General features: G+C 42.0%; 2 protein-coding genes, 1 long non-coding RNA gene and 1 pseudogene across 5 annotated transcripts; 2 read left to right on the forward strand and 2 right to left on the reverse strand.

Annotated features, from left to right (window-relative positions):
* Positions 1–69,255: 69,255 nt before the first annotated feature.
* On the reverse strand, positions 69,256–74,266 carry LOC103000778 (uncharacterized). The gene is made up of 4 exons (XR_449921.2): positions 74,208–74,266; positions 70,969–71,069; positions 70,325–70,390; positions 69,256–69,495 (listed from the first exon to the last, which is right to left on the reverse strand). It is a non-coding gene; the product is annotated as an uncharacterized LOC103000778 (long non-coding RNA).
* Positions 73,977–172,324, forward strand: SLC22A15 (solute carrier family 22 member 15). Of its 3 annotated transcripts, none has more exons than XR_009008560.1 (12): positions 73,977–74,237; positions 87,196–87,408; positions 124,431–124,563; positions 125,201–125,365; positions 132,147–132,276; positions 136,529–136,744; positions 142,107–142,247; positions 145,080–145,165; positions 158,990–159,110; positions 161,289–161,365; positions 163,458–163,646; positions 163,974–164,104. XR_009008560.1 is itself a non-coding variant. In XM_007169337.2 (12 exons), the coding sequence occupies exons 1-12, from the start codon at positions 74,151–74,153 to the stop codon at positions 164,061–164,063; spliced, it is 1,644 nt and encodes a 547-aa protein (XP_007169399.2). In that variant the 5' UTR covers positions 73,977–74,150; the 3' UTR covers positions 164,064–167,930. The 3 variants fall into 3 exon arrangements, 2 of the variants coding, with proteins under 2 accessions (XP_007169399.2, XP_057403831.1); XM_007169337.2 differs by having other exon boundaries at positions 161,289–161,361; positions 163,974–167,930; XM_057547848.1 differs by lacking the exons at positions 161,289–161,365; positions 163,458–163,646; positions 163,974–164,104 and adding an exon at positions 172,239–172,324.
* On the reverse strand, positions 75,067–78,247 carry LOC114236217 (KH domain-containing, RNA-binding, signal transduction-associated protein 3-like; annotated as a pseudogene).
* A 35,587-nt stretch (positions 172,325–207,911) lies between the features above and the next one.
* MAB21L3 (mab-21 like 3) lies at positions 207,912–232,603 on the forward strand. Its single transcript, XM_007169329.3, has 6 exons — positions 207,912–208,030; positions 216,604–216,744; positions 219,940–220,231; positions 224,066–224,244; positions 224,712–224,906; positions 229,282–232,603. The coding sequence occupies exons 1-6, from the start codon at positions 207,983–207,985 to the stop codon at positions 229,513–229,515; spliced, it is 1,089 nt and encodes a 362-aa protein (XP_007169391.1). The 5' UTR covers positions 207,912–207,982; the 3' UTR covers positions 229,516–232,603.
* The last annotated feature ends 55,755 nt before the right edge of the window (positions 232,604–288,358 follow it).

The following is a 288,358-nucleotide window of genomic DNA, read 5'->3' on the forward strand; positions in this document are numbered from 1 at the left end:
GCACATTTGAGAGACAGATACATATACTAGGGTATTAAATTCAATAATGAGGCTATTACTCAGTTCTTTTACATCCGTTGTCTTATTCTCTTACAGCTGGTCAATACCACCCATTTTCCCCCTTTGGTCATTTTAGACAGGAAGAACTTTTATTGTTTTTACTTGACATATTTGAATATAAATTTTTATTCCCACCATCCCCCCTCCCCCCCCCCCAAATAAAAGGCCAGCTGGAACTACGCACGGTGAGGGTTAAGCAACCACAGGATTAGCTGAAACTCTGTCCCTATTGCTCTGGGCAAGACGGCGCTTGGACCCCGGCTGTTCCCAGTCACAGCATCTGCTCAGTGGTTTCAAGTTACTTGTCAACACCAACCATGATTGAAAAGAGAAATTTTTAAATGTTCTAATCAGAGACCTTTTCTTACTTCCATTACCATCACCAGTTGCAGCCTTCTTTCCCCTTGCCCACTATAGGCCAGCAGATATAGAAAGTCCCAGAATACATGAAATTGATTAGAATGCAAGGTGATTTTGGAATGAAAACTAGACTCATGGAAATCACAGAAGTTACATTTTCATGTTATGCAGTTTAATTTCCCTTTCAAAAGGTTAAATCATCCTCCTACTGTTAGAGATTATAGTACACAGTAGAAATTCTGCAAACTTTTCTTTAATTCTAAAAATTCTGTAGAGTAAAATACACATTTTGGTGTACAAGTCTATACATTTTTACATGTGTGTCAGCTCTTATAACCGGCATTACAGCCAGGATATAGCACAATTTGAATTTCCTAAAGAATTCCCTCCTGCTACCTCTTTTTAGTTAGACCCTCTCTCCTCTCATAACCCCTAGAAACCTCTGATCTGTACTCTCTTCCAACATGTTTGCCTTTTCCAGAATGTCATAAAAATAGAATCATATAGTATGTTATCTTTCGATACTGAGATCTTTCACTTAGCATAGCGCATTTGAATTCACCTATGTCATTCATTTTTATTGCTGAGCAGTATTCCATTGTGTGGATGGATCACAGTTTGTTTATCCATTCAACCATTGAAGTTAATTTGGTTGTTTCTAGTTTTTGGAGATTATGAATAATGCTACTATGAACATTTATGTACAGATTTTTGTGTGAATATAAGCTTATTTAATTTTTATAACCACACTAGAGAGAAAATATTATCCCCATTCTACAGATGTGGAAACCAAGGCACAAAGAGACTGGGGCAGACCCTAAGACACCTATAATTTAATCTGTGATATGCAGACATTTTTTCATCCATCAATAGATAAATCACTATTGTACTATTGTGCAGAATGGTAGAGAAAATGGGACAATATTTTTGGTCCTACGGTCATAGACTTAGATCAATCATAATTCTTTTTTCATGAAATATTCTCACTTTTGGTCAATGCATAGCCTTCTTTGTTTATATAATATATGTATGCTTGTGCATATTTATTGACCCATTTTTCTTGAATAGCATAATTAAAACAGGAGTCCTCTACCAATATGAGAACTAAAATATTGACAATAGCTTCCATCCACTTACATACTCCTCTTGTACCCTGTCATTTTGCCACTCCCACCCACTCTCCTGATTCCTGTGTATATCATTCTCTTGCTTTTTTTTATCATGTACTTTTATTATATATATTCCTAAAAGACATTTGCTGTTTTAATTTTTAAATTTTTGTTTTAGCTATTTTTAATTTTATAGAAAGGGTATTATCCTGAATGCAATCTTATTATTTCTCCCCCAATCCATATTATATTGCTAAGGCATCTGTGGTAGTCATGAGAATGCGAGTATACTTGCCCAAGGGCCCAGCTCCTGTGCTTGTCACCCATTGCTGAGCTGCACCAAGGCCACACTTTCTGCTGCTCCCTGGGACGCTGCTCCCAGCCAGTGACTGCATGTGGCAGGGACACCATGGCAGCCTCATTCCTGAGAGACACAGGGCTCCCCTGACAGCTGACTTGGCTGGAGGATCCCTAGGTGACCTTGCCAACTCTCCCTTAGACCTATCAGCAGTCTAGTTCACATCAATCCAACCTTCCTTTCTTCTTCTTTCTTTACTCGGTGGGACTTGCATCACGGTCTGATGGCTCTCCCAGCCTTCCCAGGCTTCCTTCACATTTTTTTCTCATAAGCATTTCCCCTAAGAAAACCTTCCCACATTGAATCCAACCTTGGCATCATCTACTCAGAGGACCCAGTCAAACAAAATATTCACACAATTGTATATAACTGAAAGTCATTGTTTTGACTATTCAATTATGTGAGTTCAATTATATGAGTATCATGTCCAATGATAGGTGAATAGTGAATAAATACATTGTGGTATATTCATGACTGCATATTCCCATTGTTTCCAGATTTTACCATTATGAAGAATGCTGCTATTAACATCCCTGTATATGTTCAGTAATTTGTCTTGGATATTTATCTAGAAATGAAATTGCTGGCTCATAGGATAGGTACATGACTAACATTTAAGATAATGTCGAATTGCTTTGTAAAGAATTTGCATACATTTACATTCCTACCAGCAAAGTATAGAAGGTCTTGTGGATTCATATCCTCCAATACTTAGTACAGTTGGGATTCTTAATTTTTGCCAATTAAATGTCTATAAAACATATCTCATTGTGAACTTTATTGGCAATTTCCTCAGGCTGAACATCTTTTTATATTTATTTCCTCTTCTGTGAACTACCTATTTATGTCTTTGCCATTTTTTGCGGGGGGCAAGAGGGGAGAATGTTTGTTCTTCTCTGACTCAATTATGGAAGTTCTTTATATGCTCCTGATGTTAATCCACAGTCAGTTACATGTATTGAAATTTTCTCTTCCCAATCCATTTGTAAATTGTCTTTCACATTCTTTAAGGTGTCTGTTGATGAACAGAAGTTCTTAATTTTAATATAAAAATGTTACTAATTTAAAATTGTATGGTTAACATTTTTGTTTAAAAATTTCTCCCTACCCCAAGATTAGAAAGATATTCACCTATATTTTTTTCTACAGTGTGAATGCCTGATTACAATAATACTTGAAATGCTAAGTCACCACCTCCACCTTACAAACATACTCACACAGACCTGACACTATTTATATGGAAGTATTTTTAATTTTCAAAGATAATATAAAAACCTGAAATTATAAACAATTTAATAGCTGTCTCTATGTTCTAAGACCACATGAGTAAAAATTTCCCTTCCAGCCAGTATCTTCTTATTTTTTTTAATTTTTAAAAATTTTTATGTATTTTTAAAGGTTATTTTCCATTTACAGTTATTACAAGGTATTAGCTATATTCCCCTTGTTATACAATACATCCTTGAGCCTATTTTACAACCAATAGTTTGTACCTCCCACTCTCCCACTCTTATATTGCCCCTCTGCCCCTCCCCACTGGTAACCCCTAGTTTGTTCTCTATATCTGTGAGTCTGTTCTTTTTTGTTGTATTCACTAGTTTATTGTATTTTTTAGATTCCATATATAAGTGATATCACACAGTATTTGTCTTTCTCTGTCTGACTTACTTCACTTAGCATAATGTCCTCCAAGTCTGTCCATTTTGCTGCAAATGGCAAAATCTCTTTCTTTTTATGGCTGCATAGTATCCTATTGCATATATGTACCACATCTTCTTTATCCATTCATGGATAAAGTTGATGGATGCTTGGGTTGCTTCCATATCTTGGCTATTGTAAATAATGCTGCTATGAACACTGGGGTGAACATATATTTTTGAATTACTGTTTTTGTTTTTTCAGATATATACCAAAAAGTGGAATTCCTGGATCATATGGTAGCTCTATTTTTAGTTTTTTGAGAAACCTCCATAATGTTTTCCACAGTGGCTACACCAATTTACATTCTTACCAATAGTGTACAAGAGTTCTCCTTTCTCCACATCCTTGCCGACATTTGTTATTTGTGTTCTTTTTGATGATATCCATTCTGACAGGTATGAGGTGATATCTCATTGTGGTTTTGATTTGCATTCCCCTGATGATTAGCAATGTTGAGCATCTATTCATGTGCCTATTGGCCATCAGCATTTCCTCTTTGGAAAAATGTCTATTCCGTTCTTATGCCCTTTTTTCAATACAGTCGTTTGTTTTTTTGATGTTGAGTTGTATATATGTTGGATATTAACCCCATCCGTCATATCATTTGCAAATATGTTATCCCATTCAGTAGGTTGTCTTTTCATTTCATCAATAGTTTCCTTTGCTGTGCAAAAGCTTTTAGGTTTAATTAGGTCCCATTTGTTTATTTTTGCTTTTATTTCCTTTACTTTAGGAGATGGATCCAAAAAATATTGTTGTGATTTATGTCAAAGAGTGTTCTGCCTATGTTTTCCTCTAGGAGTTTTATGGTGCATGGTCTTACATTTAGATCTTTAATCCATTTTGAGTTTATTTTTGTATTTTGTATTTACAAAAATACATTTTGTATTTATTTGTGTTAGAGAATGTTCTAATTTCATTCTTTTACACATAGCTGTCCAGTTTTCCCAGCACCACTTATTGAAGAGACTATCTTTCCTCCCTTGTATATTCTTGCCTCCTTTGTTGTAGGTTAACTGACCAGCAGTGCATGGATTTACTCCTGGCCTTTCTATCTTGTTCCACTGATATATGTGTTTGTTTTTGTTCCAGTACCATACTGTTTTGATTACTGTAGTTTTGTAGTATAGATATTCACCTATATTTTATCCTAAAAGTATACGTTTTCTTTTGTCATTTAAGCCTTTGAGTTATCTGGAGTTATTTTAATAAATAATTTCACTTTTTTTCCTCCCATATTGGTATACCCCCTGACCAGGTTAATTTATTAAATAGCCTTTTTTCCCCTACTGACCTTCCATGCCATCTTTCTCAGATATAAAATTCAATCAATTCAAGAGTCTATTTCTGGAATCTCTATTCCATTTCACTGGACAGTTTGTCTACCCTAGAAACATAGCATCTTAATACAGCTACTTGTAAGTCCTGATATTTGGTAGTGAAGTCTCTCTTCCCTATTCTTTGAAACATCTTGGCTAATCTTGATCCCTTTCTTCTTCCACATAACTTTTATTAAAAAAAATTTTTTTGTTGTCAATGTAAGTTTATTGTAAATTTATTTTCACTGACTGATATATATGTTGACATTTCATAAATCATAGCTTTCTTATGCACTGTGGTGTTTTCAAGGAAGTTCCACATTACTTTTAAAATCAGCTTTTCAAATTCCATGAAATATGTTGAGACTTTAATTAGAATTGTCTTGAATCAATAGACTTATTTTGTGAGAAAATACGTCTTCACATTATTGAGGCTTCTAACCTACAAACATGATATATCTCTTCATTTATTTAGGTGTTCCTTTTGTATCTTAGTAACATTTTGTAATTCTTCTCAGGGAGGTATTGCAGATATTTTGTTCAATTTATTGCTAGTCAAATAAAGTGTGTGTATATGTGTGTGTTGCTATTGTTGTAAATGGTATCTTTTTTTAGCTTACATTTTCTAGTTTTTAACTGTTACTGTATTTAGGTATTAAGTAATCATACCATATTGTAAGAATGCAATTGACTTCTGTATTAGAAAAAATACTCTGAAAATAATGATCACGATAGCTAAAAATACTGAATGGTAATTGTTATCATTTGCTGAGCACATACTCTGTGCTGGCCATGATGCTAAGTGCTTACATACATTTTCCTCTTTTATTCTCAATGCAGACCTATGAGTCTGAAGATAACTCTAACAGATTCAAAAACCAAGGTGTAGGGAGATTAAAGTACTTATTCAAAGTCACACAGCAAGACAATTGAGTAACTAGGGTTCAATTCCAAATTATTCTGACTCTAAAGCATACACTCTTTAACTATTATACCAGTTATGGCCATCCCCTGAGTTTTAAGGGGAAACAACAACAATAACAAAACAAACATCAACCACTCTATCACTTTGCTGCATTTCCTGCTTTCCTAGTTAGGATATCCATATACAGATGGTACCTTAATGTTGTTTATATTGACCATCTACAGAAGATGTGACAAACTTATTCTACAAGAGTATGATTGCCAGTTTCTGTTTAATAGATCTGTCATTACATTCTTTACTGGCTACACCCTCTACCTACTGTATCTGTCCCTGTTATAATGAATATCCCATGGTTCAAGAAAGGTTAAGGAGAAGGCTGTGACTCTCAGATTCTGATTTTTCTCAGAGAGAGAGGGTTGTTCTCCTCTGTTTATTTTTATGTAGCTCTACCGATCATGTGTTAAGCGTGGCACACACCATTCAGCCAGGTTCGTGATGAGCAAAGAAGTGCTTTCATTTGTGAGCATGATATGCCCTATACCCCAAAATCACACAGCAGAGGAAATACAAGGACACACAAGATCTAAATTCTTACATAACAAGCCAGTGTATACCAGATACATAATCATTTCTTAGATTTGCATTGCAAAACAATTTCACAGTGCATATCCAGCTAATTCAATCTTCCCCAACTCGGGAAGTAAGCTGGGTAGGTGCCACTATGCCCAATTTGTACATGAGGAAGGTGAGGCTCCGAGGAAATAATTCTCCCAGGTCACAGTGCAGTTGAGAAACAAAAGCTACAACTAGACTTATGGGGACTGGTTTCCAGTCTGGTGTTCTCTTCACCTCTCCACAAGTCCTCCCCTTGGGGTTCTGCTTTCCAAAGCCCCCAGGGAAAGACACTCCCTTGTGACCCCATCTCAGATTTTCTGCTCTAAAAGAGGGTTAATATCCTACTAAAGCAGAGAAGCACTGAGCAGGAGAGACAGCCCCAAACATCAGAGTCCTGTAACCATCAGAGTCCTTTTTTTGCTCAATGTAAATTCAGATTCCTACTTAACAGGCATTACTTGAACTTAACAGCTCTAAAGAGGCAGAATTAAACTTGGCTTTTCTCCAATAGCAGAGCTCCTTTCACTGTATGTTGAAAGAGGAGAGTCATATGTAGGAATGCCTTTAGGACCCTCTGTCCCTAGGGAGAAGTCGGGAAGAGCACTTGGTGTCCCTGAGTGATCCTAAGTGCTTTTTGGATATGTGAGTGGAGGACTCCCCTTTCCCCCATTTTTCTACCTTCCATACTCCACAGTGAGAAACTGTCTTCCCTTCTACATAAACCCATGGCAGGATAGAACCAGCTTCCCAGACGGGCTAGAGTCCTAAATCAGGAACTCCATCTTTCTCTTGAGTAAAGATTCAGTAAATATGTGTATTTTCTACCAGTATTTTTCTAGGTATACGTGTATATTTTGTCTTATTACATTATGACATTATAGAGTATAAAGATGCGTATCCTTTTTAATTAACATGTTTTGGGTGTCTTTGAGGTCTTCAAACCTTTTTCAAAAACTAACTTCTAAAGCTTGCAAAATATTCCATCATTTTGATATACAGCAATTTATTCAATCAATTACACATCATTAATTAGTCACTTAGGTAGTTTTCCTTTTTTGTTAAACATCTTTGGGCATAAAGATTTGTGCACACTTCTGACTGTTTTAGGATAGACTCACACACATGGAATTCTTAATAGAAGGTTAAGAACATTTTAAAGATTTTTGATACAAAATTGCCTAACTGCCTTCCAGAAAGACTGCACCAATTTGCACTCCTTCCACAGTGGGGGAAAAAAATGCTGACCTTACCAGATTTTGAGTGTTGTCATTTTTCAAACTCTTTGTTATTTTGATAGGTTTTAAAATGGCATCTCAAGGTTATTTGTTTGAATACTTCTGAGGGTGACATTTTTTTTCAGCTTTGTTAGTCATTTATATTGTCCTTTGCTTACTTAAAAAAATTGTAGTCATAGTGTTCCTCTTTACTGTTTTAGTTATTAAGGATATAAATCCTCTTTCAGAAATATTTGTAGCAAATTCTTTCTGTCAGATTGTTGTAAAGTTTTTAAATATTGTAATGACTTCTTGACATATGTCAGTTTTATATCTTCATTGAGGAATCTATTGCTCTTTTCTGACTCCCTCTGAAAATCCTTTTCCACCCAGAGCACTGACAAATATTCATCTTAATAGTCTCAAAATTTGGTTTCACTTAAAATTTTCTCTTTTATCCATCTGGATTTATTTGGATATATGGCTTGTGAGGCAACACATTGTCTTCCTTGTTTGCAAATAGCCAGATTTTTCAACAGATTTGGATGGACTGAATCTTGATGTTAAATCGGACCAAACACACACACACACGCACGCACGCACGCACGCACACACGAAACAAAGCAAAACAAAACAAAAGGGCAATGACAGGATTTGGTGCTGGAGGGATACATAAAGCTGGGGTGTTCAGAACCCTGATGGATTTTTCAGTAAGCACTGGGAAAATTGTCAGATAAAACAAGTATCTATCAGCAACTGAGTGGGTTCTGGGTTGTCCCTCTTTTTCTTTTCCTCCACAAGTGAGGGATCTCCCTTTACCACAATGAACTGTCCTAGGTTCAAGTAAGCAGGAGTAGGGGCAGACCAGAATTGGTGCATGATGTTAAGACCTCCATCAACCTCTGGAAAGTGAGATGCTCCTGATAGCAAGTTGACAAGGGATCCTAGAATGGGTAGAGAAATATACCTCTCATAGATCTAGGCTGAATGCTTGTGAACAATCAAGCTGTTTGTCCTCCTTCCACGTTCTCCCATTAAATTCCGCATGTCTCTACCATTACACTTACAACATCGTATTATAATTTATCTTCATGTGTCTTTTTCTTCCCCTTTATCCTGCTCCTAGTTTGTGTGTGTGATATTTGCTTATGGATGTAAAATGACACCCAGTAAAGTACATAGATTTTTTTGATGAGTTTTGATAAATGTAAAAACCCACTTAACACACCAACAAGACATAAAACATTGCCATTTTACTAGAGAATTCTTCTGTATCCCTTCCTAGTTATCACCCCCCTCCATCCTGAAGCAACCACTATTCTGATTTCTGTCCCCACAGACTAGTTTTGCCTGTTCTTGGGTTCTATACGAATTGAATTTTTAAGCATGTATTCCTGTGTGTCTGGCTCCTTTCAGTCTAATACACAATATTTCAGAGATTCCTCCATGTTGGTTCAAATATGTGTAGTACATTTCTTTTTGTGGCTGAATGGATGCCAACACCATTTGTTGAAAAGCCTGTCCCTTCCCCATTGATTTGCCTTAGCACCTTTGGGAAAGGTCATTAGGTTGTAATCATGGGTTTGTTTTTTTTGTTCTGTTGATCTATTTGTCTATCTTTACACCAATACCATACTGTCTTAGAAATTGACAAGTTAATACTAACATTTACATGGAAATGTAAAAGACTAAAACAGTCATTTAAAAAATACTAAAAACTTTATAGGGAGACTTAAAATCAAGTTGTGTAAATTCTCCAACAATTTTATTTTACCAGCTCATCAATTTCTACATAAAACTGGCTGGAAATTTGATTGGACTTGCATTGAATCTATAGATCCATTCTGTGAGAATCAACATCTTTACAATTTTGTAAAGATGGCCTATCTCTCTCCACTTATTAGATTTTCTTAATTTCCCTCAGCAAGCTTTTATATTTTTAAGCATAGAGGTCTTGTACATCTCTTAAAAATTATTTGTAGGTATTTTATAATATTGATTCTGTTATAAATGGTATTGACTTTTAATTTCCTTTTCTAATTGTTTGTTGATAGTGTGTAGACATATAAGTTTTCCATACTGACCTTGTATCTTTGAACCTTGCTGAATGTAATTCTTAGATTTAGTAGGATATGAAGGGTAGATTCCTTTGAATTTTCTGTATATAAAATCATGCCATTATAAATGAAGGTAACTTTACTTCTTCTTTCCTAGTCTTTACAATTTCTATTTCTTTTTCTGCCTACTGGAAAGACCTCACATAAAATGTTGAATAGAAGCAAGGAGAGTAGACATCCTTACCTTGTTTCTGACCTGAGGGAAAGTGTTCCATCATTAATTATGATGTTACGTGTAGGGTTTTTTATAGATGCCTTTTATCAGATTGAGAAGGTTCTGTTTTATTCCTGGTTTGCTACAGGTTTTATCACAGAATGATGCTGTAGTTTGTCAGTTATTTTCCTGGATTTACTCTGATGTTAATATGATTTTTTTCCTTTATTCTTTTAATGAGGTGGATTACATTATTGTTTTTCTTATATTTTAACCAAGCTTGCATTTATCTGTGATAAACCCCACTTGGTCATGGTACGTTATTCTTTTCATATATTGATGGATTTGATTTGCTAATGTTTTGTTAAGGATTTTTGCATCTCTGTTCATGAGGAATATTGGTTTGCAATTTTCTTTTCTTGTGGTGTTTTTGTCAGGCTTTGGTATTATGAACACATTGGCTTCCTAGAAAGTGTTGAGACGTGGCCCTTCCTCCTCTGTTTCTGTAAGGGACTATTTAAGACTGGTATGATTTCTTAAGTGTTTGACAGAATTCGCCATTAGCACTATCTGGGCCAGAAGTGTTCTTTGTGGAAAACATTTAATTATGAATTCAATTTCTTTAACAGATACTCAGGTCATTTATTTCTTCTGGTGTCATTTTTGAAAAATTCTGTTTTTCAAGGGATTTATCCATTTCGTTTACATTGCCAACCTTTTGGCATAAAGTTGTTTAAAATATCCCCTTATTATTCCTTTAATGTGTGTAGGATTTGTGGGAATATCCTGGGAACATCCTTTCTTTCATTCTTCATATTCGTCACTTGCACTTTCTCTTTATTGTTTTCCTTGTTCAGTCTAACTAAGGGCTTATCAATTTTATTGGTCTTTTCAAAAAATCGTTTATGGGGCTGTGTTTATTTTCTCTATTGTTTGTTTGTTTTCTATTTCATTTATTTCCACTCTTTATTATTCCTTCTTTCTATTTACTTTGTTTACTGTTCTTTTACTAGCTTCTTAAGGTAGAAGCTAGGATCATTGATTTTAGCCCTTCCTCATTTTCTAATATAAGCATTTAAAACTCTAAATTTTATTCTTAGTATCACTTTAGTTGCATCCCAGAAATTTAGATATTGTGTGCTTTTATTGTCATTTATTTTAAAATATTATCTAATTTTCCCTGAGATTTTCTCTTTAGAAGTGTATTACTTAATTTCCCAATATTTTAATATTTTCTAGAGATCTTCTGGTTTATAATTAAAGTCTAGTGTGGCCAGAATCTGGATAAATTTCATTTGATTCTTAAACCAAATTTTTCTTGGTGCTACTGTGGGAATGAAGTTCTACTACAATCTTTCACATGCTAACCAGAAACAGAACTCTCCCCCAGCTAACTTAGCTTCTGGAAGGCAGGAATTATAGCTTACTGTTTCCATAATGGCAGTACTTGCCACATAACAGAAATCTGATAAACATAAGAATTAATTTATTTCATGAATGCTAAAGATCGAAAAAAAAGGAGAGTTATGACTTAAACACTGACTTGCCCTCAGGTAACTCATAGTGTAATATGTAAACACACGGCTCCATACAGCTTTTAAAAGAACTCTAGGAAGACAGAAGGATGGGTGTGAACTCTAAAATGGAATATGAACCATGTGATTGAAATTTATGTCAATTTATAGTGATACAGTAACTACCACTTTCACTCTGCTTTACAGTGTATAGTTTCTATGCGTTTTCTCAAAGAAGGGAAGGCGTGATGTAGAATGATCCACGTGGTTTCTAGAGCCCCTCGCTGTTGAGTTCAGAAATTTAATGGACATAAACAGAAGAAGGAAAGACGGGTGCATGCCCAAGAACAAATGTAAAAGAGCAAATATAACAATCTATTAAGAAGATGGATACTCTTCCGGAAATGGAAAGGAAGGAAGGATGATGGCAGTGATGCTGATCATAACAGCTAACATTTATTGAGCATTTACTCTGTGGAGGTGTGATGCTAAACAGTTTATGCTCCCCAAACCCTGTACCGTTATGCCCACCTTGCAGACACTGAGACTTACAGAGGATAGCCGCCTGCCCAAGACCATACAGTTAAAAATGAAGAAGCCAGGACTGGATCCCAAACACTGTGGCTTTTGAGATTTGTGAAAAAATTCTGAGAGCTGTTATCCCTTATTCAGTGGGACTTGTCATAAATGGGGACCTCCAGGAAAGGGATAGGATTTTCACACACATTTGGTCTGTATTTCTAGAACTAAAGTCAGCAAGGGATTGTCAATGTACACACAGTATTTTCCAAGCCAGTACGTGGGGGGAAAAGCCAGTCTATGAAAGACAAGCAAAAATTTAAAGTTTCGAGCAGAGCTAACATGAACTGAGAGGAGGTAGACAAGGAACTGGTGACAAGAGAGGAACCAAAGGGGGACAAGACCTAGGTAGAAGTCAGATGGCGATAGTGGGCCACCACTGTTCACGCCAGGCACTGTGCGTGGCTCTTTAGAGTGACTTTCACAACCACGCTATGAGGTAAGCGCTCTTGTCCCTCCCTTACAAATTGGCCCAAGGCCACATGTATAATATATGGACTTAAGATTACCAAAATCTTAACCATTGTTTCTCTCCAGTAGTGGTGGGATGTGAGGATCTGAGGGCTTGGGGGACAGTCAGGACCCCGGTGACTGGGACAGATTCCCCTTGGTAAGCCACTGCCACTGCAAGCTGTCTTGTAGTGGTCGGGCTAGCTTTCCATTGATACTGATCCCAGGGCTTCTAAGAGGCACCCAGACTTTTAAGACAAAGAAAACAAAAAGAGGGTTTTATTTTTGGCCACGCTGCGCAGCTTGCGGGATCTTGGTTCCCCGACCAGGGATCGAGCCTGGGGCCCATTAGCAGTGAAAGCGCCGAGTCTTAACTACTAGACAACCAGGGAATTCCCAAAAAAGAGTTTTTAATTATGTTTGGCAAAGGACGAAAATATCTCCTTTGCTTGAGATCAATATTGTTATCAGCATAACAGGAACAGATGACAGAAAGGAAACACATCCTTTCAGCATTTATGTTCCTTCCATTTTTCCTACCTAAGAAAGTAACTTTGAGTTGGAAAAGGTAAGGTTCCCACAGGTATTGGTGGCAGAAAATGGAATCCCAATGCAAGAGAGAAGGTTCTAAAAGGAGCCCTTGGGGACTTCCTGGTGGTCCAGTGGTTAAGACTTTGCCTTCCAATGCAGGGGGTACGGGTTCGATCCCTGGTCGGGAAGCTAAGATCCCATATACCTTGTGGCCAAAAAACCAAAACATGAAACAGAAGCAATATTGTAACAAATTCAATAAAGAATTTAAAACTGGTTTTCCACATCAGAAAAAAAATCTTTAAATAAATAAATAAATGGAGCCCTTGGGGTCCAGGGGCCTGACCAGATAAATTATATTCTAGAAGACCCGCTGTCTCCTTCAAGGGGCTGGGGCTTTTTGGAAAGGTGCTAGAAGCCCAGCCATGAGAAGATTTTGATCTTTTAAATAAAGGGCAGACAGTTTGGATGACTTTTTGTCTGGCGAGCTGGATGTTGTTACCAGGCGATAAGCAAAGTGTCTGCATTTTCCCAGACTTGCCAGTTTCTTTCTGAGAGAGTTGCCAGACTGGATTTCCAGGTATTGTGCAAAAAGAATGCTTTTGGGTTGCAGCGCTACATTTGACAGATAAAGTCTCTGTCCTTGAAGATAAGATGTACCTCTGGGTCAGGGCTGATGGTAGCCAGGTCGGGTATGTGAGTAGCTGACTGGATGCAGAGTACTAATTAATGGACTGACCTTGATCTAGAGAATGGATCTTTCACACTACAGATTTCTGGACTCCATCTTGCCTTGGTAAGTGTTTTTATTAATGACTTGGATAGAGACATTGATGGCCTGGTGATAAAATTTGTCGGTGACACAAAGCTGGAAGAGACAGCTAATACACTGGACGGCAGAACTGCGATGCAAAAAAGATTTGACAGGCTGAAACAATGGGCCAGATCTAATAAGATTATGTTTAATGGGGATAAATGTAAAGTCCTACACTTGGTTAAAATAAACAAGCAAATAAGACGGAATAAGTAGCAGATGGGAGAGATGTGCTTTGATAGTAGCCTGTGTGGAAATGATAGAGATGTTTCAATTGATTGTAAGCTCAGAATGAATCACTAGTGCACTGTAAACTTAGACTATAATGGAAGTGTGGGTAGAATATAACGGAGGCAATATCCTTTGTTACTCCAAATTGATGGCTCCTATTTGCAGAGTGCTCATTGTATGGTAAACATCTTTACATGGATTCTCTCATTTATTCTCACTACTGGCCTTTGAGGGGCTATTATAACCCCATTTTATAGATAAGGAAACCAAAGCTGAGATTAAGTGATATGTCCAAAGTCACATACGAGAGCCAGGATGGGGATGTGGGTGTTGTGACCCCACAGAGTGTGCTAAACCACTACGCCAGGCTGCCTTTAGTCCCTTTAGCTAGACACTAGTGCTAGGTTTTGGTATATCAGTTCACCTTATAAAAGTGAACATTTATAAGCTGAAGGAGTTGAGGACTTGAAATCATATCACATACAAAATGGGAAAAGACTTGGGGCTGGGCCATGACCCTTGTCCTCCCATGTGTAATAGGTTTAGATTGTCCCTCCCTCAGGTCCTGGAGGACACAGCCATGGCCAAGGGGGTGCAGATACAAAGGCGCATATTCAGGTGCAAACGAGCATGAACTTTCTAATAATGACAGCGCTCTGACAATGGACTGACATCTAACGAGGGAGTGTCACTAGATGTCATCAAGCACAGGCCGATTGATCACTTGCCAGGAGCCATCACGGGACCAGGTGACTTTTGAATTCTCGTCCCACTGAGGGTTCTGTGCTTTTAGACAAGTCCTAACATCTGGACTGAAGAGCCTGGGCATTTTCAGGCACAGGGGAATGTCCTGCGGTTTTCAATTTCTTGCATTTCAACCATGAACACCGATAAAATGATAAACACTCCCCTCCAGGGAGCTACCTTATTTTTTTTTAACTTTTATTCCTCAAGGATTTTTGACGTATGTGCTACTCTTTACCTATATAACAAAAGTCCCTAGACAGCTGCCTCAGATCCATTGTGGAAGGTATAAGAACAACTAAGGAGACCAAAAAGAGTATATAATACTCTGTACTCTCTCTACTTCATTGTGGTATTTGTGCCCTTTTACTACTGTCAACTTATCAGATACATTTTGATACTGTCAGAATTTTATACATACCTAACAGCCTTTCACTTCCTCATCCCTATCCCAAAGTCAGCCTTTGTAAATGATGTTCTTTTTTTTTTTTTTAAGAATTATATTTTATTTGGTGGACAAAACTGAGGACTTAAGCCTAAGAGACAGCCTCTCAGATAGCTCTGAGATGTTCTCTATTCTGCCATGGTCTGGTGAAACGGAACTATTACATTAATGGTTATAATTATAAATCGAAGATGAGTAAATAGGTTCAGAGCAAGGAACTGAAGATATATTCAATCAGTAAATTACTTTATATGATCTATAGTTCATGGACTTTGGAGCAACTGTTTGATTACTGAGAGATTTCCCTCTCCAAGACATCCAAAAATCTAGAGTATTTTTCATCTTTGTCCTGGATAATTAAGATTTGTGGACCGGTGGCCCCATATATAAAATGTTTTTAAAAGTATAGCCTCCCGTACTAAGAGAAGAAACAATGGTCCAGCAGTGAGGCTGACATTTTGTCAAGCCCCTAGCCAGCTAATCTATCAGAGCAGCTCCTATCGCTTACCTGCTGGTGGAGAAAGCAGTCACTGCCCCGTGTAATGAGACGATGTCAGGCATTGTAGGTAAATACACTTGGGCTTGCACTGGTCTCGTGCTCCAGTCGCATTTTCGTAGGATGCCCACACCATCTTAATCATGCCTGGCAGGGAAGAAATTCTCTTTTCTCCCTTTTTTCCCCCGAGACGTATTTCTGTATTTCTCCTGTATCATTTAAACATATTAAATCACTCTTAGTACGCAGAGTGGGCATCATGTTAGCATAAGATCTAATCAGAGCGAGTCTGCTGGTCTCTGAAGGCTTTATTCTTTTTGTCTCTTTCCTCTGTTTTCTTGTTAGACTGAAGAGCCTTTTTTGACATCCTCATTTGTTCTGCTATGTAATAGCATGGGATCTTTCGGAGCTGTTGACATCTGCTCCACTCTAGAGAGCTGCAGAACTGAGCCAGCAAAGCAATAATAATTATGCCCGAATGGACTGCAAAGGATGCAGGAGATGAGAAGGAAGACGAGAAAAAACACGTCCAGTGTGCTGGTGTTCTAACCTGGAGTGGAGGTGTGTGTGTGTGTACACACACTGAGTCCGTTCCTATATGTGCATTGTAAACAGAAATCATTTTCCTGATGGTAATGGACTGGGAATCAGTCAGGTTCGGAGTTCTCCAAATTCCCCTGTCCTTGCTCCTTCCCCCAGAAGGCCACACTCGATGTGGGTGTTGCTTTCTCCATGTTCACTGGAGGTTTGCAGGACCCAGAGGAGAGGGGCCTTTTTCTTCCTGCCCCTACCCTTATACACAGCTGGGTGAGGAAGGCTGCAGATGTGTCTTCTTCCCTGGATACTACTCTCTGGGGATAAATTAGGTTCTTTGGGAAGAAGCTGTAAGTCTTCCTGATTGTCAAGATATTAGTTATTAAGTAACTGGTCTGCTGGCCCTATACTACTATCAAAAATAGCAGCTGGTGTCTATTGAACGCTTAGTATTTGCCAGGCACTGTGACAGTCCTTCATGTCCTTAAAGAAACCCATAAGATAGGTGTAACTATTACCCACATTTGCAGATGAAAAGATTAGGGCACAGAGTTCCCTCACAGCTAATGAAGGGTGGCTTCAGGAATTGGACCCAGGCCTCTGTGACCCCAGAAACTGCATTCTTAGCTCCTAGGCCATATTCCCAGAGACCTTGCTTGTACCTGAAGAGAGACTGGTTTTTAAAGGCTGTGGTTACACAAGAACAAAAGAACCGGTCATGGCGTTCATTTGTGATTCTTCAGCAAAGCAGCAGGCTGCTCAGTGACACACGTGGTCAGTTCCAAGAACAACCGATCGGTTTAATAAAGAGAACTGAAGTAAAATCAACCCCCAAGACCAGAGAGCCCACTTTCTTTTATTGGGTTAACTGGTTATTTTGTAGAATCCAGGAATCCTCCCGAAGCCCCAGTGTCTTGAGGCCAATCAGGGCCCAGGGCTCGCTCACCCTGCACTGAGTCTTGAGACCCTGCTCCATCCTGGCAGCTGATGCACCAAGGCTGGACTGGCCCTGACCAAAGCGGGGAGGCAGATGAGACTCATGGGTGGGGAACATCTGCTTCCTGCCTATGCCATCCGTCTCCCCCAGCCTCATTCCCACCCTGCCCCACTCCAGAACTTAAACCATAAAGTTCCTCTGACATCTTTTACCTCTTCGGAACCCTCTCCTGAGGAGGCCCAGACGACTCATTTACACTGAGTGACCCCTCTTAGGAAGATTTATTTTAACCAGGAAAAAATGCCTTAATCAGGCCAAAGCAGTATATCTCCAGCAGTGGCATCTTAGGCCTCCCCAAGCTAATAAGACAGCCGGGGGCTTGGAGAGTGGCTGCGTGTCACACACCTTATCACGCTCCTTGGGAGGAGGCAGGGCCTTCTTGCATCTACTCATGGCTGGATGGTGGCAGGGATGGAGCAGAGCCAAGGGCACAGGACCTCACAGGGGTCCAGCTCAAGACATGGGAGTCATGAGGCTTTGTGTAGGAAAGCACTTTGCAAAAGGAACTTTGGAAAGGGTGAATCACAGCACTGAGGGACATTCTAGGGAGGAAAGGGAGAAAAAGAATGACCTAAGCAATTGAAAGCTTGGGCAGAAAAAAGGCAAGCTGGGATTACTCTTGGGAGATAAAAACCTAGAGCTAGAGAGAAAAAAATGTCATGTGCGACACAATGTCTGTCAGCAGCTGTGCCGCTGAAAATTACCCAACAGGAAGAGCAGGCAGCCAGCAAGATGGAAACTGCCAGTGCAATAACGCATCAAGGAATGCCAGGGTCGGTTTGGGCCGTGGATAAAACTGAGCACGTCTGGGGCCAGGAAAGAGCAGGGTCCCTCACGGCATGTGCCCAGCATCGGCACACGTGCTGTGAGGCCCAACTTGGGCCAGAATTAGCATTAATTGCCCAATAATAGCAATGGCCACGCCATATTTATAGATGATAGCTCCTATGACCACAGCAGTCAGTAGGTGAAATGCACTCAACCAACCAAGACTTCGGGTATAGGACAGCATATCATCCCTTTGGCTTTCGGTGATTTGGTTTTTTTGTTTTGTTGTTTTTTGTTTTTTTACTTTAAAAAAAAATTAATCTTTTAAATTTATTTTTATACAATTTTTAAAGTTTACTTTCCACTTACAGTTATTAAAAAATATTGGCTATATTCCCCGTGTTGTACAATACATCCTTGAGCCTATCTTATGCCCAATAGTTTGTACCTTCACTCCCCCACTCCTATGTTGCCACTTCCCCCTCCCCACTAGTTTGTTTTTTGTAACCACTGGTAACCACTAGTTTGTTTTTTGTATCTGTGAGTCTGCTTCTTTTATGTTATATTCACTAGTTTGTCATATTTTTTAGATTCCACATATATCGCTTTTGGGTTTTAATGCAATAAAATGTCTTCCACCACTGTAGAGAGTTGTAAGCCACACAGGAACTCTAACAATTTAGGAATCCATAGAGTCTCTGGAAAATTCTATTTTGCCTTCCTGAGTCCCTGTATTTAGTCACTAGGATCTGTAGTTGCTCTTCCCAGGTGAGTTGGAGCAATATGTCCAGAGTGCTCAAGGGAGGGAGCTCTGAGGTCCCCAAGGGCTGAGTGGACACCAGGCCCCTGTAATCCTTCCTGGAAGTGCACAAATGCACAGAGAGCTGGCCCCTGGGAGCATCTCTGCAGCAAAGGCCACTGCCTGCATCAAGTCCATCCAGATCAGCAAATCTGCATAGTGTAGTTCTATGGGGACCGCTGCTCTTGATTTAATTAATGGTTTGTTTGTTTGCATAATTCTCCTCAGGAAGGACTATTAGCACCTCAAAAGGATGTTAAAAGTATCCTTAGTAATAACAGAGTAAATACAAACCTGGTTTATCACTTTGTCATTTTCAACAAACACCACTCTGAAGTACTAACCTTTCCCAGGGAGGAGTCCTATTTAAGTCAACAGCCAGCCAAATAGGAAAAGTGAATGCAGGCCAGTCTGTGAACTAGTTCATGGTGATAAGCCAAAATAATTTCTATAATGATATATATTTCTTTAATTCCCAAAAATCTGAAAAAATACCAGAGGCATGTGTATGACTTTTCCTTCCTCCCTCCTTCCACTTAAAAGCTTTTGTAGAGAACCTGCTGGGCTGATAGTACGTTCTTTGCATCTCAAGGGAGCACTTTGTAAAAATGTTTTTAGAACACTAATTTTTATAACACCCCAAGGAAAGATGGAAAGGTAGGCCATTTACATAAAATTAAGGATTTCTGCATATCCCATTTCTGCCCTACCTCTTAAAGAAAACAGAGGGAGAACAGCAAATCTCCTTGAAATTTTAGGAGGCAGCTGAGATTTGATTCAGAAAGAAAATGCCTTTGAAGGAGGAAAGCAGGGACCAGAGAGTATGACCTAGCCCTTCAGTGGTTCAAGACATGCCAAGATGCAGGTGAAACCAGTGACCTCATTATGTACATGCTGGGGTGGGATTGGGGGAGTTTCTTTCTATGTGGCAAGATTACTCAGTAAAAGCTCTCCAAACTTTCCATAGAAACTTTGGCAGTTAAGGCCTATGGACTATTTTCAAAAACTGAAATTTAACTCTTTAGCTAAAAAAAACTATTTATTTTAGTTATGTACTATATCTATCATTGGTTTTTAAATTAATTAATTAATTTTTATTGAAGTATAGTTGATTTACAATGTTGTATTAGTTTTAGGTGTACAGCAAAGTGATTCAGTTATATATATATATGTATATATATTATATACATATTCTTTTTCAGATTCTTTTTCGTTATAGCTTATTACAAAATATTGAGTAGAGTTCCCTGTGCTATAAGTAGGTCCTTCTTTATCTATTTTGTATATAGTAGTGTGTATATGTTAATCCCAAACTCCCAATTTATCCACCCCCTTCCCCTTTGGTAACCATAAGTTTGTTTTCTACATCCTTTTGTTTTTTGTTTTTTTTTTTAAAAGATATTCGCCATGTATTTCTTCTTTAGGTCTTTTTTTTTTTTAATATTTATTTTTGGCTGTGTTGGGTTTTTGTTTCTGTGCAAGGGCTTTCTCCAGTTGCGGCAAGCGGGGGCCACTCTTCATCGCGGTGCGCAGGCCTCTCGCTATCGCGGCCTCTCGTTGCGGAGCACAGGCTCCAGACGCGCAGGCTCAGTAGTTGTGGCTCACGGGGCCAGTTGCTCCGTGGCATGTGGGATCTTCCCAGACCAGGGCTCGAACCCGTGTCCCCTGCACTGGCAGGCAGACTCTCAACCACTGCGCCACCAGGGAAGCCCATCCTTGTTTTTTTTAAACAAAAGATAATGGACATAATCTTAACTTTTTTAACGGTCATCACCTGTCATGGATGAGCCTGGTCTTATTACCTGGAAGCTGGAGAAATAAGTTCAGAAATCAAAATATAACTGGGGCAACTAGAATTACTTGCAAAGTAGAAGAGTGATATTGCCCTTCGCCTACCCAGCATCTGTTCCTATTTCCTCCTGCCTGTTAGGTTCTGTCTCCCAGGGAAGCCCAGGGGCCTCAGGGGAAGCTAATCAAAACCCAGCTTCTCACCACCACTTACTCCTGGGCATGGCTAATCTCAACCCCTTGCCAGGGGTTGGTTCAGAAATGATCGTATGATTGAGCCAACAAGGCAAAAGGAGAGACTTTCTGAGAGCCTCTGGGGAAAATATCCTTGTTCTTTAGAGACTGCCATGGGAAGTCTCTCCAGACATTACTATTCCTGGATGTGAGGCAAACTGCTACAGCTGTCTTGCTACCAGGCTGAGGATGAGGTTACGAGGGGAAGAGGACAGAGCTAAGAGAATTGCAGGGAAATCCAGCCAGAGCCAAAAGACCCCATCAACCTCAAAGCCTCAAGTACCTCTGGAATTCAGTTATATGAGCTATACTTGTTTTATAAGCTGGCTGGAGTTTTCTGTTGCACATAAGTAAATCTAAGCTAATACAAGTTGTCAAAAACTAGAAACTTCCAAACAGTACTAATGACAAAGACAAAGCATTTGCCTGTATAAAGAATGTAATATTGACTAACAGATAAAAAGAAGAGAAACTGCATTGAAATATAACAAAATGGCTTTCTCCACAGTGAAAATGATTAATTTATGAAGTAATTTACCACTGAATTTAAAGCCTTGTCACCACTCAGGACAGTATGAATACGACCAGGTAAAATGATCCAAAGTCTTAGAAACAGATATCTATCACGGCCATACTCAACCTTAGCACAGGACTTGTTGAAGAGGATAAAGCAGTACATCCTACTGTACAGTTTAAAATGGCCCTCAAGATGCCCTGGTCGAGAGACCAGAGACTGTTCTAGAGTCTCTGAAAATAAAAATACAGTTCCTAGTGGATGGGGCATGGGCTGGAAGAGGGTCAATCAAATTTATGGAGGCCAAGGCCCATTTTGGGCATAAATAAAAGTGGAAGGCTTTAAGGAATTGAAAAGTGTTCCCTTCCCATCTAAAATACCTCCCTGAAATCTCTGATGTTTGAAATTATGTTAACTTAGGAATAAAGACAGTCCCTTAACAACGAGATAAAAGGCCTCAGATGGAAATTTCCATAAGAGTACTAATATGGTACTAAAAACTAGGCTGCTCTGAAGTGGACTTTAGTTTACTTTCTATTCCACTGGCTCTAAAGTATAAGCTTTGTGAGGCCAGGTATATTTTTGTCTTGTTCATTGCTTTGTCCCTTGTAACTAAAATGGTCCCCAATCCATAGTACGTGTAACAAAAATGTTTGTGAGTGAATGAATGAATGAATGAGATAGCCAAATCCTTACCAGAAACAAACTTTTATAGGAGAGAAGAAATTTTTAGAGGAGACTCTATGGCTGAACAAGATAAAGGAAAAGTGAACTATGCAGAAGCTAAAGGTGGGGGGTTGGGGGGAAGGATGAAAGATGGGAAAGGCAATTTTTTCTTACTTTATTTAGTCAAGGGCAGCTTCTGATTGGATTCTCACACTAGACCCATGTCACGGAGCTGGAAAACCTGACATCCTCAGGCTAGAGAATCACGAAGAGTATTTGAGCCAAGTAGCAGAACCACAATTGCACCTGCGCTTTCCACAGGCCTGTCCTCGTTCTCCAAATAGCAATGCCCCCAAATCCCCTCCCCAAAGTCCACAGGTGGATTTATCATGAAGTTGATAAAAGTTAAGCTTTGGTGCCCCCATTTGTTAGGAGGAACCCTAGCAATGCTTTCACTTGTCATATGTTTTGACAAAATTTGTAAAAGTCAGATATTTTAGTCATAATAGGTCAGACTGCCCTCTCTTTCTACTCTGACTTGCCCTCTTATCAGGTGGCATCAGGGTGGCTGCAAGCATTTTGGGGGGCCCAGCTAAGGCAAGTGCAGTTGGAAATATATTGGTTTGTGTTTAACGGGATGTATTGATGTGATTCCCGGTCACTTTATGTATAAATATTTGTAGCCATCCTTTTGTAGGAGTGGCTTTCAGGAACATTCCCACAGCCCATTGTGGAAGCTCATCTGGTTGTCATCACATAAAGTGGCAGACCTAAATGTTGTATCACAATATGCATGTGTTCTATGACCTTAGTGGAGGAAAATAAAGGTTTGAAATGGAGCCAGAAGATTGTAGAAGATTCTTTCCAATCAATTTTTTTTTAACTTCTTTATTGGAGTATAATTGCTTTACAATGGTGTGTTAGTTTCTGCTTCATAACAAAGTGAATCAGCTATATGTATACATATATCCCCATATCCCCTCCCTCTTCCTTCTCCCTCCCACCCTCCCTATCCCACCCCTCTAGGTGGACACAAAGCACCGAGCTGATCTCCCTGTGCTATGCGGCTGCTTCCCACTAGCTATCTATTTTACATTTGGTAGTGTATATATGTCCATGCCACTTTCTCACTTTGTCCCAGCTTAGCCTTCCCCCTCCCCGTGTCCTCAGGTCCATTCTCTACAAACAAAGGATTCAGTATTCATTAACACCTACTCAAAATGAAGTTCTTTCCTATTGGGAATACACATGAAGATGCAATGTATACGATTGTGGTTTTGTACTACACAATAAAATTATTTTTCATATATTTGTATATGAAGTCCATGGAAATTATTCTGACATCTAAAGTGAATTGTAATGAAAAAAAGAAAATTATTCCAAAGGTATAAATCATTAACAGGAAGAGATTAATTACTAATAGAAATAATACATAGGCTCTTGGATTATTTAATGATCCAATTAATGAGGAAGAGTGAGTTATCTGAACATATTTGAAAAAATATTTGTATTTCTTTATGATTTGACAGGAATATGCATATTGACAAAGATGTACTTCATAATACACCACTACAACGAGGACATTGCCAACAAAATAGTTAACAGTAAGCACCATCAATTCAAAACCTTTAAGACTAGGCACTAAACAACAAAAAAACTGGAAAAGGTCTGAAATCGTATAGATGACAAAAATTTGGGTGAAGTTTCCAAAATTTGACTATAATCCCAAATATCCATGTGATGGTACCAATAATGAGCTGTGAAGCACACAGAAACTCTTCTAAATTATTAATAAACAAATTTGATCAACCATGTTACAGGAAAGAATGATTTATCTGGTTTTTTTTTTTTTTTTCAGTGTATACATGTCAATCCCAATCTCCCAATTCATCACACCACCACTCCCACCCACCGGCGCTTTCCCCCCTTGGTGTCCATAAGTTTGTTCTCTACATCTGTGTCTCAATTTCTGCCCTGCAAACCGGTTCATCTGTACCATTTTTTCTAGGTTCCACATATATGCATTAATATACGATATTTGTTTTTCTCTTTCTGATTTACTTCATTCTGTATGACAGTCTCTAGATCCATCCACGTCTCTACAAATGACCCAATTTCGTTCCTTTTTATGGCTGAGTAATATTCCATGTATATATGTACCACATCTTCCTTATCCATTCGTCTGTCAATGGGCATTTAGGTTGCTTCCATGACCTGGCTATTGTAAATAGTGCTGCAATGAACATTGGGGTGCATGTGTCTTTTTGAATTATGGTTTTCTCTGGGTATATGTCCAGTAGTGGGATTGCTGGGTCATATGGTAATTCTATTTTTAGTTTTTTAAGGAACCTCCATACTATTCTCCATAGTGGCTGTATCAATTTACATTCCCACCAACAGTACAAGAGGGTTCCCTTTTCTCCACACCCCCTTCAGCATTTGTTGTTTGTAGATTTTCTGATGCAGCCCATTCTAACTGGTGTGAGGTGATACCTCATTGTAGTTTTGATTTGCATTTCTCTAATAATTAGGGATGTTGAGCAGTTTTTCATGTGCTTCGTGGCCATCTGTATGTCTTCTTTGGAGAAATGTCTATTTAGGTCTTCTGCCCATTTTTGGATTCGGTTGTTTGTTTTTTTAATAATGAGCTGCATGAGCTGTTTATATATTTTGGAGATCAATCCTTTGTCCGTTGATTCGTTTGCAAATATATTCCCCCATTCTGAGGGTTGTCTTTTTGTCTTGGTTGTAGTTTCCTTTGTTTTGCAAAAGCTTTTAAGTTTCATTAGGTGCCATTTGTTTATTTTTGTTTTTATTTCCATTACTCTAGGAGGTGGATCAAAAAAGATCTTGCTGTGATTTATGTCAAAGAGTGTTCTTCCTATGTTTTCCTCTAAGAGTTTTATAGTGTCTAGTCTTACATTTAGGTCTCTAATCTATTTTGAGTTTATTTTTGTGTATGGTGTTAGGGAGTGTTCTAATTTCATTCTTTTACATGTAGCTGTCCAGTTTTCCCAGCACCACTTATTGAAGAGACTGTCTTTTCTCTGTTGTATATCCTTGCCTTCTTTGTCATAGATTAGTTGACCATAGGGGCGTGGGTTTATCTCTGGGTTTTCTATCCTATTCCATTGATCTATATTTCTGCTGTTGTGGCAGTACCATATTGTCTTGATTACTGTAGCTTTGTAGTATAGTCTGAAGTCAGGGAGTCTGATTCCTCCAGCTCCGTTTTTTTCCCTCAAGACTGCTTTGGCTATTTGGGGTCTTTTGTGTCTCCATACAAATTTTAGATTTTTTGTTCTAGTTCCGTAAAAAATGCCATTGGTAATTTGATAGGGATTGCATTGAATCTGTAGATTGCTTTGGGTAGTATACTCATTTTCACAATATTGATTCTTCCAATCCAAGAACATGGTATATCTCTCCATCTGTTTGTATCATCTTTAATTTCTTTCATAAGTGTCTTATAGTTTTCTGTATACAGGCCTTTTTTCTCCCTTGGTAGGTTTATTCCTAGGTATTTTATTCTTTTTGTTGCAATGGTAAATGGGAGTGTTTCCTTAATTTCTCTTTCAGATTTTTCATCATTAGTGTATAGGAATGCAAGAGATTTCTGTGCATTAATTTTGTATCCTGCAACTTTACCAAATTCATTGATTAGCTCTAGTAGTTTTCTGGTAGCATCTTTAGGATTCACTATGTATAGTATCATGTCATCTGCAAACAGTGACAGTTTTACTTCTTCTTTTCCAATTTGTATTCCTTTTACTTCTTTTTCTTCCCTGATTGCCATGGCTAGGACTTCCAAAACTATGTTGAATAATAGTGGTGAGAGTGGACATCCTTGTCTTGTTCCTGATCTTAGAGGAAATGCTTTCAGTTTTTCACCATTGAGAATGATGTTTGCTGTGGGTTTGTCGTATATGGCCTTTATTATGTTGAAGTAGGTTCCCTCTATGCCCGCTTTCTGGAGAGTTTTTATCATAAATAGGTGTTGAATTTTGTCAAAAGCCTTTTCTGCATCTATTGAGATGATCATAAGGTTTTTATCCTTCTATTTGTTAATATGGTGTATCACATTGATTGATTTGCGTATATGGAAGAATCCTTGCATCTCTGGGATAAATCCCACTTGATCATGGTGTATGATCCTTTTAATGTGTTGTTGGATTCTGTTTGCTAGTATTTTGTTGAGGATTTTTGCATCTATATTCATCAGTGATATTGGTCTGTAATTTTCTTTTTTTGTAGTATCTTTGTCTGGTTTTGGTATAAGGGTGATGGTGGCCTCATAGAATGAATTTGAGAGTTTTCCTTCCTCTGCAATTTTTTGGAAGAGTTTGAGAAGGGTGGGTGTTAGCTCTTCTCTAAATGTTTGTTAGAATTTACCTGTGAAGCCATCTGGTCCTGGACTTTTGTTTGTTGGAAGATTTTTAATCATAGTTTCAATTTCATTACTTGTGATTGGTCTGTTCATATTTTCTATTTCTTCCTGGTTCAGTCTTGGAAGCTTATACCTTTCTGAGAATTTGTCCGTTTCTTCCAGGTTGTCCATTTTGTTGGCATAGAGTTGCTTGTAGTAGTCTCTTAGGATGCTTTGTATTTCTGCGGTGTCTGTTGTAACTTCTCCTTTTTCATTTCTAATTTTACTGATTTGAGTCCTCTCCCTCTTTTTCTTGATGAGTCTGGCTAATGGTTTATCAATTTCGTTTATCTTCTCAAAGAACCAGGTTTTGGTTTTATTGATCTTTGCTATTGTTTTCTTTGTTTCTATTTCATTTATTTCTGCTCTGATCTTTATGATTTCTTTCCTTCTGCTGACTTTGGGTTTTGTTTGTTCTTCTTTCTCTAGTTCCTTTAGATGTAAGGTTAGATTGTTAACTTGAGATTTTTCTTGTTTATTGAGGTAGGCTTGTATAGCTATAAACTTCCCTCTTAGAACTGCTTTTGCTGCATTCCCATAGGTTTTGGATCATCGTGTTTTCATTGTCATTTGTCTCTAGGTATTTTTTGATTTCCTCTTTGATTTCTTCAGTGATCTCTTGGCTGTTTAGTAATGTATTGTTTAGCCTCCATGTGTTTGTGTTTTTTACGTTTTTTCCCCTGTAACTGATTTCTAATCTCATAGCGTTGTGGTCAGAAAAGATGCTTGATATGATTTCAATTTTCTTAAATTTACTGAGGCTTGATTTGTGACCCCAGATGTGATCTATCCTGGAGAATATTCTGTGCACACTTGAGAAGAAAGTGTAATCTGCTGGTTTTGGGTGGAATGTCCTATAAATGTCAATTAAATCTATCTGGTCTATTGTGTCATTTAAAGCTTGTGTTTCCTTATTAATTTTCTGTTTGGATGACCTGTCCTTTGGTGTAAGTGAGGTGGTAAAGTCCCCCAGTATTACTGTGTTACTGTCGATTTCCTCTTTTATAGTTGTTAGCAGTTGCCTTATGTATTGAGGTGCTCCTATGTCGGGTGCATATATATTTATAATTGTTATATCTTCTTCTTGGATTGATCCCTTGATCATTATGTAGTGTCCTTCCTTGTCTCTTGTAACATTCTTTATTTTAAAGTCTATTTTATCTGATATGAGTATTGCTACTCCAGCTTTCTTTTGATTCCCATTTTCATGGAATATCTTTTTCCATCCCCTCACTTTCAGTCTGTATGTGTCCCTAGGTCTGAAGTGGGTGTCTTGTAGACAGCATATATGAGTCTTGTTTTTGTATCCATTCAGCGAACCTGTGTCTTTTGGTTGGAGCATTTAATCCACTAACGTTTAAGGTAATTATCGAAATGCATATTCCTATTACCATTTTCTTAATTGCTTTGGGTTTGTTTTTGTAGGTCCTTTTCTTCTCTTGTGTTTCCCACTTAGAGAAGTTCTTTCAGCATTTGTTGTAGAGCTGGTTTAGTGGTGCTGAATTCTCTTAGCTTTTGCTTGTCTGTAAAGCTTTTGATTTCTCCATTGAATCTGAATGAGATCCTTGCCGGGTAGAGTAATCTTGGTTGTAGGTTCTTCCCTTTCATCACTTTAAGTATATCATGCCACTCCCTTCTGGCTTATAGAGTTTCTGCTGAGAAATCAGCTGTTAACCTTATGGGAGTTCCCTTGTATATTATTTGTCATTTTTCTCTTGCTGCTTTCAATAATTTTTCTTTGTCTTTAATTTTTGCCAGTTTGATTACTGTGTGTCTCGACGTGTTTCTCCTTGGGTTTATCCTGTGTGGGACTCTCTGCGCTTCCTGGACTTGGGTGGCTATTTCCTTTCCCATTTTAGGGAAGTTTTCGACTATAATCTCTTCAAATATTTTCTCTGGTCCTTTCTCTCTCTCTTCTCCTTCTGGGACCCCTATAATGCGAATGTTGTTGCGTTTAATGTTGTCCCAGAGGTCTCTTACGCTGTCTTCATTTCTTTTCATTCTTTTTTCTTTAGTCTGTTCCGCAGCAGTGAATCCCACCATTCTGTCTTCCAGGTCACTTATCCGTTCTTCTGCCTCAGTTATTCTGCTATTGATTCCTTCTAGTGTAGTTTTCATTTCAGTTATTGTATTGGTCATCTCTGTTTGTTTGTTTTTTAATTCTTCTAGATCTTTGTTAAACATTTCTTGCATCTTCTCCATCTTTGCCTCCATTCTTTTTCCGAGGTCCTGGATCATCTTCACTATCATTATTCTGAATTCTTTTTCTGGAAGGTTGCCTATCTCCACTTCATTTAGTTGTTTCTCTGGAGTTTTATCTTGTTCCTTCATCTGGTACATAGCCCTCTGCCTTTTCATCTTGTCTATCTTTCTGTGAATGTGGTTTTTGTTCCACAGGCTGCAGGATTGTAACTCTTCTTGCTTCTGCTGTCTGCCCTCTGGTGGATGAGGCTATCTAAGAGGCTTGTGCCAGTTTCTTCAAGAATGATTTATCTTTATACTCTCTAGAGAGAAACTATTACAAGACCTCTGTCATTTGAAGAGGTAATCCAAAAGCATGGAGCTCCCACAAATTAAGTAAAAATCTACAGAGTTATCAGACAGGTAGGGAACAAAAATATTGTGGATTTTTTTGGATTTTGTGATGCTTGTGGCATTTAAATATTTTTATTTTAATTTTTTAAAATTATTGATTCATTTATTTGGCTGCACCAGGTGTTAGTTGCAGCACTTGGGATCTTTTAGTTGCAGCATGCAGAATCTTTAGTTGTGGCATGCAAACTCTCAGTTGCGGCATGTGGGATCAAGTTCCCTGACCAGGGATTGAACCTGGGCCCCCTGCATTGGGAGCGTGGCATCTTAGCCACTGGACCACAAGGGAAGTCCCTTTACATATTTTTAAAATGTGTAATTTATGGTGATTTCTGTTATCATTTTAAGTAAATACTCAGTCTTGAGCTTAATTTTGTATTAGTAATCTTTTTCTTTTAAAAGCCCTGTTAAATGATAGAAGCTTCAGATCCCCAAAGCAATAATGATGTTGAGAGGAAGAGATCCTGGATCCACCTATGCTTCTATTCATTTCAACTCTGAATTGATTAAACCATTACTCAGATTTTAAACACGCACAACACACACACAAATAAAAGAAAAATTTATAAAATGGGTGAAATGATCTAACATGAATTTTTCCATATCATCAGTCTTTACTTAATAGCACAGCCATCCTGACCATCCTGGTGGTAGGATGGCATATGTGTGTTGGTGATACAAGGAAATTAATAGGGTTCTGGAATTCAGGAGCCCTCGTAGGGTTTGTAAAGTGAAGAAAAAAAAAAAAAAAGAGGATCACTGCCTTAGACAATTGTATCTAGAGAACAGAGAAAAGAAAATTTACTTTGGACTTGAAGTGTCTTGGGTTTAAATCCCAGTCCCGCTGCTTAAATGGTTGTGTGACTGTGAGACTTGATTTCTACATTTGTAAAAATAGGCAGAATATTAAGTGCCTTTTAGAGCTTTTGTGAAAATTAAATGCTACTACTGAAATTAAATGAAGCTATAAGGATTAAGTGAATAGGGCTGTTCTAAAGAGTAAATGTTCTCAGTAATAGGTGTTCTGTAAATGTTAGCTTCCTTCTGAAATACATAGAGCAGGACGTCAGCTTATGCAAAGAATGTAAATTTGTTCTGGTCATAAATGTCAATGCATTTTCTGACAATGCCAGTAAATTTGTACAGACTATATGGATTATATTTCACCTTTTTGCTTTATCCTGAGGTTAATACCAAATAGGGCAATGACGTGTGGGCAATTTTTGAAAGAAGAAATAAGAATGTCTGGTGACACAGAAAGAATTGTTTAACATACCTGGTCATCAAACACGATGTAAACAATTAGATACCATTTCATCTCTCAGACAGGCAAAGATAGAGAAGGATGAGATGCCTGCCTGCCATTGGCAAGGGTGTGAGGGAGGGGGCAGGCTCATAACATTGGATGGTGGGAGTTCAAATTGGAACAACTGTTTGGAGGCCAATTTAAAAGTGGACAAAAAAAAAAAAACCCTATAAAAAAGCTTTTAAAAATGTTTACCCTGCATTTAAACATATGCCTCTCTATGGCCTAGTAATTCCACTTCCAGTTTACATTTTAAAAATGCGTAGTTACGTCCTCCAAGAAAATGTATGAGAATGTTCACAGCAGCTTTATTCATATAGTCTAAACGTCTGATAACAGTAAATGAATCAATAAATTGTATATTCAAAAAATAGAATACCACACATCAATATAAAGAATGAATTACTGCAATACACTACAGCATGGATGAATCTCACAGATATTATGTTGAGTGGAAGGAGCCAGAAGCAAAACATTCCACACCCTGTGACTCCATTTATATGAAGTTCAAGAACATGGGGTAGGTATTGACTGGGAAGGGGCATGAAGGAGCATTCTGGGGTGCTGTGAGTGTTTAACACGTGATGTGGGTAGTGGTTACATAGTTGTACATACGTAGGTAAAATTCAACTAGCTGTACACTTGATGTATATATGTTATACATGAATTAAAAAGCTTTAAGGAAGCATATCCTTTGATTTAGCAGTTATGTTTTCATCCTAAAGGAAAAATCAGAGGAGGTTTACATACAAGAACCATCACCACGGGGTTATTTATTGTAGCAAAAATCTAGAAATAAATTAGTTCAATAATAAGGAAGTAGTTAAATTATGATACCTTCAAACAATAGAATGCTATATAGTCTTTAAATAAGATTAAATAGAATAGTTAAAAACATGGAAAGTTGTTCATAATGTATTGTTGAGAAAAGGCAAGTTAACCACAGGGTTAATACTGTATTTGGTAGAAATATGGGTGGGTAGATAGATAGATAAACAAATATATTTTAACCAAATATAGTATGTATATTTTATGTATACCTTCTAGGTGTGCTCTCCAAACTCAGTTTCTGGCTGTAAAATGGGGATAATAATAGCACCTATCTTATAGCAATGTTACCTGGATTAAATTAAATAATCTGTATAAATCTGTACACAGTGTTTAACAGTGTCTGGCACAAAGCACTTTATAAATATTAGCCGTTACCTTACTCTGGGATGCTGGCCAAGACTCCTGTTACCAGCACTAACTTAACTGTTCTTCTTTTCACCTTGGGTATCCGCTGACCTGGTTATGACTTGTTCCTTTAAGGGGTAACTAGAACTTTGCTGGAGACGGGCGGGCGGCAAGATTATCAGGTACTGGCGCATCCAGTCATCTGAAGACCATGGGACAACCCCGTCTGATCAGGGACATTCCTTCTGAAAGCCGGGTCTCAGGGTTCTTCTGCAGACACATCCAATTCCAACTGATACGAGAGCCACAAGGACAACCTTGTGAATACCCCTCAGAGAACCTTGGGGCCCAGGTTCCAGAGCATTCTGAGACCTACAAACCCAAGGAGAAAGTTCGGAAAGAGCTGGTTTGCTTTCTTTGTGCTTTTCCTCCTCCCACTCACTACAGAAGGGTTTGCGCAGCTGGTTTTAGTTTCATTTTTGCATTGTGTCTCCTCTTTCCCGATTCCTGCCTGCCTTGTTTTCCGTTTCTGTTTCCACGCTTTTCCAAAATGTTCGTTTTCAGAGCTGCTTCTGTGCTTTCTTCTCCCGGCACCAATCTGCCTGCCCCAGTGTCTCCTTTCTCCCCTCCTTCCTTCCTTTTCTCTCCCTTCCTTTGCGTCTCTCTTGAGACAGGTCTAGTGGCCTGGTTGCCATCTGCTGTCTTTTTTTTTTTTTTTTTTATGAGGTTGAGATCAGATGGCATCTAATCGATCGTCATGGTCTCCATGGTTACCAGGGTGACAGAGCACTTGGGAGAGACACATTCTCCAGCCTGGGGCTGTCAGACCACTCCTGAGAGGGAGAAAGAAAATAAAACCTCTTCCCTCATATTTACACATTTACATCTCTCTCAAATGCAGTAGAACATAGACCCTGTTTATGTTTTACATAGCCACCTAGTGGCTTGGGGCCAGGGAATGAAGAGTGACTTTTTCTATGAAAAAAAAAAAAAAATGCACAAGAACGAAAGTAAAGATTTTTTTTTTTTTTGAACCTCTGAATACCCCCATCCTCACCCCATACAGACAGACTATCACCTTTTTAAATTTTCTTTCCCCTTTTAATGTTTGGGCATTAATTTAGTAATTCTAACGAAGTGTTATCCTTCCAATAAATCACAGAGTAGTTCTAAAACTGACAATTGACAATTCTCTGCTTCAGAAAAAGCCACTCATAAAATTACGAACACTTTAACCTTTGATTAGGATTAGTGGTAACTTTAGTTGTAACGTGTTCTTTGGCTGAGAATTATTTGTAGTACAGGAAACCATTCTTCCCACGAAGAGCAGTCACATATGATGAAATGTAAGCAAAATAACCCTTCTTAATGCAAAAAGGTGTCGGGGCATGACTGGTCTGTAACACTTTAATGCACAGGTGTTGGCCAATCCCGGTCTTATTATAATAGAATATGGTGGTGTTGATGGCCCAGGTCTGGTTGAAAGAGACATGAGAAAGGTCTTGGTAATAAGGATGTGTAACTAATGGGACAAAGGCTAGAGTTTTGAAGAAATTCAAAAGAAAACAACCAATCTTCATATCATTAAATAATGTTAAAACTGCAAATGGTATGCTGTCTTTGATTTATTCACACACCTTTAATCCTAGGCACAGATGGCTTGGGGCTATAGGCTGTTTTACTTCCTCTCCTGGTAATATTTTACGTTTCATAACACTTATTAGAAATTCTGCTCTTTTTTACCTTTGTCAGAGAAAACTAAACTTAAAATTATGACACAGGTCCAAGGTCCGTAAGTAATTATTTTTCATTGAAAGTAAAAACATCACCTCAAACGATGGGCAGTGCCTCCTTTCTTCTTTCCTTTGTCTCTGATGTCACTTCAGACCTCCTCCATCCCCTCTGTACAGTATCTTAGTAAGATTCAGATATATTCATCTGCAGTGCCTTTGGCTGTTAAGCAAATATCACACTGATATTTGAAATAGAAATGATGCCATCAGTTGGAGGAGAGACTTTAATATAAAGGGAAAGTAATTTCTTGTGAACACAACCCCTCTTACTCACTTTGCACCTCTGTGTCTTTGTAAATACCTGCCCCCTCTTCCCTCTCCACAGTTCTTCCCACCCTCCATCTCTTTCCTGGTGACCTCTATAGGATGGCCAAGGGACCTGCTTGTACTTTAAGTCCCACATCCTCAGAAAAGCCCTCCCGACACCCTATGGTTCAGAGACCTGAACTCCTCATTTCTTATGGTCTACACTTCTCATTGGGGACTTAGCCTGTGGTGCCTTATATCAGCGGTCCCCAACATTTTTGGCACCAGGGCACAGTTTTGTGGAAGACAATTTTTCCACGGTTGGGGTGGGGGGAGCAGGGGATGGTTCAGGCGGTAATGCGAGCAATGGGGAGTGATGGGGAGCGGCAGATGAAGCTTTGCTCGCTCTCCTGCTGTGCAGCCCGATTCCTATCAGGCCGCGGACCCGGTACCAGTCCAATGCCCGGGAATTGGGGACCCCTGCCTTATATTCTCGTTGATGTATTTGTTTCGTATATTTCTGGTCTCTCAGTTGTAAACTCCAGAGGGGAGAGACTATGTCCCCTGCTTCTGGGCTCTTCCCTTGCTTTCTACCGAGTTAGCCCTAACTAAGTTTTTTTTTTTTTTTTTTTTAATTTATTTATGACTGTGTTGGGTCTTTGTTTCTGTGCGAGGGCTTTCTCTAGTTGCGGCAAGCGGGGGCCACTCTTCATCGCGGTGCGCGGGCCTCTCACTATCGCGGCCTCTCTTGTTGCGGAGCACAGGCTCCAGACGCGCAGGCTCAGTAGTTGTGGTTCACAGGCCCAGTTGCTCCGCGGCATGTGGGATCTTCCCAGACCAGGGCTCGAACCCGTGTCCCCTGCATTGGCAGGCAGATTCTCAACCACTGCGCCACCAGGGAAGCCCCCCTCACTAAGTTTTGATGAAGATGATCACAGCCTGTTGTGTCTCCCATAGCTGGCTTTCCACTGTAAGGCCTTGGATCTTAGCATTCTCGATCTGCAGTGATTTTATTTTGTGTCAGCCAGGAAGCTATCCTTGCTTCCTTGCCTCCCATACTCTGGTGCACAAGCGTGCTGCTCAGAGAAGGTGGGTTCCACCTCGGAATGAAATGAGTCATTTGTTCCCATCAGGATGACTGCCACAGCATGGTGTCAACTCACTCCTGCCTTTGGTAAATTGAGTTTGTCAGTGCTCAGACACACAGCTGAGTGAAATGTTGTGTGATGTGGGCTGCCTCCTGGGAGAGAGAAACTGGCATAAACCACATCCTAATGGGATCCAGAAACAAAGAAGCGTGAATGAAGTGTTAATTGCATTCATAAAGACATTAACAAAGGAATTAAAATGGCAGGGGCTTCCATCCCCCACTCAAGATCCACAGGAAAACATGTGACCCCAAAGAATGTTTTAACAATAATCATCAAAGTTTATTGCTCGCCCACTGCAGAGATGACTGTCAATAAATATTAGCTTTTCAAAGAACAAACATTTTTTGTTCATTATCTTGAGTACATTAACTAGCAGACAGTTTAGTCTACCCCACCTCCAGTTCTCTTCTTGCTCCTTGCTGCCTTTGTATGATTTAAGTTCCCAAAGAATCAAGAGGCATTTTCAATGCTGCTTCATTAACCACAAGGATGTCTGCTAACAGTTTGAACCTAATCAATCCTACAGCTCTTATTAGAGCAAAATGTTTATTATCTGGGAGATTTTTTTGCCTTTTGAAGTAGAATGATAAGACTGGGGGTTTGTTTTACAGTCCTTCTTGAATATTCCTGAGATCATCTGCAGCGTGGGCAACCTGAGGCTCCCTCCCCCTGCCCTTTGGCAGGGCCCCCAGCTGCTGACAGCAGGGCTAAGCTGGCAAAAGGGCAGAAGGCTGGATTTGGCTGAAGATGGATCACACTGATGAATACTGTGCCTGGTTAATGAAGTCAGGGCCACAGATCTGGGGCCTTTTATGGTTCTCCTCACTCAATTTCACCCTCACAGACCACACCACTAATCCCAGCCGGTCATTCTGTGTATGTATGCAACAGGTGACTCAGGGACTAGAGAGAAGTAAATGAATCTCATCTAGAAGATCAGAAATCTCTGTCTACAAAGGAAGCAGAACTAAAAAGCGTGTTTACATAGAGTCTCAGGTAGCACATGCAGCAACTCCGGAAGATACATAATGCAGGTATTCCTACCCTCATCCTGCAGATAAGAAAACAAAAAACCCAAAGAAATTAAGTCAAGTCCTGGCATTAGAATTCAGGTATTTTTGATCATCTGACTGCTCTTTCTACCACAGGAGTCTGACTCTCTTGGGATCTCATTTGATTCTCACAAGAATCCTGTGAAGTAAAGCAGGCCGTATAAACAAGGGAGTCGATTTGCCAGGAGCCATATTAATGCAACCCGAGGAGCAGGTGCTCTTAAGCCCATGCCTAGAATTTGGCTGAACAACGGTATTTTTCAGTCTAGCCTAAATTGACCTTATTCATGGATGGTGGCAGATTTAAAAGTGACAATATTCTAGCCTGTTGTATGTGTCCAGGCTGATCAACATGGGTCAGTCAGAGGAAGCAGTCTCGGAAGTGCAGACAGCATCTTAGGAGAGCTCACCTTCCAGTCGTCAGAATCAGGACCCACTGAGTCTCTTGTTCCTTCTAATTCTGCTGAAGATATTAGGGGCATTTCCTTTTGTATATGACCTGTACATTAAATTTAGGGATATCACAAAATTCCTAAACTAAAAAATTTTGGATTATTTGTTGCTTTGTATTAGTGGTTCTTAGTTTCATATCTATATTACCAAACACTCAAAAGATGATTGTCTTTATTTCTCATTAGAGCACATCATTTATCATCCTTGAGGCCATAATCTTCAAGCAAATTTAGCTCCAGTGTAGACATGCCGTCAAGTTGTTCAGGAGTCTGATCAAACAGCACTTTGAATTAATTATCTAGAAGTTATTAATATTATTATTTGCACTTATTTTACTTGTATTTTTGTAATTTTTGTCTTGATTAGAGGGTCCTATTATACCTTTATGTTGCTCCTAAGATAAAAGACTAGCCAATTGTAATCTTACTTGTCTAAGGCTAGGAGTAGGATGCAAAGATTTATAATAAATGGGAAAAAATCAAGGTGAGCAGTTGGTCAGTCATGTATTCAATTGAGGTTACAGCCTTAGTTTTTTGGTTTTATTTATTTATTTATTTATTTATTTATTTATTTATTTATTTATGGCTGTGTTGGGTCTTCCGTTTCTGTGCGAGGGCTTTCTCTAGCCGCGGCGAGCAGGGGCCACTCTTCATCGCGGTGCGCGGGCCTCTCACCATCGTGGCCTCTCTTGTTGCGGAGCAAAGGCTCCAGACGCGCAAGCTCAGCAGTCGCGGCTCACAGGCCCAGTCGCTCCGCGGCATGTGGGATCTTCCCAGACCAGGGCTCGAACCCGTGTCCCCTGCATTGGCAGGCGGACTCTCAACCACTGCGCCACCAGGGAAGCCCCCAGCCTTAGTTTTTTAGCAATAGCAGAAGGGCTGAATATTTTTCCTTGGGATTTCTTGTATCAGAATGCATCACTTTCACTTGCCTAAAAATGTTGACTGAGGATATGAAGGAGTTTGACACTATAATTATCTACTGATATTCAAAACACCCAGGTAATCATCCGGTAAAATATCTAGTTTTTGTAAATTATTTTCTTTTCATCTTGTCATTTGGATAGTGAGGAGATGCACCCTGAGATGCCATCTAAATCCTGGAGGGGAGGGGGAGTTTCAGGCTTTTATTCATTCTATTTATGTCAAAATTAAGAGAATTAATTCATGCTCCTAAGCCAAAATTGTGTCATTATTGTAGAGTGATCATTCTGATCATTCATTCTTTCCCATTCATGGAAATCCAAATGGTTGAAGTCATTTTACAGGGCTGTACTGTACATTATGGGTAGCTACTAGCCAAATGTGGCTATTTAAATTAAAATTAATTAAAATTAAAAATTAAGTTCCATATTCCAAGTGCTCAATAGCCACATGTAGTTAGTGGCTACTGTATTGGACAGTGCAGATTTATAGAACATTTTTGTCACCATAGAAGGTTCTATTGGACAAAGTTGTTCTAGAGCAAAAGATTGAAATCCACACAGGCTGCAGAAATACACCTTATATCCAATCATCTATTTGTAGAACAATATAGTTTCACTGAGAGTGACTTGTGGGACCAGGCTGCTGGGCCTGGGCATCAAGGAGGAGGTGGGCTGCAGCTTTCTCAGAGTGAGAATTGGCCCTGAGTGTCATGGGAGAGGATGAGTCAAATCTCTGGAGAAAGGGCAGGTGCGGGTGAGCCATTTCCATTTTCCACTCCTGCAACTCTCAGAACCTTGAGCCCTGACCTGCCACCAAGTCATGCTTGCACAGAAGCCCAAACCAAAGAGCATTTTGGATTAATTTTCTGGCCGTTACTTCTTTACAAAATCTATCTTGTGCCTTTGATTAAGGACTTTCTTTCTTTGTGCCATGAATTTAAATGAATCTGAACCTAGCAGGGTTTTCCACCAGCCATGACATTTAGCATGGGCATTGACCAAAAGAAAGAAGGCTTCAGACAAGCCAGGATTACAACAGAGACTGAACAGTACAGGCCGGTATTCCTGGACTGGACATCTTTAAGTGAATGCCATTCATTGGCTCCTCATCATTAAACCTATCCATAGACTGAAGTTCTTCCTCTAAGATGGAAAAGGTGGGAACAATTTCCAGTGCTTGCTGCATTAGCCACTTAAACTTGTAAAAACTTGAAAGTAATACATCACCAATCATATCCTTTTCTCCGATGTATCTCACTAGGACTATCTCTACTATATCAAGAAAGAGAGGTGGGATGTTTCCGTAAGATTGTTCAGTCATTTGCAAAAAGCACATGAGGTAGGCAATTCTCATTACTTTTATCACGTACTTCAAAGTGGGCTTATTGGGAACATGTTTTATATTCTTAGTAGACTGTAAGTCTACTAATAATACATGTTTGCATCCCACAAGTACCTGATACAGTAGGAGGTGCTCAGCACCTTGGTTCAACTCCATCAGCAAATGTTAATTGAACAAACTAATGAATGAATAAGGAGATTATGGGTGACAAATTTGTCTAGCCTGGTAATTTTTAGCTGATAGTTATGGGAAGTTGGAGGACAGGGGGAAAAGGTTCAAATTTTGAGAAGAAACAGATTGTGAGCTAATTGAAAGTGTATCCCTTCAAAGCTTCCTTTGAATTTCCAGAGGGTTATAATGGGAGAGAAAACTTTTTTGAAGGGCAACTGTGTGTTTCAATTGATGGAATTGGTGATTGATTCGGTGATGTGCATCCAGCCTATTCTCTCCTTTACAGAATTTCCTTTCTGACATTCTTCCTGGAAGTAGGGAACCTAAAGTAATGTATGAATTTGTTTTGTATTGTTTTGTGTTGATGGCTGAATGGCAGAATAATGGAGTTAGCTGACAATGAAAATGATTTACACGACTGAGCCCAAGCCCATACACTTTTTTACAAACTGAATGAAAACAAATCCAAAAATTAAAGTGACCACAGGAGAACCTTGAAATCCATCCCCATACTTCCAATCATCCCTGATAAATCAAGGTCCAACCCCATCTTCAATATTTGCAAGAAAAGAGAACCATAGGTGTATGCTAAAGGCCATAGAAGGGACTTTAAAAAATGCAATAACCTCTTTCGGGTTTTAACAATGCCGGTCATCTACGTAAACACGTTCTGTGATGTAGCTTTCTAGGTCGTGTATCTTTAAATAACCATGACTTAGTCTCTTGTTCCAACTGTTTTTCTAGTATCTCTCTTGCTGAAATGGTTTCAATTAGAGCCTGGAAAGGGTTGATACAGAATTCTTTCTCGGTGCTTGCCAACATGGGATTTGGTTTTAAACATGGCTGTTTTTCATCCAAAAAAAAAAAAAAAATCCCCCCTTCCTGCCCTGGAGTTAGAAGAGATTATTCTCAGACAGGCATTTAGCTGATTTTTAATGTCAAAGAAACTTAATTTGCAAACTCGTTAGAAACTCTTTAGTAAAAGCCGCCTAGTAAAACAAATGATTAATATTGGTAAGCTCCTCATTTGCATATTAATTAGTCTCCATACTCAACTAATTAAAACTGCACTGCCTGTTTGAGGACTTCTAGACTGCTAGTCTTGTTTCTATGTACAAGCATGTATTTTAATGAAAATAAGGGTTAGTGATTATGTCTGTATTTTCCTAATGTACTAGTTTTTTCCATCTATGACACTTAGGACTCCTTGAGAGGTCATAGAACCATCTCTAAGAAGCCATTTCATTGGCCCAAAGATCACTTTTGTCCTAGGATTTGTGTGCTCCTTCAGGTTTTGATGGGAAGAAAATGGTTGGATTATTCATGACTGCTAATAATTGAAAATAAGTAAGAAAGGCATCAAATTGTATCTCAGTATTTGTTTTCCTGAAGTCTTGCTCTGTAAATGTATCTCTCCAGTACAGTATTTTTTGGTATTTACTTAACTACTCTAATAATTTATTCTATTTTTTAACTTTTAATCAAGAATTATTGGGTGTGAAAGTAGGCTAATCTGTTTTAGAAAATTGTGCTTTCAGAAAGCCTAGTTATTTGGACACAAGACCCTTGCTCTCATTGGTGAAAATGTATTTCCACTGTAGGCAAAACAAAACCAACTAGACAAACAAAAATGCCTATGAAAATAAACAAAATACCTATGAAAATAAACAACCTCTGAGTACAGTGCCCTCAAATGAGATTCATGAGAAGTTATATTAGTCCCAATAATCAAGTGACATTGGCCAAATTGCTGAACTTTTCTCTCATCTACAAGAACTAAAAATAAATAGGCAATGAGTGTTTGCTTCAGGCATTTTCTTATGACACCCAGTCCCCAAATTGAGTTAGGTGCCACTGCTAGGTTCTTCCATAGCACTCAGTGTTTACCCTTCTAAAAGACCACATCTCTTAGTACGGTAATCATATCTTTATTTATTTATACTCTTTACTGGATGATTCTCCATAGCAAGGCCTCTGTCTTTTTCATTATTATATTCCCCCCCTACTTATCACAGTGCCTGTGGTAATAGTACATGCTGATTAAATAACTGCCAAATAAATGGATAAACCAATAATAGATGGATACAACAATAAATACATAGTGTGTTTCAATTATCTATTACTGCATAACAAATAGCCCCCAAACTTAGAAGCAAAACCAATAATCATTTCTCATGATTCTGTGAGTTGGCTGGACAATTCTTCTGCTCTTTCACCTGGGCTTCCTCATGGTCCTGCATTAAGTTGGGGGTCTTCAGGAGTTGGACTCAGCTGGGACAGCTGAGGATCTGGAATTCTCTCTCTATATGTCTTTCACCCTCAAGTTGGCTACTTGGACCTCCCATTATGGTAGTAGTAGTGTTTTAATGCATCCAGTGTATTATGCCTCCTTTACAGAATTTCCTTTCTGACATTCTTCCTGGAAGTAGGAAACCTAAAAGTATCATATGAATTTGCTTTATATTTGTTGCAACCTCCTTCTAACATGACTTCCTATTCTGCAGAAGCTTAAAAAGATAAAAACTATTTATTAGACTCCCTTGCAGCTAAGGTTCATGATGACATACCTTCAACCAATCAGATGAACACTGTGAGAACTGACTTTGAAACTAAATCAAATGGGAAAATAGGCAGTAGCTGGAAGGGCATCAAAGGATATCAACTTTTGCTGGTGTGGATAATAGCAGCTGTAGCATAGCTCCAGGGACAATAGCCCTGGTTGGAGTCATGTCCTGGATGAATGACTTTGATGGTACGATCTCAGAGTCTGCAGTAGGTGTGGCATATTCTGGACTCTTAGCATGTAATCTGCAGCAGAGGGAGCAGTTCCCTTGGCAGGGTCCTTTGAAGGTGATGTTTGGGAGCCATTTTTCCTGAAGGTCTTATCTAATGCTTGCCTATCTAGCCCTTTCAGTACTTTTGTAGGCACCAAATTCCTTTTCTTTTAAAAATAGCCAGCATAGGGGCTTCCCTGGTGGCGCAGTGGTTGAGAATCTGCCTGCTAATGCAGGGGACACGGGTTCGAGCCCTGGTCTGGGAAGATCCCACATGCCGCGGAGCAACTAAGCCCGTGTGCCACAACTACTGAGCCTGCGCGTCTGGAGCCTGTGCTCCGCAACAAGAGAGGCCGCGATAGTGAGAGGCCCGCGCACCGTGATGAAGAGTGGCCCCCGCTTGCCGCAACTGGAGAAAGCCCTCGCACAGAAACGAAGACCCAACACAGCCAAAAATAAATATAGAAAAATAAATAAATAAAATATTTAAAAAGAAAAATAGCCAGCATAGTTTCTGTTTTTTGCACTGAACCCTGATGGGTTGATTTCCTTCCTGGATTATTATGGAGTTTCTGTGAGACATTTTATGTAAAAGTGACTGGCACTTAATGAGTACTTAGAAAGAATTAATTTTCCTTCTCTTATAATTTGTATATACAAAGTCACAGATGAAACATCCAGGTGTTCTGAAAGATTCTGATAACTGACTGTCTCTCCCTCTGTCTCTTTCCCTAAGTTTTCAGTTGACCTGTAAACACAATCTTTAATCAAAAACTTAGAGTTACACCAATACACAAACATAGAAATATACAGATGCAAAATACATCTTTCTCTTATTTATTCTTTTAACAAAGCCTTATTGACTATGCATTAAGATTCAGTGCCTGATCCTGACCTTGGCCAAATCATTTAATCTCCCTGAGCCTCGGTTTTCTCATTTAAAAAATGAAAGAGTTGGACTACATCATTTCTAAGTTTTCTTTCTTCCTTGCTTCAAAACTGTGTGTTCTTTATATCACTAAACAATTAACTCCCAATTTTGATCTATGCATATGCAGTCTCAGTTTGCCTCAGGGTTCCAGGCTTCTCTAGTGATTTGGAATTGTGTGAGAAGAGTTGACCATGTGTTTTTATGTACTTGTTATTACTCAAATCAGCTAGGAGAACCACCTTTTTACCAATAATAATATATTTTCTTGACCCAATGAATCATAGATCTAACACTCCTAAACATAATTCTTCCCTCCCTTTCACATTTAAGAAAGCACTATCACCACCATTGCTAACATTTATTGAACAACTACTATTTATTGTATACTTTGTATTTTCTTATGCACATGACTTAGTGCCCATCTAACATCTACAATGCTCTATGTACTTTTTTGATATGATGAAACCGAGGCTGAGAGAAGTACAGCAAGTTGCCTAAGATCACAGAACTAGTAAGGGGCAGAGCTAGATCTTGACTAGATTTATTTGAACCGAAGTCCTCTTTCTTAACCACTGCGGTAGACGGCCTCCCAATAATAATAGTGATGATGATGATAATAATAATAATAATAATTAGTAGTAGTAGTAGTTTTGAAAACACTGTTATTTTAGCTAACCATTATTGAGTACTTACCCTAAATGCCAAATACTCTGTTCTTTTATTCATATTCTGAATTCATTCTTATAATTTACAACCTAAATCCTATTATAACCTCCATTTTATAGATGAAGAAATGGAAGCTTATTGGTTTTAAGCATCTTGACCAAAGTTGTTCAGTTAATCACTGGTGGAGCTGGGCTGTGAGCTTAGGCACTATGGAACCAGAGTGGTCCTACATGTCATGCATTACGGTCTCCTGTTTCCTGTAGCGATGGGGTTGACTCTGCCTTAATTTATGGAAGAAGTAAATTGTTTGCATAATTAAAAGTCATGTAAGTAACAAGTACATATGGCGCTTCCCACAACTGATTCTGCCCATCAGTGTGCCCTGACCAGGACTGGGAACAACTAACAGAGGCTTGTGAGCACAGAGGGAATGGATCAAGTGGTCTTTGTGTGCAAGAAGAGCTGTGCTGTGAACACAGGTTCCTTCTTCTCAAGTGGGTGTGTGAGGACCTTAACAACCCTTTTTATTATCTTCCCAGAGCTATAGAGTTTCTGACCCTGTTTCTATCAAGGTGATGGTGATTATGGGAAACCACTTTATATTTCTGTTTTAAACGTCATTTTTAATGTTATATAGATATGTGTTTAAAATGTATGTTTTTGGGGGGAGAAAGTATGGCCATTTAAAAATCTGAATCAATCTTACAAGTGACCTAGATGCTGGCTAGAATTAATAAAGAGAAAAATTGTATATCCAAGCAATTAATTATTAAACACCTAACAGCCAAGTATAGTACCTGTGGGCAGAAGGCCCTTTCCTTTGAGGAGGCAAAAACTAATTGCAAACACAGAGCTGCTGAGAAGTCACGCTGGGAAGCATGGGGTGCACATAGCAGTTGTCATTTTCTGTTGGCTGAGCCACATTAAAAGAAAGGTGGAGATCTAAGAAAAAAAGTATTTAAAACCCCTTGGGAAATGTATTCAATAACTACGCATGAAAAAGAATAGGTGATAATGAGAGCTAGGAAGAAAGGTAGTCAGGGGATGTTTACTCTGGGTTGCAGGGAGCTCTGTGAGTCCCGAGGCTTCCGAACCCTGAAAGAGCACAGATCTGGCACATAGTAGGTGCTCAAAAATTATTAAAATAACTAGAAGAAACTTTATAAACATTATTGAAAAGAGTACCTGTGATGGATTGAATGTTTATGCCCCCCCACCATTCATATGTTGAAGTCCTACCCTTCAACGTGTTGGTATTGAGAGATGTGATCTTTGAGAGGTAATTAGGGTTAGATGACATCATAGGTGTGGAGCCCTGGTCCGATGGGATTAGTGCCCTTATAAGAAGAGACACTGGAGAGCTGGGCTGTCTCTCTCTCTCCCCAGCAGCACAAAGAAGAGGTCATGTGAGGACACAGATTGAAGGGGGCCATCTGCAAGCCAAGAAAAGAGTCCTTCCCAGGAACCAAAAAGGCTGGCACCTTGATTTGGGACTTCTCAGCCTCCAGATCTGTTAGAAATAAATGTCTGTGGTATTTTGTTATGGCAACCTGAACAGACTAAGACAACACCTATACCCAAGCCCTTATATATCTTTAATTCTTGTCCTACTTGGGAACATGTATAATTATACAATAGTATATATGTTATACATTATATGTACATTTATGTGTATATATTGGTCATTTTAATGTTTTGTTTTTTAATAAGTAGTTAACTTTGAATGTGAAATAACTTCCCAATTGAATGAAAATCATACTATTTTCTATGACTCAGAGGTCCATGTCCAAGGAGAAATTGGTATTCAAATCTTAGGGCTATGACCAGGGCCCTACAGTCAATGCAGTGGCATGACACCAACACATAGGCAGATACCAAAGAAGAAATTTTGGTTTCTACACTATGGGTAAGGCATAAACTCACAATTTGCAGTCACTTTCTCTTCTTTTCCCTCTCTTTCTTTCTTCCTTGTATCGGGCCTTTGGGACACATAATAGATAGAAAATCAAACACAGGCCATGTGGCCTCTAGATGGGGTGTGCAGGATACACTATGGGACTGCCATAATAAGAGCTTTCAGAGGAGGTTCAAATCCCTCAGGGCCTGCTTCCTGAGGTTGAGTTTCTGGGGCAGCTGATTGTCAGCAGACATATTTCTCTGTCTCACAGTCCTCCTCACAGTGAATACAAACCATTCCTGAACATCAGATAGAGAAAGTACTAGCAAATCCCAGTTACGAGAGCTCTTGCTTCACCTGTGACAGCAGTCCCTTCCTTGGGTATACATAGCCAAGAGCTGATAGCTTTTTATACAATTTGTCATAAAGGTGAGTGTCTCCTTGGGAGAAAGGTATAGTAAAAGAGGAGCTGAATTCTGGAGACTAGGGTTAGATCTAATCTCTATTTCTTATTAACTGTGATCCTTAGTACCTTGCTTACTCCTTCTGAGACCTTCCCCTTCTGTATAAAATGGGGCTAATAGCTTCTTCCCTACCTTCTTCGGTGAGTTGATCTCAGAAACAAATGAGGCAAATTTGAACATACAAAATCCTTTTGTAAAATATAATATTCTATACCAGTGGTGGGGAAACTTTGGTCCACAGGCCAAATCTACCCCTCTGCTTGTTTTGTACTGCCCGCAAGCTAAGAATGGTTTTAACATTTTTAAATGGTTGAGAAGAAGGTTTCGTGACATGAAAATTATATGAGATTCACATTTCAGTGTCCATATGAATGAGTGTAAATGATCATTTGTTTATGCATTATCGATGGCTACTGTAACACTTACCATGTCAAACTTGAGTATGACCCACAAAGCCCAAAATATTTACTATCTAGCCCTTTACAGGAAAAGTTTGCCAACACCTGCTCTACACAATTCAAGGGATTATTCTCTTTTTATTAAATGGATGCACCTTACTTACATGGTTTTGGCAAACAACTGGGCCTGCCATTGAGGTTGAGAAGGCTGAGAGCTGCCCCTCCCCTAGCCATAGTGCTGGGAATGCCCAGCAGCTCCGTATCATCAGGGAGAAGTGGTGTAATATATAGGGCAGGCTGAACAGGCCCTAAAGATATAAAAGTCATATGAGCAGACCCTTCTCCATGGCTGATCTTCCTCAATCCATTCCTATGATCTTGGATACAGAGGGGGAAAAAAAGCAAGCCTTGCTTAGAGATGGCCCTGCGTGATTCGGTGATACCAGTGGAAGTGGATGGCGCAGCGTTACAGCCCTGTTCAGTGTGGCCCTGAAGGACACAGTCAGGAAAGAGAATGCCTCCAGAAGGCAGAACTTTAAGAGGAACACCAGTGTACTTTTCTCAGGAGAGATGGCCTGAGGTCAGAATCTATTCTGCTTCATAAGCAGTAGCCAATAATTTGGTTGGATGGGTAGGGACCAGGAAGGCACAAGATTGGAGAATTGATGGCAAGGTTTGGAGAAGTACGTGGTGGATCCCTGAGAATGGTCCAGAAATGTGAGACTATCAGTGTCTCCGGTAAATATTTACCCAAAAGTCCCCTCCAAAGAGAAAGATTTTAATCAGGTAAAGGAGATTACCTGCTCTGTGGGTTGTCACCCTCCTCCCAGGGCTTGCTCAACAGGCTCGTGAACAGCAATCACTGGCTGTAATGGTAGAGTTAGAACTTTTGCTAGGCTTAACATTATGGACTTCCCATCTGTCCTGCTGTTGGCTTTTGCCATTTCTGAGAGCCTGACTTGCTCTCAGTGTTAACTAACCCAGGATTCTAATGTGGTACCACAGTCCCCAGGGACCCAGCCAAACCCTGGTAACACTGGACTCTTGCCTTCAAGTGGGAAGGCAGAAATTTGTCCTCCCTGGAGTGGGTCCCTGCCCACCATGCTTCTACCCTCCTTGTTTTCTGTAGAAGGAATGGTGCTCAATACACTGCCATGGCATCCCACACGGCGTTGGTTCTGACCAAGAAACTCACTGTGCTCTGAAAGAAGGAAAGCAATGGGATTCACAGGACTTACACCTTATCACCCAGAAGCAGCTGGCTTTATAGAATAGTAATGACAACTGACATTTACATGCCAGGCACTATTCTAAGAACCTCACATATGCCAGCTCATTTAACCCTTATAACAGCCCTCTGATATAATTATCATTATTATACCAATTTCTAACAAGAGGACATTGAAGCAAGAATGGTAAATAAACTGCCTCTGGTCACTCGGTTAGGAAGGGGGGACTGAGATTTGAATCCAGGCAGTCCAGCTGCAGAGGTTATACTTGTAACCACCGATGTGCACTGCCTACGACAGAGGAGTAGAACAGTCCATCAAAGGCTCAGCATGGAGTCTCGCTAGAAGCAAAAGCAGGTGAGGTTGCAGCATGGTTCTAGGAAGTGAAGTTTATTTTCTGAACCAGTGGCCAACATAGGGTGCCATTTCTGCCATAGCAAGAATCTACCTCGGGGAACTATATTCAGTAGCTTGTGATAACCTACAATGGAAAAGAATCTGAAAAAGAAGATATATATATATATATATATATATATATATATATATATATGTATGTATGTATAACTGAATCACTTTGCTGTACACCTGAAACATTGTAAATCAATTATACTTCAATTTAAAAACATTTTTTACATTAAAAAAAGAAAGGGGGCTTCCCTGGTGGCGCAGTGGTTGAGACTCTGCCTGCCAATGCAGGGCACACGGGTTCGAGCCCTGGTCTGGGAGGATCCCACATGCCGTGGAGCAACTAGGCCCGTGAGCCACAATTACTGAGCCTGCGCGTCTGGAGCCTGTGCTCCGCAACAAGAGAGGCCGCGATAGTGAGAGGCCCGCGCACCGCGATGAAGAGTGGCCCCCGCTTGCCACAACTAGAGGAAGCCCTCGCACAGAAACTAAGACCCACCACAGCCATAATAAATAAATAAATAAATAAATAAATTTAAAAAAAAAAGAAAAAAAAAAAAAGAAAGAATCTACCTACTTGGGAATCAAGAAGGTAGAAGTGGGTGGTATGCCTCACTCCCACTTGGGAAACTGCTTTTGTTCCCCATAACTCAGGGCCCTGCTGACATAGAGGATTTATAATCTAAAGGAGGAACCGTCCAGGGGGAAAAAGCAGTAGCCCCACTGAATTAAAAGCTGAGACTGTCACCTGGCCATTTTAAACTCCTAATGCCAAGGGAATAGGCAAAAGGGGGTGGGGAGGGGCTCTGATGTAGGTCAGGGCTTTTGAGCCCAACTGTTTAAGGGAATATATCAGTTAGGGTGCACTGCCTTTAAATATCTACTATAGCAATACATTTAAAAGTGACCTAAATCATGGGAAGTCTGGAGGAAGGCTGTCTAAGGGTGGATTCAGTGGCTCAACAACATCATCCAAGAACCGGGCTCTTCCAGCCTCTCATCCCTCCATCCTCAGCTGCTTGGTAATGTCTCCCCTCATGGTGCCAATATGGCTGCCACAGAGCCTGGAGTGAGGGAATGAGCGAGGCAAAGAACCAGGGATGAGTGGGCAGAGCACAGAGAATTCTTAGGGTAGTGAAAATACTCTGCATGATACTATAATGGGGTCATTTTACATTTGTCCAAACCCATAGAATGTACAGCACAAGAATGACCCCTAAGGCGTAGGCAGTTCCATTGGTGTGATCTTGGTGTGGCTCTCTCTCTTTCTCACCTCCATTTGTTCCTGGTCATTTTCTGACCCTGATTTTCCAGCTTTCCCAGTGAGTTGATAAGCTTCAAAATATCTCTTCAGTATATCTTTTTTCCACTTATATCTGCAAGAATTGATTTTTGTTGTTTGTAGCTAAGAAGTCTGGCTGATAACTTGGCTCTTTCGTTGGTTCTTTGAAAATGAGGTTTTCTGTCTTTCTGTTGTTGTTCTTTTTGGTGTTCTCAGAGGGTTTCAAAAGATGGCCAGTGAGTAAATATACCATCACTAGAATGTAGCTCATATTTATCGTCTCCATGTTATTTTAATACCCCTCCCCCCAACCTCAATAAAATTCAGGCCATACAAGTCCTGAAAGGTGTCCTGGGAAAGGGGATATAGCTGCTCACAAATAACATTTATCGAGAGCTTAATAGGTGCCAGGTGCTTCAAAAGTACTTTAGTATGGATTCAATTCTCACATCTTCCTATGAGGAAGATATTACTGGGTTGTCTATGTTTTGCAGATAAGGAAGCTGGTTTGAAGATTGGTCACACATGGTACGAGTGACAAATGACCCAAGTCTGCTTGACTAGATCTTCCCAGTGTACCAGGTCATTATTTTCATTTACTTATGCTATCAGAAATTAAAGTGACAGATTTGACCCAACCAAACCTCCATAATACAACTCAGCCATTGTTGAAGTTAATATCAAAAACATCTATCTTGGAGTCCATCCCAAGGATTTTGTTCTGAAGGACCATAAAGACATTGATCACTTTTTAATGTAGAGTAAGGTCAGTGGCACAAACGCTGAGATGACCTTTAAATTATGTCTCCAGGCAATGTACTCCTTTTAACTGAGCTTCACCTGCCTTGCACTGGACTCGTTTATGGAGCTTGTCCACCCACATGCCCTCGAAGAGAAAGTCCCACCTCCATCCAGTCCCTGTAGCTGAAGCAGACACTTATTATACTAATTGCCACTGCTGATGAGCCATGGACAACTTGCCCAAGGCCACTGGTTTAGAGACTAGCCTGTGGCTTCTGCAGCCTGTCTTGAAAAGATGGGTCATTCAGATAGCGCTCATGGGAACCAGGAACTGGGAAACTGAGAGACTGAGCAAGTTAGCGATGGAGCTGAAGGGAGAGGGATGCTCTGATGTCAAACTGATTTTAAAAATCACACTGGGCTTCCCTGGTGGCGCAGTGGTTGAGAATCTGCCTGCCGATGCAGGGGACACGGGTTCGAGCCCTGGTCTGGGAAGATCCCACATGCCGCGGAGCAACTAGGCCCGTGAGCCACAATTACTGAGCCTGCGCGTCTGAAGCCTGTGCTCCCAACAAGAGAGGCCGCGACAGTGAGAGGCCAGCGCACTGCGATGAAGAGTGGCCCCCGCTTGCCGCAACTAGAGAAAAAGCCCTCGCACAGAAACAAAGACCCAACACAGCCAAAAATAAAAATTAATTAAAAAAAAAATCACACTAAAGCTAATAGTATGAGGAGGTAAAGCCTATCCTCTGTAAAACAGAGGACAAGGAAGTTGGTTGGTGGGGAGAAGTGGACAGAGTATATGGACGGAGAGACACAGAGGTACTCAGAGAGAGAGGAAAATAAAGGGGAGGGGCTGAGGGGAGAGCCCCATGCCTTCTAGGGTTTTCTGAATTTCCCAGGAAACTTTGGTGGATCTCTGTTCCTTACAGCTACCTGATCCTGTTTGAAACTCTCTTTCTCATCAACCTTTAAAAAGGAAACTTGTGAACTAATTGGTCCTTCATCTTTTTAGTTTTACCCCATTCTTCCTCTTGTGACCTAACTAATCCAAATTCTGGAACCAAGAGAAAAGTGAAATGGGAAGCAAGAAGTCAGGATATTCCACAAACATAAGAAACAGACTCTGAATGGTAGAACTTGACTACATTGTGCTGAGACCTGGGCTTTTATCACCTCTCTGCTCCCCTCTGTGGATAAAGGCAGAATTGAGAGTATTTTTCATCCTATAAACTGTAAAACCAGAAGCAAAATGAATTTCTTTCTTTCCTCCTTCTATTTCATGACCATGAACCAAACACATCAATCCACTTCCTTACAAAAGATATATTTTTTTCTGATTCAACAACCTGCTCTACTTAAGTCTAAGGTGTTCTAAACACCTGGATCCTTCCTGTAAAATGCCAGGCAGGTGGTTTGAGTGAGAAAAGCCAGAGTGGGCAGTCATTTTGCTATAGGTTACCTAAAAGACTACCACGTTTCTCCTTCACACTAATTTGCTTCAGACCAAAGCAGTATCAGTTAACAAAGACTGAGGGCCCCTCCTCCCTTTCTGAGCCCACGGTAATGATCCCCTGGAACAGCACAGCTGATGGAGGCACTGAGGATAGTTTCACCTTAGGCTGTTTGGCTTTCAAAGCTCCTTCAACCATCCACAGAGAAGGGTCCCCAGGGCTCCTCCCTGAGTTCTCTTGCCTTCTACATGCTGTTGTTCTACTTTGCTTGGCAAAGCACGGAACGTGAGTTAGCAAAGAAGGACCGTGGTGCAGTGCTTACGGCCCTGGACTCTAGACACAAACTTCTATGGTTCAAGTCTTGCCTGTGTCACTTACAAATAGATAGAACTCTCTGACCCTCAGTCTCCTCATTTGTAAGATGTGGATGGTATTATTAGTTTCAACTGTAGGACTGAGTGAGTTAACATCTACGAAAGTTCCAGGATAGTGCCGAGTACATAACGCACCATGTGTTTGCTAAATCAATAAACAAATGTGCTCCAAGCAAAGGGGACTCCTCCTCCTGACAGAACAGCCAGGCTGGTGGAAACAGAGCTTTGCTTGCAAAGAACTGAATTGCATTTCAGGTTATAAAGTGATATTTTTCCTTGCAGGAAATTTCCATTTGCTAATTCATCTCTACTAGACCACTGAATATTTTAAAGTAAGCGAGTGTTTCAAATTACAGGCAACTTATTTTTAGGAAAAAAAAAAAGGAAATTGAATACAGAAATGTACCATTTATGTAGAGGTTAATTAACTGGCAATTTAGAACATGGAAATCAGCAACAACAACAAAAAATGGAGGTAGTTGTGCCAAAAGACCTGGGCTGAATCCCAGCTCTGCAAGCTTTTAATTGTTTGACCCTTGGCAGGGCCCTTCCTCTCCCTGAACTTCAGTGTCTGCATAATGGGGATGTTTTTCCCCAGCTCACAGGGTGGTCATGAGGACGAAGTAAGAAATACAGCACAATGCGGGATATAGTGTGTGGCACTTAATGACTCAACAAATGTTTGAACTTGAACCTGAAAATAATTTCCGCAGAGCTCAGACACACAGCCCTTCAGTGTTTGGCTCAGGACCTAATGACCTCATCTTTGGGCAAAATTCAAGCCGGGTCACCTGATGACCTACAAAGGGGGAAACTCACTGACAAGGGATAAAAGAGACAGGGCTAAAAGAGATGCTAAATACATAAAGAAAAATAGAACATTTTATAAAAATAAGACAAAATTCCAAAGTTTGGTAGCCTAGGGTCCTTTTGTGTAGATAAAAACAGTCCTCGGACCAAAGTTGCCTCTGAGGGATTCCCTACCTCACAGCCCAGTGTGATGATTAACACTGACATGTCTAAAGCCTCTCGGCAATACACAAAGATACACAAAGAGTATCTCTGAAAGACCCTGTTAGGACTGCATGTGCCTGCACCCCAGGGGAAAGGGACTTGGAGGAGCGCATCACCATATTGTCTCAGGTTATTTGAAAATGAACCTCAAGACTAGGAAAGAGGCTGCCTGAGGTCCCAGCTCCTCATGACAGGGCTTAAAAGATTCGAAAGGCCTGGGAGGATACATTTTCACTAACCGTATAAGGGAAGAAGCATTCGGAGCTTAGTTATATGCTGGACAGGAAACAGTCTCCCCTTAAAGAGGGACAGAAGGCCCGTGACAGAAAGGGCTGGTTGGGAAGGTGGGAATGGTCCCACCACAGGGCAGGTCTCCAGTAGAGACACCCAGGACAGAAGGCAGGCAGCCCCTGGTCACAGGTGGTTCAGTGCTTGACTGCTAGGGCCCGATGTCTGGGTTCCAACCCAGGTTTTCCTCTTATTGTTTGCATGACCTCCTGCTTAATCTGACTTAATCTCTTCGGTGTGAAATAAATACCTGACAGCATTGTTATGAGGGCAATTATATTAATACACATGGAGCACTTAAAAGACTGCCTGGCACACTGCAATAATTTGAGCAATGTTAGCTACTGTATCATCAAATGCATCTTTCGTATACATTTTACTTTCCTGTACTTCTAATAATGGATGATCGGGTTGCCTCATCTCCACTTACCAAAGACAATGTTGTGATGAACACTTTCAGACTTTCACTCAGTATACATTTATTGAGTGCCTAATACATGCCAGGCAACGTTTTCCTTTAGTCTTGTGCAAGAGCTAGTTTCCCAGAGACATACAACCACGATGGGGTTACTTACCTAAATTCACTGAATGTTGGTCACCTGCTCACAAGTTTACACGTCTGCTGGCAGCACACGAGGGCTCCTATTTCCCCATACCTTTGCCAACACCCAGTGTCATCAGACTTTTTAAATTTCTGCCAATCTGATTGGCAAAAATAGTATTTAAATTTTCATTTCTGTGGAGAGTGAAACTGAGCATATACTTGTTAGCTGTTCCTATGTCTTTTCTGAGAACTGTCTATATGTATATTTTGACTGTTTCTATTGGGCATCCTGTCTTTTTGTTGTTGTTGATTTGAAGTTGTTTCTTATATATTTTAGATATGTAGGACTTGCTAATTTTGGATATTGGAAATATCTTCTCTCAACTCATCACTTTTTTATTACCTATGTTTAGATTTTCTTTTTTTTTAATGTATTTATTTAATTTATTTATTTTTTGGCTGTGCTGGGTCTTCGTTGCTGTGCGTGGGCTTTCTCTAGTTGCAGCGAGCGGGGGCCCCTCTTTGTTGTGGAGCAGGGGCTCTAGGCACGTGGGCTTCAGTAGTTGTAGCACACGTGCTCAGTAGTTGTGGCTCACTGGCTTCAAGAGCGCAGGCTCAGTAGTTGTGGTGCTCAGGCTTAGTTGCTCCACGGCATGTGGGATCTTCCCGGACCAGGGCTTGAACCCGTGTCCCCTGCATTGGCAGGTGGATTCTGAACCACTGCGCCACCAGGGAAGCCCCTAGATTTTCTTTATTGGACAGAAACCCTGTGGTACACTCAGCTCAACTCCTGACTGGACTGACTTAACCCTCCATATCTATGGCCTGTCACAAAAAGAAGTTTACCTATTTCTGGACATAAACACTGTTTATCTCAGTCTCAGCTTTCTTCCACACACAATGTCCAGCATTCAGTAAAATATTATAGGACATACATCAAACAGAGAAAGACAAATACTGTATGATATCACTGATATGTGAAATCTAACAAATATAACAAACTAGTAAATATTACATAAAAGAAGCAGACTCACAGATATAGAGCACAAACTAGTCGTTACCAGTAGGGAGGGAGGGGCAATATAGGGGTGGGGGAGTCAGAGTACAAACTGTTGGGTGTAAGATAGGCTCAAGGATGTATTGTACAACATGGAGAATATAGCCAATATTTTGTAATAGCCAATATTTTGTAATAACTGTAAATGGAAAGTAACTTTAAAAAACTGTACTAAAATTTCTTTTTAATTTAAAAAAAGTCATAAAACTAAAAAGAAAAAAATTGGAGGACATACAAAAATCAAGGTTAAAAAAAACAGTGCCAAGACATAAAGTAATCAAAGAATCTGATCCAGATATTCAAATTATCAGACAGGGACTTTAAATAACTATGATGCATAGGCTGAAGGATCTAATGGAAAAGGAGGACAAGAGGCATGAGGGAATTTCAGCAGAGATGAAGAACATCATAATGAGTTAAAAAGTTACACATCCTATTTTTATTCTTCCAGTTATTTCCCTAAATTATTAAGACCTTTGCTTATGATTATTCTTTCTCTCTCTTAATTATTTTGTTTGTTTAGTTTCTCTCTTGATTTTATTGTTTGTTTGTATAGTTTGGCCAGTCCATTAACCTCTCTTTCACTTCTTTGGCATACCTAGAGCTGAGATTGAGGGACAAAACAAAGTTTGCCACCTTGTCAGGAAAAGGAAACTTCCTCCCATGCCTCACCTTGTGATCATCAAGCAGTGACTGCTTTAAAGGAAGTGACCTTCAGTAAAAATATCAAGAAAGCACCACAGGGCTTAGTTAAATGCAGGATCTATATGGGTTTAAGAAAAGGGTTAGGGGCTTCCCTGGTGGTGCAGTGGTTGAGAATCTGCCTGACAATGCAGGGGACACGGGTTCGAGCCCTGGTCTGGGAAGATCCCACATGCCATGGAGCAACTAGGCCCGTGAGCCACAACTACTGAGCCTGCGCGTCTGGAGCCTGTGCTCCGCAACAAGAGAGGCCGCGATAGTGAGAGGCCCATGCACCGCGATGAAGAGTGGTCCCCACTTGCCACAACTAGAGAAAGCCCTCACACAGAAACGAAGACCCAACACAGCCAAAAATAAATAAATTAATTAATTAAAAAAAAAAAGAAAAAAGAAAAGGGTTAATTTGCTTTTTGTTCAAGTAGAGTATCTCATTCTCTGATAATGCCACAAAATAAAATGTTGCCTACACTTAATAATATTTCTAACAGGCAGTCAGATTAGAAAAACAAAACAAGTTCATTGTCTAATAATTATATTATTTGTTCTAAAATTAGGTATTGTTTTCACTCAGTAATATCAAAGTCAGACGTTATTTATTATGTCAATGGTCACATACCCTGAAATACTCAGGTTCAGATCAGATATTTTAATATTTACTGAGCTTCAGTTCTACTGCAATTTTTCCATAGCTCTGATTTCCTTTCATTCATTTGCTCATGGTTTTGATATCTTAGACTAGCTCTTTTTATATTCTAACTGCAAGATAGGAATTATTCGGGGTTAAAAAAAGAGTTGCTGAAGGAAATGGACAGTTTTGCACATTGGCCAGTTCTGCTCCATCACGTTCCATCACTGGAAATAAAGAAATTGGACCCGTGGAGACATGACACTGAGATACCTTCCCCTGGGCTATTTATCCATCAGGTACTGAAGGCATGGTACCTTCAGATTCTGAGTTTTTAAAGGACTTTCAGAAATGTTTGAGATCCGAAAAAAATTGTCTCTCAAATACCAAAAGAAAATTACATGTTTGATGTGCTATGGGGTAGGGTAGTGGGGTTCCAAAGGAAAAGTATTTAGAACATATGCAAGCCCTAAGCCAGCCTTGAACCTCCTGGTAATGATCTTCCACCTACTTTGTTCTTGGTCTATAGCTTGTTTATTGAAGCACTGGCTGATAGAGTACAATGGAGAATAACAGAGAATTAGAACATTTAATGCTGAAAGCTACAGTGGAGACCATCTATTCAGGTTTTCAAACTGTGCCTCAGATACAAAAGGAAGCTTGAGGCACTGGGGCCCTGGTCTACCCTGCTCCTGTTTGTACCCCCATCTCCTACAACTCCCTGCCCTGACTGCTATCAGAGCAGCTCCACTTGGATCTGTTTAATGTATCGGGATTTGTAAAGTTTTGTTTGGAAAACGAGTTCGCTGCTTAGTATTGGAAAACCGCTGATCTATTCTGACTTCATCATTTTACTAATGAGTGCCCTGAGGCACAGGGAATTTAAATAAGTTACCCAAGGTCTCCCAAGTTGCTAAGAAAGCCAGGTGTTCTGAGTCTCAGCTCAAGACTCTTTCCTTAGGCAGAGACTGAGGAATCCCAGAAATAAGAAAACAAGTTTATTCCAAAATCTGTCCCTGACCTTGTGTTGAGAAGGTGTTATTTCTGTCCTGGGAGGCATGTGGCTTTGCTAGGGCAGCTGTGATACGGTTGCATCACCATCTCCCACGTGCGCCTTTCCAGCCAAGGACTTGGAGGAGATCTTTTTGAAGGGCTCAGAGAGCATCTGTGAAGCTAACCAGGGGAATAAAAATCATTTTATCTCATTTTTAGTACACGGGTTATCCTCCAACTCTCATCCCTTAAGAGAAAGTTCTTGTTTCCCATTGAAGAAAAACAAAGATTTAAAAAAATCCTTGGGACTTCCCTCGTGGCGCAGTGGTTGAGAATCTGCCTGCCGATGCGGGGGACATGGGTTCGAGCCCTGGCCTGGGAAGATCCCACATGCTGCGGAGCAGCTAGGCCCCTGCTCCACAACTGCTGAGCAGCCCCCACTCTCCACAACTGGAGAAAGCCCACACACAGCAGCGAAGACCCAGTGCAGCCAAAAATAAATAAATAAAAATAAATTAAAAAAAAAATCCTTTAAAAACAAAGATTTACAGCTTACAAGAAAACTAATAAGCAAAAATACCACAAAACCAGAAAGTATATAAAGAAGTAAAAGCGTGCATCTGTGATGGCGAAGAACCACAACTGACTAAGTAAAGTTTTGTTAGTCATCCAAAAAGGCTACGTAACCCACACAATAGCTGCTAGCCACATTGGCTTCTGAGCCCTCGGAATGGGGCTGGTCCAAACTGAGATGCGCTGGAGGTGTAAAATATACACCAGAATCAAGATTTAATATGAAAAAAAAAAAATTTAAAAGAATGTAAAATCTCTCAATAATTATTTATTTTATTGATTCGTGTTGAAATAATATTTTGGATATGTTGGGCTAAGTGAAGTGTATCATTAAAATTAATTTCACTTATTCTTTTTTGCTGTTTTTAACGTGCCTACTAGAAAAATGTAAATTACATATTTAAATATAATGCTTGTGTTATATTTCTATTTGGACAGCACTGGGCTGGAAGTAACTAATTCATGTCCATGGCAACTGAGCTGAGAAGGCTGGGGTTCTTTCCAGGAATACCTTCCTCCCTGCATGGTCCTGGCCGGAAACTAAGGTCTCCATCAAAGAGCAGCTCCAGGCTCTTCACTCAGGCTCTCAAATTATGTGCCTTCAGGGAGTGGTCATTAAAATCATTTGCATCAGAAATCTGACTTAACCTGAGGATATGTCATTTAGCAGGTTTTCAGGGTTATGAGATAAGGGTCTAAAGGGCAAATTCCATTTAAGTTGATTTTCAAGCACCACTTCTGTGGTGTCAAAGCAAAAAAGCACAAAACGCCCTACAGTGAATTTCTACTTTCTAAGTAGGTGGGATTAGATCTGTTAAAAGCAGAAACATACTAAAACTTATGTTGCTCAGGACTTAGCCTAACTGAAATCTCTGGAAGTTTTATTTTTTGTCATCTCTAAAACAAACCTTTAATCAGATAAATATTTATTTTAGTCTCACTGGAGATGCCTTTCAAAAGAAATGCCTGGCTTCCCTGGTGGCGCAGTGGTTGAGAATCTGCCTGCCAATGCAGGGCACACGGGTTCGAGCCCTGGTCTGGGAAGATCCCACATGCCGCGGGGCAACTAGACCCGTGAGCCACAACTACTGAGCCTGTGCGTCTGGAGCCTGTGCTCCGCAACAAGAGAGGCCGCGATAGTGAGAGGCCCGCGCACCGCGGTGAAGAGTGGCCCCTGCTCGCCACAACTAGAGAAAGCCCTCGCACAGAAATGAAGACCCAACACAGCCAAAAATAAATAAATTAATTAATTAATTAAAAAAAAAAGAAACAAAAAAAAATGCCTGACATAAAACAAAACTGAAGTGTTTTGTGGGTTGAGGATATACTTTCTCTTTTTTATAAAAACAAAGTTTTGGTTTGTGAGAAATGAGAGGCACTAATTTAGAGCTGAAGTTTGGTTAGCACTGAAAATTGCTAGAGCTCTGAAGAAAAGAACAATTATGAAGAGCCTGTTAGAGTTCTAAAAATAAACCAAACCCAAAACAAATAAAGCACTTGCTTTTTTTTTTTTTTTTTTAGCACTTGCTTTTTTAAAGAGACAATATGATAGACATTCAAATTTGAAATGGACCCATGATAGGCTGAGGAATGGCACTCAAAGATACAAACATCCTAATCCCTGGAGGCTGGAAATGTGACCTTATATTGCCAAAGGGACTTTGCAGGTGTGATTAAGTAAGGATCCTGACAGAGGGAGATTATCCTGGATTATCCAGGGAGGCCCTAAAAGTAGTCACAAGTGTCCTTACAAGAGAAAAGTAGAGGGAGATTTGACTACAGAAGAGAAGGCACGAAGACTACAGACCACGAAGCAGAGACCTGAGTGATGTAACACAAGCCAAGGAATGTCAGCAGCTGCCAGAAGCTGGAAGGGGCAGGGAATAGATTCTCCCCTGGATCCTCAAGAAGGAACAAGCCCTGCCAACACCTTGATTTTAGTACCATTAGACTCATTGCAGACTATGGCCTCCAGAACTGTAAGAGAGTAAACTTCTATTGTATTCAGCCACTACATTTGTGGCAATGTGTAATGGCAGCAATAGGACCCTAATACAGGACCCCAGTGACTTCACAAAATTAACCTAGAGGCTGAATTTTTTCCCTTCAATCACATTAGTTTTTATAGGCTTAAAGCATGGAAAATAGAAATCTCTAAGATAAAGGTCTTGGGAGAACACAGGTCAAAGGGTAAAGTGCTCTAAATGGCATTTGCCCTCTCATCTTTCCTTAGCTTTTATCCCACTCTCTAGCCTTGGATTCTCCATCCCCTTGTCCTTCCTTGCCCTCCCTCTCCCAATATCCTCCACCCCAAGATTAGCAACCCATCCAGATGCAACTTCAGATGTACTTTTGTGTCTGACTTGCCAAACCTCTGTAATGTTAACAGAAACATTCCAATTTTCCTTGTGAAATCATCTATGGTATAATAATAAGTGTAACTACCAGCTCATGGTTTATAATAAATATTAATTCATTTATTCAACAAATACTTATTGAGTACCAACTATGCCCTAGGCACTATGTTAGATCCTGCAGAACAGCAGGGAACAAGGTAGATGTGGTCCCTGCCTTCATTTATAGATTAGTAAAGAAGATGCACTACAGCAAGTAAACATATAAATACATAAAAGGACCAACTGTGGTTAAATGCTGTGACAGAGGTAAAGAGAGTACAGTGCCAGAGAATAACAGAGCTGGCCTGTCTTAGGAAATGGCATTTCGTCTTGTAAAGAGCAGGGTGGGGGGAAGAGAGCATCCCACATGGAGAGACAGCACCCAAGGACCCAGGTGGGGCAAGAGCTTAGTGTGTGTCAGAGATGCAAACAAACCCATTTGGGCAGAACATAGCAGGAAGGGAGGACAAGAGCACAGATGAAGTTAGGTAGGCAGGGGACAGATGACCTAGAGATTCAAGGGTAATGGCAGACATCGCTGGTCTCTTTTCTCCTAGTGAACAGCCTGGAAGTATCAGGGGCTGGAAAGCCTCTAGCTAAGAAATATGCCAGTAATTGAAGCCTTACCAGTAGAGATGCATTCCTTTAAGTTTGGAAATTTTATCTGAATATCTTCCACCCTCCAGGAAGCATTTTAAACCATTATCAGTTAACACTTTGGTGGGAATTAGTTTCCTGGACTCCTTTCTTTGATTCAACATTTACCGCATGTCCTCTTGTGCCAGACAGCCCCGTTTGGGGTACTACACGGGTATGAAGGATAGGAGAGAGCCTGGCCCTGCTCTCATGGAGCACAGTGGTAGTAAAGTGCTATGAGGGAAAATCGTAGGGAGCAAATGAGAGTGGCTCACAGCAGGCCCCAGACTGGTCTGGGCAAAGGGAAGAAGGCTTTAGGGAGGAAGTGGCACTTAAACAGGAAACTGAAGGATGAATAGGAGTTGGCCAGGTCAGTGTGTGTGTAGCGAGGAACTGAAGAGGAGTACTCCTGGTCTGTCTGGAGTCCTATGGAATTAGCACACTAGAACAGCTGAGAGAAGTCCAGTGCGAAGAGATTGAAAGTGAGGATGGAAGAGACAGGACTGCATGGGTAACCTTGGAGGCCCTGGTAAATGAATTTGGACTCTACTCTAAAAACAAAGAGAAGCTGTTAATGGGTCATAAGCAGAGGAGTTATAGGCTCAAGTTTGCATTTCAAAAAGATCACCCATGTTTTGGTGTAGAGAATGGGATTGGAGGTAAATAAGAGTGAAAGTGAAAGAACATTCAGAAGGCGATTGCTGGCCTTCAGGCAGGAAATGATGGTGGCTTGGATGAGGATGAAGATTTCCTAATTGCAGAGCCTACTTTATCTTTGCATTTACATTTATTTACAATTTAGATTAAATATCAAGTCTTTATCAATTATGTTGGTCAGATATTGAGTATGATTTTTTTTGTTTTTTTTAGCAAAAAGAATGACTTATTGTTCTTGCTCTGAGTGCTAAGAATATACTCAAATTGATGACACTGATGATGATTACATATTTATCACACTTGTGAGGTGTTTTTCACTATAGTTATGTCAATTTTACAGTTAGGGTGAAGGATCGTTAACCTTTGGAATGCCTTTTAAAAAATCAACACATACACATTACTTGCTTTGAAATTATCTGTACCTTTGAGCTGTACCCTGAAGTCATCTTCAAGGATGATGTACATTTTTTTAAAAAAGATTTATTATTTATTTTTATCTCTCGCTGCATTGGGTCTTAGTTGGCACGCGGATCTTCGTTGAGGCACGCAGGATCTTTCATTGCGGCGCACAGGCTCTTCCTTGTGGTGCGCGGGCTTCTCTCTAGTTGTCGCATGCGGATTTTCTCTTCTCAGGTTGTGGTGCGTGGGTTCCAGAGTGCGTGAGCTCTGTAGTTTGCAGCACGCAGGCTCTAGTTGAGGTGCGCAAGCTCCGTAGCTGTGGTGCGCGCGGGCTTAGTTGCCCCGCGGCATGTGGGATCTTAGTTCCCCAACCAGGGATCGAACCCTTGTCCCCTGCATTGTAAGGCGGATTCTTTACCACTGGACCACCAGGGAAGTCCCGGGGATGATGTACTCTACTTCTAGAGCCCTGGGCTGTTCCGGAAACACAATCACACTCCTCTTTTCTGAAGAGTCCACCATTCTCAGAGCTTCTATTCCTACATCTCTCTTCCAAAGCGAGGAATAAACACAGGTGTGGTCCTTCTCCAAGAAGGTGGCAGCTGGCCTGCGGGTAGCCTCCAAGTCCGTGCGAGAGTGCGGGGTCCCAGCCCGCCCAGTGCCGCCGCCCCGGCGCCCCGCCGCCGCCCACCCCGAGGTGGCGAGCTGCGTGCGGTCCCCCGCGGCGGCTGCAGGCGGCCGCCCAGCGCCGGACCTTGAGTATGATTTTTATGCCTTTGCAAAGAAGTAGAGTATTATTTTTTATATAAGTGAAATTAATTTCAGTCTCAAGCCACATTCTTCTGGAATTTGTAAATTTGACTTTGGTCAATTTGCTGGGGGGTGTCTCTCCACTTCTTCCTTGGTATGTATCTGAATTTGGGGAAGAAGGTATGCTGAGATCTTGTACAAAGTGGGTGTCGGGGGAACAATCTTGTCTCCTTGATTGTGTTCTACTCTGAAATCCACTGACACATCCTTGGTCACATATCTCTCTTCCGCTCTAGAATCATGCTTGGTATGTAGGACCAATAGTTTCTTGTTGGATCTTGGGGACAGATTCGAGAGATATTTAAAAGGAAAAAATGATTGTATTTGATGATTCATATACACTGAGAGTGAAGTGTCAAGAATGACTCATAGATTTTTTTGCATTAGAAACTGGAAGGTGCCTTTCAACGAGACAGGAACCTTGGGAGAGGAGCAGGTGCAGGGCAGTGGGCTGGAATCATGTGGTCAATTTAGAACATGATGTGTTTGAAATATTCAAGATGAGATATTGAAGAAGTGATTGGTAATGGGGAGTCTGAAGCTTGGAAAACATCTGGGGTTAAGAAAATACACACACACACACACACACGGTTTTTTCAGTGTAAAACAGAAGGTAGTGGAAGCTCTGGGACACCATGAGATCCCCTGGAGAAAGAGAAAGAGTGTGGAGTAAAATAAGAAGAGGGCTTTGGAAAAAGTCTGAGGAATATCCAAAGATTGGGTAGAAGGAGAACTGGCAAAATATCCATGGAGGTAAGACGAGAACAAGAAGAATGGCATGAAACAAAAGTCTCAAGAAGAAAGTCTTTAAAGGTGGGAGTGGTGAACAATATTAAATGCTACTGTTGTTCAGTCAAGTAAGAAAGATGAAAACTGAAAAGTATCCTCTGGACTAAAAAGTCCTTGGTGATCCCAGAAAGAGCGATTCTAGGGTATGGAAAAGGCAAAAGCCAAATTGGTGTGAAGAGTCTACCGTGAACATGTGGGGCAGTCACTAGACACTTCAGAAGAGTCATGCCCTTGCAGGAGGCCTAAATTAGCCCTGCAGTAGGGGCTGCTCCAAACCCACCCCAACAAAGCTTAAGAGAAAGCTTCACAAGGTCAAGCTGATGCACAAATAAACTGCCTGCTAGGACAAAGGCTAACAAGCTTTAACTAAGACAACAACATCCAGTGGTCAATAACAAAACTTCACAATTTATAGAGTCCAATAAAAAATCATTTACACGCACCCCAATGTTCATAGCAGCACTGTTTACAATTGCCAAGACGTGGAAGCAACTTAAGTGTCCATCAACAGATGACTGGATAAAGAAGAAGTGGTATATATGTGTATATATATATATATATATATATATATATATATATATATAATGGAATATATATATATATAATGGAATATATATATATATAATGGAATATATATATATATAATGGAATATATATATAGTGGAATACTACTCAGCCATAAAAATGAATGAAATAATGCCATTTGCAGCAACATGGATGGACCTAGACATTATCATACTAAGTGAAGTAAGTCAGACAAAGACAAATACCATATATCACTTATATGTGAAATCTAAAAAAAATGATACAAATGAACTTATTTACAAAACAGAAATAGACTCACAGACATAGAAAACAAACTCATTGTTACCAAAAGGGAAAGGGGTGGGGAGAGATAAACTGGGAATTTGGGATTAACAGATACACACTACTATATATAAAATAGAGAAACAACAAGGACCTACTGTATAGCACAGGGAACTATAGCCCATATCTTATAATAACCTATAGTTGAAAGAATATGAAAAAGAATATATACATATATGAATAACATATATACATATAACTGAATCACTTTGCTGTACACCTGAAACATTGTAAATCAACTATACTTCCATTTTTAAAATCTCCCCCCCAAATTAAAAATCACTATATATAAGAAGCAAGAAATTGGGACTTATAACCAGGAGAAAAATCAATCAATAGAAACAAACCCAGAAAGGAAGAGATAAGAGAATGAGAAGATTAGCAGACAAAGACTTCAAAATAGTTATTAGAAATATGGCCATGTATTGGGGAAAATATGACTACAATGAGAAGTGAAGATATAAAAAAGAAAATATAAGCAATCATATCAAGATTTCTTTTTTAGTAAGCACCACCCCCCCCACCAAAAATAAACTATAACCCACCCTGCAGCCTCTTTTCTGCAAAAGATTTTTTTTCCTATAACTTTGTACTTTTGTTTCCTTGTATGGAAGTATTTCAAAATATATATATATATATATTTTAAAATTTATGGCTGTGTTGGGTCTTCGTTTCTGTACGAGGGCTTTCTCCAGTTGTGGCAAGCGGGGGCCACTCTTCCTCGCGGTGCGCGGGCCTCTCACTATCGCGACCTCTCTTGTCGCGGAGCACAGGCTCCAGACGCGCAGGCTCAGTAATTGTGGCTCACGGGCCCAGTTGCTCTGTGGCATGTGGGATCTTCCCAGACCAGGGCTCGAACCTGTGTCCCCTGCATTGGCAGGCAGATTCTCAACCACTGCACCACCAGGGAAGCCCGTATGGAAGTATTTTTAAATGGCCTTGTGGACCATATCATATGTAATTTTTAAAGAAAGTTTAAAATGACCTTGATAGGTGCTGGGGAAGGAGGGAGGGAGGTGTGATTGTGATAGAATTCCAGATGCACTTTTGCCCTGAATTGACATTGTTTGTAGAAAGTACAAGACTTCCTGGTCTCTGAGCACAGAGCAGAAACTAGAGCTGTAGGGATGACCAGGTTGTGTGTTCTCCTGAACAGGCTGGTGTCTCGGGTCCACCTGCCTATTGGTCCCTCTGACCTAAGGTCTAACAGTCCTGAGCCTTATTGTGGCAGAACTCTCATAAATGCTGGCCACATTCTCTTTTAACCATCCTTCGGGAGCTTTAAGAGTACTTTTAAAGGTATACTTAAAGTTAAAAGAAATATTAGTTAAAAGGAAAACATTAAAGTTCAGGAGCTCATCTGGTATATTTGTGAGCATCTTTATCAGAGCTATGGTGAGTCTTGGGCACATCAGCAATTTAAGGTAAAAGGAGAAAGACCTGATCTTCTCACCTAGCTCTGCAGCCCCATTAAGGAGGTATAGGTTTCCCCTAAGGATATTCATCCCATAAACATTGATCTCAAAGCTGAATTTTCAAATTTGAAATCTCCCATATTATCAGCTTTTCCAAGATTGTTCATACGGTCAAGAACTCATGGGAGCTCACATTACTTTAGTTCATAGATCACTTTAGTTCTAAAGCACTACTACAAACCTTAAACTTTAAAATTATAAATGATAGGACATATTTTTATTTACACTCATTTAACTTAAAACTTATTTATTTCTGCACAGCCCCATGCCAGTAAGGGAATTAGAAGTTGTGTTTTTAGCTATTCCCTGGATGAAGGAAAATAGAAATGTGGGTCTCAGTTGAGTGCACCAAGCTGTCATGCTTATATTTGGTGCCAGCTGGTCACCTGTTGGCGGGGCCAGAAGAGAGCCCCAGGACTAAATCCATCCTTACCTTCTACATCCAGCTTCAAATAAAACATCTCCATCAGCACATCTTCTCCCTGTGCAAACCACTTCACTGAATAGAAAACTTCTCTGCTTAAGTGATTTCTCGTTATCAGCTTGTATTTTGACATCCAACAAACAAAAACTAAATTTTTAGTCTGAAGCAATAACTTTCCATTATGTTATTTCAAGAAGCACCCATCTCCTTGCAACAGAGCATGTATTTATCTCATAAACGCATACACAGTTGAAAAGAGCAATGACAAAAATAAAAACATAAACACAAAATGACTCAGGTATCTTTGATCAAATACCTTTATTATCAGTTATATTAATTTATTTTATGCCATAGACATTTTGCTCCTAAAATCTCATCTTCTTTCACTTACTTTAGTTCTTCACTTTATCCTCGATGGACCTGTCTCATGTCTTGGCCATGGGAAGAAGATGGTGAGGAAAAGGCAAGCTGGTCACCAGGTTGCTGTAAATGGCAATGACACATCATTAGGAACACCGTCATATAACAGACCAGGCCGAGAATACATCATTAAGAACCCAGACAGAAGATCACCATCTTCCATCATCATCTGAAATTAAAAAGCACCTCCAAAGGAATTGTTTACTGCTTTGTCTGCAAAAAGTGCTCTGAACACTAAACCAAAGAGACAAAACATCCTTTAGCGGATTGTTGGAGCACTTAAGGAGGTGTAAATTGTAATTAGCCATATGCTAGACTTTCACAGCCCAATAAGAAAGAAGCCTGATGGTGCAAGATCTCTGTGGCCCAGTTTTTCAGGTCAAAAGCAGAATGGCTGTTGAGTAAGGAATAATCCACAAAGGAAAGCTACAATGCTATTCCATCCTCTGGCTTCAAACACAACAGATGAGAAAGGCTTCAGCACGTGTTTGCGATTGCAGTCATGTCGCTGAGTTATTAGGGAGGGAGGGCCCCTATTGAGCTAAAGTCCCAACCTTAAAATCGTGGATCTGGGGACACATTTACTCTGTTTACAAAGGAATCAGAGTGTAAATGTGTTACAAAGATAATATTGTTCTATATTAATATTTCCAGATAAGAAAAAATGGTTCAGAGATGGGGCGTGTACCAGAGAGTGGAATCTGTTAGTAAAAACAAACAAACAAAACAAAACAAAAACAAAAAACAACTCACAAACTTTTGAGAACTCGGTTTTAGTTACTGCTGTGCTAATTATGTGACTTTCAGTATGTCCCTGAATCATCTTAAACCTATTATCTAACCTCCCATAGCCTAAATTTAACATTTTTATAATGTGGGGGTGGGTGGGCTCAGTGATTTCTAAAAAACGGCATTCAAAATGTGTGTGTGTATGAGTGCACCCTCTCCAGTACCCTCATTGTCCTGAGGAAAAACCATTAACTTCAGGCTTCCTGGTGGCGCAGTGGTTAAGAATCCGCCTGCCAATGCAGGGGACACAGGTTCAAGCCCTGGTCGGGGAAGATCCCACACGATGTGAAGCAAATAAGCCTGTGCGTCACAACTACTGAGCCTGTGCTCTAGAGCCCGTGAGCCACAACTACTGAGCCTGCATGCCACAACTACTGAAGCCTGCACTCCTAGAGCCCGTGCTCTGCAACAAGAGATGCCACTGCAATGAGAAGCTCGCGCACTGCAATGAAGAGTAGCCCCCGCTCGCCGCAACTAGAGAAAGCCCACGCGCAGCAATGAAGACCCAGTGCAGCCAAAAATAAATAAATAAAATAAATTTTTAAAAAAAACATTAACTTCATTGGGTTTGCACAAGGTCCTGTGACAAAAAAAGGTGAAGGAAAATGAATGAAATACTGCCATTTGCAGCAACATGGATGGACCTAGAGATTATCATACTAAGTGAAGTAAGTCAGGCAGAGAAAGACAAATACCATATGATATTGCTTATATGTGGAATCTAAAATATGACACAAATGAACTTATTTACAAAACAGAATAAGACTCACAGACATAGAAAACAAATGTATGGTTACCAAAGTAGAAAAGGAGTTGGGGAGGGATACCTTAGGAATTTGAGATTAACAGATACACACTACTAAATATAAAATAGATAAACAACAACAACCTACTGTATAGCCCAGGGAACTATATTCAATATCTTGTAATAACCTATAATGGAAAAGAATCTGAAAAAGTATACATATATATATATACATATATATGTATAACTAAATCATTTTGCTGTACACCTGAAACTAATGTAAGATTGTAAATCAACTATAATTCAATTAAAAAATGTCTTTATTAAAAAAAGGTGAAAGAAGAATTTCAAGCTTGGTAGGAGGGGCAAATAAAACTGAGACTATTCAAAATCTTGCACTGAAACAGATAATTGACAGGAGGATTTGATTTGCTGTTTGGCTGAGAATAAGATACTCTTCTCATTCATATGAAAACCGATGAAGATGAGTTTATATCATTTAAGATGCAATATGATCTTCTGGCTCAAATAGCTGGATGCCAGTAAATTAAGGATTAACTTGGTTCTGAAAATCATGTGAATTTGTGCGCGCATGTAACTTTCTACTAAGTGACTTTCACCACTATAGGGAGATAACAAGATCTGGCTAATTCTTCTTAAGGCAGATAAACACAGGGACAAGAGCCTTTAGACTGAAGAAGACATAATGGATACCATCCTTCCTTCTAATCTACTTAGTCACATTGTTGTTTTAATTTGGAGCCCATTTCATGATCAGATAGTAGAGCAAGTGTGCAATTTCCAGAGTCAACAACTCCTCCTCCTCTTCCTCTTCCTTGCTCTCACCCCTACCACCCCATCCAGTACTGCAGCCAAGAAGAAAGTCTTCACTGGAAGGCAAGCGCCACTAGCAAGAGGAGAGGCTTTGCTGGTTTAACCCTGTATTCCTCACACCTAGAATAATATGCCCAGGACAGAGTGGTTGCCCAGGACGCATTTGTTGAATGAATTCTCATACATAACGATTTTCAGAATGGTTTCGGGATTGGTGACTTCTCCTTTCTGAGACTGAGTAGATCCAGTGGATCAAACTTGATTCTCTGAAATCTACTTTGGCTTCCTACTTTCTGAAGGCAATGTAAATTGCTGGTTTTAATTTAGAAAGCCCAGTTGGGGTTAAGACTCTTGATATGCAGGTTATCATCATGTTTGCACAATACTTAACCAACTCAAGTGGTTCAGGCAATTCCAATAGCACCCTGATTTTAATCCTGGGGAACTTTGGGGCATTTGGCAAATTTTTATCCATCCTACTGAATTATAGCCTCAAATGATAGACATCCATGAGTATGGTAAATTCATCATTTCAGTCTGTATTCCCTAGTTGTAGAACTTCCCTGCGTTAAGAAATAGCAGCAGCATAGCGGCAGTAACAGCAACAACCCTGACATTTTCATTAAAGTTGGGCACTCAGGAATGAATCTGTTGAATTAAATGAATGTCCTATTCTCTAAGCTCAGTGCCTCTTGGGACAGCATGTAAAACTGGACTCTCAGCAAGCAAAACACTCTATGATCTAAATTCAAACATAATTAATGGCTAATTTCCCTCATATTTCATCTCTTTCTGCTGTAACCTAAAAATAGAACTTTAGACCTAACTCTATTCATACTCTTTTATTGCTAAGGTTTGAGACATGGAAATGGCCAATTCCTCCATATTAAATTTAGATCTATTTTAGTATATGCTTTCACCCACTTACAGAAGGTTTTTGAATGACAGTTGTTGGTTTGGGAGGCCAGAACACGGAGACACGTCCATCTCACCGCTAATTCCATGTTCTTTTTGCTTTTCCTCCCTTTGTCTTCTTGCTCCTTCCTCCCAGACATCTGTCCTCAAAATCTGGCTTCCTTGTGATCTGGTCACTCCCATCACATTTGCTGTGTTTATATCAACTTAATGTTGACAGAGGTATTTGGACTTTGGCTGTCTTTATTAAGGTATGTTGCTGTGATATACAAACAATAAAGAGTTATCTCAGCATGAAGGTTTATGCAGAAGGAAAAATGTTCTTTAGATTTTTAAAAAAGACTAACTCTGGGTACATTTAGGCTGGTATACAACACTGATTTCCAAGGATTTGAAACAACACTTAACACACATGAATTCTATTATCTTGCATACCAAATTTCAGTAGCCTTCAGGGACACCAAATTACCAGTGAAGCAAAAGGCATGACACTGTGGTTAGGTGTGGAGGTTTTACAATAAAAGAAAGAAGATGACAATGATTGAGTATATTTGCTTCAAGGCTTTATGTAATTTACCAGATAAAGTTAACCTTTCTTCCTCTCATATCCCAACAAGTGTATATTTGATAGACACACTATTTTAAACATTATTTTAATTGTTTATTATTTAAAAAAAAACCCAGATGTTCATTACTTCTGAGTTATAAAAAGAAATACAGGTACTATAAAATTATAGTAGGAAAGGACTTAAGAAAAAGAAGAATGAGTAAAGAATGGTCAGATGGGAAAAACATGCTCTCAAAATGGAACTCTTTGCTAAGAGCCACAGATGCAATACCTTGAGCCTCAGGAGAGCTTTAATTAGTCCTGCTCTTCCTTCAGCGCATGCTCAGAAGCTCTGGCACGGACTTTAAATGAGGGCAAGGAAATCCAGCAGGGGCCTGGGTGGGTTAAGGGGGGGGGAAGGGCAGGATCTTAAAGGGGCAACGACCATTTAAAAGAGCAATGCCTCTAGGCCCCACCATTCCTGTCTCAGGCCCTTCAACCTACCACCACCAACCTACTCTACCTCAGTTAATAGTACTACCTCCATTTTCCCAGTTGTTGAATCCAGAAACATAGGAATCATTGCTGATTTCTCTCTCGTATGCTTCTGCAAAATGAATCACTGTCAATTTTTGCAGATTTTACCTTAAATTTGACTTCACTTCTCAATTCCTATTACCACTGTCCTGGTTTAAGCTCTCAGACCCTCACTGGGTCCTGCCTGGGCCCTTACAACAGTGTCTCAACTGGTGTTATGTGCGTTTTCCACCGCTGCCAAATCATCTTTTAAAAATCACACCGCTCAACCTGAAAAAACACTTCCGTGGTCCCCATCACCTGCAGGAAATAGTTGAAGGCCTTAGCACTGCATACCTGGCCTCTATCAATCCACAGACCTCATTTCTGACACTCCCAGGGTTGTATTTTCTGTTCTCACAATAACCAACTGCTTTTAGGATATATGTTCCAACACAATGTGAATTAACACGGAATATGTAGAAAAGTTTCTGACCCACTTAAAATATACAAATTTTTAGCGAGTAAGATGAAATAACCTAACTTCTACTTAACACTTAATTTATTAATTTAGCTATATATCATAAAATATGGATGTATACTTTTTTCACTCTCATACATCATAATATCAAAGGAAATTTTCAAAAGTTAAAAATATGACTCTCTTACCTATACAGAATGAACCCATGTCAATGATTTTATTTTAATTGATGAAGGAAGCAGTAGGATGGTAAAGCTGGTTCTAAGAGCGTTTGAAGAACTGGTTATTTCTAGGAAGAAAAAAAAAGATTGCTAGATGATATATAAAATGAGTTAATGTTCTGCAGGGCAATGAATTAATAGGTTATTATCTTTCCTATTAAATGTAATCATTTACATCTCTACCAAAAAGAAAATCTACAAATTTACATGTAACTGCACAGTATCTAGACTCTAATTCATAGCAAATAGCCAGGTCAAACACTGGTAAATTTTCCTACTGAATTAAATAATTAAATAATCCTGAGGGTGGGCTTGTTGAATAATGCTTCATGATTACATTGAAAGGACATACAGTCCTCTTCTTGCTTCCTGATTATTTCCAAGTGTAGGACAATTTTCCTTAACAGTGAAAGTTTTTTGTTAAAACACTTCACATTAGTCTTGTTCATCAGTGTTTTGGCACCACAATAGTCACTTCTTGAGTCACCTAACAAAGCTTTTCAGAACATAACATTTTATGTCCTCCTATGTTTTCTCCAATAAAGCATTCTGGAATCTTGTGTAGTTTGAAAAGAGAATAAATATATTAAGTAACTATCAACATTGTAGAACAGTGTACAGTTATGTGGATGTTAAAACGTTGAGTAACTACTAAAATAATAATAATAACAATAATAATAACAATAATAGTGCAATGTGTAGCTCCCAAAAATAGAAGAAAGAAAGAAGGACCATATAAAAATGGCTTTAAGACTTCAGTAGATGGCCAGGAAGTAAAAAGAAAGAAGATGGTAAACATAAAACACAAAATAGTAGAAATGATTCCAAATATATCATTCACAATGAGTATAAGTGGATTTAACTCACCTGTTAAAAGGCAGAGACTACAAAATTGGATAGACAAATAAACCCTCCTTCCATAAACATGTCTAGAATGTAACAAAGCTAAAAGGATGAAAACAAAGGGATTACAAGGAAAATAACAACAACAACAAAAAACTGACACAGTAATGTTAACATTAGACAAAATAAAAATTAACACAAAAAGCATTGAGAAAAAAAGGTATTTTATCACGATAAAAGGAATGATACAATTGGTACTTTCATAAACTTTCACAAATAAAAAGAGAACTTGATAAAAACTCGAAAATGATAATCATTTTGGAAGATTTTGACGCATTTACTAAAAACTGATACATCCAGCAAAGTAAAATTTAGTAGTAATACAGACTACTTTAATAAAATTAACAAGGTTGATCTAATATATAAAGAACCTTGCACCCAAACAAATGGAGAGTATTTTCAATACATTCAGTACACTTTTCTAAAATGACCACATACTAGGTCACAAGAAAATTCAATTTCCAAGATTTAATATCGTCTATGTTCACAAAGCATTTAAATTAGTAATCAACAATAAAAAGATGGTTAAAAAATAGCAACAACCTTTAATTGGAAACTTAAAAAAAATAAACAAATAGCTCATTGGGTAGAGAGGACATTACAATGTCATGGAATATTTACAACTAAAGACAATGAAAGTACCACATGACAAAACTTGTGGAATAGAGCAAAGTAGTACCTAGAGAGAAATGCATAGTCTTATGTATAATTATTCTTATAAAAGGAAAATTGAAAGCAAAAAGCTAAACTTTCAAGTCATGTAGGCAGTAAAAGAATTACATACTAGCAAAAATAAGTAAAGAAAGAAAATTGTTCATATATTCCATAAAATAGAAAACAAAGACATAAAGAAAGAAAAATCACAAAATAAAAACTGGTTTCTTCAAAAAATAATAAAGTAGACAAGCTTCTGGCAAGACTGATAAGAATGGGACAATAAAAATGAATAATATTCAGAATAAAAAATGGGGCCTAAATACAGCTAGAGCATGATTTTAAAAACCCCAAGAGAACAAGGTGAACAAGTTTATTCCAAAAACAATAGAAAAACTAGATAAAATAGTAACACTGCTAGAAAAAAAACTAAAAGTAATTCAAGAACAAAAAGCCATAAAAATAAGTGACATAAATCTCTCTCTGTCTCTATCTCTGTAATAAAGAGGCTCTCCCTGCAAAACAAACCAAGTCCAGATGGTTTAAAGAAGAGTTTTTACTAAACACTTCCAACTCATGTTACTAAACTACTATAATCTCACAGTCAAATCCAGACAAGAACAGTAACAAGAAAATTATAGACCTATTTCACTCTCTTAGACGTAAAAGGCTAGATAAAGCATTAGCTGGTTACCTCTTCTGTTCAATATTGTATTGGGTGCCCTGGCCTGGACGGTGGAATACTATGCTGTTAAAACCAATCTAAGGAGGTGGAGAAATGAGGATGCTTAAGGCAAGTGACCAGCGTCCCTAGGCCCTGCTGCATCTTTCTCCATTTCCAGCCCTTCAAACTGCTGTTTATCCTTCAAACACTTTGGCAGCCATCACGTCCTGTCCCACAAATTAATCTTTCATCTTCTGTATTTCCTTCGTACCTCATGCATATTTCTATAACCAAATGTATCTCAGGGTTTGCAAGAATGTGGTTGCCTGACCACATAGCTAGCACAGAGCAGGATGGAAAGAAATGTTGAACAGCACTCTTCTCCGAAGGATCTAGAACCCATTCCCACTTCCCGCATTTAACTGATTTGTACAAAAGGACAGATTATGCTAGCAGTCACCGGGTCTCCCAACAGTCATCGCGTCCCCCGCCCCCGAAGCAGTGGCTGTGGCTTAGACGCCGCTGCCCTTCCCGTATTTCTCCATCAGAGAGGATGCCGACGCCCGAGCCCACTTCCCACTTCCTCTTTCCTCTCGCTTTAAGCGGCGCAGAAACCCATCCCTCTCAGAAAAAAATCTTTAACAGGAAGCCCAGCGGCCCGGGTACCTGGCATCCCGCCCCGGACACGCAAGCCTGCGCGGGCCCCCGGCCGCCGACCCCGCCCGCGCAGACGCACCTCCCGCCGCCCCGCCCGCGCTGCCACGCCGCGCCCGGCTCTGCGCTGGCGGGGCCGAGCCGGTGCCGGGCGCCGTGGGGCTCGCGCGCCGGGCCGGCCGGGGAGGGCCGCGCCGGAGCGGGGGCGGCGGGAGGGCGGGTCGGGGCCGGGCTCCCGCTGGCGGCTAGGCCGGGGCCGAGCGCGCGGCCGGCCATGGAGGTGGAGGAGGCGTTCCAGGCGGTGGGCGAGATGGGCATCTACCAGATGTACCTGTGCTTCCTGCTGGCGGTGTTGCTGCAGGTGAGTCCTCCGCCGCTCGTATGGCTCCCACGTCCCCGCTTCCTGGCCGCCCGGGGAGAGGCGTACCTCCCTCCCCACTCCCCAGCGCTCGGCCCGGATGCCGAGCCTATGCAAACCCCCAGGTGTGGCGAGCCTCTCCCGCCTCCACCTTCACCCCGCGCGAGGGCGGCGCTGGGGTAGGCGCCGCGCGTTGGCCTGGGCCCCGGAAAGCCAAGGTCGCCGGCCGGCCTGTCAAACCAAGCCTCGGATCCTCGTCCCTAGGCGCCATGCTCCTCTCACCTCGAGTAGGGAAGGAATGCGTAGGGGGTACTTAAGGCAGCGAGCTGGTTAGTAAGAGATGAAAAATCCAGTTGTTACCTGGAATACGCTGTGAATAGGAAGGGAATTTTTAACCTGTGGCGCTGTCACTTTGGAATCTGGAACACAGAGAGGGCCCTGATCACCCGCTGACAATAGGGTTGATTTAGAGCGGCCTCCTTCAGCTCTGGTATCTACTTACCATCTTTTCTTGGATTTGAGGGGGCTTCCTATCCAGGTGCTTTCAATGCATAGGGTTTATTTCTTTCTGGTTTAAGTTCTGCTGGGTCATTCTGCCCAGAGTCCCCTTGGGTTGAGACTTTTTTAAGTCCATAGTGCCATCTGCAACGTGTGGTGTAAAATGGAATCACTTCTTCATTGTACAGAATTCTCAGAGACTGCTTTTTTTTTTTTCCTCCAGATTTTAAGCATTTTGATTTATTTAAAAAGGGATTGTTCATAGAAAACAATTACTTTGAACAGTATACGGGACTGATGGAGACTGGCTATGTCACAATATCAGACAGTACAGTCAGTATCTGCTGTATGGCTGGTCTCTGTAGACGCCCTTTGCCGTCCTCGCCGAGGGTGCCTTGTGCCTTGAGTTAGTCCACTCCTCTGGCGCTTAGGAATCATACGTCTCTTCACTGAATCGATGTCCATAATCATAGTAATCAGCACCAGTTTGGGCTGGGGCGCTATAGCTGTTATCATAGGAATCATAACTCTGTTCGTCATAAGCAGTGCCATATCCATCTTCATAGTCATAATCTCCATAGGTCTCTTGTGTTGGGGGCGGTGGTGGAGGTCTGTACCCAGTTGGGGAGGGGCTCCTCTTGCTCTGGGAGTGAGAAGTCCTCTTCCCCGACTCACTGGCCCTCGGGTGGAAAGGACACCCCTGGAAGTCGGTGTCCCTTGCAGTACCCCGACTCCCATTGGCTGGGCTGTGACTCCTCCCCTTCCTCTAGTTATTGCTGGGGTTGGTACCCCTCTTGTATGCAAGGTAACAACTGGTACATCTGCATTTTCTGGACCACCATTCAAATATGTTAATTCCTGGAGCTGTGCTTGCCTGATTTCATCATTATAGTCAGGAATGGGGAACTTTTTGATTTCCTCCAGAGCATGTCCCATCCAGGCATAGGCTTCTGCTGGGGGGGAGCAAACAGTTCAGTCAGAACATGGAGATCATCATTGAAGTGGAAGTACTTTGCTTCTCCACTTTTCCTCAACTCTTCTTCTTTTGCCTTGTCTCTCATGGAGCCTTTTCCAAGGATGGACATTTCTGTCAAGGTTTCTTCTTGTAAACGCTTCAGAGAATTGCCACGTGGCCCCAAAAGTTTTCCCACAAAGTTGAACTTAGGGAACTGTTTTTACAGGAATTAAAACTTTCTGCCCCAGCCTAAAAATGTAGGTTCCATATGCTCAAGGTCACTACAAATACACTTTGCCACACAAGTTCCTCCTCCTTTGCCAGCTTAAATGGCCCATTTGACGTCAATTACTTCTTTTATTCTAAAGGCATTTCATTCACAGATCCTTTATTAGTATCTACCAGTCGGCCATTTTACTTATTCCTTCATTCAGTGTATATTTAACGAGTGCCTACTATGTGCTTATCAGGGGCTATAATGTCAGATAAATCAAAGCCCCTTTCCTGTGAAGTTTGCATTCTAGTGGGGGTGGGATGAAGCAGGCAGGCAGTTAAATAATTACAATTAACATGTGATGATAGTTATTCTGAGGGAAGGACAGGATGGTCATGGGTATAAGCACCAGTCCGCCAGTTGCTTAAACCTTGCATAAATCGACTGCTCAACAGGAAGACTGGGAGGGTTGGAGGTGAGGGTTGACTAAGCGATTCTCTTTTCCATTAAAATGTTTGAAAGTTCAGTTGATTTCATAACCAGCCAGAAGAACCATTTAAATGATGCACTGACAGATGAAGTCAGTTCTTGCTCTAGCAAAACAAGTTCTCAGTTCACAAATATGCGATATTCTGAGGTTCCTTTAAGTGTGTTTTAGCTTTAAATGCACTTTCCTGTGGGGAAAAAGTATTTGTGCTAAATCACAAAAGAGTATTTAATGCAGAGAGAATAGAATTGTGACCATGATGTCTGACGTTCATTTATAATATTTTCTCTTTGAGAAAATTCTTTTCCTATTCTAAACAAGAATTTCAGGAACATAACTCCCTCTCTGAGTAATCTCACCTACACTCTATCTCCTGTATCATTATGTTCTCATCTGCCTAGCCAGGTATCCACTGACCTTGAATAAGTTTGTCTTGAGTGGAGTGTGGCACTAAAAAGGCCACCGTTCTGGGTTCAGGACCTGTTAAATTTCCATCATTTACTTTTTGTTACGGTTGACCCAGTTGGTTAGAGTTTGGTACCAAAGAGGTCTAAGCCCATGACCATGACTGTTCACTGAACCCTGCCTGATGTGTGGTCAGTATTCACCATAGAAGAACTAGCTCTTAGAGTGTTGGGGATGAGTGACTGACTTTATCTTGTAGGTATGGGCTGAGGAGGTGCGGATCCCAAAAGAGTAGATGCCCAGGTCCAAGCAGAAGTGAATTCTTCACAGCTGCTACCTGTTTGTGAGGACTCAACTACCTCATTGAGATACATAATCCAAATGGTCCTATGGTCACCCAAAGCTCTCCTGGATATGAGAGTGGAGTTCCCCAAAGGCTGCTCTATCAAGTCTGTTGTTGGAGATGATTTAGAGTAGGGGAGCTGGCCTGCAGAGTGCGAGTACTAGACAGTCCCATCACACAGTTGTAACACGATGCTTTCATCATTCTTCTGGGGGCTGCTTCCTCTAACAGGAAAAAGTAAGAAGCCTTTTTCAGAGTTGGTTGGCTTGAATGGAAGGAGCTTGATGTTTGCTTTTTAAAACCAAAGACAAAACTTGTCTACCAGTGCCCAGTGAGTGTACAGACCAATGGTATAGCAGCCCTGCCAGAGAGGGGGAGTCCTGCACATTGTAGATGGGACTGCCAGGGAGAGGGACCACCAGGGAGAGGGGGCTGCCTCAGCGGGAGCCTTATCCGCATCTGTGGTTTGGTGATGACCAACTCCAGCTGAGAAACACAAAACTAGAGGGACAGAGATGGAACCCTTACAGATTCTTTTGTTTTCTTCCTTCTAGGATCATTATTATTTTTTAAATGATATTAACTCCCTTTACTTCAAACACATCCAAGTTCAAACTAAGAGGACAAAACCACATTACAAGCCAACTCTAAAGGTCTTTAGGTTAACTGTTTTCTTGGATTATAGATATCATCAGGTAGCTCCTCAAACGTCTCAATATCGTTTCCTTTGCCTAGGAGACCTACCTTCACTTGCCTTGCAAACACAATCTTTGGAATCTCCATAGTGGTCAACTTTCAGATACGTACAGAATAAATGCAGAGTTTGTAGATTTCTCATCAACATGATAAGATACAAGTGACCTGATAATAGTGATACTTGGTTTTACAGTACCTAAGCAGAAAGCTAGAGGAGAAAAACCGCCTTCTGTAAAACTTGTTGTCCTATGAACAAGCAATAAGATTTATAATTTTGCAGTTAGAAAAATTCTTACCCACTCAAATATACATGCCCTCCTTTGGGTAAGAGTTATTTGTGGTATTTAAATATGAATAATTCTATTTACTTTTTTACCATTTCTATTTTCCGATCGTGACTCAAAGTTGACGCCATTATCACTATTTTGTGTTTGTGTTAGTGTGTGCTTATTTGCCAGACTGTTTGGAGGAAGGTTTGAGTACAATTCTTTGTTTCTTGATCCATTTAGGCATAAAGTGGAAATGGACCCTACTCCTTTGTTCTAAGTCAGAGACTCCGGCTCCTTCGTTTTCCTCAGGATCATGAATCATATGCTGTGGTATATTTTGCACAGAATTTAAAACATCCATTAACCAACAGGAACATGTAACCTGTAATAAACATTCGTTTCACCCGCAGAATTGTGATGGTGCTGTGAACCTCAGCTTGAGCTGCAGTACTCTGGTGTTTCGGAATGCATTATTTTTATGTAAGCTCTTAATAACCCCAACCTTACTTTTCAGATCCTCGAACTACCAGTGCATTCATATCATCCACGCAATAAATATCTTTTCACGGTGTTTTAGAAAGTGGAATGACTGGACGGGTATTTTGCAGAAGAGGGAACTATAATAGTCGACACATGAGAAGATGTTTACCTTCAGTGGTCATCTGGGACAGGCATATTAAAATGACTATGAAATATCATTTCACACTTATTAGAATAGCAAACATTAAATAGTCTAACAGCACAAGTGTGATGAAAATGAGTAGAAAGTACCCCATTTACAGAACAATTCGGCACTGTCTAGTAAAATTACAACCAGCATTGGACTCCTAGGTATATGTATGACAGTATCCCTTGAACATGTGCATAAGCAGATATGTATAGGATGTTTATTGCAGCACTGTTTGTAATGACAAAAATTAGTAACCACCTAAATGACTCTCAGAAAGGGACTGGGGACTTTCCTGGTGGTCAGGTGGTTGAGACTTTGCCTTCCATTGCAGGGGGTGCGGGTTCGATCCCTGGTCAGGGAGCTAAGATCCCACGTGCCTCTCTGCCAAAAAACCAAAACATAAAACGGAAGCAATATTGTAACAAATTCAATAAAGACTTTAAAAATGGTCCACATCAAAAAAAATCTTTAGGGCTTCCCTGGTGGCGCAGTGGTTAAGAATCCGCCTGCCAATGCAGGGGACACGGGTTCGAGCCCTGGTCCTGGAAGATCCCACATGCTGTGGAGCAACTAAGCACGTGCGCCACAACTACTGAGCCTGTGCTCTAGAGCCCACGAGCCACAACTACTGAGCCCATGTGCCACAACTACTGAAGCCCGTGTGCCAGAGCCCATGCTCCGTAACAAGAGAAACCACCGCAATGAGAAGCCTGCGCACCACAACGAAGAGTAGCCCCCGCTCGACACAACTAGAGAAAGCCCGCGCACAGCAACGAAGATCCAACGTAGCCAAAAAAAAATAAAACAAATAAATATATAAAAAAAATCTTTAAAAAAAAAAAGGACTAGATAATTAAAATCTGACATAAATTTTATAGAATATAACAGTTAAAATGAACAAACTAGGTCTACACACAGCCACATGGATGAATCTCTCTTTTTTTTAAATAAATTTATTTATTTATTATTTATTTTTGGCTGTGTTGGGTCTTCTTTGCTGTGCGTGGGCTTTCTCTAGTTGCGGCGAGCGGGGGCTACTCTTCGTTGCGGTGCGTGGGCTTCTCATTGCGGTGGCTTCTCTTGTTGTGGAGCACGGGCTCTAGGCACACGGGCTTCAGCAGTTGCAGCACACGGGCTCAGTAGTTGTGGCTCGCGGGCTCTAGAGCACAGGCTCAGTAGTTGTGGCACGTGGGCTTAGTTGCTCCGTGGCATGTGGGATCTTCCCAGACCAGGGATCGAACCCGTGTCCCCCGCACTGGCAGGCGGATTCTTGTAGATCAAGAGGAAGATACATCTCTACTCTCTTCCCAGGGATATCCTCTCACTTTGTTCTTGATTCTGTATTACTCTATATCAGTTATTTCTGATCTTCTATCTTTCTGCATTCTCTGACCTCCCAAGGAGTGGCCCGCGTGGTAGATTTAGGTGGTCTATGGAAATGTTATTAAATACCATTAACTCATAAAGTGAGAGGGTTATTCCCTTTTCAAGTCTTCTTTAGTCCTTTTGTTTATCTAAGAAGAAAGTCTCATTTGGTGCTAGTATTTCTCAAAACATTTGCAAATATTTCTGTTTTAACAAAGGGAATGAACCAGAATTAAGGAAAGTTCAGACTTTGGTGGAAAACATTACCTAGTTAGACTTGAATAACATTATTATGTTTTTATTGTACTTACTATTCATTTTCTTTTAAAACTTTTTAAAGTTATTAAACATTTCAAATGAAATACATAGAATAATATCACAAACACACATGTACCTACTTCCAGGTTTAACAAATGCTGATATTTTGCCATGTTTGTTTAAGGTTATGTCAGCATAGTTCAACCAGAGAAACAGGAGGCAGAACTTCTAGGCTGGAGATGTATGTGTTTGTATATATACGTGTATCTCTATCTGTATATACGTACGTGATCATATATGTAATCAGTGAATAATTTATTATGAGGATTTGACCATATATAATTGTGGGAGCTAGTTCGGCAGTCCCTGTAAGGCTGTTGTCTCTGTGTCTGATGTTGGAGCTTGAAGTCTGCAGGGAAGGCAGCCTGGAACACATCAGAATTGACTGGAATCTGTGTCATTCTCACTGCCTGCAACCTTGATGAAGCACATCTGTTTCATCATGGAACTAAACACACACTTGGCCCAGGAGTCAGAGCAGCCAAAGGAGGATCCAGGGGAGTGTAGGTCAGTAGCAGGTCCAGCTGCTGTGTTGCAGCGACAAGGTGAGGCAGCAGAAACATGACGGTGGATGTGAGGCACAAAATCACTGGCCCCAAAACCTGCCCGAAAATCTCTCTTGTGCCCCACCTTAAATAAAAATGTGCCAGCTAACACTTAGTACTGTAGAAGAACATTGTATTTTTTTAAAATTTATTTATTTAATTTATTTATTTTTGGCTGCATTGGGTCTTCATTGCTGCGTGCGGGCTTTCTCTAGTTGCGGTGAGCGGGGGCTACTCTTCCTTGCGGTGCGCGGGCTTCTCATTGCGGTGGCTTTTCTTGTTGCAGAGCACGGGCTCCAGGCAAGCGTGTGCTTCAGTAGTTGTGGCACATGGGCTCAGTAGTTGTGGCTCGCGGGCTCTAGAGCACAGGCTCAGTAGTTGTGGCTCACGGGTTCTAGAGTGCAGGCTCAGTAGCTGTGGCTCATGGGCTTAGTTGCTCCGCAGCATGTGGGATCTTACCGGACCAGGGCTCGAACCCATGTCCCCTGCATTGGCAGGTGGATTCCTAACCACTGAGCCACCAGGGAAGCCCCAGAACATTGTATTTTTATAGTTCCATCTGGCTGGTTATATTTGTATTGATATACAATTTTATTTCTCTGTAAATTTACTTAAGTTAAAAAATTTGAGTCAATTTAAAAGCAGACCATTAAGTAAATAATAGAAAACAAATGGGCACGTAACACTCTTGCAGGGGGTACTCACGTGACTGAAGTTTGGGGAAAGCTGAGCCTGTCCAGTAATACTTCTTCAAAGAACACTAAAAATAGGTTCTTTACTCTCATGACTCTGATCAGACTTTCTTTGGCCTAAGAATTCCTTCCCTGATTTTTGTTTTGACTAAACCCCTAGCAGTCTTTCACTGCCTAGCTCAGGTGTCACATTTGCAACCTTTTCCTTATTCCCTGAGTTGGAATTCACATCTGCTTTCTTTGTTCTCTCATTAACTTCATTTCTACTCTGGCTAATAGAGCATTTGTCCAAATCTGCCTTGTATTTATAGCTCTGGACATATTTGTTGTCCTCACTTGAATGTATGTGCCTAAGAAGGAGACAACTGTTTCTTATCTGTCATTGTTATCACCTGAGGCTCAGAATACACTGTGTTGCAAAGTGTTGGTACTCACTAAAATTTTTTAAAAATTAAACTGAAATAACAGAAGGAAGGTGGTCAGGTGGTGGCATTCCCATTTTATTTGGGAGATTGAGAGAGAAACTGATGCAGGTCAAATAATGTGTCCAAGGTCTTAATTACTGGTTGGAACCAAGATTAGGTCCCATAATTACTGGTTTTTAATCCATCCTCATTTTCTTTGCCACACCATTATGCAAGGAATTAGTTAACCAAATATATTATAGCCTATTATGTCCACAGTAGTGTGTTGGGTTTCTTGAAAGGATACAGAAGTAGAAATTAGGGTTTTCTTTTCTTCGGGAGATGGCAAATCATTAGAAGAGAAAAATTTATATCTATACTGTTAAATAATGGTACAAAGTAATACTTCCCCAGTAAAGAATACAGCCACTGAATGCTTTAGACATTAAGAAAGAGACATCAGCATGGTCCAGAGTGGTTTGTTGAAACTTCAGAAAGAGGGTTGAGCTTGAGCTGAACTTTGAAGGTTGGGTTAAGAGAGAAGTGGGTAGGCCGTTTCAGGTGGAAAAACATACCATTGGAGAAAGTATAGAAGAGGGAATAACCTAGACCCTTGTTACACAAAGTGTGGCCCAGACCATCAGCCTTGACCTCACCAGAGCTTGTTAGAAAAGCAGGATCTCAGGTCTCATCCCGGCCTGCAGAGTCATACTCTGCAAGTTAAAGTTGGGAGGCGCTGATAGATGCTATTTGGATGGTGCTGTGCGATTTACTGTGTGATGTTGGCTAAAGAAATATCCCTTTGACCTTCAGATTAGGTTAGTTAGATATGAATGAACTAGATAAAGATGTACTACCAGTGTCCAGTCTTACTGGAAGAAAACATGAAGTTTAGAAAGGTTTTGAATTGCTGGAAGTTTACTGGAGCTGAGATTCAGACTCAGGTGTACAGATCCCATATGCTTTTCACAGCACACAGTGAAAAGTCCTGTTTGGGGAACTGAACAGGCTAGTACAGAAAGCCTGGATGCAGGTAAGGTAGCCATCGGGTCATGTGGTGGAGATCTGGATGCTAGGACAGCTATCATTTATCCATTAGTATGTTTTGACCAGAGGAGTTTCATGAAGAATGTCTCAGGGAGACTGATCTGGTGGCATCATGTGGATAAATTAGAGTCAGGGAAGAAATGGGGCTTAGAGACATCTGTTATTCAGGGCGTAATTAAATTTTTTAAACACAAGAAATAGTATCAGTAAGTCACTCCACAGATATTTATTGAATACCCACTTTGTGCTGGGCCCTGGGCATTCGGTGCTGCCTTCGTGATGTGGTCATCATACTCATGTAATGCTTTTGATTGAGTCAATTAGATAACTGAGTTCTAAGTGCATAAAATACTAACAGTGATGACAACAATAGAATCATCTCTGATCCCTCCCCGCAACTTTTTCTCTGAAAAAAGCTCTGGCCCCAAAGTTAGGTGGCTCCCAGTCTCATCCTGGCTTTGCCATTAGTGTTTTACGTACCCTTGAACGATTCACTTAATCACCCTGTGGCTCATCTTTCCCACTTACAACATAAGCATCATATTTACCGTGACTTCACAGCACAAGATATTGTGATGAGATAATTTATGGGAGACATTTTTGGTTTCCTGAGTATTATAAAGGCTTATAATGCTGTTAGTATAAAATTACTTTTAAAGCATTCACTTTTGAAACTTTAAAAATTTCAATCCCCCAGTGCATCTTAGTCACTTTTCTAATTATAATTACATTGAAGGGGAAAAAACAGTCCCGCCATCTGTGGCACTCATTCTCCTTCCCTGGAGGTAGCACTAGAGAAGATAATGATTTATTTGAGATGTTGTTGGTCCCACTCCGAAGGAGAATGGATGGTCGTTTCTCATTGTGGCTTTAAGACCCATCTGCTGATGGGTGCAGTTCTCTAGACAGGGCTACGTAGTGAATGTGTGCACAGAGTCACAGCAGAGGGAAGAGTTGGAGAGTGTTTGTACTCTGGGGGAAGAAGCAAGATGAGAGCTCTGTGACATTGTCACAGACGAAGAAGGCAAACCGAGGAAAACCGCCCCATGTGCCTTGTATAGGTGGTGCATCCCCTTGACTAGCTAAGGGCTAAACCATCTTTGACTTCGTAGGACCATGTGACCCATGTATGTGGCTCTGGTGTAAAGTACCTAACAGTAATCTGTATGCAGAGTTTAAGCATCTCCTCTTTTCCCTAATCCTCATGATGTCCCTTTCACCTTTCATAGTTAGCATGTATCGTAGATGCCTGCCTACTCTCTCTTTTACCTTTAGCAAAACCAGGCATGGCCATTTGTGTCAAAGACAGAAAGGCTGACACCATGTTATGGAGGCTGGCACTGCAAGGAAGAGCTGCATGTTTCCGACCCCTCTGGTGACACAAAGCCATGGCCCTGTGTATTCTGTGAGGTCCCTGTGTGTGTGCGCACATGGGGTGGGTAATGGAAGCATTGTGAGGGGTACGAAGAGAGCAGAGAAAGTGAGAAAGGAGGAAAGTGCTTATTCAACCTACTGATTGCTAAGAATAATACTGATTGATACAGATAGTACTGATTAGCTAGGTTTCACTGCTCCCTGCGTTATAAATAAGGGTATATATCAGCACCACCTCTGTGTTTTTTAACTTTTTTTCTGCACATTGTAGTTTCTTCCAAGAATGGTAGCCTCCACAGTGAAATCCACCTCAGATTAGAGGACCCTTTGGAGCATTTCCTGTTTTACACAGAACATTGCTTATCCTAGAATAATACAGATAAAAATAAGATGCATTAATATATTTTCACCAAGCACTTAGAATGGTACCTGGCATATAGTTAGCATTAGAGACGTGTTTGCTGTTATTATTAGTATTCCGTTATGGTCATTCATTCATCCATGGACTTGTTGAATGTGTGATATCGTCTGTCTAGGCCCTGAGTTATTTGCTTTGGGAGCCTAAAGGTGAATCAGACACAGATCCTGCCCTCAGAGAGAGTATATTTCAATAGAAAAAATAAGACAAGCAGATACATATAGTGCAGTGAAGAAAATGATATGGGTTCTAAGGAAGGTCTGAATGGAACTTTTGGAGGTGAGGAGAAGCAGGAGAGGGCTTCTGGAGGGGTTGGAGGGAAGGCAAGGTGGTAGGAGGTGGCATGGAGGAGGGGGCATCTGAGTTACATCTTGGAGGATGGGAAAGGTTCAGACGTTCACAGCAGGAGAAAGTGCTTTCTAGGTGAAGTGAATGGTATGAACAAAAGCAGAAAAGAGCATGCTTAGAGAAAAAAATATAACTAGTTAGCTTTGCCAGATTGAAGGCTGTGTGTTTACTGGAACATGTGTTTTGCGTCATCTCCTGAGTTCCCTTTTCCCCATTTTTTTTTTTTTCATTTCTTTACCCATGAATTAAATTTCAGCAGATTGTAATCAGGAAGGGCAGTTACTAAAATGGGTGCAAGTGGCTTTGTAATTATAGCTAAATGTGTAATCTATCTGTTCTTGTAATTATTAAGGTTTTCATTTTTGTAAGCTGATTGCCTCCTGTCCTGAAAACTTCCTTAATAGTATGCAAATAGGGGCCAGGAAGCAATATAAACCGAGAAACGTGTTTTCCTTTGCGTTTTACAGTAAATCACACACGCAGACTCACCTGTGGCAGCTTTGTGCATCTCCAGAGGCTCACAGTCATCCGACTCACAATAGATTGGGGCTGCCTTACAGCCTTGCAGCCTTGGCAGAGAGGGGAAAAATCACATCTTGGGTTTTACATTAGCTCTCTGTTATGACACACACAATGTCATGACTTCTTTCCTCTTTCCTTGTCAGTAATTCCATCATCTACTTGTGATAAATTACTCTGCTTTTGGCGCTTTAGCTTATCCCCTTAACAGCTGAATATGCCCCTCCAGAAGGGTGTGGAAGGAGCTGGGAGTTCCCTGACAGTGGAGATAATGCTGTGGGCAGGTCTCTCCATCCTTTCATGCCGCAGTCAACTCGTCTATCCAGTGGGGGTGTTACTATATGCTGTACCGAAATCACATGCTTTGTGTTTTTTAAACACTTACTCTGTTTAAAGCTATTTTAAGACATTAAGTTCTAAGTTAATAGTGATAATTTTTTTTAATTAAACATTTTTTTAAATAGCGATTGCTTCAAATAAGATTGTCTCAGTATGGAACAGACTATTTCCGTGTTTTCCTAATAAATTTTAAGCTTGAAACAATCATCCAAGGAGAGTTATATAAATGGATCTATAGCATTAAAACGCTGCACAGGGCTCAACAGCTTATAAACCCAATTGTGAATCTCCAGAAAGCCCAAAACAATCAGTGACAAATGTCGTATGTGCTCAATAAATATTCCTTGAATGAATGAATGAAATAATTTTTACTTTAGGGGGAAACTATGTTTAGATTAAACAATGATTAACTACAGCTAAAGGTTATAAAGTGAGTACCTATTCCTGGGATTTTGAATTGTTTTCATCTTATAAGTTGTATACTATACTTTAGTACCTACTCAAGTGCATATAATGCTTCCCTGATTTAATAGAGCATCTGTCCTCGCCATGTGTTTGTGTGTGTGTGTGTGTGTGTGTGTGTGTGTGTGTGTGTGTGTGTATACAAACACATACTATTTTTGGAAACATTTAACTATGCCACAACATGTTTTCTTGTTTAGATTGTGAATTCAAGACCAAGATACTCCTGGGCCCTGGTGACTGCTTATCTGAACTGAGGTGTAGTGGTCAGGAGAAAAGAGCTGGAATGTTAGTCTTCTAAATCAGAGCCAGTAATATCACCCCCTCCCCAACTCCCTGCCACTGCGGAACCATTTATGTGCCGTGTCCTCAGCATCAGATGTATGTCAAATGTAGAAGAAAACCCTCGGAGGAAGTAGAAGGTGCTTTACAGATGGGATTGCTGATGGCTCCGTTAGTAGTAGATCAGGAAGCTTCCTTCTGTTTTCTCCTTTGTTTCTGAAGCGTCTCGTTTCTGTAGCTCCTACAGACATAAAAGCGAGACCTGCTCTTTCAAGGTTTGTGAGCTTACTAATTGTGTTTCCTCTTTTCAGCTCTACGTGGCCACGGAGGCCATCCTCATTGCGCTGGTCGGGGCCACACCGTCGTACCACTGGGACCTGGCGGAGCTCCTGCCGAACCAGAGCCACAGCAACCGGTCGGCTGGTGAGGACCAGGCGCTCGGGGCCTGGCTCCTGACGGCCAACGGCAGCGAGATGCACAAGCACGTGCACTTCAGCAGCAGCTTCACCTCCATCGCCTCCGAGGTAACGGCAGGAGCAGGGGACAGGCCCTTCTGACCACTGAATGATCCCCCTGGAGCCATTGTTTGGTCTTGTTGATTTAAATTTCAGCTCACCTTCCAATCACTTTCTAGTAAATTTGAGAGTTAAAGGAGAATATCCTATGGAAATACATTGTTCTTCCTTCTTACTGCAAATGGGAGAAGCATGAGTCCTACCAAACTAGTTATAGATGAAGTAAGACATAAACTCCAGAAGAGCCCCATTTTGATTAGAGTATCCTTTTTAAAAGTGAATTAAAACTTACATGTCTTTTTCTTTTTTAATTAATTTATTTATTCATTGATTTTTGGCTGCGATGGGTTTTCGTTGCTGCATGTGGGCTTTCTCTAGTTGCCGCAAGCGGGGGCTACTCTTCATTGCGGCGGCTTCGCTTGCTGTGGATCACGGGTTCTAGGTGTGCGGGCTTCAGTAGTTGTGGCATGCAGGCTCAGTAGTTGTGGCGTACGGGCTTAGTTGCTCCATGGTGTGTGGGATCTTCCCAGACCAGGGCTTGAACCCGTGTCCCCCTCATTAGCAGGCGGATTCTTAACCACTGGCCACCAGGGAAGTCCCCATGTCTTTTTCATATATCCTCAAAAATTAACAAAGTAAAGAGAGGGAAATGTAATGGCTCATCTATAACATCCACAGTTGATGTTTAAGTCCGGTCCTGTGTGTAGACTGCATGGGACACCTTGACTGTACAACATAAAATACAAATGGTACTGCCCAGTGTGGGCAGAAAGCCTTACCTTCAAGGGGACTTTCCTGGCCAAGAAGGTTCTGGTAAGGAGAGCACCGTCTGGGCCAACCTGAGGTATCTGAGCTGAGGATAGATAGTCTGGTGAAGAGAAACCCTGGGATAAGAGGTGCAGGGCCCAGGCACAGCTGGAAAGCACGGGTCCTGGTTGTTAAAGTGTTGAAATACTGTGTGTCCTTTGCCTGCTCCCCACAGGCTATCCATTTGCACACTGACACCCTAGCCCAGTGGCATTTCCATGACAACGATCTAGTCCTGTCATCCCTCACCCAAAAACCTCCAGTGGTTCTCCCACCACACTCAGAAAACAGTGAAACCCTACATGTTACATTCAAAGCCCTTCACCCTCCCCAGCTTGGTCCTGGGTGTACTTTCCAGCCCCATTCTACACTTCTCTCTGCCTCCCCTGCTTCCCACATGTGCCCTGAGCCCTCAGCCCATACCTGTTACCTGCATCAGGATGGCCCCAAACACTCACCCTCGCCTCTGCCTGGTGAAATCCTAACCTACCCTCTACTGCTCACGTGACCATTACCTTCCCTGAGAAGTCTTTCCCGACCCACTCCCCAGAAGAAGTAAATACACTTTTGTTTCTGCTCCAGCAACAGTTTGTTTGCACTTATGTGACACACTGTGGTTTGTGGTTCAGCTCTATTTTTTTAAGTCCTTTGAGGTCAGGAGCCATATTTTGGTCGTCTTTGTGTTTCCATGGCTTTCTGGCCACCACCACAATAACTACCATCACAAGTATCACCACTACTCAGCTATAAAAATAATAAATAGCATTGTGGAATGATGACTATATGCCAGACATGGTAATATTTTACAGCCCTTATTTCATTTAACCCTCAAAATAATTTTATGAGGTAAGCATTATTTTCTGCGTTTTATAGGTGAAGAAATTGAGACTTCTTGAGGTCGGCTAATAAGGGCAGAGCTAGGATTTGAACCCAAATTTGTCTTAACTCAGAAGCCTATGCTCTTATTGTTGTACTTTTTAGGGCCCTATCACATCTAAATTGGTATGCACATCTCTTAGTTCTTTTTGACAGGTTAACAAAAGCCAAAGAACTTTAAAAGTTATTTTATTTGGGGCTTCCCTGGTGGCGCAGTGGTTGGGGGTCTGCCTGCTAATGCAGGGGACGCGGGTTCGGGCCCTGGTCTGGGAGGGTCCCACGTGCCGCGGAGCGGCTGGGCCCGTGGGCCACGGCTGCTGAGCCTGCGCGTCTGGAGCCTGTGCTCCGCAACGGGAGAGTCCACAATGGTGAGAGGCCCGCGCACCGCGATGGGGAGTGGCCCCCGCTTGCCACAACTGGAGAAAGCCATAGCACAGAAACGAAGACCCAACATAGCAATCAATCAGTCAATAAAGAAATCTTAAAAAAAAAAAAAAAAAAAAAAAAAAAAAAAAAAAAAAAAAAAAAAGTTGCTTATATTAAAAAAAAAAAAAAAAAAAAAAAAAAATTAAGTAACAAAAAAAAAAAAAAAAGAAAAGCTGTGATTTCCCTTTCTTGCTTCACAGTCTTTATTAAAAAAAAAAAAAAAAAAAAAAAAAAGTTATTTTATTTGGAAATAATTTCAAACTGACAAAAATTTCAAGAATAGTTCAAAGAATACCCTTATATCCTTTAGTTTCATCTGTTGTTAGTATCTTACCTCACTGGTGTTACTGTCCCTCTCAATTTTTTAAAGCCATTTGAAAGTTCCACATACTGCTGTTCTTTTATACCCAAATACTTCAGTGTGTATTTCCTAAAAATAAGAACATTCTCTTACATAACCACAGTACAATTATCCAAGAAATTTAACATCGATGCTGCAGTTTTATCAAATCTACTATCCATACCCAGTTTTGCCACTTGACCCAGTAATGTCCTTGATAGTGGTGGTTTTCCCCTCTTGCATTGAATTCAGTTTAGGATCACACATTGCATATAGTTGTCATGGCTTTTTAGTATCTTTTCACCTTCAGCCTTTCTGTTTCTTTTATGATATTATACTTTTGAAGAATGCATAATCTCTCCCTTTTTAAAAATAACAATGTTCTCCATTTTGGGTCTGTCTGATGATTCCTCATTCAAGTTATGCCTCCACAGTCAGACTAGTACATTAGTAATGTTGTGTCCTTGGAGGATCACACAGGAGACACACAATATTCATTTGCCCTTTTTGGGTGATGTTAATTTGACCATCCAGGTATTGCCTGATTTCTCCCCTGTACAGTTTTTTGTTATTTGTTTTTTTCATTTCAAGAAATAAGTAATCTATGTGGAGTCGAGTCACTTTAAGATTATGCTAAACTACTATTCCTTATCAGAAACCCCTCCCTCCAATTTAGCTTCCTTTGACGATTTTTTCATAAACCAAGCTAGACTATGATGGTTACAAAATGATGAATTCTTAACTCTAGTGCTTCCTCTACATTTGCCAGTTGGGCTTTTTTTTTTAATTTAGGTATAATTGACATATAACGTTATAGTAGTTTCAGTTGTACAACATAATGATTTGCTGTTTCTATCACTGTGAAAAAATCACCACCACAAGTCTAGTTAACATTCCTCACCATACGTGGTTACAAAACTTTTTTTTCCTTCTGATGAGAATTTTTAAGATCTTTTCTCTTTGGAACTTTCAGATGTGCAATACAGTATTAACTGTGGTCATCCTGCTGTACATAACATCCCTGTGACTTATTTATTTTATAACTGGAAGTTTGTACCTTTTGACTCCCTTCACTCATTTCAGCTACCCCCTCACCTCTTGCCTCTGGCAACTACAGTCTGTTCTCTATATGTCAGAGCTTGGGTTCATTTTTTGTTTTTTGTCTTTTTAGATTTTGCTGTAAGCAACAGCCCTTTCTTCTTCCTTGTCCATCTGTCTGCCTGTCTGTCTCTATCTCTTCCTCTTCATCTCCCTCTTCTTTTCTCTCTCTCTCTATCTCTCCATCTCTCTATCTCTCTATCTCTCTGTCATTAGTATGTACTAGTGGATTCCTAGTCTTTTCAATTATTTATAATTTATTACAGCTTTGAATTATTTTGGTGCTCAAATTATCCCCAGTTTACCAGTGGGAACCTCTTCAAGCTGGCTCTTGTCTCCTTTTTTTTTTTTTTTTTTAATTAATTTATTTATTTATTTTAGCTGTGTTGGGTCTTCGTTTCTGTGCGAGGGCTTTCTCTAGTTGTGGCAAGTGGGGGCCACTCTTCATCGCGGTGCGTGGGCCTCTCACTGTCGCGGCCTCTCTTGTTGCGGAGCACAGGCTCCAGACGCGCAGGCTCAGCAGCTGTGGCTCACGGGCCCAGTTGCTCCGCGGCATGTGGGATCTTCCCAGACCAGGGCTCGAACCCGTGTCCCCTGCATTGGCAGGCAGGTTCTCAACCACTGCGCCACCAGGGAAGCCCTTGTCTCCTTTTTTTTTAATTAAAGTTTTTATTTTGCGATAATTGTAGATTTACATGCAGTTGCAAGAAATAATACAGATAAATTCTGTGAATGCTTTGCCCAGTTTTCCCAATGGTAGCAGCTTGTAAAATCATAATGTACTATCACAGCCAGGATAAAGACATTGATATGGCTAAGACACGGATCATTTCCATCACCACAAGGATCTGTTGCCATATATATTTATATATAGCCACACCCACTTTCCTCCCTCCCCAGCACTGTCTAATTTCCCTGGTAACCACTAATCTTTTCTCCTATACTTTAATTTCATCATTTCAAGAATATTATAAAAATGGAATCATACATGTAGCCTTTTGGGATTAGCACTTTTTTTCACTCAGCATAATTCTCTACAGACTCATCTAGGTTTAATTATATTACTTTAGTTATACAATAAGTCTTGTGTGCAGGTAGATTGGTTCCTCTCACTTTATTCCTTTTCAAGATTGTTTTAGTTCCTTTGGCTTTTCATATAGAATTAGTGTTAGTCCTTTAAACATTTGGGAGAATTCTCCAGTAAAATCATCTGGGTCTTGAGGTTTCTTTTTTGGGAGTTTTAAAATTATGAATTCAATTTCCTCAAAAGTTATAAGACTATTTAAATGACCTCTATTGTGTTGTGAGTTGGGGCAGTTTGTGATTTTCAGAGAATTGGTCCATTTCATCTAAGTTTTCAAATTTATGTGTGTAGCGTTGTTCATTGTATTACTTTATTATCCTTTTGACATCTGCAGAGTCTGAAATGGTATCCCCTTTTATTACCTGATATTGGTGATTCGTGTCCTTTCTTATTTAGCTACTCATCTGTCCTGATAGAGTTTTGTCAATTTTACAGATCTTTTTAAAGAACCAACATTCTGTTTCATTGAACGATCAAGTATAATTTAGAAAACTCAAGAGGAGAAGGAAAGTCTGTTGTATTTACCCAGATTTTTTCTTACATTGTTCTTTCTTCCTTCCTGATATTCCAAAGTCCCTTCTTTTATGTTTTCTTTCTTTTTAGAGAACTTTCATTAGCCATTGTTTTAGGGTAGTTCTGATGGCGACAAATTCTTTCAGTTTACCTTTATCTGAGAATATCTTGGTTTCCCCTTCATCTCTTGTTTTCACTAGTTATAAAATTCTTGGTTGACAATTCTTTTCCTTCAGCACTTAAAAACTCCTGTTCTACTTCCTTCTGGCCTTTATGGTTTGTGACGAAAAATATGGTGTTATTTGAATTGTTTTTTTTCCCTTATAGGGAAGGTGTCATTTCTCTCTTGCTACTTTTAAGGTTTTTTTAGTCTTTAGTTTTTAAAAGTTAGATTGTGCTGTTTCTTGGTATGGATTTCTTCAGGTTTATCTTATTTGGGGTTTTCTGAGCTTCTTGGATCTACAGGTTTATATCTCTTAAATTGGGAGATTTTCAGCTGTTATTTGTTCATGTACTTTTTTTCTTTTTTTAGTACTTCCCTCTTTCTCCTTTCCCTCTAGAACTCCAGTGACAAAAATGTTAATTCTTTTGTTCTAGCCCCACAGATCCCTGAAGGTTTGTTCTTTTTTTTTTTTTTCAGTCTATTTTATCTTTGTTTTCAGATTGGGTATTTCCTGTTGTTGTATCAAGTTTACTGATTCTTTCCTCTATTCTGCTGTTGAATCCATTCATTGTATCTTTTAGTTTAAAATTTTCTATTTTGTTCTTTTTTTATATATCTTCTTTCTTTGCTGAGACTTTATCTTTGTTGAGTCTTTTTATTTTGTCATCTGTTTCAAGCATGTTTACAGGTGCTTATGATGGCAGCTCTAAAATCTTTGTCAGTTATTTCTATCATCTCTATCATCTCAGTGGTTGTCTTTTTTCATTCTACTTTGAGATTCTTCTGATTCTTGGTATGACAGATTATTTTTGTTTGAAACCTGAAGTTTGGGGGATTATGCTAAGAGATACTGTGTCTTATTTAAGCCTTCTGTTTTAGCTGGCTTTCTATGACACTGCTCTGGCACAGGAAGAAGGGAAGGGTGTTTCATTACTACCAGGCAGTGAAATCCAGTCTCCCCATGTGGTCTTCACTGACACTTGTGGTGGTGGTGGTGGTGGTACTGGGGCAGGAGGGAGGGGAGCTGTGGCAGGAATGAAAGTGCTGGCTCCTACTTGTCTTTTGTGACACCACCTGGGTGGGCTGGGGTGGAGCGACTCATCATTGCCTGACCAGGCGGAAGCCTTGGTTCCCCACTTAGACTTTTCTGGTGTAGATGGGGTTGGAGCCCCAGTTGGTAGGTTTTTTCATTTATTTTTTATTTATTTATTTTTTTGTGGTGGTAATTGGCCAGAATAAAGCAGTGATTGCCCAAAAGTCTTTTGTCTTGCTGGGCTGCCCCTCTCCTGGGCCTTTTGCTAGAGAGCAGACCTCACTGGGACTTCTTTTGTGGCTCCTCTTAGCATGTCTGAGTCGCTGGCTTCTCCAGTACCCAGTCTGAGTGTGTGAGGTAAAGGGAAACCCAGGGAACTCACCACTGCACCACCATTCCTTGTGTCCCAAGGTCCTTAGCTGGTCTTCTCTCCACCTTTCAGAGTTGTCTTAACGTTTATTTTATGTATAATGTCCAGGATTTTTAGTAGTACATAGTAGGGGAAACAAGGAAAAGTACATGCGAAAGAGTTCCTGGACCCACTTCCAACAAGCAGTTTTCGGATGCCAGCAGTATGTGCGAGAATTCAGCTCAATTCTGATACTATCTACCCAGAGATAGAATGGAATTCCACAGGTAAAGGGCTCAGTTCCACAAGACTGCCCTCTGCTTCAGATGCCAGTCGCAAACACAGGTTGTTACCGGTGCTTCTGACCATCTGACTCTAAATCAGAAGTTCCCATGACCTCCTCTTCAGGCTCAATTAATTTGCTAGAATGGATCACAGAACTCAGGAAAAAACCGTTTACTTACTAGATTACTGGTTTATTATGAATGGATCGTAAAGGATACGGAACAACAGCCAGATGAAGAGCTACGTAGGACAGAGCATGGGGAAACAGTGTGGCGCTTCCATGCTCTCTGAGTGCCACTCTCCCCAATCTCCACGTGTTCACCAGCCCAGAAGCTCTCCTAACCCTCTCCATTTGGGTTTTTATGGAGGCTTCATTACATAGGCATGATTGATTAAATCATTGGCTGTTGGTGATTGATTTAAATTCCAGCCCCTCTCCTCTCCCTAGAGTTTGCGGAGAGGGATGGGGGTTGAGAGTAAAAGATCTAACCCTCTAATCACATGGTTGGTTCCCCTCGGCAACCAGCCTCCACCCTTGGGTGGGACCCAAAAGTCACGTTCCTTGAAGCATTTTTCAGGAACTAAGGACAAGAGACAATTATCCCATTGCTCTTAACCTAAGCTCAGGAATTCCAAGGGTTTTGGGAGCTGTGAGCCAGGAACTATGAAAGAAGACCAAATATATATGACAAATATATCTGCATTTGGTCATCTGAATGACCAAATATATATTTCTCCTATAAATCACAGTATCACAGTATGTTTACTCCTATGTTTAGCCTATTTTTTGTATTCATGTTTACTCCGTCTTCCTGGAGCTGAAAGTCCTATGTCCTTTTGATGTGTCCATCTTTTTTTTAATTTTTTTAATTTTTTTGAGCACTTCGAAAATTTTTGACATAACAAAATAGTCCAGGTTTACCTTGCATCTCCCTACTCCAACTGTGGGATTAGATATTTCTCCAGAAAGCCCTGGCTCTATTTATTGCCCGCATAGGATTTTGAAATGGGTGAGAGCCATCGGTCTGCTTTCCAACAAATCCATTAAACACATGATAATGAAAGTGGATCTCAAGCCAAATTCTACCACATGTATAAATGAACTTATTAACTTATTAACTCAATTCTTATTCTCAAGGAAGCTCAAAATAAACTATCTTGCAGGCTTTAGAAGTCTCAGCTCTGCTTTTATAGGTGTTCTGTACACTGCTTGTATGGCAGGTCGCTACAGGAAAACCCCAGTTTTCCATAGTCAGGGTACTATGGAAAATAGTACTTCCCATCAGCTTCAAGCACACGGAAACTTCCGGAGTTCATGTTGGCTCAGGACCAAGGAGGGGTTTTAACCTAGGGCATCACCCCTATCGATAGAGTACAGAACACATTGGATTATCTCAAAAATTCATGGAAGGGTAATGAGTGTCTCTAAAATATGTTGAGCTAATCTGTGTATCTTGAATGTCTTTAATTTCACTAGGGATAGCCTATTTTTTATATTCATCATTGCTAGTCAACAGGCCACTATTTTAATCAGGAATAAACAAAGCACCCATTGTTGGGTTTCCCTGGTGGCGCAGTGGTTAGGAATCCGCCTGTCAATGCCGGGGACGCGGATTCGAACCCTGGGCCGGGAAGATCCCACATGCTGCGGAGCAACTAAGCCCAAGCACCACAACTACTGAGCCCGCGCTCTAGAGCCCGCAAGCCATAACTACTGAAGCCTGCAAGCAACAACGAAGACCCAATGCAGCCAAAAATACATTAAAAATTTTTGGGCTTCCCTGGTGGCGCAGTGGTTGAGAATCTGCCTGCCAATGCAGGGGACACGGGTTCGAGCCCTGGTCTGGGAGGATCCCACATACCGCGGAGCAACTAGGCCCGTGAGCCACAATTACTGAGCCTGTGCGTCTGGAGCCTGTGCTCCGCAACAAGAGAGGCCGTGATAATGAGAGGCCCGCGCACCGCAATGAAGAGTGGCCCCCACTTTCCACAACTAGAGAAAGCCCTTGCACAGAAACGAAAGACCCAACACAGCCATAAATAAATAAATAAATAAACAAACAAACAAACAAACAAACCCAAAGTTTTAAAAAATAAAAAAAATTTAAAAAATAAAAATAAAGTCTCCCTGCAGCACGTGTGGTGCCCCGGTAGTTCTAATAACCAGCCCAGGCTGATGAGTTAACAAGATTCACTCACAGTTATTATCTCGTAAAAAAAATTAAAAAAAGAATAAGCAAAGCACCCATTGTTGATAGAGACAATGATTACAGAAGCCCTTGTAGTAGCTCCCTCTGGAGAATGGGCTTTCTGAAGGGAAAGCCAGCTGACCACCAGCGGACAATGCAACCTTAATGAGAATGCTCGCAGTACCAGGGTGAAAGCTTGACCTAACATTGATACAGAGTATCCCACTGAACGTGCTTAATACTTTAAAGTAAATTAGATAACATAGCAGCACTATGCTTCAGCATCACAGGCGCTCAACGAATTTCAGTAGAATTGAATTAAATGAATACTTAGGAAATCTGTAATTAGGAGCCCTTTTAGGTATCACTGGAGGGAAACCATTCTTAGCAAATGTCATTGAGCAATGACTACTTGCCCAGTGCCAGAGAAAACCTTGATACAGAGAAGGAGAGTGCTGTCAGACCCTATGCTCTGGGACGGCAGGAATGGGCACCCTGGTCACCAGCTCGTCTCCTGTGCTGGCACCTGGGAGGCTCACCCTTAACACTGCTTGACTGGAGGCTGAATACGGAGGGCTACTACTCCCAAGACAAAGAGTTGGTAGATGCAGGAGAAATGGAATTAGATAGCTTCCCCAGCAAGTGCTGAAGGTCTGTAAAGCAGCTCAGAGAAAGAGGAGATAAAGGGCTAAGATGGCCCTTACCTGACCTACCTGTGATAGTAGCCTCAGGTCCCTCTTCTTATTACCACTGTGTGTGTCTGTGAGTGACTGTCTCTCCTGCAATCTGTCTTTGTCAGACTGTAACTCTGTGTCTACCTGCCTGCTTTCCCTTCCTTCCCTCCTTCTTTTCTCCCTCCTTGTTTCCTGTATCCCTCTGTCTCTCTCATTTCGTCTTTCTGAATCTGTTTCTCTCTATCCCTAGTTCTCTCCATCTCAGTTTCTGTCTCTCTGTATTTATCCCGTTTCTTCATCTCTGCCTTTCTCTGTGTCTCTGTCTCACTGGCTGTCTCTGAATTGCCTTTCCGTCTCTTTCTCTGATGTTTCTGTCTCCGTCTCTCTGTGTATATCTCCATGTGTCTTTCTCTTTTTCACTTTCTTCCCTGCCCTCTCTCCGTCTTCCTGGTTACTCGGCTGTCCTCTTTCTCATTCCCACCCGTGTCGCTCCACTGAGATACATGTACTTGCATATACCGTTATCCATCTTGATTATACATATACCACTATAGCTTTATAAATACACGATACTTCCCCCCCACGGTATAGAAGCACACATTATGTTCCCATGCCATCAGAAGGTCAGACAGTTCTCCATCTCCGAGGTGTGTCTCAAGGCGCAAACATCCCCTGTGCAGAAAGTGACCTTCAGTCTCCAGCAGGTGCTCCAGAACTATGTGTGAGGGGTGGGGGGTGGGGCCTGCCCAGCTGCACAGCTGGTTGATATCAATGTGCCGCTCCGTGGGATCTCCAGGGGATGTTCCGTGGAGAGTCTGGGGTCAGGGTTTAGGATGAATTCTCTTGGAGCATCCCCGATTCTCAACCTGTGTGAGAATCCCAGCCTGTGTGGGTTCGTGCTTGCAAGGGTGGCCGTGGCCTGCCTGCCCTGGCGATGGAGGAGCACGGGTGGCATCGCCGGCTGCACAGTGGGACAGAAGTCCACGGTCCCCACAGGCGCCTCAGCTGCAACGAGACTGTTGCATACTTGGCAGAGAGTTTGTGGGTGAGATGATGAGTCTTGTAAGGGTTATTAGGTAGAGGCGAGTGAAGAGGCAGATAACCGTGACTACTTCCATCAATGCCCTCTCGTGTGGGAGGCCCCCTCCCAGGGGCCTTCCACGTGTGCTGCTTATTTACTCCTGCCAACAGCCCTACCCTGTAGATTAAACAACTGACGTGTAGAGAATTTTTTAAATTTGCCCTAAATCACATATTTAATAAGCCACTGATCTGGGACTCAATGAGCCAGCCCATATTCTTCCCGTTACACCAGTGATTTGCAAACTCTTTTTTTTTTTTCTTAACAAACAGAAGCCTTTAGTTTTGAATGGCGCCTCAGGTGGCATTTCAGCATGAAAAGAGCTGGGCGCTGTGCTGCTATCACTGAAGAGGAACAGAGGCCTGGGCCCAGCACTCTGCCTCCAGCAGCCAGCCCTGCCAGCTGCACAAGCCCTTCCACGGGGAATAGGGCAAGAGCTCAGCTCTGCCTGGGAGGAGCGATGGGAGCGTGGGTGCCTGGGTCGGTGAGAGTGAAGGTTAGCAGGGTGACTGTGGGTGATAGCACATGGTGCACACACATTGGGTTGAAAGCTAAGCAAAGTAGATGCTCACCTCCCCTGGCTGCCAGTTGCCTGCTTGAAATTGCCTCCGACAGAGCGAATTCTAAGGGAGAAGGGCAAACAATCGTAATTTTTGTATCGCGGCTTGCAAATGAAAAATATGACTGCCTGGGTTCAGAGTAGTTGGGTGAGTTTGTATCACGGTTGGTAAATGGAGGAGTGTGGCCACTGATTTCTGTGGCCTTTCTACAGTGGCATGTGACAGAGGCAGGGAGCGAGGCAGGGAGGCAGCCCACTTAGGAATCTGTCACGGGCTTGTCTTCTCTAAAGTGATGGGACCCTCAGGATATTTGTATCCAGCTCACAAGGATCCTGGCTAGCGGTCCCACACAAACAGATCACACAAGTACTACAGAAGTAGTAACGATTCAGTTCAGCTTTCATAATTGTCAAGCCCAAATAAACTTACAGGTGTCCTGATCTAACCAAAAATAACAAAGAACCAAATAAAACAAGCAACAACTCCCATGCCCCTCAGCGGTTCGCCTGCATGTTCTGAACTCAGCAGCCTGCCGCGCTGGTGTTCATAGCGTCACCCCATCTCTGCGTATGTCCACATAGACCCAGCACCAGGCTTGTCTGCTTTGCATTTTTAGTGCAGAATCTCATGTCTTCCCTGAAGTCATTTTATTTCGAGGTACAAATGAAGTGTCCCCCCCGTGTGCCCTCCTCTCCAGCGCTCAGAGTGTGTGAGTTCCACGCAGGTTCACATACTCCACTTCCATCTAGGACATCAGAGCCCCAGTCGGGTGGTGTTCCAAGTCCGGGAGTGGTTTGGAGCCGGTGGTATGGGTGGCGTCCGGGTTTCCTGCTGCCGCTACCAGAGTGACAAGAGTTAGCAGGGAAACAGCAGCAGAGGGCAGAATACTGAGATGATGATCGAGGGGCAGCGGTGCCGGGAGGGATGGCCGCATCGGCCACTCTTCAGCCAGTGTCCTTGAGGAGCCGTTGCTCTCTACGCTCACTCCCAGTCACGTTCCCCTTTATTATGGCGGAGCGCAGCCCCAGCCAAACCCTCCACTTAATTGCTTAGCATCGCTTTAATTTTGCTTACTGCTCTAGTTTTTCAATTGTTCCTTCAAATTTCCAAAGTGGTAATATTCAAAGCAGCACTCAAACTTTGCCAGTTAGTTGGTAAATATCCTTAGTATACACTACAGTCTGTGTGTGTAGATAATACATGTTTCATATTGAAATTATTCGGTATAAAATGAGAGTTAAAAAAAATTATAAAGTCTTGTTGACTTCTCATATTAAATTCCTGAAAATAAATATCAAGATAGAGTCTACAGAACTCTATAGTTTAAGAAGATTGTCTTAAAAATACACATTTGAAAACTCCTACCCTCTACCTTATTACATTCAGGTCAGGCCTTGCAGAAGTTATTCATGGAGGGTTTTGGGGAAGGGTGAATAAAAGGTTATGTAGATGTGATTAACTTGGTATTAATGCAAAAAAAAAAACCCCTCTAATCTAGGAGTCTTGACTACTTTAAAATGAGCTAATAGCCATTGGGGTGAATTTATGTAGCAAATTGCTGTCTGCTGTATTCAAATTATTCCCTGAGCTCTGACTCATTCAGAAAGCACCAAATATCATGGAGACACACAATTATCATGCTTAATTAATGTTTGCAACCAAAAAGAGTAAGGTTGGAATCTTTAATATCATTGTGGATATTGAAGAACTGAAATTGACTGATTATTATCTTGAGATTAATATATTTTCCCCAAGCCATACCCTGGGGTCAAAAGACAGAGTATTAAAACTATTTGAAAAATTCACTGCAATAATTGCTTTAGGGGCTAATTTTTTTTAATGTCTTGCTTCCTTACGCCTGTACTACTGATTGTTATAGGCTGCACACTTCACCCATTAAGTGGTAATTCAGAGTGACAACTACATTGAAATGAAGCAAGTTAGTTAATCACCGTGAAACTGTTCCTGAACTACCCGGTCCGAGTACTCCCTAATCACAGGAGGCTTCTGACGTAGAAGGGAGATTTTCCTGTACGAAGCCGTATATATTTTTATGGGACATAGAGAACAGCGGAGGGCTGAAGTTTGGCTGGAATTGTCACCAGAACCATTCAGAATTTTTCTCAGAACAGTAACCAGGGCACCGGTTGTGCAGAGCCCTGGGGGATGCACTGCAGGGGTGTGGGGAAAGCTGCTGTCTGATCCAGCCCTGCAGCCTTGAAATACTGAGACGCGGGGAGTCAGTCTGGTTCGGGCTTTGGTGCTGGTGGTCTGACTTAGTTTTCATCAAAGCAGGACTTTGGGCGAAAAGGAGCTCGATCAATAACACGTGCCCAGTCTTCTTTGCCCATTTTCATTGGCCCACCGGTCAGCCTGCGGAAGCTGCTTTAGTCTTTGTTTTCTTTATGGTCAGGCAGGCTACACCCCTGAGTAGCCATGGGCTCTGTCCCCACTTCCAGGGGAGGCTGAGTTGGGACTAGTGACCTCCTCTGGGCTCGTGAGCGAGTGTGCCTTTTGGAAGAGACACAGCAGCCAGATGGGGGGCTTGGGTGCCCCTCTCTGACCTGCTACAGCCACTGCCTGGCTTGCGGGCTCACTGATACTCTGTGTATCGTCTGTGGCAAAGTTCTTACCCCTGCGAGATCCCCGTGCTTCTAGTGGGGGATCTGTGCACCAGTGAAAGTGCTTTCAGGGCCACACCGCTTCGATCACTCGGGCATTGGGAAGTAGATGTTTCAATGGCACAGATTTTGCCTTTACAGCTGTTTTCAGCCACGTTTCCAGAAAACTGCCATAGTTATGTTTCTCCTTATCTTTCTTTCTCATTAATGTAGGGCTAAAGATGAAACTAAAGTGTTCCATTTGTCAGACTGGCTCTAGGAGGAAGGAAAACCCCTCAAATTCCAAATCTCCCTCACATTCCCTTCTGCGAGAAAGCCATTCAGTGGCTCCAGGGAAAAGATGACGAGCTAGTTTCCCGGGTGTCTGTAAACTTACAACTTGATGCTTGAAGTCGTGACATTGAGATAGCGTATATGAAGATGCCTGTAAGACTCTAGCATTCACTCGTATTGCATAGATAGTTCAGCAAATATTTAGTTTGTGCTGGCACTGCCAGGTAAGCACTTGGGATATAAATAGGACCTTAGGAAACTCAGCATCATAGGGGAAGAGACAAGTAAACATATAATTCACCATACATCACAGCAGAAGCAAAAATAGGAAAGAGAAGGCAGAAAGGACGGAGTGGTCAGCCCTGCTCCCTCAGTCAGGCAGGACTTCACAGGAGGAGGAAGGGTGAATAGGAGCTCGTTAGGGGATGAGGCGGGGTTGGGGACAGGCGTGGGGGGCAGGGGCACAGCCCGTAGGAAGAGTAGTCAGTTTCTGTAAGGTAGCAGGCTTCTCGGAAAAAGTGGAGTGAGTAATGTTTGTTTTCCTTTGGGGATTGGTGCCCTCCCTTGTCGGCTGCAAGGCATGGTCCTACATTATTCATGTGTGGCTAATGCAGAATCATTCACCTACTGATGGCCAAAGCAAGGAAGATGGGAAGGGCACAACCTCCTTGGGGGAGGGAAATGACCCACGCTTGAGAACGCTTAGGGGAAAGGGCTTTTATTTACCATGCACCGCCCCTTCCATTAGAGAGGTCTCTGGTTATAGCATGTTTCTCAACCCCTGTTCCATGAAATGTCACCATAGAAATGGGCAGCTCAGGTCACGAGGGAACACTGAAGCAGAGACAGACAAAATTCATGACATTGACAGCCAATGAGAAGTTGCTCAGAGCAGAGGCTGGATGTGTGTCTAAGGGTCCTTCTTGCTCCAAAGAAGTCTTCCTAATATTCATGACCAATTTAAGAAACATCTCTTATAATCTGCATTCTAGGCCAGTGGGGAAGGATAAGGCAGCACAGGACTATTCAGCAGAGGAAAGAAAAGAAAGCAACCTGGGGATGGTTTGTTTGTGTCCATGTGGCTACACCAGGGTGTCAGATAGACAGTAAGTAAAGGATAAAAGTTCAATTAACACACCATTGTAAAGCAATTATACTCCAATAAAGATGTTAAAAAAAAAAGTTCAATTAAAAGTTAGAAATTTTATTAAGTATTTGTATTTAAAGCATACACTGTAGAACGAACTAAATCTACTCCAATAAATACGTTAAAAAAAAAAGTTCAATTAAAAGTTAGAAATTTTATTAAGTATTTGTATTTAAAGCATACACTGTAGAACGAACTGAATCTACTCCAACAAATGAGTAAATAAATAAACAAAACCAACTTGGAAGTTGATTTTAAAATTAATTATTCACATCTCCTCATGCCCAGCCTTTTCCTTGTCATTTCCCAAGCACCCAGGCCATGGAACCTTCACTTCATATTTGACATGCCATCTTCCTTTTCTCTTTTCCCTCTCCTTTCTGCCTACCCCTGGTTCTGTTACCCTAAGCCACAAGGACCTTCTTACTTCTAGTATTTCTTCTAATATTCAGTTGATTTTTTCCATAGCTTCCTGAATGGAACACATGCTAAAAAATAGAAAGTCTTTACCCAGCATATTATAATTTCTGTGCTTGTGGTTTAACACGCTCAAATATACTGTTATATCACTAGTTAGCTCCAGAATTCTAAGACTTAACTAATTCAAACATATGGTGCTCAAAGAAGATTTTGAGGCAGATGTCTTGGTGTTAGGGCCAGATCCACTGCTTGTGTGATTGTGTGATTGTGTCTGAGCTGCAGTTTGTATCATCTATAAAATGGGAATAATAAATATCTATTTTAAAAGGTGGTGTTTTAGATTAGAGGAGAATATTATATGAAAGTTGGATGGTTATTAATTATTTGGTTTGAAATGGCATACTCCCATTTGACATATCTTTTTTGAATTGAAATATAATTGACGTTCAACGTTATACTAGTTTCAGGTGTACAACATAACGATTCAATATTTTTAATATTGGGAAAAGACCGCAATAAGTCTAGCTTGCATCCTTCACCATACATAGTTACAAAATTTTTTTTCTTGTGATGAGCACTTTTTTTAAAAATTTATTTATTTATTTTTGGCTGTGTTGGGTCTTCGTTTCTGTGCGAGGGCTTTCTCTAGCTGCGGCGAGCGGGGGCCACTCTTCATCGCGGTGCGCGGGCCTCTCACTATCGCGGCCTCTCTTGTTGCGGAGCACAGGCTCCAGACGCGCAGGCTCAGTAGTTGTGGCTCACGGGCTTAGTTGCTCCGCGGCATGTGGGATCTTCCCAGACCAGGGCTCGAACCCGTGTCCCCTGCATTGGCAGGCAGATTCTCAACCACTGCGCCACCAGGGAAGCCCTGATGAGCACTTTTAAGATCTACTCTCCTACCAACTTTCAAATGTGCAGTATGGTATTAACTATAGGCACCATGCTGTACATTGTCTCCCCATGACTTACCTATTTTATAACTGGAAGTTTGAACTTTTTGACTACCTTCACCCATTTTGTGCCCCTTCCCCTGCCCCTCCCTGCAACCACCAATTTGTTCTCTATATCTATGAGCTTTTTTTTTCTTTTTTAGAGTCCACATATAAATGAGATCATACAGTATTTGTTTATCTGTCTTTCTCTGTCTGACTTATTTCGCTTAGCATAATGCTCTCAAGTCTCATTCATATTGTTGCAAATATCAGAATTTCCTTCTTTCTCATAGCTGAATAATATTCACAAGTATATATCACATTTTCTTTATCCATTTATCTATTGATGAATATGAGGTTGTTTCCATATCTTGGCTATTGTAAATAATGCTGCAATGAATATGGGGGTGCATATGTCTTTCCTAGTTAGTGTTTTCATTTTCTTTGGATAAATACTCAGAAGTAGAATTGCTGGATCATATGGTAGTTCTATTTTTAATTTTTTGAGGAACCACCATACTGTTCTCCACGGTGGTTGAACCAATTTACATTCCCACCGACAGTGCGCATGGGTTCCCTTTTCTCCACGTCCTCACCAACCCTTGTTGTTTCTTATCTTTTTGATAATAGCCATTCTAGCAGGCATTGTGGCTTTGATATGCATTTCCCTGATGATTAGTGATGTTGAGCACCTTTTCATGTACCTATTGGCCATCTGTATATCTTCTTTGGAAAAATGTCTAATCAGATCCTCTGCCCAATTTTTAATCTGATTGTTTGAGGGTTTTGCTATTGGATTGTATGAGTTCTTCATATATTTTGGGTATTAACCCTTTATTAGATATATGATTTGCAGATATTTTCTCCTGTTCAGTAGGTTGCTTTTTCATTTTGTTGATGGTTTCCTTTGCTGTGGAGAAGCTTTTCAGTTTGATATAGTCCCACTTGTTTATTTTTACATTGGTTGCCTTTACTTTTGGTGTCAGAATCCAAAAACTTATCTCCAAGACTAATGTCCAGGAACTTATTACCACCTATGTTTTCTTCTAGGAGTTTTATGGTTTCAGGTCTTACCCTCAGTCTTTAATCCACTTGGATTTTTTTTTTTAATCTTTGTGTATGGTGTAAGACAGGGGTCCAGTTTCATTCTTTTGCATCTGGTTTTCTCAACACCATTTATTGAAGAGACTGTCCTTTCCCCATTCTTTATTCTTGGTTCTTTTTTTGTAAATTAATTGACCATATATGTATGGGTTTATTTCTGGGCTCTCTATTCTGTTCCATTGATCTACATGTCTGTGACACATCTTTGATATATATTTTTATTACTCAGATGTTAATTTTATTTTTAGGATTATATAAGCATGCAATCCATTTTAAAGCAATAATTAATGTTTTCAAATTATATTTCTGCCGTGTCAGAAAAAATGATTTGATTTGTGACAGTTCCTTAAAGCTTAAGGTTTGATGATTTCAAGGGAGATGCTTAAAACATATTTTGTTACCACCTTTAAAACTTATCTCAAGCTTCACTCAATCTGTGGTTGATCTAGTCCATACTAGTGGTGTCAGATAATACCTGCTCATGGATGAGTCAGCCTTAGTATATCCAGCTTGAATCTGTTCTGTTCTCTGAGGTCTCCACCTTGTCCAGCTGGCCTGGATCACTGTAATGACCTTGACAGGTCTTCCCACACCCATGCTTACAGTTACTCTTCCATTCTCTGAATTGCAGCTAGAGCAACTTTTCTTTTTTTTTTTTTTAATTTATTTTCTTGAAGTATAGTTGATTTATAGTGTTGTGTTAATTTCTGCTGTACAGCAAAGTGAGTCAATTTTATATATATATATATATATATATATATATATATACACCTTCTTTTTCGTTTTCTTTTCCATTCTGGTTTATCACAGGATATTGAATATAGTTCCCTCTGCTATACAGTAGGAGCTTGCTGTTTATCCCTTCTATATATTGTAGTTAGAGCAACTTTTCTTGACATACACCAATACTTTATCCCTTTTTGAGAGATGCCATTTATTCTTAGCCTCTAAGCAGTAAGAATCCTAATATTAAACAAAAAACCTCCCAGATGCTTCCTTAATACCCAGTCAGTAGTTACTGTCTCAACTCTTTGCTTCTGCTTGCCTGCCTTTTTTCCCTCTTTAAGAGCTGGAAGGCCTGGCATGACACCTGGCTCTGTACTCAAACCCATATTTGCCATATTTATGTTCCTTTCGTCTTTTCTTTTCAAGACACCTGCTCTTGGTGTCTATCCCCAGTTGTGCCCGATTTTCTCTCAGGTCTGCTTTCTTTAGATGAGTGAATGATTGTACCAGTGCTTTTAATGCTAGGCTCCTTATATCCTTTTTGAAAATGCAGTATGATAAATGAACTTAAGAACTCAATATAGTGATTGTGGTAAGCATATGAACAAAAATACAGATGTTGGTTATGAAACACAAATAGATTTAGCTATAGCTAGGTCAAACTGAGGCACTGAAAATATTTTGTCTTTATATTCTTCCTTTTCTGTTAATGTATGGGAAAAGAAAAGTAGATTTCCTGCTTTTTCAATTTGCAAGTGATTTTTCAATTTGAAGTGAAATAGTATAAAAAGGAACATTCTGCAGCTTTAGAATTTGGCTTGTCATTAAAAATAATAGGAGAGTCATCACTCTAATCTCTAGCCAATTAAGGGTTTGAGTGACTTATAAATTTATGATTTTTAAAATGTAAAGCCTCATAAAGAACACATTTTTCAAGAATGTCACAGTCATCATATTTAGGTTTCTTATAGTTTAACTTCTGGTATCCTGGTGGTATCCTGGTTTGGGTTTTACCTTGTTACTAAGTATTGACCAAAGGGACAAGAAAATAACCTAGTAATTGAGTCTAGCCTGGTGGGTGACCTCTTTCTAAAACTGTAAAAATAGGTCATCCCCCAATACATTTTCTCAAATACTGTAAGGGTCACTCTCCTAGTGTATTATTGATATATTTTGTCTGAGCTTTGATGAAATGAAACTCTTTAGATCATATCGTAGGTATGTGATAAGTATGTAAACTATATTTGGAAAGTTTTTAATATTGAAAAGAAGACAAAACATTTAAACCAAAATTGCACAATATTAGGGCACGGGGAATGTGGAAAGTGGATTGTAAACACATTGTCGTAAGTGCTTGACTTGGCATTCCTGAGTCAGCCATCCCCCGTTCACCTACATCGGTCAGTGAGATCTCCTGGGTTCCATTTTTCACATTCTCTAATTTGCTTTTTTAAAATCTGGCAGTGCTTTTCAATTTTTCTATCAGTTCCTGCATGTATTCCAGAAGAAGTAGGAAGATGCATTAGCCCAGCCAGCATTGACCTGAAGAAAAACTACTAGAAATTACTTTGACACTTAGAACTGGCAGCCTAAGAATTAGAATTTGAAATTTGCTGGTCAAACATTCCTTGGGCTACGTCTTCCTAAAATTGCCATCCAAGTTGATAGTTATCCGGTTGCTAGAAGGATAGTATTATGCAGCCTTTTTGATGAGTTTGAGAAGTTCTGCAAGTGGTTCACGGGATAGTTGATGACGGAGCAGCCACGTTGGCCTCTCCTTATTGGTTAAACACAAAACCAATCAGTGTGAGCCTGAACCCCTTGGCCATGTAAACAGACCAGCAGAATTGAGGTGCAGGATAGTCAAAGCTGAACTTGCAGGCCAGATTTTTTTTTTTTTAATTAATTAATTTATTTATTTTTCTCTGTGTTGGGTCTTCGTTTCTGTGCGAGGGCTTTCTCTAGTTGTGGCGAGCGGGGGTCACTCTTCATCGCGGTGCGCGGGCCTTTCACTATCGCGGCCCTTCCCGTTGCGGAGCACAGGCTCCAGATGCGCAGGCTCAGTAATTGTGGCTCACGGGCCCAGCTGCTCCGTGGCATGTGGGATCTTCCCAGACCAGGGCTCGAACCCGTGTCCCCTGCATTGGCAGGCAGATTCTCAACCACTGCGCCACCAGGGAAGCCCCAGGCCAGATTTTAAAGGCATGAAAGCACCAAAACAAACGCTAAGAATATGCAAGACATAAAAGCAAGTATCTGAACTCCAGGGTGTTAACAAGGCCTAATTGTACTTGTTTTTTATTGGCCATTGTAAGAGAAGGGATATAGCCCTGTGACAAATGCAGCCCTGTCTTCTCTAAGGCCAACCTAATATTTAATATTTGATTCATTTTTCAACCTGGAAAAATATCCTCATATGCATTCCTTGTAAGTTGAAAATTCTATCACAGAACTATCCATACATCCAAAATAAGTTAATTTTTCACAAAACAGAATTTCTCCTTCAAATTCCAAACGTCTTTTAATCATTTTATGTGAAACTTTAAAATGTATTTTGCCATTTCCTTTACAGATCCTTAAATCAGGGCTTCTTAACATGACTTAAGCTTTTTTGATGACTCAGGCCATGCTTCCTATAGTGTTTCGTAACTGGAGGCCTTGAAGAGGTTGAAGAATGTTTGGAGTAGGGGTACTGGAGGAAGTGGGTAGAAGTCTAGGGAATGGTGAGTGGGCTGTTCAAAATCAAGATTTTAGAGGTGATGCTGTTGTTGAGGATGACAAGGTCCAGGGCAGGAATTCCTAACCTGATGGCCTATGAGAATCATCTGGGGAACTTAAAAACATATGCAGTGCCTGGGCTCTACCGCAGTGTTGTCAGGGACCCAGCCTTTGACTTCACTATCACTAACAAGTGACCCTCTTCATCATGGCCTCAGGTAGAGCTCCAGCTTTTTTTCTTTTTCTTTTTTTTTCATACACACATTATCTTTTTATTTTCTAATTCTTTAAAATTAGAGTTGATTTACAATGTTGTGTTAGTTTCAGGTGTACAGCAGAGTGATTCAGTTTTACATATACATATATATATATATATATATATATATATATATTCTTTTTCAGATTCTTTTCCCTTATAGTTATAACAAACTATTGAGTAGAGTTCCCTGTGCTATACAGTAGGTCCTTGTTGTTTATCTATTTTATATATAGTAGTGTGTATATGTTAATCTTATCCTCCTAATTTATCCCTTGCCTTCCCCCTTGGTAACCAGAAGTTTGTTTTCTATGTCTGTGGGTCTATTTCTGTTTTGTAAATAAGTTCATTTGTATCTTTTCTTTTTCAGATTACACGTATAAGTGATATCATATGGTATTTGTCTTTCTCTGTTTGACTTACTTCACTTAGTATTAAAATCTCTAAGTCCATCCATGTTGCTACAAGTGGCATTATTTCATTCTTTTTTATGGTTGAGTAGTATTCCATTGTATTTATATACCACATCCTCTTTATCCATTCATCTATTGATGGATATTTAGGTTGCTTCCATGTCTTGGCTATTGTAAATAGTGCTGCTGTGAACATAGGGGTGCATGTATGTTTTCAAATTATGGTTTTCTCCAGATATATGCCCAGGAGTGGGATTGCAGGATAATATGGTAACTCTGCTTTTATTTTTTTAGAGCTCCAGCTTTCAAATGGACATTCTAAGCAGAAGGGTAGTAGAAATAAAGAAGGGGAAAAGGGCTGATCAGCCATCTCTTAAGACCTGTTCCTGGAAGCTGCCACATGATGCTTCTGCTTACATTCATTGTGCAGAACTTGATAACGTGGCCGTCCTAATTGTCAGGGATATTGGGAAATTTATGCCCAGCTAAACATTCTCTTCCTATGGAAGAAAGGAAGAGTGGCTATTTCCAAACGGGCTAGGTTCTCTGCCCTAGAAAGGTAGTAGGTTACACAGTCTAATGATGTGATCTTCACACGAGCTGACAATTTTGAAGTTTGGCTATCTGCTCCCATCTCAGGTTCTCAGGTCCATGGGTGTAAAAGGAAAAACAGCCTCCAGTTGAGAGAGATCTGTTTCAGTGAGTGATTTCTTCTGGGGACAACCAAATTTCAATAAGGGCAAGAATGGAAAGTACAGAGGAGTTAAAGAAATAGGGGGATTTCCTGATGGTGACATTATTTCACTACCTACCATCCTCCTATGTCTTCCTTTTCTCCTTAACCAGCATGTGTTTTGTTATTATAATAAACACTCCTTTGCAAATCCCTGCAACTTCCTGGTACCTCTCTCCCTGTGGAATACTCCTGGGAACCCCCCAACTCCCCACCTTCTCCACACAAAATGGATAAGTACAGAACTCAAGTGTGCATTCGGTATGGCAGTCGTGTGACATTTCCTGTGAATGGGCCATGTCCCCTTCTGAGAAGGGCCTTTCTTCTTCCTCCTTCTAGCTCCCCCTCCACTTACACTCCCTTCAACAGTCGACCTCACTTGATATTTCAGTGAAAAAGCAATGATGCAATCCAGCAAGGGTTCCTTTACTACCTGCTTCTGAACCCACATTCTGCCTTCCTCCCACTTACAGTGGAACCTCCCTGCTTCTACGAAAGGCTACCCTCTCTACTTGGTACACTCAAGCCCCTTCCTTCTTGCTTTTCCAAGTACTTTTCTCCTGCAAGGATAGCTTCTCTACTGGATCGTTCTCATCAATGCACACACATGTTAAAAAACACGCCAGTAATCTCTGACCCCACCTCCCTGTCCAAATAGTGTCCCATTTCCTGGCTCTTCTTCACAGCAAAACCTATGGAACCCATTCTGTGCACGTCTGCTGCCTGCAGTTCCTCAAGCTCGTCCAGTTCTTCAACCTTCTCCAATCCGGCTGCCATCCGCACTCTACTGAAATTGCTATTTTTTTTTTTTTTTTTTAATAAATTTTATTTATTTATTTATTTATTTATGGCTGTGTTGGGTCTTCGTTTCTGTGCTAGGGCTTTTCTCTAATTGCGGCAAGTGGGGGCCTCTCCTCATCGCGGTGCGCGGGCCTCATTATCGCGGCCTCTCTTGTTGCGGAGCACAGGCCCCAGACGCGCAGGCTCAGTAATGGTGGCTCACGGGCCCAGCTGCTCCGCGGTATGTGGGATCCTCCCAGACCAGGGCTCGAACCCGTGTCCCCTGCATTGGCAGGCAGATTCTCAACCACTGCGCCACCAGGGAAGCCCTGAAATTGCTATTTTTTAAGTGTCCATTTTGTTTCCGAATATAACTGCACATCTCTGTCCTCATCTTAACTTGACCTCTAAAGCAGCATTCGACATAACTTGGCCACCCCTTTCTCCCTGAATCACATCTCCTCTTGTAGTATTTGTGACACCACCCTCCCACCTGTTTTCTTGCTCTCTGTCTGACCCCTGCTTGTGAGTTTTCTGTGGTGGTTCTCTTCTACTCAGCCTCTGAATGTGGAAGTGTCCTGGGCCTCTGTCCCGAGCCTTATTCCTTATCTCTAGGTTCATAAGCCCTCACGTCCTCTCCCTTGAGCTCAAGACCCACGTCCAAATGCTTGCTTGGCATTTCCACTTGGGTGTTTTTTAGGCATCTCAACCTCCACGTGTCTAAACAGAACTCTTAACTTTACCACCACATACCTGATATCCCTTTGCAGCCTCCTCCATCTCAGTAAATGTCATCACCATTCACTGAATGGCTGAAGTTAAAAACTTAGGTTAAATCCTGACTCTCCCTTTCTCTCCTCCCCACTCCACATCTCATTCATCACCAAGTCCTGCTAGTTCCACCTTCAAGATCCATCCCACATTCATGTAATTCATGTAATTCATGTAATCCCATCACCATTGCTTTCATCATAGTCCAAGCCCCCATTATCTCCTGAACTATTGCAGTAGCCTCCCTGCTCCCACTTTTCCCTGTTGTAATGCATTCTCTAAGTGTGGCCCAGGCTGATCTTTAGAGACATAAGTACAGTAATTCAGTGTTTTCCTTTTGCACTGGAATAAAATCCTAGCTCCTTACCGTGGCTCAGGGCCCTGCGTGACCTGATGCCTGCCCACCTCTCTGGCCTCATTTCATGCCACCCCCATGAGAGGCGCCCTGATGTGTCTTCGCCTTAGGGCCGTTGCCGTTATCCTCGTGTTCTCCAAACAGCTTTTCAGGGTTGGTCACTTTCTTATCATTCAGGTCACAAGTGTCACCTCCCCAGAGAAGGCTTCCCTGAGTACCTTATTTAAAGAGGTTTCCTCCCAGTCTCTCCCTCTGTGTTTACTTGTTTAATGTCTAGCTTACGCTACTGGAATGTATACTCCATGAGGGCAGGGGCCAAGTCTAGATCGTTCGCATCTGTATTCCCAGGGTTTAGAATAGTTATTAACCTCTAGTAGAAACTAATCAACTATTTATTGAATACCGGAATGAAAAAAGCCTGGAATGTAGTTCATTTTTTTAAATCATATCGCTTCCATCACTCTCTTATTTAAATTATGACTGCCACCAAGAGCGGTAACTGCCTGATTACTATTTCTAAGGGCAGTGTCACACTAGACTACTATTTCTAATCCATGAAGAGCTAAGAAAACCAGTTAGTTAATCTTGTTAAGAACCGCATGTGAAGGACAGAAGAACTTAGAAGTAAAGCACAGCATTAGTGAGGGGCATTATTCTTGTTTACTTTCCAGTGCCTAAATTTTTGTGTGTGTTGTTGTTGCATAAAGATGTACAGAAGCTGTCTTGTCAAGATCTTTATCAATCTTGTCTTACAGGAAATACAAGAGAAGGAGAGAAGTTAGATGTGCTTTGGGCCATAATGACTGGTTGTCAAAGTGTGGGACAGGAGTGGTCTGAAAGACAGAGAAGGGACAACTAAGGGGAGTCTCCATGTGAGTTTTCGAGAAGGGGCTTTCTTAAACCTGTCTTTGCTGAGCCTAGGAAGGGGGCTGTGGAGGGGAGAGATGAGCATTCTCTTGGTTCTCTGAGGTCACCTCTGAGACACAGGTTGACTTTTACCTTTATAACCAAAGATCACAGGAGCATATCACTAGGCAGGGCTTTAGATAATGACATTTTAAGCAGAGGATGATTACTTTCTCTTTGAGTTTATAAGTTTTCCTAAAATAGCAGGTCATAGTGCTCAAGGGATTATTTTTTATTGTGGTAAAATATGCAAAACATAAAATGTATCATTTTAAAGTATACGGTACAGGGGTATTAAGTACATTTGCATCTTTGTGCAACCATCACCACTGTCCATCTCTACAGCTTTGTCGCAATCCCGAACTGAAACTCTATCTTCATTAACCAGTAACTCCTCACTCTCACAGCCCCTGGTAACCGCTATGCTACTTTCTGTGTCTGTGGATGTGACTACTCCAGGTAAAGGAAAAACACTCCTCTGGTTTCTCCTCTACCGGCAACTACTTCCCTTCAGACACTTCTGCCGCCAAATATGGGTGGGCGGGAGTGTGTGTGTGTGTGGAGGGGGGGAGGTTCCCACATCAGGCCGTTCTGCCACACCGGCTGGGTGTCCCTGCAGTTCAGTTAAGTTCTGACACCATCTACCTGGAGTTAGCGTCAGATCCCATAGGTTAGGGTTCAGTCCCACAGGATCGCCCCTGCCACCCCCTTCAGACACCAATCACACGTTCAGGCTGCTTCCCGTGCTTCTGATCAACTGACTATAAATCAGAGGGTCCTACGGCCTCCTCCTTCAGTTAGATTAATTTGCTAGGGCAGCTCACAGAACTCAAGAAAACATTTTACTTACTAGATCACTGGTTTATTATACAAAGATATAACTCAGGAATAGCCAGATGGAAGAGATGCACAGGGCAAGGTATGGAAGGATGGAAGGGACACAGAGCTTCCATGCCCTCTCTGAGCTGACCACCCTCCCAGCACGTGCACATGTTCACTGATCCAGAAGCTCTCCAAACCCCTTCCCTTTGAATTTTTATGGCGGCCTCATTACGAAGGCATGATTTATTAACCCACTGGCTGTAGCCAGTTGATTCAACCTCCAGTCACTCTCCTCTACCCAGAGGCCTAGAGGGTAGGGCTGAAATCCCAGCCCTCTATTCACACGGTTGGTTCCCCTGACAACCAGCCCCCATCTAAGGGGCTTTCCAAAAGTCACCTCATTAACATAAGCTCAGTGTGGTTGCAAGGGGCTTGTTATAAATAACAAAAGACACCCATTTTACCTTTATTGCTCTGAAGCTTTTCCAGGACCTGGGAAAAAAATCTAAATATTATAAAAAAAGATATCCCTGTGGTTCTTGCTTAGGAAATTACGAGGATTTCAGGAGCTGTGTTCCAGGAACAATGGATAAAAACCAAATATATGTTGCTTATTATAAATTACAATATCACACTCATAATTGGAATCATACAATATTTTCCCTTTTTGTCTGCTTATTTCACTTAGCGTAAGGTCAAGGTTCATTCATGTTGTAGCTTTCCAGAATTTCATTCCTTTTTAAGGCTGTATAATATTCCATTAGATGTATATACCACATTTTGTTTATCCATTCATCAATGAATGGACATTTGGGTTCCTTACGCCTTTTGGGTATTGTGACTAATGCTGCTATGAACCTTAGTGTACAAAATCTGTGAATCCCTGCTTTCAGTTCTTTTGTGTATATACTCTGAAGTGGAATCACTGGATCATAGGGTAATTGTATGTTCCATTTTTCAAGGAAAGTACTCAAGAGATTTTTTTTTTTTTTTAAACATCTTTTTTGAAGTATAATTTCCTTACAATAGTGTGTTAGCTTCTGCTTTATAACAAAGTGAATGAGTTATACATATACAATATGTTCCCATTTCTCTTCCCTCTTGCATCTCCCTCCCTCCCACCCTCCCCGTCCCAACCCTCTAGGTGGTCACAAAGCACCGAGCTGATCTCCCTGTGCTATGCGGCTGCTTCCCACTAGTTATCTATTTTACATTTGGTAGTGTATATATGTCCATGACACTCTCTTACCCTGTCACATCTCACCCCACCCCCTCCCCATATCCTCAAGTCCATTCTCTAGTAGGTCTGTGTCTTTTTTTTTTTTTTTTTTTTTTGTTTTATTGTGATTAATGGTTTAATAAGAACAAAAAGAAACCGCTTTGGATAACAAATTCTGGAGAGGATTATAAAATTGCCCAGAGGGGACCCTGGACTGGTATCTCAGAGGACAGGACACAACTGATTCTTTTTTTTTTTTTTTTTTTTCCACACACACACACTGTATTTTATTTTTACAAGAGATAGATAGACTGACACCAAGCATTGTACATGGATGACCACAACAAAAGCAACAATGATTGCAATTACCAAACATGAAACACACTTATACTATGTCATAATATTGACATTCAGTCCAGTAATCCTCCGCTGTAACAGCTCCTTTACTTTGCAGTGAAAATTGATTTGTATATTCTTTTCCTCTGAGTCCTTGTGGGATTTTTTTTTTTTAATTCAGACAGAAAGTCACAAAAATTATACTCATCCTCATCAGTTCACTCAGTCCCATGTAATTAATTTCTTTTTTTTCATCTTGATCTTTTGTTAGCACTTTTATGAGTTCATCAGTTTTTCATTAGAGTTCTGAAAATGCTTATTCATTCAGTTCAGCAGTACAGTCAGTTACCAGAAACCTGTACTTGTCAGAGTCTTTTCCATGAATTTCTTGAAGATGAAACTCTTTTTTTTTTTTTTTTTTTTTTTTTTTTCCACACACACACACTGTATTTTATTTTTACAAGAGATAGATAGACTGACACCAAGCATTGTACATGGATGACCACAACAAAAGCAACAATGATTGCAATTACCAAACATGAAACACACTTATACTATGTCATAATATTGACATTCAGTCCAGTAATCCTCCGCTGTAACAGCTCCTTTACTTTGCAGTGAAAATTGATTTGTATATTCTTTTCCTCTGAGTCCTTGTGGGATTTTTTTTTTTTAATTCAGACAGAAAGTCACAAAAATTATACTCATCCTCATCAGTTCACTCAGTCCCATGTAATTAATTTCTTTTTTTTCATCTTGATCTTTTGTTAGCAGTTTTATGAGTTCATCAGTTTTTCATTAGAGTTCTGAAAATGCTTATTCATTCAGTTCAGCAGTACAGTCAGTTACCAGAAACCTGTACTTGTCAGAGTCTTTTCCATGAATTTCTTGAAGATGAAACTCTTTTATAGGAACATATTTGCAAAATCATCAGAGTACACCCAGAACTGTCTGTAAATGACAAAAGACTTAAAAATGACCATGGTTAAAGATTTGATGAAAGTTCATAATAATGCAGTTGACAAGAAAATTAGTTATTTCTGAGATATACATTTTAAAGTAATAACTAGGATTATTACTTATAACATTATACCAGAACATATAAGATTTTTAGACGTTTCCTGTAATGTCTGAAACATTTATATTAACATATTTCCATACAAATACAAATATAAGATTTTTAGAAATTTCATGTAATGTCTGAAACATTTATATTAACATATTTCCATACATATTTCCATACAAATACAAATATAAGATTTTTAGAAATTTCATGTAATGTCTGAAACATTTATATTAACATATTTCCATACAAATAACCCAATGAAAGTTTAGTATTAGTTGTTTTGTTTGTTTTTTTATACTGCAGGTTCTTATTAGGCATCAGTTTTATACACATCAGTGTATACATGTCAATCCCAATCGCCCAATTCAGCACATCACCATCCCCACCTCATCGCAGTTTTCCCCCCTTGGTGTCCATATGTCCATTCTCTACATCTGTGTCTCAACTTCTGCCCTGCAAACTGGCTCATCTGTACCATTTTTCTACGTTCCACATACATGCATTAACATACGATATTTGTTTTTCTCTTTCTGACTTACTTCACTCTGTATGACAGACTCTAACTCCATCCACCTCATTACAAATACCTCCATTTCATTTCTTTTTATGGCTGAGTAATATTCCATTGTATATATGTGCCACATCTTCTTTATCCATTCATCTGTCGATGGACATTTAGGTTGCTTCCATGTCCTGGCTATTGTAAATAGAGCTGCAATGAACATTTTGGTACATGACTCTTTTTGACCTATGGTTTTCTCAGGGTATATGCCCAGTAGTGGGATTGCTGGGTCGTATGGTAGTTCTATTTGTAGTTCTTTCAGGAACCTCCATACTGTTCTCATAGTGGCTGTATCAATTTACATTCCCACCAACAGTGCAAGAGTGTTCCCTTTCCTCCACACCCTCTCCAGCATTTATTGTTTCTAGATTTTTTGATGATGGCCATTCTGACCGGTGTGAGATGATATCTCATTGTAGTTTTGATTTGCATTTCTCTAATGATTAATGATGTTGAGCATTCTTTCATGTGTCTGTAGGCCATCTGTATATCTTCTTTGGAGAAATGTCTATTTAGATCTTCTGCCCATTTTTGGATTGGGTTGTTCGTTTTTTTGTTATTGAGCTGCATGAGCTGCTTGTAAATCTTGGAGATTAATCCTTTGTCAGTTGCTTCATTTGCAAATATTTTCTCCCATTCTGAGGGTTGTCTTTTGGTCTTGTTTATGGTTTCCTTTGCTGTGCAAAAGCTTTTAAGTTTCATTAGGTCCCATTTGTTTATTTGTGTTCTTATTTCCATTTCTCTGGGAGCTGGGTCAAAAAGAATCTTGCTGTGATGTATGTCATAGAGTGTTCTGCCTATGTTTTCCTCTAAGAGTTTGATAGTGTCTGGCCTTACACTTAGGTCTTTAATCCATTTTGAGTTTATTTTTGTGCATGGTGTCAGGGAGTGTTCTAATTTCATACTTTTACATGTTCCTGTCCAATTTTCCCAGCACCACTTATTGAAGAGGCTGTCTTTTCTCCACTGTATATGCTTGCCTCCTTTATCAAAGATAAGTTGACCATATGTGTGTGGGTTTATCTCTGGGCTTTCTATCCTGTTCCATTGATCTATATTTCTGTTTTTGTGCCAGTACCAAACTGTCTTGATTACTGAAGCTTTGTAATATAGTCTGAAGTCAGGGAGCCTGATTCCCCCAGCTCCATTTTTCGTTCTCAAGATTGCTTTGGCTATTCGGGGTCTTTTGTGTTTCCATACAAATTGTGAAATTTTTTGTTCTAGTTCTGTGAAAAATGCCAGTGGTAGTTTGATAGGGATTGCATTGAATCTGTAGATTGCTTTGGGTAGTAGAGTCATTTTCACAATGTTGATTCTTCCAATCCAGGAACATGGTATATCTCTCCATCTATTTGTATCATCTTTAATTTCTTTCATCAGTGTCTTATAATTTTCTGCATACAGGTCTTTTGTCTCCTTAGGTAGGTTTATTCCTAGATATTTTATTCTTTTTGTTGCAATGGTAAATGGGAGTGTTTTCTTAATTTCACTTTCAGATTTTTCGTCATTAGTGTATAGAAATGCAAGAGATTTCTGTGCATTAATTTTGTATCCTGCTACTTTACCAAATTCATTGATTAGCTCTAGGAGTTTTCTGGTAGCATCTTTAGGATTCTCTATGTATAGTATCATGTCATCTGCAAATAGTGACAGCTTTACTTCTTCTTTTCCGATTTGGATTCCTTTTATTTCTTTGTCTTCTCTGATTGCTGTGGCTAACACTTCCAAAACTATGTTGAATAATAGTGGTGAGAGTGGGCAACCTTGTCTTGTTCCTGATCTTAGTGGAAATGGTTTCAGTTTTTCACCATTGAGGACAATGTTGGCTGTGGGTTTGTCATATATGGCCTTTATTATGTTGAGGAAAGTTCCCTCTATGCCTACTTTCTGCAGGGCTTTTATCATAAATGGGTGTTGAATTTTGTCGAAAGCTTTCTCTGCATCTATTGAGATGATCATATGGTTTTTCTCCTTCAATTTGTTAATATGGTGTATCACGTTGATTGATTTGCGTATATTGAAGAATCCTTGCATTCCTGGGATAAACCCCACTTGATCATGGTGTATGATCCTTTTAATGTGCTGTTGGATTCTGTTTGCTAGTATTTTGTTGAGGATTTTTGCATCTATGTTCGTCAGTGATATTGACCTGTAGTTTTCTTTCTTTGTAACATCTTTGTCTGGTTTTGGTATCAGGGTGATGGTGGCCGCGTAGAATGAGTTTGGGAGTGTTCCTCCCTCTGCAATATTTTGGAAGAGTTTGAGAAGGATAGGTATTAGCTCTTCTCTAAATGTTTGATAGAATTCGCCTGTGAAGCCATCTGGTCCTGGGCTTTTGTTTGTTGGAAGGTTTTTAATCACAGTTTCAATTTCAGTGCTTGTGATTGGTCTGTTCATATTTTCTATTTCTTCCTGGTTCAGTCTCGGCAGTTTGTGCATTTCTAAGAATCTGTCCATTTCTTCCAGGTTGTCCATTTTATTGGCATAGAGTTGCTTGTAGTAATCTCTCATGATCTTTTGTATTTCTGCAGTGTCAGTGGTTACTTCTCCTTTTTCATTTCTAATTCTATTGATCTGAGTCTTCTCCCTTTTTCTCTTGATGAGTCTGGCTAATGGTTTATCAATTTTGTTTATCTTCTCAAAGAACCAGCTTTTAGTTTCATTGATTTTTGCTATTGTTTCCTTCATTTCTTTTTCATTTATTTCTGACCTGATCTTTATAATTTCTTTCCTTCTGCTGGCTTTGGGGTTTTTTTGTTCTTCTTTCTCTAATTGCTTTAGGTGCAAGGTTAGGTTGTTTATTCGAGATGTTTCCTGTTTCTTGAGGTAGGCTTGTATTGCTATAAACTTGCCTCTTAGCACTGCTTTTGCTGCGTCCCATAGGTTTTGGGTCGTCGTGTCTCCATTGTCATTGGTTTCTAGGTATTTTTTGATTTCCCCTTTGATTTCTTCAGTAATCACTTCGTTATTAAGTAATGTATTGTGTAGCCTCCATGTGTTTGTATTTTTTACAGATCTTTTCCTGTAATTGATATCTAGTCTCATAGCGTTGTGGTCGGAAAAGATACTTGATACGATTTCAATTTTCTTAAATTTACCAAGGCTTGATTTGTGACCCAAGATATGATCTATCCTGGAGAATGTTCCATGAGCACTTGAGAAAAATGTGTATTCTGTTGTTTTTGGGTGGAATGTCCTATAAATATCAATTAAGTCCATATTGTTTAATGTATCATTTAAAGCTTGTGTTTCCTTATTTATTTTCATTTTGGATGATCTGTCCATTGGTGAAAGTGGGGTGTTAAAGTCCCCTACTATGATTGTGTTGCTGTCAATTTCCCCTTTTATGGCTGTTAGTATTTGCCTTATGTATTGAGGTGCTCCTATGTTGGGTGCATAAATATTTACAATTGTTATACCTTCCTCTTGGATCGATCCCTTGATCATTATATAGTGTCCTTCTTTGTCTCTTGTAATAGTCTTTATTTTAAAGTCTATTTTGTCTGATATGAGAATTGCTACTCCAGCTTTCTTTTGATTTCCATTTGCATGGAATATCTTTTTCCATCCCCTCACTTTCAGTCTGTATGTGTCCCTAGGTCTGAAGTGGGTCTCTTGTAGACAGCATATGTATGGGTCTTGTTTTTGTATCCATTCAGCCAGCCTGTGTCTTTTGGTGGGAGCATTTAATCCATTTACATTCAAGGTAATTATCGATATGTATGTTCCTATTCCCATTTTCTTAAATGTATTGGGTTTGTTATTGTAGGTGTTTTCCTTCTCTTGTGTTTCTTGCCTAGAGAATTTCCTTTAGCATTTGTTGTAAAGCTGGTTTGGTGGTGCTGAACTCTCTCAGCTTTTGCTTGTCTGTAAAGGTTTTAATTTCTCCATCGAATCTGAATGAGATCCTTGCTGGGTAGAGTAATCTTGGTTGTAGGTTTTTCTCCTTCATCACTTTAAGTATATCCTGCCACTCCCTTCTGGCTTGCAGAGTTTCTGCTGATAGATCAGATGTTAACCTTATGGGGATTCCCTTGTGTGTTATTTGTTTTTTTTCCCTTGCTGCCTTTAATATGTTTTCCTTATATTTAATTTTTGACAGTTTGATTAATATGTGTCTTGGCGTGTTCCTCCTTGGGTTTATCCTGTATGGGACTCTCTGTGCTTCCAGGACTTGATTAACTATTTCCTTTCCCATATTAGGGAAGTTTTCAACTATAATCTCTTCAAAAATTTTCTCAGTCCCTTTCTTTTTCTCTTCTTCTTCTGGTACCCCTATAATTCGAATGTTGGCGCGTTTAATGTTGTCCCAGAGGTCCCTGAGACTGTCCTCAGTTCTTTTCATTCTTTTTTCTTTATCCTGCTCTGTAGTAGTTATTTCCACCATTTTATCTTCCAGGTCACTTATCCTTTCTTCTGCCTCAGTTATTCTACTATTGATCCCATCTAGAGTATTTTTAATTACATTTATTGTGTTCTTCATCATTGCTTGGTTCCTCTTTAGTTCTTCTACATCCTTGTTAAATGTTTCTTGCATTTTGTCTATTCTATTTCCAAGATTTTGGATCATCCTTACTATCATTATTCTGAATTCTTTTTCAGGTAGACTACCTATTTCCTCTTCATTTGTTAAGTCCAGTGTGTTTTGAGCCTGCTCCTTCATCTGCTGTGTGTTTTTCTGTCGTCTCATTTTGCCTATCTTACTGTGTTTGGGGTCTCCTTTTCACAGGCTGCAGGTTCGTAGTTCCCATTGTTTTTGGTATCTGTCCCCAGTGGCTAAGGTTGGTTCAGTGGGTTGTGTAGGCTTCCTGGTGGAGGGAACTAGTGCCTGAGTTCTGGTGGATGAGGCTAGATCTTGTCTTTCTGGTGGGCACGTCCACGTCTGGTGGTGTATTTTGGGGTGTCTGTGGCCTTATTATGATTTTAGGCAGCCTCTCTGCTAATGGATGGGGTTGTGTTCCTGTCTAGCTAGTTGTTTGGCATAGGGTGTCCAGCACTGTAGCTTGCTGGTCGTTGAGTGAAGCTGGGTCTTGATGTTGAGATGGAGATCTCTGGGAGATTTTTGCCGTTTGGTATTACGTGGAGCTGGGAGGTCTCTTGTGGACCAGTGTTCTGAAGTTGGCTCTCAGAGGCACGGCCCTGATGCCTGGCTGGAGCACCAAGAGCCTTTCGTCCACACGGCTCAGAGTAAAAGGGAGAAAAAATAGAAAGAAAGAAAGAAAGAGGCTATAATATAGTGAAGTAAAATAAAGCTATTGTAAAGCAAAGCTATACAGACAAAATCTCACCCAGAAGCATATACATATACACTCACAAAAAAAAGGAAAAGGGGAAAAATTAATATCTCCTGCTCCCAGAGTCCACCTCCTGAACTTGGGATGATTCGTTGTCTATTCAGGTATTCAGCAGATGCAGGCACCTCAAGTTGTTTGTGGAGCTTTAATCCGCTGCTCCTGAGGCTGCTGGGAGAGATTTCCCCTTCTCTTCCCTGTTCGCACAGCTCCTGGGGTTCAGCTTTGGATTTGGACCCGCCTCTGCGTGTAGGTCGCCTGAGGGCGTCTGTTCCCCGCCCAGACAGGACGGGGTTAAAGGAGCAGCTGCTTCGGGGGCTCTGGCTCACCCAGGCCGCGGGGAGGGAGGGGTACAGAGGAGGCGGGGCGAGCCTGCGGCGGCCGAGGCCGGCGTGACGTTGCACCAGCTCGAGGCGCGCAGTGCGTTCTCCCGGGGATGTTGTCCCCGGATCCCGGGACTCTGGCAGTGGCGGGCTGCACAGGCTCCCGGGAGGGGAGGTGTGGAGAGTGACCTGTGCTCACACACAGGCTTTTTGGAGGCGGCAGCAGCAGCCCCAGCGTCTCACGCCCGTCTCTGGGGTCCGCGCTGATCGCCGCGGCTCGCGCCCTTCTCTGGAGTTCGTTTAGGCGGCGCTCTGAATCCCCTCTCCTTGCGCGCAGCGAAACAAAGAGGCAAGAAAAAGTCTCTTGCCTCTTCGGCAGCTGCAGACCTTTTACCGGTCTCCCTCCCGGCTAGCTGTGGTGCGCCAACCCCTTCAGGCTGTGCTCATGCCGCCAACCCCAGTCCTCTCCCTGCGATTCGACCGAAGCCGAGCCTCAGCTCCCAGCCCCGCCCGCCCCGGCGGGTGAGCAGACAAGCCTCTCGGGCTGGTGAGCGCCGCTCGGCGCCGAGCCTCTGTGCGGGAGTCTCTCCGTTTTTCCCTCTGCACCCCTGTTGCTGTGGGATCCGCGCTGATAGCCGCGGCTCGCGCCCTTCTCTGGAGTTCGTTTAGGCGGCGCTCTGAATCCCCTCTCCTTGCGCACCAGGAAACACAGAGGGAAGAAAAAGTCTCTTGCCTCTTTGGCAGCTGCAGACTTTTTCCCGGACTCCCTCCCGGCTAGCTGTGGTGTGCTAACCCCTTCAGGCTGTGTTCACGCCGCCAACCCCAGTCCTCTCCCTGCGATCCGACCGAAGCCCGAGCCTCAGCTCCCAGCCCCGCCCGCCCCGGCGGCTAAGCAGACAAGCCTCTCGGGCTGGTGAGTGCTGCTCGGCGCCGAGCCTCTGTGCGGGAACCTCTCCGCTTTGCCCTCCGCACCTCTGTGGCTGCGCTCTCCTCCGTGGCTCTGAAGCTTCCCCCCTCCGCCACCCGCAGTCTCCGCCCGCGAAGGGGCTCCTAGTGCGTGGAAACCTTTCCTCCTTCACGGCTCCCTCCCACTGGTGCAGGTGCCGTCCCTATTCTTTTGTCTCTGTTATTTCTTTTTTTTTTGCCCTACCCAAGTACGGGGGGGGGGGGGTGTTTCTTGCCTTTTTGGAGGTCGGACGTTTTCTGCCAGCGTTCAGTGGGTGTTCTGTAGGAGCAGTTCCACGTGTAGATGTATTTCTACTGTATCTGTGGGAAGGAAGGTGATCTCCGCGTCTTACTCTTCCGCCATCTTCTCCAGTCCCCACTCAAGAGATTTTAAACCCATTAATTTATTGGAGAAAAGGACCATTCATTTTTTGCCTCATATATGTCGTGTAAAATGTTAGGTGTCAGAGAAATGGAAATTAATGGGATACGGCTCCTCCTGTCTAGAAACACAGGGACTTAGGATGAAAGACGTGACCAACAGATGAGTAAGTAATTGGCTATTTCATACTGTGCTCAGTGCTGGAACAAGATGTGTATAGACTATTGTGGGAGCACTTTATAATAATGATTTCTGGGGTTCCTGAAGACAGAAGCTCCTTGGGTGTTGTCCTGGATGGATGTTCTACTGAATTCCGGTTAATAGTGGTAATGCAGTGGAGAAGTTCCAATATTCAAGTTTTTGTTGTTCATTTGATTTTTTTAATAGCTAACTCCGTCCATCCATCTTTTCCGTGACCTAAATGTCTGCCTTTTCTTTTTTTCTTTCTCTAGTGGTTTTTAATTGCCAACAGATCTTACAAAGTGAGTGCAGCAAGCTCTTTTTTCTTCAGTGGTGTGTTTGTGGGAGTTATCTCTTTTGGTCAGCTCTCAGATCGGTTCGGAAGGAAAAAAGTCTATCTCACAGGTAATCTCTTAATGTTCATGGGCTGAATAAGAGGAGTTATTTCCCTAAGGTTCCCAGGGAAATAATAAGGGGACCATTTCCTTAAGGTTCTCAGGGAATTGCCATGTGGAGCCAGAAATGATTTTTATTTCACTGGCAAGAGGCTGAGTTGATTCTGGCCAAGCATTTTAAAGTGACCAGCATACCCGAGGAAGGCCAGATATTTGCACTGTAAGCTTTTCATGGTGGTGAATTCTACAATCCCTGGATTCTAATTCATGCCATGTTTCTAAGGAGAACAAAGATTGAGACAGTCTACTAGATCCATTTCCTTATATCTTGTGTGCTGATTCATTTCAGATGAGCTCTATAGGACTCACCATAGTCCTCTTGACAAGCTGAGTACGAGCTAAGATTTTTCAGTTTCCAGCATTATTGTTAATAATTGAAAACTGCGCATGACAGAAATCAACTTGTAACAAAGAAAACCTCAGTTTTTCTTGATAGTCATTAAGAGAAACTATTTTAAAAAAATAACATAGCTCAGAAAATTTAAATTCACGAAGATTTATCTTTACAAACTAATGAATATAATACATTACGTTCATCAAATGCTGTTTTGCCTCTGAATTATTGAATAGTGTTCTTCTCTTTCTAGGTTTTGCCCTTGACATCTTATTTGCTATCGCAAATGGGTTTTCCCCCTCATATGAGTTCTTTGCAATGACTCGCTTCCTGGTGGGCGTGATGAATGGAGGGATGTCGCTGGTGGCCTTTGTCCTGCTGAACGAATGTGTGGGCACCGCCTACTGGGCACTCGCAGGTACTGCTTCAATCCATGCAGACATGGAGATGGGGAACTGGTCCAGACAACTTGATAGGAACCAGTTCAACCATCGAGTCTAAAAATGCACTCGGACTTGAGGTGCTCTATCCAACTATTAGATTTGCTTTCCTGAGTTTGTTCTATATGACCTTGAACGAGTCATTAGTCATTTTATTTGTATTCCTCTCTAGATAGTCTCCCATGGGGCCTGCCTCACAGATGGTGACCTTGCCCCTATCCTCACGGATTGCCTAAGGGCATTCGTTAACTGCTTTTTACCGGTAAAGTGAAAGATAGTGCAGAGGAAATACTAGAAACTCCTTTCTCAGTGCCTTCGTATTGTATTGTATTAAATCCTTGTCTCATAGGCCTTTCTGATTTTTACTGGTCTCTTCAAGTTAATAGTACTCTTGTATTTCTTTAATGATGTTTAAGTTCCAAAATAGAGGCCATATTCTGTATTATTGTTAACTATCCCATCATCTTCTTAAGAACTACACTATAGTCAAATGAATGATTTCAAAAGCTTCCTTGACTTAAAATAATGTCTTAGGAGAACAACTGCACTAAGACTCTACTTTGTGGACTGTAGGTTTGCAGTGAGAACTTTGTTTCGCTTTCCATTCATTTGACAGTTACTGAGTGCTACTGATGTTCTTTTTTTTTTCTTTTTTTTTTTTTTTAAACAATGGTTTCATGAGCAGTGATGGGGGGCCTCTGTGTTTTGTTTTGTTTTTTTTACTTTATTTATTTTTATTTATTTATGGCTGTGCTGGGTCTTCATTTCTGTGCAAGGGCTTTCTCCAGCTGCGGCAAGCTGGGGCTACTCTTCATCGCGGTGCGCGGGCCTCTCACCATCGCGGCCTCTCCTGTTGCGGAGCACAGGCTCCAGACGCTCAGGCTCAGTAATTGTGGCTCACGGGCCCAGTTGCTTCGTGGCATGTGGGATCTTCCCAGACCAGGGCTCGAACCCGTGTCCCCTGCATTGGCAGGCAGGCTCTCAACCACTGCGCCTCCAAGGAAGCCCGCTATTGATGTTCTTATACTAATATGGGAACAAGTTGACTGTGGGACTGTAGAAACTTGCCTGCCTGAGGATGTGGATGAGACCATGCCAGCTACCATTTGCTGAGCATCTGTTATGTGCCAGGTACCATGCTAGGTATCTGACTCATATCTGTAATATTCCCAGAGCCTACAAGCTAAGAATTCCTACCTTCATTTTACAGATGAGGACACTTCACCTCTGAAAGGAGGGGTGATATGCCCATTTTCACACAGCTCATGACTGACAGGGCTAGGATGACGCCAGGCTCATGTTGTCCCACTGTTCCCTGAGTACTCCCCTCTTAGATCTTCAGTGGGTCACCTTATACGAATACTGGTCTGCTTAGCCTATTTTTCTCTCACTTGGTGGTGTTTTCGAAGTTGGTGAGGGCTAATGTATTGAGCTGGAAGACAAAAGCTAAATAAAATAAATTTTGCTCTATTTGTATGTCGACCAAACTGCTGTCCAAGCTGAAGGACACAGAGGGTTGGACAAATTATTATTAAGGTGGGGAGCAAGAGACACCTGCTCCATCCTAGCAGGATGGGTTTCCTGCCTGTCTCTTACATGTGGTGCTTTTTTATGACTCACTTTATCTATAGCAGCTTTCAAAGCCTTTAGAGATGGGCTTCTTTTTTCCCTAGCCCAGCTCCTAAGTCAGGATCAGTGAGAAAATGTCCTCTGAGTCTTCAGTTTGCATTGAGACTTTTAAGGTCACTTTTTCAAGTAGTGGGTTCAGACTTGCTGGGACTTCCCAAGAAATGAGTAATGATGGTGATCACAACCACTCACATTTTCCAGGGAAGACACAAAGGCATCCTCTCCTGGGGTTTTGGTTTTCCTGAGTCTAAAATCTTGCTCAGGGACTTCCCTGGTGGTGCAATGGTTAAGAATCTGCCTGCCAATGCAGGGGACACGGGTTCAATCCCTGGTCCAGGAAGATCCCACATGCCACAGAGCAACTAAGCCTGTGCGCCACAACTACTGAGCCTGTGCTCTAGAGCCTGTGAGCCACAACTACTGAGACTGCATGCCACAACTACTGAATCCCGCGCGCCTAGAGCCCGTGCTCTGCAACAAGAGAAGCCACCGCAATGAGACGCCCGCGCAACCCAACGAAGAGCAGCCCCGCTCACTGCAAGTAGAGAAAGCCCGCAGGCAGCAACAAAGACGCAGTGCAGCCAAAAATAAATAAATAAATAAATAAATTTTTTTTAAATGAATAAATAATTAAAAAATTAAAAAAATTAAATCTTGCTCAGGTAGAGCATCATGAGTACATATTTTTCATGTACCCAGCACATTCCTCTATTAAAATATTCACATTTGACTCTAGTTGTTCCATGAAGAAGATGCTCTCTTACAAAACACGTATACTGCCCCCACCCTACCCAATTCTCTAGGACTATTCCTGTCCTGTTGCATATTTTGGGCAAAAAGAAAGACCTCCTGGTCTCTTGCTTCCTTGCCATTCGGCCTAAAGACAGTGAAAAGATTGCTCTTAAAACGCATTTACCTTCCATTCTTGTCCTTGAAGCTGAGTTAAGATGAGGCTGTTAAAATTTCTATAGCAAAGGGAAAAGGGAGAAAGGAAAAAAACCTGCAACAGTGGTATCAGATGGTTGCCAAATTCAGTGTGAAATTCAGAAGGAGCTTGAGAGAGTTCCCTGAAGGCCAGTGCACTTGACCTGCACCAGGACAGAAGTAAGATTCTGATGCCCCTGGAACTCTTTTGTGAGAAGCTTCCTTTGTCCCTCTCCCATGAGCCGAGTCTTCCCCAGAATTTTGTCCTTGGCCTTTCTTTCTAAGCTGTTTTCTCTCCAGCACAATTTTATACACTCCTATGGCTTCAGATACGCTCATGAACTGCAAGAAACTGGGAAAAAAACCTAAAAGGTTAGCAATAGGGGATTAGTTGGAAGTAGCCTAATTGTTTAGCAGTTAAAAAAGATTTTGAAAAATTGTGCTTGATTACAAAATAATTGCAGTATGTATAAAATACTATGTAAAGTACATATAAAAAAATATAAGTACAAACTGAAAACATCCATTTTTTGACCAATTTGCAGTGTATTGTTTAACAAGAATGAGGATAATTGATTGAAAATTATTGAGAGTAGAAAAAATAAAATACTAAAGCTATGAAAAATGTCATATTAATATATTTATTATTTATTTTTCTTATATAAATATAACAAAAGGAATTGATGTTCATTGTAAAAAAAATCAAGAACATATAGAAGTGAAATATAAATAATACATATAGTCCTACCCATGTAAAGACCACCACTGTAAACATATTGCTGTGTATCCTAGAGCTTCTCCTTTGCATATCTACAACATTCATTTATTAAAAAGACCCTGCCATGTACCAGACACTGCCTTTATAGACACTTGTGATAAAAGGGTGAACATGGCAGGCCAGGGTGGGGGAAGGTCCTTGCTCTTATGGAGCTTATGTTTTAATCAGGAGAGACATAACCAATATGAGGTAATTTCAGAAAATTTTAAGTGCGATGAAGAAAATTAAACAGGGTAATAGACTAGGCAGTAAGTGCAGGGGACAGATAGTTAGAGAAAACCGAGATGTAGGTGTTTGATCAAAGATGTGAACGATGAGGGAGGCCTGGGCATGTGAGATTCTGAGAGAACATTCCAGTCAGATGGAATGGCAAGGACCAAGGCCCTGAGGTAGGAATGAGCTTCTCTGAGGACCTGAAAAGAGGCAGTGTGGAGAGGAAGGGGGAGGTTGGGATGAGATCAGGTTGGAGGGGCAGAATGATATAGGGCCCATGATAGGCCAAATGAGGAATTTTGGTGTTTTTTTCACTCACAGTGCAGTGAGTAGCCAGTGAGTGAATTAAAGAGAGGAACAATGGGATCTTGTATACAGAAAGATTAGTCTGGTAGGCGTTTGAAGAATGGATTATAGAGGAACAAGAGTAGAAATTGAGGGGTCATTCAGGAGGCTGGTGCGGTTGGCCCCATGCAACCCAGAGGCAGCTTAGACCAGGTGGGAGTAGTGGAGGAGGAGGAAAGAGGGTGCATTTGAGCTGGATTTGGTGGGAACGTGACCTGTTAAAGAACCAGCAGAAAAGGCAAGAGCAAGAGGAATCAAGGGGACTTCATGGCTTGTGCTTCAAAACTGGAGGGATCACTGGAGACATTTACAAAAACGAAGTCATCACTATACACTATTTTCTAACCTGCTGAAATTTGGCTTTTACTAGTGCGAACTGAGTGGGAGTAGCAGACATGAAATTAATTTAAAATAAGCAGAAAAGAAATCTGAAAAATAGGCATAAATACCCAAAGGCCCATAAACAGTTATACAACCACCTATGGTTCTCCAGAATTACAATGTGCAAAAGTGGTGATTTGAAGTGTTCTTTTTTTTCTAATTAAATTTTTTAACCAAATGACCTAGAGCCTTACCACACCTGTATCTCCTCACCTTATCCCTGTTGTCATTTCGGGACATACATGTGCAGCTTCTTGCTGGATATTAGATACAAATGTCTACTGGCGCCTCAAATTAAACATATTGCTTTCTTTTACCTAAAATCTCCATCCTCTTCTGGGACCTCTCTCTATAGGAACGTCATCATTTTATTTAAGGCCATTAAACTAGAACCTTTGAATCATTTCCTCCTATCCATTATATCCAGTTGATACCAAGTCTTTCTGAGACAGAGTTTCAACTGTGATGAGCTTAGGTATAAAGGGAAATCATTTGGTTAACACAACCAAACCACAGGAGAGACAGGCCCTTGCGATACCTGGAACCCGGAAGTCAGATGCATCTCATTTCTGTTTCCCATCATCTCTGAGAAGCTTCCTCTGCTCAGTCAGGGATGGGGTCCAGCAGCTCTCAGGTTTCACCACCACGTCCAGTATTTAAAATCCTTGGTAGGATCTCTGATGGTCCCAGCAAGAGGCCCATGACTGGCAGCCCTGACTTGAATCACAGGGGTAAAGTATGGGGAGGTCATCTCTCTGAAAAAGGGAAAGCGTTCTTGGAATTAGAAAGGAGTGCTAGGTAGACAGTATTTTATAATTATTGATAGAGGAAGCTAGGTAGAGGAGGCTTCCAGATGGCTTTTTGAGGGAGGTTAATAGATATAAGGGGCTATACCCATTTTAACAGTAGGACGATACAACGTCCTCATATTTGTACCACATGCATTGTTTCATTTGAAACCAACAGCTACCCTTTGGAGTAGATATTATTATTTCTCTTTCTTTGATAAGGAAACTGAGGCTCAGAGACATTTAGTGATTTGCCTAAAGTCACACAGCAGCATGTGGCAGAACTGGGGTCTGAACTTGGTCCTCTGAAGTGGTCCCATCCTGTGGTCTCTCGTCTTTTTGCCTACATTGTTGTCAGTGGACACTGAGTACTCAGGACTGTTCTGAGCAATGACAGAAAGCCTTGTTCTTGGAAACCAGGTGCTATTTGGTGCACTGTAATGAACCTGTAATAGCTATTGATTATCTTAAGTTTCCAGGGAAATCACAGGGAATGGAAGTCCGCATTCCCTTACTTAGTGGACCACATGCTCTGATTGGTTTTCTGAGCACACTGAACTTGCTGTCACAGCAGCTTTCCCTTCTGCATCCCCCTTTTCCTCACTAGGGCAGACAGCATACGAGGCATTGTTTTTGTTGTAGGTTAATAATCTATGGACAAGAATAAAAGAAACATTTGTCTTACAGGATTGTTGTAGAAAATTCTTGTAACAAGTCCTTTTGCTGTGGGATGCCCACAGGAGCCCGCCTTTCCCCAGAAGGGTGGTGACGGGGAGGGGAACGGTACAGAGTGCAGGCTCTCCAGTCAGACAGACCAGGGACAGACAGCCTCCTGTCTGGGCCACACACAGCCCTGTGTCCTTAGGCAGTGGCACCTAACTTCTCTGAGCTATATGGCTGTATATGGCTAATAATGGTACCTGCATTATAGGACAATGTATGGATAAGGCTTAATACTCGATAAATAGTAGCTATTATATAAACAAATAGCGATAGATTTAACTACTACTAATAGTAGCAGGTACAGAAAGTATGTCAGAGGTATAGAATTTGCAAGTATATTGGGCAAGGCAGTGGGTTTGTACCCATTCAGCATTTATTTCAAAAACCATAGGATCCTTAACAGCCCTGTAGTTGATGATTTTTCTATCAGTGTGCTGACAAAAATTCATGCTTCAAAGAACTTATATTCTACTTGGGATAGACAGACAAGAAACAAATATAACTGATGGTGATATATATGATGGTGATAAATTAAGTGGGGAAGGACAATAGGGAGAATTGGGGAGTAGGTTGTGATTTAAGATAAGGATTTCAGGGACAGCCCCTGTGATAAAGATGCAGTTCCAGCATTGTCACAGTCTCATGACCTAAAAACCTTCCCACCATGTAGCAAACAATATTTCCAAGCCTCAGCCACAAGTTCAGGTGGATGTCAGTACAACATCAATGCAGAAAGCACTTGGGCAGGCCCTTAAAATTCATCTTGACCACATGTGGTTTGTATTTTTCATCTGTCCTTCCTTCTTTTCCACTGATTTCCTGGCCTCTCTTCTAGTTTTATCATCTGATCCTCCATATTTGTGTAGGTTTTTCTTTCTGCTGACATCTCACAAGGAAGGGATTGACTCCGTGACCTGGGTTGGAAATGGGGCTGCAGATGGTCCTTTCCCTGGTAACAGGTCTCTTTTCCTGAATTAGGGTCGATCGGTGGCCTCTTCTTCGCAGTCGGCATCGCCCAGTATGCCCTGTTGGGATACTTCATCCGCTCCTGGAGAACCCTAGCCATTCTGGTTAACCTGCAGGGAACAGTGGTCTTTCTCTTATCTTTGTAAGTAGTTTTTCCTCTTAGACTTTTAATTTAATAAGCAGAAGGAATGTCTTAAGAGGATGCGGGTCAATGAGCGACGTTATTCCCTTTCAGGAGTTTGCCTGAACTGACTTTGGTGAAGAACTAAATTCCGCAAGCGCTCCAATGCTTGGCAGCTCCCGGGAAGAGAGATGCTTAATTAATTCAGAATGCAGGTATCCCTTGTTTAAAGTAACCTCTCAGTAGAGTGCATTTTAACCTTCATATTGCCGGTGGAGGGTACCAATTTCTTTTTTAACCTAATGCTTCAGGCTTAAAGATCTTCAGGCTTGGTCAGATCACGTGCTAGGGGTGCGACTGAGGTATGATATTATAGAGCAATCTGTGCATATTGAATATATAGGGACACCTCTTCATCCCACAGATGAGTATAATTTCAGGGCCTCTACATGTGGACATGGGAAGATACTCAGATATGGGAGAAATCCTTAGAATGCATGGACTCAAAGCAGTAAAAGGGTGATACCCTGGTCAGGGCAGGGTTCTACAAAACACTCATCCAGAGTATCACACCATGGTCCTCTAAAGGCTGTAAGATGAGCCACCAACTTAGGCCTATTTCACCAGAAGTTTTATTGTGCTTCTGAAAGGTTTTCTCCCCTCAGGTATCAGACCTCTAATTTTAATCATTAAAATCTTTGAGATAAATACAGTTTTCAGCCAATGGTACCAGCTTTCTTCTGTGAAGTGAGAGATACCCGTAATAGAATTTTCACTCAGAGAGCGATTTGATATAGTAATTCTTTATTTAAGTTCTACTAACTGAGATTTGGTGGGAATTGACCTGAAATCTGTTTTCATTCTCTCTTTGAAAGTAAGAAGATTGTTAAGTACAAAAATGAATATAGTAGAAATAGTTAACGTATATTTAGAAAGGCAAGATTTATGAAATGCATTTAGTTATGTGAAAGAGAGTGACATAATTTTATTAGAAAGGAAAACGAACCATATTTTATGCGCTTGTGTATTGTAAATTTTTGGAATAAATGGGTTCCTAGTATAGTTCCTTGAATTAATAAGCATTCATGTAAATATCAGTAGATCAATGAATTTTCTTTTTAAATATTTAATAAATCGCATACTTCTTAATCAGGCTGGCTTTCATCTCTCCTTCAATAGCAGAGTGACTTCACTGGATGATCCGAGCCATTCTGCTTTTCCTTTTCAGAATGTGTAGTCTGTTTGTTACTGCTTAGTGCTAGGTGGGGACATTGACTCACTGGGAAATTAATTCAGGTCATGAAAAATAGAAAACAGAGAAAAGAGCATGTAAAATCACAATATATGTGTGTTCCATCAGGCCTAGAAAGTAAGGCTTGCTGCAGTCGGCCTCCAGTTTCCCTCCCATCTCATCTCACACACGCTGCTCCAGGCACACTGAGCTGCTCTCTGTTCCAGTTTGCAGCTTAGGCTTGTCTGCCTCCGTGTCTCCTACTCAGTGTTATTGCCGGCTCCTTCAACGCCCTTCTCCCCATCCCTCTTCTTTCTTAGTTAATAGCGTTCCCAGTTTGCTCAAATGCCACCCCCTCTGCACTTGTCCAGGTCAGACCTCCAGTCATTCACTTTCTTTTCTTAATTCTGCAGCACTAAACTGGCACCCTTCAAGTGGCCCCTTATTTCTGCCTCACCCGGAGCGTGTCCTCTTTATAAAGCAGGAACTCTCTGATAGCACAGGCTCTTTGCTCAGCTGCATTTCCCCCAGCTCCAGAGCTCTGGGCCTTCCTCCACACAGTAGATGCCTCGTATCCATTGGGCAGATGTTGGCACAAAAAACCTTTGGAATTAGCCTGCGTTAGCCATCAGCAACATCAGAACAAGTCATGTTATTTTAGAGACATACCTTGTTTGTTTTACTAGAGACATTATTACTTAGCTTAAAAATTCCTTATTTTCACAGTACTTGAATTTCGATAGTTTTACTTTAGAAACCAGTGCCCCCTTAATTTACAAAGGTTTTCCACCTTTAAAGAAATTCACAGGACATTTTTGAGCAGAGGCCTCATTGTTAAATTAGCACGGTAGCTTCTAAGGTGAGCACAGCATTATGTAGCAGGCAGCATGTTCAAGGGCCTGCTTTTTCTTTTAAAAACATGTCTTACTGTTTCGCATGTGCAATCAGCGTGTGTTAGAACTCATATTCCCAAATCTGTCCACTGGCAGCTAGGTGAGGCTTCGTTACTGAGAAGCTTATAGGCTTCTCAAAATGTGGAGAAATATCAGGTCCTGTTTACATAATCCAGATAAACCCTTTCCCAAGTAGAGATCGTTTTATTAACTCAGAGTCAAATTTCCAAAGCCTGAGTATCTCTCAAATATCATCGTTAAACATGATTTATATAGTTTTAAAAGTAATTTTTATTGCTATAAACAATTCTGAAAACACAGAGAAGCTTAATAGGAAGGGGAAAAATGACTTAAATTATCCAAAGATAATAATGACTTCCTATATTTTGACTATTTCCTTGTTGGTCCTTTTTCACTCCTCTTAGCGCTCCTCAGCTTTAATTTTTATTATCATAGACTTTCTAGCATTTCACTTATATTTCTATCCCAAGTATACTCTCTATATTCACCCCACTAGTCATATTCTATTTATTTGTATTTAGACTTGATCAGGTAGTTTTACATAGGTACCTCATATATGGGCTGGTGGACAGGGCCAGTGGATCCAGTGATGATCGGCAGACATAACTTCCAACAAAACAATATTTTACTTGACTATTTGCTTGTGTGTTAGTAACAATCATTAGATAGCAGTGAAGAAGTAAATAAAAGAATTTTTCAGGATGTTGTAGAGGCCTTTGTTCCTGCCTTTGTTGACAACCAAATGTTGTACATGAATAATCTCTCCCCAGTAGCAGAACTCCTGGGAAAATGCCTGCTTTTTTGTTTCCGTGTCTTTCCTCTCAGCACCTATTACATTGCTCTGTACAAAATGAAAGTGTTCAGTAAATGGTTATTGATGAACTGGCTGTCCATGAAGTTCCAAATCCTGTGGTGTTTGTTGCCAATTCACTCTCCTTACTGAAAGGCATGGGGAGTTCTGAAAGGCACCTTAAATAGCCTTTTTGAGTATTATTCATACAAGTTTCATTTTAGGAAAATAATATCAAATTAGATCAAAAGGTACTTGATGCTGTGTTTTGTAAACAAGGCTTCCATGTTCCTGCCACCCGTTGGTTTTTGGAAAGTCCTCTAAAAGTATGCAGAACTGTGAAGAGGAGAAAAGATACATAATATCTAAGTCTTGAAACTGTTGAAAGATATCAGTGGCAATAGAAATGTTCAATACTTTGTAGCTATAGTAAGAAGTAACTGTTGTTTTGGAACTGGAGAAGTTAACCAGAAAATAAACTTTTATTCTTGAAGGTTTTAGAGGATCACGAAATATCCTCAGGACATATTAAAGTGAATGTGTTAGCTGATTGGAGTATTTTAAAGCTTTAAAGCTCAAAAGTAGCAAAGAATATACAAATCAGTTTTCACTGCAAAGTAAAGGAGCTGCTGCAGTGGAGGATTACTGGACTGAATGTCAATATTATGACATAGTATGAGTGTGTTTCATGTTTGGTAATTGCAATTATTGTTGCTTTTGTTGTGGTCATCCATGTACAATGCTTGATGTCAGTCTATTTATCTCTTGTAAAAAAAAAAAAAAAGCTCAGAAGTAGCTAAGATGTGATAAACCCTTTTTCATTTTTATGTGTAGTCTTTAAATAAACTACCTTTTTAATAACGTATCACTGTGTTAAAAACACTTAAAAATTCTTTTCTGATGGATAATAGAGATTTTAATCTTCTTTGTGAGGCTTTTTCAGAACTTTAAAAACCCACTCTACAGTATTATTCTAACAACACTTGGCTATGATATAGAGCCGTATCTCTGACACATGCTTTCTGAAGAATTACTCAGTACTGTAAACTTAACTTGCCATTCATATATTAAAATTTACTTAAAAGTAAACGCATACTGTTTACTTTTTTACTGCCATTTTGGGAGAGTGTTTTTGGTTTCCATTCGTAAAGGAGGCCATCATTTAATGATGGCAGCTGTTGACAGTAGCCCTCTCTCTCTTCTACATGTCATTGGGAGAGTCGAGCTTTAGACCTAACGTGGAATCCGGTTGTGGTTTGGGGACCACGTGATGATTTGTCTCCTTCTGGTGCACGTGTACCTATACGAATATACTGCCTTTGATGACATCTCTTTCAGATTCATTCCTGAATCACCTCGTTGGTTATACTCCCAGGGTCGACTGCGTGAGGCTGAAGCCGCCCTGCACCTCATCGCCAAGAGGAACCGCCAGCTCAAGTGTACCTTCTCACTAACACACCCGGCCAACCGGAGCTGCAAGGAGACGGGAAGTTTCCTGGACCTGTTCCGCTACCGGGTCCTCTTGGGGCATACTCTGACCCTGATGTTCATCTGGTAATTCTCTCTAAGGGCTCTTCTGTTGATCTGCAACTCAGGTTATTGATAATCAGTTATTTCTTCAGGGTTACAGAAAATTTCACTCACCTGTGCTTTCTCAGCATCCTCCCCTTCAAGGAGGAAATGATGGTGCCTGGCGGCAGGTTTACTGAACTTGTAGAAGTAGGTGTCAGAAGCACATCTTTGCTTATGAGGTATTTAATGTAAATTTTTAAGTCCCCCTTCCCCACTCCAAAAAAGGAAAGCAAGGAAGCACACCAGAGACAGAAGACTTTCTAAGGAGGACTTGGAGGCACCGCCCCTTGGTTTTGGCCTCAGGCACTTAGATAGCACATTCTTTTTTTTTTTTTTTTTTTTAATTATGTGTTTCAGTGCATAAGTCTTTTTTTTTTTAAGTATTTTTATTTATTTATTTATTTATGGCTGTGTTGGGTCTTCGTTTCTGTGCGAGGGCTTTCTCCAGTTGCAGCAAGCGGGGGCCACTCTTCATCGCGGTGCGCGGGCCTCTCACTATCGCGGCCTCTCTTGCTGCAGAGCACAGGCTCCAGACGCGCAGGCTCAGTAATTGTGGCTCACGGGCCCAGCCGCTCCGCGGCATGTGGGATCTTCCCAGACCAGGGCTCGAACCCGTGTCCCCTGCATTGGCAGGCAGATTCTCAACCACTGCGCCACCAGGGAAGCCCAGATAGCACATTCTAATTGCAACGCCCCATACTGCATTTTGTGCGGCATCCCACTCGCTCACTCAACAGGTGGGCTGAACGTTATGCCTCGTGGGAATGAGATCCTTGGAGTGTGAGGTGACAGCCTCAAAGCCACATGTGCAAGTCGGTGAATGAACGGATTAGTACTCTCTGAACCTGATTTTCTAGTTTGGCTGATTCTGACCTGACCTCAAAAATGTTCTCAGCATTAATGTAAATTGTACTGAATGGTTCAAGATTGTGCCATTTAAAGAATTAAATTGTGGAAAGGGGAGCAATGGATGGTTCATACATAGAATTTGTGGAGTACCATGGGTTTTAATACTATTCATTCCGTTAAAGTGCCATAAATGTAATTTGGTCCAGGATTGGACACGAATATCATATTTACTGGCCTAGAGGACTGTTGTGCTATGGTTTGCCTGTATTTGGCAAGAAGCCTGCATAGAAACCTACATTTTTCACTTGGGAAAAGAGGAGAGTCATTTTATATGAAATTAATCGTATATGTAAAGCTGAAAAGAACAGTATATTGAGACTAAGAAGCTGCCAAGATAGTTTTCTATATCTTGATTCTCTTTTCCCACCCAACCAAACCCTGGCTACCACCTGTATGGTTAGGGGCCAGGTCACATCAGCTGCCGCCGTCCCCACTGAGCCAGCCTAGTGCTGGAATAGCACAGATGCATAAGAAATGTTGAATGAAGGACACAAGTTTGGAGGCATGGAGATTAAGGGAGCCTTTATTATTTATTTATTTATTTATTTATTTAAAATTTTGATTGGAGTATAGTTGATCTACAATGTTGTGTTAGTTTCAGGTGTACAGCAAAGTGAATCAGTCATATGTATACATATATCCACTCTTTTTTGGATTTTTTTCCCATATAGGCCATTACAGAGTATTGAGTAGAGTTCCCTGTGCTATACAGTTAGGTACTTATTAATTATTTTATATATAGTAATGTGTATGTGTCAATCACAATCTCCAATTTATCCCTCTCCCCGCCTTGCCCCCAGTAACCATAAGTTTATTTTCTATATTTGTAACTCTTTTTCTGTTTTGTAGATAAGTTCATTTGTACCCTTTTTTTTTAAGATTCCACATATAAGCGACATCATATGATATTTATCTTTCTCTGTCTGACTCACTTCACTCAGTATGACAATCTCTAGGTCCATCCATGTTGATGCAAATGGCATTGTTTCATGCTTTTTTAAAGCCAAACCTGACAATACAGCGTAGGAGCTACTAATTTGAGGTTCCACCAATTGTACAGGAAATCCTTACAAAGTATGTTCAGGTACTTAAGGTTCCATAAAACTGCATTTGCATGTCAAGTAGACAGTCAGTCAAACCCTCTGCCTTGAAGGAAGTATCTCCTTTCTTAGGGATTATTTACTTCTTGTTTTTAAGTTTTTGTTTTTTCCAGGAATATTAACTTTTGGGTTCTGGCCTTCAGGGGATAAAAAACAGACAGACAGAAAAACAAACAAACTAGACTTAGAGCCAGGGAGAATGTTCATGTTTATTTTATGTCTTACACGGCCAAAGGAGCTGTTCTCAAATAAACTTCTTCCCCCGGGCTCAGAATGTTAAAATACACGATAACGGAGATGGTGTCATTCCACATACTGCCGTTCTTTTTGAAGATGCTATAAAATTCTAAAATCTTCTCTGTGGATCTGTCATTGAAGAAAACCTTAACTGGGGAGTAAAATTATACCTCTGTGCTTAACATCTGTTCATTTGGTTATTTCCCACAGTAGTGCCTTTTTAAATAGTTCTTTGATGCCCTAAATATACTGTTAAATATTACGCAAGCATTTTAAATTTTGTTTGGGGCCCATAAACAGGATTGAAATGATTTGAATAGCTGTAATTATGCATCCCAACGACCAACTCTAACAGCAAAGAAATCCGCAGACGGAGTCTGAGACCATAGGCCTTCCTTGCCCACGTTCTCCCCATTTTCTCTCACCACCAGCTGGTAACTAAATTCCTCTAGTGTCTTGAACTGGCTCTGTTTATTTGTGCCCTACTTGCTACCTTCACAACTTAGTTTAAATATGTATGTGTGTTTCCATTGCTGGAATACTTCACTGGGATTTCTTTTTTTTTTTTTAATTAATTAATTAATTTATTTTTGGCTGTGTTGGGTCTTCGTTTCTGTGCGAGGGCTTTCTCTAGTTGCGGCGAGCGGGGGCCACTCTTCATCGCGCTGCGCGGGCCTCTCACTATAATGGCTTCTCTTGTTGCGGAGCAGAGGCTCCAGACGCGCAGGCTCAGTAGTTGTGGCTCATGGGCCTAGTTGCTCCGCGGCATGTGGGATCTTCCCAGACCAGGGCTCGAACCCGTGTCCCCTGCATTAGCAGGCAGATTCTCAACCACTGCGCCACCAGGGGAGCCCCGGGATTTCTATTTTAAATGCAGAATAGATACACACTAACACATACAACACATTAGGAGTAGCGTTATGTAAGGGGGGTGGGTCTCTACTGCAGATGGGAAGGATTTTTTAAGTACTTCAGGAAAATATTTTAAGTTGTCTAGCCTGCTGCTTACAGGCAAAGTGCTCGGAGACGGGGAAAACAGAAAACTCAGTGTCACCTTGCATCCTTACCCGTGATGTCCCAGCTATGACTCTACTCATCATCCTCAGTATATGAATGACAGCTCCACCCAGGAAGAAGTAATGGGAAGTAGCTGCTGCCTGGGCTAATTTGCCAGAGAGGGATGAGTCACTAAGCAGGCCAGCTCCAGGGGTCCGTCGTCCCTCCCCATCCCTCTCCTTGGTTCCTGTGGCCCATTCTTAATAGCCCAGGGCATTTGGCCCATTTTGCTGTTTTGGCAGAGACGGAGAGAAAGCTTTCCCTTTCCTGTTGGTCTCATCATAGCTGCAGCTCATTGGACTTTTTCTAAGGAAAAGAGAAGCAAATGGGAATTGCCTCATAATAAACACTTGTCAAAATGAATTGTAAAAACATAAAAACTAATGAACTTCCGAAGCCCAAGTCTTTTACTATTTGTATAGAAATTTATAGTTTACAGAGGGGGAAAAGGAGGGGGTGTGGGATGAATTGGGAGATTGGGATTGGCATATGTACACTATTGATCTATGTATAAAATAGATAATTGATGACCACCTACTGTATAGCACAGAGAACTCTACTCAGTGCTCTGTGGTGACCTAAATGGGAAGGAAATCCAAATAAGAGGCGATATATGTATACGTATAGTTGATTCCCTTTGTTGTACAGCAGAAACTAACACAACGTTGTAAAGCAACTATACTGCAATAAAAATTAATTTTAAAAAAAGCCTAGTCAGCGTTTATTTTTGTTCTCTTCTAGTTTGTTTTATTTTTAATACTGCAATTTCCTAGGCACAAAAGGTTTTGCTTTCTGTGGTTTCAGTTACCCAAGGTCAATTGCAGTCTGAAAATATTAAACGGAAAATTCCAGAAAGAAACAACTCATAAGTTTTAAATTGCATGCCATTCTGAGTAGCGTAATGAAATCTTGCACCCTCCCGCTGCATCCCACTTGGGACCTAAATCATCCCTTTGTCCAGCATATCCTGCCCATTAGCCACTTAATCACTGTCTTTCTTATCAGATCAGCTATCCGGGTATCGCAGTGCTTGTGTTCAAGTCACCCTCATTTTACTTAATAATGGCCCCAAAGCACGAGAGTAGTCATGCCAGCAGTTCGGATGTTCTCTTACTGGGCCTAATTTATAAATTAAACCTTATCATAGGTGTATGGCTAGGAAAAAACATAGTATATATAGGGTTCGGTACTATCTGAGGTTTCAGGCAGCCACTGGGAGTCTTGGAACGTATCCCCAGCAGATAAGCGGGGGCTACTGTAGTCCCTTCACTCTGGAAGAAGTTCCTATTATTCCCCAACCTGGAGTTTCAGGATGGCCCTTGCTCCAGTGTAGCTCCTGGGCTGCGGGACGTGGGCTCTGTGCCTGGCACAATGCCTGCCTCCTAGGAGGCGCCCCCCTCAGTGTTTCGGCGGTGGTGTGCAGAAATAGATGCAGGGCTTTGATCATCCTAGAGGAGCCTGCCTCTACCATGGCCCTCGTCTTCTCTTTCCTGTTCTGGGCGTCTATAGCATATGCACCTGCTGAATGCCAGGAGGGGCTGAGAACCTGGTCAGGGGTTATAGAGTCCCTGTCACCCTGGGCTGCAGGCCACCCGCTGGCAACCCAGGCACTTATCAACATCTGTTCTCAACACCATCCTCTGTTGGCTTTCTCTCTGGGAGTTCTTTTCTAGAGTCATTTCGATAATATCACAATTGCCTAGGGCAAGTGTCCTATAAGCTGTTGAATTAAATACAGTAAGAATAGAGTCACTGTCTTCATTTAAATGCAGAAAAGCGTGATGAAAGCACAAGCAATGTCTCCTCTGTCAGGAGCTGGCCACACATTTGCTTTATAGAGCATCTGGATGTAGCTCAAATCATTTCCAAGGCCCCTTTTTAATTTTGTCCTAGTATAGAAATTATATTAGGATAGAAAGCTTAGTGGGAGAGTCAGGCTTACTGCTTGAGCCAGATGGCATTATTGAACCAAGATTTGAATCTTCTGGTAAATTCTTAGCGGCTTTTTCATTGTCTTTCTTGTCTTTCACCCCCAATTGCAGGTTTGTGTGCAGCTTGGTGTATTATGGCCTAACTCTGAGTGCAGGTGATCTAGGTGGAAATATTTATGCCAACTTGGCCCTGTCTGGCCTAATAGAGATTCCATCTTACCCTATCTGCATCTACTTGATTAACCAAAAATGGTGAGTATGGGTGGATATGAAGTGCACCACGTAGAGGACACACACACACTAACATACATAAATATCTAAGTATTATTGTCTTTGTCCATATGCAGGATCTGCTAAGTACTCCATGGTGATTAGAATTCTTTTCAGACCAAACACAGTGAGAATTCATTTTTTAGTGTGTTATTTCTTGGGCTTCAAGTTTATGAGTTATTATGTAGGTTTTTTAAATTGAAGTATAGTTGATTCACCATGTTGTGTTAGTTTCTAGTATACAGCAAAATGATTCAGTTATACATATACATATTCTTTTTCATAATCTCTTCCATTATAGTTTATTACAAGATACTGAATATAGTTCCCTGTGCTGTACAGTAGGACCTTGTTGTTTATCTATTTTATCTACAGTAGTTTGTATCTGCTAATCCCAAACTCCTAATTTATCCCTCCCTGCCCTTCCCCTTTGGTAACCATAAGTTTGTTTTCTATGTCTGTGAGTCTGTTTCTGTTCTGTAGTTAAGTTCATTTGTGTCATATTTTAGATTCCACGTATAAGTGATATGATATTTGTCTTTCTCTGTCTGACTTACTCAGTGTGATAGTCCATTCATGTTGCTGCAAATGGCATCATTTCATTCTTTTTTATGACCGAGTAATATTCCATCATATATATATATATACCACATCTTCTTTATCCATTCATCTGTTGATGGGCATCTAGGTTGCTTCCGTGTCTTGGCTATTGTAAATAGAGCTGCTGTGAACATTGAGGTGTGTGTATATTTTCGAATTAGAGTTTTCTCCAGATATATGCCCAGGAGTTGGATTACTGGATCATATTGTAGCTCTATTTTTAGTTTTTTTAAGGAAGCTCCATACTGTTTTCCATAGTGGTTGCACCAATTTACATTCCCACCAACAGCGTAGGAGGGTTCCCTTTTCCTCACACCCTCTCCAGCATATATTGTTTGTAGACTTTTTGATGATGGCCATTCTGACCAGTATGAAGTGATACCTCATTGTAGTTTTGATTTGCATTTCTCTAATAATTAGTGATGTTGAGCGTCTTTTCACGTGCTTATTGGCCATCTGTACGTCTTCTTTGGAGAAATGTCTATTTAGGTCTTCACAGGTTTTTAATCCAATATTAAGACATTACCACCCAACTGTTTTTGAGCAGTCTGTGTGTGATTTGTTCGTCCCAACATGTGGGAATATTGACGTGACGTAGGTAGATCTCCATGACCCAATCACTGTCATTTAGAAGCTCTCACACAAGACAAAGAGCTGGAGGAATGAAAAAGACTTTTCTTTCCTCTTAAGATGCCCTGGACTTTGTTGAGAGGAGGAAGAGATCCTGCTTTTGCTGTCCATTGTCAGTGGGCATAGTTTTGAAATATTTTTTAAAAGTCCTTTTATAGAGCACCCTTTCCTCAGCTTTCTCAGATTCCTTCTGTTATTGAACCCCTGACCAGGGCAACTGAAAATTGTGAGCTAGGAATCAGTTGGATTTTGCCATTTCTCATTCTCCAGAAATCATCATTTTTACCAAAAACAGCACTCCTTTAGCATTGCACTGGGTGCTGTCGTCATGGATATTGTGGTCAGAGCATTTTAAAGGGCAGTTTTGGATTCTGTTCAGTTGCAGGGCTTTTCTCTGGGGGGTGGTCCCAGTTGCCTCTGCTGACCCCTCTGTTAGTGACTGAGTGTGCTCTCATCATGGTCCAAGGGCTGAGTCAGGCAGAGTGTTTAGAAATCTGTTGCCACCATCCCCGGTGTGCTTCCTGTTACAGCTTCCTATGCCCCCCTCTGATGACCACGGACAGTGTTACAAGGACACAGTCGATGGGGGTGTGTGTCCTAGGTGTCTTTGCATCCCTAGTGCCTGGCTAGAATGATGCCTATCATTTGAAAGGCATGCAATACTGACTGTTAAATTAAGCACAATAACCTGGAGACCTGAGTCCTTCCCTGTCTCCCAGCCATCCGCACCAGAGTCAGGATTAAAATCTGAAGCAGAGGGAAGGAACACCACCTTGGGGATCAGGCAGACCTGCGTCCAAATCTAGTCTTAGCCTCGTGTTAGTTTTATGACTTTGAGAAGTTAACCTTGCTAAACCTCCATGTAGTTATCCTTAAACCAGGGATTATAAAATTCCCCTGGAAAAATTGTTATAAAAATTACAATAACATTGAAGCTCCTGACAGAGGACCTAGCACATTGCTGGCTCCTAGTAAAGGAAGGCCTATTACTGTCCATATCTTTCTTCTAAGTCTAGAGCTCTTATTTGAAAATTATTTCTCTCAAGAAAGTGTGCAATAAATTTCACTGAATTCTGACATACTAACAAGAGTTTCTTTCTGTTTGTCTTTTTAAGAGAGAGAGAGGTGTGTTTAAAATTTTAACTGCTTAAGATACCAGTAACCAGAAAATGAAATGAGCTGGAAGACTCCATTCTCCATGTCTCAGTGTTATTCTCTAGAAGATGGAGAATATAACAGCATATGCCTTACAGGTTTATTATTAGCATTAAGTAAGATAACATAGACAGAAAGCATTTCAGCACAGAAAGTGCCTGAAACATAGTAAGTACTCACAGAAATAGATAGAATGATTCCCTATTCTTTTCCTGCACACATGATTTAAACCCACCATCCAGCAAGTTTTCCTTGGCTTTGTGATGGTTACTTATTTTATGTCCTGGTCAGTCACATGTGCCACCCACTCCTTAAGAAAAGATGAACATATAATGAAAGTGAGGACATTTAAAAAGGAAGGTTAGGGGGATGAAGCAGATGAATGTATAAGATTCTCAAGGGAAACGTGAATTTCTTTGTATTATTTAGGTTTGGTCGGAAGCGGACATTAGCAGCATTTCTGTGCCTAGGAGGACTGGCTTGTCTTATTGTCATGTTTCTTCCAGAAAAGAAAGGTATGCCTTTCCAATTTCTACATGAGGGTTTTGAATAGCACTTTTATTACAATGAATCTCAATATAGTGGAGCAATCACCATATGCCGTGCTTCATTTCTGTGATTGCATATTATTTAGCAATGGTGTGGGGTATAATGGACCAGATTCTTTCCATTGCCTAAACTATTCTCCGGGTGAATAATGTGCTTAGAGGTGCACTATTAATTCTTTCAGGCGATTAAGCTACCATCTGGGGTGTCTGGACTGCAGTACTGGTGATGTTGGAGTTGTTTATTTGATGATGATGTGGGCCATTTAGTTCTGCACAGAAGGAGACTCTGTCCAAGGCTGCAGATTGCCCTCCTCATTCCAGCCAGTCACGAGACTGGAGGTGAGAGGCACTGGTTCTCCACGGTGGCTTCGGCACCCCTCATTGTCTCCATCAATACTCCCAAGGCACCCTGATAATAACAACAGCACAATAAGAATAATAGTCACTGTTGGGGCCGATTGACCTTCTCTCATTCTTATAGAAAGTGTGAATAAAACATCCTTAGGAAACTTGCTATTTTTATATTTGTAGCTTTGCTGTGTAAACACAGCTTTAAAAAAAGGTCCCTTTGGCATCCATATCTAACATGGCTTCTGCCCCTCTGTAGAAATTCTATAGATAGTACTGGTCCTCAACCTCTTTTCCGCACTAGCACACCTGAGACATGCCCTCCATTACATCAAAAACTGTGGTTTTAGCAGTGATTTTCAACCATAAGAAGTGGGTCATAACAAACTCTCTGCTGCTAGGGAATAGGGTACAATGAAAGCCCTGTTTTGGGGACTTTTGGATTTTGATAGGGTTCCACCATGGCGCTTGTTCTTCAGGTGGGAATCATTGTGAAATGGTTTAACGTAAATTTTTCTTCTTTGGCCACACCGTGCAGCCTGTGGGATCTTAGTTCCCTGACCGGGGATTGAACCCGGGCCCCGGCAGTGAAAGCTCCGAGTCCTAACCACTGGACCGCCAGGGAACTCCCTAACATAAAGTTTTGATAACGACTAGAAATACATCTGACAAATTCATTTCCCGTCGGAGCATACCACGTATTAAGTGCTCCTTTGGTGATCGTTTCTCCTTAAGGGTCAGGTGTACCATCGTCTCACTGAAGACTCCAAGGCCATGTGTCCTAGTTATGCAGCCCTCCAGTACACCTGCTGTGCTGCTAGCTGCCACCTGGAGTTCTGTGCCTTAAATCCAGAGCACTGTTGGTTCACTAGTTAGGATTTTACTCAATATTTAGAACAGCCTTGGGGACTTCCCTGGTGGCGCAGTGGTTAAGAATCCGCCTGCCAATACAGGGGACATGGGTTTGAGCCCTGGTCCGGGAAGATCCCATGTGCCACGGAGCAACTAAACCCGTGCGCCACAACTACTGAGCCTGCGCTCTAGAGCCTGCGAGCCACAACTACTGAAGCCCACGCACCTAGAGCCCATGCTCCGCAACAAGAGAAACCACCGCAATGAGAAGCCAGCGCACCACAACGAAGAGTAGCCCCCGCTCACCGCAACTAGAGAAAGCCCGCGTGCAGCAATGAAGACCCAACACAGCCCAAAATAAATAAATTAATTAATTAAAAAAAAAAAAAGAACAGCCTTACAGTGATTTTCACGGAATCCTGGAAACTAGAGAATTCAGTAAGATTGCCATCGAGGCTTCCCTGGTGCTGCAGCACTTGTAAACCGCACGCACAGCCCCTCTCCTTGGACATGCGTGGGCACAGTGGCATTCAGCATTGGCCGCCTAGCATAGTGGGTACTGCCCAATGAAGAGTGTACTATATGTTTTTTTTACTATAGGCCATACTTATACAGACATGTATATATATTTATATAAGATCTACCTATCCTAGGATGGAACGTTTGAGGGAAAGTAAAATGGGAGGCCAAAAAAAAAAAGAGGTAACACTTCCAGTTGTGAGCCAAGATTGTAACCTGAGAGTAGCCAGGAGCTACCTGTCAGTAACCATGTTTTCAATAAATACTCTTCCATGTAAAAAAAAAAAAAAGTCTCAGTTTTAAGAAAGTTGTTACCTGTGCTAGTGCCAGCAAAACGAGAAACTCCTCAGCTCTTGCCCTGCCGTGGGCTTGTAGAACTAAGTGCCCAGTTCTGTTTGTCTGGGACAAGACATTAATGGGCTTCAAATCACTGCAACTTTCAGTTCAGCAGATTCTGTTTCTCATAGACAACGTAGAAATTCAGTTGTTTTCTACCTGTTATATCCGGCGGTCTATTTATTACTCTATAGAGAGAAACTTTTCCTTGTTACTCTAAATGCCCCTGTAAGCTGTCACACCTCGGCAAGCCAGGCCGATTCATGTCTTTCCTCGCTCCCACATATCTGTACTCCAGGTAACCCACACCCTGGGCCTCTGCACACAGCCCTTTCCACACAAACCCAAAGGGAAAGCAGATTCGTGGTCTCCCGTCTAGACCGGTCACCACACTGTGCTCACTTCCAGTCTGTCCTAAGCGAGCAGCTGAGCCCCTCGTGGATCATGCTCTTGGTGGAGGCTGAGTTACAAACACAGCACATCTGTCTTACACACCCACAGATGCACCCCCCGAACAGGATTCCTGTCATACTTAGAAAAGTGGATGTAGTCTATCTTTGAAGATTTCCAGAGAAAGAAGTTCCATAATGTTCCTTAGCAAGTGGTTTCTATTTTTAATAGCCACGCAAAGGTTAGAATGAGCCTCTTCCACTACAGCTGAGCCCATTTCCTTTCATTTTATTCATCACTAGAGATAGAGAACAGATGGTCACCCCTTTTATGCATAATCCTTTCTCCCTTTGCAGGGAGTCATCTAGCTATTCCTGAATCTTCGCTACTTTGAGCTAAAAGTATTTATTCTTTAAACTTTCTTTGAACCTTTCATATTTACTCTTCAAAACGGTTTGATAGCTTTCTTTTAAATCTCAGTTTTTTCAAAGTGCCGAGGTTTAGGCTACCTGTTGTGAAAGTTCTGATAAATATATATTAAGAAAGAGACCTAGCAGTTTGAAAACGTCTGTTACCATCCTATGTGAGCTTGGTGACCACTCATTTTCTCACTGCTTTTTATGCTCGTTTGCCCTCACTTTTTCCCACCAAACATGCATTTGCTGTCTCTGTCAACTTAGGTGGCCCTCTGCCTACCAACTCTTTTTTAACATCTACGTATGACTGTGATACCCAGTGTCCGAGGCACAGACATAGGTATACCTCTATAAGAGACAGCCAGGAAGCTAGAAAATAGATTGCTTGGCATTCCTTAGCCCATGGTTGATAATTATTGGACAGAAGTGTCCTATTCAGTACATATTTGCACCCTGGTTGGCCTCCAAGTAAATGTTCTCCCATGCGGGCAGTGTTACCAAGTGGCCACTAATTTCTTCCACAGATTGGTCCTCATACATTTTACCTGATCTCTATCCTTGCTTAAAGGGTCCTAATTAAGCTGTAATACTGGCGCCCATTTATTTTCTTTTAATATTTATTTTATTTATTATTTATTTGGTTGTGCCAGGTCTTAGTTGCGGCAGGCGGGCTCCTTAGTTGTGGCATGAGAACTCTTAGTTCCGACATGCATGTGGGATCTAGTTCCCTGACCAGGGATTGAACCTGGGCCCCCTGCATTGGGAGCGTGGAGTCTTAACCACAGTGCCACCAGGGAAGTCCCCTGGTGACCACTTATTAAATGTTAACTGTGTGCTGGGTTTTCTTCATACATAGAGATATTACCTCTTATCCCCATTTCCTAAGGAAACTAAAGCTCAGGTAGGTCAAGCAACTTGTCCAAGGTTGCACAGCAAGTAAGCAGCACACCTGGGATTCAGATCCCACGTCTCTCTGACTCTAAAATCAGTGCTGTTTTGGGAATGCTTATTTGTCCTCTTAAGAGTTTTAGGACCAAAGTATTCATTGCACATGGTAAAGCCATAGCCTTAGAGAATTAATGCTGCCTGACTAGGACCCATTCTTAACTCTTCAATGGGCAGGCCTGATGGGAATTGGCCAGAGTTCAAGAACCTGGCTTGTCAGGGTGGCACTGGGTAAGGAGGTTGGCAAGGAGGTTTCTGGCAGGTGTGATCCTGCCAGAGAATCTGAATACTGGGACGTCACAGCACATGACTAGATAAACAGTTTCACAGTTGAAGGGAGTGTCCTCAGACTCAGCTCTAGTAGAACCTTTATCTCTCATTGCTTTGTTCAACCTCGGCCTGCCCGTTCTTTTTTTTTTTTTAATAAATACAGTGAAATAGAGAGAAAGTCTTATTTATTTATTTATGGCTGTGTTGGGTCTTCGTTTCTGTGCGAGGGCTTCCTCTAGTTGCGGCAAGCGGGGGCCACTCTTCATCGCGGTGTGCGGGCCTCTCACCATCGCGGCCTCTCTTGTTGCGGAGCACAGGCTCCAGACGCGCAGGCTCAGTAGTTGTGGCTCACGGGCCTAGTTGCTCCGCGGCATGTGGGATCTTCCCAGACCCGAGCTCGAACCCGTGTCGCCTGCATTGGCAGGCAGATTCTCAACCACTGCGCCACCAGGGAAGCCCTGCCCGTTCTTTATTCATTTGACTTCTCTAGGGCCTGCTATGTACAGGGTACTATTTATAAATATGACCTGGTTCCTGGCCTCAAAGAGCTTATAATCTAGTGAGGAAAATGAATGCCTCATAAAAACAGAAACAAAAACAATAAAAACAGAAGGTGCCTTATGAGAATTGACAACAGAATGCTATAGGAACTTTAATTTTAACAGGCTATGATAGTAATGGAGACCAGCTAACCTCCTGTTTTAAACAACTATAAAACCAGACAAAATATAAGAAACACTGATTTTCAGACATTGGACAACAGGCTGCAGAGCACAGAAGTGATCCCTGAGAGAAAGGAAACAAGATGTGCCCTAAGAGTGCCCTAGCTCAGGTCTCCTGGCCTCAGTGCACAAAGGGACACCCAGCAAATCCTGGTGCTCTTACCAAATTGATAAGACAGATAGTAAAGCTTGGGAAGGCCAATATGGCTAGAATTTCCTGGGCAAACTACTGGAGAGGAGTAAGATATATAGAGGAATATATAGAGGAAGAATTCTAGAGATCTGCAGAAGATCTCTGAGCCCTTGGCTGCTTACTGATCTGGGCATGCATTTGAGGAAGCTACTGAGGCTGGGGAGGTGGCCACCAGAAAGGAACAAGTGGAACAATTCTTGGAACCTAGGGCCATGCCTGGTTCGTGTTGCCTTTAGCCAGACGTGGAGCACTGGGTAGAGACCTCCTGGGTCAAAGTAGCCCAACACTATAGGCTATTCTGCTATAGCAGAGCTTGCTCTACAAGTGCTTAAAAAATTCAGAGGATCAAGTGATTCCCAGTAACTTAACTGCATTCCAGGAAAAAGAGCAACAATATGTAAAGGAATACAATAAAATCCAGCACCTAACAGTGTAACATTCACAACCTCTGGCATCTAGGCAGTATTACCAGGCATGTAAATGAGCAGGAAAATACCTCCCACAACCAGGAGAAATGTCAATAGAAACAGAACCAAAAATGACACAGACAATAGAATGAAGAGGCAGGGACCTTAAAACAGCTATTATAAATATACTGCATATGTTTACAAAGGTAGAAGAAAGCAAGATAATAATGAGCAGAGAAAGAGAAGATAGAAAAGGAGGCACACATTACATCTAGGGATGAAACATACATTATATGAAAAAAAAAAAAAAAAGGCAGTGGATGAGATGAACCACAGAAGAAAAGATCAGTGAGGAAGATATAACAAAAGAAGCTGCAGAATGAAACAAACAAAAGTTGTAGGACAACACCAAGCCCAACAGTTATGCAATTGGAACCCGAGAAGGAGGAAGTAAAAAAAAAAGATATTTGCAGAAATGATGGTCAACTACTTTCCAGATTTGATGAAAACTATAAACACATTATGAGAAAGTGGTCAGGTAATCAAGAAGATGCTACAATCCCGATTATGTGTGTGTCTGATAACATTCAAAGCACAGGAAGCAAAATGGACAGAACTGAAAGGAGAAATAGACAAATCCAACATTACAGTTGGATATTTCAGTACTCTCTCTCAATGACTGATAGAAAAACTGACAGAAAAGAATTAGGATATGGAGGCTTAAGCAGCCTACATGACCTAATTGTCATTTGTTGGACACACTACCTAAAACAGCAGAATATGCATTCTGTCTGAAGTGCACACCCAGAACGTGTACCAAGAGAGACCATGTTCTGGGCCATAAAACAAGTTTCAGTAAATTTAAAAGGATTGAAATCTTACAAAAATAAGTTCTTTGACCATAATGGAATTAAAGTAGAAATCAATAACAGAAAGCTATCAGGAAATCCTCAAATATTTGGATTTCAAAAAACATTCTTCTAAAAACACATGGGTCAAAGAAGAAATCACAAAGGAATTTAGAAAATTTTTAATTAAACAATAATTAAAGTGCAACATATTGAGTTTGTGGGATGCAGTAAAGCAGCGCTTAGAGAGAAATTTGTATAACTAAAAAATGTATCGGGCTTCCCTGGTGGCACAGTGGTTAAGAATCTGCCTGCCAGTGCAGGGGACACAGGTTCGATCCCTGGTCCGGGAAGATCCCACATGCTGCAGAGCAGCTAAGCCTCTGTGCCACAGCTACTGAGCCTGTGCTCTAGAGCCTGCGAGCCACAACTACTGAGCCCACGTGCCACGACTACTGAAGCCCGCACGCCACACTAGAGAAGCCCACGTGCCTAGAGCCCGTGCTCCGCAACAAGAGAAGCCGCCACAATGAGAAGCCCACACACCTCAATGAAGAGTAGCCCCTGCTCGCCACAACTAGAGAAAGCCCACGTGCAGCAACGAAGACCCAACGCAGCCAAAAATAGATTTTAAAAAAAAGTATCAGAAAAAAGGAAGTTTTCAAATCAATGATCTAAGCATCTCCCTTAAGAAAATAGAAGGCAAATTTAAAAAAAAAAAAAAAAGACTGACAAATTAAACACAAAGTAAGCAAAAGGAAGGAAATAATAAATCTAAGTAAAAATAAAGTAAAAACATGAAAATAATAGAGAAAAATCAATGAAACCAAAAGCTGGTTGTTTGAGATCAATAAAATCAATAAGCCACTAGCCACACTAATAAAGGAAAAAGAAAGAAGAAACAGATTACCAGTATCAGGAATGAAAGAGGGACATCACTATAGAAACTGTAGACATTTATAAGGGAATATTATAAACATTTTTATGCCAATAAATTCAACTTAGGTAAAATGGATAAGTTCCTTAAAAGATACAAACTACCAAAGTGTACAAACCCATAGATAACCTGAATAACCCTTTATCCAGTAAAGATATCTAATTTGTAGTTTAAAACATTCCCACAAAGAGAATTCCAGGCCCAGATGGCTTCACTGGTAAATTATGAAACACATAAGGAAGAAATAATATAATTCTACACATTCTTCCAGAAAATAAAAAAAAGAGCAAATACTCTTCCAACCCAGTGTGTGAGGTCAGCAATCACCCTGATATTAAAACCAAACAAAGACATTATGAGAAAACTACAGACCAATATCTCTCATTAATATAGATACAAAAATCTATTAACTAAACATTAGCAAATTCAACAATGAATAAAAAAGGTATAATACATCATGACCAAGCAGGATTTATCCCACAAACGCACAGTTGGTTTAACATTCAAAAGCTAATCAGTGTTATTCACCATATTAAAATACCAAAAAGAAAAACAAAATCATATGATCATTTCAATACAAGTAGGAAAAGCACTTGTCATGTTTCAACACCCATTCTTTACAAAAACTAGCAGCAAGTATAAGTAGAAGTTTCCTTAGCCTGATAAAGGAAAACCTACAGCTAACATCATGTTTAATGGTGAAAAACTAAATGCTTGTTCCCTAAGATTGGGAAAAAGGCAAAGATATCCATTCTTGCCACTTCTTTGGAGCATTGTACTGAAATTATTAGTGAATACAACAAGGCAATAAAAAGAAATTAGGGGGATCCAAAATGAAAAGGAGGAACTAGAACTGTCTTTATTCACAAGACTTCATGATTGTCTCCATAGAAAATCCTAAAAAAAAATCTATTAGAATTAAGAAATGAGTTTAGCAGAGTCTTTTGACACATAATTTTAGTTCTGTATATTAACAACAAGCAATTTAAAATTGAAGTAAAACAATGCCATTTATAAAAGATAAAAATATGAAATATTTAGGAATAAAAACTTAAAAATATGTATGAGACCTATAGAAAACTATAAAATATAAAACATTGATGAGAGAAGTTAAAGAAGACTAAATAAATGAATTGGTGGTAATGGTAGTAATAAAATAAATGAAGAGCTTACCATGCTCAAGGATCAGAAAATACTAAGATGTCAGTTCTGCCCAAATCAATCTATCTTCAACACAATCCCAATAAAATTTCCACCAGGCTTCTTTTTGCTGATAGATATTGACAAGTTAATACTAAAATTTCTATGGAACTGCAAATTATATCCAAAATAATTTTTATCAAGAAAAATTAAGTTGGAGGACTTCATCCCACCTGATTTTAAAATTTACTACAAAATTACGTTAATCAAGACAGTATGGGGAATTCCCTGGACTCGGCACTTTCACTGCGGTGGCGTGGGTTCGATACCTGGTTGAGGAACTAAGATCCCACAAGCCATGAGGCATGGCCTGAAAATTTAAAAAAAAAAAAAGACAGTGTGATATTGGCATAATGGTGGATGCATAGATAATAGAATTGAATATGAAATAGACCTATATATACGGTCATTTGATTTTTATTTTATTTTTGAGGAGGCTGAGATTTGATTCACCTTTTAAAAATGTTTCATTCAATCATAACACACATACAGAAAAATACACATGGTCAATTGATTTTTGATGACAAGTCAATTCAATGAGGAAAAGACAATCTTTTCAATAAACCATGCTGGAATAATTGGATATCCATATGTAAAAAATGTACCTTCAGCCTGCACATCCCATCATATGCAGTAATTAACTTGAAATGAATGGTAGGTCTAAATGTTGTGGACAAAGAATCACCAGCCATATCAGTAAACAAAGAATGTTGCAGCTATCAAACCATCAGCCACCATATCGGTTCCCCCTATGATGCACCCTGAGGTGATTCAGGATGGAGAAAACAGGATATTGGCCCTAGATAGTTAAGGTGCATATCAAAAGAATGATTTCAGTGAGCCCAGATTCTTGCATTTTCCCATGCATAGAAAAGTGCTAAATTCATTAACCTGAGATATCTGTTTTTTCTTTAACTGGCAGTAATCTTTTGATGTTCTGACTACCTGATTTTTTTTGCAAAAACTCCTATATATCCTGGCTCCTCTCTTACTCTCCAGAACAGTCCCTCAGAGCTATCTGAGAGGCTGTCTCCCAGGTGTAAGTTCTCAGTGTGTCCCTGGAATAAAACATGATTGTCAACTTTTAGGTTGTGTTTTTTTTTTTCAGTCGACAGTATAAAGGCTAAAACTACACAACTTCTAAAAGAGAACATGGAAGAAAATCTCAGTGACTTTGGGCAAAGATTTCTTAAATATGACACAAAAAGCACACAAAAAAATTCATAACTTAGACTTCATCAAAATGAAAACTTTTGCTTTTTAAAAGACATTATTAAGGAAATGAAAAGCAAGGCACAGACTGGGAAAAATATTTGTAAAACGTATACCTGATAAAGAACTTGTACCCAGAAGATAGAATGGACTCTCACAGTTCAGTAATGAGAAAACAATGGGAAAAAGGTTTAAACAGACACTTCTGCAAAAGGATATAAATATGGAAAATAAGCATGGGAAAAGATGTTCAACATCATTAGACATTAGGGGAATGGAAATTAAAACCACCATGAGATACCACTACACACCTATTAGAATGGCTAAAATTAAAAAAACTGACCATACCAAATGTTGGCAGTGATAAGAAAGAACTGGAACTCTCATACACTGCTGATAGAAATGTAAAATGGTACAGAGACTTTGGATAACATTAGCAGCTTATTTTAAAGAGAAACATACATTTACTGTCTGATTAAACTTTACCCAAAAGAAGCAGAAACATAGATCCACAAAAGGACTTTGATGTTCATAGTAGCTTTATTAATAATAGCCCCAAATTGGAAGGAACCCAAATGCCCCTCAGCTGAGGAACGGATAAACAAATTGTGTTATATCCGTACAATGAATTACTCACCAACAACAAAGCAATGAGCTGTGACCTACTGATGCAGGGAGCAATGTGGATGAATTTCAAAAGCATTATGCTAACTAAAAGAAGCCAGACACAAAAGCCTACAAACTGAATTATTTCATTCATGTGAAATTCTAGAAATGGCAAAACTATAGTGACAGAATTTTCGGCATATGTGGTATTTTTCTTTAGAAAAAAAAAAAACCAAAGGAAAGCAAAATGAATTGTGGTTCTTTGCCCAACTTATGTATCATAGTACAGGACCTACAGCTGTCTTAAAGATTTTTAACATATTCATAAACAATAAAAATTTACTATAATCACCCAGTGAATGAAGTGGATGATTAAGTTTAATTTTTACTATTTGGGTCAGTGAAATGTGACTGTAACATACTGAGACCCTAATGGACTCTGAGAAAACTTCAGATAACTAGTTCTGAAAATGATGTCCGTAGTATCTTCATCATTGGAATCAACTTAAAACCTCTGAAGTTCAGTACTTTGAAGAATACAAGTGTTTTGAAAATTCCCTTTTTTTTCCTCCCAAAGATAATTGAGCTTAATTCTTCCTTTTAAATCACTCTTTTTTCCTAAACAGTCACTTTGAACATTCATTGATAATAGCCGATAATATCTAATTTCATTTTCAGATGAAAACCAAGGTCAGAAATCCAGGGAACCAGCCCAGTGGCCACAAAGCCTTCCTAAATATTAACTCACGATGACCGATAGACCGGCAGCTCCACAGGCAGGCTAAGAAATAATTTTCTAATAAACAGAGCTGTCTGAAATTGACATGGGCTATCTTGGGAGAGAGTGAGTTCTCCCAGGTTCAAATGGCCACCGCAGACTCCGTTGGCAGGAACAAGGAGAGAAGTTTCAAGCATCAGATGAGGTGTCAGGCTGATGGGAGCACTTGTGGGTATGCGGCTGGAGCTAGGCTCCCCAGATGGGCCACTGCTGGAAGTGTCCTGAGCCTCACAGGGGAGAAATCTTCCAGCCTTGGATCTTGTGGGTGTTTAGATGGTAAGCCTTCTGCGACCTGTTATTTGAATTTAGTTTTCAGGATGGCAATCCCCTAACCTGTTTTAAAGATGTTGTAGAGTATCTCCAACACAGTTCTGAAAGGTACCATCCTGTATGGGTTGAAAACAGTCCCAAAGATCATTTGCAGTCAAGCAAACGTGCACATTTCTGTTTGCTTCAGTGCCACCCAAGACCTCTTCCTGACTCACTCAGTTTTCTGGAAAATCACTGATGAATTTAATTTGCCCTCATTATTGGTTTACTTGAAGTTGTTAGATATCAAAAGTCCAGACCTATACCTTGAGCATGATTCTTTTTCCAGAAGCACCTCATGGCTTAAAATAATATATTCAGTACTTAAAATTGCTGACATATTCTTCCAGATAGCCTGGCGGAAGAGAAGAAGGCCCCAGATGGTCGAGTTTGGCAGTGCCTGGGCCACTGCGTTCAGAGCGCCATCTTTAAAGTAGTTGAAGTTGTATTTCATAGTCAAGCTGGGAATGTGAAACTTTTATTTTGGAATGGGATATATTATATGCCTCCCTCCTGAGACATTGAAAGAACAGGAGCACAGATTCTCTTCACTTAAATTAATCCCTGTTATAGTCCTTATACTGACTCTTTCAATAAATATTTAGTGATCAGACTATGGGAGGTGCCGTGAGGGGAACAGATACAAACAAGGCCTTAGCCTGAGGCAACTCAAAATATATTTGGGGGCAGACAAGATGGAAAAGTAAGCAACTACAGGAGAGTGTCTAAAGCATGCCATTTGCATGGATTGGGAAATGGGCGCCATGGAGGTCAAGGGCAGGAAAGAATATTGCATTTGAATTATTTAAAGGAAGAGTGGTTTGGATGAGCCAGGCGTGCAGTCCCAAGGAAGGGACAGGCATGTTCTATTAGTCAGAAATGTCAAAGAGAATGAGAGGCAATTACGTTGGTGATCAGGACATTGCTGCTGACCTTCAAGAATAGGAGTTTCAGGAGAGGATGGTATTGGAGGCCACATTGTAGTTATGTGCAGGGCAGATGCGTTTGAGGAAATGGAGGGTCAGTCGCTCACTGGAGATGTTTGATTGTGAAGGGGAGAAAGTGCAATGGAGCCAGTGAGAATTTTTGCTTTTTCCTAAGGAGAAGAAAACTGTTATTTTGAAGGTTACAGCCTAGTGGGCTGCTGAAGGGGAGAGGTTATATATATTTGAAAGGGAATAATTAAATTGTAAGATCCCAGAGAAGATAGTATTAATAAAGGAAAGAACCACTGGACAATTGATAGCATTTTTGATAGGGACGTGAACTAGCATAAACTGTATTTTTGCATTTTATGTAAAAAACGTTACATTAAGAAACTGAAATATCATTATTGATTAGTAATCTTCAAGTAAGAAGTTGGGGAGGAGGAAGGATGAAAAGTAGTTCCACATTTAGAGTCTTGTTCTTTAAAGAACGTTAATGTTTTATATCTTCCGGTAGTAGTTTAGTGGGATTATTCCTTATCTTTACAATGGAACACCAAGGAGTGCAAACTGAAGATAGGAGTTTTTTGAGACTCACTCCTCTCATGTGTCAGGGCTTGTCATGCTAATCAACCTTTTACATCATTGATTGTTGAATGAGGTTGGGAAGAAAGGAGAGGCAAGTAATACCCTGAGATAGGTGGAACTTAACGACTTCTGTGAAGCTTACTTGACCCCAGTACAGAAGTTTTCAGGGAACTCTGTCATTCAGGAGTGAGTGCAGGGTTTTTTTGTTTTTGTTTTTTTTAATTTTATTGAAGTATAGTTGATTTACAATGTGTTAATTTCTGCTGTACAGCAAAATGATTTAGTTATACATATATTCTTTTTCATATTCTTTTCCATTATGGCTTTTACAGGATATTGAATATAGTTCCCTGTGCTAAACAGTAGGACCTTGTTGTTTATCCATTCTCTATATAATAGTTTGCATCTGCTAATCCCAAACTCCCAATCTTTCCCTCCCCGACCCCTCCTCCTTGGCGACCACAAGTCTCTTCTCTATATCTGTTGAGTCTGTTTTTGTTTCATAGGCATGTTCATTTGTGTCATATTTTAGATTCCACATATAAGTGATATCGTATGGTATTTGTCTTTGTGTGACTTACTTCGCTTAGTATGATAATCTCTAGGTCCATCCATGTTGCTGCAAATGGCATTATTTCATTCTTTTTTTTATGGCTGAGTAGTATTCCATTGTGTGTGTGTGTATGTATATATATATATCACATCTCCTTTATCTATTCATCTGTTGATGGACATTTAGGTTTTGCAGGTTTAATCACACATCATGACAGCCACTGTGTAAGATTTCCTGGGGATGGCCAAAATGCTGAGAAATATTTGCTGTGTGCTGTGTCTGATGACTAAACCTTCTGAATGTGTGTCTGGTTATATGACCTCTTCACTGTTTGAGATCACCACAAATGTCTCTCGCTCCTTCAGAATTAAGTGTGTCACTTAGATAAATTTTTCTCCACCGAGGACCTCACAGATGTGGCACTTGTCCTCCTCAGACACAGGTGTGTTCGCAGTGGTGAACAGCCGTTCCTTGTCCCTGCTGGGGAAGCTGACCATCAGCGCTGCCTTCAATGTCGTGTATATCTACACCTCGGAGCTGTACCCCACGGTCATCAGGTATGCCTCACACACAGACTTCTCCTTCCCATGTCCTGAATTCTGTTGTAGATGTTTGCATTGACAGAGGCGTGGTCCTCACTCCACCTGGAGCACAGCGAGTGTGGGCTAACAGCAACTCAGCAAGCAGTTGTGGGCCCAGCACCTGTGGAGACTGCTCTTGCCCTCTTGGCAGAGGAAAACGTAACTTTATCTTGGGCTGAATTCCCTGTCAATCTTGAGAGAAGTACTCTACACTAAACGTATCCCGTCACCCAAATAGTGCTCGGATGTCGTTTTTATTTCAGTGCATGTGAGTTATTCAGTCAACCCTGTTGTGTCAGGTACACGATGGACCAGGAGACAAGGTCCCTGTTATCACAGAGCCTATATTTTAGCACAAAATATACACATTTAAAAAATGATGGGACTTCCCTGGTGGCGCACTGGTTAAGAATCCGCCTGCCAACACAGGGGACACGGGTTCAAGCCCTGGTCCGGGAAGATCCCACACGCCGCGAAGCAACTAAGCCCGTGTGCCACAACTCCTGAGCCCACATGCCACAACTACTGAAGCCCGCGTGCCTAAAGCCCGTGCTCCACAACAAGAGAAGCCACTGCAATGAGAAGCCTGCACACGGCAACAAAGAGTAGCCCCCGCTCGCTGCAACTGGAGAAAGCCCGCGCGCAGCAACCAAGACCCAGCGCAGCCAAAAAATAAATAAATAAATAAAGATAATTCCCTATAGTTATAAGTGAATATTATATTTATATATTAGTTGTTAAAGGTGGTTTTCAATGAGTAGGACGTGCTTATATCAAAAATAACATATTCAAGGGCTTCCCTGGTGGCGCAGTGGTTGAGAATCTGCCTGCCAATGCAGGGGACATGGGTTCGAGCCCTGGTCTGGGAAGATCCCACATGCCGCGGAGCAAATGGGCCCGTGAGCCACAACTACTGAGCCTGCGCGTCTGGAGCCTGTGCTCCGCAACAGGAGAGGCCGCGATAGTGAGAGGCCCGCGCACCGCGATGAAGAGTGGCCCCCGCTCGCTGCAACTAGAGAAAGCCCTCGCACAGAAACGAAGACCCAACACAGCCATAAATAAATAAATAAATAAATAAATAAAATTAAAAAAAATAATAAAAATAACATATTCAAAAACAAAACCAAAAAACCCAACATATTCCATCCTAAGTTTCCCCTCATAAAATAAGTCTGAAAACAAAAAAACAAACCTAAATTTGAAGGGCAGGGATACAGCTTAGTCTTTACAGAACGGCCTCTGTGGGCTGGACCATAATCCCTCAGTCGGCATTTTCCCGGTCTTTTTTTGAGGATCATTCCAAACAGATCCTTCTTTTTCCCTTATCCATGCAAGAAGCGTAATGGTTCTGTCTGCCTTTTTCCCAGTAAGAGATTAGGTTGTCTGTGATTGGCGTGTCATTCCCTGATTATTCCCAGAACCTGCTTTCTCTGGCTATTGCCTATAAAACTAGGGTGACCGTTTAGTTCCAAACTGGGACACTTTTGAGAGCGAATGTGGGCATTATTAACAGTTTGGCTGGGATAACAGGGTGCTGTATGGTCACCCTACCTATAATCATTCTCATTCTCATTTCCTCCCCCTCCTTGCTACCCACATTCCCCAAGAAGGTAATGTTCTTGGTTTCCTGAGAATATATGTCCAATCAATTCCTATTTATATGCCTGATCCTTTCGTAATTAATTAGTTGAGTTTAAAGAAATGGGCAGACTTTTCAGATCATTAAACCCTGGCTCTTCTATGGATGTTTTAACTGATAGGAGACCTAAGACACGAGAACCCAGGAGAACATTTAACAAGAAATATTCACATGCTCACTTCTGCACCAGCCTCTATACCTGCACTGTCCAATATCACATGTTGCTATTTAAGTTTAAATTAATTAAAATGAAGTGAATTAAAAATTCAGTTCCTCATTCTTAGTTGCATTGAGCTCTCTGTAGCTGCCTGTGTCTGGGCGCTTCCGTATTGGACAGGGCGAGTACAGAACATTTGCAGCATCACAGAAAGTTCTAGTGGGCAGTACTGCTCTGTAGCATCCTGCACTTCCACTTTGGGGTTTGTTATTCTGAGCCCACTATCCCTTAGAGTCTTTAAATTGTCCCCCTAGAACTTACTGACTTTTTTTTTTTTACTTTTCCTTTTGCCTTTCAGGAATGTTGGGCTTGGAACTTGTTCCATGTTCTCCAGAGTTGGTGGGATTATTGCTCCCTTCATCCCCTCACTGGTTGGTTTGTACCTCCTAGTTTGTTCTTCTTGATTCTCTGCTTTGGAAATGTTTGTGCTTTTGAGTAGAAAGAGGTAACAAACAGCTGCCGTTTTAAGATCAGCCTGACACAAATGTGCACCTTGGGCCTTTTAGATTAAGGATCCATGAGGGTAGATGGACCCTTCCCAGGGATTGGCTGTATTCACTGGAGAGTTAGCTACTGCCAGCCTGCCCCTTCCTGTCCCCATTTGTACGTTAGTTGATTAGTGAACATTCCCTAAGTTTCTGCTGTGTGCTGAGCTCTGTGCTAAGCCCTTTACGTACATCATATCATGCAGTCTTCACCACAACTATATGCTGTAGGCATTGGTACCCTGTATTAAATAACAGAGAACACAGCACACCACTCGGAAAAGAAAATTAGAAGAGAAGAAGGTGAAAGAGAGATAAAGTAAACTCCATCCAATCTCAAAATGTCCATGTTCTGAGAAAGATCCCATGGAGCCCCTGTGCACGTCCCTGCTTGGTCTCCTCTAGGACTTTCCCAGCCAAGACTTGTTGAAGCGTGATTAGGTTTGATGTGGGGCTTTGAGCCTCTTCTGGAGACAATTGCTCATCACTCAGGCAACTGCTCGCCTCGTCCTAGTACAGGACATCTCTGAAATGCCACTGTAGCCTTTTCTTTTCTTGAGGAAGTGGGATACACTTCCTTTTTCTGAGTATTTCTCTGTGTTTCATGCTCAATTTTATTTTTTTAAATTTTTTTTCCACATCTTTATTGGAGTATAATTGCTTTACAATGGTGTGTTAGTTTCTGCTGTATAACAGAGTGAATCAGCTATACATATACATATGTTCCCATATCTCTTCCCTCTTGCGTCTCCCTCCCTCCCACCCTCCCTATCCCACCCCTCTAGGTGGTCACAAAGCACCGAGCTGATCTCCCTGTGCTATCCGGCTGCTTCCCACTATCATGCTCAATTTTAGATCACAAGACCCTTCTTATGAAGGAGTCATATTAGTTTCATTTTGCAAAATGTGTCCAACGCTAGGTGTTTATCATTAATGATGCCCGACTTTGGACGGCTGTCCTAGAACATTGTAACACCCAGCGCTGTGTCTTCCCTGAGTCCCACTAAGTTGAGAAGAGGTGAACGTTCCCCTTGATTCAACAGCAGGCCCACAGTTCTGGGCACGTGTTTGCACGCAGGGGGCCGGAGGTCAGAGTTTTTCGTCCCCCTCCTCTCCCCTCCCCGTGCCTCCCTCTCCTCCTCCATCATCTCTTCACCTTTGAAAAATCAGGAAAAGATGATCAGAAGGGACATCCTAACTAGCCGCCGAATTTGGAAGCCCAAACCGAAAGGTGATAAAGCTGGGTCGCTCCTGTGCAGGAACTCAGGAATGGTAATCAGCTCAGAAATCCCCCAGAGCCCCGTCCTGCAAGAACCTTGGTGTTATCTTTGAAATTGTATGTTTGTATTTAAATTTTCCTGAGAACATCTTTTGGACCGGCCCGCTACCATGTCCAAACCACGTGTATAGGTTTCTCTAGGCCTTTCTCTTCCTTTTCAGGGTGTTTACACCTTTAAGCCCCGTGCCTCTCCGTTCTGGTGCTTAGTGACTCAGAACACATATGTGGGACTGTTTGGCCCATTCCAGGGTTGAGAGTGTTAAAGTTCGTCGTGGTCAGCAAATATGCGGGGTGTCTCCTGTGCACAGTGCAGAGATCACTGTGCTGCAGGCCACTCACCTGGAGTGGAAGCTGAGTGTCCGACTCACCACGCACTCTGGCCGTGTGTCTGCCCTGCTCAGACAGCCAAGCCCCTTCCCCGCAGTCCCCAGCCCGTGCGTGAACAGTCGGCTGCGTCTGCTGCACAGGCCAGCGCTGTCCTTTTGATCTACTCACTCCTGTCTCTGTGCCCGAGGACTGGCTCTGGTTTCCTGGGGTAATTCTCTAAGGGGAAAGAAGACGGGCTTTCTGGTGTATTCTAGTGAGGAGGCAGGGCCTGGACAGTAAACATGGCAGGTCCTGGGTCATAAGACTGCTGATGTCATCTGCTAGGAAACTAACACTGAGTTTTTGTTTGTTTTCATTCCACTCCCTGCCCCCATAGAAGTACGTGCAGTGGTCTTTACCCTTCATTGTCTTTGGAGCCACGGGGCTGACCTCAGGCCTCCTGAGTTTATTATTGCCAGAAACCCTTAACAGTCCATTGCTAGAGACGTTTTCTGACCTTCAGGTGTACTCATATCGGAGGCTGGGGGAGGAGACGTTATCTTTACAGACCTTGGATCCCCCTCAGGTATGATGGAATTTTTCTTAATCATTCAGATTTACCATTTGGATGATGATAGTTTTGGGGGAAAAGAAAAAAGAAAAAAAAAAAGAATATCTGGTTATATTAAATAGAACTGAGCAAAACTGCTGGAAAAAAAAGGTGGGATCTGATAGCAGCTGATTGTCAGAGAAATAAAGATGATTCATTAGCTTTCTTAGAACACTTTAGGGGCTAGTTCTTAGGGGAATAAATGTCATCAGAGTACATTTGTCAGTTGAATGCTAGACAGTAATTTAATTTTAGAAATGTCATGACATCATTTCCCTGCCCTTTTCTCCTTTCCTGCTTTAGTCTGTGGACAAGGAGAGCCCGTTAGGGAGTGAGAGTGAGGAAGAGGAAGAGTTTTATGATGCGGATGAAGAGACACAGATGATCAAGTGACCTGCCCCAGATTCCTCCTCAGACGCAGAGGGTCATCTTCTCTGCCTCCAACGAGGGCAGGTTCTCCCAGGAAACTGAAGGGAGCTGTGGAAAGATAGGCTTGAACAAACATCGAAGGTACTCCGTGTGGCCTGATGTTTTTTAGGCAGCAAGGAAGTTGGAGAAGAGATTTCAAGAAACAGGACATCACTGCATCAAGTGAATAGTTGTTAACTGCCCGCAATTCGGGTTTAGCTCAAAATCATGACCTCTGGCCAGATTGCTGAAGTCCACATGCCAGAGTGGTAAGCTCATTTGTTTCTAGAAGTTTGATTACATTGCCTTTCAACTTCATTGTGACCTAAAGGCAAATATGTAAAATTTCTTCTCACCATTAACACGTAATCTGTCCACCAAATTTGACATTTGCCCCTCTCAGTTGCTCCTCACCAGGAATCTTTTGAGGCAGGTTGGTGTTAGCATTTCATTCATTTTTTTGTGCCAGAAGAAAAGCACTGAGAGGGCATTTGTGTGGCCTGAGGCCCTCCACCTTCATCCCAACGGATGAAATTTGGGCCCCCAGCTTGGTTCCTGGCCCAGTGATTGGCTTGAGCTCCCTGTCCTGTGCTTTCAGTCAGTCCCACGGATGACCCGCTAGGAAAAGCCAGCTGCACCAGAGAAATGTTCAGAGTCCGAGGTGTGGTTGCCTCTCCCTGGCAGCTCCCTTTGATACTCGAATCGTGTAATTTCTTCAGTTCCCACTTGTGTGCGCCTGGAGAAAAATTTCCATCTCAGATTCTAGTACCAGCAATAACTTCCAAACCATGCCCAGTAAACGACGAAGTTTTATAAAGGGGGAGGGCAGTTAAAAAGTGACATGTCGGGGCTTCCCTGGTGGCGCAGTGGTTGAGAGTCCTCCTGCCGATGCAGAGGACACGGGTTCGAGCCCTGGTCTGGGAGGATCCCACATGCCGCGGAGCGACTGGGCCCGTGAGCCACAACTACTGAGCCTGCGCGTCTGGAGCCTGTGCTCCACAACAGGAGAGGCCGCGATAGTGAGAGGCCCGCACATCATGATGAAGAGTGGCCCCCGCTTGCCGCAATTAGAGAAAGCCCTCGCACAGAAACGAAGACCCAACACAGCCAAAGATAGATAAATAAATTAATTAATTTAAAAAAAGAGTATGTACTTAAAAAAAAAATTAAAAAAAAAAAAGTGACATGTCAAGACTTTGGATGTTAAAAAGGAAAAAAAAAAGTGGATGTTAAAAAAGGAAAAAAAAAAGTGCTGTTTTTAATAAGGAAGAAAAGAAAATTATCTTTCACAATTTTCTGTTTGTTTTCAGTGTTGTGCAAGGAGGGACTTGGGCAACCTTTAAGAACTTGAACTCTTCTAGTCCTAGATCAGCTCCAGTCTGTTTGGTTAGCTAGAATGGAAGGCACAGTAATTTCCCAGTAAATGTTGGTTTTCATTAAGTACTGCCAGCTTTCAAATAAATCAAAGTCGTACTCAGTTTCCTAAAATCATGTGCTGAAAGTGTTTCCCATGAAACCTGAGTATTATCTCAAATAGGAGTGTTAACCTGGCGTCAACAAGCTTGGACAGTGTTGCTTTAGGTCACTTTCCCAACTGGGAAAATTTCTGTGTTTTCAGAATTTCCATTTCTATTAATCCCTTGGAGAAAAAGAAATTTCACTGGAGATAAAGAGAAGTCATCACTGAGTCTGTTTCTGGAAATCTTGGAGGACTCACCTCGCATTGGCTCCAACCCTCTCCTGTCCTCTTCCATTGACCTCTTGGTTTGCACTATACCAGCCTGTACCTTTGTTAAAGTATTTTTATGTCCTTCATGCCCTTGATTATGTATTGGGCTCTTTATAAATAGGGACCATCTCTACTACTGTTTATTTCTCTCTGCTGTGCCCAGAACACTGTAAGTATTACTGTTTCTAGCCATCAGGGAAATTGTAGAACTCCTCCCATTATCATTTTTATAAATCACAGGCAAATCTGACCCAAACCCCCAAATTGTGGAATCTCGCTGTCTTTCTCTGGGAAATGGAGACCCTGCCCACCATCAGGAGAGGAAGAAAGGAAGAACTTACAACTCAAACCCATGTCCCCTGCATGCCGATGCAGGGGACATGGGTTTGAGCCCTGGTCCAGGAAGATCCCACATGCCGCGGAGCAACTAAGCCCGTGCGCCACAACTACTGAGCCTGCGCTCTAGAGTCCGTGAGCCACAACTACTGAGCCTGCGTGCCACAACTCCTGAAGCCCGTGTGCCTAGAGCCCATTCTCTGCAACAAGAGAAGCCACCGCAATGAGAAGCCCGCGCACCACAACGAGGAGTAGCCCCCACTCGCCGCAACTAGAGAAAACCTGCGCGCAGCAACGAAGACCCAACGCAGCCAAAAATAAATAATTTTTAAAAATAATAATTACTGTTTTTTCATCCCTTTGCCTTTTATAAAAATAGGTTTTTTCTTTTGCTATTAACTGTTGAAAAATAGTGATTGTAGAGATGGTGCACATAAGCATATTTGTATTGATTAAATTATTGGAAAACTCTTAATTTATAGGTAACATATTTTGTCTGTTCAGATGATTTGTAAAAGGTATCCTTTTAAATTTTTTATTGCATTCAAAATTAAATTTCTTTTCTCCTAAAAAGCAGCAAGAAAACCATAAGACACATAAGAAATCCCAGGGCTTCCAGGGTCAAAGGTCTTATCAACAGCTTGTCCAGAACCCTGGCACCACATGGATGTGTTGAAAGAAACTGTTTTGTAGTTTCCTGATTGTTGCGTTAAAACCACTGCCCCTTGAAAATGCAGTATTTATCATTTGGCTGATTTCAAGCAATGTAGACATTCTTTAGTACTTAAAAACGAACAAATAAAATACAACAAATAAGAAGCAAATGAAAGTTTCTGGGACACTACTTAAGTAAATGTAATCTGGGCAAGTATTTTTATGGAGGTCAAATTGATAAAGGTACTTTTAATAGATTCATATTCCTAATGAAAACATATTGAAATAATTCTCTCTACTAATTAAACTGAATTAAACTGCAGCTTTCTAATAGGACTTACTCTTCCATTACTAATTCTTACTAGATTATTAGTTCTTAAATTGGACACGTATAAAGGATTTTTTTTAACAAAATAAAATGCAGGTATTTTGGTTTCTTGTGAATATGATAAAGAATTGTAAAATGTAGACCTTTTGTTCTTACAGAACATTATCAGGATGTACACAGTAGCATCTTTGACAAATTGAGCAAATATAGAATCTGCTAGAAATTATGGGTGATATGTGGGTCAGGGGCTGTAGCAAAGTTAGGGAGTCAGTGGGTACAAAAGATAACTATAGAAGTATTTCTAGAAAAAGAAAAATGCAAAGATACTGCATTGTTAGAAAATGCATCTGTGTAGTATGTTAAAGGGAAAGATCTTATGATTATCTCAATAGATGCATGAAGATTATTTGACAAAATTCAACACCTATTTAAAATAAAAGCTACTAGCAGACAAGGAGTAAAAGGAAACTTCCTTAGCAGTATAAGGGGTATTGTAGCACGTAAGGTGAATTGACCTAAGGCATCTCTTCACCTTCCCGGGACCTTCAGACTTTCTTGATAATGACCACAATAAGAAATGTATTTTACATATTCTTTCTCTTCCCTGTTCCTCCACCTCTTTCTAATCTCTGTCTCTGTCTCTGTTTCTGTCTCTATCTCTGTCTCTTTCTCCCCGCCTTACAATACTTACTATATATATATTTAAAATATATTAAAATATATACATAAAACTTTCATGAAACATGCTTATTCTTGCTTGGTACACTGACAGCTTATATTCTGTCCCATTTTGTTTTATAAAATGCCACTTGTGACCCACTAAACCGATTTCATGACCTACTGTAGTTTAAAAACCCTTGGTTCGTTTCTACTTTATAACAAAGTGAATCAGTTATATATATACATATGTTCCCATATCTCTTCCCTCTTGCATCTCCCTCCCTCCCACCCTTCCTATCCCACCCCTCTAGGCGGTCACAAAGCACCGAGCTGATCTCCCTGTGCTATGCGGTTGCTTCCCACTAGCTATCTGTTTTACGTTTGGTAGTGTATATATGTCCATGCCACTCTCTCACTTCGTCCCAGCTTACCCTTCCCCCTCCCCGTGTCCTCAAGTCCATTCTCTAGTAGGTCTGTGTCTTTAGCAATTATACTCCAATAAAGATGTTAAACAAAAAATAAAATACTAAATGTAAAAAAATAAAAAAATTAAAAAAAAAATAAAAAAGAGCAATACCAAAAATAAATACATTAATTGCTTAAAAACAAAACAAAACAAAATCAAAAAAAACCCTTGGTTCTTCTCTGTCTTCTTGTACTGCAGAGGCTTTAAAGCTAAGATGTATGTTTCCCAAACACCCTTTGCAGCTAGGCTTCTAGGTGCAATTAAGTTTCCATCAGTCAGGTTCAGATGGAATTTGGAAGGTGGGAGTGAGGTGGAGGCCATATTTGTGATGCATCGTTTTTTCCTGCTGGGGTCTCCAGGGATGGAGGCATTTGGTCTTGCTGAGGCAGTTTCAGCAGAGATGTTGACAGGGGCAATATTGATTAAAATCTTAACAAAATATTTTGCATAGAACCTGGCAAAATAATTCTAGTAAAGAAAAGTAATGATTCGGGGCTTCCCTAGTGGCGCAGTGGTTAAGAATCCGCCTGCCAATGCAAGGGACACGGGTTCAAGCCCTGGTCCGGGAAGATCCCACATGCCGCAGAACAATTAAGCCTGTGCGCCACAACTGCTGAGCCCGCACTCTAGAGTCTGCGAGCCACAACTGCTGAGTCTGTGTGCAACGACTACTGAAGCCCGCGCACCTAGAGCCTGTGCTCCACAACAAGGGAAGCCACTACAATGAGAAGTCCGCGCACCGCAGCAAAGAGTAACTCCTGCTCCCTGCAACTAGAGAAAGCCCGCGCACAGCAACCAAGACCCAACACAGCCAAAAATAAATAAATAAAATTAAATTAAAAAAAAAAAGAAAAGTAATGATTCGAAAGTATTCAACAATCCCAAAAAATAAGAGCAAGCAGAAGGGACTCAACTTTCTAGATATTGAAACTTTTGAAGCCGTGGTGTCAGTGTAGCAATAGATAAGCAGATCAATAGAACATAATAGATCCCAGAACAAGACCAAACATATAACAATTTGGCATTTTTTGAAGATGGCATGACAAATCAGTGGGAAAAGAGCGAACTATTCAATTATTGATGTGGGAACTACTGGGTTTCCATATCAAAGAAAACTAAATTAAGACCTTTCTTCTCACCATAACAAAAATTCCAAATAAGTTGAAGACCTAAATAGAAAAAGTCAAAACTTTAAAACAGCTATAAAGTGGTATAGGAGAATGTGCTTATGACCTTGGGGGATTGAGGGATTTTTCAGACAAGAAGTAAAAATCACAAATCGGGCCTCCCTGGTGGCGCAGTGGCTGAGAGTCTGCCTGCCAATGCAGGGGACACAGGTTCGAGCCCTGGTCTGGGAAGATCCCACATGCCGCGGAGCAAATGGGCCCGTGAGCCACAGCTACTGAGCCTGCGCGTCTGGAGCCTGTGCTCTGCAAAAAGAGAGGCCGCGACAGTGAGGGGCCCGCGCACCGCGATGAAGAGTGGTCCCCGCTTGCCACAACTAGAGAAAGCCCTCGCACAGAAACGAAGACCCAACACAGCCATAAATAAATAAATAAATAAATAAATATTTAAAAAAAAAAAAAATCACAAATCATTTTTAAAGAGACAGATTGATATGTTTCACTGCATCTAAATTTAAAACTTCTTTCTGTATGACTAGACACACCACAAAGTTAAAAGAAAAGCAATAGATAGGAAGAAAATATTTGCAACTGCTGTAAAAAAACAAGGATCAATTTCCAGAATATAGAAAGAATTAGTGCAGATAAGAAAGAGAAACAATAAAGTTTACAAAAAATATTTTTAGGCAGTTCACAGATAATAGATGCTCAGCCTCAGTAGAGGATCAGAGAAATGCAAATTGAAAGAAGATTAAGTTACGTAAAATCCATTAGATTGGAGAAAAAAAGAGGCTAATACCAAATTTTGAAGATACGAAGAAAAAGGAATTTACTTACATCCTGATAGTATAAATTTATTCATCAACTAGATTGTCAGTAGCAAGTGAGGTTGAAAACTGTAAATGTTCTATGACACAGGAATTTTGCTTCTATATCTATGTCATGGAAGAGTTTTCAGATATTTTGACTAACATTTTAAGAAAACTGTTTCACACTGTGCGACACACAGTACACACACCTACATATACATATCCACACATATATATATATCACCAAAAAAAGTTTTATAAAATAATACTTACTAGATACATTGCATTGTATTTTCTATGGTATTATATTTTACTTTAAAATGAAAAGAATGTTGGTGAAGACACACAAAAGTGATTTCACAATTCATAAGCAAATCAAACCAAGCAGCTGGAAAAAGTGAAAATAAAACTTTTGCTAGATCAAAGTTATTTCATGGTTAAATTCTTAAGTGAGTGACAGGAGTATTTGCCAGTTAAAGAGATCAAATGCTTTTTAGGCCACACTTTACAGTCAAGACTGTTGATATTCTGTTGCAGAAATACAAGTCTCACTGTTATTCTCACCCAAATGAAGAGTTATCCCTCTTTCCTATAGGTCTAAATTTCTCTTGGAAAAGAGCTTTGCATCTGTGGAAACATTTGGACTTCTCAGCTGAGACCCTAGAGCTCTGTAATACAAAGCTTAGAAGAGATTACTTATTTATTGAAAAATGTCAAGGGCAGATGTAGTCAAAGTAGTATTAAAATAACTTCAGTCTAGACCTTGCAGAACAATTGATTTTGAATAGAATAGATGTTGATGGAATTTCTTTGCTTCAAAATATAACTTCAAGAAATTGAGTGAAATGATTGTGTAAGATGGGCAAAAATGCACACTCAATTTGGAAGTGAGTTTAATCAATGAATGATTTACCAATATGTAGGCAGAGCTTCCAGAAACCACAGAACAGAAGGCAGTATGCAGAAGGAAGCCCATTGATACAGTCCACACAGCATAGGTCGAAGAGTGGATCCGGAGAGGTAAACTGTTCAGCACTGGGTAGCACTTGAAAGATGGTAAATATTTCTCATGTCAGATTAGGGTTTTAAAATTGTAGAAGCTACAATATGCTTGCCGGTGATAATATAATAGGTTCATTTGTTTCCTAGAGCCACTTTAATTATTAGAGATGCATTTCACCATATATAGGATGTTTGCTTTCCTATTGGCTATTGCAGATGGCATGCATCTATTTAATTGTTTAGCAGGATCAAGTTATATGTATATGAATATAAGAGGTACTATAACATGTTTTTACATTGCCTGCCACTGGAGTGTGATCTGCCAAATGACCTCCCTCAACCGCTCTGATTCTTTCAGTGGGTTCTGAGGAAATACTAGTAACATCAAGGGCAGCATTTCACCATATTGATGATCTTTCTTAAGGAAACAGGTTGATGATGATCCCCAAATATTTTAAAGTCTCACATCTCCCCCCACTAATTTCCCTGAAAATACAAAATAGAAGAATGGTGAACTGAAATGAATTGTTATGTCTATGATATGCTTGCCTCTAATGCAGCATAGTTAGATTGGAAAACTTAATTCTGAAGTTAACAGGGAAGGAAATTGGTAGAGAGCAGCAGTTCACTTTCAAATAATATCCTTCCCGTACTATTTATTGTCATTAAGTTTTCCATTATAGTTTTCTCTGAATGGATACTGTAACCAAGAGAGAGGAGGAGGAAGAGGAAGAGTATTTTGCTTTTACTGGCAGAATGGCAGCAGAATAGACGGGTGGTTAAGAAATGCCAATCAAACTAACTTTTCCATAAAGACTCCCAAGACCCTTTTTAGTTTACATAAGTAATCGGGCATTATATTAGTTTCCTATTGCTGCTATAACCAAATACCACAAACTTTAGACAACACAGATTTATTCTATTACAGTTTTGGAGGTTAGACAACGAAGTGAATCGTAAGGGGTTAAAATGAAGATGTCAGCAGGGCTGTTTTTTCCTGAGTTCTTGGCGGGGGTGGGGTTGGGGGATATCCATTCCTTTGTCTCTTGCAGCTTCTGTCTCGCAGCTTCTAGAGTCTGCAGCATTCCTTGCTCCTGGCCACATCACTCCAGTCTTGTTGTCTAACACGGCCTTCTACTTGCTCTGACCTTCTGCCTCCCTCTTATAAGGACCTTTGTGACTACATCAGGCCTACCCAGATGATTCAGGCTCATCTCCCCATTTCAAGATCCTTAATCACATCTGCAAAGTCCCTTTTGCCATAAAAGGTAACATTCACAGGTTCTGGTGATTAGCATGTGGATATCTTTGGGGGCCAGTATTCAGCTTATCACAGGTGTCTTAAGTGTGTTTCATTAAAGTTTTTTGAGTAGATGAGACCTGCTGGAGTCATCAGTGTATAATTGTAAGTTTTATGGGAAAACCTAGTCATTATCAAGAGAAGCTGGACCCAGACCACAGGTAACAGCCTCAAATCTACTTTTATTATTGAGTTTATAGACCCAGTTGGCTAAGCCTGAAGTCTTCCAGTTACTGTTTGAAAGAATGAACTGCTTACAAAAGAATTTGAACCTACTAAGACTTTATTTCTGAGTTTTATTTGTTGCTGTATCTTAACAATTTCCAGTAGTTTTCTTATCAAAATCAATTGTTATTATCTCTACCTTTGTTACACGCTCTTAAGCATCCTATACTTTTCCATAATTATAGTACTTACTGTGTAATTTAATAAACGATGATGTCTTCCCTACTAAGCCATACGCTCTATGAAAATTGGGTACATGTCTGTCTTTTTTCCTACTACATTCCTGCCCATAACACTGGACCCAGTGTTTATTAGGCATTCAGATATTTTTGAAGAAAGGCATGAATCCCTCACCACTCTTTCCTATGAGCTCAGTCAGTACATTGAACTCAAAAGCAACCAAGGGGGCTGTATCTTACTCATCTTAGTAATTCTAAGAGCTAGCACAGTACTGGGGACATGGTAGGCATTTATTAAATTTTTATATGAGTGAATACCTGGACACAAGGTAGTCAAGATTGGCTTAACTGACCTATCAAGTAATATTCTCAAACGGGATACTCTTCCCCAAGATCAATTTGAAAAGGTCTATGGATTATTTAGCTCTGAGAAAACTACTCATAGGAAACTAGAAAAACCTTCATTCCACGTTAACCTTCCTATTACGTAAATCACCATTTTGAGCAAAGTTAAGAGTTAGGATTAGAATATATTCAAGAGAGAAATGATCCCTTTTAAATGTCTACCTTGGTCTAAAATGTCTACCTTGAAAATAGAAGTAAGCAAAGAAGGGTTGATTATTAAATGACAATCTTGTTCATGTATTTATGGACTTATTACTAAAATACGATTCTTCCCACTGAGTTGTAGAATAATTTTAATTTGGTGATTCTTTTCTTTTCACTGAGGCATCTCCCTCTCCCCATAGAGAGACATTCTACCCTATGAGGGTATTCTTTGGAGGAATTTTTGGTATAACTCTCAATGTTGTAATATTCAGATCTCCTAAGATAATTCATCTAGTGGAAACAACATGTAAAAAGTTCAGAAATGCTGTCAATTTGATTCCAGGCGCTTGAGGGATCAGCCCAGTAAGAAAAAAAGTTTTTAGGAGTTGGATCAATGTCTAGATTTTCCTGTTTGCTAGGTGATTCAGAAGCTGGCTCTAATGTTGACTAAAATATAAGTTTTCCTTGATTTATCAGAGGAATGCATTGTCAGAGGAATGAATAAATACCTGAAAACAACTCAGAGTAAAGCCTAAGGGGAATGCTGGACAGTTAGGCTAGTTGTACTTACTTCTCCATCCTGCCATATCCAGAAACTATTTATTATTGGTAAGTAGGTTCCAAAGCATCTTCAAGGCCAGAAAATGCATTCAGATGCTGTTGAGCTATAGAATTCTATAATGATTGATTTGCCAATATCAAAGCAGAGTCAGAGCATAGCAGATGCATTTCTCACAGTGAAAGAATTTATTATCTTCCCAATCCAGTCCATCAGGAGAGAGATGAGGCTTGATAAGGATTTAACTGATAAAGGAAAGAATGACTTGGTAAAAAGTTGAAGACCTGGACAGCAGCAGAGAATTTGGGGAAAAAATCAGAGAGCAAAGGTAGTGTTGTTTTGTCTTGTGGAACAAAGTATTTGAGTTAAGCAGAGGTATAGAATCATTAACAAGTTTTGTTGACAAAAGTGTCATAAAATGGCATCCAATGAGAAGTGGAGTGACCACCTAGGCTTTGTATGTCTTTAAATTTTCTTTCAAACCACCCAGATAGCTTCAAGTTTATCCTAGGAAGATGTGCACAAAAGATCAAAAGATTTCCTTAATTAGTTTCTTTGTATTCAAAAGATTATTTCAGGGAAAAAAATCATTTACTTATTCACAAAATATTTAGAGTACCTACTATGTGCTGTGTCCTATTCTTGGTGCTGAGTTAAAAGAAAGAACATGTATTGAGCATCACTCTAAACAGCTTATATTTCTTGGTACATCCAGTCCTCAGAAGAAAACTATGAAACGTATACTATGGATTCCATTTTATGGATGAGAAAACCGAGGCCCTAGTTAAGTCACCTCCTCAAGTCAGGCAACTAATAGTTGGCAAAGCCTGGATTATCTGACTTCAGAGGTCATTTCTTTTTTTTTTTTTTTTTTAAATCTTTATTGGAGTATAATTGCTTTACAATGGTGTGTTAGTTTCTGCTTTATAACAAAGTGAATCAGCTATACATATACATATATCCCCATATCTCTTCCCTCTTGCGGTTCCCTCCCTCCCACCCTCCCTATCCCACCCCTCTAGGTGGTCGCAAAGCACCGAGCTGATCTCCCTGTGCTATGCGGCTGCTTCCCACTAGCTATCAATTTTACATTTGGTAGTGTATATATATATCCATGCCACTCTCTCACTTCGTCCCAGCGTACCCTTCCCCCTCCCCATGTCCTCAAGTCCATTCTGTACATCTGCATCTTTATTCCTGTCCTGCCCCTAGGTTGTTCATAACCATTTTTTTTTTTTAGATTCCATACATATGTGTTAGCATACGGTATTTGTTTTTCTCTTTGTGACTTACTTCACTCTGTACGACAGACTCTAGGTCCATCCACCTCACTACAAATAACTCAATTTCGTTTCTTTTTATGGCTGAGTAATATTCCATTGTATATATGTGCCACATCTTCTTTATCCATTCATCTGTCAATGGACAATTAGGTTGCTTCCATGTCCTGGCTATTGTAAATAGAGCTGCAATGAACATTGTGGTGCGTGACTCTTTTTGAATTCTGGTTTTCTCAGGGTATATGCCCAGTAGTGGGATTGCTGGGTCGTATGGTAGTTCTATTTTTAGTTTTTTAAGGAACCTCCATACTGTTCTCCATAGTATCAATTTACATTCCCACCAACCAGAAGTCATTTCTTAAGTGACTAAGCTATACTGCTACAATTCTAGAGGGGCTCTTAAATTTTAGCCAGGCCTTATATTTTCCATAGGCTGTTTGATGATACTGATGATGGTGATTATAACTACTATGCATTGAGTACCATGCACCATGTCACCATGTCAATACATTCTGTGGTTATGTCTTAAAATTCTCACAACAATTCTATTAGGTAGTGTATAATTCTTGCTCTGCTGATGAAAACAACGAAGCTTAGGGGCATTACATAATTTTTTCAAGGTCACAGCTAATAATAGGCAGTGTTAGGTCTAGATCCCATTTTGTCTTATGCCAAGGCCCAGACATTTTGATTAGGCTCTTTCTGGAGGCAGAGCATTTTAAGGATTCTAATTAGTTAATGATTCTCCCTGTATTTTAGAACCATTGAGGTTTTTTTTCTCTCCACAATTAAATCAGTAAAGGAATACATTTGTCAGTCAAAAATGTGGATTCAGAAGCTCATCAAGATTCAGACTCCTCACTAATGGGCCAAATCCAGCTATGATCTCATAGAGAAGATGGAAAAATTCTCCATATCTCTGGTGTACCCTTTGAGGTTACTTAAATTATTCACTTTAGGGCAACTATTAACCTACCATTTCACCAAATATATTCAAGAGAAATTCACTGAGCGCCTACTGTGTACTAGGCATTGTCGTAGGCTTGGAGTTGTCAAAGATCAGTGAGGTGGGTTTCTCAAGCTCTGACCCTTCCCAGAGGGATTTAAGTACTACAAAGATGAAAAGGCCTTGGTGAAATTGAGACAGCCTCTGGGATCCAAGTTTGGGAAACTTGCTAGTGACAGAAATGGATTTCTATTTCAATGAAAAATTTCTTGAGCAGTGAGGTCGCAGGCTGAGACTTTTGATAGTGATTTCAAGGAAGTCTAAGTTACGGAACTTTTGAGCTGTCCCTCACCCTATGCTTTTAATTATGCCAACAATTAAAATTAATTAACAGGCTAAAGCCTATTATCTGGGGAGAGTAAGTGTGCTGCTATCAGCAAAGGGACACATAAACATTTCCTCTTGTAAATACTCTTTCCCTTTATCAGTTAAAAGTCCAGAGGAAAGACCAGGCCTTCCCGACTGCCACCATTTTTTTCCCCACATTCCTCATTAAACTTCTTTATTTGATTCTTAATAACTTTTAGCTTTGGAGTAGTTCAGAATACTCCCCAAAGATATTTTAAGTACCCTCTGAAATCGTCACAGTATTGCAGGAATACGGTTTTAGAATCAAGAGAGGTTTTTTTTCTTATTCTCACTTTCCTTTTCTTTAACATGAAATATTAATAATATCATTTTTATTATAAGTCCTTGTGCTGATTATTACTAAGTAATGTGTATGGAAAACTCCAGCTGCCAAGTAGGAGGGCTTCAATAAATTCTACTACCTAGAAACTGCCAAAGATTTTAAAACAAGGATTTAATACACACATTTTTTAAAATGTTAAAAAAAAAAAGTGAACTCTCATGGTGCCGTATTTTTTTCCAAAAATGAAATTGATAAGGAATGTTTCAAGAAAACATATTTTCAATCTGGTTCAGTTCATCTGCCACCTAATCATGTAACTGAGGAAATAAGACTTTTGTAAGACCACTTCCTTCTTATCTACCTTGAAGATCTGTAAGCTCCCTTCCCCCTTTCCCCTCCCACTTTCCTGAGGAATCCTGGTTTGGGGAGGAGACGGTAGCCTCCTGGTGGGAGGAGAGGAAGGACTATAAAATCAATTTCCTCTAGCCCTGGACGGCGGATCTTCTCTCTTTCCCTTTTGGAACCAGCTTGGAAGGGTAAGTGTGGGAGAGAGGCAATTAGGGTGTGTGTGTGTGTGTGTGTGTGTGTTTGTGTGTGTTTCCCATCTAGAGGTCTATAGGGGAACTGGGGAGAGGAAGCCACGAACACCGATTGCACCATTCTCTGGGCTGTAGGGAGAGGGGATGATTCTTGAGGATTCTTTCTGGCTGTAGGTGTGCTCAGGAAGACTGTGCTCTGGCCAGAGTGTCATCTGTGTTTAAATCCTTGAAACCCAAGGGAGCCTTAGGTGAAGGAACAGGAAGCAAATTCAGTTACAATATGTGGACCACCCTTAAGGTTGATGGACAGGTCTTACTGTTTTGAGAACAAACAAATATTTCCACTCATTTGTATCTAGTTGTTCACATGGGTTCTAACCCTTGCCCTTTTCCCTTTCCACTTTATATACTCTCCCTGAGCAATCTCAACGCCATCCACTCTGAATATTGAATTTTATTATTTGTATATCTTTTCTCTGATTATAAAACGTATATAACGTATTATCAGTACGTTAACTGTAAAAAAAAAAAAAATCAATGGGAAAAAAGGTAACATGGAAAGTAAAAATTGGATGCACTCCCACCACCCAGAGAAGACCATTTTAACTTTTTCTACATGTATGGGTAATGTTTTGTGACCTACTTTTTTCTATCTATCAATAATATCACAAACATTTTTCTGTTATTAAATATTCTTTTACAGTATAACTGTTAAAGGCTACAAAGTATTCCATCATATAGATGAATTGTAACTTATTTGCCAGCATCCAATTGTTATTTAGTTTATGTCCATTGTTTCCTATTATAAATGAGGCATACAGAGAGTTGGCATACCCCTTATGTTACCTTCATATAAGTTTTAAGATGCAGACTCATTGGGTCAATGGGCAGGATTTCTTTAAAGTTTTGATGAAAATTGTCCTGTCAGTTTACATTGCCCTTGTTAATACATGAGGGCCACATTTCCAACAGGCTTCTAAGCACTATTACCTTTTCCTAATTTTTGCCAAGTTATCAAATTGGGGGACGGGCCAGATGAAGGAGTATCTCATCGTTAGAATTTAATTTGCATGTTTTTGTAATTAGAGATGTAATCGGGTTTTTTTTTTTATGTTTATTAACCATTTGTATTTATTCTTCTATGGATTGCCTACTCGGATACTCTGCTTATTCTATATTGTGGAATTATGTTTTCTAATTTTGAAGTTTTTAATTTTTATTTAAAGTTTTCAGGACCTTCAGCATGTGTTCTTCATATACACAAGTTTAGATAAATGTTGATCTCCTTTTTCTTCTGGTTTCTTTTGTGATTTGTTTTTATATGTAACTCCTTCGTTTACTTGGAATTTATTTTGGTGTATGAAAGGATATAGGAGCCTGGCTTTTTTTTTTTTTTTTATCCCTGAATAGCTGAGCATTTTTCTTTCATCTCAGTGGTTCATATTATCCCCACAGATTAAAAACGCCACCTTTATCTAAGAGCCTTTAAGGATCCAGAGCTCGTGCATGGTCAGGGTTGTTCAGGCAGAAGAAGGGAGGTGGGTGGGAAGGAATGGGGCTTGGGAAAGGCAGGAAGTAAGGAGACTTCAACTTTATGACTAGTATGTCAATTACACTAAAAAAAAAATCAGTAGCAAAAAATGACAAATGTTTTCGTTTGTAAAGTCTAGATGTATGGGTCTAGAATGATTTTCTATATTTTTCTGGTGCTCTGTAAAAAAATTTATGAGAACTGTATATTCCCTGGAAGTTTAAAAGAGTCACCAGTAAATTGAGCCTGGCACCTTCTTAACAGTTTTATCATTTCTTCTATAGCGGTTGCCCTTAAAATGTTCTTACTTCTTTTGAGTCGATTTTCCTCATTAATTTTTTTCTAGGACATTATCCGCTTTATTCAGGTGTTGAATTAATTGGTATGTGTTTCAACAGAGTAATCTCTTTATATCTGTGACTATATCTTTCTGATTCCTATTTTGTATATTGTAATTGTCTTCTTTTTACTTGATGAGATTAACTAAAGTGTCTTTGTGTTTCTGTTGCTTTTAATTATTTTTTTAAAATTTCCAAGTAGTTGGAATTATTTTGTATATAATCATTATAACTTTTTGTTGTTTTGCACTGGTCAAAATATGTAGTCAGTACAGTTTCTTTTTAGAATATTTAAGATTCTCTTTGCCATGATTTTTCCGTATTTTTTATGAGCACTTGATAAGACTGTTCAGGTTTCTGTTTTAATTTTTGCCTACTTCATCTGCCAGGGACTGAAAGAGGAGTGTTAAAACTTCCTACCACAGCTGTGTTTATGCCAAATTCTTTTTGGACTTCTAGTATTTTATGCTTTATATGATTATTCTTAATATTAGTAATGGTACATGAAGGTTCTTACTTGACTACTACATATTCACAATGCCTATTAAAAATAGCAGAAAATTGAAATGATTGTGTTCCATATGCAAGTCTATAAGGGAGTTTAACCCACTGATATTTATTGTCATAATTGATATTTCGGGCTTCTGTCATCTTATGTTTTCTGGCTTGTGTGTTTTCTTGCTATATTATATATTTTCTATCTTTTTCTGTATGAATGTACATTCACATTGTTGTACAACAATCACCAGCATCCATCTTGAGAATTTTTTTCATCTTTCCAAACTGAAACTCTATTCAATAAGCACTAAATCCCCATTCTTTCTCTCCCCAGCCCCTGGGAACCACTTTTGTACTTCCTGACTCTATGAATTTGACTACTTTAGGTACCTCACACAAGTGGGATGGTACAATATTTGTCCTTTTGTGACTGGCTTATTTCACTCAGTAAAATGTCTTCAAGATTCATCCATGTTGTTGCATGTTGTCAGAATTTCCTTCCTTTCTAAGGTCATGTACCATTCCATTGTTTGTATATACCATATTTTGTTTATCCATTCATCTATTGATGGGCACTTGGATTGCTTCTACCTTTTGGCTGTTGTGAATAATACTGCCGTGAACATGGGCGTGCAATATCTGTCCAAGTCCCTGCTTTGATTTCTTTTGAGTACAATACCTGGAAGTGAAATTTCTGGATCAGGTAGTAACTATATGTTTAATTCTTTGAGGAATTGCCATGCTATTTTTCACAGCAGCTACACGATTTTACATTCCCAGCAGCAATGTACAAGGGTTCCAATTCCTCCACATCCTCACCAACATTTATTATTTTCTGATTTTTTTAAATTACAGTTTTCCTAAAGGGTGTGAAGTGGTACTTCATTGTGGTTTTGTTTTGCATTTCCCTAACAATTAGTGATGTTGAGCGTCTTTTCATGTGCTTATTGGCTATTTGTAGATCTTCTTTAGAGAAATGATATTCACGTCCTTTGCCCATTTTTTAATTGGTTTGTTGTTGCTGAGTTGTAGAAGTTCTTTATATATCCTGTATATCATTCCCCTATCAGATAGATGATTTGCAAATATTTTCTCTCATTATGTGGATTGTGTTTTCACTTTCTTGACAATGATTTTTGATGCACAAGTTTTTTTGTTTTTGTTTTTTATGTCTTTACTGGAATATAATTGCTTTACAATCTTGTGTTAGTTTCTGCTGTACAACAAAGTGAATCAGCTATATGTATACATATATCCCCATATCCCCTCCCTCTTGAGCCTCCTTCCCACCCTCCCTATCCCACCCCTCTAGGTTGTCACAAAGCATGGAGCTGATCTCCCTGTGATGCACAAGTTTTTTCATTTTTTTGTTTTGTTTTTTTTTTAATTAATTAATTTATTTTATTTTATTTTTCTCTGTGTTGGGTCTTCGTTTCTGTGCAAGGGCTTTCTCTAGTTGCGGCGAGTGGGGGCCACTCTTCATCGCAGTGCGTGGGCCTCTCACTATCGCGGCCTCTCTTGTTGCAGAGCACAGGCTCCAGACGCACAGGCTCAGTAGTTGTGGCTCACAGGCCCAGTTGCTCTGCAGCATGTGGGATCTTCCCAGACCAGGGCTCGAGCCCATGTCCCCTGCATTGGCAGGCAGATTCTCAACCACTGCGCCACCAGGGAAGCCCGATGCACAAGTTTTAAATTTTGATATAGTCCAATTTCTTTTTACTTTTGTCGCCTATGCTTTTGGTGTCATATCCAAGAAACTGTTGCCAAATCCAGTGTCATGAAGCTTTTCCTTTATGTTTTCTGCTAAGAGTTTTATGGTTACTGTGTTTATGTTTAGGTCGTTGATCCATTTTGAGTTAAATTTTGTGTATTGTTTAAGGTAGGGATCCAACTTCATTCTTTTGCACGTGGAAATCCAGTTGTCCTCATGAATTTGAGTAAATTTTTCACGATAGCTACATAGTGGTATACTTTCTAAATTCGTATATGTCTGAGGATATTTTTGCTGTCTTCATAATGAATAAAAATATTTTCCCCAAAATCTTTGTCAGTTTGCTTGATTTCAGTCTGTCACTCATTGTTGTAGAGAAGTCTGAGGCTATCTCATTTTTTGCTCCTTTTTAGGTTATTTTTCTCCATCCTGCATACAGTAGAATTCTTTACTTATCATTTATTTATTTATTGTAAACTTATTTATTTGTTTATTTATTTATTTATTTAATTTTGGCTGTGTTGGGTCTTCGTTGCTGCGCACAGGCTTTTCTCTAGTTGTGGCGAGCAGGGGCTACTTTTTGTTGCAGTGCGTGGGCTTCTCATTGCGGTGGCTTCTCTTGTTGTGGAGCACGGGCTCTAGGCGCACGGGCTTCAGTAGTTGTGGCACGCGGACTCAGTAGTTGTGTCTTTTGGGCTCTAGAGCTCAGGCTCAGTAGTTGTGGCACACAGGCTTAGTTGCTCCACGGCATGTGGGATCTTCCTGGACGAGGGCTCGAACCCATGTCTCCTGCATTGGCAGGCGGATTCTTAACCACTGTGCCACCAGGGAAGCCCCCTACTTATCATTTAAATTGTAGAGATTTACCTGGACACATCTAACTAATCTTGTCTTTTCATTTATGTTGTATAGAACATGTGAGTCCTTTATCGTCTGGATTCAGGTCTTTTTTCATTGGAAGAAGCTTCCTTCTATTTTTTAATTTAATTATTGCTTCTGTTCTTTTTCTTCTCTCTTCTTAAGGTGCACCATATGTAAGATTTCCATTTTCTTTTCTTTATATCCATCATCTTCCCATTATGTTAATATTTTTGTCCTTTTTCTTTGCATTAGAGGAGGTTTCTCAATTTTGTCCACATGATTAATTTGACTAACAGTAATGCAGATTCTCTTTCTGTTTTTAATTGTTTTAAATTCATTTTGATTATTGTTATATTTCTCACAATTTTTTTTTAATAAAGTGTATGTCTGTATTATTTTAAATTTTTATTTATTTATTTATTTATTTTTGGCTGTGTTGGGTCTTCGTTTCTGTGTGAGGGCTTTCTCTAGTTGAGGCAATCGGGGGCCACTCTTCATCGCAGTGCGCGGGCCTCTCACTATCACGGCCTCTCTTGTTGCGGAGCACAGGCTCCAGTCACGCAGACTCAGTAATTGTGGCTCACGGGCCTAGTTGCTCCACGGCATGCGGGATCCTCCCAGACCAGGGCTCGAACCCGTGTCCCCTGCATTGGCAGGCAGATTCTCAACCACTGCACCACCAGGGAAGCCCCTCACAATCTTTATTTAACTCAGTCTAGCCAGATCCCTCTTGCCTTAGAGTTTTATCTTTTGCCTTTGATTTAATTAATTCCATGTGTTTTTTTTGAATTTTATATACAACATGAAAACAGAAACCCCCTAAATCTTCTTTCTTATAGTACTTTCACAAATATCCTCATGCTTCATGTCTTGAATGATGCTCTTCCTCCATGTTTGTAGGTTATATAATATTTTCACACTCCCATGTTAATTATTAAGTGTTTATGAACCAAAAGGACAAATCCAGTCCTGATGCTTGCCAGCAAATTTGTTGGATTCTTACTGGAGAATCCCCTCACCTGGATACTATTAGAGTTTTACTCCCTGGATTTTATCTTTGGGAAATGGTTGATAAAAGCTTACCTAAATAATTCAATGTCCCAGGACCTGAATGGAGGGGAGACAGAGCTGGGGCTGCAGGCTGTTTCAGCAGAGGAAATTTGTCTCCTTCAGGCTGGGCAAAACCTCTGAACCAGGGTCTGGTTTACTGAATTTAATTTTCTGTTTGGCTTAGCTGTCACCCCAGGGTGTCAATGTGCATGCATCCGGGTTCTTACTAGTTTATCCTCCCAGGTCTAGCAGGCTTACAGTCTGGTTGGGCTTCTTACCTAGAGACTTCCAATACAATAGCCTCTGAGACTGGTGCCTCACCACTGGGAAATGGGAGAGGTGAAGCACATCTCCTCTAGCTAGTATCCTACCCTCACTTTCCAAGTTAGGGTGATTAATGGGTTTCGGCAGAACCCATACCTACCTACTATAACATATATCCCATCCTCACTATCATTACAGGGAATTGGCTCTCGGTGTCTTCCAATTTGTATCCCTCTGCAGGTTGTGACAGACCGATAATATCACGTCTTAGTTCCAATGTGAATTAAAAAACAAACATTTTTATTTTTCATTAGTCAATTCAGTTGGCTTGGGGGTGAGAGTAGAGTAGGGTTTGTGATGCCTGGGTGTATTTTGTCATTTGATTGGAAGTCTATGGTCATCAGTGCCTCCTAACTTAATATCTCTATTTTGTTGCCATCTTTCTGCCATCAGAGGGATTTATTTCTAGATGCAAATGTTATCATTTTACTCCCCAGCTTAAAAACTCTCAAGGGTTCCCCAGTACCTACAGGACAAAGTTCAGATGCCTCTTCATGTTAGGCTCAGCCATTATCTGGACGCTGCTGACCTCTAGGGTCTCAAATCCAACCACTTTTTCACCTCATTCCAGCAATGACTAACTCATTTCAGTTGCTTAAATACCTTAAGCCTACGTTCTGCTAAGCATTATGCTGGACTCTAGGAAAACAATCTTTCTAATAAATTCTAATTTTAAGGATCTTTTAAGCCTGGTTGAGGAGACACAGAAATGTATCAGTTTTATTATCAATCCAGTTTTGATAACTCCTATAGCAGGAAGCATATAGAGAATGCTTTAGGAAAGTTGTTATGACTCCATGTTTTCTGTATTTTTTTATTGAGATGTAATTCACATACCATAATATCCACTCTTTTAAAATGTATGATTCACTGTTTATTTTATCATTAACCATCACCACTCTCTAATTCCAGATTATTTTCATCACCCCAAAAAGAAACCTTGTACCCACTGGCAGTGGTTCCCCATTCCCACTTGTTCCCAGCCATTAGCAATTACTAATCTATTTTCTGTCTCTATGGACTTATTATAGATGCTTCATATAACTTGTAGCCCTTTGTGTCCGGCTTCTTTTACTTAGCACGTTTTCAAGCTTCATCCATATTGTGGCATGTATGTATCAGTATTTTATTCTTTTTTATTGCCAAATAATATTCCATTGTATGGATACACTACATTTTATTTATTCATTCATCAGTCAGTGGACAATTAGGTTGTTTCTACTTTTGGGCTATTATTAGTAATGCTGCTATGAACATTCAGGTACAGATTTATGTGTGGACATATGTTTTCATTTATCTTGGGTATATACCTAGGAGTGCTGGGTCATCAGATAACTCTCTGTTTAACTTTTTGAGGTCCTGCAAAATTGTCTCCCAATGTGGCTGCACCATGTTACATTCCCACCAGCAATTTATGAAGATTCTAACTTCCCCTTATCCTCCCAACATTTGTTATTGTCTGTCTTTTTGATTATAGCCATCCTACTGGATGTGAAGTCACATCTCATTGTGGTTTTAATTTGCATTTTCCTAATGACTAATGGTGTTGAATATCATTTCATGTGTTTATTGGCTTATTTGTATGTCTACTTTGTTGAAATGTGTATTCAGATCCTTTGCCCATTTCTTAATTAACTGTCTTTTTATTGTTGAGTTTTAAGACTTCTTTATAGACTCTGGATACCAGACTCTTTCAGAAATATAAATTGCAAATATATTCTCCCATCCTGTGGGTTGTCTTTTCACATTTTAATAGTGATCTTTGAAGCACAATAGTTTTTAATTTTTATGAAGTCTAATTTATCTATTTTTCTTTAATTGTTTGTGCTTTAGATATCATGTCTAAGAAATAATCGCTATTCCAGGGTCATGAAGATTTACACCTATATTTTCTTCAAAGAGTTTTATAGTTCTTACATTTAGATCTTTGTTCCATTTTTATTTAATTTTGTATAATGTATGAGGTAGGGATCCACATTCATTCTTTTGCCTATGAATATCCATTGTCTCAACACCATTTTTTGAAGGATTGTTCTTTCCCATCAAATTGTCTTGACACTCTTATTGAAAATCATTTGGTTATAGACGTATGGGTTTTCTCCCCTTAACTCTGAATTCTATTCCATTGTTCTAGATGTCTGTACGTAATGCCAGTGTCACACAGTCATGATTATAGTTGCTTTGTAGTAAGTTTAGATCAGGAAGCATGAGTCCTTCAACTTTGTTCTTTTTCAAGATTTCTTTGACTATTCTTTGTCCCTTGTATTTGTATATAAATTTTAGAATCAGCTTGTCAATTTCTGCCCCAAAAGGTAGCGGGAATTTTTGTAGAGATTGTGCTGAATTTGTAGATCAATTTGGGGAGTATTTCCATCTTAACCGTAGTAAGTCTTCCATTCAATGAACATGAAATATCTTTCTACCTACTTAAGTATTATTTAATTTCTGTCAGTGTTTTTTTAATTTTCAGTGTACAAGTCTTATACTTCTTTTGTTAAATTTATTCCTAAGTATTTTATTCTTTTTTATGCTATAATAAATTGAATTATTTTCTTAATTTCATTTTCAGATTGTTCATTTCTAAGTGTATATTAATAAAACTGACTTAACTGATTTAGTATATTGGTTTTGAGCTTATATCCATCAACTTTGCTGAACTTGTTTATTAGCACTAATAGATTTGTGTGTGTGTGGATTCCTTATGATTTTTTATATACAAGATTATGTCATCTTCAAATAGAGATCATTTTACTAAACTCCCTCATGGAATTTTTTTAACTTTTCAAGACTCAGTCTAAGTGTTCCTTCTTCAGTGAGGTTTTCCTTAACCTGCCAGGCAGTATTGATCTTATTTACTTTAGCACCGTTAATGGTCTTGCTCGTACTTATTATCACCTTGTATGACAATTAAGTGTCTGTGTTTCTCTCATCATGAAAACAGTCCTTTTGTTTCCCTTCCATGAGTTTGGAACTCTTCAGTGTGGCACCATGTTTAATGTAAAGAAAATTGTTCTCAGTGTTCTACAGCTTAACTTAAATGCACACAGCTACCCTGAAAGATTTTACTTAAGGCTTTAAAGTAGAAAATACAAAATTCACTTATCAAAAGATTAAAACCAACTTATTGATAGACCTCCAAATGGCAGACAGATTTGTCAGTTATGTGTTCTTCTATCCACCCTACATAGCAGTCTTGCTGCGAGTGATTGGCTTTTACCCAATTTAGGGTTACAAACTATATGAAGAATAATTACTTTGCTCCCAGCTTGTAGACAAAAGCTGTTATAATCCCCTCATAATTATAGCCATGGATTGTTCTATCTTTACCTGGGTTGTCTCAATTAACCTGAAATATTTTTAACAGATATTTTGGTTTAGGAAGCTTCTAGAAGTAGTTAATCAAAAGAAGTTATGTTGAGCTATACTGGGTCCCCAAGCTGAGGTACACAAACTGCAGACCTGGTTAGCCTTTATGCTATTTCTTTCATTTCCTTTTTAGTAAGGCCTGTGTATGATTAATTTGTTGCCCAGTGTCATTCAGCATTGCCTTTTATTTTAGATCATTTTAGTCTCATTTAATGATTGTGGTATAGTTAGACTTAGCTGGGAAGCTGAGGATTTATGTAATCTTACCCTTAATTGGATATTAAAGAGGAAATCGGAATCTAAGCAGTTTTTGGTGCCAAGAGCTCAGAAGCCTTGGATCTCTCCAGTGCTAATGACTGGCTACTCGATGTAATAAGGCAAGAATTTACTGAGAAACAAGATCATTATTTGAAATAAACCCACACGAGCTGGGGATAAAGGCTTACTCTTTACTTCTTGGTTCATAGTATTCTGGCTGCTTATGACTGATGGGGGTTGTCATGGTGATGGGAGAGAATGAATTGGGAGGTGGCTGTGATAGACATTGCAGTGTGGAAGAACAGGACTTAACCTACATATCTTTTGTTAATAGGACTTTGTTATAGCCTTCCTCTGAATAGGGCTTGTAATATCATGTTGCCTCTCTTGATGCTAGAGTATAAAATGAAGACAGTAAAATATCCTATGGTTCTGCAAATCAGACTTGTCTCTGTGTTCACTCCATTATCCCATGACCCTAAGGAGGCTTACATACTGAGACAGAGACTTGGTAGTAAGAAAAATTTTAGTGTTTTATGATAAGTTTAGGAACTAAAGCAAAATGTAAAAGAGTTATTTCAATTGGTACCAGTCATTTGGCACTTTGTTCCACCATGTTTTTTTTTTTAATAAAATGTTTAATAATAAAGACTCCTTGATATTTAGGAATCAAACTTCATTCATTCTTTTCTATTCTCTCTTATTGTTGTTATTGTTTTCTCTGGATGGGTTGACCTTGATCACGTTTATTGAAGGAACATCTGCCCAAAAGGCCAAATTTTTTTTTCTCAACATTGACTGTAGATTATAAACTTCCATAAACCCATGATAAAAAGCTGTTTTCCTTGGCATTTGGTTTCCTTAATCATGTTTCAAGAACAAGTATTGTGGTTTCTGAGTAGTGAAGCAGAGAAGGGGGTCTGAGTGTTCCTTTTGGTGATGAAGCCTCCAGCATGCACTCTGAGAGGAAAGAAAGGGCGTTGTTCCTCATGTAGCCTTTGTGAGCTTTCTAGGTTTCCTAAAGTCCTGAGAGAAAGCTCAAAAGAAAGATTTTACTTTAGTAGCTTCCAAGTTGGGGGTCTAAATCAAGAATGCTCTGTTATTGGATTTCCTGGTGGCGCAGTGGTTGAGAATCTGCCTGCCGATGCAGGGGCCACAGGTTCGAGCCCTGGTCCAGGAAGATCCCACATGTCGTGGAGCAAATAAGCCCGTCCGCCACAACTACTGAGCCTGCGCTCTAGAGCCCACGAGCTGTGACTGCTGAAGCCCGTGCACCACAACTACTGAAGCCCGCGCGCCTAGAGCTCATGCTCCACAACAAGAGAAGCCACTGCAATAAGAAGACCACACACTACAACGAAGAGTAGCCCCTGCTCACCACAACTAGGGAAAGCCTGCGTGCAGCAATGAAAACCCAACGCAGCCAAAAATTAATTAATTAAAAAAACAAAGAATGCTATGTTATCAAGACTTTTGGGGAGACTCATTTGAAGAAAAATAACAAAGAGGGAATTGTGGTGTAAGAGTGAGCTTTCTGTGGTCGTAGGATTGAAAGTCCTGAGTAAAGAAAAAGCTGTCCCCAACTTCTGGTAGAGGTGGAAAGAGTAGCAGAAACATGTCCCAGAAAAGTAAGAAACTCACCCTTCAGAAGACACCAGCTGAAATGTTGTTGCCCTTCCTGGGGCAATTGGTTGACTGGTGTCGGGGAGTGAACAAAGGACCGTGCCTCTAAGAGGCCTGTTTAGCCCTGGGGAACCCACGTGAGGTCTTCAACAGAGGAGTACTGGTGTGCAGCGGCTGCTGGAACAGAATACCACAGACTGGGTGGCTTAACAGTGGAAGTTCTTTCCTCACGGTTCTGGAGATGACAAGTCCAAGATCAAGGAGTCAACAGGTTTGGTTTCTCTTGAGGGCTCTCCTTGGCTTGCAGATGGCCACCTTCTCACTGTGTCTGCACATGGCCTTTCCTCTGTTCACATGCATCCCTGATGTTGCTCCCTCTTTTTATAAGGACACTAGTCAGATTGGATTTGTACCCTACTCAAATGGCCTCATTTTAACTTCATTACCTCTTTAAAGGCCCTGATTCCAAATACAGTCACATTCTGAGATACTAGGGGTTAGGAATTCAACATATGAATTGAGCAGGGGGGCAACATAAGTTCATAATAAGAAGGGATAGGAGGGAAAGCCCTCCCCCACTCCCCCCCCACCAAAAAAAAAGACCTGTAATTTACAATACTTGGCAACTAATGACCACCTAAGTATAGTCAAAAGAGCTGAAGTGTATTCAAAAGAACTGAAACCTCTGGGGTAGTTGGGAACTTTATCCCCATTTATCTTTCTCCCAGAGCAGCAGGAGAAGGAGACAGCAGCAGTGGAATGGTAGGAAATATGCTTATGCTCCTGGGGAAACCAAGATTTATCAGCATGTCCAATCAGCCAGAGATCTGCTGAGCGCTCAGGAGAGTGCTGAGAAGTGGAAGACACAGTCCCAGACATCAGAGAGCACAAAATCTCATTAAAGCACAAAGTAGGAACATGTGGGAAGTTATTAAGTTCAGAGAAATGATCCAAACATTTACCAAGGTTTTTCTGAGACCTCTGTGTGTCCAGCCCTAGGCAAGGCACTGGGAGTTTACTGAGAGCCAAGCAGACCTGGTCTCTGACCTCTTGTGGCTTCCACTCTAGAGCAGGGAACAGATGTGGTCTAAATGCCACACATTTAATCTCAAACTGTGATAAATGCTCTGAAATCAAAGGGCAGTGGGACAGGATTGAGAGTGACAGAGAGAACGCGTTCTGATCCAACTCAAAGGGATTCTGAGGAACTGACGTGTAAGTTGAGGCCTTAAGGATAAGGAAGAGTTAGCCAGGCAAAGAATCAGAGGAGCATTGTTCCAGCAGAGAGCACTGTGTGTGCTAAAGCCATAAGCAAAAGACAGCTTTAAAAAAAAGAAGATAATGTGAAAGTTCTTTTCTGATTATATAAATGATGCACGCTTATAGAAAATGTTTTTTACGCAGGGAACTGTGAAAAAAATTACCTGAAATTTTACCTCCTTGAGATAACTACTATCAGAATATACGCTGTTTTACATGGTGAAGAGCAGCCTTAAGCTTCTTTTGCTCTTTTAGTTTCTTCCCATCTTCCCTCCGCCTCCTCCCTCTCTGTCTCCCACTTACAAGCCATTTGTACCCCATTTCTTAACTAATAACAACAATGTGTGTATATATCTGTACTTTTTTCATGTTCACATATATATACTTTTCCCATGTATTATTACATATGATATATATACTATATATAATATATGACATTTTATATAAGTATATATATTGTATCTATATCTACATAGTGTGTCTATATACACCAAATATAAACGTAGTAGAAAGATATACACTCAGATTGGGGTTGTTTGTCGTTGTTTTAAAAAATGGCATTATGGGGACTTCCCTGATGGCGCAGTGGTTAAGAATCCGCCTGCCAGTGCAGGGGACATGGGTTCGAATGCTGGTCCAGGAAGATCCCGCATGCTGCAGAGCAACTAAGCCCACGAGCCACAACTACTGAGCCCACGTACCGCAACTACTGAAGCCCACAAGCTCTAGGGTCCATGTGCTGCAACTACTTAAGCCTGTGCGCCTAGAGCCCATGCTCTGCAACAAGAGAAGCCACTGCAATGAGAAGCCTGTGCACTGCAACAAAGAGTAGACCCCGCTCACCACAACTAGAGAAAGCCCACACACAGCAATGAAAACCCAATGCAGCCAAAAAAATAATAATAATAAAATAAATAAATAAATAAAATTTTAAAAATGGCATTATGTAATGCAACCTTCTTGGCATCTTTAGTAATTTGTTATGGACATCCCTCCAAGTTAACTGCCAAATATAACTCAATGACTGTCACCCTAACTGACCCCCAGAGACTGATTTAATTGGTTTGGGGTGGGACCCAAGCATGTTTTTCAAAAGCTACTCAGATGATTCTGTGTGTAACCAGGGTTGAGAACTAATCCAAATCATTCTTTTAAATAGTTACATGCTGTTGTATGATATGGATGGTCTGATTTTTTTTAACTTTTTAAAATTTTTATTTATTTATTTTTGGCTGCACTGGGTCTTAGTTGTGGCACGCGGGATCTTTCCTTGAGGTGTGCGGGCTTCTCTCTAGTTGTGGTGCATGGGCTCCAGAGCACACTGTAGTTGTGGTGTACAGGCTCTCTAGTTGTGGCACTCAGGCTTAGTTGCCCTGCAGCATGTGGGATCTTAGTTCCCGACCAGGGATCAAACCCGCATCTGATGCATTGGAAGAGACCTCTGGACCACTGGGGAAGTCCCTAAACAATTTTTTTAAAGATTATACTCCATTTATAGTTATTATAAAATATTGACTATATTCCCTGTGTTATACAATATATCCTTGTAGCTTATTTTATACCTAATACTTTGTGCCTTTTACTCCCTTACCCGTATATTGCCCCTCCCTCCTTCCCTCTCCCCACTGGTAACCACTAGTTTGTTCTCTATATGTCTGCTTCTTTTTTACTATTTTCACTAGTTTGTTGTATTTTTTAGATTACACATATCAGTAATATCATATAGGATTTGTCTTTCTCTGACTTATTTCACTTAGCACAATACCCTCCAAGTCCACCCATGTTGCTGCAAATGACAAATTTTCATTCTTGTTTATGGCTAAGTAGTACTCCATTGTATATATATACCATATCTTCTTTATCCATTCATCTGTTGTTGAACACTCAGGTTGCTTCCATTTGTTTTTTTTTAAATTTATTTTATTGTATTTTATTTTTGGCTGCGTTGGATCTTCATTGCTGCACATGGGCTTTCTCTAGTTGTGGCGAGTGGGGGCTACTCTTCATTGCGGTGTGCGGGCTTCTCATTGTGGTGGCTTCTCTTGTTGTGGAGCACGGGCTCTAGGTGCGTGGGCTTCAGTAGTTGTGGCCCGTGGGCTCAGTAGTTGTGGCCCGTGGGCTCTAGAGCACAGGCTCAGTAGTTGTGGTGCATGGTCTTAGTTGCTCTGCAGCATGTGGGATCTTCCTGGACCAGGACTCAAACCCATGTCCCCTGCATTGGCAGGCGGATTCTTAACCACTGCGCCACCAGGGAAGTCCCAGTTTGCTTCCATTTGATGGTCACATTTTATTCAACTATTCCAGCAATGATAGGTGACCCTTTTGTCTTTATTATAAATAATGCTGTAATAAACATCCTTGTATTTACATTTTCTAGTACACTTGTAAAATGAGAAAAGTAATTGTCATTATTACTTGTATCTGGTATCTTCATATATGATTATTTATTTCTTTGAATTAGATTCCCAAGGGTGAGGTAGAGAAGCAATGGCAATGGCAGTCAGGAGGAATGGATGGATGGACCTAAGAGTTATTTTAGAGGCAGACAGGATTGAATGGAAGATTGAATGTGGGGGGTGAAGGATAGGAAAGAGACAAAGATGACTTTAAATTTGGGATGATGATGGTTCCTTTTTCTGATCTCCATAAAACTGGACAAAGAGAAGATTTGGGAGAAATATCGAGGGTTTAGTATGAAGAAATGAAAATAATCATAAAGGAATATTATTATGTAAAAGTTTGTGACAATAAACTTGACAATTCAGAGGAAATGGATGATTTTTGAGTCCACTATAAACTGCCAACATTGACCCTAGAAGAGGTAGAAAAATTAAACATATCATTAGTATTGAGAGATGTTCAAAAATAGATTTTTTTATTTTTAAAAGGACCTAGCCAAAATGCTTTGGCAGCTGAGTTGTATCTAAGCTTTGAAGAAAAGACATTCCTTACATTATTTAAGCCATTCTAAACTCTCAAAAAATATAGATGAATTGCAGCATTGTTTGTTTCCAGGCAGAAACCTGGAAACAAAGGGAATGCCCATCAGAAGTGGAGTAAATTGTGACATGCTTATACTATAGACTATTATATAACTGCTTAAAGAGTGAATTCTGTCTATAGCAGTAAACATGGCAGGGTAAGGGGGTGGGAATTTCCACACTATATTGTTAGGGAGATACAGAGAAAGTGTATATAATTCTCTCCTATTTCCTCGTCAAGCCATAAACCTTTGTGAGGGCTGCTTCTTCCTGGAAGATCTTTTTCACACAGTATGGTCAGCTCACCAAGCATTGGCCTTGTAGGACTCAGTCTACCCAGAGGGGCCACCCTTCCTGATTTGCACAATGGTGTTAAAGCAGCTAGTATCAGCCCTGAGTCCCACAACAACAGTGAATCAGACACAATCTATGCCTGCAAGGCTGACAAGCTAATGGAGATGGATAATCCCATAGACAACTAGCTGTAAAATAAATCACTTTAAAGAACAATTTCTGTCCTATCAGTGTCTAAAATCCTTCAAAGGCGCTCCATTGCCTACAAGGAAAAATTAAAATACCTTAGCCTTGAATTCAGCACCTTGTGTAATCTCTTCAGACTAATCTGGAATCCTTCAGGTGTTCTGCTCTGACCACAGTCCCTGGCTACGTCTCTATACCTGTGCCCAGCTGTTATCCCTGGCTTAGGATGCCGCCTCCCACCTACCTCTCTTATCACTCACCTCCTCGGTATACACTCAGCCTTCCCTCCCATGCTTCCCTACAGCAATTCCTGTCTGGGCCAGCTGGGGCTTGACTCTTCAGCATAGGACTGTTGATAACCACTCTTTATACTATGGCCTCAACTCTCTAATTTTACCTGAGGGAGGAACCTATGGAATCAATAGGATCTTTGCATTTTGGGCACCCAGCACAGGACTTGGACAAAGCAGGAGGGCAATGACTTTGGTTGTATCATCTGAAGATTCTTTTAAAATTTCCCAGTGTACTTTCAAATATTAAATGCTTGCCCTTGAAATTGTGTAGCTACCTTGAAAAGATAGACATGTACCGCAAAATGATTTATGAATGTTCTCTTACTGCCTCTGACCTACATTTGTTTCTTTTTCTGATTATATCTTTCCTGCCTCAGCATGATACATCTTAATAAAGAAAACCAACATAGAAATATATACGTTACAGTTGCGCTAATAGTATTTTCCTACTTTTGAACATTTATAAGATTGGGTCTGTTTTCTGATTGTGCAGAATAATGTTGGCAAAACTGGAAAGCAAATATAAAAAGAAGCATCAAGAAATGAATTCATTTTGTTTTATTTTAAATAGCATTTGTAGCATTTACACCTTTTTTCTGATTATAAATAGCATATGCTCTTTGTAGAAAATGTATAAAAACCAATTCACAAAAAGAAATAAGCCCATAATTATTCCACCATCCAAAAATAACAACTGTTAATTTCATCGCATATTTTTCTCCCTCTCCTCTTTCTTCTACACATTCTTAAAAATTTCCAAAATGTCTGTTTAAAATATATCATTCAGAAAGACCACTATCCAAGGCAGTAATAGCACATTTACTTATGCAGAATTACCCTCCTGATTTTCACTCATAATATTAGACTTAATTATTTAAATCTGACTTGTTAGCTGTCTGATTTTAAAATTTTAAATTACTATTAGCATTTTAATAACTAGAAATATTTGAGATCTAATAATGAGAGTTCAAAACAGACACTATTGGATGTCTGGTCTCTGGTTCCACATGTAAAGAGCTTGGAAGTTGCTACTTGACCCTCACAATGACAAAAAAGACTGAGCAGACTGGAAAATCAACAACTCCTCTTGGATTAGTAAGAGAGGAGATAACACAAGGCAGACCACTCTCCCCCAAATTGAAGAGACAGACAAGCAAATACAAGGAGTCACAGAGCAGAGGCATGGACATAGAAACCACCACGGGAACCAGCACCAAGGTAGGGAAACCTGCACTGTAATTGATGAATTGCTGGAAGCTCAATGCAGAAAACTCCAGGGACCCGGTCATGGGGGTGCCTCCACAATTTTGTGAGACTTACCTCTGGGTTCTCCACCAGGTCCTCACAGTAAATATCAGAAAGAACAAAAAAAACAAAACCAAAAATCCCTCGTGCTTCCTGCAGGGGAGAGAAAATGAACCAGAGCAATCTATTCTTTTTAGCAAGGCCTGTCCTCAGCAGAAACTGGGTAACCAAAACCTAACCTGCTGGGGTATTATCAGACCTGAGAGAAGGGAAATATCCAACTCTAGTAAGCTCTAGCCTTCCATAAGGGAGAAGGAGAATAGCCAACTCCAGCCCACTCTAGCCATCCTGTCCCACTTCAGGAAGGAGGAAGAAAAAACCCTGAGAAACATTAGTGAAGTCCATGGTCCAAAGCACAGGCTCACTAAAAGACTGATCATAGGACTCTAGAATATTTCCCCACCACCATATTACTAGAGCCTATTTACATCAGTTCCTTTTACCCAGCACATTATGTTTGACAAGAAAAAATTACAAGGCATATGAAATGACAAAAAACACAGTTTGAATCAGACATGGCAGAGATGTCAGAACTTTCAGATAGGGAATTTAAAACTATAATTAATATGCTAAGGGTTCTATCAGATAAAGTAGACAGCATATAATAACAGATGCGTAATGTAAGCAGAGAGAAGGAAATTCTAAAAAAGAACCAAAAAGAAGTGCTAGAGATGAAAAAAAAAAACAAAAAAACATTGAAACAAATGAAAATGCCTTTGATGGGCTTATTAGTAGACTGGACATGGCTGAGGAAAAAAAAATCTCTGAGCTAGAGGCTATCTTAATAGAAACCTCCAAAACTGAAAAATAAAGAGAACAAAGACTATAAAAAAAAATATTTAAGGACTGTGGGAAAATTGCAAAAGGTGTAAAATACACATAATGAGAATACCAGAAGGAAAAGAAACAAACAGAATATTTGAAACAATAATAACTGGTAATTTCCCCCCAATAAATTGCAGATACCACACCACAGATCCAGGAAGCTCAGAGAATACCAAGTGTAATAAATGCCATAAAAACTACACCTAGGTGTATCATATTCAAATTACAGAAAATCAAAGACAAGGAGACAAACACTGACCTATAAAAGAACAAAGAAATTCCATCTGATTTCTCAGAAATGATGCCAGAAAAGGGTGGAGTGAAATATTTAAAGTGTTGAAAGAATAAAAACCACCAATATAGTATTCTTCAGAAATGAAGGAGAAAGAAAGACTTTCTTGGACAAACAAAAATTAAGAGAATATGTTGCCATTAGACTTGCCTTGCAAGAAATGTTAAAGAAGTTGAAGAAGTTCTTTAGAGAAGGAAAATAATATAAGTCAGAAACTCGGATCTACATAAAGAAAAGAAGAGCATTGAAGAAGGAATACAAGAAGGAAAATAAAAACTTATTTTTCTTATTCTTAATTGATCTAACAGAAAACAATTTGTTCAAAATAATAATGGCAACTATGAATTTGACTATGTATTTCTGTATATTATATATATGTGTGTGTATATATATAATGCATGTATATATATACACACACATTTATGTATGCTTATGTATAAATGAAATGAATGATAACAATGATACAAGGAATAGAAGGGATGAGAGGAAGAAATTAGGATTATTTCATTATTATAAGGTACTCACACCACCTGTGAAGTGGTATAGTGTTCTTTGAAAGCACACTTGGGTTAGTTATAAGTGTATATTGCAAACTCTAGGTCAACCACTTAAAAAATGTTAAAATAAGTTAACTTATTAATTAACTGATATGCTAAGAAAAGAGAGAAAATGGAATCACAAAAAATGCTTAATTAAAACCCCAAAAGGCAGAAAAAAGAGTGGAAGACAAAAACAGGCATAAAGAATAAGGGCAACAAATCGAAAACAGTAACAAACATGTTAGATACAAATCCAGCTATATCAATAATCATTTTGAATGTCAATGGTCTAAATTCACCAATTAAAAGACAAAGATTATCAGAGTGGATCAGAAAACGAGACCCAAGGCCCAACTGTATGTTGTCTACAAGAAACCCACTTTAAATATAAAGATAAAAGGTAAATATATGGAGAAAAATACTCCATGCTATCTCTAATCAAAAGAAAGCAGGAATAATTATATTAATTTCAGACAGCAGACTTCAAAGCAAGGAAAGTTATCAGGGATAAAGAAGGACATTATGTAATGATAAAGGAGTCAATTCTCCAAGAAGACACAGCAGTCTTTAACATGTATGCACCTAACAACAGAGTGTCAAACTATGTGAGGCAAAAACCAACAGAATTGCAAGGAGAAATAGATGACACCATTATCGTAGCTGGAGATATCAATACCCCTCTATCAGAAATGGACAGATCCAGCAAGCAGAAAATCAGTAAGGACATAGTTGAATTCAACAACACCATCAATACTAGATATAAGTGCCAGAAAGGAGGGGGGTGGAGGGAGTAAAATAGGTGAAGGAGATTAAGAGTTACAAACTTCCAGTTATATAATAAGTCATAGGGATGTAATATACAGTATCAGGAATATGGTCAATAGTATTATAATAACTTCGTATGGGGATGAATGGTTACTAGACTTATCACAGTGGTCATTTCAAAATGTATGCAAAAGTTCAACCATTTTATAATAAACCTGAAACTAACATAATATTGCACATCAACTATATTTCAATTAAAAAACAACTAAATATTTATCTAATAAAAATACCAAATATAATTGATATCTACAGACTATTTTATCCAACAACAGCAGAATACACATTCTTCTTAAACTCAGATAGAACATTCACCAAGATAGACCACATTCTGGGCCATAAAGCAAATTTAAAAGAACAGAAATCATACAGTGTCTGCTATCAAACCATAATGGAATTAAACTAAAAAACCAATCAATAACAGAAGGATAACTGGAAAATCCCCAAATGCATGGAGATTAAACAACACACTTCTAAATAATACATGGGTCAAAGAAGAAATCTCAGGAGAAAATTTAAAATATTTTGAACTAAATGAAAAAACACAACCTATCAAAATTTGTGGGATGCAGTGAAAGCAGTGCTTAGAGGGAATTTTATGGCATTGAATGGATATATTAAAAAGGAAGAAAGATCTAAAATCAATAATCTAAGTTTCCACCTTAGGAAACTAGGAAAAAAATCCAAAATACACAGAAGAAAAGAATAAGAATTAGAGCAGAAATAAATGAAATTGAAAATAGAAAATCAATAGTGAAAATCAACAAAACTAAAACTGATTCTTTGAAAAGATCAATAAAATTGATAAGCCTCTAGCCAGACTAAGAAAAAAAGAGAGAGGACAGAAATTACTAATATCAGAAATGAAAGAGGGGATATCACTACAGGTCCTATGAACATTAAAAGGATAATAAAGAAATACTATGAACAACTCTATGCCCACAGATTTAATCACCTTGATGAAATGGACCCATTCCTAGAAAGACATAATTTGCCAAAACTCATAGAAGAAGAAATAGGCAATCTGAATAGGCCTATATCTTTTAAAGAAATTGAATCAATAATTAATACCCTTGCAAAACAGAAAGAGCCAGTCCCAGATGTGTTTGCTGGTAAATTCTACTGAACATTTAAGGAAGAAATTATACCAACTCCCTAAAATTTCTTTCAGAGGATAGAAGCAGAAGGAATATTTCCTAACTCATTCTATGAGGCCAGCACTACCCTAATACTCAATGAGACAAAGACATTACAAGGAAAGAAAACTATAGACCCATATCTCTTATGAACACAGATGCAAAAATCTTCAACAAAATATCAGTAACGACGTATAGAAAGAATTATACACCAAGACCAAGTAGGATTTATCCCAGGTACGCAAGGCCGGTTCAACATTCAAAAATTAATTAATATAATCTATCACATCAACAGCCTAAGAAAGAAAAATCACATGATCATATCAATAGAAGCAAAAAAAGTATCTGACAAAATTTAACACTTCTTTGAGATAAAAATTCTCAGTAAACTAAGAATAGAGGGTAACTTCTTCAACTTGGTAAAGATTATCTACAAAAAACCTACAGCTAACATCATATATAATGGTGAGAAACTAGAAGATTTCCCACTAAGATCAAGAACAAAGCAAGGATGTCCCCTCTCACCACTCCTTATCAACATCATACTGGAAGTCCTTGCTAATGCAATAAGGCAAGAAAAGTAAATAAAAGGTATACAGATTTAAAAAGGAAAAATAAAACTTTCTTTGTTCTCAGGTGACATGATCCTCTATGTAGAAAATCTGAAAAAAATCAACAGAAAATAACCCCTGCAACTAATAAGCAATTATAGACAGGTTGCAGGATATAAGGTTAATATACAAAGTCAATGGCTTTCCTATATATCAGCAATGAGCAAGTGGAATTTGAAGTTAAAAATACAATGCCATTTACATTAGCATCCCCCCAAAATGGAATACTTAGGTACAAGATCCATAAATAAATGAAGAGATATTCTATGTACATGGATAGGAAGACTTAATATTGTCAAGATGTCAGTTTTTCCCAACTTGATTAAATGCAATCCCAATAAAAATCCCAGCAAGTCATTTTGTGGATATTGAGAAATTGATTCTAAAGTTTATATGGAAAGGCAAAAGACACAGAATAGCTAACATGATATTGAAGGAGAAGAACAAAGTTAGAGGACTGACAATACTTGACTTCAAGACTTACTATAGAGCTACAGTAATCAAGACAGTGTAGTATTGACAAAAGAATAGACAAATGGATGAACAGAATGGAGAACCCAGAAACAGACCCCTATAAATATAGTCAATTGATCTTTAACAAAAGAACAAAGGTAATACAATGAAACATAATATTTTCAACAAATAGTGCTGGGACAATGGACATCCATATGCCAAAAAAAAAAAAAAGAAAAAAGAATCTAGACACCTACACTCTTCACAAAAACTAACTCAAAATGGATAATAGGCCTAAATATAAAAAACAAAACTGTAAAAATCCTAGAATATAACTTTAGAGAAAACCTGGATGACTTTGGGTATGGTGATGACTTTTTACATAAAATACCAAAGGCACCATCCGTGAAAGAACTAATGAATAAACTGGACTTCATTAAAAGAAAAACTTCTGATCTATGAGAGGCAATGGCAAGTGAATGAGAAGACAAGCCACAGACTGGGAGAAAATATTTGCCAAAGACACATCTGATGAAGGACTATTACCCAAAATATACAAAGAACTCTTAAAATTTAAGAAGAAGAAAACAAAAAATCCAGTTAGAAAATGTGCCAAAGACCTTAACAAGACACCTCACCACTGCCATACAGATAGCAGATAAGCATATGAGAAGATGCTCCACCTTATAAGTCATCAGAGAAATGCAAATTAAAACAACAATGAGATACCACTATGCAACTATAAGAATGGGTAAAATCTGAAACACTGACAGTACAAAATTCTGGAGAGGATGTGGAACAGCAGGAAATTATAATCATTGCTGGTGGAAATACAAAATGATACAACCACTTTGGAAGACAGTTTGGTGGATTCTTACAAAACCAAATATATCCTTGTCATATGATCCAGCAATTACCCTCTTTGGTATTTACCCAAAGGAGCTGAAAACTTATATCCACATAAAAACCTGTAACTGGATGTTTGTAGGAGCTTTATGCATAATTTTCAAAACTTGGAAGCAACCAAGATGTCTTTCAGTAGGCGACGGATAAATAAACTGTGGTACATCCAGGCAATGGAATATTATTTAGCACTAAAAAGAATGAGCTATCAAGCCATGAAAAGACATGGAGGAACTTAAACGCATATTACTAAGTGAAAGAAGCCAATCTAAAAAGGCTACATACTGTATGATTCCAACTATATGACATTCTGGAAAGGGTGAAACTATGGAGACTATAAAAAAGAATAGTTGCCAGGAGTTGGTGGGGGGTGGGGGTGGAGGAGGGATGAATAGGCAGAACACAGAGTATTTTTAGGTCAGTGAAAATACTTTGTACAATATTATAATGATGGATACATTTGTCCAAACCCATAAATGCATAACGCCAAGAGTCAACCATAATGTAAATTAGGACTTTGGGTGATAATGGTGTGACAGTGTAGGTTCATCAACTGTGACAAATGTACCACTCTGGTGGCAGATGTTGATAATGGAGGAGGTTATGCATGTCTTGGGGGAGGGAGTATATGGGAAATCTCTACCTTCCTCTCAATTTTTCTGTGAACCTAAAACTGCTCTAAAAAGTTTTTTTTAAAAGATACTATTTGATTACACAATACTTATATTTTCCCAAAAAATAACACAAAATGTATTATCTATGAGGACCTGGTAACTTGATAGTATTTTCATTATAATCAATATCTTTGGGTTTCTTTATTTAAAAATGATCTATAGTAACACTTTTTTTTTCTGGTGAAAAGTTGTATGAATTTTAACATATATACAGATTCATGAAAACCCCACCAAAATCAGAACACAGAACAGTTAGACCATTCCAAAAAACTCTCTCACGCTATCCCTTGGGTAGTCACACCCTCACCTCACCCAAGACCCCTGGCAACCACTGATCTGTTCTCCACCACTAAAACTTGGTCTTTTTTCAAGAATTTTTGAGAATGCCAAATTAATGGAATCATACAATATGTTAACTTTTTGAAACTGGGTTCTCTCACTCAGCACAATGTATTTAAGATTCATCCAAGTTGTGTATATCAATAATTTGTTCCTTTTTATTGTTGTATATTATTATATGGTATGGATGTACCACAGTTTATCAATTCACCAGTTGAGAAGCTTTGGGGTGGCATCCAACTTTTGACTGTCACAAATAACAGTGCTGTGAACATTCATGTACAGGTTTTTGTGTAAACCAGGTTTTCATTTCTCTAGGCTATATGCCTAGGAGTGGAATTGCTGGGGGTCAAATATATATTTAACTTCATAAGAAATTACCAAACCATTTTTCATTCCCATCAGAAATGTATGAGAGTTTCAGTTGCTCCGTATACTTGTCAACACTAGGTATTGTCACCATTTTTTCATTTTAGCCATTCAATTAAGTATGTAATTGTATCTTTTTGTGTTTTTAATTTGCATTTCCTGAATGTCTAATGATACCAACTATCTTTTCACATGCTTATTTGCCATCCTTATATCCTCTTTGGTGAAGTGTCTGTTCAAGCCCTTTACTCATTTTTAAGTTGTGTTGTTCTCTTATTATTAAGTTTGAGAGTTCTTTACATATTCTGGATACAAGTCCTTTGTTGGGTATGTAGTTTTCAAATATATCTTCCTAGTCCATATCTTGTCTCTTCATTCTCATGACAGTATCTTTGGAAGAACAAAAGTTCTTAAATGTGATGCAGTCTAATTTATCAATTTTTTTTTTATCATTCCTAAGAACTCTTGGCCTAACCTCAGGTCACAAGGATTCAGCTTATGTTTCTCATTAAGATCTATGATCCATTTTGAGTTAATCTTTATGTAAGGTATGAGATTTATATCAAGGTTTATTTCTTTTCCTATGGACAACCAATTTTTCCAATACACATTAGTGGAAAGAAATATCTTCCCTCCACTGAAATGTGTTTACACTTTATCAAAGATCAAATGACTGTGTTTGTGTGAGTCTATTTCTGGACTTTCTATTTTGTTCCCTCGATCTCTATGTCTTTATATTCTGGCTGGGTCTCTTTTAACTAAAAACAGATAAATTTGTCATGTGTCATGAGCAATAGAGGGGGGAGGAAAAGCAGTTCCCTGTGTTCCCAAGAACTAGGAACAATTAATTCCTCCCATCACCTATTTCCTGCCACTTCCTAACTCAGGTATCACAGAAACTTAGGTGAACCAGTTAGTTTCATGGTACAACAGATTAACAACAGATTAATAAAGCCAAATGTCTTCTTCCTTAAAGGCTTTCTTCACTCCCAGTGTTTTCCTGGTGATGTCAACTGAAAAATATGCCAGCCTCACATGACTCAGAGCAGAGGGAAGGGAGTTGCACTCTGACTTAAGGAAAAGTTTCAGATGAAAATATAACTCTGTTTACCAGGTAGAGAGATATGAACATGGAAATACCTTACTATTTAATTTGAAAATAAAGTGTCATCCAAGCCATAGCAGGAGCTTTATTACATCGACAGCTGGTCTCTGTTAAAAATAAGTTTCTGGGTTGCCTTTCAGCATTGGGCCATTTGAGTGAGGAAGATCCAGAATGACATTCCAGTGCACAGAAATATAAATGGATGGACACACAGCCAGATGGACACAGATCTAGATATTTTCCTTTCCTTTCCTCTAGCCCAGTCTGGGATCACTGAGTATATACTACTTTGCAACAGGTCATCTTTGCTGTTTTATGCATCTCAAAGTATTTTATTTATTAGAATGGTCACTTTAATGTTTAAGGCAAAGAAGTATTCACCACTATTCATTGAGGGTCAGTTATGTGTTAGGTTAGTGCTTCCCAACATTTTTGGCGCCAGGGACTGGTTTCGTGGAAGACAATTTTTCCACGGACAGGGTGGGGGGCTGGGTGTCGGGGGGTGATGGTTCAGGTGGTGATGAGAGCTTTGGGAAGCAGCAGATGAAGCTTCACTCACTCGCCTGCCGCTCACCTCCTGCCACGTGGCCCGGTTCCTAACAGGCCGCAGACCAGTATCGGTCCACGGCCCGGGGGTTGGGGACCCCTGAGTTAGGTACCGGGCTACGCAGGTGACACAGAACAGACAGGGTCTGTTCATTGTTGGGGGCTTCCCACAGCTTAAACAATTATCTCTATTTTGTTCTCTGAACTGTCAGATTTGAGTCACCCTGGGATTAAAAGAAATCTTTGAAAGAATAAGTCAGAATTTGTCACCTTGGTGAGGTTTAACAAATCTGTATATTTAAGATTGATCTGAATCAAGCCAACCCTTCCCCTTTTTGGTATGAAAATCCTGGCCACTATGGTAAATCAGTAACAAACACCTTTGCTGGTGAACCAGGTGACATGATCTTCCCAGGGCTTCTCATATTGATGGTTTAGGGTTTGAATGCCTTGTTAAACTGACTTTAAAGAATAACTTCTTGGTCCTCACCACAGAAATTGAGCGAAAGTTGGTTTACATGTTCATACTTGCATTTGGTGTGAGTCATGAGAAACGAGGATATTTATTTCCCGAGGAAAGAGGGGAATCTGAGTCCATTTTTAATCCCTCTCAGTGACACAGCACAGTGCCTTGGGCAATCTGTTGCTCAATAAATATTTGCTGATCCAATATCCAATTAGCCAGAGATCTCTATCTACAAACAAATGTTGTCTTTGCCAATCTGTCAGAGCACCTGTGTTTGTGGGACTGCCCTGTATTTCAGAACCTTTGCCCGTAAGGAACATCATGGAGCAGGGAACTGCTTGTGTTTATACAACACCCCATTTCCTGGGTACAGCATCCAGGTAAAATTAGACTCTAGTAAGCCACCCTGAGCACGTGCTCCTTCTTCTTCTCCCAGGCTCCTCAGTTGGCCCTGTTCATTGCTCTCCCCGCTCACATCTGGCAAGTGTCACTGGACCCTAGCACGAGAGAAGAATGCCACTTTCAGCATTTTGATCAGCTGTGGTACTGGAGCAATCGAGGTAAGGCCACCACAGGCGCAAAAGGATGAAAGTTTGTGCATCTGATGACGGGCGACTGGGGTAACCTTAGAATAGTAGGAAAGACCCCACCAGAGGAAAGGGACTCCTGCATGAATGATTGCAGTGAAGCAGAAGTAAGGACAAAAGCAAGAACACCTGGGAAAAACAGGAGGACTTTGGTGAAGTTGAAGATGAGGTGGAAAGAGAACTCTGAATTGCAAGAAGCACAGAGGGAAGAGACTCTTGGTCTGTGAAAAACTGATAGTTTGGAACGACTGACCAGCGGTAAGAGAAGGCAAAAGAAGAAGATTCTGAAATATTCGGGAACATTTGCTATCAAAAGAAGGAGGTTTAAAATTACAAATGGAAGAAAATGAAAAGTCGAGGCGGTATTAAGGAGGGGTGGCTTTACCATATTCATATCAGGCTGCAGGTTCCCAGAGGGGAGCTGTAGAAGCTGGACGGAACACCGGGATTAGTGAGGCGGGTGGAGCACGGAGCAGCCGGAGCTCTGATGTGGATGTGGTTTTCAAATGGTGCCAAGTTCGGGAAGATATGCAAATGCTGTGGGTACAGAGCGCAGAGCAGCCCGGGCGCCCAGCACGGTTGCTGAGCACCCAGAGGATGCACTCAGAGGTGGGTTTGGAGAAAACACTTGCCTTTGGAACATTGCTCCGAATTGAGCTGGGCTCCCAGAAGTGCTCTCACACCTTTAGATCATCTGATAGCAGACTCTGATGTTTACCAGTTTCAGGGAGATCAAGCCATTGTGAAATTTTTTTTTCTGTAATAAAACTAGCCCCAGCCAGCCAGACTGGGAATTTGCTGCCTGAGCTGTTTTCCAACATAGTTTTGCTGGCAAAACCAGATGTGAGTGTTTCCTCGACTTTATTTTTACACTGACTTTATTTTTACTGCTAGCTTTCAGGTGGGAAGAGGGAGATTTAAAGGTCAGCAGGCGAGCGGAAGGATCCTGTCCTGCAACTCCTGGGTGTGCTTCTGTGTGCCTGTGCGTGTCCATGCCTGTGTGTGTGTGTGTGCCTGTGCGTGTCCATGCCTGTGTGTGTGTGTGTGCCTGTGCGTGTCCATGCCTGTGTGTGTGTGCCTCTGTGTTCATGCCTGTGTGTGTCCATACCTGTGTGTGTGTGTGTGTGTGTGCCTGTGCGTGTCCATGCCTGTGTGTGTGTGCCTCTGCATTCGTGCCTGTGTGTGTCCATACCTGTGTGTGTGTGTGAGTGTGTGTGTGTGTCTGTGCGTGTCCATGCCTCTGTGTGTGTGCCTCTGCGTTCGTGCCTGTGTGTGTCCATACCTGTGTGTGTGTGTGTGTGTGTGAGTGTGTGTGCCTGTGCATGTCCATGCCTGTGTGTGTGTGCCTCTGCATTCATGCCTGTGTGTGTCCATGCCTGTGTGTGTGTGCCTCTGCATTCGTGCCTGTGTGTGTCCATGCCTCTGTGTGTGTGTATGTGTGTGCCTGTGCGTGTCCATGCCTGTGTGTGTGTGTGTGTGCCTGTGCGTGTCCATGCCTGTGTGTGTGTGTGCCTGTGTGTGTCCATGCCTGTGTGTGTGTGCCTCTGTGTTCATGCCTGTGTGTGTCCATACCTGTGTGTGTGTGTGTGTGTGTGTCTGTGCGTGTCCATGCCTCTGTGTGTGTGCCTCTGCGTTCGTGCCTGTGTGTGTCCATACCTGTGTGTGTGTGTGTGTGTGTGCCTGTGCGTGTCCATGCCTGTGTGTGTGTGTGTGCCTGTGCGTGTCCATGCCTGTGTGTGTGTGCCTCTGCATTCGTGCCTGTGTGTGTCCATGCCTGTGTGTGTGTGTGTGCCTGTGCGTGTCCATGCCTGTGTGTGTGTGTGTGCCTGTGCGTGTCCATGCCTGTGTGTGTGTGCCTCTGCATTCGTGCCTGTGTGTGTCCATACCTGTGTGTGTGTGTGAGTGTGTGTGTCTGTGCGTGTCCATGCCTCTGTGTGTGTGCCTCTGCGTTCGTGCCTGTGTGTGTCCATACCTGTGTGTGTGTGTGAGTGTGTGTGTCTGTGCGTGTCCATGCCTCTGTGTGTGTGCCTCTGCGTTCGTGCCTGTGTGTGTCCATACCTGTGTGTGTGTGTGTGTGTGTGAGTGTGTGTGCCTGTGCGTGTCCATGCCTGTGTGTGTGTGCCTCTGCATTCGTGCCTGTGTGTGTCCATGCCTCTGTGTATGTGTGTGTGTGTGTGTGTGTGTGCCTGTGCGTGTCCATGCCTCTGTGTGTGTGTGTGTGTGCCTGTGCGTGTCCATGCCTGTGTGTGTGTGTGTGCCTGTGCGTGTCCATGCCTGTGTGTGTGTGCCTCTGCGTTCGTGCCTGTGTGTGTCCATACCTGTGTGTGTGTGTGTGTGTGTGTGTGTGTGTCTCCACATGCGGATTGTTGTGTCCTGATCACTTGTTTGTAGGCATAATCATGGGTGCCAGGCTGGTTGTTTGGCAGTTTCTTATTTGTTTATTGTAAAGAAGGTAAATCCATCTGTGGGGTTTTCTGGATTGGAGGGCAAGGGATATTTACTGTCAACAGGATTAGAACAAGGAGATATAAGATACTGAGCTCAAAGGTGCATCTAGTGTCAGGATAAGAGCATACATAGTTCGGAAGAAGCCAACTACAGGGCATTTCCGTCTTGAATGGAACTTTTGAGTATTTGAGTGGGAAATACAACTTGGAAAATTGCCCTTCGGTCAAAGCACCAGTCAACAGAGCTAAATAGAGTAAAATTTGGCTGGACTCAAATGCAGTTTCATCAACTCTCCTTCTTCAATTCTTTTTTTTTTTTTTTTAATTTCCCAAAAGATGAAAGATGGATGCTCACAATTTGGAAATGAGAGCTTGAATGAGGAATTGAGAAGGCAAGTCTGTGGTCCACATACACATTCCCAGAGAAATTCAGCACCCAGAGACTAATATCGCTGGGAAATCTACGCACAAGTGCTCTCTCTGCTGAGAGACAAACCAAGACGTTGCTGTTCTGCTCAGCATAGACCAAGAAGACATGAAATCCCTAATGGAAGGAAACTTAGAAGACTGCCTGCTGAATAAGGTAAGGACAGATACGGGTCTCTCCCATGCGCCCCTCCCACCCTCCTGCCCCACCAACCTTGATGCAGAAAGAATTTCAGGCTGTTTCCAAAGATACAGAAAATGCTCCTCAGGAACTCAAGACCATCACCCATAAGAGTGTTCAGGAACTTACCATATTTCAGTCCTCTCTTTGAGGTTCTAGTGCAAGAGGTATGTTGGGAATAGAATGTGGAAAGAAGAGTTAGAACTTGGGCTGGAACTCCAGCTCTGCCACTGATGCCTGGGTGGTCATGAGCAAGACACTTAACCTGTCTGAGCCTCAGTTTTCGTCTCTGTAAAATGGGAGTGATAATAGGATCTTAGTGGGGTCTTTGAAAAAAAGTAAATAAGAAAGCTCTTTGAAAACTGTAAAACTGCTAGATTAAAATATGTATGTATTGCCACTATATTTTTAGTATGCCTCAATTAAGAACTAATTTAATTTCTTCTCTATAGAGTCATAGGCTCTTTGGATGTTAGAACTTGAAGGGACATTCAATATTATCTAGTTTAAGCCTTTCCATTTACAGCTGAAGCGATTAAGGCACAGAGCCACCCTTAAAACTAAAATATTTAAACAAAGAGTTAGGCACTAGTCTAGGGTTTTCATGCCTTACGAGTAAACAAAGCAGAGTTCATTATTATAGTGATAAGTCAAGTTGATTTCTTAGGCAAAACCATTAAGAGGGATAAATAGGGAAAACTTATAATAAAAATTATAGCAAACAAAATGATTTCTCCTTTTGGGGGCTATAAGTGGAAGGGGCGTTAGCTGGCATTTCCCCATTGCCCTGTGTTTTCTGAAAGAAAAAAATCCAAATATTTTAGCCTGGCATTCAAGTAATACTTTATCTTTCTACTCTCTGCTTCCCTGCATCTTCAATCACAGAAATTCTAAACAAAAGCTCTTTATGTTGAATCCAGCCTGTGCGTGTGTTTTCTTTGGCCTGCAGAGAATTTTTAAATTTTGTCCCATTTGTTACAAACATTTCAAAATAGTGAGATTTTGCATAGAAATCCAGCTTTCCATCTTCTCTGGAAAAAAAAAAATCAGACTATCTGGCAACCACAGGTCCCAGTTTCTTACCTGGCAGCCATGGGCTGGAGCTGAGTGTCTGTCCCACTGGAGGCTGCGGCACTGCTGGGTCTGACACCCGCCTCCACCCCCCCCATGTGTGTCCCCTACTCTGCCCCGTAGGTGGTTGAGTCTGACAGCCCTGTCCCACAAGAACTGTGCCCTGAGAAGATCTCAGGCCAGAGCGTCCCTCCCCCCCACACCTGGGGAGATGTCCTGTCTCTTCTTCATTTTTCTGGCTCAGCCTCATCCTTCAAACTCAGCTGAGAGTCCACTTTCTGATGGAAGATTAATCTGACACCCCAACACAAAACTTCTGTGTCTTCCTGTGAACTCCCATCATAATGATCACTGATCATATTTATTTGGCGATCAATTGTATCTTGACTCCCGACACCTTTCCTATTGTTATCTTGGTGGCAACTTAAATAGTATATCATTTTATTCTTTATAAGTTTCCAGGGGGAAGAACAGTGTCTTGGATATCTTTATTCCCCTTGAATTCACATAGTATCATTGCACGTATGTGGTCAGAAGTATCTTCAGGGCTCACTGAAGATAATGCAAGATGAGCGTTAAAGGTGCTGACAGGTTGAGGCCCTACAGTGTCTCATTTAATCAACAATCATCTGACAGGTGCATATTACCTCCATTTTAACAGAGGAGGAATCAGGGCTCGTGCTGATTAAACAGCGTGTCCGAAGTCACACAGTTAGTGAAGATGCTGCAGTTTCAGCTTATTCTTTTTTTACGCCAAACCACATTTCCTCTGCTAAACCCTCTATATCACCATAAACACACACAGTGCAAAACACAGTGCCCAAAACACAGGTCTGGATGTGGCCTGCTTAGTGAGAGAGAAATTTTGTGTTTGGGTATCTTTAAGGGTGGCCCTATCTCACCTGCAGATTTTGCACATAACCCCAAAGGTAAAAGGAGGAAGTTCCCCATGCAGACAGCAAATGCTTAACATCACAAGCGCTACATAGAGATTTATTTATTTATTTATTTAATTTTATTTTCAGCTGCATTGGATCTTCGTTGCTGCGCGCGGGCTTTCTCTAGTTGCAGTGAGCGGGGGCTACTCTTCATTGCGGTGCTCAGGCTTCTCATTGCAGTGGCTTCTCTTATTGTGGAGCACGGGCTCTAGGCGCACAGGCTTCAGTAGTTGCAGCACACAGGCTCAGTAGTTGTGGCTCGCAGGGTCTAGAGCGCAGGCTCAGTGGTTGTTGTGCACGGGCTTAGTTGCTCCACGGCATGTGGGATCTTCCCAGACCAGGGCTCGAACCCGTGTCCCCTGCATTGGCGGGCGGATTCTCAACCACTGTGCCACCAGGGAAGCCCACTACATAGAGATTTAAACAGGGTGCTGGAGGGGAAGAGAGCAGTATGACCTCTGATGGGAGAGGCGTTTCACAGAAAGAGTGATGACAAAGCCTTAGCGCGTGCGTAATGCATAGGGTTTTAACAGGTGGAGGAGAGGCCTTCCAGCTACTGGAACCCCATTCAAGCAGTTAGCGGGTTTCATTCCCAGTCCCCTTGTCCTTGGGGAGGCGGAGCGGTGCAGTGATTATGAACAAGGGCACTGCCTGGGTGTGGATTCCTGTTCTGTGACTTACTGACTCTGGGACCCTGGGTAAATTATTATACTTTCTGACCTCCAGTGTCATCCTCTGTAAAATGGGGATTATCATAGCATCCACCTTAAAGGATTATCGAGAGTCTCAAAGGAGCTAACCCTTATAAAGTATCCTGCGCACAGCAAGGCCTCAGCAGTCTTAGCTCCACGGTGCTGCTGTTGCTATGGCTTCTGCTGTGTTTGGGAGCTGCAAATATCCTGTGGGGCCCAAGCATTTGGTTCATGGAAGAATTAGTCTAAAAAGATGGAGAATATGATGTCTTATCTGTATGGATCACTGAATTCAAGTCTCCGTGCCTTTAAATTATAAACCCCTGGAAGACAGAGACAGTGTCTGTGCCCCCCGCCCCACCACTTTTTTGAACTGATTATTGGAGTTAATGCAATTCCAGAATTAAAAGTCTGACTTCCTGTTGTCTAGAAGGAAGTTCTCAGCCTTTTTCCCCAGTGGCACTCACCGTGGATGACATTCGCTTTGGTCACATGCTCCTGGGTGTGGCCAGGCCTGTGTGGCATTCCTGGTGCACTATTTAGTATACCTGCTACCTCCCTCTCAGGAAAGCATGTGGGAATACAAGTGAGTCAGACTGATGTAATTATAAGGAACAACCTTGAATTCTCAATAATTTGTATTTGAAACAGGAAATTGTTCACAAACTTGAGCTATTAATAGTAGCAAATGATGTGGGACAACAATGGGCCTGACGCTGTACCTGGGGAGGTGGACATGCGTGTGGGCACATAGACAAGTCCTGGAAGGAGGCCCACAAAAAATGGATGGCAACCTTAAAGGTGCCAACAGTCTCTAATGACTGTTTCTGCGTAAACTCTGCTTAGTTAGAGTGACTAAATCTGCATGCTAAGGAGTGTGGCATAACTTTTGCAGGGTCAGTGCAATGCAGGGGTTGGATTAGATGATCTAACCACATCTAACATCATGGGCCTGGTTAACTTACCACAATTTATTTCTGCTTTTGCTCTGTCACACCCACAAATGCTTCTCTTTAGAAACAAAGTGTTTCTCTTTGTTTATTTATTTTTTTAAGACAAAGTCTCTTTTACTTATTTATTTATTTATTTATTTATTTGGGCTACGTCAGACCCTAGTTGCAGCACACGAGATCTTCGTTGCAGCACACGGGTTCTTTCGTTGTGGCACTCGGGCTTCTCGCTAGTTGAGGCATGCAGGCTTCTCTCTAGTTGTGGTGTGTGGGCTCCAGAGCACGTGGGCTCTGCCGTTTGCGGCACACAGGCTCTCTAGTTGAGGCACACGGGCACAGTAGTTGCCACGCGTGGGCTTAGTTGCCCCTTGGCATGTGGGATCTTAGTTCCCTGACCAGGGATCGAACACGCATCCCCTGCATTGGAAGGCAGATTCTTTACCATTGGACCACCAGGGAAGTCCCAACCTTTGTCCATTGACCTAATCAGCAGAGGATGTGAATGAAACTTAAACAGGCACTTGAGGTCAAGTTTGGACTGTGTGAGGAAATTCCCTGGTGGTCCAGTGGTTAGGATTTGGCGCTTTCACTCTTAGGGCCCAGGTTCGATCCCTGGTCAGGGAACTAAGATCCCACAAGCCGCGAGGAGCAGCAAAACAAAAAAAAAATTTGGACCGAATGGGCTTTGATCCATCTTCTTAAATTATCATATTTCCTCCTTAAGTTTGTTTCAAAGCTTTGCTGTGAAATAAATTTAGTGACAAGGCTGCTTCAAGGTTACAACTGGTATCTTAGCTTGCTTCCTGAAGTTTGAGAGGCAACAAAGGGATTCTGACATTGGGCTGGCGACAGGTCTCTACCTGTGGTGGGGCCTCCTTCTTTCACCAAGACCACTCCCTGTAAAGCTGCCTCAGGCCCCATTTCCTGCTTTTCCACACCGTGAAATGGAATCTTCTTACCGTACCTCGCTAGGCCATGGTCAGGACAAGCGGAGGGAAACAGCCTGGGGCTTCTGGGTTGTGGTTTAGACCATGGGAGTGACAAGAGGTACCCCCAGCCCAAACCCCTTTGGGGGCCGGTGAATAGCTCTGTGATCCTGTTTGGTAAGAACCAATGGCAGGAAGTGTATCCAGAGACATAGGCAGGAAGGGGCTGCCCATCACCTAACAGGAAAGCGGCTCCTCCTCGACTCCAGTGGCTTGGGTCCTGGGGCAGGCCTGTCCAAGGCAGGGCTCTCCCTCCACAGCTCTGGTTAAGCCCTGCATCGCTGTCCGGCCCCTGCCGTGTCGCCTTTATGTGTCTGCGGCATGCCAGAACAGTCAGTGGTGTGGCATGCCAGAACAACTTTGGACTTGTTATTTCATGAACTCCAAATTGAGGGCATGGTCAGGTTCAGAAAGAGGATAAAGGTAGGTATTATTTCTGGAACTCCTAATTGAGGGTGTAGCACAGTGTGACAGAAAGAAGAGTTAGGGAACCTGGGCATTAGGTCTAGTCATACTGCTAAGTACCAGTGTGATATTAGGAGGGTCGCCCTGTCACTCTGGCCTTCTGTAAAGGGATACCAGACAAGATGGTTTCTGAGACTCTTCCAATTCTAAGATCCTGAGTTTAAATTGCAGCAAAAGTGACGGATAAAGAAAATCAAAACCAGAATTTGTGGCTCTAGGCCCAGAAAAATTATTTCCGTATTCTGACTTTTATCTTCACATGTCAAAACAGGTCATAAAGAGGAATAATGAATGAGAAATTATAGGTGTCTTCTAAGGGGTGTCTGGACTTGTCCTGCCAGTAAGAAAATTCTGCCATCAAATGGCGGCATAATTTGTAGATGACGTTCACAATGGAGAACTGTTCCCACTAGGTGCACACACACAGACACACACACACAGACACACACACACTCACACACACAGACACACTCACACACACAGACACACACACACAGACACACACACACAGACACATACACAGACACACACACACAGACACACATAGAGAGACACAGACACACACACACATTTTCAAGCTTTTATCTGTTAAAAATTATTTGATAGTATCAATATGGTAATGAATCTTTCATTAGTTTGTTAACATAGGAAACAAAATGTATCTGCATATATAGAGTCACCGCTGTGTTACTAACAGTCAGGTTCTATGGACACACATCAGTGGACTTGGAAGATTTGGGAAATTAGCCTTAGTCCTCAGCACATTCTGAGAACTTAACTATTCGAGATTACTATTTCCCAACCATTCTGACTGCAACGTTCTATCCAGTTAGCCCTTGTCTTACTTCTTCCCACTATTCCTGATCAGACGTCTGGCCCCGGAACTTGTCCAATGTCCCCTAATCTACCAAACTGGCTTCATCCATTCTCTGCCCAGGCTCGAAAACATGGCCCTCCACTGACCCCTTCCCTTGCTCTTCTCCAGATCTTGCCAGCAAACTCTAATAGCACCTCCACTGTTACTCCTGGAGGGCCGGGAGGTACTGGACAACCTCTTATAACTGAGTCCACTGGTATCCCACAGCCTCGTGCACCCACAGCTGAGTCCTGGTTCTGCCTGGCAACCTTTACCCATGTGCCCAAATGGCCCCTCATCCCTTAGAGAAGCTATTGCCAATGTCTGTCACCCTGAAGTCCCCTGCCTTCCTCTTCTCACCTCACTCTCAACGCACTGCCTTGTCTCCTGCTGACGTCAGGCAGGAACTCTCTATGCTTTTATCTGCATTTGCACCCATCTTCTTTTCCTTCTGACACACGGAGGCGAGCTCCTCACCAGGTTTCTGGATTTCCACAATGCTTCCTGGCTGGGAAACCCTTGCTCAGAGGTTTTGCTCTCTGCCCTCTTCCTTCTTCACTGGCTCTTTTCTCTCAGCATCTAAACATGTTCGAACCTGTGTGTCCTTTTGAAAAAACCCGTTGCTGTCCTTGTTTTTGTTTTTTCCTTCCCCCAGCCAGACTTGCAGGAGGAGTCGCTTACCTCTGACTTCACTTGCTGGTTTCCCATTCTCTCTAAACCCACTGCTATCTGGCTTGACGCCCACGGTTTCCCCAAACACATCAGTCCTGTTCTAGTTACCAAACTCTACAGGCATTTGGGGGGCCTTATCTCACTCAGCCACTTACTGTTGACTTTGTTCTTGAAATTCTTCTTCCTGTACTTTCAAGACCTCTCACTGTTTGTTCTCCCACCTCACCATTCTCCTCCAAGGCAACGTCTGCTCCAACAAAGTAGAAACAATTGCAGTTCTCCCCTTGTGCTCCTTGTGTTAGGTATCTACCATTTTCTCTTTCTAGAACAACCTTCTCTCTCTAGCTAACTCCTGCTAACCTTTCAAGATACAACTCTGATATACCATGCCTTCAGGAAGGCCTCCAGGCTAGATGCAGTTTCCCTTTTTTGTGTACCCTTAGCATCCTTTGCAAACCTATACTTAGCACTAATGGCTGTCATTTTAATTTCCAGTTTATTGGTCTTGCTTTGTCATCTTATCTGTCAACCTCTTGACAACACGGTAGGCACAGAACCTGGCATGAAGTGGATGTTCAACAAAAATTGGTCAAATGGAATTGAATCCCAGCACATCAGAGAAGTCCTACACTGGAGAGACCCTTAATTATGCTTCTACAAGCATTTGCCTTTATTTTGGGCATGGCAAATGACCTGCCCCTCTCTGTGACTACCTTCTCTCTTCCACTTACATATGCCAAAAGATGCAGAATGTTGATAGTTTACAGATGCTCAAGAAAGCTCCCCTTTGTCCCTTCTCCCGTGATGAATGTTGTGAGATGAACACACGGAGAGGGGTGGGTGGCTGCTGGTGGCAAGAAGATGATATTAAAAGCTAGTATAGACCTGATCATCGTGCTTAAGGTCATATAAGACACACGCTCTGCAGCATCTCTGAGGGAGACCCTTATCATACACCAGCCTGCAGGTGCCTCCGGAGCAACGTAACAAAGAGCCCCTTCCAGTTCTTGGAGACATGCCGTGCAGATTCAGAAGAAACATCAGTGCACGCCTTTTCTTAAGGGTCTAGGAGCCAAAGGAGGGGGTGAGCGCACGGGAGAAGGGAACCATCATTTATTGATGGCATACAGAAAACAATCCGCCGCATGTTCATGTGCATTAGACTATTTTATATTCACCAACCTGGACAGCAGGCATTCTTATCCCATTTTAGAGTCTCACCATGGTTCACAAAACCCTGTGGGATGGCCTGGCCCCCACCATCCTTTCCAAGTTCATCTCCTATCACCCTCCTTCTTCTTTTCCTATAACCACAGCAAAGGCCTCCTTGCTGGCCCTTGAGCCTTGCCAAGCTTGCTCCTGCTTTAGGGGCCTTGGAATTTGCTTTCCCAAGCTGTCATCAGGGCTCACTCAAATCTCACCTCCTTCGAGAGGCCTTCCCTGGCCACCCGGTCTAAAAATAGCAGCCCCTTTATTCTCTAGTCCCTTATCCTATTGTATTGTTCTTCTTGGGATTTATACCTGATCTTACATTATACATATGTGTGTACACATATATGTATATATGTTTGTGTGTATGTATGTATATATGTATGTATACACACACACATACACATGTGTCCTGTATTTTCAACTCGAAAGCAAGTATCTCTATCTCGTTCGCTGCTGTCCTGTTCACTGTCATGCCGAGGACCTAGACAACACCTACCGCAAGGCAGGTACTACATAAATATTGAGCAATGCTTCTATTTCAGAAGAGAACACTGAGGCACCAATGAGTGTCATCAGACCTAAGTTCATCTCTCCCGGAGTTCTGGGAAGGGCAGGACTTTCTGAGCTGACTGCTTGGTGCCCTGTCTCGTCACTTCCTTGGGGCCCGATCTGGGAATAACTGCCTTTGCTGATCCTTTCACCCCCAGGTGGACTTGAGGCGCCAGTGGATCTCCCAGATGGTGGAAGAGGTGCAGAAAATTGTCCATCATCTGACCACAGAAATCAGCTACCAAGACATTCGATTTCAAGCCGTCCTTTACTCTGACACGTACAATGAGAACATTAAGGTATGTGGGTCACTTGGCTCTAAGTGCCCACCCAGCGAGCCAGGAAACGGGGGGGTGGTCTCAGCATGTGTCAGGCACTCACATCACTAAGATTACTAACAAGATCTCTTAGTATTTACCATTTACACTCATTGCATAGATGTTACTGCATTTGAAGCCCCACATTCCTACTTTACAGATGATAAAAATGGAGGCTTAAAAAAGTCAAATGACTTGATCAAGTCATATTAGGCGCTAGAACCAGAACTCCACCTGTGGCTTCTGATTCCAAAGCATGTTCCACTGTACCAATTAAAGTTCAGTTAAGCACACATTCATTTATTAAGCACCCATTTAATAGATTGGGGACTGGGTAGAGGGAACTCAAGGCATTGGCGAGAAAAGAGTTGAAAGTGATAGTGGATGGGCTACAGGTGGGGGAAGGAAGAAAGTGGAAGAGGTGGCCCTTAGGAACTGCAGGAGCAGCCTAGCAACTCTGTCCCTGCTGAGGAATCCCACAGAGCTGTAAGCCCCCAGGGCCCGTGTGTGACAACCAGCATTCATGCAACATTGTAGTGTGGGCAAAGCCAATCTCACAGAAATGATCTCACCCAAACCTGCACACAACCTAGTGGAACAGCCATTATGGTTTGCTCCCTTTTAGAGATGAGAGAAATGAGACTCTGAATCATTCTGAATCCCTGTGCTCCTTTATCTTGATTTTTCTTGTGACACACAAGAACCTCTTTCCTATAAGTATTAAACTTATGTGTACGCATGCCCCAGCTCTCACACGAGACCATAAGTTCCTTGCTTATAAGGATCATGTTTCTTTTTTTTTTTTTTTTAAAGTTTTGTTTTGTTTTGTTTTGTTTTGTTTTGTTTAAATGTATATATATATATATTTTTTAACACGTCTTAATTTTATTTATTTATTTATTTATTTTTGCTGTGTTGGGTCTTCGTTTCTGTGCGAGGGCTTTCTCTAGCCGTGGCAAGCGGGGGCCTCTCTTCATCGCGGTGCGCGGGCCTCTCACTATCGCGGCCTCTCTTGCTGTGGAGCACAGGCTCCAGACGCGCAGGCTCAGTAATTGTGGCTCACGGGCCCAGTTGCTCCGCGGCATGTGGGATCTTCCCAGACCAGGGCTCGAACCCGTGTCCCCTGCATTGGCAGGCAGATTCTCAACCGCTGCGCCACCAGGGAAGCCCCGGATCATGTTTCTTGATTGCTTCCTTCCTAGCACCCAGCATAGTGTGTGGCCCATGATAGACACTCAACTTCTGTTGAATGAATGAGGAAGCAAAAGAATTAGTACCTGAACGAAAGACCATTGCTAGTCCAGTACATTTCAAGTTTGGTGGGTACAAGGACCACCCACAAGATGCTGGGACTTGTGGATTTGGGGACAGAATCAGACTTTAGGAAATTTACTCCAGGATGAAAATTATAAAATTAGATTGGACCCTGGAATGTCAGAGCATCATCTGCCCACCTCTATCTACCTTGCCAACCTAAACAGGACAAATATAGGCAAGTGACTAGGAATAGAAACATCACACCACTTTTCCTAGAACTGTATCTGGGGAAATTTCCTTCTGTGGTCTCACTTAGAATTCACAGCTTAAAATATATCTTGCATTTATATACACTGTATCCTGCATATTATATAAGTTTTGAAAATAGTTACAGTGGGGCATATAAAAACGCTTTTATTTTATCTTGGCCCAAATTCAATAAGCATTTATTAACCACCATTTTTGTGACTAATAACATGATAGTTGTGTTCTTGGATTCACATGCAAGTGGGTTCAAAAAATGTATAGATTTGGGGTTTTTTGTTTGTTTGTTTGTTTTGGCCGTGCCGCACAGCATGCGGGATCTTAGTTCCCCGACCAAGGATCGAACCCATGCCCCCTGCAGTGGAAGCGCAGAGTCTTAACCACTGGACTGCCAGAGAAGTCCCCCCAAATATATAGATTTTAAATGCCATAGTTTAGATCCCCCCCTCCCTTGTTTTAATCCCACCACATTTCAATGGACACCAGAAGTCATGTGCACCCATCATCTAAAGCATCCATACTACTGTTCCATGAAAATGAGGCAGAATCAGTTATTGCTGATTTTGGTGTTCACCCCTGATTTCGCCACTGACTGGTCCCTGGGCAAAGGTTATCCAAATTCCACTGTCAGAACTTTCCGTGGAAAGGAGGTGGCTCCTCCCGTGTATAGCTGAGTGATGGGGAAACATGCAGGGTGGAGTGGGCTGCTTGGGTGATGTGATTAAAGGTCATTTCCCTTTGGTGGTACCGCACTGTGGACGAATTTGTTCTATCTCTTGGACTATCGGCCTGACCACTGCTTTCCCGGTTCCTGTAGAAACAGAGTAAGTAGATTCTTAGTGTTTACTTTTTCCCATTAAACTTAGAATCATCTCAATAGCTCACCTTGTCTCAACAAACAGGTTTTCATGTCACCTGTGATTCTGTAAGGATTAGCCATTAACACTGTCTGCGGGTCATCAGTACAAGCAAAAAGAAAGGGAGGCATTTTGCAGAATTCTTTCACCTCCCCTCCCATCCCTTCCCACCCTTAATTCATACCGGCTCTTTCACCCATCCCGGGTCATTGATTCTTGACTAAGAACCAGCTCAGGAGAGACAATTAACCATTGAACAAGCAATCGGAAGACCTAAAGTCAAGTTCCGGCTCTACCACTGACTGGCTGTGTGTCCCTGGGGAGACTTGGAGCCCCTCTGAGCCTCAGGTTCCTCATCTGGGAAATGTTAGCAAAGCCTGCCTCACGTGTGGCTGTGAACACGAGATAGGCTAATGCACAAGAATTGCAGTGCTTGGTGTGTGCAGAAAGCAGTGACTACTAGTTCCCCTCCCTGCTTTTTTGTCCCCCTCCCTTCAAGCTTTAGGTGCCTCTAGAGTTCCGGGTCCACTTCACTCTTTTTCCTTGCAGATCCATGAAACCCAGGCCTCACTGAGTTAATTTCTTTGCCCGAAGCGTTACAATGGGCTAGTGGCACAACAGAGACGGAATCCTCTGCCAACAGGCGGGCAGGTGGGCGCAGTTCTGTCCTCCTTGTCACATTGCTAAGGGTTGAGTGGTTAACTGAGCGGCCTGGGTCAGCAGGGCGGCTCCCTGAGGGCTTCTGTCACCTCCCGAGTCTAGGAACTCACACTCCTTCTCCCTCCTTTCCTAACCCCAGGTTTTGGCCCCCACCCAGCTCCTCATCACAGTGCCGATGAGAGGCCTGGCTGGGTACAGAGAGGCCCGGCAGCAGCGCTGGCGCTACTACACCCTGCAGGGCTCCCGGCTGCCCTGCCCGCTGCGGGACCCGGAGGGCCTGCAGCAGTGGCTGGAGGTGGAGCAGTTTCTGAAGAGCCTGTGGCAGTGGCACGAGGCAGATGTGAACATTGACGGAGACATTGTGCCTGCCAAGGTCCTCCAGGTGTTCCGGAAGCTGGTTGAAAACGCAATTGAAACCTGTCACCTGTCAGGTGAGCCGATCAGGAAATGTACAAGGAAAATGTCTGGCATTTCCATTTTGCTCTAAAAAAAAAACCTCTGCTTGGGTGTTTCCTGAAGCTCACGCCCTTAGATTGAGGATAAAATCATGTGCTTTTTACATCTGTCTAATCCCCACAATATGAATTAGCTCTTTTTTCTGCTGTGACACACAGAATGGAATTCATACTCACAACACACTTCCGTGGCCTCAATCTACTGCCCTGGCATAGATAAGACAGTCTTTGGGTTATGCGCCGTTTCCAAGATGTTAGCTTCAAAACCTGGGTACTTTCACAAATTACTCATCAACCTCAGATCTTTGTTATTAGCACATTTCCACTACAACACCCTCCAACTGACTGCAGTATTCCAGTGTGCTGGGACAGCACATCTGGGAACCACTGACATACCAAAACACAAAAAGCCAGAAGCCATAAGGAACTGATTATGTTTGACAACCCCCAAATTTTTTTTTTCTTTTCTTTTTTATTGAAGTATAGTTGATTTACAATGTTGTGTTAGTTTCCGGTGTATTGAGTATAGTTCCCTGTGCTATACAGTAGGTCCTTGTTGGTTATCTATTTTATAAGTAGTGTATATATGTTAATCCCAAACTCCTAATCTATCCCTCCCCACGCCCCTTTCACCCTTGGTAACCATAAGTTTGTTTTCTATGTCTATGGGTCTATTTCTGTTTTGTAAATAAGTTCATTTATATCTTTTTTTTTTTTTTTAGATTCCACATATAAGTGATATCTGTCTTTGGCTTAGTTCACTTAGTATGATAATCTCTAGGTTATTCCATGTTGCTGCAAATTATTCATTCTTTTTTATGGCTGAGCAATATTTCATTATATATATATATATATATATATACACACCACATCTTCTTTATCCATTCATTTGTTGATGGACATTTAGGTTGCTTCCATGCCTTGGCTATTGTAAATAGTGCTGCAATGAACATTGGGGTGCATGAATCTTTTCGAATTATAATTTTCTCACAACCCCGAAATCCTAAGCTACTGTACAGTGTGGCATATGTGCACACCTGCCCACACACATGTTTCTGTTCACACAGAGTAAAAAGGTGAATTTCAAACTGGGAAAATGGCTAATTTCCTTAATTATAAAAGAGTATTTATAAACCAATAAGAAAAGCTATGAGCAGACCAATAGAAATCCTGACCGAAAAGCACGAGTCACAGAAAAAGAATATAAATGGCTAGTAAAAATAAGAAATGCTCCATCTAACATACATTTCAAGAAATATACATTAAAACACCTAGTAGGCTGACATATAATCATGCTCCCTGCAGGAGTGAGTATGGTTAAATAGGCATTTTCATGCATTGTTCTTGGAAGCGTAAATTGGTGCCTCCTTTTTTAAAGGGCAGCTAGCCCATTTTTATTTTTGTTATGTGCTTACTTGGCAATTCAACAATTCCAGTTCTAAAGATACATTCCTGCAGATACACAAAGAAATATGCATGAGGATATCTACTGAATCGGCTTTGTAATAGTAAGCAATTAGAAATCGTCTGATGGCTAACAAAGGAAAACTGACTTCATCAATTATGCTACCTCCGCCTAGTGGACTATCACGCGGCCTTTAAAAGGCACGAGGTCTGTCGATATTGGATTGGAGCCCCACACCCGCTGTCTGTGCAACACCATTCACAATCCATGTGCATACTGGGGTGTGTTTCTCCGAGAAGACTTGTGTTTGATTTTTCCTGGTACTCTCAGAAGTACCATCTTACCTAGATGATTTGGGAATGTAAACATCCGGGCCCTAAACACAGGATGGTGACTAACGCCTTTGAAATTCTAAGGAGGAGGGAAGAGCTTGGTTTTTGTTGTTGTTGTTTTTTGTATTAAATCAACTCTCCAGAGCCCACAAGAAAATCTGCCTACTTCTCTTAGTTCATAATTTCCCTCAAGATACAGCTTTTCCTGATTCCAGCTTTGTGAGGCTTACCACCCAGCATAAGCCCCAGGCTCAGCCCGTTAGACCTCCTCTCTTCCTCTCTGTGCAGTTTCTATGCACAGAAGCTGTTAAGTACCGAGGCTTAACGCCATGAAGGTATTTTGGCAATTCTCCCACTTAGTACTTTCCTGGGTAGGCGTTCTTGCTTCATTGCTAGTTTCAAATGATTCTCCTACTTCCTGGCAGTCTCCTTACATACAAATAATGTTTTTAAACTTTTATATGTCTTATTGGCAGTGGGTTAGGGGATCTCCAATCCAACATACGGCTTTAACAGAAATCCCTCCTTTTCATTTCCCTTTTAAAATACTTTGTTGACTTTTGCATTTGCATGTATTTCTCATTGGTGGAGTAAATTGAAGTAAAAGATAAATTAGGATTAAAAAAAGAATGGGGTGTGTGTGTACGTAGGCACACACAGAGAAGTGCCCGTGCAACATAATTAAGTGAAAAACCAAATTGCTGAATAATATGCAACCCCACTTGTAAAGAAAGAAAAGGATTTGCAACGTACTTGTGCTTGTCTAGACAGAATAGTTCTGAAAGATTCCGTAATGGAGATAGCTCGTGTTGAATGGATTTTTTACCATGTCGAGGAGGGTGCGTTCATGGATTATTTCATTTAATACTCACAGCAACCCTGTGAGAGTTAGGATCATTTTTCTAACTGTTGTACAGACAAGAAAACTGAGATTTAGAGAGATTACGTAACAGGCCAAAGGTCACACACCGAGTTAGCAGAGTAGCGGAGGCTCGCCTCCTCACCCTGCGACACTGTTAATAGTGAAAGTGCATGTAAGAGATTCAGACTGGGCCAGGTTGACGGGCTGCTTTCAGTAAATAACGCTGAAGTACCAGACGTTGTCATGTTCCTGTCTGGGCAGCTCTGATGAGATGCAGACAATAAGCTCTTTCTCACACCTCAGCCAAGGAGAGGAGTGTTTTCCTTTTGGACAGCCTAACGCAATTAATAAATGAGTTTCCGTTTCCTTCTCTGAGCAAGGAAAAGCAAAATAACAGATCCCGATGCAAGACGGCTCATCCTTATCTACGATGAAGGCAAGCAAACAAACACAACATGACTGCGTATCTGTTGAAAGAAGGGGGGACAGACTGGAAATGAATTCTAATGTGTGAGCTGGAAAACTTTGCCAGATCCATTCCTTTTCTCTCCCTCTCTTTGCCTGGTTGGAAAAGACAGGGAGGGCTTCTTTCTGCTTACTTGACTCTTCAAGCCAGCGGCTATGCCACACTTGGAAGTATGTTATGATTTCAAGGCTTATGATGATAAATCCATCTGAGGCTAGGCTGGTTCATGGGTGGTGCGAACAAATACCGTCTCTTGAGACTGTGTGACTTAGTTAAGAGACAGGTTAAGCTGAACTCCACCAAAGGCAAATGCATAAGTAAGGGGTCTGAGGCTGTCCTAAATGGGGTCGTCGACATCTGGGTGGAATGGATGGGGCTATAGAAAAATGCTTGGATTTCATCTTACCGTAGCAAAAGCTAGACCTTTTCCTTGTATTCTCTGTCTCTTTCAGTCGCGCCTGCTGGAAAGAATCTATTAATTTTTTTAGAAAAGGTAGGGGAGGAGGATGAAAGAAAAAAGTAAACCCCACCAACAATGAGATTTTCTAGCAATGTTTCTATGAATATTTCCTTAGCTAAGTGTGTAGCGTTGACATAAACAGGCTGCCCTGGTGTGCTACGGAAACTCTGAAATTTGCCCCACCAGTTACAAGGAGCTGGTAGGAGCCACAGATCACAAATTCCTTCTTTGAACGCTAGTATTGAGCCAGGCTTTGTCTTCCCATTGTCTGTCATTTACCACCAGGTAAGGTCAGCATGCTAATGGACCGCCCTGCAGTTCGAGTCGCCGTGGAAACTTCCACAGGTCGGGTGGAACTAGAGCTGACCCCCTCAGTGGAGATCCCCACCGCCTGGTCCAAGAAAGCCCGGTGGCCTTCGTGTCTGAAGCGCTGGCCTTCTGCAGAGAGAGTGCAGTGCATCAAGGTATGAGCCCGCAGGGTCCCGGCTCACCAGAGATGCTCTCACCTTAACCAACCACAGCATCACTAACCAGCAGCCAGCTTCGGAAGGAAGATTGAAATTTCACTAGATCCCCAGAACCTGCAGCGGCACCTGGGAATCTGTTATAAATGCAGATTCCCGGGCCCCGCTCTGGCCCTAGGGAACGAGACTCGGTGGGCAGGGCCCAGCAATTTGTGTTCTCACAGCCCCTCCAGGTGATTCTGGGGCAGGCTCAAGTTGGAGAACCACTGCCCAAGAGAAAGTGGACGCAGCCTCCCCAGTTAATTGCCTGCGTGCAAGGGGCTCCCCTGAGGGTCCCTCCGTGTCCCCACATGGATGTGCTGCTCGCCCAGTGGCAGGTCCCCCCTCCTAGTGCACGGCTTCGGAGATGGCTTTCTCCTCAACCAGCATCATCCTTCTCGTTTCCCGCTGTTTTTCTCTTCCCCCAGTCGTTTGGGTTTAGCTTGTTGGCCTGTTCAAACTACCACTGGCAGCTGAGCTTCTTGCGGGCCGAACAGGTGCTGCTGGAGCAGCTGGATGAGGACGGGGGCTGCCGCAGGAAGTGTCTCCAGGCCATGAGGCAGATGAAGGAGGACGTCTGGTGTCCAGGGAAAAGACCTGTGATCACGTCCTACCACCTTCAGGTGAGTGTGCCGCCCCGGCCTAGAGGGCCAGGGCGGCTGGGGCTGGGTGGGTCCCTCTGCGGCCTCTGCAGGGTCACCAGAGCTACTCACAACGGGGGTGTGTGTGATGAGTAGGAGGGGGCCTAGTGTCCATATTTGCCATCTCACAAATTAGTACTCCTTATGGCGCTATACAGCCCCAGCTGCGTGCATGTCCACAGCACCCCGGCCCAGGGTCCCTGTCCTCCACCTCCTTTCTTCCCTCTTCCGGTTTCCCTCTTCCCTTTCTTCCTTTCTGTCTTGCCTTCTCTCCCTCTCCCTCTCCCCTCCTTTTATTTCACTCGAGAAACCAACACAAGCACCCACTATGTGCCAGAAACCCTGCTGAGGTTCAGAAATGAATTACAGCATGCAGTCTCTGCCCCTGAGAAATCTACAGTCTGGTGAAATCTTGGGAGTTCCTCAAACCTGAGATGGATTCACGTTTTCCCTCACGTTATGACTCATTCAGTCCCCGTTCTAGCCCAAGTGCAGCCATTCATGCGCACACACATACACACTCACACACGCGCTCTGTGCAGAGGAGAAAACCAGGAAATGTTGGGGTACCCGACAAACCTGGCAGCAAACCTGAACTTCTGGGTTGCAAATCACCAGGCAAGGACTTACCATCAGGCAGCCATACATGCGTTCACTCACTCACTCAGCATATGTTTATTGAGATCCCTGCGGGCCAGTCACTTGCCCCCGCACCTGCTGTGTGCTCTACACCTGGCGGTACAAGGTGAACAAACGCAGATGTGGTACCTGCTCTCATGGAGCTTGTGGTCCAGCAGGGGCGACAGACGTGGGTCGAACAGTCTGCAGGTGTGCGTGGAATCGTGCCACGTGGGGGAATGCTGGGGTGGAGAGGAGCATTGCTCTAGGAAGGCTCAGGGTAGCAGAACCTGACCTGGACCGGGGGATCAGGGGGTCCCCCCTGGAGAGATGGCCTTTGATCACACTCTCAGTTCCTCTTTCTCAAATTTCTGACCACCCATGGTGAGCTGGATGCTCGGGTAATACTGCGTGCAACACACGGTGGGGGAGTAGGTATCAGACTCTTAGTAGCCCCAGCCCAGCTAGTATCCATCCTGGAGCTTCAGCCCTTCTCCCCGACCTTCTACACAGGTGAGCACAAGTCCCTGGGGTGTGTGGTGCCTTCCTTGCATGCTCCTACCTGGGCCTCGTCTCATCCAGTAGACAACCATTTCCCAGCCCTGTGTTACTGTTTCAGGCCTAACACAAGCTATTTAAGGGCAACTCATACCGAACGCTTTGTATCTCTCCCAATGCTTTGTATGTAGTAGTTGCTCAGTAAATATTTGCTGATCATCTGAATGAATGACTTCACATTTTACTCCACTTTTCCCCCCAGCAACATTGTTCATCTTTGCTTTGCTTTCTTATCTTTCCTCATAACCTGTTCTCCCTGACCTGCCCAAGAATCTGTTAACATCTCATGTGCACATACTGGGGCCTTTCTCTCCAGTTTCAACATTCTTGAAGTGTCCCCAAACATGTCCCCCTAAAAACACACACCTGTTCTCCTGGATCGAGGACATGTACTTTCTGAAGCTAGTCTAATTCATTTCGGGGATTTAGCTTCTTTCTTACTTGCCTTTCCACTGGCCACACTAGGAAAAGTCAGAGCTGAGAAGGAAACTCCAGGCGGTCTCATATCAAATCTCATACTCTTAACTAACCACTGACTTCATTGCTCCACAATTAGGATGGACGAAAACACTTTAAGTACCATGAGTATTTTAGAAAGATTGAATAGGGCCACCACGGGCCTCCCAGCCCTTGACTGCTCTCAAAACTGCATTCCATCCATGATTTCCTTGTATTCCGGTGGCTTCTAAATCATCTAGAGGATTTCAGGGCAAGTCCTTAAAGGTCCCCTGTTTTAGTCTTCCCTACCCCACCTACACGGCATAATAAAATTGTGCATTCTCAAGAATTAGCATTTAAAAGGGGGTTATTTGTTGAGAAATCGAAACAGTACTGACTGCCTTTTCCCCTCGTCTTCCACCCTTGTCCGAGGGTAGAATTCTCTCACGTGGAGGCACTGGGATGGACATGGCTGCTGGTAATGGGGTATGAGATACCATCCTGGATGATGGCTTAAGTGTGCAGGATCCTTGCCAAGACTTTAGTCGGGGGAAAGTGGAAGACACTGGGTTGCAAAACAGCATCAGGAAGGACGTGCCAATCATGGGCACCTCCTAGAAGGTCTTTACCTCCCCCCCAAAGAGGCTTCTCCCCCATAGCAATTTCATGTGAAGAAAGAGCTTATCTTTCATCGGCTTATTTATTCCTAAACCTAATCAAAGGCACAGAGGCTTGCTTATAATAGGCTTAACTGCTTCTGTTTGCTTAGGGAGATAAAAGCTTAACTACAGGAGGAATTGGAACATGTGTCTGTATCTAGGTTATCTTGACTAGCATGAAATTATCTCCAACTCATTTACTCAAAACAATGTACTCCAAATCAAAACACATTCAATATCTTGCTGTGAACCTAAAACTGCTCTTTTACTTTTTAGGAAAGACTGTAATTTCAAAATACTCAACATCTAAACCCAAACTTTAATATTTCACTCGGTCAATAAATGTCAATTGGCTGCCTCCCACGGGCCAGTCCCTCTGCTGAATGTAGTAACATCAGCGTGAATACAAATAGGTCTAGTCCTCTGCTCACATAGGGTTTGCCATCTAGTAGGGAATCACCTAAATACGTAGGAAAACGACCACCACTGTCGTCACTGCTGCATATGAGAAGTATGGGATGAAGAGAGTGCTTAATGGGTGTCGTAGGGAAGTTTGATCTGATGGATGAGTTTCCTGGACAAGTTGGGGAAGGAAGTACGCTCCACACGGAAGAAGTGGGTTGTGAAAGGCCCTGTGATAGAAGAGAGCATGAAACGAGGCCAGTGTGGCTAGAAGGAAAGAGCGAGGGAGAACACAGGGCGAGATGAGGCTGGAAAGGAAGGGAGGGACCAAACCTTGTCAACCAAACCATGCTAAGGATGGTGTTTTTTAATTAACAAACAATGGGAAGACTTTGAAGTATTTTAGACAAGAAGAAAGATTTATATTTCAAAGAGATCACGTTGGCTGCAGTGTGGATGACGACAGATAGGATGGTGACAAGAAGAGGTGCCGGCTGTGGCAGAGGTCCCGGCGAGACACGGTGGGAGAGGGTGATCGTATTGGTGAAGATAAGTGGGTGGATTGAAAACTACATAGGCAGGAGGACTGGCCGGACTTGATTGGAGGTGGTGAGGGAGGGGAATGACTCCTAGGTTTTCGTCTTGCGTAACAGGCTGGATAAACAACCCTGGAAGCACACGAGGTATGCGGGGGAGGGCCAGGAGTTCAGTTTGGACATATGGACTGAGATAACTTTCAGATGGCCAAGAGATACCAGGTAAGGAGGTCAGAGGAGAAGTGTGAACTGGAGAAAAGAAATAGCAAGTTATCTATATTTGGTGGGAGAAGAGGGCTTGGAACTGAGCCCCCAGAACTCCAGCATTAGGGCAGGTAGGTGAGCACGCCAAGGAGTAGCTGCACTGCTCAGAGAAACCCACTTGGAAGCCAAGTGAACAATGGCTCAAGAGTGAGGGTATGCATGAGAGAACCAGATTCCACTGAAAGGTCAGGTAGGGTGAGAGCTGGAAAGAGCCTGCTGGATTTAGCAAACATGGGGATCACTGGACCTTAAGGAGAGCAGCCTTTGAGGACTGATGGCAGAAGAATCCATATTGGAGTGGATTAAGGCAGGAAATCAGAGGGGAAGAAATGACAAATTATTAAGATGATTCTCTGCAGAAGCCTGGATTTGCAGAGAGGTGAGAGTTAGGGCAGGAGGGAGATGTGGCACTTGGAGAGCAGGAGAGCTTTAATAGACTTAAAAGCCAATGAGGAAGAAGAAACTCATTTACAGTTCCTAGAAGGGGAGATCCCAGCCCTGCAGAGGGATTTTCCCAGGCTAAGGGGATGCAGAGAGGAAGATACCAAATGAAGGAACGATGGCTGGTTTGCACGCACGAGGCATTTTCCTTGTAAAGGAGGCAAACGCATCTGCCAGGTGTGGGGAATCGTGAATTTTAGGAGAGTGGTGATCATTGGAAATGCCAGCGGAGAGAATAAATTACCAAAGAGGCATAGGAGACCAGCAGGAGGAGGCTGACAGCCCGTCCAAGGCTGGGGATCATAAATCCACGGCAGACCCAGCTTGCCCCTGGGGCTCCCGTCTCCTCCTTCCCAGGCCACGTGAGCTCAGGAACGTTCCTGAAGACACTCTCCTTCAATAGCCTGGGACGATGTCTGACACCGCCTCTTCCTTCCACAGACAGTGCTCTTCTGGACTTGTGAGAAGTATCCCCACCCAAAGGACTGGCGGGTCTTCAGCAGAGCATTCCTGCGCCTGGTGAGGAAGCTGCACAAGTGCGTGAGCCAGCACTTTCTGAAACACTACTTCGTGCGCAAGAGCAACCTCCTGCGGTACGCCAATTCAGGCGAGCTGGGGGCCCTGGCCCAGAAGCTGGCCTTCTTCCTGAAGAACCCCCAGATCAGCCTGCCCTGATGCTGCCCTGCGTGGGACACTCTTGGACATTTCATTCAAACTTGACCTCACTCTCTGTGGATCGTTCCTTAGTCAGAGGCCAGGATCCTGCCCAGGAGAGAAGCAATGGATGGCAGAGGAAAATTCCATCAACCCAGCAGCACTTCAGGGGGGAAAAACCGTGCCCCAAGATGTCTGGTCCAGGCCTCCCTGCAGCCAAGCAAGCATTTCTGCCCCCCACTAGCTACCTCTTTGGGAGACAGCTCTCATCAAGCTTCCCTGAGCCATAGTTTCTGAACTGATGACAGTTCTGAATTTAGTTTCCCTTGCTCAGGCTCTGGTTGTCTGTCAGGGACGATGTAGAGAGAACCTCCGGAAGGCCAGGCATCAGCCTGCTGCCCGCGAGTGGTTCTCCAGCCCACTGACCACGGGCTCATTATTGTTCCATTCGTAAAATGGGACTGTTCATATGCCTCCCTCAGAGCAGGGCTGCAAGCCTACAGACTGTGCTGCTGCCCTTTCAAGGGGAAGGTGCTGGATCAACACAAAGTGTTACTCGTTGGTTTAGTGGCTGGTGTTTGCATTCAGGATCAGTATCTACACCACTGATTAAATGATTACGTCTGATGGGTTAGCATGCCTGTGTTGCCCGTGTGCCCTCCAGTTCTCCTCAACAGTGGTTCAGGCTTGTGGATCTGCCTGCTTCCCTGGTGTTCTCTAAGAAGGGAGGAGTGGTTTTGATGACTAGTGCGGTCAAAGATGAGAACGCAGCAAGCCCAGTGACTGCCCTTCCTTGCTTCCCATGCCGTGGGTCAGGGATGAGACTTCCTTCTGTTTATGGAATGAACTCGGTACTGTGATCTATCTGCATGGAATGACTTTGGTGTCACTCACCTCTCAGTTCCTTCCTTTGCTCACTTAGTGGTTCACTTCCTCATTCATTGATAAATATATACTCATTAGGTACTGGGGATGCAGCAAAAGCAAGATGGACAAGGACTTACCTGATGCAGATGATGCCTAATGGTAAAGACAGGAAATGAACAATAGATAAACACACTTGATTATTATAAGTTGTAGCAAGTGGCCTGAAGAAAATAAACAGAATATTGAAATAGAGCCACAGAGAGATCCTTGAAGGATGAAAATGCAAACAGCTGCAAGGGAAGAAAAGGGGGCCAAGGGCAGACTTCGAGGGGCTGGCATGAGCCAGATCACTTGGCCTTGTAAACCTGGTAAGGAATTTGTATTTTACTCTAAAATCAGATGTGTGATATTTGACCTCTCCAGAAGCAGGAGGGTATTATGATTTGATTTGCATTTTAAATGCCCATTCCGGCAACTGTATCAAGGGGGTCTGGGGACCCACACGAGGATGGGGACACTGAAGGCCCTTGAGCCCACTCATTTTGAATTTCACCGAGGTCCTCAAGGCCACACATCCTGTGACACACACACACCAGGAATTCTAGGAGTTCTCGGGAGGTCCATAGTTTCTTCTGGCACTTATTTATGCTTCTCAATTCAAGGGAATCCTTTATTACTTAGAACATTTTCCCCAGATAAATAATTTCTAAAAGCATGAACTGCTGATTCTTTTTTAAATAAAAGTCACATATGAAAATGAAAACAATTATTTTTACAAAAATACTGTAACCAAGTGGTGGGGTCCTTGGACTATCACATAGGAAATCATGGTTTTAAAATGTTGAACAAACTTAAAATCAGTCTATAGTTTTTGAAAACATGAAAGTATGAACAAACCAATATTTTATTAAGTCATCAAAACCTGCATTTGAATTCTCATATTCTTGGATCTTGAGAAACATCATTTTCAAGAAGGTGGCAGATATATATTTTTTAATGATGAAAACTGACACAAGTTTTAAAACAGCTGCACAGTCACGGAATGCCAAGTGAAGGTTGACTGTACCATTGATTTGAAATGTATGTATATGTATGGAAGGGAGTGGGACTGACATACTCCACAGTCTGATTCCAGTAGATTCTTCCCATCTTTCCCTATGGATTTGTAGTTTTTGAATGAAGTAGGGCTGTCTGCACATTCCTGGGTGTTCCTAACTGCTGGCCAGCAGAGAGCAGTGGGGGACTGCCTATGAAAAGAGCCAGGTTCCCACGCATGCACCACAGAGCCCAGCAGGTGTCGCCCTCCTCAGCTCATAATTTACACCGGGCTTCTCCAAAAAGGGAACCAGGGACTGAGGACTTCAGCGGATGCTGAGTTGTTGGCCTTTACTGCCGTTTTGGCCAAAAACTACAGTCTTTTTGATTAAAGCTCAGATTTAAAAAGGGAGTGTATGAGAGGACAGTCCATCTATTCTGTTTCCTGGGACAGATTGCACAGCTCTGAAAGTCTAATAATATAATAGTACTCCTTTATTAGGAAGCTTTTTTTTTTTTTTTTAATTCTCCAAAAGCCTTTTTTCATGCATCTCCACTCTTCTCAGGCATCAGACTGTTTTTTAGTGGAATGGTTGGCATTCAGAGACTGCAGTTGTTCTGCTTGCATTCGCATCCCAGCTCTTACACTGTACCTGCATGCCCTTGGCAAGCTGTTCAGCCTCCCTAAATCTCCATTTCTTTATGGGCATTGTTATGGGCTGGATTGTGTTCCCCAGCCCCCAAATTCACATGTTGAAGCCCTAACTTCCAGTACCTCAGAATGTGACTGTATTTAGAGCTAAGGCCTTTAAAGAGGTGATTAAGTTAAAATGAGGCCCTTAGGGTTTGGGCCCTAATCCAATAGGACTGATGTTCTTAGAAGAAGAGGTAGAGACACCATGGGCAAGGGTGCAAAGGAAAAAGGCCATCTGCAAACTGAGTGGAGGCCTCAGGAGAAACCAGCAAGGCTAGCACCTTGATCGTGGGCTTGCAGCCTCCAGAACTGCGAGAAAGTAATTTTCTGTTGTTTAAGCCATGCTGTTTAAGTCTGTGGTATATTGTTATGGCGACCCTGGGAAATGAATACATCATAAGAGAATATATACCTCACTGCTTTGATGGGGGGAATAAACAGAGCAATGGATGTACAAAACTCTTCGTTTAGACGTGGCATGGAGTAACTGTGGAATAAATGTGTAGCATCTTAGACGCCTACTCCTCATGTCCGTTTGTCCGTTTGATAACTACCACCACCCCACAGATAAATTCTTCACAAAGAAATTAGAAACCATCACAAGGAAAACATGCCCAAAATAACACCACATATTCCATAAACCCATCTTTTCCTTTGTCACTCTTGCTGCAACAGAGGAATATCTCTCCTGATTTCTCCACGTGCGATGGGCTGGCCCCCCAGCTTCTCAGGGCCGTCTTCCCTGTAGCACCCTCCACACCCTCCCCCAGCCACCACCTGCCTCTCTTCCCCCCGTTCTATCCAGCTTCCCGAATTATTATACATGTGTCTCCACTTCCTTACCTCTTCACACTTTTCTAATTGTAAAAAATATCATACGTTGGGCTTCCCTGGTGGCGCAGTGGTTGAGAATCTGCCTGCCAATGCAGGGGACACGGATTCGAGCCCTGGTCTGGGAAGATCCCACATGCCACGGAGCAATTGGGCCCGTGAGCCACAATTGCTGAGCCTGTGCGTCTGGAGCCTGTGCGTCTGGAGCCTGTGCGTCTGGAGCCTGTGCTCCGCGACGAGAGGCCGCGATAGTGAGGGACCCGCACACGGCGATGAAGAGTGGTCCCCGCTTGCCACAACTAGAGAAAGCCCTCGCACAGAAATGAAGACCCAACACAGCCATAAATAAATAAAATAAAACAAATAATAATAATAATAAAAAATTTAAAAAAAAAAGATATCCTTTAAAAAAAAAAAAAATATCATACGTGCGCAAGTCGAAACTGTTTCAAGAATTATAGTAAAACAAATACCAATATACTCACTGTCTAGGTGAAAAAATAACATTTTGCCGATACTTTAGAATTCTCCTAGGTGACCCTTCTGTTCCTTAGCCCCCTCCCTCCCTGAACATAGGTAACTGTGATCCCAAATTTTAGGTTAGTCATTCTGCTGCTTTTCTTTCATTCTACCACCTATCATATTTCATTGAACCTAAGCCCCCAACAATTGTGAGATGCATCATTATTTCATGTCTAAGAAAGAAAAAGTGCTGCTAAGGGTAATTACAAAACACCACTGATTATAAGATGCATCCTAATTTTAGAGATTAAAAGGTGAAAAAGTAAATTTTAGAATCAACAAAATGTGACCTGCGGGACTTCCCTGGTGGCGCAGTGGTTAAGAATCTGCCTGCCAATGCAGGGGACATAGGTTCGAGCCCTGGTCCAGGAAGATCTCCCATGCCGCGGAGCAACTAAGCCTGTGCGCCACAACTACTGAGCCTGCGCTCTACAGTCCATGAGCCACAACTACTGAAGCCCGCATGCCACAACTACTGAGCCCACATGCCACAACTACTGAAGCCCGTGCCCCTAGAAGCCGTGCTCCGCAACAAAAGAAGCCACCACAATGAGAAGCCCATGCACCACAACAAAGAGTAGCCCCCACTCACCGCAACTTGAGAAAAGCCCATGCACAGCAATGAAGACCCAAACACAGCCAAAAATAAATAAATAAATAAATTTATTTAAAAAAATAAAAGAAATACTGTTCTTGATAAAGATGCAGTCAGAAATCATTTTAAAAAAAATGTGACTTGCGTACATCCCAATTGTCTTTTTAGTTTTGCCTGTTTTTAAGCTTTATGTATATGGAAACATCCTGAACGAAGTCTTCTGTGATTTGCTTCTTATGTCCACAGTACACCTTTGAGACTCTCCCATGTGGATGCATGTGGAGTGGTGTGTTCCTTTTAGCTGCTGTATAATATTCCTCTGTAAGATTATGCCACTTTATATATTTATGTTACTGCAATTAGGCATTTGGGTTGTTTCTAGTTTCAGTGATTTGAACTGTCTTTATGTACAGTTTTATATATGTCTTCTGATGCTCTCAAGTCTTTTAAGGGTATATACATAGGAGTGAAATTTCAGGTTCAAGGAATAAATGTGTGTTTAAATTTATGAGGTAATGTCAACATATTTTCTGAAGTGATAACACTGATCTAAATTCTTCATTTTCACATAGGTGAATTTTCAGTGACTTTCTCCATTATAATGGAGCACATTTTGTGTCTTGTTTAAGAAATCTTTCCCACTCATTTTTTTTTAAGGTCATGGAGATATGCTCCTATATTGTTCTCTAAAATTTTATAGTTGTGCCTTTCACCAGGTTTAGGAAGTGCCCTCTATTTTTTCTATTCTATTCTATTTCATGCATAAATTATTCTTCAAAGTTTGGTAAAACTCACCTAAGATGCCGACTGGGCCTTCTGTTTTCTTTGTCAGAAGATTTTAAACTATTTATTTTCTTTTAGAGATAAAGGATATTCAGGTTTTCTAGTTCTTCTTGAGCAAGTGTTATCAATTTGTATTTTATTAGAAATTTACCCATTTTATCTAAGTTTTCAAATTTACTGACAAACTTGTTCATAATATTTTATTATCTATTTAAACTCTGATGCATCTATACACATCCTTCTTGTTAATCTGTTAGAGACTTATCAAAGAATCAGTTGTGAGTTTTGTTGATCTTATCCATCATATACTTGTTTTCTGTTTCATTCATTTCTGCTCATATCTTTCTTTCCCTCTACTTTCCTCAGGTTTATCCTGATGTTCTTTCTATAACTTCTTAAATTAATGCTTAGCTCAGAAATCCTCAGTTTTTCTTCTTTTCTAACTATATAAATTTCCTCTTCATACCACTTTAGTGGAATTTTACAACTTTTGGTATATTGTGTTTTCATCTTTTTTCAGTTCTATTTATTTTCTAATTTCAGCCATGATTTCCTCTTTGAATTATGAGGTGCTTAGAAGTTTTTAAAAAGTATTATTTTCAAATTCATTGTGTTTCCTAATTATGTTTTTGTTACTGATTTCTAACTAAACTGAATTATAGTCAGAGAAAAGTCTGAAAGGCCTCAATCCTCTGATACCCCTCGAGGTCAGCTTTTTAGCCTAGCATTTCTTCCTTATTTTATGTCATACAAAGAAGGGATGCAAGTTTAGATACAATGTTCAAGAAATGTCAGTTAGATCATGCACTGCTCAAATTTTCCATGTATCACAAATTGCCTTTTGGCTGCATTTTCCAACATTTACTGAGAGAGGTTTTTTTTGTTGGCTGCGTTGGGTCTTCGTTGCTGCATGCAGGCTTTCTCTAGTTGAGGCGAGCAGGGGCTACTCTTCGTTGAGGTGCGTGGGCTTCTCATTGTGGTGGCTTCTCTTGTTGCAGAGCACGGGCTCTAGGCCCACGGGCTTCAGTAGTTGTGGCACGTGGGCTCAGTTGCTGTGGCTCGCGGACTCTAGAGCGCAGGCTCGGTAGTTGTGGTGCACGGGCTTAGTTGCTCCACGGTATGTGGGATCTTCCCGGACCAGGAATCGAATCCGTATCCCCTGCATTGGCAGGCGGATTCTTTTTTTTTTTTTTTTAAAGGATTTTCTTATTTATTTATTTATTTATTTGTTTATTTTTGGCTGTGTTGGGTCTTCGGTTCGTGCGAGGGCTTTTTCTCTAGTTGCGGCAAGCGGGGGCCACTCTTCATCGCGGTGCGGGGACCGCTCTTCATCGCGGTGCGCGGGCCTTTCTCTATCGCGGCCCCTCCCGTCGCGGGGCACAGGCTCCAGACGCGCAGGCTCAGCAATTGTGGCTCACGGGCCCAGCTGCTCCGTGGCATGTGGGATCTTCCCAGACCAGGGCTCGAACCCGTGTCCCCTGCATTAGCAGGCAGATTCTCAACCACTGCGCCACCAGGGAAGCCCGGCAGGCGGATTCTTAACCACTGCGCCACCAGGGAAATCCTGAGAGAGTTATTTTTAAATCTTCCATTGAGTGTGGATTTTTCAATTTCTCCTTATCATTCTGTCAAACTTTTACTTAATACACTTTGAGATGATATTATTAGGGACATACAGATTTAGAATTTTTACATCTTCCCAGTTAAAGATTCTGTCACTATAAAGTGACCTTTTTTAAACTATTATAAATGTTTTGCCTAAACATTGATTTTGCCTGGTCTTAATATAGGGACACCACTTTATTTTGCTTCCCTGTCGCCTCTTATATCTTTTCCCATCCTTTAACTGTTAACCTATTTGTGCCTCTGTGTGGTTGATAACTGTCTCTTGTAAATGGTGGATTTTCTAAAAAATCCCATCTGACAGTTGAGATCTGCAACTCTAATGCTTAGTCCATGTGCGTCTCTTCCGGTGAATAATGTGTTTGGATTCATTTGTCTCTTGTTATTTACTTTCTACTTGACCCATGTCTTCCTCTGCCTCCCACCTCACCTTCTTGCCTTTTAAAACCTTGATTTTTTTTCTTTTTCCTTTTTTCATTCCTTTTCCCCCCTTACTAGTTTGGAAGGCTCGTATCCTACCTCTGTCCTTTTCATGGTTACAAAGCCTATCCATATAGACTAAACTCTAGAGTCAAAAGTTAGCCAACACCTTTACTCTCCTCTCTAACAAGGAACCTAGAAGTCGTGGCTCCTGACATTCGCCGTCCCATGGCACCTGCTGCTGTAGCCAGGATTCTGGTTCTCGCCTGTTGGCCGTCCCCCCTGCCACCACATACACACACATATGTAAAACAGAAATTTTATTTATTATTTTATAAATGTATTATAATATACTATTATCTATTTATATTATAAATCTTATATGTATAAAATATTATAAATTAATATTTAAAATATTTAAATATTATTTTAAAATATTATAACTTTATATTACAGTATAAAATAATATTATCATTTTATAAATAATACAAATAATCATTATTATTTTCTTATTTTACTCACATATTTGCCACTCTCTATACTCACCACTCCTTGAATCTCAGACTTCCTATTAGGGATCATTTTCCTTCTGCCTGGACTGTATGCTCTGACATGACCTACAGTGAGAGTCCACAAGAGTAAGCTCTCTGTTTTTATTTGTCTGAAATCGTCCTTATTCACCTTCATTCTTTTTTAAAAAATTTATTTATTTATTTATTTTTGGCTGTGTTGGGTCTTCGTTTCTGTGCGAGTGCTTTCTCTAGTTGCGGCGAGCGGGGGCCGCTCTTCATCGCGGTGCGCGGGCCTCTCACTGTCACGGCCTCTCTTGTTGCAGAGCACAGGCTCCAGACGCGCAGGCTCAGTAGTTGTGGCTCACGGGCCTAGTTGCTCCACGGCATGTGGGATCTTCCCAGACCAGGGCTCGAACCCGTGTCCCCTGCATTGGCAGGCAGATTCTCAACCACTGCGCCACCAGGGAAGCCCTCACCTTCATTCTTGACAGAGAGTTTCTCTGAGTGTTTTGTTTTAGGTTCACACAATTTTTCTCAGCACACTGAAGATATTTTCCACTCTCTTCTGGCTTCAATGTTGCTCTTGACAAGTCAATCACTAGACTATTTGGTGTTTCTTTGTGGGGTGTCTGCTTTTTCTCTCTGGCTGCTTTTAATTTCTTCTCCTCCCCCTCCCCCATCTCTCCCCCCCTCCTCCTCCTTCTCTTCCTCCTCCTTCTCCTTCTTCTTCTTTTCTCTCTCTCTCTTCCCTTCCCTCCCACCTCCCATCTTTCTTTTTCTTTGGATTTGTTAGGCTTCCTGAGTCTGAGGAATTATTTCCAGTATTTCTGAAAATTTATCAGCATTTAACGCTAAATGTTGCCTCCTTCCCATTCTCTCTATATTCCATTCTAGAGGGAAATCCAATTTACATGTATAGTAGACCCTATCATTCTACTCTCTATACTTTTATCTTCTCTTTTATAATTTGCATCTTTTTATCACTCAAAACTGCATTCTCAATAATTTCTTTGGATCTACCTTCTAGTTGACTAATTCTTTCTTCAGCTGCATCTAGGCTAATGTTTAATCCATCCACTGAGTCTTAAATTTTTAGTGTTACAGGTCTTATTTTCAGTTCTCATTTAGGCCTATTTCTCAAGCCTGCCTGTTCATTCTTTAAAATCTCTTATTCCTGCTCATGTTTTTAAGCTTCTCTTCTATTTGTTTAAGCATACTAAACATAATTGTTTTATATTCCACATCTGAAATTCAAATATCTGAAATCTTTCACTGGTTGTTTTGCTGTCTATTTTTTGTTTGTTTGTTTGTTTTTACTGATTGCCAGTCATAGAGCTTGTTTCCTTGTGTGTTTTATAAATATTTAAGGTGAACTGTTCATTTTTTCTTAAAACTTTACCTGTGAGAATTGTTTGAGGTCTGGATTGAAGTTGTTTTGGTACCTGGAAAGGATTTCTTTTTAATTCTGCCAGTTATCTGAGAGCACTACCAACCCAAGGCCATTTAAATTAAATTTAAATGCTTGAGATTTTTCAGCCTAACAGACAGATAAATTCAGACAGAAAATATTTGAGGCTAGCTCATGGCTGCAAATCCTGGGAGGATTCTTTTCCCTCCACCCAGTGTCAGCCAAGGTCAAGGCAAGCTAGTTGCCTTCTTCATGGCACATTTATTCCTTATTCACCTTTATTCTGAGGATACAGCCTTTTGAGGTCTGGATTTATGCAGGAAAATACTATCACACTTCCCACCTGGGGCATGCCCTAGATGATCTCATTTGTCCCCTAGACTTGCACAGTTGCCAATGAAAGGTCCAGATCTCTAAGGGTCAGCAAACCCTCAGGGTAAAAGCAAGCTTTGTTCACTCACCTGCCAGGGTTCCTAGTTCTACTTCATTTTTGAAGTCTATGGATTTATTACTTTCATTCTATCTCAGGGAGACATTTATAAAGGTTTTAAAAATATATATGTAACCCAGCATTTTAGCTGTTTCAGGTCGGGGGAGAGTCACCCAGAACACCTAATCTGCTATACTACTGGCTACTTAGCACGACCCAAGGCAGCTGGAAACTTCAAACATCAACTCAAATGTCGCTTCTGCCCAGCCCTGCATGACAAATCGAATGCCACTTCTCCATTCCCATCTTGCACAACCTCTGGGAAGCATTCAGCACAGTCCACCTCTCCTCCTTGCACCACTCCTCTCTGGGTTCCTGTGACGCCCCTCTCTCTCCTCTCCCTCTGCTCCTTCCTAGTCTCCTTTCTGACTCCTTCTCTGCCCACCCCTAAATGTTGTCATCCCTCTCTTGAGGGCTCAGTCCTGAGCTCTCTTCTCTTCTCTTCAGACTCTACACATTCAGCCTAGGCAACTTGACCCACTCCTATAGCTCCAGATGCCATCTATCATCCCAGGATGTCCAAGTGCATAGCTCTAGCCAAGCCTTCCTTGTGAATTCCAGATAATTCCTATGGACCGCCTCCACCTGATGTTTCACAGGCTGTTCCAACCTAACAAGTGTTGCCCCCACCCCCAAAGGTGAGCACCCTGACTTGGCTCAGGCAGAATCACGTAATTCTTATAGAAAACTCCTCAAGGGGATACTCTACTCTTCTACGTCAGTCCTCAGCTCACAATCCTCCAGTCACTTCCCATCTCACTCACATGAAAATCCAAAGGTCCTGGATGATCTGGAGCCCCTGCCTCTATAAACCTATCTCCTCCTCCTTTTCCCCTTTCTCACACTCATCTCCAGTCATACTGCTGCCTTCCTTGTTCTTCCTGGAACACTCTAAATGTGACTTCACCTTAGGATTTTTGTACTTGCTGTTCCCTCTGTCTGGAGACCTACCCTAACTTCCTTACATAAAATAGTATCACTGGTCCCCATCCCATCTTCACCCAAGTCTTGACATGTTTTACCCTCCTTCTTTGCTTTATCACCACCTGGATGCCCTATCTATCTATCGATATATCTATCTATCTATCATCTATCTATCTATCATCTATCTATCTATCTACAACCAGAGGGAAAGCCCCATAAGGAAGGGACTTTTATCTGTATTTTCAAGGTTGTATCTTTACAACCCTAGGCACATAGTAAGTGCCCCATAAATAAGGTGTTGAATGAAAATGTTTGCAAAACTTTTTCAAAAATTAACCATTCAGGTCTCAAGTTTCTTGGACTTTGACATGCATTCAGATTTTTTTCTTTCCTTAAAAGCAATAGAATCATAAAATGTTCTAGCTTGAAGAGATAGTGGAGGTCTTTACATTTACAGTAAAGGAAACCGAGGTTCAGACAGGTTGAATGACTCTTTGGGCTCAAATCACAAACTTTGAGGTAGTTTGTAATTCAAAGGCTAAAGTGCTTTTCCTTTCAAAAGCCCTTGAAACTTCTCAAGTGCAAACCTAAGAAATGTAGGAAATGAAGTCTAAGTCACACTGGCCAGTCATACATTTTTGGTGATTCTTCCTCATCTGTGCCCTCTGCTCTGATTCACTCCCATCACCCGCCACCCTGTTTCCTTTTTCCTGGTTGTTAGGACAACAGCATGGGTGGGAACCCTTGTGGGAAACGGAGACTTGCTTTTGTTCTCTCTCTTTATCTCTCTTTCTCTCCCCAAAGAAGAATTAGAAGAGTCCTGTCACTTCTTTTCTCTGAATTCAAAATATATTGGTGGGTTTAAAAGACATGAGAATGTGGAAGAATTAAGAAAAATAACCCTAATGACCACAGAGAGATCCTGGGGATCACGTGGGCATCCTCTTTATTTTATAGCTGAGAAGGCAGAGGCCAAAAGAGAGGATGGAAAATGATTTGCTCAGATTTATTATGTCCCAAACTGAACTCTCGAGTTCCCCTCTCAACCCTGCCCTCACCTCTGTAAATGGAATCATTATTCAACTATTTGCTTCAGCCAGAAACCCAGGAGTCATCCTTGAGCCCTCTTTCCATGACCCATACCCTCAATCCACCAGCAGATCCTTTTGGCTCTACTTTCTAATTATAGTCCAAGTATGACTCCCCACACCCCCCAAGCTGCCCCACTGCCAGGCCACGTCGTCCTCCTCTCCTTTCTAGACTCTGTGGGGTTTTCCTAATTGGTCCCTTACACCCACTCATGCCACCTCACCCCATCCCATAAAAGTCTCCTCCACACAAGAGCCAGAGTGGTCTTTTCCACATGCATATTGAATCATGTGTTTTCCCTGCTCTAATCCTTCCACCAGCTTCCCATCACTCTTAGAAAAAACTTGAAACTCCCTACCATGGCTCACAAGACCCACACAATCTGCCGCTCCCCTCTCTGCCCTCACCCACTACCACTCCCCTTCACTCTGTGCTGGGGACAGGACACTGGCTCTCTTGTTTTATTTCAAACACACCAAGTGAACACCAAGTTCCTGCCCCAGGGCCTTTATACCTGTCTGCCCCCCTGCTCAGAAATCCCTTGCCCACTCCTCCCTGACCAGTCTAACAGTTAGCACCCCATCCCTCTGTGCTTGCCCTGCTTTATTCTCCCCGTAGTGGGGTGGCTGGTCCCCTGTTAGAATGTAAGCTCTGTGCCAACAGAGGGTTAGTTGTCTTGCTCACTGCTGTATCTCCTGCACCCAGAACAATGTTGGTGCACAGCAAGTGCTCGATGCATATTGGTTAAATGGATGAAAGAGTGAATGATTTTGCTCCATGACAGGCATCTGCTTCCTCGCAAGGCCTGGACTTGAACCCAGGTCATCTGACTCTCGGGCTAGGCTCTTTCCCGCACAAAGTAACATTTTGAGGGGTTGAAGAATCACATCTTTAGCTTTAGAGAAAGAGGAATTACCTCTGGCTCCAGAAGCCTTTTTCCAGGAAGGGCCTGGCTCCTCTCTCGTTGCAGAGCACAGCAGTGGTGCAGCAAAGCCAGGATGCTCACTCATGCTGCAGACGCAACGGTGGCATCTCAGCCTCCCTCCACCGCCAGTGGGGATACGGGCACATATTTGTTGTAGGGTGTTTGCCAGATACAGCTACTCAGCCAGCATCCAACACATGTGTTTTGTGACTGTAAGCCACACAGACACACCACACACACACATACACACTTTGCGTTTAAACAAGGCATGTCAGAAAGGCCCTCAGGCCCTCACCCTCCCTTCCTGCCAAGCGTGGGGACGAATAGTAGTGGCAGAAAGTCTCCGAGTCTAGACCATGCGTTTCCGCTCATTCAGCCAGCTTTATTTTTGGCTGTGTGACTTCTTTTGTGAACTTAATATCTTCTGTGCTTGGACGTTGTAACCTGTGGCTCTCCGGTCAGGACCTACCCCTTGAACACTGGTGCAAAAGACCAATGAGAGTGCTCCTGTGAGAGAGAATGTGGTTGTAAATGAACAAAACGCCCGGACAGCCTAATGCAGAACCCTTCATGATCACGTGAAATGTCACTTCCCTCTTCAGGGCACAGAGGGATATTAGGGTATTGGGTCCGGCACCCAAGATATTGCGTGCTCGCTAGGGAGTGCCCCAACTCGTCGTTTGAGAACTGGGAGACCAGCCGAGCAAGCCAGGCTGCCCTGGGAGAGAAAGGCACAGCTGGGGACATTTGCGGGGGCGGGGGTGGTGGCCGGGGTCAAAGGGAGCTGAGCTCTGGCTCCTGCCCTGCGCTTATCCCCATCACCACAGCCGCTCGGGCGGGGCCCCTCCTCTCCGCTTCCTCTTTCTTCTCCTCTCCTGCCTCCTTCCGGGATGTTTGCCCACACGGTGAGATGCGAGGGGCATCAAGAATGCTCCCTGCCCTTGACTGTGGCCAGGGGCTACCATTAGTGACTGGTGCCCTTGGTAACCAGGACTTGGGCTCTTGAAGGAGTAAGGAGGAGCAGGAAAGAGGGTGGAAGCGGGCATCCTCGGCTCTGCGCAGGGCGGGCCTGGTAAAACCCTCCGCGGGCTGGGCTGCCGGGGTTAGGGGGCGGGGCACGGAGGGTGGGGTGGGTGATGAAAAGGACGGGATCTGTGGGGCGGGGCGGCCGTGGCGCTGCGGTGTAGGGCAGCAGGGGGCGCCCGCGGCTCCCTCGAGCGGACCCGCCTCCGCAGCTCGGAACCTGGGGAAATTCCGCCAGCCCAGAGCCAGCCGGCCGCGGGGACCAGGCCGGGACACTGCGGACCTCGCCGCCGCTCGGCCCTCTCCAGCTGTCGGGAGCTTGCAGCACCCGCTCCCAGCGGCCCCACCCGGGCCCTGCATCCACAGCTCACCCAGTGCCCAGCAAGGCTGTTCCGATCCACAGGGCGGGCCGTGCTCCCTGGGCCCCCCTTTGCAGTGGGGAGTGTTTATTGCACGAGGGGAGGCATGGCCACTCCAGCACAGACCTATCTGTATCGCTGTAGGTCGCTCGCCCGCCCTCCCTGAAAGGTTGGAGCGGCCGCGGGAGAGGGAAGAAAGTTGCCGTGCTCCTGTGGTCCCCTTTTCCTTAGATAATGCCTGTAGGAAAAGGAGAGGGAAAAGTAGAAGCCCAGAGGCGTCCCGGTAGGAGGGTTGAGGAGAGGGTGGGGGAATGTTCCAGGATCAGAAAGGAAAGGACGTCCAACGAGACATGTGGACACTTCCATTGTGCCGGGCACATTTGCGGAGTGTTTTATGCTTTCTCTCATTTAATCCCCTCAATAGCTCTTTGAGGTAGGTAAACATCATCAACCCATTTTGCTGATGAGCTGAATGGAGGCTGAGGGAGTAAGAGAAATTCCCCCAAGGTCACCCTGCTGGAGGTGAACAGGGCCATGTTTTGTGCACTTGGCCTAATGAATTTCTCACAATGTAGGTGACAGTAGAGACACGTGGAGCAAAGCAGACTAGGACCTGGGTTCCAAGTGGAAGCCTCTGCCCTTCCTGCTGGCTCTGCAGCCAAACCAGCCTGCAGGAACCAAGGGAGAGGGGCCTGGCAGGAAGGGACCCACACCCTCTGCTCTGGACATAGGACACTCCTCACATGGACAGGGGTCAAGGTCCTCAGGGAAGGGGGGATGGGTGGAGCACATGGCATGAGGATGGGAGAGAGAGAGTGAGAGAGAGCTGTTCTTACAATTTGCCCTGGGCTAAAATTTTCTAAACAGCACCTTTGAACGCTATAAAAAATCCTCAAAACTCACTTTCGCAGGAGTTAATCATTCACTCTCTCCACAGGCCAGATGACCTTTGCCATGTGATTGGGCTTTCGTTTGCTTTTCTTAAAAATCCTGGAGTTTGTAATTGGACCAATGTCCTTTCAGTGAGGAAGAAAGGAATTTGGGGTTCAGGACAAAGCTTGGTTTTCTTCCTTGCCCTCCATCTCCCAGGAGTTTGGAAACATTTTCTCATTGAGAGGTTATGAATTCAGGACTCAGAATAAGTTGATCATCTATAGCTGTGGCCCAGGGGGGAGGGGCAGTTCTCTATGTAGGAGACCCTAGGAGACAAAGCATACCAAAAACAAAAAACAAATAAAATCCAAGCCACCACCCATCCTGCACCTGATTCCTTTAGGAGCTTGCTCTTATCTGGGTGGCAGCTACGTTTACCAACAGAGATCATTTCCTTACTACATACCCTAATCAGCTTTACACTTAAGAGAGATGCAAGCTAGGGACTGTTCTATTTTAACATTTCAATCACCTTAAAGTTCATTGACCTCCTGTAAGAATTCGGGAGGCAGATTGGCTGTGTGACCTTGGGCAAGTCACCCAACCCCTCTAGGCCTCAGATTCCCCTTCTGTACAGAGGAGGAGTGAGCTCCAAGGTCCCCTCCAAGGCCAGTGCTCTGCAGCCCGCAATCCTGCAGGCTGCCATCAAAGGCTCCCCCAGCTCTGTTCCGTTGACTATTTTTGGCTCAGTGATTAGAGGGCTTGTCGGCCATACCCATATCTCTAACATTCTGACAGCTGACTGGACATTCTCACTAGACATCCCAGCGGGCCCTCAATCTTCAGATGCCCCACGCAGACACATTGTCCCTCCCCTCTGCCCCTCTTCTCAGCCTAACTCCTCTGACTTCCCCTTTTCTCTTCCTGGCCCAGGAGCTGGGCACCTCAAAACCATCTTTGCAAACTTGCTGTCCTTCAGCCTCCGTAATTCCTTCAGTTGCTGAGACCTGAACAGGCTGTCTTATGTGACGTGCCCCTCTTCTGCATAGTCTCACGGCTTCTACCCAGTTCAGGCCCTTTTACCTGTCACAGGAGCTCTCACTACTGCCCTCACACCCTCAACAGCGCCCCCTGCTTTCACTCTCCACTCGACCCATAGGAAGTGTCACTACTGGGTCACCACACTAATCCCCGGCTCTAGCCAGCCTCACCCCACTACAGACACTTGAATGGTTTCCTGTGGCCAAGTGAACAAACGACCATCTGTCCCCCCCCCCATGTAGGCCCAACCTAATGCCCCCTTCGCACGCCCCCTTTGCTTCAGCCAAACTTCGCGTCCCTCACCCAGCCTACTGTTCTTGGTCCCACACTCTTCCTGTTCTGTCTGGAACACGGACAACTCCCGTACCTGCCTATAAAAACGACCTCTTCATCAAGGCCCAGTGCAAATGCTATGTTTTCCTTGAAACTTTCTAGGAGACCCCCATGAAGGATCAATTTCTCGTGGATTCATTCAGTCAGCAAATATTTACTGAGTATCAACTGTACCCCAAGTTCTGTTTCCGGGCACTGAGAATTCGGGGGCGAATAAGACAGGTGAGTTTCTGCTCCCAGGGAGCTTACTGTTGAGGGTGACAGAACACACACAAGCAAACAGACAAGAAAATTATCGATTCTAATAAGTACGGTGGGGGAACTCTTGGAGTCACCAGCCCTGATTACAGTCTACTTGTAACGTGCTTAGTTGTCATCAAACACTACCTGGTAAACCCTCTGAAGGAAGAATGTGAGTCTCACTTCTCTTTGGAACTTCCAGGATGCCAACGTCATCCCATCTGTGTAGTGGCCCCTCAGTGTGTGTTTGTGAGAGGAAGGAAAGAAGGAAGGAAGGACAGGAAGAAAGGAAGGGAGAAAGGAAGACAGGGATTTGGAAAACATTTAATAAACACTCCTAGCCAGCAGTGGAGCTGCATTTGTTAAATTCACAGTATGTTCTTATCTTGCATTTGTCAGCTTTGCAATCCCTAGAGATGGCTTTCGCTGAGAGAACCTCACTCCAGGTAGGAGAGGCGACATAGGGCAGGGCAAGGGTGCTGCACAAACCCAGGATTTCGTCTCTGCCTCATCACGTGACTCTGGAGAGTTTTGAGCAAGTTCCTTAATCCCGTGGACCCTTAGTTTCCTCAAAAGGGGAATCATAAAACCTGCCTCACAGAAATGGAAAATCAAATAAGACAGCACGTGAGAAATTGCTTCTTAAACTAAAAATAAAGTACCCCATAATCTTGAAATCAATTCAGGATTATTCTAGGGCCTTGTACTGGCTTTCTTTGCAGAACACTAAGGCTGGCTATCTGCCCCTCAAAGAAGAAAGCTTCTGGATATAGGGATATTTAAAAATATTATTTCTAAATCTACCTTTTTTTTTTTTTTTTCCGACCCCACCTTGCAGGATCAACTTAGTTCCCCAATCAGAGATTGAACCCAGGCCCTTGGCAGTAAAAGCGCAGGGTCCTAACCACTGGACCACCAAGGAATTCCCTAAATCTACCATTCTTTTTTTTTTTTTTTAATTAATTAATTTATTTATTTATTTTTGGCTGTGTTGGGTCTTCGTTTCTGTGCGAGGGCTTTCTCTAGTTGCGGCAAGCGGGGGCCACTCTTCATCGCGGTGCGCGGGCCTCTCACTATCGCGGCCTCTTTTGTTGCGGAGTACAGGCTCCAGACGCGCAGGCTCAGTAATTGTGGCTCACGGGCCTAGTTGCTCCACGGCATGTGGGATCCTCCCAGACCAGGGCTCGAACCCGTGTCCCCTGCATTAGCAGGCAGATTCTCAACCACTGCGCCACCAGGGAAGCCCTAAATCTACCATTCTTGATTCCTGAGGAAGAAAGAGTCCTGGGCTCCCAGGATAACCTCAGGCTGCCTGAGAAGCAATTGGGTTCTCTCTTACTCGTCCTTAAAATATGTCCTCCTAGGGTTGTGCCTCCTCCAGCCACTAGGATTTGTTGCTTCAAGCACGGGAGCCACACAATTGGCTTCCTTAAAAACCATGTCCCTGTGTCTCATGCTCCCAGAAAAACAAGGTGAAGTCATCTCTTGCCCTTTGCTGTGATTTGCTAGTGCTGGTATGTGAAATATGGCTTGCCCGTAACCTCTGCTCACAAAGCGCAGGTTACAAAGACCCTGCAAACTTCTCCCTTAGCCTCCTTCTCCCTTCCAACATAGCCTCAGACTCAGTTTTACATCTTCTGTGCCTTCCAGAATTCTCTCATCCCTGCAGCCCCCATGCCAGACTTACTCCCGTGAGGTTGGAATGGTAGGGAATGACTCAGCCTTGGGATGCAGCAGCCAGAATCAAGCCTGATGTACTATATCACTCGAGCAAGATGTGATTTCAATAGGGTGACCACTGGTAAATAAACCGGCCCCTTGCTTGTCCAGAGTTTCCTGATGGGTTCTAGCATTTTGGCAAAATTTCCTGCAGTACCTTGAGCTGTGATTCCATTTTTAAATTAAGTCCTTTGAAAATGGCTTTTGGCCAGTTAAGATCTACTTCTCTGATGAAGAAGGGATATAAGCAATTACTTGTACCAAATACCTCTCTGGATATTTGATAAATACTAATTGAATTGAAAGAAGGGGAGAGATATACACACAAAAAAATACAGTTGCTCGTTAGCACGCTTCTCATTGGTGTGTTTCTGGCACATAACCCACTCCTCTCGACCACCTCAATCAACAGGACCCCAGTGGGTGTGCTTCCCCAGGTCCTGCTCTCTCCTCCGCCCGTAACTCACGTGCTTTTTGAGGAGGGTGGGGGTGAGGAGTAGAGGGAGGAGCTCTCAGAGAAGGGGTTTAATGAAGTTGCAGGGAATTAGAGAAAATATTGATAGGATGGAATACTGTGGCAATCTTCATTCTCGCTCCTCCACTCACACCTCCCACTGCTTCCTTGGAACATGGTAGAATACCTTACCTTCACTGTAGGAAAGAAAATCATACGATGAAAAGAAACCGCATGGAGAGCAGGCATTTAAAGAGTGAAAGGCTTCTCTGTTGCAGGTGAACTGAACTCTCAGGGGGATGGAGTTACCTGCCGTGGCGGGGAGCTAGACCACAGCTTCCCTGCACTGTGAGCTCCCAACCCCTTCTCCAGTGAGGTCCCAGCAGCCACTGCCCTGGAGCAGGATTGCTCCTGGATTCGCTTTCTATCCAGGGGACAAGGAATTTCACTGCCATCACCATCGGGTGGTACAAGCACAGAGCCAGGGGAGTGTTAGTGGGAATCTGGGTTGATAGGACCTTCCACTGAGGGTCTGCACCTGTAGCTTGACTCTCCTCATTAATACGCAGGAGGACATTTCACCTAAGACTCAGATTCCCCGTCTGCAAAAATGAGACCAGAAATACATACCTCATATGACTGTAGTTGAGGGGATTTTGTGAAATGTGTTTGAAAGCACACTTTGTATCCAAAGATAAACCATAATGGAAAAGGATATAAAAAAAGAACGTCTCTATGTGTATAACTGAGTCGCTTTGCTGCACAGGAGACGTTGCCACAGCATTGTAAATCAACTCTACTTCAATAAAAAAATAAAGTATAATACAAATGCTAGTTACCATCGTCACAAAGATAGCATACACACACACCACACAATTTTTTAAACTTTACTGTAGAAATTAACATACAGTAAAATTGACTGGTTTGTGTGTGTGTGTGTGTACATTTCTATGACTTGCCATACATTTATAGATTTGTGCAACCATCAACACAGTGAGAATATAGAAGAATATCATTGCCTCATTCATTCACTGAAGGACATTTAGTTGTGCTGTGTTATTATTGTATTACATCACTGGATTCAAGTTGCTGATGTTTTGTTGAGAATTTTACATCTTTGTTCATGAGGGATATGGATCTGAAGTTTTATTTTCTTGTAATGTCTTCATCTGGTTTTGGTAGCAGTGTAATTGTGGCCCCATCAAATAAGCGGGGAAGTGCTTCTTCCTCTTCTCTTTGCCCCTTTTTTTTCCTTTTTTTTTTAACATCTTTATTAGAGTATAACTGCTTTACAATGGTGTGTTAGTTTCTGCTTTATAACAAAGTGAATCAGTTATACATATACATATGTCCCCATATCTCTTCCCTCTTGCGTCTCCCTCCCTCCCACCCTCCCTATCCCACCCCTCTAGGTGGTCACAAAGCACCGAGCTGATCTCCCTGTGCTATGCGGCTGCTTCCCACTAGCTATCTATTTTACGTTTGGTAGTGTATATATGTCCATGCCACTCTCTCACTTCGTCCCAGCTTACCCTTCCCCCTCCCCGTATCCTCAAGTCCATTCTCGAGTAGGTCTGCATCTTTATTCCCATCTTGCCCCTAGGTTCTTCTGACCTTTTTTTTTCTTTTTTTTTTTAGATTCCGTATATATGTGTTAGCATACGGTATTTGTTTTTCTCTTTCTGACTTACTTCACTCTGTCTGACAGACTCTAGATCCATCCACCTCACTACAAGTAACTCAGTTTCATTCCTTTTTATGGCTGAGTAATATTCCATTGTATATATGTGCCACATCTTCTTTATCCATTCATCTGTTGATGGACACTTGGGTTGCGTCCGTGTCCTGTCTTTGCCCTTATTTCTTCTTGAAATGTTGGTTAGAATTTACCAGTGAGACCATCTGGGCCTGGAGATTTCTTTTTTCTTTTTTCTTTTTGGCCCCACTGCGCAGCATGCAGGATCTTGTTCCCCCACCAGGAATCAAACCCACGCCCCCTGCAGTGGAAACACGGAGTCTTAACCACTGGACCGCCAGGGAAGTCCCAAGATTTCTTTTTCAAACGGTTTTTGGGTTTTTTAATTTATTTATTTATTTATTTATTTATTTATTCATTTATTTATTTATTTATGGCTGTGTTGTGTCTTCGTTGCTGCACGCGGGCTTTCTCTAGCTGCGGCGAGCGGGGGCTACTCTTTGTTGCGGTGCACGGGCTTCTCATTGCGGTGGCTTCTCTTGTTGTGGAGCACGGGCTCTAGGCTCACGGGCTTCAGTAGTTGTGGCACGTGGGCTCAGTAGTTGTGGCTCATGGGCTCTAGAGCGCAGGCTCAGTAGTTGTGGCGCAGAGGCTTAGTTGCTCCAAGGCATGGGGGATCTTCCCATACCAGGGCTCAAACCGATGTCGCCTGCATTGGCAGGCGGATTCTTTACCACTGAGCCATCAGGGAAGTCCATGGCAGGCAGAGTCTTAACCACTGCGCCACCAGGGAAGTCCCCTCAAATGGTTTTAAAACTATTAGTTCAATGTCTTTAGTCATTATAGGACTATTCAGATTATCTATTTCATAATGACTGAACTGATAGTTTGTGTTTCTGAGAAACTGGTCCAAGTCATCTAAATTGTCAGATGTGTGTGTGTAGAGTTGTTCATAGTACTTCCCTTATTATCTCTTTAATGTCTACAGGGTCTGTAGTGATATCTCTCTTTTATTCCTGATGTTAGTAATTTGTGTCTTCTCTCCTTTTTAAACTAGACGTTTATCAATTTTATTGATCTTTTCCAAGAACTGTCTTTTGGTTTCACTGATTTTTCCCTATTGTTTTTCTGTTTTCAACTTTATTGATATCTGCTCTTTTGTTTGTTTGTTTTTGAAGCACCTCTTTTTTATTAATTTATTTAATTTATTTATTTTTGGTTGTGTTGGGTCTTCATTGCTGTGCGTGGCCTTTCTCTAGTTGCGGCTAGCGGGGGCTACTCTTTGTTGCAGTGCGCAGGCTTCTCATTGCAGTGGCTTCTCTTGTTGCGGAGCACAGGCTCTAGGCACACAGGCTTCAGTAGTTGTGGCTCGCGGGCTCTAGAGCGCAGGCTCAGCAGTTGTGGCGCACGGGCTTAGTTGCTCCGCGGCATGTGGGATATTCCCGGACCAGGGATCGATCCCGTGTCCCGTGCATTGGCAGGCGGATTCTTAACCACTGCGCCACCAGGGAAGCCCTGATATCTGCTCTTATTTTGTTATTTCCTCCTTTCTACTTGCTTTGGATTGATTTTGCTCTTCTTGGTCTAGTTTCCTAAGGTATAAGCTTGGATGGTTGATTTGATATCTTTCTTCTTTTCTACTATAAGCATTTAATCCCATAAGTTTCCCTCTAAGCACTGTTGTAAGTACATCCCATAAATTTTGATATGTTACATTTTCATTTTCATTTGGTTCAAAATATTTTCTAATTTTCCTTGAGACTTCCTCTCTGACTAATGGATTATTTTTAAGTGTTTTATTTAATTTTCAAGAGTGTAGAGATTTTCTCACATATGCTTCTATGACCATTAAACCTAGGAATACTGCAGAAATCTAAAAAAGCCATTAGTTTTAAAACTCAATAACTTATTGAATACCTCCTGTGTGCAAGGTACTAGGCTATGTGCTGTTTTGGGTCCGAGGCTGCATGAGATTTAATTCCAGCCTTCAAGGAACTGACTGTCTAGGAGGGAAGCCAAGACTCTGGCAAATAAGTGGGATGCATGGTGGTCGGTGATACATGCTTCTGCGTGGTGCAGAGCAGCACGGCAATGGGGGTCTCTTCCAGCTGAGGTGGTCAAGGTCAAGAGTGTGAGGTGGACCTTGAAAATGAGTACGATTTCTATGGTGATGGTCTTAGGGAAGGCCATTTCTAGTTAGACAGAACTTTGCTTGGTAGTGGCAGTAGCTGCTGCCCTGTGGGCACCTCTCCTCCCGTGCCCAACTGAGCCTGCTGCCACTTGGCACACTTGACCTGCTCAGTCCACACATATCTGGGGAATGGACTCATGAGACTCACTAGACTGAGGGTCTTCTAAAGGTTGGAGGCAGCTCCCAATGCCTTTAGAGAAAGGGGTATTGTTGTGTGTTTTCTGGGCCAGCAGAAGTAAAGGTGGGGGTGACAAAAATAAAAACGAAGATCAAAAGAGTATTCTACCTCCCTCACATCCTGCAAACTCACAGACAGAGCTGGTCCTTCAGCTTTGTCAAAAATTGAGCTAAGAACGTGGAAGTCAAGGACTCGAGACAATAAAGCGACTCATTGGCAGACCCTGGAACACGCTGCCAGGTTGTGACCGTGAGTCAAATTAGCTTTGGGATTCTGGCCTCTCTGGCCCACAGAAGCCGGGAAATACTGGAGTCGCTGAAGCCAGAGAAGAGTAGAATGACAAGGGGTGGGAAAGAAAACATTTGCTTCAGGCCGGAGGTCTCCAGCTCATTGCCTGAAGGAACAGAGGGGAAAATGTGAGGTGAAAATAGCTCCCATCCCTTCCAGACACCTGAGAGATCAACCAACAAGAAAGACTTCTGAAGAAAGTGAGAATTAACAGCCATAAGTCCTCATAACCACATCTTTTTCATTCTTCTTGAAGTTTCCAGTCATATTTCACTTCCTTTCCCATTTTTCTTTAAAAGCTAATTCGCAGGGTCTGCTTTCAGCACATAAAAACAAAACAAAACAAAACCAATGTTTCTGAAAATTTGGAATTTGCATTTTTTCCATCAATTTATTTTGCACTTGCATATTTTGTTTTTACTGAAGAATGATTGTACATGTGTTGGTGATTTAACAAGAAGGAAATACTTGTTTTAAGTCTTCTAGCAAAGACTAAAATAACTAGATTCAATTTTATTTAAAAAAAACTGTTTTTAAAGAAAATGGTTAATTTCTCATTGAATTTCTGTGGGCAAGTTACTTAAACTCTTAAGTCTCAGTCTCCTTATCTGTAAAACAGAGATAATAAAACCTACCTCATGGGGTTGCCATGACACGGGGAAGATAAGATAGCAATCTTAAGAGCACCTTGCACTGCTGGGCAAGTGTAGAACCAAGGTATGGATATGAACTGCATGAATAAATCAATGACAGAGTAAATCACCCCAACGCCTTATGAAGTCCTATCTTGGAACTTCCATATAATGATATAAAATTGGAACTAATCTTGGTACCTTAGTATCTGGCCCCCAAATGAAAGGTCAACATGACCTGTTTTCTTGTGCAAACTAGTTTGTTTTAAAGAGAGGTAATTCTAAAGCAGCAAGAATTTTTATAAAGAACTAGCTTCTGATTTATGCAAAAACAAGATGTCCTGAGGAATTTTCTATTTTTTATGGTGCTTTATAGTTCATAAATGACCTTAACATGCCTCATCTCTTTTGCATTACCAAAATCACCCCCAGAGAAAAGGCTGGGAAGGGATCAATCACTTTGGCTTTACAAATGGGGAAGTGAAGACTCCAAGAGAGTAAAGAAATCACCCATGGCTAATAAGGGCTAGAAGTAGTCTCAAACCTAGACTCTTATGCCCAATTCTGTCTCTGTGGTCTAGAGGACTATGGTTAAAGCTCTTCAAAAGACGACTGAACCCTTTTGTACTTATTGGTGCATTTTTCTACAGTGCCTGCAAGCATCTGAGTAATAGTTTAGACTAATATTTCATTAGTTTTCATGATGACAGTATGTGAGATTTTACCTATGTTACTTGAGTTGCAACATGTGCTTAAACACCAAGTATATAATGGGATGAAGTGGGGGAGAAAGAGGGAGTCAGGTGGGCTATTCCACAGGCTACTCTGGGCTTCCTGGATTGACCACTAACCAAGCCTCTGCACTACATAGTTCCTGCCACTTGGTTGCCCATTTTCGACTCAGCCTGCCCATTTGCAGTTTCGTTCCTCCCCAAATTCAACAGGGGACAGGGCTCGCAGATGGATCTGGCCTGCTCAGGACAGATTATGACACAGTTTAAGGAATCCCTGCTTCCATTCAGACTCCCCAGGTGATCTTACTGGGACAACCCTGCTCAGGGCAGTCCTCGGAAGACACAGCAAGCTACAGCGGGTCCTGAGGTTGTGCCTGGGATCCCATGAAAAACCCAAGAGGGTCCTTGCCTCAAGGCATACAGTCCCGTTTCTCCTGTTTGTACTACCTAAACAATTGGATCTGAGAAGGAGTTGGTTCTCTAATGCCTTTTCTTTCAGTGAATTCCCAACATTATGTCACGTTACATGAAGCCGTGAGAAAGAAGCATCAAACGGCCAGCCCGTGTCCCTCGGTGAGTTGCTGTCACATTGCCTAGGACCACCCTGAACGTTGCCAGATGCTTAGCATCCTGGGTGCCTGGGTACCAAGTGTTGCTAACCCCCCTCCCCAGTCACTGTGACAACCAAACACATCCATCCAACCTCCTCCTACCATTTTGAAATACCCATAATGGCCCTCACATGAAAATCACTGAATTAGTTTGACTAGTAATTTTTTTGTTTAGAAATATCTGACCCAATGACAGAGGAGCTGGCAGGCTATGAACCGCAGGCAGAATTTACCCCATTGCCTGCTTTTTTGGGTGACTCTCAAGCTAAGAATGGTTTTCGTATTTTTAAAGAACTGGGAGGAGGAAGAGGAGAGGCAGCAATAGAGTCTGCATGTGGTCTGCAAAGTCTATATTTACTCTTTGGCCCTTTATAGGTAATGTTCACAACTCAACAAGCAATGACCAAGTACCAAGCACGCTGCCAGGTGCTGGTGATCCCATGATGGATAAGACATCATTGTTGACCTGTGTGGGAGAAAATAAATGCGCCTTCACAGCAAGTGCAGTGGGGTCATACACATGTTGCTAGGGAAGCACAAATGAGGGTCACCCAGCTCAGCCTTGGGACTGAGGGTGTGCAGATGGGGGAGCCTTTCAAGAGGGGGCAGCAGGTAAAATGAGTCTGGAAAGAGAGGAAGCTATTAGCCAGGAGAAAGTGGGGGGAGGGTGATGAGGTAGAAAACAGCCCAGACAGAGAGAGAGACAGAGACAGAGGGGTGCAAAAGTTGTGAGCGGGACATGAGGTAGAGAGTGTCACGGGCTGAAGCTGGAGGGGGGCGCTGAAGTCTGTGCCTCACAGCTAGGTGCTGGACTCTACCAGATTCAGATGCTGGCCCCGTCACTTAGGACCTGTGTGGCTTTAAGCAAAGTACTTAACCTTTTGGTGCCTCAGCTTCCTCATCTGTAACATGCGGTTGGGAAGAGTTCCTGTCCCATGGGCTTGCTGACAGCATTAGATGAGACAGTGCATACAAAGCATGCAGAACTGTGCCAGCCGATAATGAGCCCTTGGCGAACGGTGGTGATCGTTGTTGTTGCTGAGGTCATTGCTCTTATTATGCTATCAGTGATAGGAAGGCACTGAAAAACTGTGAGCACCTACTGTGTACCTGCCTTTACATGAATCACCAGGAATACAGTGGTCTTACTTGTCTTATGACACCTGTACGAGACGTAGACCTCACAGAAGTCCAGTCAAAAAGGGTTGTGACTATGGGGTTCCCTGGTGCCAATTGCCGGAGTGTTCAGGAAATGGTCATGATCCATCCATCCTTTGCTGAAGTTGCTTAGGATCAGCTGCAAGCGTAAGAGTGGGTATCTGAGAGCCCAGGGAGGCAGGTTGGCCAAAAGAAGGGCGTTAAGAACTCCTCAAGTCAGAAGCCACATGCTTCCCACTTTCTCCTAAAAGGAAAATACCAAATATGTTTAATAGTGGAGAAAAGTATCAAGCCTTCGTGGTACCAGACTCACACTTGATCCTGGACAGCTCTTCTTTTTTTTTTTTTTTTTTTGATAGTTGAACATTTATTAGGGGTGCCAGCTAGAGCTGATAACTTCGTGGTGGGTTTTCTTTTTGGTTTTTTGGGGGTTTTTTTTAACATCTTTATTGGAGTATAATTGCTTTACAATGGTGTGTTAGTTTCTGCTATATAACAAAGTAAATCAGTTATACATATACATATGTTCCCATATCTCCTCCCTCTTGCCTCTCCCTCCCTCCCGCCCTCCCTATCCCACCCCTCTAGGTGGTCACAAAGCACAGAGCTGATCTCCCTGTGCTGTGCAGTTGCTTCCCACTAGCTAGCTGTTTTACGTTTGGTAGTGTATATATGTCCATGCCACTCTCTCTCTTTGTCACATCTTACCCTTCCCCCTCCCCATATCCTCAAGTCCATTCTCTAGTAGGCTGGACAGCTTTTCTTTGCCTCAGTGGCCCTATCAAGTCAGCCACTCTCTGAAATTGCTTTGGCCTCATGGAATCCTTCCGTGGGTCTCTGCTTCTTCATACTCTCTTTGCGTGTAGTCCAATCCAGAGCTTGGACAGACACGGGAGGCCCTCACCCATGAGCTGTGCCCACCTGGGTTTCTCCGTCCCGGAAGTGGGGTCCACAACTCAGCCAGGGCTTGCGCTGGACAGAAGGGGGGTCACTTCCTGCCCTCCCTTCTGGAGCATCGCTCTAGCTGCTCTGTTCCTGGGACCTTCTCAGCCGCAAACTTAGCCTGCGAGAGAGGCGGGGAGGAAGCGCCCATTTGCTGCAGGCAGGCCTGCACCCTGTCAGCTCATTTCTCCTGCTGACAGTGCAGTGGGTTGAGAGGGCTCCCCTCCTTCTGTGGAGCCCTTCCAAGGCTTCTAAGCTGCTGGTGACCTCCAAGGTCAGTTGCCTCTCCGTGTGGGTTGGCCACGTGGCAGCGGACCCGCTGTGGGAGTTCTGAGGATGCAGCCATCAGGTTGAGTATGGTGGTGGGTGTGGGTGTGTGTGTGGAGGGGTCCCTGGGATGCCCCCCACTGCAGGAGCAGCCCGAGCTGGTAAGCCGGCAGCCTCTGCCCCGCAGCGCAGGGCCCGTGCTGGTCGGGCTCTGACTATGCAATCTCTAAGTGCCCTGGGCCCCTTTGAGAAGGAGGCACTACCTTTGCTATTATTATATAATAATGAGGAAGTATTCCTGTTTTCTGTGGCTTTCTGGTTGAGCACACTCTACTCTGTGAGGAAATATGCTCTTATTTATTTTCTCTCCAGAATATCAAAGTTGACAGCACAGAGACACAGGTCTGTGGTCATTTTCAGACCATTTACGTCTCCCGGTCCCACGCTCCTCTCCTAATCAGCCAGCCTGTCGCCTGCCCCTGGGCCTCCAGCCCTCTCACCCACGTACCCAGCTCTTTAGAGCACTCACAGTGTACAGCACTCAGCACTTCGTTCAAATGTACCCATTTAATTCTTACAGTAGGCCTAGGAGGTAAGTATTATTACTGTTCTCATTTCACAGCTGAGAAAACCTGGGGCCTAGAGAGGTTAAGGAGGTTCAGTAACTCGTGCAGGTCACACAGCTAGTCAGCAGCAGAGCACAGATTCAAACCCGGGCCATCTGACTCCATAATTTGTGCTTTTAACTTCGTGCTATTCAGCCCCCAGGTCTGGTGCTTTTTCTGTGTGGATCTACATACAGAACAAACTGGGGGTGCATGACAGGTGGCATCCAGGCCAGCGGACACCGTGGAGCCGAGGAGCGCTGACGACCACCCACGTGAGAAGAGGAGCCCTGTGGAACCGTTAGGCCATTCAAAGTGGACAAAGCTCTCCTTTCTCCCTGAGACGTTCCCAGAGCTTCTCAGGTAACTCCAGTTTGTGTGCCTGACATCCCTGTGGGAAGCCCAGCACCTCCAGAGCAATTCCTGGAATTCTCAAAGCTTCCTAGAACCAGACTTGGTTTGAGTAAATGAGCTACGGACACCCGGGCTCTGGGACCAGCTGTCCGGGCACGGCCAGCAGTAGGCCACGGGGACCCTGCCCAGGAACACCCAGTGGACACATCTTAGAGTCAGTCATGGTGTACCTCTGGGGCTGGGCCTGTCTATGTAAACAGACAAAGGTGTATTTCACAAGGGTGTGCTTCACTGGTTGTCCCTTTGTGTCTTTATTTTCCCCACGTGTGTGTGTGGGTGTGTGTGTGTGTGTGTGTGGCTTATGTCAAATGTGGGTATGTACCAACATGAGCATAAGGTGTGTCAAAGTCTGTGTGTGTGGAAGAGAGAGGCTGGAGGTATGTAGCTGTGCGTCCACGTGTGTGTGAGTGGGCTGACTCTCCTAGCGGCTCTCAACACACTCCTAGTGGCTTATAGCCACCTTGGCATTCCTCCTGTGCCGCTCCAAGGCCCACAGCAATGTTCCAAGACCATCTGGGCCCTGCTTCGCAGAGCAGGCAAGAACTGAGGTGGCTTAGTTCTTTGTTGGCTTCTGTTCCTGTAGGAACAGCCCCTCCAGCTTTCCTCTACTCCCACTGGTTTCTGCTCTCCTCTCCTGCTCTGGCCCACCCATGTGGACTGCCCCCTGGGCCTCATCAGAGGGAGCTGGCAAACATTTGGTTTGGAGGCAGCTTTTGAGCTAAAGAAAAGACAGTGCCCAGGAGTCCCTGGCGCCATGGCAGGACCATGTCCGTGAACCTCAGCATTCCACACTCCATCCCCTTCTGCTCTGAGCCTCTCCCCCCAACCCAGCTCATGGGTGAGGGCCCTCCCCTCTCTAGTCATTCTGCCTCTGATTGGTTCCAGTGGGGAGCAGCGTCACCCTCCGAGGTGCCTCCGGGCTCCTCTCTAGATCTCTGGGGATTGTACTCAGAGCCTCCACAGTGCCCTCAACGCTGGGAGAACTGGGGACTGTGAAGGCTGTGACAACCTGTGACTATTTGGACTCTGATGGAGAGGGAAAGGCGAACCTGCTGATGGGCTGTCAGGAGAGAAGTGCCAGTTCAAGAGGCAGATGTGGGAGATGGGTTCTGCAGCCTGGCAGCTCTTGGCATCAGCTGCTAGAGGGCGGATGCAAAGTCACTCCCTCTGCAGCAGTTCTCCTGCGCGATTCTGTGCGCTCCCTCCTCCTCAGCGCCTGTGCCCGGGGCTTCGGGATGTGACTGACCACCCCCACCATGCTCTTTGGCAGTGGGGCTTAGGCAGGGTGCCCGCAGCTGGGGACTCTCTTAGGATGAGGGAAAACGATCAGAAAGCTCTGTGACGTCAGACAAAGTGCTTAAGCCCTCTGTGGCTGTTTTCTAATCTGTGAAGTGAGGATGGTAACAGGGTGATGGTGAGCATTAAGTGAGTTACTGTATGGAAAGCACTTAGGACAGTATCTGGCACATAGAAAGCACTCAACAATTGTTTGCTACTATTAGACAATCCCAGAGGTCAATCTGGCCTTTTCCCAGGGTTCGCGGGGCATGGGGGGTAAGGGAGGGTAGGGAGACCTGTCTTTTGTGGTGTCAAGGCTTGGAGGAAGGGAGCGTCAATGCCCTTCACCCCTGGAAAGGATTCACACTGTCCTGGAATTATTGGGTGCATCTAAGATGCCTGGTGGACCCAGCCCAGGGCCACCTCCCTGTCAAGGCAGGTGAGGGCTGCAAGCATCGCAAAACCTACCCTCCCAGGACAGGACCTGCCTCTCCCGGCTCTTCTCTCATCTTTGAAGTCTTTTCTTAAAGGTCAGTAAAGCAGAGAGACCCCTCTAGAATTCATCTCTGGTGATAAGGGCAGCAGACATGGGCTCTAAAAATAAACCTTAATAAGATTTTAAATACACACTTTCCACAACAATTCAGATCACGATTCTTGTTTCTTTCCAGGAGCAATGTGACCTATAGAGAAACCCATCCCCACAGAGGAGAAAATGTCAAAGGCTTCCAGAGTGTGGCACTGAATTTGGATAAGGCTTTGCTCTGGGGCCCAGCCTCGCCAGAAGGCCCTCCAGTGTTTGCTTTGAGAGGCCCCTTTCCAGTCCCACCCCAGGGGTGCACCTGGTTCTCCTGCCTTCACCCCCACCCCAACTGGGGTGAACCTGAGCCCTGTGGCAGCATTTCTGTCCCCAGAGGCCAGCAGGGACAGGAGAAGCCATCTCTGCTTTGTTACATTTCGCTCCCCCCGCCCGGCCCCCCCGCATGCAGCTCTCAGAGGTGGTGTATGGGGACCACCGAGGCTGACTAGCTTACTGGGTCTGGGGCCAGCCTAGTGGGCACACAGGACAGTGAGGGCGCTGTGGAATGCCCAGGAGGAGACTAGGGGTCCGGGTCTCCAACAGCTCAGCGGGCCAGCGGGCCGACTGGGACAAGCCAGCCAAAGCATGCTGCAGAGAAGTCTCTCCAACTCCTTCTCATAGCAAAGCGAGAAAAGGTCAGGGGGGCGCTGGGATCGCTGTCAGGGCACCGGCCTTCTCCTGGGGCGTTCTAAACCGGGGGTGGAGGTGGGAAGGGAGGCGGCACGGGAGGCGGGGGGAAGGGAAGAAGGAAGAAGGCGGGGAGAAAAGGGGGGAATGGTACGGGGGAGGAGAGTAAGGGGAAGGAGAAAGTTGGGAAAGAGAAAGGAAGAGAAGGTGGAGCCAGGGGAAGGGCGGGGAGAGGGCGACAAAGGCCGCACTGCGGCTGGCGCTCCCCGCGCTCCGATGCGCCGCGCTGCAGCCGCTGGGACCCGCCGTCCCCGCAAGGCCGTCTGGAGAGGGGGCGCGGGAGCCTCGGGCAGGGTTGAGGTGGGAGCAGAAGGAAGGAGCCGGGGAGAAAAAGGGGCGGAAGCACAGGGCCCGGGAGGTTTTACTGACGTCGCCCTGGGAGATGGGGTGGGGAGGGGTGGGGAGGGGTGGCGTGGGGCGCGGGCCGGCTCCCACCTGCGCCCCCAGCGCCGGGCGGCTCCGCACCGCATCCCGCCGCCGCCCGCTGAATCGTCTCCCACCTACTGGTATTTTCTCCTAGCTTGCAGTTGAATGGTGGAATGTTTTCACCATTTCCTTCCTGGAGCTGAGGTTGAGGCCCACTGTCTTCGCTGGTATGAAATATTATTGTTGTACTCTCGCTTCTGTCTGGTTTGGGATTTGAGGATGGAGAAGGTACATTCTCTCATAATTAATTTAGGTGGCTGTCGCTGTGGTCACAGCTGGCCCCAGGCAAAGAGCAGAGCCTGAGAAATTGAGGCGATGGAAAGGAAATAATAACCATGGCCTGGATGAGCCACAAAGAGAGCCTTACTTAACCTCCTGCTGAGTGGCGGAGCCCGCCGGCGCTGCGCTCTCCTCTCTCCAGCACCCACTGCGCGTGAGCACTAACCATCTACTAAGCATTTGTTACACTGCATCATTTAACCCCCAGAGTCACCCCGTATATTAGCTTTTACAGCCCCCTTTTACAGATCAGAAAACTACAATTCAAAGAGGTTAAGTAATTTGCACTCTTCCAGCAGCAGGAAAAGCTCGGATGGGAGCCATGATCTCTCCTGTATACCAGGCAGCCCCTCCTGATTCTTGTCTTTGGAATCCCAACATTCCCAGTTTCCTCCATCCCCGCTCCCCTCCTTATCCCACCCACAGTGAGGTTTCAGGCCTGAAGTGTCCCCTTCTCCTCCCTCCCCAAGATTTGCCTTTTAAATAGAATCTAAGCTTCAGGTGAAAGGGCCATGTCTTAAGGGAACTGATTTAAGTGACAGCCAAGAAGGCAGAGCTGTATTGTGGGCTCAGCGAACCCTGCAGCCCCGCCCGCCGGCCCCCCGCAGCCCCTAGAGAAGCCGGGCCCTTTCTATCCGTGGGCTCGGCTTTCCGGGGAAAAGAGGAGTGGCTGGACCTTAGCTGAGAAGCTACTGCGTGCCTGGCACATTCGGCCACACGCTTCGTACATGTTACCCACCCCTCGATCCCTCACAGCTCCCCACGAGGTGGTTGCTATTCTCCGCATCTCACAGAAGAGGAACCAGGGTCTTCGCAGAGGTGAAAGAACTTGCCCAGGGACATGCTGCTAGGAAGTGCCTGAGTTGGAATCAAAACCCATTCATTCATTCCTTAAGCGTATTTTTACTCTTTATTATTTTTGCTGTGTGCAGGGATATGGAGATGAGATATTATCCTCCCCTCCCTGTTTATGCTCCCAAGCAGGCGAATAGACATGAGCAAATCACTACAGTTAGGTGTTGTATGATAGTCGCTGTATGGGGTGCTGTGAGTGGACCACAAACGCTAAATCGTGGCCAATTCCACGTAGGCAGGCAGTGGGGAAGTGGAAGGGAGCCAGGAAGAAAAGAAAACCTTTTTGAAAGAGACCTGTTCAGCCCGGCGTTTTTCTTCCCCCTCCCCCGCGTTGCCTCCAGAAACCACTGTGATATGGGGGAGGGGAGCACCGGGGTCTCGGACGGGGCCTCTTTGAATGTCCCTTGACGCCCCTGCTCAGGGCCACCTGACTTCACTGCAGCGTTCTGAGGATTATTAGATCATTATGAAGTGCCCTGCATTTCATGGTATATTTGGGCATCCTAAATGTACAGGAATCATCTCTCCCCGCCCCCCCCCCCCCGCTTTCCCAGTTCAACAGGAGATGATTTTGAAATATGCTTGACTTGAAGAACAAGGATTAAAAAAAATGTGGGGAGCCTGAGGTAAAAATGGAAAAGAGATGAAACCCAAAGTATTTTCAAGGTGTCTTTCTCTGTGTTTCTATTTTGCAGGTTTTAAAAGCAGAATTAAAGTGTAAAGAAGAGGGAAATGGCTCTGATGCAGCATTTACATAAGAAACACATTCAGAAAAAGAGGCTGTGATGCTGAAAGTTTCCTTATTATACTGCACTAAAAGTCTCCCTTGGGATCGGCAGAAGTTTAAATTAGCTGGGGAGTGGAGGAAATAAAATCCCCCTTTTCAAATTGCAAATCTCTCCCAAACTGAACATTTCGCCTGAGGAAATGGCCACACTGTGTTCAGGAGCAGACAAAGCCCTCTTTGATTGAGGGCTCCACCTTCTCAAGCCTTCATTACAATTCCCTGCCTCGCCCTACATCCGCTGGACAAGTCCCTACACTGCGCTGGGGCTACTGTCACAGGCCTTGAGCGTCTCTCTCAAGGAGGCCCTTGTTTTAGTGGGTGTGCAGTTTGCTCTAGAAATGTGTCCACAAGCCATATAATTGACTCGAGAAATCAAAGTCAGTGGAAATAGCACAAAATGTCATCCACTTCCACAACCCCCTATTCTGAACGTGTGTATTCCTATATGTTTTCTACAACAACTATCAAACACTTACATGTTAAACTGCAAAGAATTCACATAATGCCATCAACACAGTGTTCCGGCTGTCTATGGCTGCATAATGAACTACCCTAGACTTGGTGACTTAAACAGCAAACCATTTTGTTATGTTGTTGTGATTTTGTAACTCAGGAAGGAGGGCAGGGCTCAGCTGCGTGATTCTCCTGCTCCAGGTGGTGTCAACTGGGATCACTTGGTGATATTCAGCTAGTAGTGGGGCTGATCTGGAGGGTCCAAAACAGTTTTATTCACACATCTGGCACCTTGGCAGGGATGGCTGGAAGGGTGGACTCCATGGGCCCCTCTCTCTTCCTGTGGACTCAAGCCCTCTCTGCATAGTCTCTCCAGCCAGGTGACCAGACTTTATGTAACAGTTCTGTTACCGAGTCCAAGCTCATACTGCTTCCCGCATGACAGGCCAATAAACTGAGGACAGGTTATCGGGGCAAGGAATAGCGGCTTTATTTAGAAAGCCAGCAGATGAGGAGGATAGAGGACTAGGGTCCCAAGAAACTATCTTACTTGAGTTAGAATTCAGGCTTCTTTTATACTAAAAGGGGAGGGGGTGTGGGTGGCTCCTGCAAACTTTTTTTTTTTAATTAATTTATTTTTGGCTGCGTTGGGTCTTCGTTGCTGCGCGCGGGCTTTCTCTGGTTGCGGCAAGCAGGGGTTACTCTTCGTTGCGGTGCGCAGGATTCTCATGGCGGTGGCTTCTCTTGTTGCGGCGCACGGGCTCTAGGCGCGTGGGCTTCAGTAGTTGTGGCGCACGGGCTCTAGAGCGCAGGCTCAGTAGTTGTGGCGCACGGGCTTAGTTGCTCTGCGGCATGTGGGATCTTCCCGGACCAGGGCTCGAACCGGGTCCCCTGCATTGGCAGGCGGATTCTTAACCACTGCGCCACCAGGGAAGTCCCATCCCGCAAACTTCTTGGTGCCAGAATCCTTTGTTCTGTCCGCGGGTCACAAGGTTCCTATAAACCTCCAACAAGAGAATGTTATTCTCTGTTCTGCAACTTTTTATCTCTATGTGAATGGAAAAGTGTTACACCTTTAAAGGTCAGAGCCTTGAGAATGGATTATCCCGTATATTTCAGGCTATAGGCAACATTCTTAACTTGTAGCAAAAGTAATAGAATACAAAGGTTAAAGTAAAAGAAACAGATCTAATAGGAGTCAGGTTTGTTCTTCCCTATTACAGTTCAGATCTCTTAACACCAAGGGTTCCGAACTCCTAAAGCCCCAATTGTCAGACCCTATTAAAGGCTTTTCTTTGGAGTCCCAACGCTCCCAATTTCTTCCTCACCCTTTCCCTCCCTCTACCTCACCCTGACCCTGCTCAGGACAGCCACTTACTGTGCCCAGAACTGGCACAACGTCACGTCCGCTGCAGTCTATTATTGGTCAAAGCAAGTCACAGTGCAGCCCAGAATAATGTGGAGGGGAAATAGACCCCACCTCTCTATGGGAGGAGGGTCAAAGAATTTGTGTCCATCCCTAACCCAGTGGCCAACTACACCCAGTATCAGTAGGGCTTATGTGTAGACTTATTTTTCCAGGGATAAGAATAGACTACACAGAAGCACAGAATCTGAGATTTGGAAGGGACATCATCTAGTTCAACATCCTAATTTTACAGATGATAAGCGAGGCTAAGAGAGAGCTAACAAACTGAGTCACACAGTCACTAGTTGCAAAGGGAAGTCTCAACCCCAGCTCTTCCAACTCCAGATTCAACAAGATATTTACTGAATGCCTACTAGGTTCACAGTGCAGCACTTACACTGAAGGAAGAGATACAAAGTTGAATCTTTTGCGGTCCTTGGTATCTAAGAGTTTACAATTCAGGGGAGAGGAAGAGTCAAGAAATGAAGGTAATACAGGAAAATAAGAATTGCAAATAACATGCCATGAGACTCTACAGAAGAATAAATCTAATCCAGCAAGAGAGTTTAGGAAGGGATTTCTGAAGACCTGGGTTTGACATGGGTCTTTAAGGATGGGTGAAACTGTAGACTGGTGGCAGCATAGCAGGAGGCTGCTCCAGCCAGAGCACATGGTGAGCAAAAGGAGAGACAGGGGAGAGCCAGGGAAGTGAGGACTTAATTCTGCATCATCCACCCTCTGACTCAGTCACGCTGGAGACCCAGGGTGCACCCTGTTCAGATAGATGTCCGGACCTGCAACGAGCCTGTTGTGGTTCACTGAGATGCTTTACAGTTAATTCTCCTATATGAGCAGGCTCAGATTTCTGTTCCAGCCCAGCCATTCCCAACACTGACTACACAGTAGAATCTCCATGGATGTTAGATTCTCTGGGATGGGACTCAGGTCTTGATTTTGGTTTTAACGCTTCAGGTGATTTTAATGTGCTGGAGCAGCGGTTCTCAAACGCTAATGAGCATCAGAATCACATGGAGGGCTTATCAAAACACAGATTACTGCCCCGCGCCCCGAAGAGGCTCTGGTTTAGAAACTCTGGGGATGGGGCCCAAGAATTAGCTTCTCTCTAACAAACTCCCAAGTGATGCCTCTGCTGCCTTTCCCTGGACTAACCGCACTTTGAGAACCGCTGCCCCAGACAGTTGACCTAACCAGTGACCCCTGAATCCACCTACTTGGAAATTCTATCCTTGAAAAGAGAACCGAAGTTACAGACTACGTAGCCCAAAGTTCTGCTACTCAAAGTGTGGTCCGCAGACCAGGAGCATTGGGATCACCTGGGAGCTAGTTAGAATGCAGACTCTCGAGCCACACCCCAGACCCAAGGAATCAGAATCTGCATCTTAACAAGACTGTCCAGGTGATTTGAAGGCACAGTACAGTTTGACAGGCTCTGCTTTTGAGCTAAGTTCTGAGTGTTAATTTCTCCTGGACACCTGAATCTTGATGGTCTCACAAGATGAACAGAGGCCCCCAGGCATAGTAGCTATGATGACCCACTGGACATGGGCACAAGCTGAGATGTTGGTAACACAGGAACTCACCTGAGCTTTTTAATACATAAACTATGAATTTGGATAATAGCAGTTAGATAACAAACACAACAGTTCTGTTTCTTGGTGGGTTTTGTTTTTTTTTTTGGTTTGGTTTGGTTTTGCCTTTTTGCAGTTTATGAAGCACTTTTACCTACAACTGGTTCTACATCTGTTAAAAAATGTTGAAATACCCAACTCAAGCACAAGTAAAAACTCTAATCACTTAACTATCAGGAGTATCTATGACTTTAAATTCCCTTCACTCCTACCAGTGGGTGACCCCAGGCCATTTTCATAGCATTTGGCCCTATTCCAGAATGGATGAAGTTTCTTTTCTTTTTTTTTTTAATTGTATTTTTTTCTTTTCTGAAGTTTCTATTTTGACTTCGTGTATTGATTACCCCCTTCATACTGCTCTCAAAACTAAACACCCCCAGCTAGCTCTGAGTTTCTTGCCTAAGGAGATTTTTCTTCCTTTTTACAAAGAGGAGAGTTAATGATTCATTTGGCAAAGATTTCACCCGTGGGTTTGGAATTTGCCTTATTTTCAGGTGGCTTGCTCTAAACCAGCTACACCTATGCTTTACCACTGGCAGGATACTGAAAGCCCTCCCCACCCCTCCCAGCATCCCAGACCTCTTGCCTTAGCTTCTAATCCAATTAGTTCAATTTAATCCCTTTCAGTGGAGGGGGGCAGCAGGGGTCAGGCTGCTGCCCTGTCTCATTCCCAGTTGAGTCCTTCTGTCTCCTTTTGCCAATCTCATGATCTGATGGATTGTTCCAAAATCTCTAGTGTGGGCTTTCATAGAAGAGAAAAAAAATCACCCTGGGAGGTCACTTCAGGTCTCTTGATAGTGCAGGCAGGTATTAAATGCCACGCTGGCAACGCTCCAACCCAGACAGTTCCTCATGGACATTCTTGCCATTTTCACAGGATGCTGAATTTTTCTATTTTTAACAAAAGAATGTCATTGTCGGGATGAGAAAAAGTTTTGGCTTATGTGAAAGAAGAAAGTCACATCAATGCCGATAAAAAAGTAAAGGATCCTGATAGAATACTCGGTTTACTTGTCAAGGTACAGGTGATTATACTGTGACGGGAAGAAATCACCAAAATTATCCTCATCCGGCTGATCAGGTGGTTTTTAAGGAGTGTATTATCTCGTGGCAGGAAAGGAGGGGGTGAACTATGCCAGGTAGGTTTCTTTGTGGGGGCATACGTGTGTAGCCAGCTTTAGGGGAAACAATGTACAAAAATTAGTTGGTTGTGAACTTGATCAATCAGGGAGGGATTATCTGCTTGCCAGAAGAATTTGCCAGCAGTGTTTTTGGTTTTTTTGGTTGTGTCGGGTCTTAGTTGCGGCATGCAGGATCTTCATTGAGGCATGCGGCATTGTTTGCTGCGGCGCACGGGCTTCTCTCTACTTGCGGATGCGGGCTCTCCGGTTGAGGCACCCAGGCTTAGTTGCCCTGTGGCATGTGGGATCTTAGTTCCCTGACTAGGAACTGAACCTGCGTCCCCTGCATTGGAAGGCGGATTCTTCAACACTGACCACCGGGGAAGTCCCTGACAGCAGTTCCTTTAAATACTAAAGGACCTGGGACGTGGAGAATCTGAGAGGAGATGGTACTTTTTTTTTTTTTTAATTGAGGTACAGTTGATGTACAATATCACATATGTTTCCAGGGTACAACATAGTGATTCACAATTTTTAAAGGTTATACTCCATTTATAGTTATTATAAAATATTGGCTATACTCCCTGTGTTGTACAATATATCCTTGTAGCTTTTTTAAAAAATTTATTTTATTTACTTATTTTTGGCTGTTTTGGGTCTTCGTTGCTGCATGCGGGCTTTCTCTAGTTGCGGTGAGCGGGGGCTACTCTTCGTTGCTGTGCGCAGGCTTCTTATTGCGGTGGCTTCTCTTGTTAAGGAGCACGGGCTCTAGGCACGCGGGCTTCAGTAGTTGTGGCACGCAGGTTCAGTAGTTGTGGCTCGCAGGTTCAGTAGTTGTGGCTCGCAGGCTTAGTTGCTCCGTGGCATGTGGGATCTTCCCAGACCAGGGCTCGAACCCATGTCCCCTGCATTGGCAGGTGGATTCTTAACCACTGCGCCACTAGGGAAGCCCCTTGTAGCTTATTTTATACCTAATAGTTTGTACCTCTTACTCCCCTACCCCTATCTTGCCCCTCCCCCATCCCTCTTCCCACTGGTAATCACTTTGAGTTTGTTCTCTATATTTGTGAGTCTATTTCTGTTTTGTTATATTCAGTAGTTTGTTTTATTTTTTAGATTCCATGTATGCGTGATATCATACAGTATTTGTCTTTCTCTGACTTATTTCAGTTAGCATAATACCTTCTAAGTCTTTCTCTGACTTATTTCAGTTAGCATAATACCTTCTAAGTCCATCCATGTTGTTGCAAATGGCAAAATTTCTTTCTTCTTTATGAGTGAGTAGTATTCCTTTGTGTATATATATTGGGTTGGGGGCTTCCCTGGTGGCGCAGTGGTTGAGAATCTGCCTGCTAATGCAGGGGACACGGGTTTGAGCCCTGGTCTGGGAAGATCCCACATGCCGCGGAACAGCTGGGCCCGTGAGCCACAACTGCTGAGCCTGCGCGTCTGGAGCCTGTGCCCCGCAGCGGGAGGGGCCGCGATAGTGAGAGGCCCGCGCACCGCGATGAAGAGTGGCCCCCGCACCACGATGAGGAGTGGCCCCCGCTTGCCGCAACTAGAGAAAGCCCTCGCACGAAACGAAGACCCAACACAGCCAAAAAATAAATAAATAAATAAAGTAGCTATATATTGGGTTGGCCAAAACGTTAGTTTGGGTTTCTCCATAATATCTCATGGAAAACCCTGAACGAACTTTTTGGCCAACCGAATGTGTGCGATATATATATATATATATGTGTGTGTGTGTGTGTGTGTGTGTATATATGTGCCACATCTTTTTTATCCATTCATCTGTGGATGGACATTCAGGTTGCATCCATATCTTGGCAATTGTAAATAATGCTGCTGTGAACATTGGGGTGCGTGTATCTTTTTGAATTAGTGTTTTCTTTTTTTCTAATGGATATATACCCAGGAGTGGAATTGCAGGGTCATATGGTTGTTCTATTTTTAGTTTTTTGAGAAGCTTCCATAATATTTTCGATACTGGCTGCACCAATTTACATTCCCATCAACAGGGTACAAGGGTTCCCTTTTCGAAATGGAGCTCTTTTGAGGAAAGCCCGCTGGCCAGGTCTCTGAGTATGACAACACCTACAGAGAGATAATGTAGTCCAGAGTCTGTTTCTTGGCCATGCAGATCCAGAAGCTCAGACTGAAAATAAAGTTGACAGAGCTCTGTGGGACTGACTACCCCTAATCTAACTCACAAGAGTCCAAAGTATAAGTTAGTCGCCAATTTGTTGTTTTCTGTGGGAACTTGCCTTTCCATTAATAAATTCAAAATTTTTATTGGGTACCTGGTATGGGCTCAAACTGCCTCCCCTCATGCTGCATACATTCTAGTGGGGAGACATGATAAGCAGATACTTATAGAATATGTTAGGCATAAATTAGGGTCAGTTAAAGGGAAGAGAAAGTGTTGGGGTGGAAGTGAGAGTAGGAAATTGTTCCTATTTTATTTAAGGATGTCAGGGATAGTCTTTTGATCAAGAAACATCTGAGCAGAAACGTGAAGGAGCTAGATTCAGAGATTTCTGCAGGAGGGGTACCCCTGGCAGAGTCACAGCAAGTATAAGGTAAGCATGTGCTTGATGGGTTCAGGGAACTACAAGGAGGCCAGCCTAGCAGCTGAGAAGCGAGAGAAGGGAGAAGGGGCAAGGGGATGACATCAGATAAACTTCCAGGGCCAGATCCCTTGCAGGCCTTTGTAAGGATTTTGGCTTTTGCTCTGAGCGAGACTTTGGGCTGAAGAGTGACATAATCTGATTTACATTTTAATGGCATCTTTTGGCTGGCTGTGTCAAGAATAGATGATGGGGGTTGGGGGGAGGGGAGGGAAGAAGCAGGGAGACTAGTTAAGATGCTTTTGTAACAGTGGAGGCTGGACAGAAGCGTGGCTTGGATCAGAATCAGTGGCAGTAGAAGCTGTGGTCAGGGGTCAGACGCTGGATACATTTTGAAGATAGATCCAATGGCATTTGCTGATGGTTTGGATGTGGTGTGGGAGAGAAAAGAGTAGAGTCGAGGATGACTCCAAGATTTTGGCGTGAGGAACGGAAAGAATGAAGTCCCCATTTCCTGTGAGTAGGAAGAAAAACTTGGTATATGTGTGCTGGGTTGCTGGGGAAGAAGCAGGAGCCCGGTTTTGGGGAATGTTAATGTTGACATATCCACTATATAAATGGAGATACATGCCATGGGGTCTATGTGTCTGGAATTCAGTGGAGAGATCTAGGCTGGAGATATGAATTGGGGGGATCACGACGGGTAGGCAGCATTTAAAATCCTGACACTAGATGAAACTACATGCAGTGAGAATGTAGGTAGAGAGGACTGAGCTCTAGGACTCTCCAGTCTTTCCAGTGAAACAAAGAAAATTCAGGAGGAAATACTGAGAGGAAACAGCCGGAGAGGAGAGAGGAGAACCAAGAGAGAGCAGTGGCCAGAAGCCAGTAGAGAGTGTGGTTCCAAATGAGAGGTGACGAGCTGTGTCAGACGCTGCTAATGGGCTGAGTAAGATGGGCCCTGGGACTTCAGTACTACTAGAATTAGGAACCAGCACGTCATCGTTAACCTTGACAAGAGCAGTTTCAACAGAAAGGCGGAAACAAAAGTTTTCTGGGACTGGGTTCAAGAGAGGATGAAAAAAGGAAGTGAGGAGAATGAGAATGGAGATCTCAAGAGTTTCGCTGTCAAAGGATACAGAGAATTGAGGTAATGGTTGAGGAGGGATTGGGGTCAAGGGAGTTTTTCTTTTCTTTTTTTTTTTTTATTAATTTTAATTTTTCGCTGCATTGGGTCTTCGTTGCTGTGCGCAGGCTTTCTCTAGTTGCAGCGAGCGGGGGCTCCTCTTTGTTGTGGTGCACGGGCTTCTCATTGCGGTGGCTTCTCTTGTTGCGGAGCACGGGCTCTAGGCACATGGGCTTCAGTAGTTGTGGCTCGCGGGCTCAGTAGTTGTGGCTCACGGGCTCTGGAGCTCAGGCTCAGTAGTTGTGGCGCACAGGCTTAGTTGCTCCGTGGCATGTGGGATCTTCCCAGACCAGAGCTCGAACCCGTGTCCCCTGCGTTGGCAGGTGGATTCTTAACCACTGCGCCACCAGGGAAGTCCAGTTTTTCTATTTTTGGTTGCGTTTCGTTTTGTTTTGGGACAGACAATATCAGAGCATGTTTGCCAACAAGGGGAACACTTTTTGGAGAGATGTTCCTGGATAGGGGAGAGGAGATGAGGTCGAGTGCGCAGATGTAGGGATTGGCCTTCGATATGAGCATGGCCGCTCATCCAGAGTAACAGAAAGGAAACCAGAGTGTATGAGTACCATGTTAGATGTGATGGTGGCAGCAGCAAGGTAGTCTCAATGAAATGGGCAGCAAGGTATTAGTTGAGATGGAGAAGCAAGTGGGGAGAGGTGTTAGATGCTTGAGGAAAAAAGATTAGAGGCAGATGGTGTTGTCTAAGACCGTAAAGGTCAGTGATCTAGAGCAGTGGTTCCCAACGTATGGTCCCAGGACCCAGAGCATCAGCATCACCTGAGAATTTGTCAGAGATGCAGATTCTCAGGCTCTACTCTAGACCTCCTGGACCAGACACGCTGGTGCCAAGTCTTGCTCGAACAAGCCCCCCAGGTGACTCTGACGCACACTCAAGTGTGAGAGGCACTAGTCTAGGAGTCTCCGGTGTGCTGCAAGGCGGCAGTAAGAGCCTTCTTGAGGTGAGTGGCCATGAATTTAGAGTGGACAGTCAGTGCATCTCATCCCAGCCCATCCTGATAATGCATCCCCCTTCCAGCGATTCCATTAAGAATGGACCTATAACCCTATTCTGGCTCATGCGGCAGGAGGAAAAGTCTGCAGGGAAGGGCTTCCAGTGAAGATTCCCTTTATCTTAAAGATGAACTCAAGGAAGACACAATCCCTTTATGCTGCCGGGGTTTGTGGTATGAGGGTGTGGCAGCTGTCTTCTGATCTAGGAGGACAGTCTGAGGACAAGGCCAAGAGTTGAGCAGCGTGGAGTGGAAAGATGGAAAGCCCTTATGGCTAATGATGTTGAGCCACTGGATTAACCCAGAGCTTCCCCACCTCTGGACTTACTGTGGTGCAAAGTAATAGATTCACACTCAGTCTCACGGTCCTTATCTGTAAAATAGTAGAACTGATAATAACAGCCACCTCCCTGATTATTGTAAAGACCTAGGGAAGATCATACCTTTGAAAAGAGCTTCTAGCATTGTAAAGCACTATACAAACGCAAGTTACAAGTGTTATTTGCATTAGTGCCTTTGTATTTTAATTCAAATTATACACATTTTGCTCATGTGCAGCTTTCTTGAAAGTGAGGTATAGTGCGGGTAGAAGCACCAATGCATTTGGGGGTTTCCTTGATGTTGCTACTCCAACATCAAGCAGCCTGTCCCCATGTGAATCCTTTGTCTCAGGATACCAGGTGGCCTTGAACAGTGCAGAGACACTGGTAAACACAGTCCCCCCCCCCCCCCCCGCTCAGCACAGCGGGGGCCCTCTGCAGCCAACTGGGCAGAACAGGCCCTGAAAGCAGGTGCAAAAGAGCAAACTCCACAACTGCCACCCCTCACACCATTGAAATCTTTCACCTGCTTCTAAATTCCATAGCCCATTTCAACTCTCCCCCTAAGATTACAGATTGCATTCTGAGGGCCTCCTTCCAAAACAAGCAAAACCACGCCTTCGCCATAGCAATCTTCCTTCCTGGATGAGGCACGTACACACACACCTTCCCCCTCCACACTGAGCCCTCATATGCGTCCGACCAGGGTTTGATTCTCCAGTAGAGTCACCTTGTTTGCCCCACCGCTCTTCCTCCTCTCCTTGCCAGTTACTGCTTTTGGGGCCTTTCCCTTTGACCATCTCATGTCCCTGCCATTCAGCAGCAAGAGGTGTTTCTTTTACATCCTTAGTTATCTTTAAGGCTCACTTTTTTTTTAGTTGCAGCATGCGAACTCTTTATTTTCTTTATTTTTTTTGGCTGCATCGGGTCTTAGTTGCAGCACTCACAGGGACCGCTGGGTATGCCTCAAGGGACCAGCTTGCTCTCCCACAGAATTGTACCCTCAGTGAGATCATGAACGGCTAGGACCTCTAGCAGGTGCCACATTACCTCAAACTGGCATCTCTGTATAAACCAGGGTCCCAGGATGGATGGTCCCATGCATCTCTAGGAACACAGAGGACTATGTGCTTAACCTGTCTGCTCTTCTCCTGGACCTGGGGCCTTACAAGGACAGAGGCAGTGCATTATACAACAGTGGACCCCTGGGGGTGAGCCCAGAGTCTGACTCACCAGAATCTATTCTCACGGAAAGTTTGTTGAATCAAAGGCCTACCCCTGGGGGTGAGCAAACTTTTCCTGTAAAGGACCCAGTGGTAAATATTTTAGGTTTTGCGGGCCATATGGTCTCTGTTGCAGCTCTATTTCAACTGTGATACAGCCACAGATAATACGTAAACAAAGGAGTGGGGTGATGTCCCGATACATTTTTATTTTATGGACATTGATATGTGAATTTCATGGAACTTTAAAGTCATGAAATATTCTTCTTTTGATTTTTCAACCATTTAAAAATGTAAAAACCAGGCTCCCTGGTGGCACAGTGGTTAAGAATCCGCCTGCCAATGCAGGGGACATGGGTTCGAGCCCTGGTCCGGGAAGATCCCACATGCCGTGGAGCAACTGGGCCCATGAGCCACAACTACTGAGTCTGCACTCTAGAGCCCGTGAGCCACAACTACTGAGCCCGTGTGCCACAACTACTGAAGCCCGCACACCTAAAGCCTGTGCTCCGCAACAAGGGAAGCCACGGCAACGAGAAACCCACGCACCGCAACGAAGAGTAGCCCCTGCTCGCCACAACTGGAGAAAGCCCGCACACAGGAACGAAGACCCAACGCAGCCAAAAATTAAAAAAATAAAACTGTAAAAGCCATTCTTAAGCTTGTGGGCTGTACAAAAACAAGCAACAAGCCAAATTTGGCCCACAGGTTATAGTTTACTGAGCCTTGGCATCAAAAAAGGCCCACTTCCTGTTTTCAGTGGGAGTAAACCTAGATCTTCCATGGGTACTTTTGGGTCACTTAATAGCCATTGGGAGATACCGTGCCTCAACAGCTGGATCATCCACACTCCTCGCTGGTATGTGTGTGTGTGTGTGTGTGTGTATGTGCGCACACACACACACAGATCCATCTAATACGTGGCCACTGTTCTGGACACGAGGGTGTGAGGGGGGCAGTCTCCGGGTCCATGAACATTGCAGATACACTTTTAGAAATATTGTTACTTATAGGTGAGAGGGAGCTGTGTAGACCATCAGCAGCCTGAGGCTGATTTATCTCCCCGCCCCCACCATCACGCCAGTGCATTTTAGGTCAGAGTGGGAGACCATAAATTAGTGTGAACCTGGGAGAGATAGAGGATAGCAAGGAAAGATAATAAGCCGTCAAGAAAAGGATTTCTAATGTTAGCAGTGATTCCTCTTGAATGTTTACTTTTTTGGGTGCATTTTATCAGGCTCTTTCACACACTTCAGTTGACTTATTCCTTACAACCCCAGGCATGACTTCCCTGAAGAAATTATAGTCTGAAGAGCTTTGGAGTTTGCTTACTGTCACACGGCCTTTACGTGACAGAGCCAAGACTCAGATACAGGTATTTTATCCAGAGTTTATTTGTTCATTTATTCAAGTTTTGAGGGCACCAAAGGTCAGGCGATGTGCTGAGCAGGAGGAATATTAAGATGAATGAGACCTGGTTCTCGTCCTGAGTGTATCAGCGTCTAGCTGGGCCTCTCAGCCACGAGCTGAACATCCTCTTTCACCTCTGCCTGCTCAGGACGCCAGACCTCAGAGGACACTCCTTCCGTCCAGGTGGTGGAGGTCATTCCTAGAACCAGGATTTAGTGTCAGGGTCTGCTAGGTGTTAGGTGCCCAGACATCTTTTAGGATGAAGACAAGCCTCAGGTTTCTTCCTGCATCACTCAGCGTTTGAAGTGAACTCACTGCAGAGGAATACGACATGAAATTCACATTAAATTACTTAACATGTCATAGAACTCGGTTTCCTAATGTATTTTACTGACATATGATATTCGGGGGACACTTTCTGATTTTTACGTAAGCTTACAACATGTCCTTTTTTGTTTTGTTTTGCTATCCTCCCTTCATACTTTCAGTTTTTGTAACCATCAAATAGATTCCATCTGGTGTGATCCAAAGTTGTGGCTCTCCCGGCCCCATCCTTCTTCCTGGCCCCAGAGGAGGGGCTCTGCCCACCATCTCCTGACTGGCTCTGCTTTCTCCCTCCTTGGGGAAGGACACGCCCCTCCGCCTGGCTACACAGCTCAGAGCCTAGGCAAGGCGTTTTTCTTTCTAGACAGGGGGTTTCTGTCTCATTTTCATATATATATATATATATATTTTTTAACCTCAGTTAGCTGTGGTTTTATTTAATACTGAGATTTAAATAGCTGATTGCTTCAAATGGGCTTTGGAATTATTTATTTTGCTTCTGATGACTCTGTCTTCTGATCTAAAGTATTAAATCCCTCTTTGTTTTGGGATTTACGGCCTGGCTACTCTAGGTTCACAAAGCTTTTCCATTAAAAGTCTCTCTTCTCTGCCAATATTTATTGCTAGAGTCACTGTTTGCCCAGAAGCTGTCTGCTGCATCATCTGGGAAATGGAATTTATGTCTCCTGGCATTGATGGGGGTGACATCACTGAAGAACTGATTACATCACCAAGTGGCATAAACCCAGAGCCCAAGTCTCCAATGCATGGCAAAGGTGGGAGGTGGGAGCGAACAGAGTGGGTTTACATAAACCAACCGGTCTACCTCTTCCTTCCCCTCCCCTGACACAATCCCCCACCCCATCTCACCCACCACTGGTATTTACAGTATCATTATATAATTATTGAGGGGCTGGAGTCAATAATGTGGAGGAATAGGCAGGAAGGGGATGCCCAGGCTTTGTAGGGAGGGTGTCTGCTCAAAGGGCAGCAACCCTGCTTTCCCTTTGTAGCAAGTCACCCTCATACAAAACATGTGACACATGTTTTGCTATCCTCTGCTGAGGTAATTAAGGGGCAGGGACTCAGTTTTGCTAGTCCCTAGAAGAACTGGGATTTGAACCTAGCTTTTCTGACCCAGGGCTCTCTCCTTTGCATCCAATGTCTCCTGGTTTGGTGGCATGGGCCTTGATAAAGGTGAGTGGAGCTCTCAGCCCCAGCCCCTCTGTATCTGCCCTACGTGAAAGTGACGGCCAGTTTCCAACACAGAGTGGCCTAGGAGAGAGAGAGAGAGAGAGAGAGAGAGAGAGAGAGGGAGGGAGGGAGGGAGGGAGGGAGGGAGGGAGAGAGAGAGAGAGAGAGAGAGAGAGAGAGAGGGAAAGAGGGAGAGAGAGAGAGAGAGAGAGAGAGAGAGAGGGAGAGAGAGAGAGAAAATGCCTGGGCAGGGATTCCCTGGTGGCGCAGTGGTTAAGAATCTACCTGCCAATGCAGGGGACATGGGTTTGAGCCCTGATCCAGGAAGATCCCACATGCCACGGAACAACTAAGCCCGTGTGCCACAGCTACTGAGCCTGCGCTCTAGAGCCCACGAGCCACAGCTACTGAGCCCGCGTGCCACAACTACTGAAGCCCATGCACCTAGAGCCTGTGCTCTGCAACAAGAGAAGCCACCACAGTGAGAAGCCCACGCACCACAACAAAGAGTAGACCCTGCTCACCACAACTAGAGAAAGCCCACGTGTAGCAACAAAGACCCAACGTAGCCAAAAAATAAAAACAAATAAATAAAAATTTTTAAAAAGTTTATTAAAAAAAAAGGAAAAAGAAAATGCCCGGGCAGTGGTTTGCTGGGGACCTGCAGCCTCTGCCCACTCTCTACTTTCTTTCCCTATTTAGCCAGCTTTCTCCCACTGCATCATGTCTGTTTTCTACAAGAAATGTTGGTGCCATCTCCACTTTCTCACCTCCCATTCAATGCTCTGCCTACTGCATTCTCTTCCCCTTCTCTCCTCCCCAAGTCACCTGAATTGACCAATCATCTCCCAGCTGCCCAGCTCAATGGGCAGCTTTGGGTCTGAGGCTGACTTCACGGACATGGTATAAATGCATTTGCACAGGGCCTCACACTCAGAGGGGTTCCACACTCAGAAGGGCCTCCGTGCTTGGTTTAATGCTTCCCTGCTGTGGTTTTGAAATTCGTAATAAATTTTGAATAGGGAATCTTAAATTCTCATTTTGCACTGAACCCCGCAAATTATGCTGCGTATCCTGCTTGGGTCCTTTAAAAATGTAACATCTGCAACAGGCAACACCCATTGTTTACCCAACACGCATTTTCCCTTCTTCCCTCCAACAGAATCCCATTTTTTTGAGTCACCATTGGAGACCAGTTGAGTGCAGGGAGAGGCCCTTCCTCAGCTGCAGGGAACGAATCTGATTAAAGCACGTAAAACTGACCAGCTTAAACTGGTTTTGCCTCCTTAAATAGGTTGTTGATTAATCAAACCTGGAGTTGTTTCACAGAGGCAGCACTGCGCATGGGCAAGGTGGGAGCTCCTGTCTCCAGGATGACCCGGAACCAAGACTCTTCAGTCTACGGAACTCACAGGGTAGAGATGTTACCACCAGAGCCCTCTAAGAAGCCAGAAGTTCTTCAGTGAGGAAAATCTGGCTTCCAGCAGCATGAGTAGCTCATGGACTAATTCAAGACTAGCCAATCAGCTTCCAAATTTGAAAGTATCCTAACCCTTTAAAAATCACGCCGAACCCTGGATCATAGAGACAGGTTTGAGAGTCTTGCCTCCTGTCTCCTTGTCTCCCAATCTCGTGAAAAAGCTCTTTCTTTTTTCAAAAGCTGCTGCTGTAATATTGGCTTCTATGCGTGTCAGGCGGCGAGCCGTAGCTGGGTAACACAGTCTCAAGACTTTTGGTCAGGAATTGATCAAGAGGTGAGTATGTGACCCAGATCTCAACAAAGAAAGGAAAGTAAAAGCTTCTTCTGGGAAAGTTTTGGTGTTCCTGAGAAAAATGGACGGACTCACCTGGCCTGCTCCAGCCATCTTGTGATGCAAGAAGCAAGTCAAGCACACTGCGGAAGGGCAGAGAGAAAGGAGCTGGGTCTCTGGCATTGTTGAGCCACTGCCCCATCTTAGACTACCTCCTGAACTTCCTATCATGCACCAAACAAACAACAACATCAAAAGCATTTTTTTTTTTTTTCCACACCGTGTGGCATGTGGGATCTTAGTTCCAGGACTAGGGATCAAACCCACGCCCCCTGCATTTGAAGCGTGGGGTCTTAACTGCTGGACCGCCAGGGAAGTCTCCAAACCATTATTTTTTAAAGTCATTGCTGTGGTGTTTTTCTTTTCTTACTTCCAATCAACCATTTTGTAATTGCTACAACTTCTTGGCAATATTTAACACAATGTCTGTTCCCTCCACTTAAAACATTCTTTGGCATTCGTGACGCTATGTTGCTGGATATTTTGATCCCTTCTCATTTTCCTCCCCTTAGCTTAGTCCTTGACGGTGGAGTCTGGCGGGATTTCGTGGTTCATCCTTTCATCCATTGCTAGGTATTTACTGAGTCCTCGTGTGCTACGTGCGGCAGATGCAACCACGGAGGCAGACGGGGCCGCTGCTCTCCTGAAGCTTACACTCGAGTCGAGCCCACTTCCTCAACCACTGTGCACAACCGCTGTCCACAATTCTCCTGGACAATCTTATTTACTTCCTTGGCTTTACCCCGTGCAGCTGTTCCATCTTGCATCTTCTGATGCAGGGCTTCACATTGACTTAGCCAATTAATCAACAGTCAACAGATCCTCCTAGAAAAGAAAGAGGAGGCTGAACGGCCCTTGGTGAGTCAGTCATGAAATAATTTTTTACTTTATATTCCCAGCCAAGATATGAAGAGAAGACATAAAAGAGTTGGCTACCTAAGCGCCAACTTAATTTTTCTGCAGCATTCAGCTGGAGGATTCTATGGCAGTAAATTTCCCTGACAGAATTTTGCCATGTGTGGAGATTTTCTCTTATTTCTCCTAAAAGGTAGTGAAAATTTCAGGTGTAACGATCATTGTACTGTCAGTACAGCCAGGCCCTCCCTCAAGCACAAAATGTGACAGAAAACAAGATGCACGAGGAAATGAAAACCTGTTAAATTCCCCCAGACCACTAGTGAAGGAAGACTGCTGCTATTGATAATAGCATTTTTTAAAAACATATGCTGCATTTGGGAAAAGTTTAAAATGAAAAAGCTGAAAATAAAATGGCAACACACTAATTTATGAGAATATTAGTAGGGGATTTGACCTAAGGTTATAATTCAAATGACAGAAGATAATTGATCCATAGATATGCATATTGTTTATTTATGATTAAAATAATTGGGAAAAATATAACTTGTTATCCATGTAATTCACTACATTCTTATTTTTTTAATTGAAGTATACTTGATTTACAATGTTGTGTTAATTTCTGCTGTACAGCAAAGTGATTCAGTTATATATATATATATATATATATATATATATATATATACATTCTTTTTTAATATTCTTTCTATAGTTCCCTGTGCTATACAGTAGGACCTTGTTGTTTATCCATTCTGTATATGATAGCTTACATCTGCTAACCCCAACTTCCCACTTCATCCCTCCCCCACACTCCTCCCCCTTGACAACCACACGTCTGTTCTCTATGTCTGTGAGTCTGTTTCTGTTTTGTAGATAGGTTCATTTGTGTCATATTTTAGATTCCACATATAAGTGGTATTTGGTATCGGTATATGGTATGTGTCTTTCTGACTTAGTACGATAACCTCTAGTTGCATCCATGTTGCTGCAAATGGCTTTATTTCATTCTTTTTTATGGCTGAGTAATATTCCATAGTATATATGTATCACATCTTCTTTATCCATTCATTTGTTGATGGACATTTTGGTTGTTGTCATGTCTTGGCTGTTGAATTCACTACATTCTTAAAGGAGAGACACGAATAATCATCTTGATAGATACTTAAAAAGTACTTATTAACCTCAATGACCATTCCTAATAAATATATTTGGTAAGCCAGGAATAAGAGGGAAGCTCTTAATTTATAAAGGGTATATAAAAAAAAAACCTACAGCAAACATTATATTGAACAAGGAGATGGAAAAAGCCTCCCCATGAGAGTTTGGTAAAACACCCTACAGATACTTTAGAGCTGGGACTACAGTTAGGTGAGTGATAACTTACTTGAGGTACAAAATTTAAGAGCATGCCAAAAAACTCAGTAATAGGTAGAATAAATGGTATTTTAATGCAATATTTTTAAAGCAAAATGCAAAAACTTGAAGAACAAAATATACAAAATAGGCAAATTTTGAATATAGACAGGCTCAGTATTTTTCCTGGTCTTTCCTTATGCCTCCAGCTCTGCTATGGCTATCACATTCAGTAAAGTATTCTGTATCTCAATTCCTGAGCTTTTTGGTACCTCCCTAAGTTGTGCCCCCAAGGCAAGTGCTTCACCTCATTCTGGAGTTTACTGAGATACAAATGTACTTCACTGTGGTCCTCTGTGGTGGTTTGTGCAGGACCATAACCCATCAGTAGAGGCTTGGTGGTCTTCACCATTTTCCCCAAACCCCCTCATCCTTTAATCCAACCTCTGAAAAGGACCTAGAATAGGGGTTCATTTTCAGCATATATTTAATAGGCATCTTCTATGTGTCAGCACCAGAAATACAGTGGTGCACACACTTCCAGCCTTTGTGGAGGTTACAGTTGGCTGAAGGAGAACAATTAAACAAACAACAATGATAAAGTACGGTATGCGCCATGATGGGGCTGGGGGTCCAGGGAGTTATGAGAGCACTTGGCAGGACTCTTGGCCTAGTTTACCAAGTCAGAGGAGATGAGGTCCAATCCCAAGCTTGAAGTTTGTTTAGGAGCTAAAGGGGCAAGGAGGGGGTGTGGTGGGGCTATGGAGAAGGATATCGTGTCCCAGATGGAGACAACTGCTTATGAAAAGGTTTATTTGAGAATGTGAAAGAATTACAGTATGGTTGGAGCTCTCAAGAGAGAAGTGTGGTGTAGAAAGAAATAAAACTAGAGAGGCAGATGGGGGCAGATTGTGAAGGACTTTATAAACCATGTTTAGGAGTTTGGAATTGTTCCTAAGAGTAATGAGGAGACTTTGAAGCAGGAGAATGCCTGGATTGAGTTCGTGTTTTAGAAAGACCATTCCAGCTATGCGGTGAGGAATGCAAGAAGATAACACTGCATCCAGAAGACCAGTTAGGAGGCTGTTATGGTGATTGCTATAGACTGAATGTTTGTGTCCCCCCAAAATTCATGTTGAAACCTAACCCTCAGTGTGAGGGTAATTGGAGGTGGGGTTCTGGGGAGATGATTAGATCATGAGGTTGGTGCCCTCATGAATAGAATTAATGCCCTTATAAAAGAGACCCCAGGGAGCTCCCTAGTCCCTTCAGCTGTGTCAGGACGCAGTGAAAAGACAGCCGTCTATGAACCAGGAAGCAGACTCTCAGCAGACACACAATCTGACAGCACCTTGATCTTAAACTTCCCAGCTTTCAGAAGAGGGAGAACAAAATTTCTGTTGTGTATGAGCCACCCAGTCTATGGTATTCCTTAAATAGCATCCCAGATGCACTAAGTAATCTAGGAGAAAATGTTGGTGGTCTGATTGAGGGTGGTGGCAGGGGGGTGTTGGTACATTTTAGAAATATTGAGTAGGTATAATCAACAAGATTTGGTGGTTGGTTAGATGTGGGAGGTACAGAGAGGAAAGAAGGATGACATCCAGGTTTGTGATGTGTGCATTGATTTTTTTTTATATTAATATCCAGCAACCTTGAGGAACATTTTTTTCAGTTCTAAAATGTAACTGTAGATTTTCTATGTAGACAATTATATTGCCTGCCACTGAGGATGGTTTTGTCCCTTACCTTCATTTATATTTCTATGGTATCAGTCAACATTCAGTCAGGAAAAGAGAAACTGCTCTTGGTATTTCAAGCAGCGATATTTAATAGAGGGGATTGGATGCTTACACAACTGTTGGGAAAATGAGAGTAGGGAGAGCTACCGCTAGCTTTTAGGTTCACCATGGCAGCCGTGGTCCTACAAATTAGAAAGTTGTTGTTGACATCCGGGTCAGGAAACTGCAGGAAGCTGTCACTGATGATCACAGCTGTCCTACGGTAGTGAATGGGGGTAGTCGACAGGGATGCTTTGAGAACTTTCTAAAACCTTGTTTCTGCCAAAGCCCAAACACACACAAGCCACTGCCAGAGACAGAATAACACAGCTCCTTTCCATCCCCAAATGTGAGCAAGTGCATCTCATTGGTTGACTGTTAATGGTGTTCAAAACCCTGGAGGTAAAGGAGGCTGGGATGAGTAGTTCCCAGGCTTCAGCCCCTGTAATAAACAGATAGTAGAAATAAAAGCTGGTTGCAAAAAGAAATCAAGAAAAACCAATATCCAGCAAAGCTTTCCCTTAATTTGCTAGCCTATCCTTTTGTGTATAAGGTACCCAAAACACTTTCAAAATGAGCTAAACGCTCCAAATGCTTCACTCACCCTTCTCCCCCATGTATACTGTATTCTAGGAGATGCATGAAATGACATGTAATTTTCCAAACACATTTCCATGTCTTTGCACTTGTCCTACCACTCAAAAGTTACCTCTCCTCTGCCTGTGAAGACTCTTCCCATTCCTCCACCACCCTACCCCTCCCTGCCCCATGCCTGCATCAGGTGGGATTGACCTGGATGGCTGCAGGGTTTCCCCTGCACAGTTCTATTATGGCAGCTTGTCGCAGTGAATTTCAACTTTTAGTCAAAGTATCCATTTTTCTTCCAGTAGACATAAGCATCCTAAGGTAAGGGACCAAGACTTGTTTTGTGTTTATGTCCCAAGGACCTACTACAGTGCTTGGAACATAATAGGTGCTCATTGCAGGTTTATTGAATGTGTGAAGGACCGTGTCTACATGGTCTCTCAGGGTAAGTACCTGAGGTCGTATGAAGAGCAACCACCTTCAGAAACAGGTATGCCACTTGTTCCTGAAAGGGTGTCTAACGAGTGATAGAATCTTAGAAGGACAAAAATTCATCTTTATAAATTGCTTATTGATACTAGCTTCATAGTCTAAATCCTTATTTCCTGTTAATGTTGACTTTTTCCTTTCTTTTCCAAGTTTCTACCATCTGTCCTTGCTTCTGAAGCTTGTAGCACTACTTCCCATTAAAATATAATTCCCATGTAACATTCTGGTTGCTCCCATCATATCAAATTAATGCCATGACACGTAAGCTGCTAGAAAAATATGGATCATTACATGTTGCTGACAGTAACACTGATAGTGAGTGGCATTGAAGCAGGGACAGAGAACATCTTTGACTTTTTTTAAAAATTTTTATTTATTTATTTATGGCTGTGTTGGGTCTTCGTTTCTGTGCGAGGGCTTTCTCTAGTTGCGGCAAGTGGGGGCCACTCTTCATCGCGGCGCGCGGGCCTCTCATTATCGCGGCCTCTCTTGTTGCAGAGCACAGGCTCCAGACGCACAGGCTCAGTAGTTGTGGCTCACGGGCCCAGTTGCTCCGCGGCATGTGGGATCTTCCCAGACCAGGGCTCGAACCCGTGTCCCCTGCATTGGCAGGCAGATTCTCAACCACTGTGCCACCGGGGAAGCCCAGTGATTTTTTTATACAAAATCAGAGAACTCTAGAGTTTGAAGTGTTCTTAGAGATCTAACCCTATTGTTTATACAAAAATGGAGATGGAGAATTTCCCATGATTCCTTAGCACAGTGGAAAATTGGTTAGCAAACTCATCTCCTCCTTCAGGTGGGAGAAGCCTCTACAGTCCAACCTCTGAGACTCCCCAGCACCCAGTACAGTGTTAGATGCATAATAAGCAGTTAATCAAATGTTTTAAAATGGGTGTACGTATGTCCTACTTATTAAATCCCTCAAAACCAACATCATTTGGTTCCCTAAAGGACCATTTGCCCAAGGTAACCTGGAAAGTCTTCATTTTTCTCTGTGGCAGCTTCTGTGGTTGACTCAGCATCCATTCCCAGCCTCATTCCTCTTACCCACCTTGTTTATAAAGCCCAGGGAAGCTAAGTACTTTTCTAGCCTCCCTGCACTGGAAGTGACCAGGTGACAGATTTGGCTTGTGTGGTGTAAGCAGAAGCTGCAGGAATTTTCTATAAACATTTTGCTTTCCTGATGGAAGGGAAAGAGGAGGCAGGTGCTGTCCTTGCTCCTTTTCCTGTCTAGAGGGTGAATGTGTTGGCCACACCTACACCAGTCTTCCTGTGCCCACGAGGGAAAGGCCAAGAGAATCACAGAGAGGTTGGCCCTGCTATTGTTGAACTGCCAGACCATCACCAGCACCACCTACCTCCTGACTTCTTGTTATGTGAGAGAAACAAACCCCTCTTTGTTTAAGCCACTGAGTTTTTATTCCTTGCTCCTAAGTGCTTTTCTAAAATTTGCTCTCTACCAGCCGCAAAACCTTCCAAAGTTCATTGCCCAAAACAGGAAGGACAGGTCCACATCTATCAAATAGGACAGAGGTGGACATTACCATAAATTCACTTTATAAGTTGAGTTTTGTAACAATTACTTGTCACCACGTTAATCTATAAGAAAAAAAAGGTTCCAATGAATGCATAAAATTTGAAAACAAGGGAAACCAATGACAGTTATAATCTTATATCAGCCTCATCAATGTATTTTTTAATTGATGTATAGTTGCTGTACAATATTATATAAGTTACAGGTGTACAATATAGTGATTCACAATTTTTAAAGGTTATACTCCATTTATAGTTATTATAAAATATTGGCTATATTTCCTGTGTTGTACATTATATCTTTGTAGCTTATTTATTTTATATATAATCGTTTGTACCTTAGTCCCCTACCTCTCTCCCCTTCCCTCTCCCCACTGGTAACTACTAGTTTCTTCTCCATAACTGTGAGTCAGCTTCTTTTTTGTTATATTTAGTTTGTTGTATTTTTTAGATTCCATATATAAGTGATATCTTACAGTATTTGTCTTTCCCTGTCTGACTTACTTCACTTAGCATAATACCCTCCAAATCCATCCATGCTGTCGCAAATGGCAAAATACTGCTCAGCCATTTTTTTTTGTGGGTGAGTAGTATTCCATTGTGTGTGTGTGTGTACACCACATCCTCTTTATCCATTCATCTCTTGATGGACACTTAGGTTGCTTCCACATCTTAGCAATTTGTAAATAATTCTCATTCAGTGTATTTTAAAAATTTGTTTTAGTTGCATAGTATTGAGAAAATCTTAATTCACACAAATAAGTGGTTGCAAATACATCAGTTTTTCACCCTACAATTTCAGGTCCAAAAGTTTGAAAGAAGGCTATGAGGAGAATTTCCCTTCAAAGTGGAGTCAATAACAGCAGGTAAGATCTGCTGTCATTCCTTAACTGGCAAACATCCAATCTGGAGGGAGGGAGTCAGTGAACAGCTTTTTCAACCAAGTAAATCTTCATTGTTTGAAGGAAAATACGATGTAGTGAATGAGAGTCCAGATTCTGGAGGCAAACTTTGTGGGTTCAAATCCTGGACTACCACTTGCTGGCTGAGTGCCTCTGTCTTGATTCTTCATCTGTAAAATGGGGCACAATAATTGTACCAACCTTACAAGGTTCGTGGGTGGTTTAAATCAGTCAATACAGGTGAGACCTTAGAACAGTGCTGGATACATAGTAATAACAACTGTGAGCAGTTATATCCAGTGATGTCTCAGCTTCTCCATTGCTTATCTCTGTCAGATATTTACTCAAAATTTTAAGATAGACAAATTTATTTTGCTTGGAACACTGAATATGTATTTTAGGTATAATGTCTTTGCTGACCAATTTTCTAGGATTAACCCAGAAGCTTTACCTTGCCAAGGTGAGCTTATTATCTTTAAAAGGAAGAGAGAAGCATTCACATTTTATAATAGGTACTAAAACTATGTGTAAGGTGACACAATCTTTGCACCACAACACCTGCCTAATTATTTTTTAAAAACTTATTATTATACCATGATCACATAGGGGCTGAGCAAAGGTATATTTCACCTGACACTTAATTTCACAGGGCCCATGCATGGTATATTTGATACTCGTGTATAATTTTATGTAAACAGACATGGGAAGGCCTGCATTTAAATAATAATAATAATAATAAAGAAATAACCAGTACAGAGCTGCATATTCTGAATAAATGAACATTTACAAAATATTTATGTTAGGAACTGTATACACAGAAGCACAATTTAATGCCTGAGTTGTCTCCAGTAATAAGCATTTGGTGTGTGAAATATTTAACTGTGATTTTTTTTTTTTTTATAAGTTCTGGGGATGTAATGTACAGCATGGTGACTACAGTTGACAGTACTGTTGTATATTTGAAGGTTCTTTTTTTTTTTAATTTTTTAAAAAAATTATTTATTTATTTATTTATTTATTGGCTGTGTTGGGTCTTCGTTTCTGTGCATGGGCTTTCTCAAGTTGTGGCAAGTGGGGGCCACTCTTCATCATGGTGTGCGGGCCTCTCACTGTCGCGGCCTCTCTTGTTGCGGAGCACGGGCTCCAGACGCGCAGGCTCAGTAGTTGTGGCTCACGGGCCTAGTTGCTCCGCGGCATGTGGGATCTTCCCAGACCAGGGCTCGAACCTGTGTCCCCTGCCTTGGCAGGCAGATTCTCAACCACTGCGCCACCAGGGAAGCCCATAACTGTGAGTTTTTTTGTTTTTGTTTTTGTTTTTTTTACTGTGAGTTTTTAATTGAGGAATTTTAAATTGTAGAACACAATTCTAAATGAATTTGAATCAAACATTTGTAGGTTTCTAAAGCATCCCTGCATAACTGTAGGGGTCCATGGGTCAGAATTTTAAAAATCACCTAAATTATCTCAAAAGTCTCTTCTAAAATTTGGAATTTGGGCTCATATAGGTTAATTCATGAGATCTTACCCAACCCGTCCTATTTTGGTCATTCATCCAGTTACACTAGTTCTTTATTCTCTATAAGCCGGGTCTAACTCAAAAACAGCAAATGATCTTACTTTAAGACATTCCATAGAAGGAGTTCCATGGCAAGGGACTCATGTTCATTAGGATGCTTTTGCCAGCAAGTCACTGTCAACTCAATTCAGAATGCCTTAAATAATGAGGGCATTTGCTATCTCATATAACACAGGGTTTAAAAGGAGGGCAGCTCCTTGGTTAATTCAATATTTCAGCCACCTCATCAAAGACCTAGCGTTTTTCTGTACTTTCTGCTCAGCCATCTTCACCTTGTTGGCCATTTTCCCTCGTGGCCACAAGATGGCTGCTACAGCTCCAAGGATCCGATCTGTGTGCAGCCATGTTCAGAGGTAGAAAAGAGACCTCTGTACTCTTTGTAGTTCTTTGAAAAGCTAAAAATCTTTCCCAGAAGAGTTACCCTCCAATCTTGTTAACCAGAATTGAGTTACATGTTCCTTCTTTTTTTTTTTTTTTAAGATTTATTTATTTATTTATTTATGGCTGTGTCGGGTCTTAGTTGTGGCACGCAAGATCTTCCTTGAGGCTTGCGGGATCTTTCGTTGTGGCTTGCAGCCTTCTCTCTAGTTGTGGCATGCGGGTTTTCTCTTCTCTGGTTGTGGCACGCAGGCTCCAGGGCGCGTGGGCTCTGTAGTTTGCAGCACGCAGGCTTTCTTAGTTGAGGTGTGCGAGCTCAGTAGTTGTGGTGCGAGGGCTTAGTTGCCCCGCCCCCGAACCCC

Source organism: Balaenoptera acutorostrata, chromosome 1, assembly GCF_949987535.1.
Source record: "Balaenoptera acutorostrata chromosome 1, mBalAcu1.1, whole genome shotgun sequence".
NCBI classification, from domain to species: domain Eukaryota; kingdom Metazoa; phylum Chordata; class Mammalia; order Artiodactyla; family Balaenopteridae; genus Balaenoptera; species Balaenoptera acutorostrata.

Bases quoted from the DNA above. Each gene is read 5' to 3' on its own strand.
- SLC22A15 (XM_007169337.2), top strand. From the start codon at position 74,151: ATGGAGGTGGAGGAGGCGTTCCAGGCGGTGGGCGAGATGGGCATCTAC. The intron at 87,409-124,430 runs GTAACGGCAGGA...TTCTTTCTCTAG, and splicing joins TCACCTCCATCGCCTCCGAG to TGGTTTTTAATTGCCAACAG. The intron at 132,277-136,528 runs GTAAGTAGTTTT...CATCTCTTTCAG, and splicing joins GTGGTCTTTCTCTTATCTTT to ATTCATTCCTGAATCACCTC.
- MAB21L3 (XM_007169329.3), top strand. From the start codon at position 207,983: ATGAAATCCCTAATGGAAGGAAACTTAGAAGACTGCCTGCTGAATAAG. The intron at 220,232-224,065 runs GTGAGCCGATCA...ATTTACCACCAG, and splicing joins TGAAACCTGTCACCTGTCAG to GTAAGGTCAGCATGCTAATG. The intron at 224,245-224,711 runs GTATGAGCCCGC...CTCTTCCCCCAG, and splicing joins AGAGAGTGCAGTGCATCAAG to TCGTTTGGGTTTAGCTTGTT.